The sequence below is a fragment of the Pristis pectinata genome, chromosome 4 (assembly GCF_009764475.1).
Source record: "Pristis pectinata isolate sPriPec2 chromosome 4, sPriPec2.1.pri, whole genome shotgun sequence".
NCBI classification, from domain to species: Eukaryota; Metazoa; Chordata; class Chondrichthyes; order Rhinopristiformes; family Pristidae; genus Pristis; species Pristis pectinata.
Window position 1 is genome coordinate 88,511,007 of NC_067408.1, and position 214,490 is coordinate 88,725,496.

General features: G+C 41.1%; 3 protein-coding genes across 3 annotated transcripts in view; all 3 read right to left on the bottom strand.

Annotated features, from left to right (window-relative positions):
• Positions 1–8,025: 8,025 nt before the first annotated feature.
• On the bottom strand, positions 8,026–142,361 carry mao (monoamine oxidase). Its single transcript, XM_052014013.1, has 15 exons — positions 141,670–142,361; positions 98,666–98,760; positions 95,638–95,775; positions 66,190–66,294; positions 58,843–58,934; positions 55,430–55,571; positions 54,111–54,260; positions 44,569–44,728; positions 37,779–37,875; positions 32,120–32,173; positions 31,159–31,216; positions 27,255–27,352; positions 24,584–24,695; positions 12,558–12,620; positions 8,026–10,298 (listed from the first exon to the last, which is right to left on the bottom strand). Exons 1-15 carry the CDS (start codon positions 141,716–141,718, stop codon positions 10,143–10,145), a joined length of 1,569 nt encoding a protein of 522 aa, XP_051869973.1. The 5' UTR covers positions 141,719–142,361; the 3' UTR covers positions 8,026–10,142.
• A 22,481-nt stretch (positions 142,362–164,842) lies between these two features.
• Positions 164,843–205,938, bottom strand: efhc2 (EF-hand domain (C-terminal) containing 2). The gene is made up of 15 exons (XM_052014014.1): positions 205,806–205,938; positions 205,393–205,581; positions 203,143–203,293; positions 202,563–202,786; positions 200,929–201,180; positions 194,280–194,387; positions 194,041–194,179; positions 183,428–183,593; positions 181,851–181,993; positions 180,580–180,776; positions 179,329–179,462; positions 177,724–177,921; positions 174,068–174,160; positions 171,974–172,076; positions 164,843–164,989 (listed from the first exon to the last, which is right to left on the bottom strand). The coding sequence occupies exons 1-15, from the start codon at positions 205,845–205,847 to the stop codon at positions 164,897–164,899; spliced, it is 2,232 nt and encodes a 743-aa protein (XP_051869974.1). The 5' UTR covers positions 205,848–205,938; the 3' UTR covers positions 164,843–164,896.
• A 6,797-nt stretch (positions 205,939–212,735) lies between these two features.
• fundc1 (FUN14 domain containing 1) overlaps positions 212,736–214,490 on the bottom strand; it is a 16,502-nt gene continuing 14,747 nt past the window's right edge. The window contains exon 5 of the mRNA XM_052014173.1: positions 212,736–214,490. This exon is cut by the window's right edge and continues 415 nt beyond it. The gene's annotated coding sequence lies outside the window, so the exon portion shown is untranslated.

Here is a 214,490-nt window from a genome sequence, read left to right on the forward strand (position 1 = left end):
GTACAGTGCAAAACTTGTCTTGCATGCCGATCATACAGGTTAATACATTACACAGTGCAATTACATTGAGTTAGTACAGAGTGCATTGAGGTAGTACAGGTAAAAACAATAACAGTACAGGGTAAAGTGTCACAGCTACAGAGAAAGTGCAGTGCAATAAGGTGCAAAGTCACAACAAGATAGATCATGAGGTCAGAGTCCATCTCATCGTTTAAGGGAACAGTTCAATAGTCTTATCACAGTGGGGTAGAAGCTGTCCTTAACTCTGGTGGTACGTGCCCTCAGGCTCCTGTATCTTCTACCTGATGGAAGAGGAAAGAAGAGAGAATGACCCAGGTGGGTGGGGTCTTTGATTATGCTGGCTGCTTCGCCAAGGAGGGGAGGCTGGTTTCTGTTACGCACTGGGCTGTGTCCATAACCCTCTGCAGTTTCTTGCAGTCCTGGGCAGAGCAGTTGCCGTACCAAGCCGTGATGCATCCAGATAGGATGCTTTCTGTGGTGCATCGATAAAAGTTGGTGAGTGTCAAAAGGGACATATTGAATTTCTTTAGCCTCCTGAGGAAGTAGAGACACTGGTGAGCTTTCTTGGCCATGGCATCTACGTGAGTTATTGGTGATGTTCACTCCCAGGAACTTGAAGCTCTCAACCCTGTCGACCTTAGCACCGTTGATATAGACAGGTGCATGTACACCGCCCCCTTTCCTTTATAAGCAAATATGTTGGCTTAAAAAAATCTCCCAAGGATTTCATATATATGAGCAAAGATATTTAAGAGGCAAATAAATGGAAAATATACAATGTCAAAGCAGTGCAAATAAGAGGTGCAATCAACTGAAAATACCATGGATATTCTCATTTATTTTACATAATCCATGGAATCATTTTACATAAATCTGGTTTAGGTTTTATTGTTGTGCATATTAGCATTTGATAAGTTCTTCACATCAATCCCAAATATTTTATTGTTCAGGAAAAGAGAAATCCTTTATAAAAACACTGCAATATTTGGGCTATACCTGCTTTAAAGACAAAATTCTCGAATCTGGAAATCTTTGAAGACCTATTACCTAAAGTTCATCCATGGTTTGGCACTCTATGCACATTACATAATAATACTGGTAAATTGTAAACTATCTCAGAAAGTGGAATGGATTTCAAAGTCAAAATACAACAAACGGCATGGAAACAGGCCCTTTGACACATCAAGTCTGTGGCAACGGTTGAGAACCCATTTACACCAATCCCATTTTATTCTCCCCACATTCCCAGCAATACCCCCCCCCTAGATTCTAGCACTTGCTTACACCCAAGGGACAATATACAGTATCCACCTATTCTACCAACCCACAGATCTTCGAGGGGTGGGAGGATATCCTCAGGGTCACAGAGAGAATGTGCAAACTCCAAACATTCAGCAGACCCGGAAGTCAGGATTGAACTCGGCTTGCAGGAGCTGTAAGGCAGCAACCCTGCTAGTTGTGTGGCTGTGCCATTCTAATTGAAAAAAGAACAAAGTGCAGGAAATACTCAGCAGGTCAGGCAGCTCTCTGTGGAGAAAGAAAGAGTTAACATTTCAGTTTATGACCTTCATCAGAGCTGAAGTGTGCTGCCTGATCTGAATATTTCCTTCACTTTCTGTTTTTATTCTGGACTTATAGCAACTGCAGTTTTTTTATTCATACAACACGGAAACAGTCCCTTTGACCTGACTTGTCCACACCATCTGAGATGCCTATCTACGCTAATTCCATTTTCCTACATTTGGCTCATATCCCTCTATTCCTTTCCTACCCACCAGTCCAAATGCTTTTTAAATGCTGTGATTGTACCTACCTCTACCACCTCCACTGTTGGGGGGGGGGTAGCTGTGACTATATACCCTTTCTATGTCCCTCATAATTTTATTACCCCTTGTAAGATCACCCTCAGCCTCCTGTACTCCAGTGAGAACAATCACAGCCTATCCAAACTTTCCTTGTAACTAAAGTCCTCCAATCTAAGCAACATCCTGGTGAATCTCCTCAGCACTCTTTCTAGTGCTACCACATTGTTTCTACAGTGTAGTGACCAGAACTGCACAAGATATTTTCAAGTATGGCCAAACCAATGTCCTGTACAGCTACAACATGATGTCCCAACTCCTGTACTCAAAACCACTACCTATGAAGGCAAGCAAGCAAATGCCTTCTTCACTACCCTATCCACCTGTGTTGCCATTTTCAGGGAGCTATGAACTTGGATCCCGAGGTCTCTCTGTATATTAATGCTTGTAAGGTCCCTGTTGTTTACAGTATTTGCTTGACCAGTATTAGATGACCCAAAATGCATTACTTCACACTTGCACTTGTCTGGAATAAATTCCATCCATTACTTCTCCACCCAACCATCCAGCTGATCTTTGCCCCTCTGTATCCTTGGGCAATCATCCTCACTATCTACAGATATGTCATCAGCAAACTTACTTATGAGACCACAGACATTCTTATCCAAGTTATTTATATACATGACAAACAACAAAGGTCCCAGCGCCAATCCCCATGGTATACCACAGGTCACAGACTTCCAGTTAGAAAAACAACCCTCCACCACTACCCTCTCCTTCCTTTCACCAAGCCAGTTTTGGATCCAGCATTGCCAAAACACCTTGGATCCCATGTGCCCTAACTTTCTGGACCAGACTACTATGTGGCACCTTGCTAAAGTCCATGTATGTCACATCTCCTGTTATGCCTTCATTGGTTTTAGTGACCTCTTCAAAAAACTCAATCTGATTTGTGAGGCAGGATTTCCTATGCACAAAACCATGCTGATTCCAAAGAATCAGTCCCTACATTTCCAAGTCCTTGGGAACTTTTTACCGATACTTTTCCTGCTATTGATTAAAGACTCACTACTTGTAGTTTCCTGGCTTTTTTGTTTTCATTTACTGTACAACACACGGATTCTACCATAGAGCATATTTAGTTCTAGCAATTGGGAATGAACTTCGAGGCAACCGAATCTATTTAAAGGTTGGTTTGACATAAACTTTTAGGTTATTAAGGGAGAATTGATAAGGTGAACATAGAGAAGCTGCTGGGGAACCTTGCAGTAGGCAGCAGGGTCAGGCATGTCAGGAGTGAAGCTGAGAAATCCCTTTAGAGGCATGCAGAGGGTAGTAGAAATTAAAATTTTACAGATGGGAATTGATGTTGGATCAATTGATAGTACTGGCTTTTTAAATTTAGTATTATGGAATATAAAGAATATTTATAACTTTATATAGAGAGTGGGATCACAGATTTCAATGGTGGAACAAGTTTAAGCTAATTTTTACATTCCTTTGTTTCTTCTTGAGGATGTGACTTGTACATTGCTGCAGCTTTATAAGATTTGACCCAGTTCAGTTTTGACATTGTAGATGCAATACCTATACCAGTGCATAGCCAGTAATCTGACTCTTTAGTGGTAGCTACCCAGCAGTATTTATTAATTAGTTGGAGTCATTACCCAATTAAAAAGATTTTTACAAAATTAATGCTTCTGAAAACCTGGTCAGCCAATGTTGGAGGCCTAGCAGGATGTACATCTGGTCTCACAGATAATAATTGTACAGCAAACAAAATCAGATTACTCAGAAAACAGAGCAAACAGAACATGACAGAGACTACAGCAACTCTCCCCTGTAGCAATAGGGTAATTTATTCAGAAGAATGCAATGGATTGAAGATAGTCATGTATGAATTACCTCACTATAGCACAATCATCAGGCTTAACTGACAGGGGAATTATTTATTCACCTCCATTTGGACTGGAAATTGGCTAAAATATATGAATTTCAAACAGAAATATAGATTAGTACCAGAGTACATGTGTAGAACAATCCCAGATTCTCAGCATTCTGTGTTTTTTCAGATTCCATTAAAACCATAAGGTAGATAACACAATCTTTACTTCAACTCACAATGGAGCACAGGGAACTGAGACCCTATAGTGTCTGATGTGAATAATACCGTGTTACTCAATGGTATAGCAGATGATGTTTCATCATCATGAGACCGTGCTGAACCTCATCATATCCCCAAACATCCTCCTGCAGCTGTGCATTGCTCCTTCCGTCATTTGGCCAAAAAGAAAGGTGGACTCTATCTTTAAGTGGATCTTCAGTTGAACAAATTCCAAATATCCAAATCCTATTTCCTATTCAGGCTATAGCCCACAGGGAGCTTTGACTGGCAGAACACTTTGTTTTCTTTTAGATAGATGCACAAATTTCATGGTTTGTGACAGCTGCCAGGATTTATGGCTTTTTACTTTTACCAGTATTATCCTCCACTAACCATTAAAGATTGAATGGGAGAGCCAGTGGAAGCTCATGTCTTGTGCTGGGGGATGTTGACCTCACAACCTCCTGGCAATTGTGTAGATTCTTCATGCTGTTAGCCAACTGCAGCATTTATTGCTGCTCCATCACTCTGCATTACTGCAGCGTCACAAGCTCTTTACTGTTTGAATCTAAATAAGAATTTAGAACTAGGGGAGGGTAAATCTAGAAATTTTGATTTAACATAAATTATTGAATAGAAATTCATAAGATGTGCAATGCATTTTTATTTAATCAGTTAACTATCATTTGCTTTTGCTTAAAATTAAGATGTGTTTCATTTATGTGTCCCTAGTTAGATTTATCCAGACAATATACATATGGAGGAAGAGTTGAGATATGGTACTACCTTAATGAGACACAGCTGGTCAGGCAATTAGAGTACGACAGAATCTCCGTCACACTGTATAGTTATCCTCAACAGTAATTAAACAATATTGTGGGCTGAGCCAATCCAAATCTTGAACTTTCCACACTCAACAACTACTTATCTCCTCAGGAGGATTATCTTGGCAGTTGTTCCACATATTTGAATTATGAATCCCCGAAAGGAAAAACAGGTTGCCTTTAATTATTCAATAGGTTTCTACATTAAACTGTTGTCTTGTACAGAGGAAATATAACATGACTATAGTCTTCACATCATTTTTATGTAATGGCTCTTAAATGACACAATTGTCAGGCTGCTAAACTTATTAAGGCAATCACAATTAGTTTCCATTTTATAAATTGTAATGCTTGTTCTGTATACTGTACAAGTTTTTCTCAGATCTGCCTGTCTTGCTGAATCTCTAATTTTATTAACATGCAATCCAGGATTGCTAATATTTCTGAATTCTCTGAGGGACTCATTCCACTCTGAGAGGAGAACTCAGATCAATTTGCTCAAAAATGCTAGGGATTTCACAATTGAAGGTTCATTGCTCTAGTAGTGTGCATATTGTATAGTGGCAGTTGAGCTTTCTGGGATTTTTAGTTGAGTTCATATGCTGTCTAGCATGGCACGTGCATCTTCCTTCTGCCGGCTTCCACTCCACTAACTGCATTATTAGCATATTTGATAGGATCTAACTTGTAGCCCAGGAGAAGCTCTTTCTCCCAGATCAAGCCTAAGATGTTTACTCAAAGTTGATAGGAGACAGCAAAAGATGTGTCCATACGCTGCTGCCTGCTACCCCAATTCCCCAGAGATAATTAATATTCCCATTATCAAGAGATTTAATAACAGGGACAGATTCAGCTGTTCTGCTCCCATGGTTCCCTAATGTTGTGTTTAACAAGACTAGACATTCCATTACTTTTGATAAAGAGATCTATACAAATGTTTCAAAACACTCCTAATTTTCTAGTCATTGGTTTTGGTGACCAGGTAGCAAGCCTGTAGTGGGAGTGGGATCTAGTGAAATTTATTTTTACATTTGTCTGTATCCAGCCCGGGAAATGCCTGTTGGTGTAAACACTATTCAATGCTTTATTTATAGTGCATTAATTGAGTTATCCCAAGATATAGCATTGTGCACATTACCCAACATTCAACAAGTGCTGCCATATCATTGAAGGAAGCTGCTTTCGTATGCTGCACTTCAGACTATTTTAATCTAGGTAAACTTGATCTGTGTTGTTGTTGAGATTATTGGTAACTAAAGAAAAAGCACACCATATTTGAAAGGTTCACATTTTATGCATTAGGTTCCTAATTCCCAAACACACTGGGTGCTGCAAGTGCCCCAGTTGTCTTGATCAATAAGTGTATTGTGTCATTGTGGAGGTTCATGGCACTAAAATCTGTTTACAATGGGCACTGCATTCAGTAATAAACCACTGCAAAAGCAGGAAAAGTCCTCTGGGGATAGCAGCCAATGGAGGTGTAGGTGAGATAGGTAAGGTTGGTTGTTAGAGAGTAAAGGATAAAAGAATTCATTTGAAACTCACGCAAGGCCAAATAAAATGAAAACTGATTCAAAAGCATTTTTACGCCAAGGCAGCCTACCGTGATTTCCACACTACAGCTAGTAGCCCAGGATAAAAAAAATTACTGTTGATTTAAAAAAAAACAAATTACAAGATTTAGTTTAGTTTTGAACACTTTTAACTATTTATAGAAATTTAGGGTGGGAGGAGAGGGGAATGCAGCTGCTTGACTGGCAGTCATCCAGATGCCATCTACTTTCTTGATGCCGTGGAAAGGTAGTGTACTGTGATTTTTTAGGTACGTTGAACAACCAATGGCAGGTGTGCAGGGGTAGGTGGTGGAGATAGGAGGTCATGTAATAGCACAGCAGGGACATGTCCGATTAAGGCCAGAGACAGCATGAATGTCAGGTGCTGACAATAGCACCTTTAAGTAGCAAACTTTACAGAAATGTCATCAAACAAGATCTTGAACAGGATATTGGGGAAAGATGTCCAAAATTTTGGCCAAGAAGGGTAGATTTAATGAGTGACTTGGAGAGGTTTGGGGAGGGAATGCCAGAGCTTAGCTTTTGACACCTTAAGCTGCAACTGCCAACTAAAAATCATAGAATCTGAAGGTCAGCTGCATGTGGGAGATCTGTAAAAACAGCTGAAACGCCTTAGTGTTTGCAGCCAGGAGAAGCCATTCCACCGCTTTTATGACTTGAATGCCTGTCATGGGCATTTCAGGACAGCATGCCTGCACCATATTGGCTGTGATCTAGGGACCGTCTAACCTCATTGCTGGAATCAATGGTATGAAGAGCCAGCAAGATAGATCATCCACGTCCACCCCACAAAAGAGCAGACACATGTGCACCTTCTGATTTGCTGAATCTCAGTGCACTTGGAAACCCACTAGCTACAAAACTGTGCCCTTGATTCCAGCTCATCCTACAAAATTGTGAAAGGTTCCAAGTGAGAGACTGCTTGTAGTCATAAAGAACTCACATATTCCAGTACTTGGTCTAAGTGTTGGTAGGGCACAAATGATAAAAATTACAGGTTTTGAAATATTTCCAATATTTGCAAGGCATTGATGTATATCTGAGCAGATTTAGTCCAATCCTGTTTCAATGATAAATATTAGTCATGGTGGGAGCTAGTGGACAAGTGTGGAATAAATCTTTAAGAATATTCCATTGTTATCCAAGTGCTTATGCAACTTGAGCTTAAAATCCAAGGCCACGTAAGTCCTCCATTTAATAATGAACACAGTTTAATCATCCAATGCATGGGTTAGATCTTGACTTTGTGCGACAGTGTAAAATGAGTTACGAAGGTCAGAGGAATGTAAAAATATACATTCCTCCTGATATTTATTTCCACTGAATTTCATCATCTTATAACTCATCACAAATATAATAGCCCACTAAAACAGTTCTTCAGTTTCATTTGACTACCTTTCCCCAAAAGCTTTAATTAAAAAAAAATTTCATATATGTCAACCTCCCACTCAAAATCAATTAGGGGTTCTGCTTAAATTATTATTTCTCTCAGGGAATTTTATCAAGATTTTAACAAAATCATGAGCATGCTTAGAAAGAAAAGATTTTGATCATTTCCTCTTGCATCACACATGAAAAATCTTTTATGTGAGAACTTCAGTTTTGGTTTTAAATATTTCTTTATTCTTCTTGTGTAGTGTAACCCAATGAAGATGTACTAAAAATCCCAAAGATAATTTTAAATTAAAACTTCTTGCCAGTAATTTTTTCACATCAGTTTTATTACCAGATCAGTAACCAACAGTATTCATTTCATTTCATATAAGCACAAGATTGATTTAAAATACTGGATTTGTTGAAAAAGACAATGACAGCATATGTTTGATTTTTAAAAGTACCGTATGTCATCATCTATTGCTAACCCTGCTAGCACGAGTTATTTGTTACTTCTTAAATTTCCTTGCATTTTCCATTAACATTCTACAGAGCAATAAGATGTGACCCACCTAAGCCTTTCTGTATTTATCAGGATTTCTGTATGAAATTAGCTCCATTTAGAGACAGAGATATTAACATGAGTAATGGATGTGATTCAAACAAAACACTGACCAGTTTATCTATCAGCGCATTACAGGTGATAGCAAATTTCACATTGTCTGTGTACCAGTGCAGAAGTACAATTTTACAAGTAACATTATAAAACTTTTAAATGTTACAGCTTGAAAATGTGCACATTGAAGACACAGCCACATAGGCACTTGAGAAAAGAAAACACCACAAAGGGATAAGGCACAGAGACTAAACTCACAAAGTCTTTGAAAAAGAGACAATATCAGCATCACTGTAGAATGTTCAAATATACTGATTTTGCCACAGACACTGATACTCAAGTTGCACTATCCATCACCGTATTTCCATATCTGCTTTAGCACAATTACACTGAACTCACATTGATGTTTAACATGTACTCATAACATTTTGGACTCATTATCATATACATTTGATTGTAATGCAACTTCTTGGAAATTAACTGCTTCAGCTGTTGTATTATAAATCTAGATCCAGAATTTTATCATAATTTCTTATTATATCTCAATTTCCAATTATTAGCATTAATTAATAAGTCAGTGGTATAAAAACCTTGCTTCACAAATGAACGAGCAGAAGGGAAAAGAATTAGGATGTAGTCAGAATTCAGATATTTAAGTAAATTTATGTTGGTATACTTAATGTCAGCTTTATTTTCATTAATATAAGGAAACCTAAATAAAGATGAAAATTTGAAAATGCAGATATAAGAAGTTCCAAGATGTTTTTTCATCCATAAACACAAACCAGGAAGTTAAAATTAAATCTATCAACATTTCCCTTCTGATTCTCAAGTTTCAAACGTGCAGGATGACATCAGCATAAGGCTCTCATTTGTCCATTTCGGTAATGATTTGAACAAAATCTGACTCTGGATTAAAGATATGTGAAGCTAAGGAACACGATTGGTTGTTGAATATAAATAAAATCTGTACCATCCTTTTTATAGTGTTAAAGTTACCATTTTATGTTATTTTAATCAATATAATTGCAAATCTATGCCATTAACACATAAAATATGAACAATGATTTTTATGCAAATTCCTCAAGGAAGTGCAAATAAAAGTGATGCCTGAACTGCCTAAAATTTACTGACTGAGCTGATCAGATTTTCACAGATGAAGTGGAGAATTTCTTAAGTTGAAAGAATACAATTCCTGTGCAATGCCTCCTGCCATAATTCATCCCTCAATTTTTTTTAAACTGGAAATTAGATATTTGTCTACATATTTTTGAGGCATTAAATATAATTCAGGAATTTAAAAAGGCATTCTATCTAAAATAGTTGGATAATAATGAGAACTGTTGGTGTTTTAATGTCACTGAATTCAACACATTTATGCAACAGCTTCTGTGATCAGACTAAGCATCTGTAAACAATTATAGGCAAAATGTATGAATTAAAACAATGAGCACATTAACTAAGAATGTAATCAAGGAATTGCTGTCCAGAAAAGGTAAAGACTTCTTCCAGAATCAAAAATTTGTTTTAAAACATTAAATTAGGTAAAATTAAGTCATATCAAAAGATAAACAATACATGCAAAATCTGAGATTCCCATAATCAGTATTGTTCTGTTAATCCTTATTATATCCCAGTAGGTTAATGTAACATTTGTGGAAAGCTTGCAAACAATGATTCATCTGCAGTTTTCCTAATAGAAAACTAAATCATTGTATTAGATCAGTACAGCAGAAATATTTTAGATTAGCATAGGTGACATGATGTTGACAGTGAGAGTGTGCAGTAAGGTTGTGCTGACAGGTTCACTGTCAAAGTATTTCCAACTTAATTCTTTCTCAGGAGTCCCTTTTTATACACAAAGACCCCTACAGCAGCTGCAGAAGTGAGGAATGCTGACCATCCAAAAAGCTTGATACATGCTGAAACCGAAGGCAAGTTTCTCTCCCAGAAAGTTGGCTTGATTGGGAATCCAGGAACATCCTGAAAAAAATATTTAGACCTCCGTTCAGTGAGAAAATATTCATGACTCATACATAGTCACAAATGAACAGGAGAATAACTCTACAAAAGGCTTAACACAGAAGAGGGCAGAATGAGAATTAGAATGAAATCTCAAGGCTGAAGGCTGAAATGTTTTGAGTTCCCAACAATATAATACATCCAGAGTTTATCAGTCTTTCAAGAGGCCAACAGAAAATGGAGCAGGCCAGGAGAGGGGGAGACAGACCTTATGGGGGGAAAAGAGGGGTGATGGGGAGTGGGCAAGAGAGGAAATGGAGAAACCCATTCACCAATCAGTTGCAACGCTTTTCTTCCAGAAGGTCATTTTTACTGATTAGAATATTAAATGTGGAGAGGGTAACAATGCACAAAAAGCCAATGCAGTACAAAAGTCAGCATTTTTGTGGGAAAATAGTTTCAAGTCCTACTTTACAAACTGAGAGGATCTGGACAGCACAATCATGTTTGCACAAAAGTGATTCTCACAGCTGGAACTTTCAAAATTTAAAAGATACGAATAGTTGCAAGTCCTACTTTCAAAACTAGGAGGATCAAATTACAGTAAATGTTTGCTCTTTTAAGTATGTATTCTCTCATCTGCTGCTCTACTGATTTCAAGTAAAGGGGAAATAAAATTGAAAATAAGAGGGGCAAAGGGACAGTGTGAGGAAAAGACTGATGACAAACATAAAAAGGTATCCAAAAATCCTTTGCTGGCATGTAACCAGTAAATAGATACCAAGAGGAGAAGAAGGTGGGAGTGGGGCAATCAAAGCCCAACAAGGAGATCTGCCAATGGCGGCAGAAAGCATGGCTGACGTACTGTCTGAATACATACATTCTTTCCCAAAGAAGATGATGCTGAAGGGAATGTGAAGTTGAGATTCTGGATCAGCTAAAATTTGTTAAAGAGCAAGTACTAGAAAAGCTAACTATTTAAAGTGGATAAATCAATGAATCCAGAAGGGATGCATCTTTGGTTGCAGATAGAAGGGGGAAAACAGCTGGGCCCTGGCCACGATTATCCAGATACCTGTAGGTAATGATGTGGGTTCCTGAGGATCAGGAAACTTCAAATCTTAAATCCTTGCTCAAAAAAAGGTGGAAGGCTAGACTGTGTAACTGCAGGCCACTCAGTTTAATTTCAGTGGTGAGGTAACTTGAAGACAATAATCAGGAATGGAATTAGCAGTCACTTGGACAAGTATGCAGTGATTAGGAAGGCCAGCATGGATGTTTTTTTAAAAGGCAAATCACGTTTTAACCAACTTGATAAATTTTTTCGTAAGGTGAAAGACATGGTGATGAGGAAATTATGATGTAGAAGGATTGGTACAAGAGGTCATTAAAAAAAAGGCAAAAGAATCTAAATCAATACGAGGAAGAATTTTTTCTTATGCAACATGTGCTTTAGAATCTGGAATTGTACTGCTGGGAGTGGCAGGGTTGTGGAGGGAGAGAAGCAGAGAAGCAATCAGTGTCAAAGGGCAAATGAAACAGATGAAAGGGTTAAAACACAGGACAATTGGGAAAGGTGAGGACGCAGGATTTGCTGGATTGCTCTGAATTAAGCCAGCAAAGACTCTCTGTACGTAATATTCTGAGATTCTGTTGGTAATGGAAGAGGGCCCCATCTCAGAGCAGCTTGTTCCTGTTAATAGGGGGCAGAACTTTTAGATCAATCATAGAGTCGATTGAGAGCTTCTGAGCCCAGAAAATGTACAACCTTAGAAGCACCATTAACCAGGTCCAAAGGTGTATCCAATTAGCAACAGAGATTAAGAAAACTACTCATGAGAATAAATCTTTAACCTTCTTTTAATTAGGTTACAAAAAGGCAAATCCTGTTCTAATGCACAAGAGAGTTTTTGCTGTTTGAATGCAGTTAATGATATTTTTTAAAATTACATAGAGAAACAATATAAAACAAGCAGCTTAATAGTTAAGTGTCTCAATTTTAAAAGAATTGTGATCCTTCTGTATGGAAATCACACATAAGTATACAATGTTTTTAAAATCTCATTAGAAGACAAACCCATGTACATGGCAAAAATAACTGACCGAATCCTCTATGTTAATGCTACTAGAGGACTAATTATTTTAAGAATGCATGGAATAATTTATTTAAAAGTAGCTCATGGCCCCAGTTGATGAATTAGATGGATAAAATTTGATGCTGCAATATTAGGTGATCCCTAGCAGGATGTACATTAGATCACAAAATATTCATGAACTTACCAAAGAAGTAGGTTCAGACTGCCAGATGTCACTTTCTGAAATTTTCCCCATCTCATGCAAGATCTGAAGAAATTTACAGAAAACATGTAAACTTTTGTAACTCATCCCCTTGATAACCCCTACTTATCTGGCCCTTTGTCAAACAGACAATATCAAATACTACTGAAATGGACACTGATGGTAGTTTGGATTAACACATCTACATCATCCTCCTATTCGTATCACTTTGGTGATATTTCAACATTTTCCTGTATTCAGTCTAACACCAGTATAATACGTCTGTTCAGACTAATTCTAAGCCACATCAAGATCACATGAGAATAGTTTTTAAGTACTCAGGTAGCAGAGCACACCAGAAAATAGTGAGTTTGCTCCAATATATACTGTAAGTGAACAATGTTACAATGTTATTATGGGGAACAACTACAAACTTGGAGGCTGTAAATCTGAAATAAATAGTTGTCTTAAGTACTCTAATTATAATATAGTTTGGTAAGAGTCTAGAAAATACTCTAATCAGCAAAGTAATGGCACTCTCACCTCTAGAGATCATAAATTAAAACCTCAACACAGAGTTTAGGAATATAATCTAGGTTGGTACTTCAGTGCAATATTGCAGGTGTGCTGTTTTGGATGAAACTTTAAATCAAAATCCTACTAAGCTGTACAGATGGATTTAAATACTATCTAAGGAAGAGCAGAAGTATTCTTTAAGAATCTTGGCCCTGGGGAGTGTTGTAGAACAGAGAGATCTAGGGGTACAGGTACATAGATCCCTGAAAGCGGCAACAACAGGTAAGGGTGGTGAAAGTGACATGTAGCACTCTTGCCTTCATTGGTCAGGGCAACAAGTACAAGAGTTGGGACAGCTGTACAAGATGTTGGTGAGACTGCATTAAGAGTATTGTGTGCAGTTCTGGTCACCGTACTAAAGGAAGAATGAGATTAAGCTAGTGAGGGTGCAATAAATATGAACAAGGATTTTTGTGGAACTGGAGGGCTTGAGTTACAAGGAGAGACTGGATAGGCTGAGACTGTTTTTCTTGGAGCGAAGGAGGCTGAGGGGTGACTTTATAGAGATATCTAAAATCACAAGGGGCATAGATAAGGTGGGTGGTCACAGTCTTTTTCACGAGGGTAGGGGAAAGTTTATCTACTCAGAGGGTAGTCGGTATATGGAACAAACTGCCAGAGGAAGTGGTAGAGGCAGTACAATTGCAATGTTTAAAATACATTTAGACAGGTAGATAGTTTAGAGCTATATGGACCAAATGCAGGCAAATGGGACTAGTTCAGGTAGACACCTTGAACAGCAAGGACAAGTTGGGCCAAAGGGCCTGTTTCTGTTCTGTATCACTCTATGACTCTATAATTTTGTTCCTTTTCAGAACAGGTTATTTGGTCATATAACCAACTGTATATTTTAAAAATTTCTTTACAAATGGGCTTTTTTGCTTTCCTAGATGAATATATTTTCAGAAAGCATTTTTTGGCTGTGGAATGGTTTGGGAAATTTGGGAATGTGAAAGAGGCTAATTAAATGGAAGTTATTACTGTCTTGACCACAGCATTGCAAGCTACACAAAACCTCAGTGAGACCACATGGAGTGCTGTGAGCATTGATCAGTTTGGTGCACCACACCTCACTAAAAGTATAATTGCCATGGACAGAATACAGGATAGGTTTACCAGAAAATACTCCTGTGGTTATATTATGAGAGGTGTACACAAATTAGGATTGCATTTCTGGAATTTTAAAAGGGAGAGGGCATTTGATCAAGGTTTTTAAGATACTGAAAGGAACCAAGAGAAGAGATAGAGAAAAAATAGTTCCTGTTGGTTGGAGAATCAAAAGCAAAAGAATATAGTTTAAAAGGTACAGCCAGGGCCACCAGGAGTGCAGCTGAGATATACTTCATCTTGCAGAAGATGGTCAATGCTTGGAATTCTCTTCTGCAAAATGCTAGGTTAATTGTTAATTTTATATTTGAATTTTTGAGCTTGATTTCTTAAACAACTTTAAGGAATAAGGAGCTACAATGGGTATGTGTGATTAGGTCACACATCATGGATGGTCACACTGAATGGCAGAAAGTTCAAAAGGGCAATGCCCTACTCGCACATTCCTACTGTAAAACAGGAAAAGCTACAGTGCCTGACTAAACACTGTAAGAAAATGACTAACTGGCAATGAATTTGTCCATGGACACTATTCACAGTGGAGCATATCCCCAGGCTGAAGAGAGTCCAGTGGACTGGTAAAATTTTCCTCCTTTTCAGATGAAGCACTGATACATCAAATGCTTGGTCCATAGGCTGCAGTAGCAGCAATCAAAACTGATGATAAGAAATTGTCAGAATGACAGAAGGATTCAAGGTAGCAAATTCTCTAATAAAACCTTTCATGTTGACACTGAAAAATTAAATGTTTTCCATTAATTTGGAAGCCAAAAGATGTTTGAATATCAAATTAATGGTACATGTTCAGTGAAAGATAATAAAGGGAATTTAACAAATGTTTGCAATACTCTGTGGTGCTTTTCTACACAATAACATCTGTCTCTTTAACAAAAAAAAGGCTTTAATTATTTCACTTTTGAATTTCATTCACCCAATTAATCAATTTTCATACTTTACAGTAATGTGTGAATTCAAATATTTAATATATCAGTATATTTAAAGTTAAATCAATTTGAAAATCTTTCCCATAGGGACTAGTTTTGATTCTTCATCACAAGATAACAGAAAAGGTCATTTGTTTTATCTTAGTTAATCTATTCAGAAATATCCACTGCAACAAGGTTTTCATTATTATCAATGTATTTACTGCTGTGTGTGTGAAGGGCTCATGAAAGGATTCTGAAAACAGCTCATTAGTCAGGTTTGCTACATCACTGAAATGCCATTAACTGCACAACACAATTAGTGATTTTTAAGCCTTGTGCACTCTTCTTCCCCATTCTCTACAACAGTTGACACAGTTAATCACACCGTCCCTTCCTAATGCCTCTCCTCTTCTTGGATCTATCCTTACATGTCACATCACAGCTAAAGTACCTTCAGTGACAGCATTTCTTCCTGCCACCTTGTAATTAGCTTTGAGTCTCCCTAGACTCTGTCCTTGGCCACTTCTTTTGTCTACCTGCTGCTCCTGAATGAAGTGAGTAGGGGGCATATTTAAATATCCAGGTGCATGTGGGTTTGGGAGCAGGTATGAGGAAGCCAACTAGAAGGTACTATTTTTCAGAATTAACCACATCATATGAAGCTTCAGACAAACAAATGCCACAGTAGAGCAGAATTAGTATCAGGAAGCAAGGAAATGGCAGATACATTAAACTTTTTGTTTGCATTGGTCTTCACTGTAGAGGACACTGCAAATATCCTGATAGTAACAGATGGGCTAGTTTTCATATAACATGAAAGAACTTGCAGAAATCCCAATTACAAGGGATAAGATATTTGGAAAAACTTACAGGACTGAAGGTAGACAAGTCGTAGTTATAGGGGACATAGTTTCAAGATAAGGGGCCGGTCATTTAAAACCAAGGTATTAAGAAATTTCTTCTCACAGAGGATATTGAATATCTGGAATTCTCTGTCCTAGAGAATTGTGGAGGCTAGCTCAATAGAAGAACTTAAAGTGGAGATCGATTTTTTTTTGAAAGATCAGGGGATTGAGGGTTATGGGGATCTGGCACAGAGGAAGAGTTGTGGCCTGCGGCAGATAAGCATAATCATACTAAATGGTGGGGCATGCTGGAGGGGCTTGGTGGCAAACTCCTGCTCCTATTTTCTTGTGAGAGGCAGGTTGTCAATTTCAATATGTTAATATCTCTTATAATGTTTTGGTCTGTTAAAGGCAGTAAGTGCAAGTTGTTTTGATGGTGCACTCTTAAGGGGGTCAGAATCAGTGTAAAATAACCATGAAGACAATGTTTCTTGTCTTTTGTGTAGTTCTTCACAAATATTTTTATTTTCATCTGGCATTTTTCTGCTGACTTGCATATTTTGACACTCCTAGCTTGGTATCACTGGCAAATCTGATTACTTTGTATCAAGCTGTCAAACCCTTGTCACTCCATTAAATTGGAAAGAATAACACCAACAACATCGATTTATGGCATCCCCAATTTTTTGCTTCCTCCCATTCCCAAGCTTCCTGACAGAGATCATAGAGATGGGTTGGCAAAAGTGTTTTTTTTAAAAATGCACTATTTTCATTTACATGGCAAAAATACTAAGTAGATAAAGCCTTTCATTTTTATAAATTATTCGTAAATGCTGAAGCTAAATTCCAGGGCTTTGTAAGAAATTTGAAGCCAAACATCTGTGACTAAAAGCCTGACCAAAGTCAGGTTTTAAGCAGGAATTGGAGAAGGGTGTTAAAAGAAAAGAATGAAGAAAGATTTAAGGAAAGAAATGCTAGAGTTTAGGCCCTAGATGGCTGAAAGCATTGCCACCAACAATGGAGTGAAGAGACTGGAAAATGCACTGAAGTGTAGAATTGGATGAGTACAGTTGGCTGGAAGTCACAGATGTGGATAGAGGCGAGGCCACAGAAGGATTTAAACATTTGAATGAGAATTTAAAACTGATGTGTTAGTGGATCAGGAGCCCAATGTAAGTTAGGAAAAAACTGGTGTAGCATGAATGGGGCTTTGTGCAAATCAGAGCACAGACAGCAGAATTTCAGATGACCTCAAGTTTTATGGGGCAAACTCTGTGGATGCATGAGATTTGAAATACTCAGGGAGCACATAATGGAAAGAGAAAAATAGTTAATGTTTCAAGCTCGTGAAATTATCAACAAGGTTCAAATGATCCACCTGAAATGAGCTCTGTTTCTCTCCCCATGGATGCTGCCTGCCCTGCTAAGTATTTCCAGCAGTTTTGGCTTTTATCTCTAGAGGATGGAATCCAGTTGAATCCAGAGGTGAGAAAAGGATGGAGAAAGCTATCCACACAGGTGGTCTGAGAGAAGGGCAGAGGTAGGTAATGTGAAGGTTGAAGTGGGCAATCTTTATGCTGAAGAAAATGTGTGAGATGTGCTTACTCCAGTGATGATGAGTATTTTCTGACAGTTTCTGACTTGCCTTTACCTGGTCAGAAAACCACAGCTCCTTCTTCCCAACACAGCTCTAAGTTAAAATGCAATTCAGGATTGTATTAGCATGAAAGGATCCTGATTTGCAATAGTTCATGAGGTTCCTGTTTTTACGCAATGGATATCTCAGCCACTTAACTGCAGCAAGTAATTAAAATAATTATTTATACCATTCTGGCAAAAACAGGACAATCAGGATCTGTAATGCATAAGGCCCCTCCCCAATTCATGCCATTCCCACATAGTTGGATGAATTAAACGTGACCTCAAACAAGGGAAATGAGAGTGAATGAACCAATAAAACCATCTTCCCAATGTGCCACAAAGAAGATCATGGACTGTTGTGAATAAAAGCAAAGTATTAATTTTGTTAACATATGTTGATCATTGCTAGAGATCTCAGCCATGTATCATATAATGCATGCATCAGAGCATTGAGAAATAGTTCTCTGATATGCCAGTTCTCCTGTTGCTACCTCTATCTCATTATACTGGAAGGAAAATCTGTTAACACTGTGTAATTGGTATAACTGGACATGTGGTATTGCTATGGTTACCTTAGCACTTTCAACAGCTCTGCAGAATGGCATCAAGGATTATCCCTGATTGACAACAGTATTAGAGAATGCGGATTATTTCTCCCCAGAACAAACAGAAGATCAAGGGAAACCATAATTTAAAACAATTAGGGAGACAAACCTTTCAGTACCAAAAGATCTTTCAACACACAGGATACTGATTAGGGAGAAATGAGCTGAAAGTGAGGATACCACAGCCAACATGAGAACAGATACCATTCTGAGTGCATTACCATTATAGTTCTATGGAGAAAATGATCTTCAATTGCTACAGGAATTAACTCAGCAGTCATGCCACAAGAAAAAAAACTGTGGGGGTGTGGGGTATTACAGATTGTGATGAATATGATGTAGTAAAGCAATGAATCCACGATATATTCTTGAAATTTGTTGGTTAAGCAGGTGACCAGTAATCAGAAATTAAAGAGAATCAGCCATACTCTGCTTGGCATAATTGGATGAAAGTAAATAATGTTTCACTTTTCATAAAGCTCACCTGTTATTGACTTGTATCATTGAAATTCATTGCCTGCTATTTTAACTACATGCCACTACAGCAGGGAAGAAGATTATGCTCTGATTGTGCACGTACACTGATGTATGGAGGAGGGGTGTGATGGGTTCATGCAATGCAAAATTCAACAAAATTGAGAAAAGGGGTGGTTAAAGATTCCACTCTATCGGTGACTCCTATTTTGCCCTAGTTTGTTCAGAATGTCTGACATCTCAGAACTGTACAAACACAGTAACAGAAAATACATTAATAGCATTAATGTGTTAATACCCAACAAATATAATCTAAATTACATTTTCTAATTAGTTTAAGGATATTGAAAACTGTATTCTGAGATTACTTTCACATAAATAATTAATTTTGGCATTCTCTAATGCACTTTTAAATTAATGTAAAATGGCAAGTTAATTCTGACATGCATTATACCCCAACATGAAACAATTTTATTTGTCGCTGCATAATTAGAAGTGCAGAGTACTTTCAGAGGCATTTTAAGTAAGTTTAACATTGTGATTTGTGCTTGCTGTGCAAAACAAAACTTGTTTTTCAAAAACAAGCAATGGTTAATTAAATTATTTAGATCTTTCCTTGCTTGCATTAATTTAATTATCCATTGGAAATAATTGTTTATCCTTATTATTCTTGCTTGTGGGGATTCACTATATGATTTCTTCAGAATAGCTGTATACATACAACTTGTGGAGAGAACTTGCAGCAAACCAGTGCGCATATTGCTCCAGGAATTTCTATACATCTTGGTTTCTGCCTCAGCTCAATGGGTTTCACTGGAGCTCCTGGTGCTGACCAATCTTACCCATTCACCTCACAGAACAGCTTCACACCACTGTCAACACATCTCTGCACATATTTCCTCATGGTTGCTCAAAAGTCATGATCATGATTTCCATGTTCTGACTAGGCCAGCTGTCAAATATCATAATTATAATTGTCTTTATGAATAATTTAAGTGCTTTGCTCAGCCATTGCTCCAGGTGACCATTTCTAATCCTATTTAAAATTGCCTCTAGGGTTGGTGTCCATGCCTTTGGCTGTGCTGATATAATGTAAAGATTAAAACAGGTGAAGCAAAGTTACAAACGAACAAAATTAACTTTCCATCCTAAGTCTGATGGAGTGACAACCTCCATCAAAATCTACTGATGTACTAGATAATGGAAGTTACAGCAGGAGGCAATTCATGTTTCTTGCACCAATGTTAATTCTTCAACTGAAGCAATCTACTTGTATCTTATTTCTATTTCTAGTATCCTTTTGAATAATTATTTCTTCAATTTTTCTGAAATTCTGCATGGTTTATAATCTCATTCTTAATAGTTGCTCTTGGACTAGCGTTTCATATTCAGCAGTCCTCAAATTCAAGATCAGATTCATAATGGGCTATTCAATTAATCCAAATACACATAGAAACAGAACTAAATCCTTCAGCAATGGTATTGCCATTGAAAGTCAAGAGTGGATTGTTAGACTCTTTCCTTTTGGAGCCTGGCAGTTTTGAGGCATTATTTTACTTGCCCCTTATAAGCCCATGCCTGAATGTTGTCTAGGACTTACTGCAAATTGGCACATGCTGCTACATTTACCAAGGAGTTGCAATTGGAATTGAGCACTGTGCAATGATCCTCACTTCTGACCTAATGATGGAAGGAACGTCACAGATGAAACAGCCAAAGGTGGTTGGGCTAAGAACACTGCCCTGAGGAACACCTGCAGTGATGCCCTGGGGCTGGGATGATTGACCTCCAACAACCACAACCATCTTCCATTGTGTGAGGAATATCTCCATCAACATGATTATTTTTTCCCTTTGCTCATTGACTTCAATTTTACCAGGGGTGCCTCAGTGTCATTCTAATCTCACTTCTAGAATTCAGCTGTTTGCCACATGTTTGAACAAAGGCTGTGATGAAATCAGGACCCAAGTGTCCTGGCAAAACCCAGACTGGGCACTGGTGAGTTAGTGCTGCTTGATAGCACAGTGACAACAGCTTCCATTATTTCGACCAAGAGGAGACTGATTGGATGGCAACTGGCCAGATTGGATTTATCCCACATTTTGTGAACAGGACATAGCTGGGGCACCTTCCACATTGATGCCAGAGTTGGGACTATACTGGAGCAGTTTGGCTAGAGAGTAGCTGGTTCTGGAATGCATGTCTTTCATCTAGTGGCCTTTGCTGCATCCGGTTTTCTCAGCTGTTTCTTGATATCACATGGAGTGAATCAAATTGGTTGGCTGCTGGTTTCTGAGCTGGATCATCTATTTGGATCTAATGGCTGAACATGGTTGCAATTGCTTCGATCTCTTTAACACTCACTTATTAGGTCTTGCCATTGTTGAGGGTGGGAGTGTTCGCTTTCCTTCAGCTGTTTAATTGTCTACCATCATTCATGATTAAATGTGGTAGGACTATAGAGCTTTGATCTGATCTGTTGCTTGTGAGATTGCTTGGGTCTCTCAACTGCATGCTGTTCAGCACACATGTAGTCCTGTATTGCAGCTTCACCACACGGGCACTTCATTTCTAGAAATGCCTGGTGCTGCTCCCAGCTTGCCTTCCCACACTCCTCATTGAATCGAAGTTGATCCCCTGTCTTGAAAGTAATAGCAAAGTGCCAGGCCATGAGAGTACAGGTTGTGGTGGTATACATTTCTGCTGCTGCTGGGGTCCATGGTGTCACTTGTATGCCTGGTTCTAAGCTGCTAGGTGTGTTCTGTTTAACCAGTTTAGCATTTCTGTACTATTATCATAAAAGAGGGATATGCCAGGCTGTGATGTGAAGATGGGACTTTGTCCCTACAAGGACTGTGAGGAGGTCACTTTGACCAATGCATCATAGATGTATCTGCCTTGGGTAGGCTGGCGAGGATGAGGCCAAATAAGTTTCTCTCTCATGCTGGTTCATCCATTACCCGTCACAGAACTAATCAGGCAAGCTATGTCCTGCAAAACTTGGTAGCACTAAGTAATCTGACATAGCTGCCAGATAGTAATGTTGGTGATGGACACTGAAGTTCCCCGTCCCAGAATACATTCTGTGCACTTGTTACTTTCAGTGTTTCTCCCAAGTGTTAGTTTTTCTTTTAAATAAATGATGGCATCAATTGAAAATTAATGCCCAGAAGTAGGCCGTTTAGTTGACACTGGACCAAAAGAGAACTACCCAGCCTAAAGCCACCTTCCCCCTTCCAGCACTTGGTCCATAGTCCTGCTGGTCACTTTTCTTACAGTATACATCCAAGTATTCTTCAAATAGAATGAGACCTTTTGCCTTCGTCATCTTTTTCAGACCTCTACCTACCTCTGGCTGAAATCCTGTTCCGTCATCTCATTTCTCAAATCCTTTTACCAATTGACCCCTCTGTTAAGGGAAATATTTGCTTCTTCCAGGTTTCTTATAATTTTATACAACTCATTTAAGACTCCCTTCAGCCTCTTCTGTTCTAAACAAAACAACCCCATCCTATCCCACCTTTGCTTAGAGTTAAACTTTTATAATCCTTCATAAGTCTCCTCCGGTGACCAAACTGTAACCAGTACATAAGTTGTACTCTAATTGATGCAGTATAAATTTCCACCATAGCCTTCCTGCTCCTACATCCCACATTACCGTGAATAAAGGTGATCACCTCCTTTGCCTATTTATCTGCATTGTTGACCTATTTTGTTACCTTTAAGGATTGGTGAACATGCATCAAGGTCACTCTATTCATCCAGAACTCTCAATATCTTCCTAATGTTTATTCCTATGTGTTATTATTCCTCCCAAATGCATACCTCAATCTTTTCAGAATTGACTTCCATTTTCTGCCCACCTGATTGGATCATTATCTTCCAATATTTAAAGCCTTTCTCCTCCCTGTCAACTATACAGCCAATTCTTTGCATCATCTGGACACTTCTTTATAATACCCTTTATACTTAGTTCCAAATCATTAATACATATTGCAAATAGCAAGTGACCAAGTTCTGAAGTCTGTGGAATCTCACTGATAACAGCCTTCCAGTTTATAAAATACCCATCAACAAGGCCCTTTGCTTCTTGCCACTGAGCCAGATTTGGATTCAACCTGCCACTGTCTTGGATCCTATAGGTTATTATGTTTTTTTTAAAATCAGTATGCTGTATGGGACCTTTCTAAAAGCTTTGCTGAAATCTATCTAGACTACAACAAATGCATTGTATTCTTGCCTCCTCAGAAGATTCAATCAAGTTAGTCAGACACAACATACCCTTAACAAATCCATGTTGACTGTCCTTGATTATTCTGTGCTTTTCTAAACAGGTTTATTCTGTCTCTCGGTATTTATTCCACTAAACCATATACCAGTTATGCAAGTGTCCCATAATTGTTTGGTTTACATTCCTTCCTCTCAAGTGAGTGAAGGAGGATGAGAAGTGACTTGATAGAGGTGTACAAGATGATAAGAGGCAATAGATCAAGTGGACAGTCAGAGCATTTTTCCCAGGGTGAAAATGGCTCACACATGGGGTGCAATTTTAGGGTGATTGGAGAAAGGTAAAGAGGGGATGTCAGAGGCAAGTTTTTTTTACACAGCGTGGAACGCACTGCCAACAGAAGTGGTGGAGGCAGATACATTAGGGACATTTAAGAGACTCTTAGATAGGCACATGAATGATTGAAAGATGGAGGGCTATGTGGGGAGGGAAGGATTAAATAGATCTTAGAGTAGGCTAAAATATTGGCACAACGTTGTGGGCCGAAGGGCCTGTACTGTGCTGTAATATTCTACACCATATTCCTTATGTAGTATGAACAGCTGCAGTTCACTATCAGTCTTTCATAATGCTTCATTATCTTCCCGTATGCCTTTGGTACTTCCTTTCTGAAGCCTCAATGCTCTTTCTGCATTATTACCTTATATTTATCATTCATCTCATTATTCCAATCTCTAGACTTGGGGAACCCAAGCCTTTAGCATTCTCCTTTGCTCTCATATGGAAAACGCTTAATCTGGAATAAAAGAGGGTTCTGGCTAAACTAAGATACAAGTAAGCATAACAATTTAATGATTTTAGCAAATGCTGTTAAATGGATAAACAAAAGAAAATGAAAGAAGTTAGGAGGAACAGAATGGAATAAAGATGGAAAGAGCCTCTCAGACTTGGTTCTACTAATATTTTCAAATCCTTTTTTAAGTCACTGAAGCACACCTGAAACATTTCCCTTCACAGTGACTGACTACAAGGTTTGGGCACAGAAAGCCCCACAAAACAACAATCAGAGAAAATGCCAGAGAAACTTTTTTTTAATGTTGGTTGATGGATAGATGCTGTCTAGTTAATACGAGATTCCTTCAGAAATGTGATTTCTTTTTACTTCTGAGATGACAGACAGTGACTCAGTTTAATGTAGTTTGGCATTTCAGTTCATCGCTCCCTCAGTACTGTTATAAGTGTCAGGCTAGATTATGTGCTCGTCTGAAATTTGGCTTAAATCTGCGTCCTCCTGACTAGCAGGGAGTATCACCAGTGAAACTATTATTTGTGTGTAAATCTACATGTAGGAGCATAAATTTCACTTCACACAACATCTTCCAAAATCACAGAACAAATTAATCCAGTGAGTCCAGTGGTAAAGGTCCGTTGAAGCTGCATGCAACCTACATCAACTATCTCAACTTTGAGGTACCAGAAATGTTGCTACTCATGCAAAAGCTATTTCCATTTTAAACTTCTCAGGGAAATCTATAACTCCACAACACTGTTGAATTGCTCTCAATTAATTGCAACATAAATATAAAAATACAGTTTTAATACAGTAAAGGATTTTTTTTGCCCCTACCTCTCGGGCTGCTCTCTCCCCAGCCTGCACAGCACCTTCCATGTATCCACTCCACTCAGTGGCTGTCTCAGTGCCAGCAAAGTAGATCTTCTGAAATGGCTGTCTCAGGATTCTTCAAAGACAAGATTATTCATTAACAACGTGGTTTAGAATACTGAACACGAATGTAGTTGATCAATTGAAATGCAGATGCATAAAAGCACAAGTCAACACAATCAAGTATTTGTAACTGGTAGGACATATTAGTGCCAATTTCTGGAATTGCTTTCCCATTCCTACGCTCCACAAGGGAAGAACATAGAACCTTTTAATTACTTGGATCCACTCTCAGCAGCAATGTCACAAGTTACTTTCAGATGAGAAAGACTTTAATTCATTTATCCAGATTCTCCTATTTGCACTATTGATTGGTTCATAAGCAATTCCAGGGATTCTGGTTGAACCACCCTGCCTTCAAATGAAATAAGTCCTTTCCAAGTTTGATCACACTGTAGGAAGAACTGCCTCATATCAGTGCCAAAGTTATTTTGAAAGTATGTTCACTTATTGCTGTGGTTTATCTTAACATAATAACCTGATTAATCTTTTCCATCTCATTCACTCTTGTCTCCCTCTACAAGATCTCCTCTCAAAAGTATCCACTCCAAGCTAAACCTAATCAAATCGCTTAACCTGTTCTTTCCTCATAATTCAGGTTGCTAGAGATCAGATGGCTGATTCTTTTCTGCACTGCCTCCAGTGTTTGATTGCCCCCCACCCCCTTGTTTCATTGCAATGGGATTGGAGTTTAAAAATAGGGAGGTTTTGTTGCAATTGTGCAGGGTGTTGGTGAGGCCTCACCTGGAATTCTGTGTACAGTTTTGGTCCGTTTACCTAAAATAAAAGATATTGTAACATTGAAGGCAGATTCACCAGGCTAATTCCTGGGCTGAAAGGGTTACCCTATCAAGACAGACGGAATAGTTTGGGCCTGTATTCCTTGGAGTTTAGAAGAATGAGGGGTGACCTTATTCAAACATGTAAGATCTTAACAGGGCTTGACAGGGTAGATGTTGGGATACGTTCACTAGCTGGGGAGTCTTGAACGTGGGGACATAACTACAAGGGGTTGGTCATTTAAAGTTGACATACATAGAAGTTTCTTCTTGCAGAGGGTGGTGAATCTCTGGAATTTTCTGCCCTGGCAGGTGGTAGAATCTGGATCATTAGAAGTATTCAAAGTAGAGGTGGATACATATTTAATAGATCAAGGGAATAGAAGGGTATGGAGAAATGGCACAGAAGAGAAGCTGAGGCTACAGATCTGCCATGATCATATTAAATGGCAGGGCAAGCTTGAAGGGCCTGATGGCCTACTACAGCTCCTTTTTTTTTGTGTTCTTAGAACCAGAGCAAAATGTACTCCAATTGGTGAATTGCAGAGTTTGAAAATGATCTCTTCCTTAAATATATAGTTCAATATTTGAGCAGTTTTATTGATTGTTGTTTTACATTGGAAGGACGTGTTATGTTCAGAATGTACCAGAAATTATCCTTACCCAATCAACTTCCTTCCAGAGCCATTTTTTTTAAGTAAAACAAAATTTATTTTAGAACCTCATCCAGCTGCTTCATTCCGATAGTTAATCTTAGTCCTAACCCTCTCACTATATACAATGGCGAAGTGCAAATAATTGTAACAATTGCTAAAGCGATACTCATTGTTGAGACACAGAAGACTGCAGATGCTGGAATCTGGAGCAAGACTCAAAGTGCTGGAGGAACTCAGCAGGCCCAGCAGCATCTATGGGGGAAAATGGACAGTCCAGATGAAGGGTCTTGACCCAAAACATTGACTGTCCATTTCCCCCCATAGATGCTGCTTGACCTACTGAGTTCCTCCAGCACTTTGTAAGATACTCACTGTTGCTTTATTAAACTGGCATAACTTGGCACAAGAATCAATGAGCATATCATGACTGAACAACAGCACTGTATATAGGCATCCCCAGGTTACGCAAGGATTCTGTTCCTGAGGTATGTCTGTTAGATGATTTCTCCGTAAGTCAAATGTCCATTTTCTATAGCTACCCATATAGTTTTGCTCTACAGACATTTGCTATAATTCTTTCATTTCATTCAAATATTCAGCATAACACTAGAATTTAACTAATGGAATATGTACTGCATCCAGTTATTAATGAATACCATGAAACATATTATTATCTTGAAAAATATTTTAAAAATTTATGGGAGAATTTGTGCAAAGTCAGATCATCCATAATCCAGGGAGCCTCTGTACAGATTCTTAATCTGATCCAGAGAAGCAAATTTTTCTGATTTCACTGACCATTATGGAGATGTTTGCTTTCACTGGATAAAAGCAAAAACCTCAATTTTTAGACAATATTAGAATTCTGTTTAAAAGTAAGCATAGGAAAAATAGAAGCAGCAGTGGACCAAAAGGATCCTTGCACCTGCTCCACCTTTCACTGAAATAGTGGGTTGACCAATGATCTCAACTCCACATTCCTGTACTACACCCATTGCCTTTGATTTCTTGAGAGTCCAAAAATTAATTGATCTCATCTTTGAAACTATTTAATGACTGATCAACCACAGCCCTCCAGATTAAAGAAACCTAATCTGAATTCATTAACTTGTCAGCAAGTAACAACATTATTGCACTTACTTTCCATACTGAGTCATAATTCCTGGAGGGAAGTATGCAGTGTAACATCCACCTGAATACTGCTCTTCACACCAGTTCTTTTCTTCATAATGGATGGGCTGGGCAAAATACAAAGACAGAATATGTGCAAGCCTGCGACACATTACAACTTCTTGAAATTGGAGCAGATATGACATAAATGGAACATGGAATGTAGACCTTAAAGGAGGCATTGTGGGAGGAAATGCAGACCGGAAAGCTGTGGGAGCTTGTGGGCTTGTAATGGATGTTTGCCACTAATCTATCCCGAGATGAAGACAAAAAAGTTCCAGAAAAGGAGTCAATGATTGACCACATGAACATGAGAGTAGAGTGGAGATTGGAAGCAAAAATAACAAGGAAGGGATCATGAGTATGATAGGAAATAAAGGACTATTCCACGTATCCCACCAAAAGGCAGGTGTAGTTTGGGCCCATTCAAGTTCCCATAGCTATACTTTTTCTGGAGGCCACATTTCATCAATTTTCTGCCCTTCCAGCCAGAGCCAAGATTTCACCTAACACGCCTTCCCTTCCTCCTCCCATTTAGTATTCTAAAGGGACTGTTCCCTTTTGTCTTCTCTTTCATCTCCACCAACTATTCCCCTTCTGATTGGCATCTGCCCATATAACTGCAACATTTGTAGCTCATGACATCTGTTCTACAATGAAGAAACCATATGCAATTTGGGTGATTTCTTCGCAAAGCACCTCTGTTTCTAATTGCCTGCCACTTTAATTCTCTATCCCACTCCCATTCTGACCAGTGCAGGCCAACAAACTGTTCCAATGAGGCCAACAAACTTGAGGAGCAGTACCTCATGTTTAATCTGGTACTTTGCAGCCAGACCCAATATCAAATTCAACATTTTCGATGACACACTTTCTCTGTTTGTATCAGAAATGGCCATTTCTACTATAAGGCTATCCTTCTGTAATATTAACTGTGTTTTCCCCTCTCCATAGACATTGCCTTTTCTGTTAGGCATTTCCAATATTCTTCTACAATAACAAACAATCTGCTGGAGGAACACAGCTGGTTAATCATCATCTGTGGGGGGAGGGCGAGGGGAAAAATAGTCAACGTTTCGGGCCCTGACGCAGGATTTTGCTCTGAAACGTTGACAGTTTCTTCCCTCCCACAGATGCCGCTTGACCTGCTGAGTTCCTCCAGCAGATCGTTTATTGCTCCAGATTTCAGCATCTGCAGTCTCTTGCATCTCCAACATTCTTCTTTTCATTTCAGTTCTCTGCAAAAGCTCTCACCTGCATTTGTGTGTCCCCTTGGTTGTTTTCTCTTTCTTTAGTTGCCTTATTAATCTATCAACTAGACAACACCATCGTTTTGCCCTATTCATCCCTTACCCTCTCTACAACTTCAAACTAACTTCTTGTTTTTCCCAATTTTCCAGTTCTGATGAAGGGTCTTCAATCCAAAACGTTAATTCTGTTTCTCTTTCCACAGATGCTGTTTGACTGCTGAATCTTTACAGCAATTTCTGCTTTTAGTATTGAGGTTGTTATTCACCCAAGAGTGCAACAGTTCCATGACAGGCTCAAATTGCACTTGCTGGTCTTGGCTTATGCTTGAATTCCAAAGGGGACCTTATTTGAGCTGGAACATTCACGCCCAAATAATAGTCCTTCACATCTGATGGTTATGGCTGGAGGACAGGTTTAAACTCCCAGACTGGGAGTTTTCTCAGTTCAGACCCAGGACCTGTTCAGTAGCTGGTACAAAGGAAAAAGACAATATACCAGCTTCGTGGTCCAACAACATTATGTCCACCTCCAGGTCCAAGTCTGGTAATCTTGGGTGATAGAGCCTTGGCTATCCCATCAGTCACCTTCATATCTGCGCTGTGCCAAGCAAGTTAATTTGAATATATCATATTGGTCAGTGGCAGTGGTTTCCTGCTTTTTCACTCTCCAAGTAATCAGACTACGAAAGACTGAATATGATAATGCACAGCTGCTGTTGGAATGAGCTGAGACAGGCGGAAGTGAAGATCTTGTGTGCCTGATCAGTGCCCAGAGCTCCAGCTGGATTTCTGCAACTGAAAATAATATTTTGAAGCACTGCTTTTGACATTCTGTGGCCTATATACAAATTGTCTAGGGTCAAGAGGAGGGCAATTGATTTAAATCCCCCAAGCAGATGCAAGGACACAAACTGCCAAGTGTGAAACTGAAAACACATCAGCTGCATAGGGGGAAGGAATGGGGTGGGCTGGAATATTTGGACTGCACACCAAAAGTAACCCTTAATTTTGGTCTCCTTTGTAAGTGTCCCCCTTTAAAAAATATTTCATTTTTTAATCTTCAGTAGTCGAGGCTACTTTCTGATATGTACCTTTGGTGGCTAGATCTGTCAGGTCTTAGGAGACTTGCTGCCGTCAATGCAACTCTGATGAGTACCCACCCACTCTGGACCTGACCCTTTCTGATTAGCGAACATACAAAGCGAGGGCTGAAGCTCTATCCACTGCAAGACCCATTGAAAAATAATTGTTGCTCCTGGGAGCTTCTGCTGGGTTTGATATTGATAAATGTATGACTAAATAGGGCTTCAACAGCTACCTTAATAAGTGGTGCAGAACCACTCTGTCTGTCTCTCGGGGTGTCAGGAAATATCTTTGTCATAAACCTGAGGGCAGTGATAGCCTTGTAGAGATACTAGTTCTAGGAGGTTAGTTCAAATAGTTCCATATTCCAGTGGCCTGTATGAAGTAGATGGCATTCCTCATTAGAGGACACTAATAAATTGATAATTACAATATGTTGCACATCATGGGACAGGTATCCCTTCATCAACCAATGTTCCATTTATGAATTTTCACTACGATATAATCGACTCCTTTGGGTAACTTTCCTTGATTACAAGACTTTTATCCCTACATTGCAGGATGCTAAGTAGTAAACAACAAATGAAATCCCTGCCCAGTGACGAGTGAAATTGGTTGAAACAGCTGCTCAGCTGTTGACAAAGATTGCAATGCACTTGACTCACAGCTGCCTAAAAGAGCGGAGGAACGGGGGAAGAATGGAAGAGTGGGAAAAGGAGAGTGGGAGAATGGGGAAGTGGGCAAAAGAGAATGGGACTGGAGGGTTTAGGTAAAAGAGGGGGTACTGTAAGTGGGAGACAGGGGAGGGAGAATGGGAGTGGGGAAGAGCTTGGGCATGTGAGGATATAAGGATGAGAATAATACAGTGTGGGGAAGAGAGACTGGTGTAGGAAGAGATGCTGGTAGGATTGGCAGAAGAAAGATGGTGAGAACTGGGGAGGGAGAGGCTGATGCCTGGAGGCTGAGACAGACTGCAGGCAAGAGCATGAAAGCTGGGAGGGATGGAGGAGGAAAGATACAGACACATCTATCCTTCACTTGATAAGCACTGTACTTCAGTATGTTTTTATTATTTTGGGTTGTATTAATGTATTTTTAAGTGTTTAGGTGTTTTTGACCAAATGTTTTTGACCAGCTCTGGAATACAACTAGAGTTTTCACATTGAAACAAAGCATCACATTATCCCAGAATGTAAAACCCTTGCAAATAGGGGGGATACCTATATTGGTGATTCAATATCCTCTGTATTTATCCCAGTTCTGCATGGTTTGTTCAGAACTCGCCTTTAACAAGATCTTAGCAAGTAAAAAAACTGTTTTCAAAATTTTCTCATACTTGGAGTTGCGATTGAGAACACAGCACTGATCAGAATAGTGGTAAAAGAAAAGATCTTGTACATTTATGTTTCTTAAACAAAAGTACAGGAGCATAAAGACTGCCCTCCTCTTGAAAGTGAGGTGCATCTTTGGGAGGTGTTAAATTTGATCGTCTTCAAATAAAACCTATTAAACCAACAAGAATGCGAGAAGAAACAGCTTACATGTAATGCCTCCTCAGATTCAAGAACCTTGGCATAAATCTTGCAGATCTTCTGCATCCTGCATGACAAAAAAAATTATCCAGGTCACACGCCACAAAATGAGTTGAGCAAATTAAAATAGATGCCTGGATGTCATGTAGCTTTCTGGGCTCAGAAGGCTGTACATTTGAGTTTCAGCTACTAATCCCTCACATATTTATAAATAACGTCCTTGTTAAATCGTACTAAATCACATAACTTGATGAGTTATACACAGCGCTTTCATAATAACAGTTATTGCATTGGTCATACAAAACTCTAATGACCGAGCAGATCAAAAAAAACAGAATTTAATGTACTGATTAATGATGAGTAAAACACCAATATATCTGAACACCAATGGACCAACAAAGCTGGAAAACATTTTTATGAGTTGCAGTCCACACTATCTGATGTGCTTTGATTCAATGACAAATTTAAACAAATTGAGAAGAGCTTTTTACAAAAATAGTTAGCTGTTTATGATTACTGGCATATACATCGTGCATTTATGTGGCATGTAGGAACAGTTCCCAGCATGCTTCACTAGAACTGAATCAGATGAAAACTGTAAGTAAACCAAAGGCAGAGACATTAGTATGGGTGACTTCAAGCATGCAAGTTTCACGTAGGATCATATAGGAGGAAATTTGAGGTCAGAGACTGGACATTTCGCACTGTAGTCACATTATTTAACATTGTATTAAAATATAAGTTTTAATGAAGAACATAAGAACTAGAAATGGGTAAATGGCCCTTATGGCCTGTTGTGCCCACTTTGCCATTTCAAATGATTATGGCTGAATATTTTTTACCTCAGTGCCACTTTCCTGCACGTTTTCTTAATATCTAAAAATCTATCTCTGCATTAATTATACTCAGCGCAAAGTCTCCATGGCCCTTTCATGTAGAGAATTCCAAAAATTCCAAAAAATTCACTTACCTCTCTTCTTTTGTGAGATTTATCAGGCGCCGTGCTTTACGAGCAAGGATGAATCTGAAAGAGTAGAATTGGAGATATTCTTTGCATCTAAATTGCCCTGAGCTATTATATGCTCTTTCAAATTCACACAAGTATATTTCCAATGTAGTTTTTCACACAGTATTTGTATTTGGAGAGCACTGAATCAATGTACTGAAAGGTTAGGTAAAGAATCCTCAAGATTAAAAGGCTGTCTTGCTGAACTTGTATAGTTGTGTCAACTACCCAATATGGCAAGCAGTTGTGCTGGAAAAGCTCTAAGTGTCAATTGTCCAGAATAGACATTAGACCTTTTTAGGTGACTTAGTTCCTGATTTAGCACCTTGTTCTGAAAATGGGCTGGTGTGTACACATGTCTGACCAGCAAGATTGTTGAAGACTATGCGCAGTCTTAGCTCCAGGTCTTTCTCCATGTAGAGATATCTGTTTTATTATCAATTGCAATGGGAGCTGTATGCTTCAGAATTAACAGAAAACAGCTCCACTTCTGAGCATACCACGGTGGACGGCTGGATCAGGGACGTTGCCCTAAAAAAACTCCTGCAGTGATGTCCTGAGAGGATAGGCCTCCAACAACTACAGACATCAGCCATTGTACAAGCTGCGATTCCAAGCACGAGAGAGTTAACACATGCTCCCCAATGATTTCAGTCTTACTAGGCTCCCCGTAACGTCTGATCAAAACTGCCCTGATGTTAAGGGCAATCCCTCCTACTTCACGTCTGAAATTCAGCTTGTGTATCCATATGCAATTCATTTTCCTTATGATGTCTGACTACCTATTACAATTAAATGCTCATTATCCCACAATGCTGCCAAGATGCAGCAGTCATCTGTGTCCCCATTATGTGAAGGCTTTAATAGACTGAATGAATGGTTGTTGACAGGCGAACATAATCCTCTGTAGCTGTGACTGATGACTTCACTGAGCTATGCCGGAACTGCAGCTGAACACAAATACAAAGAGGCACATGCCTCAATTAGAAGAGTCATGAATAAAGAAAAATGTCAGTCACCTAAAAAACAGTAAAGGTTTTTCAACAGCATCTGCAACCAAGGCAGAAGCGGCCTATAAAGTATAATCTCAAAAGCCAGGATGCAGAGGAATTTGTTTCCTTAAGTGAAGCAAGATACCTCATGATGTACAGCAACAGTATGTTCACATTACTACCCGGGGATAACTAAGTGATTCTGCTCATAATTATTGGTCTTCACATTCATCATATTGTGGAATGAAGCCGCATTATGAATTAATCCAAGCCTTGCTGCATATGATGCTAATTCAACCTTCAAACTGATTGAACATGTGTTAAGAAAAACGGCTATCCAATTGAAGACTGCAGAGGAATACATTCACAGGACCATTATCATACACAGAGAAATATGGAAATAACACCCTACTCCATCGGAGTAGATCACTCATACTAAGTGACACCACTGAATTCACGACAGTAACTACAGCAAACCTGAATTCATAACAAACGGTAGCAGCTACTCTGGATGTAGAATTACATTATCACTGCCTAAGCTGATTTAATAAGTCTAAACATAAACTAGAGCAGAGAGCCTGGCAGTTAACAATGTTAAAATTATTCATGATCAAGCTGGAATTTGAGAAGTTAGCAACTGCTAAGAAAAAAGATAATTTTTTTTAAAATCTAAGATGAGAACCTCGATATTAACTCAGAATGGGGAGTTGACCCAAGTAGTATGTAGCCTGGGAGATTTTAACCCTGAGCCCTCTCCATCAGCCCCTGTGGTCTATCACCAGGAATCATCAGTTGTCCAGCAAGTGGCAATAGACTATCGGGGGCAGAAGACAAACAAAATGGCCCCTGGCATGTGAGTAACTGCTTTGGAGGCTGTCGAGCAAATTTCTTTGTTAAGAGAGAAAGAGACAAAAGAGACTGCAGATGCTGGAATCTGGAACCAAAACAGAATACTGGAAGAACTTGGTGAGTCAAGTAATATCTATGGAGATAAAAGGTCTTAGTCAATGTTTCAGGTGGACACCCTGCATCAGGGCTGAGAGGGAAAAGGAAAGATTGCCAGTGTATAGCAGTATGAAGGAGGTGGGAAAGAGGCTGGTAGGTGATGGTGATAGGTAGAACCACTTGGAGAAGAGGATGATGGGCAAGTGAAGCTTGGGGGTTGCAAACAGAGACTTGTAGGCAATAGATGGAACCAGATAGGAGGGCTTGAGCAGTAGGAACTGGAGTGGGGTGTGGAAATGGGAGAAGAAAACTAGGTGGACAGGTGAATGTGTGTGGGAAGGCATGGGTTACTGGAAATTGTTCATACCATTGGGTTCAAGCTACTCAGGCGGAATACAAGATGTTGTTCTTCCAATTTACGTTTGACTTCTCTGTAGTAATGGAGAAGGCCAAGGACAGAAAAGTCACTGTGGGAGTGGGAAGGAAAGTTAAAATGACGTGCAACTGGAGACTCAAGATAGTCGTTGTGGACAGACTGCAGGTGCTCTGCAAAACAGTCACCTTGTCTGTGCTTGGTTTCACTAATGTAGAGGAGGCGTATTGTGAGCACTGAATGCAATAGACTAGGTGGGAAGAGGAGCAGGAGATGAAATTGAAAATGAATAGTCCAGGTGATGAAATTGACAAGTTCTGCAGGAAGCACCACTGATGTAGTTTATGTAGTGGAGAAAGAGTTGGGGGTGGGGGAAAAAAATCGGTGTGCTGGAATAGTCTTGGAACAAGCACTGTTCCAGCTACCGTTTTGATCTGCAAAGGAAACAGTGGTCGAAATGGCCTAAACTTTCCTAATGAGACACGGGAGCAGCAGTCCTCCTGCAGACTTTGCCAATCCCAGACTCACCTGTTAGGCAGGCATGGTGTGGAAACAACAATGGCTTAGAGCTGCACAGCGACATAAACAGAGACCTTCAACCCAACGTCCATACCGACCATGATGCCCATCTACTCTAATCCCATTTGCCCACATTAGGCTTGTATCCCTCTACTCCTTTCCTACCCAGATACCTGTCCAAATGGCTTTTAAATGTTATAATTCTATATGCTTCTACCACCTCCTCTGGAAGCTTGTTTCAAATAACCATCACCCTGTGTGAAAAACCTCTGGTCTCCATTAAATTTCTCCCCTCTCACCTTAAGCCTGTGCCCTCCAGTTTTATGCTCCCCTACTCTGACTATCCATACCCCTCATAATTTTACAAACATCTTTCAGGTCACCCCTCAAGCCTCCTATTTCCAATGAGAATAAACCCAGCCTATCCAATCTTTCCTTATAAATAAAACCCTCCATTCCAGGCAACATCCTGGTGAATCTGTACTGCCCTCTCTATTTCTCCCACGTGCTTCCTGTAGTGTGACGACCGGAACCGTACACAATACCCCAAGTGACGCTGAACCAATTGCAACATGATGTCCCAGACTTCAAGTTAAACTAGACGCCTGGTTTCTCAATAAGCCAGCAGTTTAGCTCAGCACAGTTGAGAGTGAAGTGGTATGCAGACGTCAAAGGTCTGAAAATAAGGAGTCTGTGGAGTCCTAATTGTACTAACATCATTAAAGGCATCGTCTATGGCATCGGTAGTTGCTGAAGGACCAGTAGTGCATTTCAGACCACCTCAAAAGAAAAGAAACACCAGGTGGATACAGGAAAATACTTTCAAAACAGACATACCAGGCTAGATACCTTTCATAATGTCTTCTGCAATGAATGAGTGTTTAGTGAGTTACAGGGATGAGGATGAGGATGAGGATAAAGACGTGATACACTAGACGAGCTCCAGCCATGAGGAGGAGGCCACAGCTTTATACTTCTGTATTTCAGCCATGCCCATGCAATGATTTCAGCTCAGAATTACATGAAAAGTATTCTTTATTTACACTGTTCAGGAATTCTACATCACAGCTGACAGATCATATTGTCCCCTCATCTTTTTGATTTATCAATAAGATTATCAATTCAAATTTTACATTTTCTGGGGAGAAAAATTAAATTATCTTCTGTTGAAAAGAGAACCACGATGACATGAGTTTGAACATGGTAAGAATATGGCTGCCACACTATCCCCAATAGATTGTCCAGGTTTGTTTTTGAGGTAGCTCTCCAACAACCTGATTTACATCTCTGATGATTTTTTTTCTATTGTCTGGATGCTATCATCCATTTGCACCATCAGAAAATGTTGTGATCTACCATCATACTTTCCATTATAGGCTATCATACCAAAATTTAATCAAATCTGAAAGTCAGCTATCTTTAAATTAAAAAAAGCAAACTGCTGGAAAAATTCAGCAGGTCAAACAGCATCTGTTGGGGGAAAACAATTGTTGATGTTTTGGGCCGAGACCCTGCATCAGGACTGAGAGTGGACAGAGGAGATAACCAGTATAAAGAGAGGAGAGGGGAAGGCATGAGACGGACCAATAGGTATTGGTTTATTATTGTCATTTGTACCAAGGTACAGTGAAAAAACTTGTCTTGCAACTGATCATACAGGTCAATTCATTACACAGTGAAGTTACATTGAGTTAGTACAGAGTGCATTGAGGTAGTACAGGTAAAAACAATAACAGTACAGAGTAAAGTGTCACAGCTACAGAGAAAGTGCAGTGCAATAAGATGCAAGGTCACAACAAGGTAGATCGTGAAGTCATAGTCCATCTCATCGTATAAGGGTATTTGGTATTGGTTTATTATTGTCACTTGTACCGAGGTACAGTGAAAGACTTGTCTTACAGACCGATCTTACAGGTCAATTCAGTACACAGTTCAATAGTCGTATCACAGTGGGATAGACCAAGGAGGGCTTGAAGGATGATGGGCAGATGAAGTGAGGAGTGGGATGGGTGGAGTTGAGAGACAGAGGTAGGTGGATGAAAGGAAGAAGCAGACAAAATAAAAGAGCAGATGGGGGAGGGTGGGGTGAAGGCAGAGACAGCTGCTGGAGGGTGAAAGGGCTTGCAACAGGGAGCTCAGGATGGCCACTGTGGACAGAGTGCAGGTGATCTGTAAATTGATCGCCTAGATCTGTGCTTGATCTCTCTGATGTAGAGGAGGCTCCAATCCTCCCATTTTTGTCCTCTTTCCCATACCCCTCCCCCAGCCTCACCACCCATTTTTCACCCTCCTCCCCCTCCCAGTTACATCCACCTTTCACCCACCAGATCCTTTCCCCCATCCGGTTCTATCTGCCCTTCACCTCTCCCCTAATGGTTCCCATTATCACCTTCAGTACATCAGATTCCAGCACTGGTGACCTTTGTGTTCTTAATTATCGCCCTCCAGCAGCTGTCTACGCCTTCACCCTCCACTCGCCCCAGCTGGCTCCATCTGCTTCTTTTTGTCTGCTTTCTCCTATCACCCACATGCTGCTCGACCCACTGAGTTCCTCCAGCAATTTGTTTTTTTTGCTTCAGATTCCAGCATCTGCAGCAAAGGCAAGTACTGTCCAGTTTACGGGAAGTTTCAGACACTGTAAACATGAATATACAGAATGGGCCCATGTGTTTTAAGAAAGATAAACAGGGGATACTGCTCCAGGTATGTACTCTTAATTGGAATCTTTCTGAAATCTTCCCATTTCTTTCTGATTCTGATTATCCAAGAGGTGACTAGGCCATGGTAGACTTACCCAATGATAGCAGGAAATGAGCCGTCTGGTTTGCTGTCATCCAGGGTAAGGCCAATAGGAGATTCCTCATCTTGAATGATCATGCTTCCACAATAGTCTGATTAAAAAGAGAAATAAAACATATCTAGTTCTGGCAGTGATTTTGAACTGACTAATGATATATTTACAAGTTGTTGCATAGTATCTTCATAGATGATTTACAATAATTCTTCACAAGCATGAGGGTGAGGATAATTATATGAAAGCTAAATAATATAACAGTGTAAAGCTAAATATGATGTGGTATAGAAAGGATTGTGTGTACTTGGGAATTAGGCCAGCAGATGACAGATGAAGTTTCATGGAAGAAAATAAAAGATGCCTCAAGCTTGTCTCTGTTACTTTGTTTTGCTTTCTGCCTCTTCAAATGAGGCAGAAAACAAAACAAAGCAACATAGACAAGCTGATTCACTCTGATCAAAATAAAATCCAGTGGAACAGGATGGACTTGTGAGTAGATTTAAAACTTATTTTTGAAATAATCTTTCAATGAGTGACTGGTAATACAATGAAACAGCTTCCTTAATAGGTTCTTCAACAGCTTCCTCAAGAATAATTTGAGATATGACATAAAATAAGCAGAGCTGGTTCAAGTGGTTAATTTAGATTGGTGGTTCTCAAAGCTTTCAATCATTACGATTATCCTTGGCTCCGTTGTTGTATCACTTGACAGGAATTAATTATCATGGTTTGTCAATGACTTAAGTATTGTTGTGTCATATGACCACCAGGAAACAGTGGTGCAGTGGTTAAGTTGTTGGTCCAGTAATGCAGAGGCCTGGACTAACAATCCAGAGTTTAAATATTGTCACAGGCACTGGGAAATTTAAATTCAATTAATTAATTATCTGCCATTAAGGAAAATTAGTCTTGACAACAGTGGTCATGGAACTACTAGATTGTCATAAGTACCCATCTGGTTCTCTAATGTCTTCCTTCAGGCAATGATATCTGCCGTTCCTAACCAGGCCTATATATGACTCCAGCAGTGTGGTTAACTCTGAACTGCCCCCTACAGCGGCCCAGCTACTATGAAAGCCAATAAGAAAGTAACAAAACAGTTCACCTCGCACCAACCTAAACACAGATTCAGACATGCCAATACCACTCTCAGTCCAGTCAAACTTGCAAAATACTCACAAATCTTTGGGATCTGGAGCCTGAATAAAGAGAGGTGTCCCACAAACTCATCTGTGGTACAGTTCCTTCCCAGGTTACGAACACCCGACTTAAGGACATCCCACATGTACAATTGAGTGTTTGGGAGACAAACAGGATGGATTTGCTGGCTACTGCAGGCCTGCAGGCATGACTGCCAGGTGGGGACGGAGATTTCTGAGTGCCTTTCTCTCACCAACATTTCATACACCCCCCCCCCCCCCCCCCCCCATCCCCAAGCCTGCAACAATCAAGAACTGGATCGAGTTGCGCAGAGCTGGGAGTGCTGAGCACACTCACTCACCGAGTCAGTGAGGTTGTCTGCCCTTCTCGCGCCTGCTCGCTCTCCCATCACAATGTTTTTGTGATCCTCTCCCCACACACTGCTTTTGTTCATTTCGACTTACAAACAGGTACTCTTCACTGTGTTGTGAGACTCAAATGGGTAAGGCTAGCACTAAACTGGCAGCTCAAAATGAGCATCAGGCAGTGCTGTAGCCAGTAACAGTGGCAGAATTGTTTCAATGAGGAATGCCGAAGGGCATGCCAGAAGCAGCACTAACTAATAATAAGGTGCAAGTGTGGCAAAGCTGTAGCATAGGGCTGCATACATGCTAAACAGCAAAAGCAACATGGAACAGGCAGAGCTAAGTGATCCCACAACCATCATATCAAAGCTCTGCCATCATGAGAAGGGTAGGCCAATCAGCTCCTTAAACCTGCTCCACCTTTTTAATAAGATCATGGCTGATCCAATCTTGCCCTCAACACCACTTTTTTGCTCTATCCCCATGCCCCTTGACACCTTCTAGTTTAACTGTCTGTCAATGAATCTGCCTCCACAACAACCTGGGGTAGAGAATTCCACCAATTCATGACCTATATCCTGGCAGCACAGTGCAGGCCCCTTCCGGCCCAACGAGCCTGTGCCGCCCATTTTAAAACCATGTTAACCTACCCGTACGTCTTTAGAATGTGGGAGGAAACCGGATCACCCAGAGGAAACCCACGCAGACACGGGGAGAACATACAAACTCCTCACAGACAGCGACAGGAATCAAATCCCGATCGCTGGTGCTGTAATAGCGTCACACTACTGTGCCATGATGGAAGATGCTGTCAAGCAACATTTAATCACTAGTATCCTGATTGCCAATCACAGTTTAGGTTTGGACATGATCACTCAACACCAGACCTCTTTACAGCCTTGCTCTAAATGTGGACAAGTCTAGAGCTGAGCTGGGAACGACTACCCTTGACATCAGGGCAGCATTTGATTGAGCAGTCATCAAGGAGGCCTGATAAACTGTGTCAATTAGCACTCATCTCACATAAATCATGAGGCATCATTAACAAAACTGGATATCAGTTTCTGCCAAGTGCTCTGAAGTATGCCTGGACCAGTCCCTCACCTTCAAACATTGTTGAGGACTCAGGGAAATGGTGAAGAGATGAACAAGTTTTCTGTCGAAACACTCGGTATAGAGAGTAAAGACCAGTCCAAACAGTTGATTGTGCTCCTGTAAGAGTAGGCCATCACAACACCATAATCCTGGATGTGCAACTAAGCATGGCCATACATGTTGATATTGGAGCAGAGAAGTCATTGGCAAATCTTGCTCCCCCAGACAGGAAGCCACCATCACCCACTCTGCTGATCCACTGCGGGATGGAAAGCATACCAAGATTGTACTGCAAAATCAAGGAGACCGCCCTGGGAGAGGCATCAGCAATGAACAGTAGAGATCGCAATGGAACAGCAATGTCCTGAATGAAGATATCATCACTGATTGTATGGAACCAGTCCCTGGACTTGACCATCCAAGTAATGTGGAACCGCACAAAGAAGACATGGGTATCTTTTATACTGATGGAAACACAAATCAAGTACTAGTTGTGAAGAAGACAATCTTCTCCAATATTTTTCAGGCTATGTGCATGTGGAGCAAGACCATTTCCAAACCCAGTGATAGCTTGGAGTATCTGCTGTTGTAATGAATGCACGGTAGATATATATAGTAGGTTCATCTACTGAGGTGATGAATTACAGAATTTTAGTGATCAGGTCACAGGAGGGCCATTCAGCATATGGTTCCTCTGAGTGGGATGATGAGATTTACTGCAAATACTAGGAAGGGTAATTCTGCAGTTCATTGATGGTGGACAGTTGTGATAGGTCTGCTCTGTGTCCTTTCATGACAGCAATCTGTAGGCCAAACTCAGATTGCAGTGGCCAAAGACTCCACAGAGCATGAAGATTTTGGATGGCTTTTTTTATTTCAAAAATAGACTTTATTCATAAAATAATGGGCCATTAGGTAGAACATAGAAATAAAAAGGGGATGGTCACCTTGGTAGGGCTATGTTATAGACACCCCAATAGTCAGCAGGAACTTGAGGAGCAGATATGTCAAGAAATTGCACATAGTTGTGAGAATAGTAGGGGAGTACTAGTGGGAGATTTCAATTTTCCCAGTATCAACTGGGCCACCCAGAGTGCAAAAGGCCTGGATGGGGCAGAATTTGTGCAGTGCATTCAAGACAGTTTCCTCATGCAATATATAGAGGAACGTACTCAGGAAGGAGCAATACTGACCTCCTCTGAGGGAATGAGGTAGGCCAAGTACCTGAAGTGGCAATTAGAGAGCACTTTGGGTCCAGTGACCACAGTTCTATTAGTTTTAAAATAGTTATGGAAAAAGACAGAACAGGTCCACGAGTTAAAGTCCTGAATTGCAGCAGGGCCAACTTTGAAGGCATTAGGCAGGATCTGGCTGGGGTCGACCTGGGTGACTCTATTTAAAAGCAAAGGAACAGTTGGCAAGGGGAGGCTCTTAAAAGGGTCATATCAAGAGTCCAGGGGCCACATGTTCCTGTTAGGGTGAAGGGTAGACATACCAAGTTCAGGGAACCCTGGCTGACAAGAGATATAGAGGCTCTGGTCAGGGAATGAAAGGAAACATACATCGCTTTTAGGCAGCTGGGTACAAATGAATCCCTCAACGAATATAAAAGTTTAAGACCAGACTTACGAGGGAAATCAGGAGGTCAAAAAGAGGGTATGAGATGGATTTGGCAGGCAGGCTTAAAGAAAATCCCAAGAGGTTCTTCATTTATATTAACAGTAAAACGGGTGACAAGGGAGACAGGCCCTTCAGCCCAAGAGACAAGGTCCTCTTAAAGACCATTGGGGCTGCCTATGTGTGAAGCCGCAGGAGATGGCCAAGATTTTTAATGTCAATTTCTCCTCGGTGTTTACTAAGGAGAATATCATGGATGCCAAAGGAAGAGGGTAATAAGTAGTGAGGTCTTGGATCATATGCATATTTCAAGGAAGGAGGTATTTGCAGCCTTGAAGCACATTAAGGTGGGCAAATCCCAGGGCCTGACCAAGTGCACCCCTGGACCTTATGGGAGGCCAGGGAAAGAAATCATGGAGTCCCTTGTAGAGATATTTGCTTCGTCGTACTGGTGAAGTTCCAGAAGACTGAAGGGTGGTTAATGTTGTTTCATTGTACAAGATGGGTAGCAAGGACAGGCCAGGGAACTCTAGGCTGGTGAGCCTGACTTCAGTTGTAAGGAAGTTACTGGAGGCAATTCTGAGGGAGAAGATCTACCTTCAGCTGGATAGAGAAGGCCTGATCAGGAATAGTCAGCATGGTTTTGTGTGTAGGAGGTTGTGTCCTAATGAATCTCTTGGAGTTTTTTGAAGAGGTAACTAAGGGGATTGATGAATGTAGGGCAGTGGATGTTGTCTATATGGACTTTAGTAAGGCCTTTGACAAGGTCCCGCATGGCAGGCTGATCTGGAAGGTTAGGTTTTGCAAATGGTTTTCAGGTAAGTGTGAGGTGATGCATTTTGGACATTCAAACCAGGGTAGGATCTATACAGTTAATGGCAGGCACTGCCAAGTGTTGTGGAACAGAGGGACTTGGAAGTTACAAGTACCCAGTTCGCTGAAAACGGCCACACAAGTAGACAGGGTGGTGAAGAGGGCATTTTAGCATGCTGGCCTTCATCAGTTAGAGGATCAAGTTAGGAGTAGGGACATTAAGTTGCAGTTATACAAGTCGTTGGTGAGGCCACACTTGGAGTATTGTCTACAGTTTTGGTCACCCTGTTACAGGAAAGACTTGTCAAGCTGGAGAAGGTACAGAAGAGATTTACGAGGATGCTGCCTGGACTAGAAGGCCTGAGTTATAGGGAGAGGTTGGCCATGCTGGATCTTTATTCCTTGTAGCGTAGGAGAATGACGAGGTGACCTCATAGAAGTTTATAAGATCAGGAGGAGTATGGATAAGGTGGACAGTCATAGTCTTTTCCACAGGATTGGGGAGTCCAAATAGAGGGCACAGATACAAGATAAGAGGGGTGAGATTTAAAAGAGACCTGAGAGATAACTTCTTTATAGAGAGGATAGTGAGTACCTGGAAGGAGCTGCCAGAGGAAGTGGTTGAGGGGAGTACAGTTGCAACATTAAGAGACATTTGGATACGTAAATGGACCGGAGGGCTTGGAGGGTTATGGGCCAAATGTGGGCAATTGGGACTAGCAGGGAGGATGCTGTGGTCGGGATGGACCAATTAGGCTGAAGGGCCTGTTTTCCGTACTGTATTACTCTATGACTCTAATATATACAGGAAATACAAGTCAATACTGTGCTTTTGCCAAAAAGGTCTGGAAAAGTATGCAAGGCTCGTTGTCGAGGTTCATCCCGAGGACCTGTGTAACAGAGAGCTCTCTGATTTATGGACTGTTCCCAGGGACTCTCACCAACACAAACATCAAGTGCTGTTGGAAGATCATTAACTGAGTGAAAGATGGTCTTCCCGAAACGTGGTATTCCCATGCAACTAGATTTCTGAAAGTGAATGCTGCCCACTGACACACTCCAGGCGATTTTGGATGACCTCTGCCTGGCCTTGATGGACTAAAAACAACGTTTAGGTGTGGCACAGAAACACAAAGCACTCTATCATAAAGGTCATATTCTGAGAAATGGGATAGAGATGGGATGCATAATTCCTTCCATGGCCTTCATCTGCTATTTCAAGACTAGAATCACCTGGACACAACAGTTGTTAACAGTTCTGTGGCTTACTGAAATGTCCACTTGAAGGACAGGAGCTCTGTTCCTAATTTAGTGCTGCAAAGTGCCAGCAGTTGTATTAAATTAAATGTTTAATTGTTGGAGCCTATGCTGCTTTATGCACCAACACATTTACACAAGGATTGAGATCTGAAACTGCATCCGGGCTGCACCCACGTGAATGTTCATGCAAGTGCCTCATAAGCTTAGGTGAACTCTACAGCACCAGGTCAGTGTTGCTACTCAGAAGCAACAGAATTGAAGTGTCAGTTCTTATCATCTACCAATTTCTGTGTTTATAGAGGTTAAAATGTTTTAGTGCAGCTTGTGGAATATTTTCTCTGCTTTTATGGAAGCTTGTTCTCGTCCCTTCAATTTTCAAATGACATTGACATCAATTATGCTCAATCATAAAAGTGCTAAATCAAAATGTAGTAATAAGTTCTTAATTTACATACAATATAATTATGTAGCATCAATTAGTCTTTAGGAAAAGCACCTACTTTTCTTCCTCCAGAAGTTTTCTTTGTAGTATACCATACATTTGATCACACATCCCATGGGAACACGTTGGATAAGCTGGTTTCGCAGAGGTGGAAGGGGTGGTTGTAATGAATCTTCAGGACTGAGTGCTGGTGGAATGGCACTGATGATATATTTTGCCTAAGTAACAAAAAAAGGATTATTTTCTGTCCATCATTCCTGTATTTTCTCTTGTCCAATCCTATCTCCCACACAGATATTTTGCAGGTGGAAACTAATTTCCCTGCCAACAGCTCTCTGAAGACTCTAGTCCAGGGCTAAATTCTGGCCTGCGAAACAGCAAGACAAGATCAAGGTGGAATCCAAATTAAAACCTTACTCACAGAAGTCTCAAATCTGGAAGTGAATGGTGAACTCATGGCTCTTTGGTTATATCCTCCCTAACAATTAATTTTTAGTTTAGGAGAGTTGTGTGGGAACATTAATAATAATCACATCAGATTATAAGCCTTAGAGCCAGTGCTGTCCATGTCCACAGGGAGCAGGGGTAGATAACCCAATAAGACTGTGTTCATCGAAGGATACAAGCTAATGCAGCTTCATTGTTATTGGATTATAAAACTTGTGCCTGACAAAAATGAATTACATCAGAGTCAGCACAACAATTTCACCTGTAGGCACATACCTAGTCCCCAAAGAGCACATTTCTTTTCCAAGAAAAATAACAGTGCTGCAAAATTGAGTCTCGTTGTCAAATCATTTTTGGTACAAAATCAGGGCAAGAACTTATCTTTGAAGATGCACAGGGAAAATGCCATTTCCTTCAATGTTCTGCCCCAAAATCAATTCACCAAATTTCCAACTGCTTTTGTCACTTCCCGCATCCACCCCTCCATGGATCCAGTTAAATAATTAACATCGTTTAGAATCAGAATCAAGTTTATTATCACTGACATATGTCATGAAATTTGTTCTTTTGCAGCAGCAGTACAGTGAGAGACATAAACATTACTCTAAGTTACAAAAATAAATAAATAGTGCAAAAGAGGAATAATGATGGTACTGTTCATGGACCATTCAGAAATCTGCTGGTGGAGGGGAAGAAGCTGTTCTGAAACATTGAGTGCGAGTCTTCAGGCTCCTGTACCTCCTCCCCAATGGTAGTAACGTGAGGAGGGCATGTCCCGGGTGGTGAGGGTCCTTAAGATGGATGCCATCTTCTTGAGGCACTGGCCTCTTGAGGATGTCCTCGATTGGTGGGAAGAGTTTGTGCCTGTGATGGAGCTGGCTGAGTCTACAACCCTCTGTAGAAACTTGCAAGAGTCTTTGGTAACATACCAAATCTCCTCAAACTCCTAATGAAGTAGAGCCACTGGTGTGCCTTCTCTGTGATTGCATCAGTGTGCTGGGCCCAAGGTAGATCCTGTGAAATGTTGACGCCCAGGAACTTGAAGCTGCTCACCCTTTCCACTGCTGACCCCTCAATGAAGGACAGGTATGTGTTCTCCCAACTTCCCTTTCCTGATGTCCACAATCAATTCCTTGGTCTTGTTGACGTTGAGACATCACTCAACCAGCTGATCTTTCTCACTCCTGTATGCCTCCTCGTCACCATCTGAGATTCTGCCAACAATTCAGCGAATTTATAGATGCCGTTTGACCTGTCCCTAACCACACAGTCATGAGTGTAGAGAGAGTAGAGCATGGGCTAAGCACGCATCCTTGCAGTGCACCCATGTTGATTGTCAGCGAGGAGGAGATGTTGCAACCAATCCGCATTGACTGTGGTCTCCTGATAAGGAATTCAAGGATCCAGTTGCAGAGGCGGAATAAAGGCCCAGGTTTTGAAGCTTGTTGATTAGTACTGAGGGGATGATGGCGTTGAATACCGAGTGTAGTCGATAAACAGCAGCCTGACGTATGTATGTATGTAGTTAAATTTGGGATCAATGGTCTTGAGTATTTAGCTTTTCTGTTCACATTGCACTGCAGATAAGTTAGGATGAGAAATACAATGCACAACTGAAGGCAGGATCAGTCTAAAGACACTGGAAGCTTGAGCAACGATATTATAACCATGATTTTGTTTACATAGTCTTGAATTTCTTTCTCCTGTAGAAACCGCAAAGATTTTCACACCTGCCTATACTTCTAGAGAGGAGGGACAAGAAGACTGAGATGATATTTAGAATGGAATGTATGCTACCAAATACTTAACTACACCTCTCCCACCCTGTCACTTGTAAGGATGCTATCCTCTTCTCCCAGTTCCTCCGCCTCCATCTGTTCCATGACGAAGCTTTCCATTCCAGGACATCGGAGATGTCCACTTATTTCAGCAAATGGGGCTTCCCTCCCACCACCATCAATGCAGCCCTCACCCGCATCTCCTCCATTTCCCATATGTCTGCGCTCACCCCCATCACACTGCCAACATAACAAGGACAGGGTTCCCTGTGTCCTCACCTACCATCCCACAAGCCTCCACATCAAACACATCATCTTCCACAACTTCCATCACCTCCAACAGGATCCCACCACCAGGCACCACCTCCCCCTCCCCCCCTTCCCCCCCCCCCCCCCCCCCCCCCCCCCCCCCCCCCCCCCCCCCCCCCCCCCCCCCAGCTATCCACAGGGCTCGATCTCTCTGCGACTCCCTTATCCACTCATCCCTCCCTACTGATGACCCTCCCGGCACTTATCCTTGCAACCTCACTAAGTGCTACACCTGCCCCTACACCTCCTCCCTCACCACCATTCAGGGTCCCAGACAGTCCTTCCAGGTGAGGCAGCGCTTCACCTGTGAATCCGAGGGTGTCATTTATTACATCCAGTGCTTCTGGTGCGACCTCCTCTACATCGGTGAAACCCGACGCAGATTGGGTGACCACTTCATTAAGCACCTTCGCTCCGTCTGCTGCAACAGCCAGGACCCTCCCAGTGGCCAGCCATTTAAATTCCACTTCCCACTCCCATACTGATACACTTATCCATGGCCTGCTTCACTGCAACGTTGAGGCCAGACACAGGTTGGAGGATTCCCCCTTGGTAGTCTCCAACCTGACAGCATCAACATCAATTTCTCTAACTTCCAGTAACCCCTCCTGTCTGTTTACCCTCACTTCTGAGGCCCCCTCCTTTCCCCTTCCCTGCCCTCATGACCTGCGCACTACCTCCCTCCTATTCCCCACCTCCTTCCCTCTATTGCAATGGTCTACTGTCCACTCCTACCAGATTCCTTCTCCAGCCCTTTGCCTTTTCCACCTATCACCTCTCAGCTTCTTACATAACAAAGTTAATGGCAGGATTCTGGGTAGTGTGGAGGAGCAGAGGGATCTGGGGGTTTCATATCCACAGATCCCTGAAAGTTTGCCACACAGGTGGATAGGGTAGTTAAGAAAGTTTATGGGATGTTAGCATTCATAAGTCGTGGGATCGAGTTTTAAGAGTCATGAGGTAATGATGTAGCTCTACAAAACTCTGGTTATACCACACTTAGAGCACTGCATCCAGTTCTGGTCACCTCATTATAAGAAGGATGTGGAAGCGTTTGGAAAGGGTACAGAGGAGATTTACCAGGATGAAGCCCTGGTTTAGAGAATATGCACTTATGAGGAGAGACTAAGGGAGCTAGGGCTTTTACTCTTTGGAGAGAAGGAGAATGAGAGGAGACATGATAGAGGTGTACAAAATATTAAGAGGAATAGATAGGGTAGACAGCCAGCGGCTCTTTCCCAGGGCACCACTGCTCAATACAAGAGGGCATGGCTTTAAAGTAATGGGTGGGAAGTTCAAGGGTGATATCAGAGGAAAGTTTTTTTACCCAGAGAGTGGTTGGGGCATGGAATGCGCTGCCTGGGGTGATGGTGGAGGCAGGTACATTGGTCAAATGCAAGAGGTTGCTAGATAAGCATATGGAGGAGTTTAAAAATAGAGGGATATGTGGGAGGAACGGGGTTAGATAGTCTTAGGCAAGGTTTAAACGTCGGCACAACTGTGGGCCGAAGGGCCTGTATTGTGCTGTACTGTTCTATGATTCTATGACACAATCACTCCCTTTCATCTGCCCTCCACCCCCACCCACCTACCTTCCCTCTCTCGCCAGGGACTTGCTATCACTTGCTTGCATGTGCTCCCTCTCCCCCCCCCACCCCCTACCTTTTATTCTGTTTTCTGCCCTCTTCCTTTCCAGTCTTGATGAAGGGTCTTGACCCAAAACGTCTACTGTTTATTTCCCTCCATAGCTGCCTGCCTGACTTGCTGAGTTCCTCCAGTATTTTGTTTGTGTTCTACCAAATACTAATTTCATTTGGAATATTAAAGCAGCCCCTCTACCAAAAGAACTTGTGGAACAAAACCAAGTGACAGTCTAGCATCATCCCAAGCTCTAGAGACAACAAAGGCATAACCAGCAAATTGACCCTGAAAGTCCTCCTCACAACTGGTCCATAGACTTGAACAAAAGTTGGGAGAAAAATAGTCAAGCAACAGCCTGACATAATGGTCCTCACAGAATCATACCTTTCATCCAAAATACTAGATCCCTCAATCAAACATCACTGGGTATGTCCTGTCCTATTAACAGGGTCTAAGGTGATAGTACAGTAAGCTGTAGCTTGGAGGAAGTGCCCTTGGACATCAGTCTGTACCTGGATGTTTCATGGCTTAAAAATCAAACATGGCCAACTAAAACTTCTCCAATCTTCCTCAATGTTGACTAAACACTTGGAAGAAGCACTGAGAGTTTCCAGGGCACAGACCATACTCTGGTTGGGGAAAACTTCACCATCCATCACCAGTAGTGGTTTGGCAGCATTATTACTAAATGACCTGCCAAGTTCTGAAGAGCATTGTTGCCAAAACTGAGCCTGTGGCAGAAGCCGAGAGCAACAGCACGAGGGAAATAGCTCATCCTCCTTCCATCATGCAGTGCTTGTGAAGGTGAACTCCCATCTTTCATAGTGGGTGCACCCTCCATTGTGCTAAATGGAACAGACCAAACAGATCCAGCAACTCAAAACTGTGAGTTCATGAGAGGCTGTGAAATATGCATAGAAGCAATATTAGATCCTCAGTACAATCAGTAACTGCTCATTTTGACATCTCTGTCTCTAACCTATTATCATCAGGCCAAAGCACCAACTCAGGTTCAATGAGGAGTATGGATCAGCATGTCAGGAGCAGTGTTTAAATGTACCTAAAAATGATAAGTCAACTTGATGAAGCTGCAACACAGCATTATCTGCAAGCACAACATGACAGAACTAGCTGGTCTCCAACCAATAGGTCAAATCAAACCTCTGCCATCCTTCCACATGAATCACAGTGGGCCACTCAACAATGCAGGAGAAGCAGGCTCTATGAATGTAGTCATCATCCACAATGGCAAAAGCCAGCACAAATGCAAAATGCTGAACTGTTTGAAATCATCTTAAGTCAGAAATGCTGAGGTGATGAATTCCAGCATTACAAAAGCTGGTCTTTTGCCAATTCAATTGACTTCACACGATAAGCAAGAAAAGGCTTGAGAGCAATGGATGCAGCAAAGGCTTTGGGCTTTGACAGTATCCTGATGGCCTGATGCTGAAGAAGCATGCCCCAGACTAAGCTGTTCCAGTACAGCTACAATATTGTCATCTTTTCTAGCAATATTAAGTTCCTGTTTTAACTGCAAAAAGCAGGCCATCAACAATCCTATAATCCCACACCAATCAGAGTAATTGGATGACATCATCGATAGTGTGTCAAGTGGCATTTAGTAATAACCTGCTCACTAATCTTCGGTCTGTGGTTTACCAGAAGTACTGCTCCAGATCTCATCACAACCTTGCCTCAATAATGGGAAATGAGCTGCTTGCCAGAGGTGAGATGAGAGTAACTGCTGTTGACGTCAAGGCATCCAATGACTGAAGATAGTATCAAGAGGTGAGTAAAATTGAAATCAATCAAATTCAGGAAACACTGGATTCATAAAGGAAGACAGCTGAGTGTGTTAATGACCAATATTTTCAGCTCCAAGACATGGCTCCGGTGTTTTTCTCCTCCCAAAGCATTGCCTTTGGCTCAACCATCTTCACTTGCTTCCTTCATTACTCTTCCTTCATCACAAGGTCAGAAGTGAGGAAGTTCAGTGATGATGAATAATGTTCAGTTCCATCCACAATTCCTCAGATGACTAAGCATCCCTTCCTAAAAGGGATCGAGACCTGAACTGGCTTAATAATCAGCAAGTATCATACTGGGCTAATAACCGTCAGGCAATGACCTTTTCCAAAGAAAAGATATCTAACCACCGCTCCTGAAAATTTGATGGCATTGTTCTCACCAAATTCCCCACCATCAATATTCCAGGTAAATAAAATTACCATTGACAAGGTGTTTAGCTTGTAGTGGCTAGCTACACACTCTGAAATGAAGACACAGAGTCGCTGGTTTCAAAATCAGAGGTTGAATGCAGACCCGGGGCGCAGTGCGCCTTTAATAGCTGAAAACTTACCGCTCTACAGTTCCCGCGCTGACGTCACACGCGGGTCACCTGACCTTCCCGCGCACGGGCTTTCCCAGCCCAATGCTGGGGAAGGAGGAGGGCCCCGCACCATCTTGGATCGGGGCCTCCGACGACGTCACGATGTCGGAAGCTGGTTTGAATGCCGGTGCGGTGAGTCGCTACATAACCCCCCCCCGAACCGGCAATACCATCGCAAAAACCAGAATGAAATAAACTATGACTTGGGTGGCCTGCCCCGGCGCCACGCTCGCTGTACCACCATGGGTTGGTCCGAGTCTAAATGAGCCGGCTTCAGCCGGTCAACCGTAAACACCTCCTCGCGCCCCCCAATGTCCACAACGAACGTAGATCCATTGTTCCTGACGACCCGGAATGGCCCTTCGTACGGCCGTTGCAGCAGTGATCGGTGCGCGCCCCTCCTGACAAAGACAAACTTACAGTCTTGGAGGGAAGTCAGCATACGGGCCAGGACCTTTCCGTGTCGCGAGGTGGGAATCGGGGCCAGGCTCCCAAGCCGCTTGCGCAGCCAGTCGAGCACTGCAGCAGGTCCATCCTCTGGCCCCCGAGGGGCTGGCAGGAACTTGCCCGGGACGACTAAGGGCGTGCCATAGACCATCTCCGCGGACGAGGCATGCAGGTCCTCTTTTGGTGCGGTGCATATCCCCAGCAGGACCCAGGGGAGTTCGTCTACCCAGTTGGGCCCCTTAAGGCGGGCCATGAGCGCTGACTTCAGGTGGCGATGGAACCTCTCCAACAGCCCATTGGATTGTGGGTGATAGTTTTTGTGAAGGTCCTGGCATGTACCAAACGCTTACCCCGCAGGTCAACCAGCAGACTGTTGGCACGAAGGAAGTCTGCCCCAAGGAGTGGTTGCGCGACGGCGGCCAGGATGAACCTCCAAGTAAAGTTGCAGGTGCCGAACTGGAGGTGTACCAACCGGGTGCCAAAGGTCCGAATGGCGCTGCCGTTGGCGGCTCTGAGGGCGGGTCCTGGTGTGCAGTTGCGAGTCTCGGTGTGCAGTTGCGAGTCTCGCGGCCGGTGGGAGGCACGATGCTGACTTCGGCTGCAGTGTCCACTAGGAACCGACGTCCAGGACGCCTGTCCCACGCATGCAAGAGGCTATCCGGGTGGCTAGCCGCCGTCACCATCAGCGGTGGCTGATTCTGGCGTTTCCCGGAAACCTGCATGGTGGCCGGCCTGCTGGGCCGCTGGGTACGTGGTGTGGCAACACGCTCGACGGACGCCCCGCTCTCCTTTCTCGCCCGCGAAAGGACATCCGCCCGGGCGGCCACCTTCCGGGGTTCGCTGAAATCGGCATCCGCCGGGAGCAGGTGGATGTCGTTAGGTAACTGCTCCAGGAAGATCTGCTCAAACAGCAGGCAGGGTTTATGCCCGTCTGCCAGGGCCAACATCTCATTTATGAGCGCGGAGGGGGGTCTGTCGCCCAACCCATTGCGGTGAAGTAGGTGGGAGGCCCATTCGCATCGGGAAAGGCCAAAAGTCTTGAGAAGGAGGGTCTTGAACTTATTGCACTTCTCCTCCTCCGGGGGCGCCTGGATGAAATCCTCGACCTGGGCAGCAGTGTCTTGGTCGAGGGCACCCACCACGTAATAGTACTTGGTGTCGTCCCTGGTGATCCGGCGAACCTGGAACTGGGCCTCGGCCTGGTCGAACCAGACACGGGGCTGGAGGGTCCAGAAGGTGGGCATTTGAAGGGCTATTGCCTGTACCTCTTGCTGTGCAGACATCATGGGTCCAAAAACGTTTGGGCCCGTTGGGGTCATCAATGTAGCGGCTAGCTACACACTATGAAATGAAGACACAGAGTTGCTGGTTTCAAAATCAGAGGTCGAATGCAGTGCGCCTTTAATAGCTGAAAACTTCCCGCGCTACAGTTCCCGCGCTGACATCACGCGCGGGTCACCTGATCTTCCCGCGCACGGGCTTTCCCAGCCCAACGCTGGGGAAGAAGGAGGGCCCCGCGCCATCTTGGATCGGGGCCTCCGACGACATTGCGATGTCGGGAGCCGGTTCAGATGCCAGTGCGGTGAGTCACTACAAGCTAAACTAGCTATGCGAGTACTGTGACTACAAAAGCAGGTCAAAGGCTGGGTAATCTGTGGTGAGCATCTCATCTCCCGACATAAGCAGTACCCAAAAAAGCAGTAAAAGGGTCTGTCAACTAAACCATGGTCATACACAGCCAGAGTCATCTGACTAACCAGTTTATGGCAGCAAAATTGACCACTTCCTTCAATTGTTAAGTGGCCAGTACACAAGGATTCTTTGCAATATCAGCAAAAATATAAGATATAAAGAGCACATGCATTAGTTACATGGATGATGCATACTTTGGTATAGCTGAGTAATTTAGTGAGTTTGCAATCATAGCAAGACAAATATTAGATCATTTTACAGCATTTCTTCAGGATACAACAGATGTACCGTGCTGCCTTGCAAACACTACATTTATCCACCTCAAAGTTTGCCAAAGAATTTGCATCAATTCAATAATATACCGTTTATTCAGGAAATGAGCAGTCCCCAAGTACTTCAAGGAGGAAAACCATTTCAATCAAAGTCTTTTTGGTAATTGATGACCCCAATAAAGATTGCACAAATTGCAGCATAGGAACGCTGCAGTTCATCACAATGCAATCATTATTGAAATGGCCATCATGTTTTTAAGTTACTTAAGGATGGCTTTCACATCCTGATTGGTGAGATAAGGATTGCTGCAAGCTCCAACTTGTGCATTTCACACAGCTATAAGACTCCTGTGCCATGCCCAATTTTACAAGAGTAAATTAGAAGAGTTCTACTTACAATATGAACATTCCTACAAGCACCAGTGGATTATCTTGCTTCTGCAAATGCACCCATGCCCAATATTTGGGCAGCATCTTTTGGTCTGAGGCAAAATCATATGTGGCTTTCATTCTACTGGATTTATGCAGATACACAGTGACCCAGCAGTTTCTGGGCTCCTTCTTACTATTCCTTATACTTGACTCCAAAGTCCTCCACAGGACAATATCAGTTGATAGAACCTACCTCAAACATCTCATGTTCAAGAGTCTCCACGACCACTGTGTCTTGTGTTTGATCAATCCGGATCACAGGCTTCTGTAGCTTCACACAATCTCCAAGGCGGATCATTAATTGTTCACAGATCTGGCCAGATCCACCAACAAATTTTCTCTCCTAATAATGCAAAATGGACTATTGTAAACTATAAATCTTCAAAACAGTTCATTAACAATAGCTCAGTTGAAGAAGACTTTTAAGGCATAAGAAACCATGTATTAAGGAAAGGCAATTCTAGCATTTATATTTTTATAATCTCTGGGCATCCTAATTAAGCAATTTTGAATAACAATGTTACATAGGAAACATCGTTCAATTTGGGCAAAGCAAGGTCACAAAACAATATGCAATAATAGCCAAGTTGTTCATATTAGAGATAACAGTTAAGAGATAATGAGCTAGGTTTTGCCTAATGCACAATTTCCACGGTTACACCAAACTTACATAACCCTGTGGATCTAATTGAGCCGGAGGCCTAATTGTCCTGGCCATTCCACGAAGTGAAGTGATGTACAGGCAGGAACTAGGCCTCAGGCAACAGATCCTGAAGCCCCAAGTCTAGATTCATAGTTATAGTCTTGGAGTCATAGAGAGATACAGGATGGAGACAAGCCCTTCAGCCCACCAAGCTCACACCAACCATTAAACAGTGTGGCTGGAAATGAGATTGTTTAGCATCGCATTTTTAAGCCCTATGCAGGTTCAATTTGTATGAAAAGTAAATCATGAATAAAAATAGAGAGCTTAAGGAAAAGTTATCAGGACAATGGATGATTTCACTTGGAACAATAGGAAAATGAGATGCCACAGCCAGAAGAATTTCAGTCCAGGAGATCAGGATGCTACAGATATAGAAACATTAAATAGGATCAGGTGGAAATTACAAACAAATCCAAATAAATGTTTTGCTGAAAACCCACTACTATGCAAACACTGATAGAGATCATTTTCAAAAATGGTTGCTCGACTGTTGATAGCATATAGAGAAATTTAAATGATTATATTTTAGGTTTCTGGGGAAGACACTTTCAGGAAAATTTTCTACCTGCCATTCTTTCTTAAATCATATACTCCAACAACAAAAAAGATATAAAACAAAACTTCAGATGCAATCCTCAATTAATGCTTCAGTTGATCAAAGGAAATCACCTAATCCATACCACTTTTCCCTAACTCTACACAGATAAAAACAAGCACTAATTTCTAGTCTTATTTATTCTGAGGGATTTCACTGGATGTACCCAAACAAGCAAATAGGAATCGCAACATTTAAAATGTTTGCTTACCTGACCCCCATTGGTTGTCGAAAATATGCGCGTTGTCCCACCACACTGTTTGACGTACCACAGGAACCAGAGAGCAGAGACTTCATGTGGTTCAGAGGTGACATTTACATTTACAAAGAGTGTAGCAAAGTGCTTGGCAACCCTGAAGGTTAAAATTAAAGGGGAATGTGAAGAAAAGTCATCAGAAGCTCCAAAAAACAACATAGCTTTCTTGAAGTGCAGTTCCTCAACTGTTTAAATAAACTAGATCAATTTTCAAAGGTCACACCAACAAAATATTCAAAATTGTAAAGGGCATAATCCATGGAATGGATATTCTGATTGGCAAAGTTCACTCAGTAACTACTAATGTGATTGGATTATGGGTTAGAAATTGCAATATTGCTTATTAATGGCATTAAAACAGCATTGTGGGTCATCCTTAAGCTGCTTGTGAAAATCACATTAAGATCAGGAAACTGAATTGCTAGGTTCACCAAACAGTGCTATTAGTTTTCCCTGTGTAATACTGCTGAAACTAACACTGTTGATCCATTGCAAGTTTTTGCCACTATCAGCATTTAGCCCTGCACACGTAATCTATTCCAGCTATGAGGGTATATTGCTATGGGATGAATGATGTTGCAGAAAACAAGGCAGTGGGTGGGGGAGAAAGGTGGTAAGCCAGAGGGACCTGGAGAAGAACAGTGCCCCCAGAAGCATGGTTTTGTACAGGAGGCCACCGTGACCTTCTGGGTTACAGCCAGACACTCCTGCTAGGGCATCAGCAGGAAGTTAGCAGGGAGATCTCTATGAAAACATGAGCATTTAATTCGAATTCCTATACTCTGGATAAGGCTGCGATGCAGGACAATGCCTGCTCTTGTGGACTGAAGTAGATGAAGTCTCATCTCCTTCAGTGTGAGTTTGGACAACCTCCTTAATGCGCTGGCGAGCAGCAAACTGCTTCAGATGTCACCAGCAGCTACAGCAGGAATGATTCCTAAGGCTAGAAACCTGTGAGTGATTGAGATCTTGATCTCCAGCAGTCAAGGCACACATGTAAGATTGTATTTGATGTTGCAGGAAGCCACAGATCTCAATGGTGACAAAGAATGCTAATCCTTTGAACTGCACGGTTTCAAGCAAAATATATTAAGCAAAACCTTATCATCCTGTGAGTATTTAAGATCACCAGGGAGGAAGGAAATCTCACTGCAGATGAATTTTACACATTACTTTATGTTAATGTCATTTGAGGGAGTTCTCCACCAAAGGTTGTAGGGCAAACAAAAATTCTGCTGAAAAGTCAGGAGTTAGATTTCCCTACAGACTCTAAGAGACCTGGAAATGTGCGAAATATTACTCTGATTCAAGCTAATTTTCAATGGTGCGGCACTGTTTACCTTCAGCAGTTTGGCAAAGCTAAACATTATTTTGAAAGGAGCTAACCAATTTAATGCCTGCACAAAATCAACGCACTCAGGAATGTAGTACTAGTATATTACATTCACATTCATGAACTTTAATTTTGAGAGTTTAAGGTTTAACCCAAAACACGTGCCCCATTATTGACAGATATAGTTGTAGACAAGTACAGTGGCAAAAATAATTTAGGAGCATGTTAATCTCTTACTTTGCTTGCAGAGCATCAGGTAATACATGTGGATAAATTTAACTGCAATTTTACCTTGGATCCCAGGCTACTCTCTGAACCAGACCATCTGTGTTCGATCTTAATCGAAGCTTTACACTCCTCACCCTAGCCACTACCAAGGCAGATTACTTACAACTCCACAGCATGGTCCATTTCTTGCTCAATCTCAGCCCCTCCGTCACTCAAGCTATGCTTTACATTATCATTTCCAGACCAAGAGTATCACAGAATAGTGGTTATTTTACTGCAGAAGTATCCAAAATTCCAGACCCTTGATCCAGAGGTATAATCTGTACTCCACTATGGCACAACTGAAAGTTAAATTCAAGGAAATAAATAAACCCATAATTTTAAAAAGTAATCTAGCCTCAGTAACAGTAACCATGAAACCACTGGATCACTGCAAAAACCCATCTGTCCTTACCCAGACCAGGCTATATAGGACTCCAGAACCACCAATATGTGCTTGCTGGTCTCACTTCCACTATAAACCCCAAAGTGGTCAAAACTCTGTTATATGCATCTTACCCTGCTTCCTCATCATTCCCTTTTTATATCGATAAAGCAATGGAAGCAAGAGCAGGACATTTGGCCCCTTGTGCCTGCTGCTCCATTCAACAAGATCTTAGCTGATCATTTACCTCAACATTATTTTCCTGCTCCATCACCATAGCCCACGATTCCTCTAGCATCCAGAAATCTAACAATCTCAGTTTTACATGAAGTCAATGACTATGCCTTCACTTCTCTGAATTGAGAAATTTCTGCTCATTCCAGTCCTTTATATTCTACCCCATCTTTTGAGACTGTGACCACCTAATTTTTGACTGTTCAGTCAGGGGAAACATCCTCCCCATTTCTACCCCGTTGAGTCTTTTAAGAATTTTGTATACTTCAATGAGATTGTCTCTCAAAATACATGTGTTGCCTACTCAATCTCCCTTCATAGGATAGACCCACTATCCCAGGAGCCAACATGGTGAATCTTTGCTGAACTTCCTTCATAGTCAGTGTATCCATGCACCTACAATAATTCCATGCATCAGATTTAAATTCTGTATGCTCATCTTCCAATATGTTATTCTCCCACTTTAATCAATCCTCCCTGTAGAAAATCTCCCAGTTCTACGTATCCTCCTGAATGGGATACTGCTTTGACTTGACCTGCTCTGCATCCACCTGCCTCCCATCCTGTGTCCCTACGTCAATGATAATAGAGCTTCAATAAATGTACACACTCCCCAGTCTTCATCTTTTTCCACCTTCACTGCACAACACAACATAATTTTTTTAAAACTATAGAAGAGCAACTGTGCAAATGGTACCGTCAGGAATCGATACTTTTAAAAGCTGAAACTCTTAAAAGGAAGTCATGTTAAGCTAACCTTTAAACTGATTTGGTCATCATCAGAAAATTAAACTAGAAGCCGACACGTTAAATTTTCAAAAGAACTGTAGCTTTGTGAGAAGGTAAGACAGTGTGAGTTGGTCAAGCACCATGATGGGATTAAGCACTGTGGTGTTGTCAAGCAGAGTGGGATGCTGCAGTTCTCTTTGGCATTTAGTTCTCAATCTAATTTGCACAAAGCAGAGAGATCCTGCACTTTGACACATGGTGATGGGAAAAATACATCAGACTGGGCCATCAATTCACAGCTTATGCTGATGGGCAGACACAGAGAAGACACAAGTGACCATCCAGCCACTCCCTAGAACAGAGATATGATTCCAACCCATTGATCCTGAGCAAACCAATAAAAAAAATTAAGTAACTTACTTAGTCCAACAAAGTTTATCAATCAACTGTTGCATCGTTATTTTGTCCCATTGTTCAGCTTGGGGTGCTTTCCAAGGAGCTTCAACTGGGATCTGGGAAGACAAGATTTCATTGCACCTTTACAGCAATATTAGAAGCAGTTACGTTTTGTTTCTTTACTTGTTTTTATGCACTATCTAGACTGTGTTTTCTTCCCCACTTTCTCATTCATTTCTTAGCTCTGCTCTTACTCCCTTCCCATACTTTCATCCATATCAATGATCAATTTCCCTCCATCTCCTTGCACTCTATTCCCTGCCAGTCCTTAAGCCCTGCGCCAACTTCATTCTCATCTACACAACTCACTTTCTGAATTGTCCAATCTCTATTCTTAACTCTTCACAATGTTTAATCATATTGATTAATCTCTTAGGTCTGTCTCCCAGCTCTACTCCTATCTTTTGTGTGCACTCTTGTGTTAAATTCAACTGTTTTAGGTCGTTTTTTTTAAACATGTATAGTGTTTAATACATCTCAAATGGCTGTACAAGGAATGGCTGCTTCTTAGCTTATTGGTTGGTGCATCAGGTGAATGCGTGTTTTCTCAGTGGTTGGTTTTACCACAGGTATCTAGTAGGTTTTCTGATTGGACTATTGTTAGTTAAGGAGTACCTCTTATCTCAGGCCTAAAAGGTGTCATTTTTTGTTAATCATTCACTTGCTCTCTTCCCCCACTCCCAGGCCCTAGATAATTTTTAGTTCCTTTGTCTCAGCTCATCTCCTAGTAGTAAAGCTAGTGCCACGTGCTCTGTGACTGTTTCTTTGTTTTAAACTTTTCCAGTAAAACTTTGTGAAGCACAAAGTTGTTTACAACTCATTCTTGGACTCCTGAAAGAACCTGCAGATTCAAAAATAACTGGATCCGACACTTGTAAGCTTTGTCAGCTTTGCCAACTGTAGGTCTTTGTACTCTCACAATTCCTGTATTAAATAATCTACACCCAGTACAACAAAGTAATGCTTAAAGACAATAGATACAGTCTGTTCATTCATAACCCTGAGACTTGCCCTCTGAGTGACTCCAGAGCAGTCTCTTACCCCCGTAGTGTCCTGTTGACCGTAAGTTCTCTTCCTTCTGTCTGTACTTACTCTTTCATTTTGACTCCAGTCTTTTTACACATTTCTCTTTGATTTTACATGGTATTGAAGAATTTCCTGTTACCTTCTCCCTTGTGATTTTAAAAATACATTATATGTTTTTTTTAATTAGTTCGGTTTCTTCTTTTACAGACTGAGCTATTACTAATTATCTTCATTTCCTCTCTCACAGACTGAGCTACTCCATGACCGGGACCCTCACACTAATCATCTTGCATTCTGTTACAAGTGTCTTTTGCTTCAGTGAAATAGTCTTTTGGATGTTTCAATCCCTCCTTTGTTCTCTCTGTTCCCTAATCATTGTTCTGCCTCTAATTTACTTAAAGTACAACACCTTGTTGGAACTATCTTTGTAGGTTTAATTCAAATATAATGTTCTATCCCTAGTTGTCCACCTGCTTCAAATGTAACAGTCTAAAGTATCAGAATCAGATTTATCGTCGCTGACTTATATGATGTGAAATTTGTTGTTTTGCGGCAGTACAGTACATAGTGCATCCTCTTTTCCAATGCTTTGACATGTTTCAGCTCCTTCACATCTTTTCTTAATCCATGGTTTATTCATCTGACTCCATAATCTATTTTCCAGCTTCACTTTTACCCAACTTACTGTCGTCTGATCTGTGGGTGAATTCCATTCCTGATTGCCCCTTCCCACCTCCTGATCCTCATCCCAGGTCCATTCTCCTCCTCTCCTTCCCATTGCCTTTGCCTCCTTTGTCATTGTCTTTGTCTCTGTCTTTGCCTCCTTTCACTTTCTGTTCACACTGTCCTTGTCATAACTCTACATCCTGCGTCCTGACTCAAACAATTATCTCTGTCAACAGATGCAGGAAAATATAGCATATAGCTCTGTTAACATGCAGACAGTTCATGATCAATGCAAAAATTATAAAATAAGAACACCAAATGTTATTTGAAAAAGTAATAGCAATATTAATTATTGATTAAGTTATACAAGTCTGTGGTCAAGTTAAAAGATAATCATTTGGGCAACAGTAATCATCAATGGTAAGTAACTGAACAGCAATGAATAAGTTGAAATTTTTAACTTGATTAAGGAAAATATGATCATAAAGCCCTTGAAGATGACAAAGATAAAAACACATGGAACATTATAGCACAGATGGACACCATTCTATACCCTGTACTTGTGAAAGAGGTATCCGATTGATCAAGTTCTTATTTCACCACATACGGGAAGGCACTCCTTTTTATTTTATATCCAATTAACTTTTCAAAGCTACTATTGATTCTGCTTCCACAGTTCATTCACAAAGCACATTTCAGATCATTGCATCTTGCTTCATAATAAATTATCATCTTCCCCTTGCATCTTTAGCTAATTATCTTAAACTCCGTGCTTCTGGATATCAACCTTCCTGCCACTGGAAACAGTTTCTCCCATCTACTCCACTAGGATCATTATAATTTTGAACATTATTTTTGATCTCCTGTGATGTTCATGGGCAACATAAACTCTATCTGACTGAATGATGGAAGAAGCAAATAATTAATGCACAAATGGAAAATTAAAAACTGCAGTGTGTCAGCAAGAACATACAGCAACTCAATGCCCATGCTGCAAGTAGGAAGCATGCAGCTCTGCTACTCCTGAAGTAATTGCTTGGGCAAACTAACTAAAATAGTTGCTGTTCGATATCTACAGACATATAAAGCTAAGAAGAATGTTGATCATCTCTAAACAGCTCATAACCATCCCTGCTCTCTGAACCTCTCCATATCAGTTAAATCCCTTATTCCCAGGACCATTCTATAATCCTACCCGACCCTCTTCAATTCCTTTACATAAATCCTATTATGTGTTACCTTGGATTTGATACAAATATTGGATGAGGTACAAACAGAAATTTATGAATAACAACATCACCACCATGGCAGTAGTGTGTACCATCTACAAAATGTACTGCAGCACTTCACCAAGGCTTCTTCAACAGCACTTTCCAAAGCCACAACACTTAGCAAAGACACAAGCTGCCAGCACCTGGAAACATTGCCACCTGAGGATTACCCCTGAAGCCCCAAACCACTCTGACTTGGAAGCATAATACTGTTTCTTCATCATCAAAATCCTGAAACTCCCTACTTAACGACACTTAGAAGGACTGTGGCAAGATATTTGATTATGCTGGCTGCTTCACCAAGGCAGTGAGAGGTATAGACAGAGTCTATGGAGGGGAGGCTGGTTTCTGTAATGTGCTGGGCTGTGTCCACAACTCTCTGCAGTTTCTTGTGGTCCCGGGCAGAGCAGTTGCCATACCAAGTGTGATGCATCCAGATAGGATGCTTTCTGTGGTGCATAGACAAAAGTTGGTGAGTGTCAAAGGGGACATGCCAAATTTCTTTAGCTTCCTGAGGAAGTAGAGGCACTGGTGAGCTTTCTTGGCTGTGGCATCTACGTGGTTGGACCAGGACAGGCTATTGGTGATGTTCACTCCTAGTAACTTGAAGCTCTCAACCCTCTCGACCTCAGCACCATTTATGTAGGCAGGTGCATGTACACCACCCCCTTTTCTGATGTCAATGACCAGCTCTTTTGTTTTGCTGACATAGAGGGAAAGATTGTTGTCATGACACCATATCACTCAGCTCTCTATCTCCTTCCTTTACTCCGAATCATCATTATTTGAGATACGGCCTACAACGGTGGTATCATCTGCAAACTTGTAGATGGAGTTAGAGCAGAATCTGGCCACGCAGTCATGAGTGTATAGGGAGTAGAGTAGAGGGCTGAGGACTCAGCCTTGTGGGGCACCAATGTTGAGAATAATCATGCTGGAGGTACTGCTGCCTATCCTCACTGATTGCAGTCTGTTGGTCAGGAAGTCAAGGATCCAGTTGCAGAGGCAGGTGTTGAGTCCCAGGTCTCAGAGCTTGGTGATGAATTTGCTTGGAATTATAGTATTGAAGGCGGAGCTGTAGTCAATAAACAATAGTCTGACGTAGGTGTCTTTACTGTCCAGATATGAGTGCAGGGCCAGGGAGATGGCGTCCACTGTAGACCTGTTTCAGTGGTAGGTGAATTGCAGTGGATCAAGATTTTCCGGGAGGCTGGAGTTGATGCGTGCCATGACCAACACCTCAAAGCACTTCATGATGGTGGATGTCAGAGCCACCGGTTGGTAGTCATTAAGCATGTTATCTTGTTTTTCCTTCGGCACCAGGATGATAGTGGTCTTCTTAAAACAGGTGGGAACCTCACATTGAAGCAGGGAGAGGTTAAATATGTCTGCAAATACCCCTGCCAGCTGATCAGCACAATATCTGAGGACACGGCCAGGGACACCATCTGGGCCAGAAGCTTTCCTCGGCTTCACTCTCTGGAAGACTGATCTTACGTCCTTGACGATGATCACAGGTTCAGTTGCATTGGAGGCTGTCAGGGTGGGTGGGTGGTGATAAACCAATCCCCTTCTGTTCAAAATGTGCATAGAATGCGCTAAGCTCATCAGGAAGGGATGCGCTGTTGTTGACTATGCTGCCCGACTTCGTTTTGTAGCCTGTTATAGCATGTAAGCCCTGCCACAACTGACGGCTGGTCTAGACTCTTATTTTGAACTGGTATTGTCTCTTGGCATCTCTGACAGCCTTACGGAGGTCGTATCTTGATTTCTTGTAAAGGTCAGAGTCACCTGATTGGAATGCAGCAGTCCTCAACTTCAGTAGGGAGTGGATCTCCCGGTTCATCCCTGGTTTCCAGTTTGGGAACACCTGTATTGTCCTCTTCGGTACACGGTCCTCAACACACTTGCTGATAAAGTCTGTGACATACTCATCAATGCTGGCAGCTGAGTGAACATGGACCAGTCCACTGACTCAAAGCAGTCATGTAGAAACTCATCTATTTCCTCAGACCAGCACTGCATGACTCTCTGTACTGGATCCTCCCGTTTCTGTTTGTATGCAAGGAGAAAGAGCACAGCCTGGTGGTCTAATTTACCAAAATGAGGGCGAGGATTGGCTCGGAAGGTATCTTTGATGGTTGTACAGCAATGGTCAAGGGTGTTGGGGCCCCTGGTAGGACAGGAGACATGCTGGTAGTACTTTGGCGACAAGTGAGGTTGGCCTGGTTGAAAGCTTTATAATCTTGAAGAGCCACCTTCAAATATGTGTATTTCTGGAATACATCAACTCATGGATTGTTGACAGAGCACCACCAGCCTCAGTAGTGCCTAGGTTAAGGAGGAAGAACGATGTATGCAGTGAGCCTTTGCACACTAGTTCCTGAAAGATGCAACTGTGGCCCACTGAATGTCCAGGCCATAGAAGGGCCAAGACTTGTCAGGACAAAGAATCTATTTTAAAAAAATCAAAGTTTCAGTGGACTGAGGATGAGGGGGTTGGGGGGAGGCGGGGGCGGCAGGTGGCAGGAACGGGATAATGGAGAAAAGGAAAAGGAAATGACCAAATCCAAGATGACTAGAGACTCCTTGGCGTCCAGTTTGCTTGGAATGGGTGCCCAAATTGCCCATGTTCACTCTCACAAAAGCACATATCTGAGGCTAACAGAGCTCACAGGATCATATCACCTGAGCAATTTCAATACATTAAATTTAACTCTGTCCTGACCAAAAGCTTCTGTTTTTATTGGAAGTAAGAATATTTTGGAAGATTTAATATATCGAACATATTCTAATTCTTCTTCCCCTCCTCCAACCTCCCAGAATCAAAGTATGAATGATGTAATACAACTTGCCAGGGTCATACAGCACAGAAATGGGCCTTTTTGGCACCATATACCCGATAACCATCAAGTCCAATTTATACTAATACCAACCAAATGTAGTTAAATAGAAAGGATTCCATTAATAATTCTGGGAGAGTGTTTGTATTTGTTCTTATGCCTTCCAGATGAAAGCCCGGACCTGAACAGTAGCTGGAGGTTCCATGGAGACCCGACAGCTACCAGCAGACTGCAGCTCAGCACCCCTCAGACTTTCACACAAGCAGATTAAACATGGATGTCTAAGACAAGTTGGAGATCAGATGCCAGTGCATCGAATGCCTGCACGTGCTGTGATGTGCTGAGGTGAGGAGCCGGATATATTCATTGAAATGGGGTCACCAACCCTGTGAAAAAAGGGGTCTTCTTTTCTCATTGTTTTAGTGATTTTAGTTACATGATTTTGAGGTGTTTATATAGATTTTTTAATTACTTAAATCTATTTGAACAATTTCTAAATTGTCTTTATCAAAGACATTTGAAACACTTCCAGAGTTTGAGATATCCAGTAAGCTGTCAAGAGACTGTCAGGACATTCTGTGGGGGGTGGGTGGTGGGGTGGAGCCTCAGGATCCAACACTTGAGGTCTGCTCAGGTACAGAAATGGCTCCACTTCGCCGGGTACCTCTCCCTGATCATGGGTCAGCTCAGCCAGACCTCCCTATCCAAGGTGGAGTGGTGCAGGTGGGCAGGCGCCAAGCTTGGGCAGAGGTTGGATCCAGGAGGATCCAATCCATTGTCTCACTGCAGGGTCCTCATCCCTGAGCTGCAACTGCACCAATTCATCCTTATTCCAGGAAATTACAGACCTTAGATTTTCTCTACTGCATGGGCATGCAGCAAAGTGATAATTCTGTTCATTAATCCGTGCCTGCTCTAATCCTGACTTACTTTCCACAGTCAGGACTTAATAACTAGATTCCTGCAGTCAAGAGGAAATTCCACTGTAGCTTAAAAGAGCAGAAGTACCCCATGGGTAGGAAAGAGATGTCCAGTGAACTTTGAAGTTTTCAGCGGTAGGTTTCTGGGGTCAGGTGGCTCGTCTGAACAGAGGGCAGAGTGTCACATTCTCTCCCTCCATCCAGGTACTTTGTGGCTGTTTTCTGAAGCCTCCTGCTGCATTTCACCTGACCACACCGGGTAGCAGCACCAACTGTGGCAGAGCGCAATAAGGTCGGCCCACCACTTACCCATGGCAAATGGAGCAGCAGCAGGCAGAAGGGTTCCTACTGGAGGCAGGAAACGGAATTGTCAGGCAGCTGGTGTGATGAGGAGACACTCATCACTTCTCTCCAAAACAATTACACCTCATTTTGGATTCCAAAGTTGAATTCCCACCACACCCCCCTCATCCCACAAATACTATTACTTATACTTAAAAGGTTTCATCTTTGGGATAATTCTCAAAACAACACTATAATTTCTGTTAAATGCATTATTTAAAACCCCTAAAAATTACTCGTTACCTCCTTTCCCATGTCATCCAGGGTTCTCCAAAGATTGTTGTAATCCATGTAGGCAAGTGGATTCCACATCGGTGGAAATGGTCCCTTGAAAGGATAGGATTTTCCCTGAAACAAAAAATAGAAAACAATCAGTTTTGGAGCTGAAAACACAATCTAACCAATTAAGATACAAATGATTTTTAAAATATTAAGAACAAGATTCTTAGGAGGATTCAATTTGTTATACTCGCAAACATCTAATAATTCACTGGCACTCCAGGCGAACTCGGAGGAAGCATCACAAGTGTTCAGTTTGAAGAGCCTCTGTGCTGCATTAATTGTTTCCATAGAACCACAGAACAATACAGGCCCTTTGGCCCACCATGTTGTGCCGTCCTTTAAACCATGCCTAAGACTATCTAACCCCTTCCTCCCACATATCCCCCTATTTTAAATTCCTCCATTCAAAGATTCATTCAAAGATTCTGTTCCAAAATTAACACTTTATTCAATTTATGAGAATGTGAATGCCAAGTCTTCCAACTCGTGCCACTCCTTACTTTCCAGTAACTACAATGAGTCATGGTTTAAGTCAAAAGTGCCAAGGAATAAATGCACTGAACTTTGCTCCCCATTAACCAATCAATAATCTTTTCAAGAAGGCTTTCATTCTAGGAACCTTTCCTCGCAAAATGTAATGTGTGTTACACTTTATTGAATCCATCAATAGTGGAAGGTGAATTGCATACATGACTGCATGCAGGTTAAATTTCTTTTTATCAAATATTAGAATCATACTGTAGAATTCAATTGCCTCATCTATGATATGTGTAAGTAGCAAGAATGCATGAACTTGTCCTAACTGAAGATGTAGCTATACACAACATCCTATCAAGGTGCAGTGATACTGATTTGCTGAATTCATCCAAGCAAGAGCTAAACCAATATGTGACTTTAGATGGTGATCACCTCATAAGAAATAGGTGTTATAGTAAAGTTAACCAGGATCAAGGTCGTCTCCTGGACTGGTTTGATTGTTTGGAGTAGTTGATCAGGTAGTACCTGGATTTTCTCACTGGGATTGGTGGGGAGATTGGGCAGGGGGAAATGTGCAGGAACAGTTGGGGAGTGAGCACTGTTTTTTTTTACCTCCTGGTAGATTACATGTTCTAGTTAGGGGGTAGGCTTGGTGTCTGTGGGATCAGTAGATCACTCCAGTTTGCTGATTTTTGTATCTTTAAATAAAATACAGGGTGTCGTCAGGTAACAGAAGACCTGACTCATGAAAATCCGACTTTACGCAAATTCCCCCAGACTCTGCTGTCAGGTCTAGTACACAATGCAAAAGATCACCCAGAGAAATAGCCAACGCCTTCTCCAAATTCTCCTTCAGGTGGGATCAAACATCACAGACCCTGAGCCACCTCTCATTAACGCACACTTTCTTTTATTAAATTGCCAACAGTTTCCTCGTTGATTAGCAGATCAGCTACCCCCTTACTCCACCCGGGAGATGCCCTGACAAACATTTGTCACAGTTCACTTGCTGGTAACAACTCCGACAATGTATGCTGCCCTTCCCCAGTCTACTATTTGCAGATCTGTCCCCAAGGGCTGCCGAGGCTAAAGATTTCTCATTACAATTTTGGGCGAAATTGTTCATTTCCGACTTACAGAAAATTCAGTTTACAGACAGTTTTCAGGAATGGAACCATTATGTAACCCGAGAACCCCCTATAAAATAATTAAATAAAGTCAAAAAGAACACAAGGGGGCACCAGAGAATCAGTGCTGTGAGAGAGTGAAAGTAATAAAATGCAACAAATCTCTCTGTAAATTAAGTTACACCTTATGTTTTTGATTAGAAAAATCCAGCATGGAAGCAAGCCAAAATCATTAGCATTCTGTCTGTACTGCTAGTCTCACTATTCGAATCCCTACATGTGATGACACATTTTTCAGACTCTCTCAGCACACTAATCAAGATGTAATCAATAGACTTATTGACAGGAAGTTACTTGAGATACAGAGTGGAACCCTATCAATTGCCACATACTATTTTTCAGCCAATCTTTTATTATGAACAACAGGTTCCAGTGTTAATCAAGTTTACAGAACAAAGAGAAAAAATTGACTAAAGAGAAACGGAAGGGTGCAAAGTGGCATAGCTGGTAGAGCTGCTGCCTCACAGCTCCGGTCACCTTAGTGCTGTCCATGTGGAGTTTGCATGTTCTCCCTGTAATCATGAGGGTTTCCTTCTGATGCTCCAGTTTCCTTCCACATCCCAAAGACTTGCATGTTGGTAGGTTAAAATGACCATTGTAAATCATTTGTAATTTGTAGGTAAGTGATAGAATGTGAGGGCAGTTAATGGGAACGTGGGAAGAAAAAAATGGGGTGGGGATTAGTGCAAATATCAGTGCTTGATGGTCAGTATAGACTTGGAGGGTCAAAGGGCATGTACTGTGCTGTACCTCTTTATGACTGGTAGGAGTATACGCACACATGGAAGCATGGGGAACACATTGGCCTAAATTTCCAAATCTCAGTTTTTAATTAGGGTTACAGCATGTTCAAAATCACAGCGCACAGATCTTACCACTCTGCTTCTGTCCCATCTGACACTATACTGATTGAAGCTTTAATGGCAGGCAACAAGGACTCTGCTGTAAATAGGCGGCAGCCTCACGACACAAAATCAGGGTCCTCTGATGCGATTAGGACATCACAGAAGCTTTCAAGCACTCAGCAGTGTTATTGAACAAAGAATGTAGTTTTTGAGAATGTAAGAAATAGGAGTAAGAGTAGACCAGATGGCTCTTCACCCTTGCTCCATTGGACCTTGGCCTCATCTCCATAACCTTTGATTCCCCTGTGGATCAAAAGTCTAAATTAGCCTTAGATATATGTAATCTCCACAGCACTGCAAGATGCACTGCCCACGGAGAAGGTATTGCTCTTCATCCCAATCTTAAATTGCAACCCCTTATTCTGAAGCTTTGCCCCTAGTTATCGATTCCTGTGTGATGAGACACCCTCTCAGGTTTGATAATAATCTGAAATATTTGCTATACACTGCTGCAAAGGTTTAATGAATCTTTGTGGGGAGAGAGGGGAGGAGTCTATCAACACTTGAAGAACCCCATTTATGAAACTCCTGCTGTAGGCTTTTTAAGGAGAATTCCAGTCAGTGTTAATGCCCTCAAGCAAACACAAATGTACTGGAAGACTTTCATTTGGTAACAAAATGTGACAGGTATTTCAGTAAATGTCTGGATTTTGTAACACATTTTTGTATTAAGGGAGCATGACAAAGTTCATGTCAAATTGACTCTATTGCAACCAAACAATTTTACCATATGAAAAAAATGAAATCAAATGCACTTAGAAAAGCAATTAAAGGACTTAGTTTATGGTAAACTAAGATAGAATCCTTACCACCAGTAAAATCTCTGGTGTGCAAATTAAATTCTGAGAATTCCTTTCCACATGATATGCCCAAATTACAATATCAATTTATAAAGATTACTGTTCAAAACAATCTACTTGGTAAATTCCAAGTCAACAATCAATTATATCTGACATTTTTATTTCACTATTAAAGTCATGCCGTGCTATCTGCTAAATAATTCAAGAAAACAACAATTCAAGAAAATGATGTTCTTTCTTAAAGAGACTCCTCAATTTGCCCTGCCACTAAAGACTTAAGCATGCACAATCCCAGTCTCTATTCATGCACCCTCCTTAGAGTTAGCATTTAGGTTATACTGTATCTCCTCATTCTTTGTACTAAAATTAATGTTCTCTGCATTAAATTTCAGCTGCTATGTGTCTGCCATTTCACCAGTCTATCTTTATACATTCTACTAAACCTTCTACCCCCTTTAAAGTTTACTACATTTACAAGTCTCATGTTGACTTTATGAATATATACCCAGATCTAGGTCATCATTATACATCACAAGTACTAACTCTTGGGTAACAACTCTGCAGTTTCAAGCTCAACCATCACCAGTTCTCTCTTCATTCCCCCAGTCAATTTCCTGCATCTGCATCATTACGTCCAAAATCCCCAAAGGAACTATCCTCAACCAGCCCCACCCCACCACCATTTTCACTCTGCCCTCAGCTACATTATCTGAGCACACCACAAGTTCTAAAAATATGCTGCTAACACCCACGTCTCCTTCCTGCCACCTCTCTCAAACAAGAAATAATGAGGGTGTGTAAAAACTGTTGTGCATTAATCCTGTGTGACAGTCATTTTCATGTAGATTGGGTTAATCAAATTGGAAATTGTAGCCCTAATGATGAATTAATGGAGTGCACTTGAGGTGGTTTTGTAGACCATATATTATGGAACTGACCAGGGAGCTGGGTATTTTGGATCTAATGAGCGTAGTGGGAGACTCAAAAGATCCCACCGGAGGTAGTGATCACAACATGATAAAATTTAGCATTTCAGCTTGAAATAAGAAAGTTCAGTCTGAAACAGTTGTGTCAACCTGTGTTGACTCAAATCTGATATGCTTCCTACTGGCACCACTATCCCGCACCACATTTAAATCTGTCCCAGACTGTTGCTGAACAACAAAAGAGATGGGTTCCTTGATTTAAACTGAATAATACGAATCACTACAAAATGCACTATCATATTATTTATCAAATTATAAATTATCTAATTGATATTAAATGACAGCATGAAATAGTTCAACTATACAACATCTTTTCATTGGATTACTGTTCCTTCATAGAAGGATAGAACAATACAGCCCACCATGTTGTGCCGCCCTTCAAACCACACCTAAGACTATCTAACCCCTTCCTCCCACATATCCCTCTATCTTAAGTTCCTCCATATGCTTATCTAACAATCTCTTGAACTTGTCCAATGTATCAGCCTCCACCACCACCCCAGGCAATGCATTCCATGCACCAACCACTCTCTGGATGAAAAACCTCCCTCTGACATCTCCCTTGAACTTCCCACCCATTACCTTAAAGCCACATCCTCTTGTTTTGAGCATTGGTGCCCTGGGAAAGAGGTGCTGGCTGTCCACTCTATCTGTTCCTCTCAATATCTTGTATACCTCTATCATGTCTCCCCTCATCCTCCTCCTCTCCACTGAGTAAAGCCCTAGCTCCTTTAGTCTCTCCTCATAATCCATACTCTCTAATCCAGGCAGCATCCTGGACAAAGTGATAATAAGATCAATTGTAGTAGTTGAGCTTTTGGTCCAGCAGCACATTTTAATTCATTCATTCATGGGATGTGGATGATACTTATTCATTGCTAATTATTCTGAACTGAGTTATTACTAGCCCATTTGAGAGGGCAGTTAAAGAGTCCACCACATTGCTGGGTCAGGAGACCCACTTGGGCAAAACTGGGTAAGGATGTCTGATTTCCTTTCTTGAAGGACATCAGTGAATCAGATTTGTTTTATGGACATTGTTGATCACTGCTTATCAATAATTATATTCCAGATTAATTTAATTACTTAAATTTAATTTAGGTGGGGGGGGGGGGGTGGGAAAGTCCAGGCGTACATCTTTACAAGAACAAAAGAAATAAAAATAACAGTACACCATTTGACCCTTCGAATCTGCTCCGACATTCATCAAAATCATGGCGGATCCTCTACCTCTTTGCCATTTTCCCACACTACCCCCGTCTCTTGATTCCCTTAATATCCAGAAATTTATCAATCTCTATTTTGAATTAGCTCAATGACTGAGCCTCTACAGCCCCCCACCCCCTCCCCCCAGGTACAGAATTCCAAAGATTAGATCCAGAACTGGATCATAACAGTGCAACCTAAAATCTTCATTGTTTTCTCACAGTTAGCAGCCCATCACGCAATATGTGCTGTGGCATGGCTCCATATATAGTTTGTTTCCCATCTTCAGAGAAGGTTCCAATCTGCTGAGAATTTCCAGCAATTTTTGTATTTATTTAGTTACCTTTTTCACATATTTTCAAGTACGAACTAAATCCTCTTCTCTTGGAAAAAATGTACTCAAAGCTGATTCTGTACTAATATTACTCTCTTCACTGCACAGCAACATATAATCTATATGTAAAGATCAACAAAGAAGGGAGAAAACAGTAACTTTCTTTTCCTTGTTAGAACCTGCCTGCTTATCACATAACAGGGGAGCATTCATTAATGAAAATGTGATCTGCACCAATTATTCAACTGATTCAAGTTATTTAAGTCTTATTCTCTGACCTGTGTCCTTAGCTTTCATCTCATTGCTGTCAAATCTAACTTTTCAGACCTCCTGCAACAACCTGATATGCATCATGCTAATTTAAGTTATTCACTTGCAATACTTACAAATAAACAAATCCCATGGCGCATTTGTTTCTTCCTGTTCCTTTAATGTTCTGCTTTATTTCCTGATATTGAATGTTTTCTACATACTTTTTTCCCTCATGTATGATCCAGAGAGTTAAGGGAGCAGTCAGGAAATGCAGAAAGTGCCCACCAAATGCAACAAGAGGAGCTCATATTTCCAGCCAGGTGCCAAGCAGTTTGAGAAGCTGGTGAAATGTGGCATCAGAAGGCCTGCACTGGTTGGGAGGTGGGGGGCCATGTACAGCAGAAGGTCTTTGGACATGGGCAGATAATGGGTGGAAGGAGGTGGGATGGTGAGTAGAGATGTAAGGGGAAGGAGGAAAGGGAGAAGAGATGGCAAGTAAAAGCTGGTAGACCTTGGCAGAAAGGCATTGGTGATTGAGATGGAGGGCCAAGAGGCATGGATCATGGCAGCTTGTAGGTTGTGGAGGAGACAGCATGGAGAAGTTTGTGGGGAGAGAGGGAGTAAGTTAGTTGGAATTCTTGGGGTGAATAATCACACAAGCTTGGAGAAAGATCAGTGCGTGGGAAGAGGGAAGAGGCTGTGGGGCAGTGAGAGAGGCAGAACAGGTATGGTGGAGTGGGTGGGAGGAAGACAGAGAGAGTGTGGTTGGGAAGAGAGAGAGTGGGTTGGGGAAAGTGATCCAGAACGGGAAGTAAGGCAGAGCATAAAGAGGTGCAAGGAAGGCAGACCATGTGGGAAAAGCAGATTTGTTTGAACAAGAAACAAAGGTGGGGCTTGTGAAATCATGTGCAAGTAAATCATGTCTCTGGCCCTCCAGTTTGTCATTGTGAGGTAAGTTGTCAACATCAAAGACCTGATGCAACTACACTTGCACAGTTCTCCTGTGAGGAGAATGCTGCAGAATGGAGGATCCATTGTTGTGCAGGATCAGGCCATCCACCCCATAAAATCTGTGCTGATGCTTTCTTCCATTTTGGCCACCATTGCCCTGCTCACACGGCACAACTTTGTAACGTTTGAACTGTACGTGGAAAAGAAACACCACCATTTCTTCAACCTTTTCCCTCTTTTTCCAGAATTACATTCTAGTATAACTCTAAAAATTACTTATTCCCAAATTTCACCTTTATATTTCTCTGACACCAGTCCCACATATCTGATGTTCAATATTTCTGAGAAGTTCCCAACCTACTTATTAAGGATACCAGATTCCAGGTTGCCTCCTCCTTTTGCTCCCTATTCATCCAGTCAAGGTCCAAACTATGAAGGGCTTTTCATCATCTATAGAATATGAAAAGTATTATTCAAATGCAAATGATCTTTCTCACATATTAGGTCTCTTTCCCTGTTTTCCACTAAAGTACTCCTGATTAATTTGATAAATTATTATTTCCTAGGTCAGTTGTATTCGTATTGGAACACTCCTCTTCACTCTAGTTGGGAGGCCTGGAACTGAATGCCAACAACTATCAAAGACCTCACCCACCTGGGTCACTCTTCTCCCCTCTCCCATCAGACCACATACCACCAGGCTCAAGGACAGCTTCTATCCCACGGTGATAAGACTATTGAAGGGTCCCCTTATACGATGAGATGGACTCTTGACCTCACAACCTACTTGTTATAACCTTGCACCTTATTTGTCTACCTGAACTGCACTTCCTCTGTAGCTGTGACACTTTATTCTGTATTCTGTTATTGTTTTTACCTTGTACTACCTCAATGCACTGTGTAATGAATTGATCTGTACAAACGGTATGCAAGACAAGTTTTTCACTGTACCTCGGTACAAGTGACAATAATAAACCGATACCAATTAAGCTTTGTCTCAAATCAATAATAGACTCACCTACTCTGTAGTAAATCAAAGTTTAACTATTTCCTATGACATAAGAAATGAAAATTTTCTCATGGTCAATGCTCTTGATCTTTATTTAGCTATATCTCTGTCATACTTATTATAATCTGTCACAAGTATAGAGCTCCAGATCCCCTAATTTATATGTAATCCTCTTTGCATTTGTGCATGCTATTTTAAGACTTACAAATCCAAGCTCAGAGCAGCCACTGGAATCATTCATAGGAAGTTTCATAGGAACCTGAAGGAACTGAAAAAGGCAGATACATCATCCGATCAGATCATATCTAATCTACATCTGAGCTCCATTTACTACATTTCCCTTGATAATCTTGGCCAATAAAATTCTATTTCCCCACTAATCCCTAATCGTCCAACTGTTCACAGCCTTTTGGGGAAAAGTTCCAAAATTTCTATTACCACCAAAATGGAATAGTGCTCCCAGAAAGAAACCCCAATATTTGAATATTATTATCACATTCTTCCCATAATATGCAGTAAAATTCCAACATTTCATCATTCTTCCCCCATTCCAGCAAGATCCAAATGGTGCTTGTATTGGCTGGAAAGACAAGAATAGCGGAATCATGTGAACCTTTGAGAGTATAAGAGATGTAGGAGTACACTGAAGGAAATCAGGAGGGCAAAAGGATAACGAGATAGCTTTGGCAGATAAGGTAAAGGAGAATCGCAAGAGATTCTGCAAGTATATTAAGAGCAAAAGGGTAACTAAGGAAAGAATAGGTCCCCTTAAGGATCAATGGGGTCTCCTCTATGCATGGAGCCACAGAAGATAAGTGAGATATTAAATGAATATTTCTCATCTATATTTACTGTGGAGAAGGTCATGGAAATTAAGGGAAATGAATGGTGATGTATTCATTTCCCTTTATATCTACGTTACAACAGAGGAAGAGCTGGCGGTCTTAAGGCCTATTAAAGTGGATAATATTAGTCTCCAGGGCCTAACCAAGTGCATCCTTGGACATCATGGGAAGAATTTCCAAGGGCCCTGGCAGAGATACTTGCATCACCTTTAGCCGCAGGTGAGGTACCAGAAGACCGATGATGGCAAACGTGGGCCTTTATTTATGAAGGGCTGCAAGAACAAGCCAGAGAACTGCAGGCCAGTGAGCTGAACATTAGTGGTGGGAAAGTTATTGAAAGGGATTCTAAGGGATAGGATCTACCAGCATTTGGAAAGGCAGGGGCTGATAAGGGATAATCAGCATGGCTTTGTACGTGGGAAATCGTGCCTCACAAATTTGATTGAGTTTTTTTGAGGAGATAACAAAGACGACTGATGATGGGAGAATGGCCAAAGTGGTCTACATGGACTTTAGCAAAGCCTTTGACAATGTCCCACATGGTAGGCTTGTCTGGAAGGTTAGATCACGGGATCCAGGGTAAGCTAGCCAACTGGATACAAAAGTGACTTGGTGGAAGGAGACAGATGGTGGTAGTGGAAGGTTATTATTCAGATTAGAGGCCTGTGTCCAGTGGTGTACCACAGGGGTCGGTGCTGGGTCTACTGTCATTTGTTATCTATATTAATGATTTGGGTGACAATGTTGTTAACATGATTAACAAAACTGATGGTGTCATGGACAGTGAAGGTGGTTTTCGAAGATCATAACAGGAACTAGATGGACTGGGGAAGTGGGCCACAGAATGGCAGATGGAATACAACTCGGACAAGTGTGAGGTGTTGCATTTTTGTTAGTTAAATCATGTGGCACTACATATACAGTAAATGCTAGGGCCCTGGAGAGTGTTGTAGAACAGAAAGACCAAGGGCTAAAGGTATATAGTTCCCTGAAAGTAGCAACACAGGTAGACAGAGTGGTGAAGGCGGCATTTGGCACGCTTGCCTTCATTGGTCAGGGCACTGAGTATTGGAATTGGGACGCCATGTTGCAATTGTACTTGGAATTGTGTGCAGTTCTGGTCACCCAGCTATAGAAAAAGGTGTCATTAAGCTAGAAAGAGTGCAAAAAAGATACATGAGGATGTTATGGGGACTAGAGGGCTTGAGTTATAAGGAGAGACTGGGACTTTATTTCCAGGCAAAAGGGACCAGCTCATGAACGCATCTTGGTAGGCATGGCTGAGTTGGATTGAAGGGTCTGTTGCCCTGCTGTGTAGCTTGATGACCTTACTTTGGGTCTAGATAGTTTTGTAAGGGCAAAAGCCCAACAGGACTCCAGTTCCACCACACTGATGACATCTCAACTAGTACTTCTTACCCCCAGTGCCCAGCATTCTTGGTGGGATTGATTCCAAGAGTATGGAGTAAAATGGGGAGAAAGGATGCAGAATTTGAAGGAGCTAGAAACAGTACCAAAGCAAAGTAAGCCCAATCTGTCACACCTCAACTAATGCAGGTTTCCCACATCCCTACCTCTCCAAAGAAAGAATAAAACTGACAGATTACAAGATAAATTTGTTTGCCTGTGATGTGGTATGTTTAAGCCTGTTTAAATTTATAATTTCCAATTTCAAAAACATGAACTCATCATTTGCGAGGAGATGGGGAGAGGGCAGAAATGTGTCTGTGGCTGAGAAACAAAGAAAGCCAAGGAACACAGCAGACCTGTCAGGTATAACTGAAGGGTCTCATTAAGAGAACTTTTTTCTCCGATTGTCTCCTGTACCAGGTCTACAGACCATACTGGGGGTGTAATGATGTGAGAGAATGGGGTGGAAGGAAGGAGCCACACTGGGCTCACAGTGTAACAGAAAGATCGTGGGATACAAAAATCGGGGGGGGGGGGGGGGGGGGGGGGGGGGGGGGAAAGGGGGGGCAGCAGAATGGGGATAGATTGCTGGGATGAAAAAACACATCTGCTCCTCCTGATTTTGTAAACTGCAATTCAACATTTTTTTTAAATTGAGAGGAGTGGATAGAAATAATAAAATCTTGAAAACCTTGAATGCATCGAATAATCTGTATTTACTGTAAAAGTATTTACTGAAAATGTCAGCAAAACAAAAGAGCTGGTCATTGACTTCAGGAAGGGGGTCGGTGCACATGCTCCTGTCTACATCAACGGTGCTGAGGTCGAGAGGGTTGAGAGCTTCAAGTTCCTAGGAGTGAACATCACTGAAAGCCTGACCTGGTCCAACCACGTAGACACCATGGCCAAGAAAGCTCACCGGCACCTCTACTTCCTCAGGACACTAAAGAAATTTGGCATGTCCCCTTTGACACTTGGTATGGCAACTGCTCTGCCCGTAGCCACAAGAAACTGCAGAGAGTTGTAGACACAGCTCAGTACATCACTATATCTATAGTACTATATCTATACTTCTTGCTGCATCTGTAAAGCAGCCAGGATAATCAAAGACCCCACCTACCCTGGAGATTCTCTCTTCTCCCCTCTCCCATTGGGCAGAAGATACAAAAGCCTGAAAACGTGTACCACCAGGCTCAAGGACAGCTTCTATCCTGCTGTTATAAGGTTATTGAATGGTTCCCCAGTACGATAAGATGGACTCTTGACCTCACAATCTACCTCGTTGTGACTTGGCACCTCAATTGTCTACCTGCACTGCACTTTCTCTGTGGCTGTTACAATTTATTCTGCATTCTGTATTGTTTTACCTTGTACTACCTCAATGCACTGTGTAATGAATTGATCTGTATGAACGGTATGCAAGACAAGTTTTTCACCGTACGTTGGTACAAATGACAATAATAAACCAATTCCAATTTACAAACTGGATGTGGCAGCTTTAATCATGGGAGTCCCGAGCCCTGGGAAACACAAACTGTGGCCATTAATTTAAAGATAATTTATTTCAATAATTATCAGATTTAGTAACAACCAAGCTCTCGGTGTAGGTTAGCTAGTCAATCCTAAACCAATCATCTCACTTTTGTAACAAGTTGGGTTTGGGTTTCATAGTTTTACAAATATTATTGTTGCCAACACCACCATCAGAACCTCTCCCACCATTTTAGCAAGACTTGAGATTATCCCCTCCAATTCAGTAATTACTGTTTTTAAATGAAATCTGTTTGCAATCCACAAATCAAAAATATTTTCTTTTATCGACACTATTTATATAACATTTAACTTTCACAAGTGTGACAGTTTTATCTGCTTCTTGTACAGATTGTTTGATATGTTTGAGGTTTCCAAGATTTTTCTGTTTCTATCCACCCTGCTCTTGAGCGGTTGTTGAAGGGTCGTATTCTGAGTGGAGGTCAGTGACCAGTGGTGTACCTCAGGGATCTGTACTGGGACCCTTACTCTGTGATTTTTATAAATGACCTGGATGAGGAAGTGGAGAGGTGCGTTAGTAAGTTTGCTGATGACACGAAGGTTGGGGGTGTTGTGGATAGTTTGGAGGGCTGTCAGAGGTTACAGAGGGACATAGATAGGATGCAGAGTTGGGCTGAGAAGTGGCAGATGCAGTTCAACCCAGATAAGTGTGAAGTGGTTCATTTTGGTAGGTCAAATATGTTGGCGGAATATAGTATTAATGGTAGGACTCTTGGCAGTGTGGAGGATCAGAGGGATCTTGGGGTCCGAGTCCATAGGACACTCAAAGCAGCTGCGCAGGTTGACTGTGGTCAAGAAGGCATATGGTGTACCTTGTCCTTCATCAATCGAGGAATTGAATTTAGGAGCCGAGAGATATTGTTGCAGCTATATAGGTCCCTGGTCAGACCTCACTTGGAGTATTGTGCTCAGTTCTGGTCGCCTCACTACAGGAAAGATGTGGAAGCCATAGAGAGGGTGCAGAGGAGATCTACAAGGATGCTGCCTGGAATGCGGAGCATGCCTTATGAAAGCAGGTTGAGGGAACTCGGCCTTTTCTCCTTGGAGAGACGGAGGATGAGGGGGGACTTGGTAGAGGTCCCGGGTTCAAATCCCAGACGAGCCCCCAATTTTGTCACAAACCAGCAACAAAAGAAACACACTGAGCATGATTCAGTGTTAAAAACTATTTTATTAATCACTACTTATGATAATACGTAAAATAAAAGTTTAAAAAAAAATGTTAGTATGTTAGAATTCAAGAATGTTAAACCTCGAACGTTAACCCCAAAACTAAACTCTTCGTGTGTGTGTGTGACAAAGTCCAAAACTCCCAGTTCCGGAATGGTTCTTAAAGTTCAGTTCCGCAAGCCATAAGGTGAAACATGAGCAAGGGCTTCTTCAACAACCACCGTTGTCTGAAGATAAGATGTAGATGTAGAAAAACATAGAGAGAGTACATACAAAATCCAAATGTTCCACGATGGAACCCAAACGACACTTCAGTGTTTACTCGGTAGTGACTTCCTCACCCCGAAAAGCATCCGAACCGTGGTCGTCCACACACAAATACCTGTTTCCTTCTACAGGTCAGCAACAAAGTGAACTCCACCGGATTACTTCCAACTTCCATACATGGATTTCAGTGGCAAACACAGTTATTGTTTCTCATCCCTCGATAGAGAAAACAAGCAGGCTGGTGTCTCTCTCCCTTCTCTCTCTCTCTCTCCTTCTTCTTCTGCCTTCTTCAACAACGTCATTACGTCCTTTATCTTCTATTGACGTAAGCACGCCCCACACACACATACACACACACTCTCTATCTTAAAGGGACTTTCACTGAGTCCGTAACACCTCCCACCTAAAAAAAAATTTTCCCAAGAAAATTTTAACCGTGCATACAGTTAGTAATGTTAATAATTATCATGCTACACAACTACAGACTATCAGATTAGTACAGATACATGTTTCCCATTTAACATCGGGAAAGACAATCAGCAATCACATTATCTTTGCCTTTAATGTGAGTTATCATGAGATCAAACTCTTGCAAAATTAAACTCCAGTTTAACAGCCTTCTGTTCTTGTTTTTGACTCGGCTCAGAAACACCAATGGGTTATGATCTGTATACACAGTCAATGGTTTCTGAGCGGTGCAAACATATACACTGAAATGTTGCAAGGCTAAAACAAGCGACAGTAATTCTTTCTCTATGGTGGAATAATTCTTTTGATGCTCATTAAATTTCTTTGAAAAGTAAGCTACAGGATGGTCAATATCATCAAGGTCACCCTTCTGCAACAACACAGCTCCTGCAGCTTCATCACTGGCATCTACTGCTAATGAAAATGGCTTTTCAAAGTCAGGTGTTTTGAGCACAGGATGGTAGCATAAAATGGCTTTCAGCTTCTTAAATGCTTCTTGACAAGAATCTGTCCAAACAAACTTTACTCCCTTCTTCAGAAGATTAGTTAGGGGAAGAGCAATATCAGCAAAATTTTTACAAAATTTTCGGTAATATCCAACCATTCCCAAAAATCTTCTAACAGTCCTCGTACCTGTGGGAATAGGGAACTCAGATATTGCTTGAACTTTTGCCTGAACAGGAGCTTGCTTGCCTTGACCTACAACATAACCAAGATACGTCACAGTGGCATGGCCAAATTCACTTTTAGCCAAGTTAACTGTAAGGTTAGCTTCGGAAAGTCTTTCAAACAACCTTTCTAACGCAGAGATGTGATCCTCCCATGTATCATTCCCAGTCACTAAGTCGTCAATGTAGGCATCTGTATGTTTTAACCCATGAATCACTGAATTAATCATTCTTTGAAATGTTGCCGGAGCATTTTTCATTCCAAATGGCAAAACATTGTATTCATACAATCCAGAAGGGGTTACAAAGGCTGAAATCTCCCTTCCTCTATCTGTTAATGGAACACACCAGTACCCTTTTAATAGGTCAATCTTTGTAAGAAATTTTGCCTTTCCCACTCTATCTATGCAATCATCCACCCTAGGAATAGGGTAAGCATCTGACTTTGTTACAGCATTCACTTTCCTGTAATCTGTGCAAAATCTAACAGTTCCATCAGGTTTAGGTACAATAACACAGGGCGAACTCCAATTTGAAGTAGAATGTCTAATAATATCATTTTCCAACATGTATTTTATTTCCTGATCAACAAGTTTACTTTTTTCCACATTCATTCGATATGGGTGTTGTTTGATTGGTTTTGCATCCCCAACATCAACATCATGGGTAATTATCGATGTTCTGTTTGGAACATCTGGGAACAGATTTTTAAATTTTAAAATTAATTCTCTCATCTGTTGTTTTTGTGAAACTTGTAAATGGTCCAACTTCGTTTCAAGGTTCTCCATGATATTTTGGTTTTTTAGTTTCGATGGAACAATATTTGGTCTAAATTGGCCTTCCTCAACATCAACATCAGGCATTCTAGAAACAACCTTTACACCATCCACCAAGGCCACCACTGAATCCCTCTCATAATAAGGTTTTAGCATGTTTACATGACAGAGTTGTGTTTTCTTGCGTCTATCTGGTGTTTTGATTATATATGTTAGATCAGTCACTCGAGATTCAATAACATAGGGTCCAGAAAAACGAGCTTGCAAGGGATTATTTTGGCTAGGGAAAAATACCAACACCTTTTGCCCCACTGCGAATGTCCTAGGCCGAGCACGTCTATCAAAATATGTCTTCATTCTTATCTGGCTTGTTTTCAGATTCTCTCTCGCTAGCTGGCAGACTCTCTCCAACCGAGTTTTAAATTTTTGGACATAGTCCAACAGACTCAAGTGAACTTCCTCATTAACCCATTGCTCTCTTAACAACTCCAAAGGTCCTCTCACCCTATGTCCAAATACAAGCTCAAACGGACTAAATCCTAATGACTCCTGGATCGATTCTCTAACGGCAAACAAAAGTAAATGGATACCTTCGTCCCAATCCTTGGTGTTTTCAAAGCAATAAGTCTTCAGCATATTTTTGAGAGTAGAATGAAATCTCTCCAGAGCTCCTTGAGATTCTGGGTGATATGCAGATGATACAATCTGCTTTGCTCCCAGCTCATAGACTATTTGTTGAAAAATTTTTGACATAAAATTACTACCTTGATCAGATTGGATTTCTTTTGGCAAACCAAACAAGGTAAAAAATTTTACAAGAGCCTTTGACACCGTCTTGGCCTTAATATTTCTAAGGGGTATTGCCTCTGGAAATCTAGAAGTGGCACACATGATGGTTAACAAATACTGATTTCCAGTCTTAGACTTTGGTAATGGACCAACACAGTCCACAATCACCTTCGAAAAGGGTTCACCAAAAGCAGGAATTGGTTTCAAAGGAGCCACAGGGGGTTTTTGATTTGGTTTACCTACCATCTGACATGTGTGGCAGGTTCAACAAAACATCACCACATCTTTTCTCAAACCAGGCCAATAGAATTGTTTCAAGATCTTCCCTACAGTTTTATTCACACCAAAATGACCACCCAAAGGCATACTATGGGCCAGGTTTAAAATCTCATCCCTATAAACTTTTGGAACAACAACCTGATGAATAACTTCCCATTCCTCATTAACAGGAACATGAGGAGGTCTCCATTTCCTCATTAACACTCCATTTTTGACATAGTATCCAGTTGGCACTTTTTCAATCTCCTCCCATGAGAGTGCTTTTTCTTTCAATTCTGTCAACTCAGGGTCCTTTGTCTGTTCCACCATAAAATCCTTCCTTGACAAAGACAAATCTTTAAATTCAGGCTCACTATAAGGATGTTGATCCTCCAGTGAAGACAGAAAAGTCTCAGATAAGGCATCATAATTTTCTTCCTGTTTAGGACTGTCACAAGGAACTACATCAGACTGCACCGGACTGTGTGTCTTGGCTAATTCTCTAGCTCTAGCTCGAGTCACCGCACATGATGGGTAAACATCTGGATCATTCTCAGACTCGTCAATCCTTGGTTTGGTTGTTAACCGTACCACAGGATCACTTTCTCCATCTGCAAGGTCATTTCCCAATAACAAAGAAACTCCTTCCACTGGCAAACTAGGTCTTATCCCTATCTCGACTGGTCCTTCTACGAACTTTGACTTTAAAATCACCCTGTGAAAAGGGACAGACATGGTCTCACCTGTAACGCCTCGTACTAGATTTACTTCACCAGTGTCACTTTCTTCACCAAAATTTAAAACACTGTCCAGCAAGAGAGATTGACTAGCCCCAGTATCTCTAAGAATTTTCACTGGCACCTGGGGTGACTCATCATTCAGTGAAACAAAACCCTCTGATACATACGAACGGAATTCCTTTCTCACCTCCTCCAACTTTTCCGCTTTTCCCTCTTGCAAGGACTGATCTTTAACAGCATCTCCTAAACCTTTTTGATTTTTAATTGCCTGAAAGCAAGCATTGGGCCCAGCTTCCTTCTTTTTCTTCAAAAGGGCACAATTAGATATCACGTGGCCAGGTTTCCTACAGTAATAACAAGTACGCTCAACAGGTTTCTCCAGCCCTGGCTTCTTTTCATCTTTTCCTTTTTGATTACCTCCCAATTTAATCTCTGGTTTACCTGGATTGTCTTTGTAACTCTTTTGAAAGGTTTTAGGTTGTCCCCATTTGGATTTATGGGTTAAAGCATAATCATCTGCCAACCTAGCAGTTTCTTGTAAAGTTTCCACTGCCTTTTCATTTAAATATGTTGTTAATTCAGCTGGAACACATCTTTTAAAGTCTTCCACTAGTATCAATTCTGTCAATTTATCATAATCCCCATCTACATTTTTAGCCAGGCACCATCGTTCAAAACATATTCTCTTTCCATTGGCAAATTCCATATAAGTCTGATCTGTAGATTTCCTCAAGTCTCTGAATTTTTGTCTATAAGCCTCAGGGACCAATTCATAGGCCTTCAAAATAGCTTGTTTTACCTTGGTATAATCAGCTGCATCCTCAACAGACAAAGCAGAATAAGCTTTTTGAGCTTTACCTTTAATCACACTCTGTACCATAAGAGCCCATCCTTTCCTTGGCCAGTTTGAACTCACAGCAACCTTTTCAAAATGTTGGAAATACTGATCAACCTGATCTTCTTCAAACGGAGGGACTAATCGAACCTCCCTGCTGGCTGAAAAACCATCATCAGAATCAGATTCCGAACTCCTACGCTTCATTTGTAACTCATGCTGCCTCTTTTTCTCCTCGTTATCCAGTTCCATCCTCTTCAATTCCATCTGCTTCATTGCTAGATCAGCCTCTATCTTCATCTGAGTTATCTTTTGTTCGGCCTCTAATTTCTCTCGTTCGGCCTCTATCTTTAACTGGGTTTGTTCTCGTTCAGCCTCTAATCTCTTTTGCTCTCATTCAGCTTCTAATTTATTTTGCTCTCGTTCAGCCTCTATCTTTGCCAGCTGCACCTGTGCCTCAGAAATTGCTATTTCACTGCCAGGAAACTGTTTGAACACTTCCTTCTCAAACACCTTCTTTTCCACATAATGGCCAGCTATCAGTCTCTGAATATCTGCCTTTCTCATAGACTGCTTTACTTCTGTAAGGTTTAACCTTGTAGCAATCTTTATCAGATCATCCTTTTTCGCCACCTCCAATCCTTTTTGGGTTGGTGACTCCAAAAATGTCTTAATATCCATTGCTGCTGGTTTCCACACACCAGCATAAATTTCCACATAAATTAAAAAGAATTTATCAGACCTCCCTCAAAAATCTTTGGATTTAATCCCGAATAAGATGATGAGAGGTAGTGATAGGGTAGATAGACAGAGGCTTTTCCCCAGGGCCGAATTGGTAGCCACAAGAGGACATAGGTTTAAAGTGCTGGGGAGTAGATATAGAGGAGATGTCAGGGGTAAGTTTTTTTTTACTCAGAGAGTGGTGAGTGCGTGGAATGGGCTGCTGGAAACGGTGGTGGAGGCGGATACAATAGGGTCTTACAAGCGACTGTTAGATAGGTATATGGAGCTGAGTAAAATAGAGGGCTATGGGTAAGCCTAGTAATTTCTAGGGTAGGGAAATGTTTGGCACAGCTCTGTGGGCTGAAGGGCCTGAATTGTGTTGTAATTTTTCTATGTTCTATGCTCAATTATTAAAAAGTGAAAATGCTATTCACAAAATCACTTCTGAAATAATTAACCCTGTGCCATTATTTTGTGTATACATAGTTGTTTCCCAATGGGTTATTGAGTTTAGTGAGACTCTGTAGGGTGTCTTTAATAGCTGAATGTTTAATTTCTCAGAGATGGGGAAGATAAGGATTCTGATTTCTGTTTGCCAGTTGCCTGTTCTCAGTGATTGCTTTAGTTCAGTGTGATGAAAGTGACTTCATTTGTTTGTCTAGCTGCAATTAAGCAGAAATAATTTTAAATCAAAATGTTCAGTTATTAACAAAAGACAGCTTTATGCATTTCAAGAAACAAACTATTTAATAGAATCCATGCTTCAAGGATCTCTTTTCATGCTGTGGAGCTAGTTATAGCGGCAACACAATGCTGAATTACTGATCTCAGCTATATTATCTTTAGGAAACAAAGGGTGGGCAATGCGTAGCTGAGGTCAAGCTGCGTGGCAGAAGCCTCAGGATGTCTGGGGATAGTGCTTAACAGGAGGAGGTTCAAGAAGCAGAAAAGAGAAAACATCTTTTTCCCCCTGAATAATTGAAGCATGTTTCAATCATTGATAATAGGTACCAAAAACTTAACAAATGGTATTTGAAGGAAGCACTGCAAGCTGATTCAAAAAAGCCAAGTTTGTGTCTTATTAAATTCCAGAAGAGCATCATCCACAACAGTTCTCCTGTCACACTGGCAGCACCCATCGACCTTCTGCACTTGTACGCACTGTTGGGGATGCTGACACTCCTAGAACCTGCTCCTGTGGCTTAATGTCCACCATTTTATCCATCCACTACAGAATTTCAGCCTAGTCTGTTAGTTATATGACTAGTTGCCTCTCTATTACATGATGCTTCTGTTGTTTTGCAGCCATGTAGCTTCACCAGATCGAGACCTCAATTTTTCTTGGCATGATCCTTTGTTTCCTTCTCTGCACTCGGGTCAGTTTTCTAACTTGGAAGTATTCTGATTCGAGGTTATCTAACTTGAACATTAACTCTTTCTCTCTCTCCTCAGATGCTGCCTGAACTGCAGTGTCTATTATTTTGTTTCATAGTGCCAGCATCCATAGTATTTTGCTTTTGTAAAAATGACTGAGCAACTCCGGCAACCACAATTACAGACTGTGGTGCTAAAATATTCTGTGCTTGTGGATGAGCCACAGCACCTCCCAGATGCCCAATTTTAATTTACTTGATCTGTTCTCAAGTTGGTGGTACCATCTAACATGAAGGCAGAAACCCTCAATGCAAGGAATGTATGGACTAGTCCCTTCTACCAGCTGCCATCTGTCACAAACCAAGTGTGCAAGATTCAGCCAGCTCAGGTACAAGTGGTACTATCAGGTCACTCTTGGTGGAGAGTATATTCATTGCCTTGCCTTCCCTCAGTGCTGAGAGAGGGGGAAGTAGGGATTAATTGGTATGAATCTTCCGAGCCTATGGCTGTGCTGAGTCTGGTGCCAATCAGGAAGATTCTGGTTTACTACTGCTGTGCTTCATCTGCAGCGTACCTGTCCTGCCAGTGGTTCAAGGCACACCCAGAGATGCTGATGAAGCAGTCGATGCTATTGAAGGTCATCCTCTCAGAATCATACGTTTGTCGAGGTGTTCCTTGATTAGTCTGCAGGATAAGTCTCCCAATATTGGCATCATTTCCTGGGGGTTAATGAGGAGGGTTTTACAGGGTTAATTGATCAGGCATGGAGTCAGAGTCATACAGCATGGAAACAGGCCCTTCGGCCCAATTCGGCCATGCTGACTGTGTTGCCCAGTGAGCTAGTCCCATCTGCCCGCATTGGCCCATAGCCCTCTAAACCTCTCCTATCTGTGTATTTATCTAGATGGCCTCAACCACTATTTCTGGCAGCTCATTCCAAATACGCACCACCCTTTACATGAAGAAGCTGCCCCTGATATCCCTTTTAAATCTCTCGCCTCTGGTCTTAAACCTATACCCTCTTGTTTTTAGCACCCCCTCCCTGGGAAAAAGTTGATGTGCTTTCACCCTGTCTATGCCCCTCATGATCTTATGTACCTCTATGAGGTCACCCCTCAATCTCCTACGTTCCAGGGAATAGTCTACGCAATCTCTCCTTGTAGCTCAGGCCCCTAAGTCCAGGCAACATCCTGGTAAATCTTTTCCACACCCTTTCTAGTTTAATAATATCTTTCCTTTGATAAGGTGACCAAAACTATACACAATACTCCCAAGTGTGGCCTCACCAACATCTTATATAACTGCAACATAACTTCCGAACTCCTATACTCAGTGCCCTGACTGATGAAGGCCAGCATGCCAAACACCTTCTTCACCACCCTATATGTCTAAAACACTGCTTTCAGCTAACTATACACTTGCACTCCGAGGTCCTTCTCTTCCATAACACTCCCCAGGGCCCTACCATTCACTGCACATGTCCTACCCTGGTTTGATCTCCCAAAATGCAATACCTCACATTTATCTGGATTGAAAGCCACTTGCCAATCCTTAGACCACAAACCTAGTTGAACCTGCAATTTTTCATAACCTTTTACACTGTCCATAACACCAGCTATTTTAGTACCATCCGCAAACTTACTAACTACGATTCACATCCAAATCGTTTAAAAAATTGCAAAGGTCCCAGCACACCGCGAGACACAGGCTTCCAGTCTGATAAACAACCCTCAACCATCACCCTTTGCTTCCTACCACTGAGCCAATTATCAAATCCGCTATCTCCCCCGGATCCAATGTGATCTAACCTTCCAGACCAGCCTGCCATGAGGAACCTTGTCAAAGGCCTTGGTAGAATCCATATAGACAACATCCACTGCCCCACCCTCGTCCACCCTCTTAGTTGCATCCTCAAAGAACTGCAAGAGATTTGTCAGACACAACTTCCCATGCACAAAGCCATGCTGACTATTCTGAATCAGATCCCGTCCCTCAGAATCCCCTCCAGCAATTTACCCACCACTGATGTCAGACACTGTCCTGGAGCTTCCTGGCTTGTTTTTGTTACCCTTTTGAGACAATGGTACCACATTAGCCACTCTGTGGTCCTCCAGAAGCTCACCTGGGGCCAGAGATGAAGTCTCTGCAGGGGTCTCTGCAATTTAGATATCTAGATATCTTTTATTCGTCACATGTACATCACAACACACAGTGAAATACATCTTTTGCGTAGAATGTTCTGGGGGCAGCCCGCAAGTGTCGCCACTCTTCCGGCGTCAACGTAGCACGCCCACAACTTCCTAACCCGTACGTCTTTTGGAACGTGGGAGGAAACTGGAGCACCTGGAAGAAACCCACACAGACACGAGGAGAACGTACAAACTCCTTACAGGCAGCAGCCAAAATCAAACCCGGGTCTCTGGCGCTGTAAAGCGTTACACTAACCGCTACACTACCATGCCTGCCCTAGCTTCCCTAGCTACCCACAAGGTCCGACAATGCACTAGGTCAGGCCTGCCTGGGGACTTATCCACCTTAAAGCACTTTAAGGCCTCCAATACCTCCTCCCGGCTAATTCATGTGGTCCAAGACAACACCACCATTTCCTTAGCTTCCATTGTTTTCTCCACAGTAAAAACTGAAGAGAAATATTCATTAAAAATCTCACCCAATTCCTTTGTTTCCACACCCAGACAACCATGCTGTCTTTAAGGGGACCTATTCTTTCCCTAGCCACCCTTTTACTTTTAATATACCTACAGAATCTTTTGGGATTTTGCCTTGCCTTGCCTGCCAAATCCTTCTCATATCCTCTGTTTGCCTCCTAACTTCTCTCTTAAGTGCACTCCTACGCTTCTTATAGTCATCAAGAGATTCACTAGTTCCCAATTACTTATGCACAGTGTAGAGTGGATGGGCAGAAACTGCAAGCCATATTGTAAAAGTAATCCCTGCATTGTTGCACTTATGTTGATAACTTCCAAATTATTAGACTTCTTCCTCAACTTTTCCCGAGATCCACATATAGGTGAAACCACACTCACCCTTTCTGTCAATTCTACCCCTGCTGTTCTGCACAACATGGTGGGCTGAAGGGCCTGTATTGTGCTATGTTCTGATATCTCTTCTTTGCACGTAACCAGAATGAGCTTTAGATACATTTTTCTGAGTTCTACTTAAAATGGAATTCACTATGTCAGATTTTATCTTCATTGACTTCCAAACCAGATTTCACAATTTTAACAGAACCTGTTCATCATCTCCCCCCTACTATTTTACACAAAATGTGTTCAATATCTGGAATATACTATCCTGAGAATTACTCAAGGCTGATAATATCGGTCATTTAACAGGGAGTTGCACAGGTGTTCAGTGAAAAAAATAGATTTATGGATAGTGAACTACGTATTCCAGTTCTGAATGCAAGGAAACAGTCCTTTAAACATTGCTGTGTTACTAAGAAACTTAGGCTTGAGCATACAGGAGCACTTTGACAAACAAACTGCCTATTACTTAAATAACAAGAGAAAATGTTAGCTCTCTCTGATCAGCATGAGAGGAGTGTGGGAGCTATTAAAAATGAAATAGCATGGCTTCTTGCCAAATCCCCCTTCTAACAAACTTGGTTTTGGTGGCTGATGCTCTAGCACAGGCCTACTTTCACTGCTGGTCAGAGTTTTGATCTTTGTTCCAAATCTTTTCTACCTTAGTTCATTTTGGTGTACTTTTTAAAATAATTGTATTAAATGAATTTGATATGGTAATCAAAGATTCCAAGGCAAAACGCAGCAGCCTAGAGCTTAGATTGTGAGGGCTGTTTATCTCAGCACAGTGCAGTTGAAAATGTGCTTGCCATGGAGTGAAATACATTAATTATCCATTGCACATCACTCCAGAAAATCAGCAGAGCACTCTCTGATGCAAATCGTGCTTACACATCAGATGAGGTTTCTGCATCAGATGTGTTTCAAATTGAATGATTTCCCCGACAATGATTCTTTTAAAGAAGTTCAGGAGATATTTAGCACGTTCTCCCAGAAGCGACCATCACTGGGCCTTCCTGGGGAGAACAATTGGATTTGGATTTCACTAAGAGCTATAATTACCTTCTAACCTTTAGGACGTCAACCTCCCACCATGGTATTGACCCCACCCAAACTCACTTCTAGAAATCTCCATCTCCCCAAACAGCCCAGGCCTTAGCACCACTGCCTTCACCCTTCCATTGGGCAAGGCCCTGAATTCCTGCATCAACCTGATCTGAGATCCCACAATAGCCCTGACCCAGTGATCCTGACACAGATCCTAGTCTCTAACCTGCAGAATTTTTCTTTACATGAGTAAGGATATTGAGTACAAAGGCATGGAAGTTATAATGGATTTTTATACAGCTCTGGTTACACCATAACTAGAGTTCTGGTCAACAAATGTTAAGAAGGCTGTGATGATGCTCAGCATTTTGGACAGAAAATTTACTAGAACAAATCTAGGGATGAGGAATTTTAGGAGAAGCTGAGGTTTTCCTTGGAACCAGACAGATTGAGGGGATATTTAATAGAGATATGCAAGGTTATGATATGTTTAAATAAGGTAGAAACAGAAAAGCTGTCCTTATTAGCTGGTGGTACAAGGACCAGGAATATAAGATCTCAGAGGATGGCATGGCATAATAGTGCAGCCTATCTCAAAGTGCCAGAGACATGGGTTCAAGCCTGACCTCGGGAGCTGTCTGTGTGGAGTTTGTACATTCTCCCTGTTGCTATGTGGGGTTTCCTCTGAATGCTCCAATTTCCTTTCACATCCCAAAGACATGCAGGTTGGTAGGTTAATTGGCCACTGTACATTCCCCCAGGGCGTAGGCGAGTGATAGAATCTGGGGAGAGTGGAAGAGAATGTGGGGAGAATAAAAATAGGATTAATGTAGGTTTAGTATAAAACTTAGAGTTGATAGTTGGTGCGAACTCCAAGGGCTGAAGGGCCTATTTCTGTGCTGTTTCTCTCCAGATCTCTATGACTTAAAAGTTTTAGGAAAGAGACAAGGAGAAGAATGATTTTTTAAAAAAAATACAGCATGAGTAATAATGACCTGGAACTTGTTGCTTTGAAGGTACTGAAAGAGGAGATGATTAACGATTTCAATAGGAAATTGAACAGGAACATGAGGGAATTAGATTTGCTGGATAATGGAAAAGAGCAGGAGAATGGGAATGATGGAATTGCACTTCAGAGTGTATGAATGGATTTGAATCTTCTGTACCTTTTGAGCATATTGGCCTTCAGGATGTGGATGTTAAGAGGTTTGAAAATAGCAATGCCATTTGAAGCCAAATGTAGACGTTCCTTTGTTGGAGACGATCATTCCCGAGCACTTACAGCATTTGTGTTACTTATCAGCCCAAACCCAAGTACTGCCTGGGGTAACATGGGCTACCATTTTCCAGGGGCTTCAGATGGAGTTGAATACTGTGCAATTATCATCAAATATCCTCACTTCTGACTTAGAATGCAAGCAAGGTCATTGATAAGGAAGTCAAAGACTGATAGGACACATAAATAGCGGGGACTTTAGGAGCACTGATGTACAGGGAGACCTTCAAGTCCAAGTTCATATCTCCCTGAAAGTGGAGACACAGGTGGATAGAGTAGTGAAAAAGGCATTCAGTATGTTGGCCTTCGTAGGCCAGGGCATTGAGTATAAGAGTTGGGATGCCATGTTGCAGTTGTACAAAATATTGATTGCACCGCACTTAAGAGTTCTGGTTGCCATAGTACAAGGAGGATGTGGTAATAATAGAGAGTGCGCAGAAGAGGTTAATCAGGATGTTGCCCAGAATAGAATGCTTTGCTTATAAGGAGAAGTTGGATAGGCCATAACATAGGATGCTGAGGATTGACTTTATAGAGGTTTATAAAATTAAGAGAGGCATAGATAGGATAAATAGTGAGAATCTTTTTCTTCCTCCCAAGGCAGGGGGAAAGATTAAGACTAGATGGAAGATTAGACTAGAGGAAAGACCAAGACTAGAGAGCACAGGTTGAAGGTGAGAGGGGAGAAATTTAAAAGAAAATCTGAGGGGGAAGATTTTCACACAGAGGGTAGTGATTATATACAATGAACTGCTGGGGTTGTGGTGGAGGCAGATACAGCGTTTAAAAGGCATTTGGACAAGTACTTGGATGGGAAAGCTGTAGAGGGATATGGAACTAATGCAGAGAAATGGGATTAGCGTCAACAGACATCACAGTTGGCATGGATAAGGTGGGCTGAAAGAGCTCATTTCTGTGCTGTACAATTCTATGAGCCTATAAAACAACTAAAGGTGGTTGTGCCAAGGACACAGCCTTGAGCATGTCCTGGAGAAGAGATGACTGATTTCTTATCACCACAAACATCTTCCTTTGAGTTAGGTAGTGGAGAGTTTATACCCAGATCCTTTGGTCTCCTTGTTATCAGAGGCAGTCACTCTCACCTCACTTCACCTCTAGAATTTGGCTCATTTGTCCAGGTTTGAATTTAAGCTCTTCTGAGATTTTAAGCCAATTAGTCCCAGTGAAACACCACCTGAGTAATCTGTTTGAACAAGTTATACGTTTCATCACCAGTGGTGCTGGGAGACTTGCTGGTTTTTTTTGGTTATATAAAAGTAAACATTCTGGATGTAAATATATGTGGCATGATCAATACATTACAGATGACATGAAAATTGGTGGTGTTGATGATGAGGGGGATCGACTTCATCTACTTAACAATATTGACGAGTTGGTAAGATGGGCAGAGAAATGGCAAACAGAACTTAACAATGTGAAGAGATGTATTTTGGGAGGACTAATAAAGGCTAACCTAGAAATTGTAGGCCATGAGGAAATATTGAAGAACAGAAGAACCTTGGTCCCTGAAGGCAGCAGCATAGGAAGATAATGTGGTGAAGACAGCAAACAAAATACTAGCCGGGGCAAAGGATGTAAGAGAAGGGAGGTTATACTATGTATATGATGTACAATACTAGTTTGGCCACTGCTAGAGTACTGTGTAGTTCTGTTTGCGACACAGCAGGAAGTATGTTGTTGGACTGGAGAGGATGCAGAGGAAATTCATGATGACGTTGCTCAAGGCTGGAGCTTCAGCTGTGAGGAGAGACTGGATAGGCTGAATTTACTTTCCTTGGAGCAGAAGAGATGGGGGGCGGGGTGGGGGATGCGGAAGGAGACATGATTCAGGTGTATAAAATTATGAGGAACATTCTTCTCTTAGTAAGGGCATCTATAACAAGAGGGTGTAGGATTAAAGAAAGGGGTAGGAGATTTAGAGGGGATTTGAGGAAGAATTAGTTTGCTTAAAATTTGGAAAGCACTGCCTGAGAGGGTGATGGAAGGAGGAACTCCCACATTTAAAAAGCATTTAGATGAGCAATGAAGGCTCTAGGCCAAGTGCTGAAAAGTGAGATTAGTGTAGATTGGTATTTGATGGTCAGCAAGATCATGGTGGGACAAGGAACCGGTTTCATTACTGATGATTGAGGGTAGACCTATGTTGGACAAACAGACAGGATATACTGGGCAATTGTTTACATTTTTGCATGTATGCCAGTATTACAACTAAACTGGAGCAGTGCGACTAGAGGAACAGCCAGCTCTGCAGCATATTCCAGTGTGTGGCTGAATGTTGTAAGATCCCTGGTTTTTAACTGAAGGCCAGGCATTGAGCAATAATCTGAAATTTTATTCATTTGCAATTGCTTTTCCAATGGCAGTCAATTTACAACTAGCTTGATGTACCTATTTAAAGATATGGCCTTAAAGGAGTTGGCAAGGTTAACAGCTACACACTGCATTATTGCCTTGGGTATTCAGTTGATCAATAAAGATTAACAAGCAAAACTTCAGGACAGCTTTCTATCCTCAGTATTCAAACCATCGAGACTCTGCAGACAATATCCCTGACCTTGTGCTGCACAGCAATCATTGCCCTTAATAAAATGTGTAATCCCTCAATATATAATTAACCATAAAACCTTTGATTTGATTTTACCCAGATGGTTATCTAGCACTTTTGGAAAGAATTAAGTGATGCAGCAGAGTAAAATATAAACCTGCACTTCAACACAATGAGCTCTTGATCAAAAGGAACATACAGTTAGAAAGTTCTACACAACTGAAGCAAGGTAAAGGAACTGAGTAAATAGTAACAGCTGGTGAAAACAAAACAGCTGCCAAACTTGCAGTATAGATATAAGGACTCAAAACCAAAAAATAATTGTCCTAAGGTTGAAATAAATTCCCCTTGGAGTTTTTGGTGGCAGTGGTGGGGGAGATTAAAAATGAAAGACCTGAGAATACTATCACAACTTGGCACATGCCAGCTGCTGGGGTTTTGGGATAAGCAACATTCTGCCACAGAGAAGCAGACAGCCTTAAACAAATTTAAATTGGGCTCCTGTTGTAGTGCCCTCTGCCAAACCAGGAGTAAATTTGTAATAAGTCTATTTCATATCTTACCGAGAAAAATAATCCTTTTAACGTGTTAAGTTATCCAACATCAACAGCTCTCAGTAAAAGGGTTAATATGTAATATATAATGCTGGCACAAAGACTAAATCAGTAATCAAAAAGCAATAAAAACTACAAAGGCTATAAATCTGAATTAGAAGTAGAAAATGCTGGAGATACTTAGCAGGTCCAGCAGCATCAGTGGGGAAAGAAACAGAATTAACATTTTAGATCAATGAACTGATCAAAACTAGAAAAGTGAGAAGAGTGCATTAAGTTGCAGAGACAGGAATGAGTAAAAAGAACAAAGAGAAAGTCTGTGGTTCAACAGAGACCAAGATTGTCCAGGTGACACAAATAATGAGGTACAATTTAATGGAGGCTGGGTTTGCTTGTTAATTAAAGCTGATCTGTCTGGAGGAGTGCAACAGAGGAAGACAAATGAGGACAGTAGAGGGGAAAAGATGCTGGAATTGTGAGGTGCAGACATAGCAATTAATGACAATCTGAAATAAAAGAGAATACTAGAAATACTCAGCAAGTCAGGAAGCATCTGTGGATGACTTTACATCAGAATTAGCTAATTCAGATACAAACAGGAAAAGGCTGCTTATCTGAAATTGTTGAATTCAGTGTAGAGTCCTGATGGCTGCAGTCTGCCTGGAGAGAAAATGAGGTGCTGTTCCCCAAGCTCATGTTTGGCTTTATCAGAATAGTGCAGGCCAAAAGTAGAGGTCTGGGGTCACGTAGCCCATTGTGATTTACCTTCCTAAAGTTCTGTGACTATACCTTTAAAGTAACTTTTTCCAGATCATTTTCTACAACATTACTCCAAAAAAAAACTCTCAAAGGCTGGCCTCTGCATTTCAATCATCCTCTCCTCCCAAAATAACTTGAACTGATCAAATGCTTGCTGACAGTTCAGTATAACAAACTCTTACCTTCACGTAGTGAACTAACTGCTCAACCTCATTAACTTTATAGGTTTCCAGACCCATTTCTTTTGACAGACGTAGGATTCGATTTTGAGTTGGACCCACATAAGCTCCGCCCAGGTCCACATATTTTACATTTTTATTCTGGTGAGACATAAGAGTAAAACAATTAGAATTTGGCTTAAGAGACAATCAACATTTTCATGAGCATTCCACTACTCTAAAGTCTTAAATCATTGATGGAATTTGTAAACATTGCAGGGAGTTAAGAGCTGTGCGGGGATTCACTGTCACCTTGTGACAATTTGCATGCCTATGAAGAGAACACACACAGCAGCACCAAATTTGGTGAAAATTATACTTGTGTCTAAATTCTGAGAGAAACAAATCCAAATGATTCACTTAATTACTGCTTTTATTTAGGATTCATCCATTATTGTCAATATTTGCACAGCAATGTCTCAATGCCATGGGAGTGCCAGAGAAAATACTAAAAATAACATGGTAGCACATTTTTGAAAGATCTGCTGCACCAAATTACTAAATACCCCATATCTCAGTTTAAAAGATATAGTAACACATAGTGAGTCACTCTGTTCAAAATGAAAACTGGCAGGCATGAGATGATTTCCAAAAATATCGAGACAACCAATTCAAATATTTGCCCATATTTTAAGGACACGTTTGCATTCCTTATATAACTGCCAACATTTCCCCAGATAATTCTGAGCAACTGTGGGATTTCCAATGCAAACGCAGCCCCCCCACCCCACCCCAAAGTTGTGGTAAGTGATTCACTGCTAATTCTCTGGCCAATACCAGATTTTAGAATGCATAGGAGAGCATTGATGGAGCTGGGGAACTGCATGAACATTTTGTTAGTGCAGGGAAACCCTACTGGTGACAACAATGCTGCCAGAGGAAGTGGTTGAGGCGGGTACAATAGTATCATTTAAGAAGCACTTGGATAGGTGCATCAAGGGGAGGGGCCTGGAGGGATATGGGCCGAACGCGGGAAATTGGGACTAGCCAGGCAGACAATGTGGTCAGCATGGACTCATTGGGCCGAAGGGCCTGTATCCATGCTGTATTGCTCTATGATTCTAAGAGTAATTTACTGTTGCTCTGATGGAATTGCGAAGAGGGTCGTAACAATCTGCAAGAGGATAAGCTGGGGGGTGGGGGGGAAAACGGGTGAGCAGGTTATGCAGATAGCAAGCGTATGATGAGAGAATAATTTTATAGACAATACTTAACAGGGCACTTGAAACTTTAATTCAGTTGGTACAAAACATGTCATAACAAAACTAATATCCCTGTCCTATTAGATAAGTAAGACCCGCTTTCTGTAATTGATCCAACAGGCTTGGCAGTACAAATATGAACAACTAGCCCAATGAAAGATTTCCTTAAACATAAATGGCACAGGCTTGTTCCTAAAACAATTAACTGCTGCAGGAATGCAGGGACATGCAATAGGAACGTGACCACAGATGGTCAGTGGTGGAAATGTGACTACTAATAACAGGATGATTGAGTACAAATAACCTTTGGTTGAATCCGAATTTGATTGACTGGTTGAATCAATGGGATGTTTTGTTATGATCACATACTGACCAGGGACAGAGGTCTCATCTCAGTTTAGTCAAACAGTAATAAGTAAATGTTTGTAGGTTGGTCATAAAAATGCTCATCCATGATGTGCAACCTTAGAGCAGAATAATACAGGTGATATGTAATTATGCTTGGTGTATAATAATCACTATACAAGTTGTGATTTTATGTCATCCTGGACCAGAGTACCTGGGTAACTTCTTTAAAAATGTTCAAATAACCCAAAGAAACTTGTCTTGGCTGATTATTGCAGCATAGAAAGAGGTGACTGAACTCCCATAACACAAGATGTATGTCATGCAAGGGAGATAGTAGTGGAGATAAGAAAGTGTTTATCTTAGATAACCTAGGAGGATCAAGTTAAAGTAGATTGTGATTTTGCTAGAAAAAAGTAAAAGTCAGCTGGCAGGTTCCTGTGGTGAGGGTGGGGCAGAAATTAACCCATAAAAGCAGGTATGTTTGTCTTGAATGTAGAGTTACATTTAAAAAATTAAAATTCAAACTTTAACTGCCCTTTGTTTATCCCTTCCAGTTTTAACAGGCTGGTGTGTTCTCAGCCTCCTGAGCAGGCTGTGCACTCAGAACTGGGTTGTAGAGACCATAGAGCAGATTGATTGAAATTGGTTACAAAGTTCAAGATCAAGTGGTCTCTGCTGCAGGTGAACCAACCAATCGAAAAGTTTATTCAATGTCGCAAGGATAAGATATCTTTATTGGTCACGTGCATTGAAACACACAGTGAAATACATCTTTTTGCATAGAGCATTCTGGGGCAGCCCGCAAGTGTCGCCACTCTCCCGGCGCCAACATAGCATGTCCACAACTTCCTAACCTGGACGTCTTTGGAAAGTGGGAGCAAACCCCCACAGAGAACATACAAACTCCTTACAGACAGCGGTGGGAATTGAACCCGGGTCGCTGGCGCTGTAATTGCATTAGCTAACCGCTACTCTACCTGTTACTGGACTAAATATGTTAATCATTTAAAAAATAAAACCAGTTTTGATTACATGTGTAAGATGATAAACTGCTTATACCTCACTATTGTAAAAGAGATAGAGACTAAAACACTTTTGTAAAACAAATAGGTAGCAGTGGGGTGGTTCTACTTGCATAGACATACTGTACTTTTTGTAACGAGTTCATATTGTGATCCTGCTGGATAGGCGACTTGTAGTCTGCCTACTTTACGATAATGGAACAATCAGTCTGTAACTCCAGGACTGAACACATATATAGGTTAAATGTTCCACACTGCAAATACATCACGACCTCTGATTTGTAATAAACTATGCTTTATTGCTTAAATTACGCCATTAATTACATTAATGAATTTTCTTCAGTAGAAAATAAACTTAAAAGTTCAAACCAAGATTGTGGCCTTGTTCTAGGGAATCTTTATGCAGACTTTCATACTCACTCTGGATGTGAAAGTCCGTCCTCCAACCCTGTCTCGGGCCTCCAGTACCACCACCTTCTGCCCAGATTCTATCAGCAATTTGGCTGCTGAAAGACCTAAGGGATAAAAAAAAGAGAAAAACTTCAGACTGAAACTAAAAACAAGTTTTGTAAGAAATGTTGAACCATAGAAACAAGCAGTAATAGTTAATTGAAATAAAAGCATATAAAGTCTATCAGAATTCCTCACTTCAATTTGAATCTATTGATAGATATTTATTTATTAGTCACATGTACATAGAAACACACAGTGAAATGCTTCTTTTCATATTACTGAGAATGTGCTGGGGCAGCCCGCAAGTGTCGTCACTCTTCCAGTGCCAACATAGCATGCCCACAGCTCCTAACCTATACATCTTTGGAACGTGGGAGGAAACCAGAGCACCCTGAGAAAACCCACGCAGAAACGGGCAGGGCAGAACAGACAAAAACAGACAGCGGCGGGAATTGAACCCAGGTCACTGGCGCTGTAATAGTGTTACACTAACCACTACACTACCATGCCGCCCTACTTTGCCAGTACTGTTGATAGGTAGACTCAAGTATAACTGACGACTGGAGAAATTAGCCCTGCCATCACCCAAACATGGATCAGAAGTTTAAAAAAAGCAACATCTGAATTTTATCAATGGTGACAACTTTAAGATAACCAACAATGTTGACTTATCAAGAAAATACAATCATACTGTGTTAAAAATTCACTTTATGGGTTATGGCATCAGATGAATGGTTCCCACATTTCAGGGTCCCCATTGTGTGGTGGCAGATGCATTGCGACACTGTTTAAAACACCAGCCACCAGGAGGCATTTCTTTCTAAGACAGAAAAGATGTGAGAGAAGAGGCACCCTGGACTTCGCACCCACGTTCTGTTAAAACTGGCATATTTAGAAACCTTGGGAGATTTCAGATAAATCCAAGATATGTACACTATTGAAGAAAAGGAAATGAAGTGAAAAAGAGAGGAAAAGAAAAATTCTGTACCATCACCATTATCCCACACTTAATGTCATATTTCAGATATGAATTGGATAATTCTGTTAGATTAAAAGGAAGATGTGAAAATTTTCCTTTAATAAAATTAAAATTAGGATAGATTCTACTGTCTATTATTTATTATATTTTCCCTTAATTTGCAATTGCTTTAAGGGTTTGACTTCTTTCAACAAAAGATTACAAGACACTTTAATTTCCTCCATATGGATTTCAATTAGCAAATCACAAATTCACAGATATACAAGGCAAAAGATCTTTAAAAATCTATATCCTTCGCTTACTATGTAATGGTTATTAAACACTCCTTTTCCATGATCTCTGGTTTGTCACCGTCCTTTCTCCATTAAGAAAGAAAGATCTCCCCATAAGGCCTGTATTCTTCTCCCAAACAGACAACTTATTGCATGGATATGTTGGCTGGTTGTGATTTCTTTTTGGATTTAGTTTAATATTCAAGGTAATGAAGTTAATAATTTGTTTAAGCCAATTTCAAGTTATATAAAGTTAATAGTTTGTGCATAGTAAACTTTAATTAATGGCTTGGATTTTTCTGAGATCTGTATTCCCTCATAATACCCCTGCAAACTATCGCGAAGTTCGGGACTCTCACATGAACACAGAAGTCACAAGCTTGTTATCAAACACTTGCTGGGGTTTTTGCCAACTATTTCAACCTCCGATGCAGGACAGGCACTCCATTAATTTTAAATGAGAAGAATGGCCGCAATGGACCTCAGTGAGTATCCTGCACCACCCCCACACAATGGAATTTATATTCAGGAAGCCATGCACTGCATAGATACATAATGACGACAATCAGGACAGCTTCTGAAAGGCAGTTTTGCCAAGTGAGCCTTGTAAAACTGTTATAACATCCCACTCTTCTTGTGCTTTGGTGCCCAGGACTAAGAATTTGCAATTTGGCTCTGAATCATGGATTACTTTGTTAATTAATTGTATTGCATAAAGAATATAATGGTATTTGAGAAAACATATTCAAGATGAAGGAATTACTTAGTCTACTGTGTTTTTTCATAAGGGGAATAATGATGGCTACAGACTGAACAATGAAGATAACAAGACAATCTGCAGCAAATAAAAGAAGGCTTTTCCTTATGCTGGCTATTACATGGCATTTATTAAGGCAGGTTGGATATGTAATAATGAAGCTTGGTACCTTTGGTGGTTTCTATGGTTACAAATACCATGCAGACAGCTGGTTAATACTGAAATGGCAGCTTGCTTTTATTGTTAGAGACTACAAAATACTCCTTATTTTCAGAGTATCTAGATCTATATTTTGTATAAAAATTCTACGGCTCAAAATAATAATTTCCAACCAAAGCAGTCTCCTGTTAAGTCCAGGGATCCTGCTGTATTATTTATTCATTTTGTCTTAGGTACAGGGATCAAACAGCAGTTCCATTAATCCAGTAACAAAACGCCTGAAGGCAAGAGGCAACAGTGAAGCAGATCTTTACATTTTATTCTGCAGCTACTAAGAGCTTGCTTCCTTTCCTGAATATAAAGCAGGCCACGTGTACATGCCTAAGATTCACACAGCTGGACCTTGTAACTCTTACCTGTTCAGGTCCTCAGTGTCCCAAGTGGGGGGTGGGGCAAAGTGAGTCCAAGACTAAAATAAAAATTGGCTACAACAGTCTCCCTACAACTATTTTGTTGAGCTCTGCAAGTCTTGTAAAACATATGCTAAATACAGTAAGCTTATATTAAAAAGAACTCCTGACAGTTGATCAGTCTGCAGTGATATATGATCTTAAATTGTCCATAGGTGATCAACCCATCCGCAATTCCCTTGTAATTGCACCTAAATGCTGAGCCAGAATTTTTTTTTGGACTTTGATTTTCCAAGGTTCCTGAAACCAAGGTGGCTGACAGCATGAAGGGAGCCAGCTATTGTTTCACAATACACCTTGTTGACTGTTAACTTGGTCATCTCGGTCTGGCAATGGTAATCATATACCATTCACTGTAGCTTCCAAATCTTGTTGTTTTGCAGCTAGTTTCAATCTTCTCCTCCACAGTGCCTATGTTCCTTAGTCACAGTCAACTATGTCAGTGATGCCTACTTCACTGTCATTTTAATTCCTTCTATCTGCAAGCAAATTTATTAGAATATGGAACATAACTTCCTTATCGGGAGATCACAGTCAGTGCAGATCAGTTGTAACATCTCCTCCTCGCTGACAATCAACATAGGCGCAGCTCAAGGGTGCGTGCTTAGCCCACTGCTCTACTCTCTCTACACTCATGACTGTGCAGATAAGCACAGCTCAAATGCCATCATTAATTTTCCAATGACACCACTGTTGTCGGCAGAATTTCAGATGGCAATGAGGAGGCGTACAGGAGTGAGATAGATCGGCTGGTTGAGTGGTGTCACGACAACAACATCAGCAAGACCAAGGAATTGATTGTGGACTTCAGGAAGGGGGAGTCGTGAGAACACACACCAGTCTTCATTGAGGGGCGAGCAGTGGAAAGGGTGAGCAGCTTCAAGTTCCTGAGCATCAGCATCTCAGAGGATCTATCCTGGGCCCAACACATTGATGCAATCACGAAGGAAGAATGTCAGCAGTTCTACTTCATTAGGAGTTTGAGGAGATTTGGTATGTCACCAAAGACTCTTGCAAATTTCTACAGATGTACGGTGGAGGGCATTCTGACTTTTTGCATCACCGCCTGGTATGGAGGCTCCAATGCATAGGATTGAAAGAGACTGCAGAGGGTTGTAGACTCAGTCAGCTCCATCACAGACACAACCCTCCCCACCATCGAGGATATCTTCAAGAGGTGGTGCGTCAAGAAGACAGCATCCATCATTAAGGACTCTCGCCACCTTGGACATGCCCTCTTCATATTACTCCCATCGGGGAGGAGGTACAGGAGCCTGAAGGCCCGCACTCAATGTTTCAGGAACAGCTCCTTCCCCTTTGCCATCAGATTTCTGAACGGTCCATGAACACCACCTCATTATTCCTCTTTTGCACTATTTATTTGTGTTTTGTACCTTACAGTAATTTTTATGTCTTTATGTCTTGCATTGTACAGCTGCCACAAAACAACAAATTTCACGACATATGCCAGTGACAATAAACCTGACTCTAATTCTAACTAGCCTTTCTTTTGCTTCAATTGTGAATTCTCATATATTCTTCATGAAATTGGAAAGGAAATACAACCAAGTTTTCCTCAGCTTTGCCCAGGATTAGTCCAATTAGATCGAGAAAAAATAAAATTTGTTCATTTTATCAGGGTTTCTCCAAGGGCAGGTCTGCATGCACATATTCAAAGGTAAAGGCATGCTGAAAGATAGCAGCAAAACATGGACTGAAGTGACCGTGACAACATAAAGGAACTTCAGTCTTATGTTAGTAGCCACCAGGAGTTCCTGTGAAAAAGAAGTTCAGAGAGCTCTGGTCAAATGTCTCACACAGTTCATAAAACAAGGGTTAAGCCCCTTATTGACAAGTCTCAGAAATCACCCTCTTGATGATGATGTCAAATCACAAAGATCAGTCATGGTCAAATTGGTGAAAGAGCAAGCTTGAGCTTGCACTTTTATCTTAGAACTGCTGCTTTTACACATCCACCCATCGCTTCCCCCCACCCCCTCTCCAAACACATCCTGTCTCACTCCAATTTCTGCACAGAAAATGAACACTGTCAAATCTTTCCCTTCAAAGTATCCAAGTCGCTGCAAAACAGTGAAAAGACAATGATTAACCAGCAACTCAGCTCTCACATGTCCGAGGAATATTACACAGGTCTCTGGAGCTGGATATGGGTATTATCCAGGAAAACTAATTCCTTTCATCTCCCTTTTTAGCATCATCCTCTTCAACTCTGTTCCTCTTAATCATTAACCCATATCTCCTCTCCTCTCCTCTTGCTCTAATGGATTTGGAGGAAAAAAAATTAGACATAGCTCTTTAATCAAAGCATTGAACTAAATAGCCCACAATGGCACTGCAGACTTGTGCAGGAGGTCACAAGCCACATTGGTAGCTAATATGCCTCCAACTTCACCTCTATTGTATCAGGAACAGAGGGCCAAGAGGGCACACCATTGACTCCATGACTGCTCCTTGCATGAGGTGTTGCCTAGTCTGATGGGATGCCTTCCATTGGCAATATTTGATATCTTCCCCTTTAAGTGTTGTGTAAATTAAATAAATACACACAGCTGAGCAGTGTGCACCAGCAGAGGTGTGGGAGGGCTATGACAAGGAATAGAAGTATTACTTTAGAACTGGTGATCTAAAATAATCTCAAATCCAATTCAGAACATTGAAAGAAAGTAAGTGTAACATCACAAAGTAACACACGTAATTCTAACATTCAAGCAAGGAAGGAGAAGGAATATTGGAAATACAGGTCACCTAGCCCGAAGTGAGTAGATGACAAAAGGTTGGCAACACATGTGACAATGTCAATGTTCCCTAAACACGTTGTGTCACAAAATGGAATTCATCTTTGACAAATCTAATGAGTGTTTTGCAGATGTGACTTGCAGATTACTTCACTGGGTAGATTTTTCATCAATGACTATTCCAAAGGCAATGCAAAATGAATTGACCCAACAGACTTTCATTGTTGCAACCACTCCATCATAGGATGCAGTCTCAACTGCAAATCCCAACCAATCTAATCATTGATTAGATTTGTCAAAGATGAATTCTGTTTTGTGAGACAACATGATTAGGGAAAGTTAACATTATCACACATTTGCCAATCTTTTGTCATCTACTTGTTCATTCAAGCACTACAGCTTCACCTGTTGGCCTCCCTTCCTTTAACATGTGAGTACCAACCTGCATCAACACCTCCTTGGTTTTTCACACTCCATTCTCTAGTCTCCCCTTCACAACAGCTTGGACCACAGTCCTCAGTATTCATTCCAGCTCCACGAATGGGAAAGATTTAAATAAAAACAAAGCTTTAACTAGCATTAAAACAATTTATAAAGTATGAGAAATATTAATAGAATTATGGTACCCATCTTCACGCTGGGAAACCAGTGAAGAAAAAAGGAGGCAGGTGCATAGAAACCTCAAATCAGAGAGGGAGTTGTCCAGCAGGAAAACCAATACTTCCAGCTGTGGAAAGACTTCCACAAACTGTAATACCAACTGGAAAGAAAGCATGAAGGACATCAGATCAACATTTATAAAATTAAAAATCTACATACTCAGCTTAAATCAGTGACAGGAGATTTGAGGGAAATACACAAAGATTTTTTTGAACACACTGCTACACCACATAATATAGAGGCTTATGTTCAGAAAGAATCAAAAATGAGACAATTTGCAGCATTAAATTAATTAGTATTCTCAGGCAGAATGAAGACAATTAGGTAATTTCACTGTCAAGTGACAAATTGGTTTTATGCACTTAATTTCTACATGTCTTTTCATTCACTGCATTTTTCTGGAGAAATTACCAGCTTTCGTTGGGAGAAGCTACCGCCATTTCCACTATTCAAACTTTTCTCTGATTAGGCTTGCAGTGCAACCAACTTACTTGCATCATTATTTCAAAAGCAATCCTAGATCATGCACAGGTATGGCAAAAGCATGACATTGAAAGTAATAAGTAATGCAAGGAGAATGTAAACAGCATGTGCAATCGTTTAAAATATTATAGTGTAGCGGCTAGCTACACACGATGAAATGAAGACACAGAGCCGATGGCTTGAAGTCAGAAATCGAATGAACGACAGGGGTGCGGTGCGCCTTTAATACCCGAAAGCTTCCCGTGTTACAGTTCCCACGCTGACGTCATGTGTGGGTCACCTGACCTTCCCACACGTGGGCCTTCCTAGCCCAACGATGGAGAAGAAGGAGGGCCCCATGCCACCTTGGATCAGGGCCTCTGACGACATTCACGATGTCAGGAGCCGGTTCGATGCCAGTGCAGTGAGTCGCCACATAACCACCACCACCCCCAAGAACCGGTGATACTGTTGCGAAAACCAGAATTAAATAAGCTATGACTTGGGTGGCCTACCCCTGCGTCGCGCTCGCTGGACCACTAGGGGTTGGTCCAAGTCTAAATAAGCTGGCTTCAGCCGGTCAATTGTAAAAACCTCCTCGCGTCCCCCCAATGTCCATAGAACGTAGACCCATTGTTCTTGACAACCCAGAATGACCCTTCGTACAGCTGCTGCAGCGGTGTTCAGTGCGCACCCCTCCTGACAAAGACAAACTTACAGTCTCGGAGGGAAGTCGGCATACGTGTCGGGGCCTGTCCGTGTCACAAGGTGGGTATCGGGGCCAGGTTTCCAAGCCGCTTGCACAGTCCGGTCGGGTGTCGCAGCAGGTTCTTCCTCTGGCCCCCCGAGGGGCTGGTAGGATCTTGCCCGGGACGACCATAAAGGTGTTCTTGTAGGACCATCTCCGCGGACGAGGCATGCAGGTCCTCTTTTGGCACGGTACGTATCCCCCAGCAGGACCCAGGGGAGTTCCTCCACCCAGTTGGGCCCCTTAAGGCTGGGCCATGAATGCCGACTTCAGGTGTCGATGGAAACCTCTCCACCGCCCATTGGATTGCGGATGATAGGCGGTGGTGTGAGGTGGATCGGGAACCCCTACAAATCAGCGACGGCAAACCACAGAGGTGAATTGAGGTGATATGTGCGGACACCGAAAACGGGCCACCCAAGTTGACAAAAGGGGCCCGTGCGCAGGCTTGGGAGTGGAGGTCTCTGCGAGGGGAATGGCTTCAGGCCATCGGGGTAAAACGGTCACAGTCGTGAGGAGGTTTACCGCGCTCCTCGGTGAGACTGGGAGGGGCCGACCAGGTCGACATGGATATGGTCGAACCTCTGGCGGGTAGGTTGAAAATCCTGAAGGGAGGCCTCGACATGCTGCTGTGCTTTCGAGGTTTGGTAGTGTGTGCAGAACCGGGCCCATTCGGAAACCTGTTTACGCAGGCCATGCCAGACGAACTTGTCAGACACCATCCGAACAGTAGTCCGGATGGATAGGTGTGCCAGGCTGTGGATGGAATCAAACACCCATCGATGCCAGGCCACTGGGACGATGGGGCGAGGTCTACCTGTGGAGATATCGCAGAGCAGGGTGCGCTCCCTGGGGCCTACCAGTAGGTCTTGCAGTTGCAGGCCCGAAACTGCGGTGCAATAGCTGGGCATCTCCATGTCTGTTCGCTGTGCCTCCGCCAAGGCGCCGAAATCCACCCCCGGGACAAAACTTGGATGGTGGGCCGTGACAGTGCATCCGCGACCACGTTCTCTTTCCCGGACAGATGGCAGACGTCAGTGGTGAACTCTGAGATGTACAACAAGTGCTGCTGCTGTCGTGCTGACCAGGGATCTGAGGCCTTATTGAAAGCGAAGGTCAACGACTTGTGGTCAGTGAAAGCTGTAAACAGCCTGCCTCCAAGAAGTAACGGAAGTGTCTGATGGGCCAGGTACAACACCAACAGCTCACGGTCGAAGGCGCTATATTTGAGCTCTGGTGGTTGAAGGTGTCTGCGAAAAATGCTAGCGGTTGCCAACGCCCTTTGATAAGCTGCTCTAGAATGCCTCTGACTGCTGTGCTGGAGGCGTTGACCGTGAGGGCAGCCGGGACGTCCGTACGAGGATGCACTAACATGACCGTGTCCGCCAAGGCCTGCTTGGTTTTGATGAACACGGTGTCAGCCTCCTCCAACCAAACAATGTCCTTGCTTCTGCCCGACAGGAGAGCAAACAACGGGTGCACGATGCGGGCCGCAGATGGTATGAACCGGTGATAAAAGTTTACCGTACCGAGGAATTCCTGCAGGCCCTTGATGGAGGTGGGTCTGGCGAAATGGTGGATGGCGTCAACCTCTGCAGGCAGGGGCGTTGCACCGTGTTTGTCGATCCGATGGCCCAGGAAATCAATTGTCTCAAGCCCAAACTGGCATTTGGCTGGGTTGACGGTCAGGCTGAAATCCCTCAGGCGAGAAAAGAGTTGGAGGAGGTGCGTGAAATGTTCCTGGCGGCTGCTGCTGGCGATTAAGATGTCGTCGAGGTATATGAAGGCAAAGTCAAGATCGCGCCCAACCTCATCCATCAGTCGTTGGAAGGACTGAGCAGCGTTCTTGAGGCCAAAGGGCATCCAGACGAATTCAAAGAACCGAAAGGTGTGATCAGCGCTGTCTTTGGAATGTCGTCCGGATGCACCGGGATCTGGTGATAGCTGCGGACGAGGTCGACCTTGGAAAAAAAGGACCTCCCGTGCAGGTCGGCAGCGAAGTCCTGAATATGTGGCACGGGGTACCGGTTCGGGGTACCGGTTCGGGGTAGTAATGTCGTTCAGGCGTCAGTACTCGTCGCAGGGTCGCCAGCCAACGGCTGCCTTGAGGACCATGTGTAGCGGAGAGGCCCATGGGTTGTCCGACCTGCAGATGATCGCCAACTCCTCCATCCTTTTGAATTCCTCTTTCACGAGGCGGCGCTTGTCCAGGGGTAGCCGTCAGGCGCGGGTGTGGAGAGGAGGGGTTGTGATGCTGGACGCCATGCTTGGGCAAGGTGGTGGAGAACTGGGGCGTTAGTACAGACGGGAACTCTGCCAGGACCCTGGCGAACTCGTTGGTCAACATGGTGACGGAGTCGAGGTGTGGGGCCGGTAGCTTGGCCTCACCCAACGAGAATGTTTGGAAGGTCCTGGCGTGTACCAAATGCTTACCCCGCAGGTCAACCAGCAGACTGTTGGTGCAAAGGAAGTCTGCCCCGAGGAGTGGTTGCGAAACAGCGGCCAGGGTGAATTTCCAAGTAAAGTTGCAGGTGCCAAACTGGAGGTGCACCAAACGGGTGCCAAAGGTCCGGATGGCACTGCCGTTGGCAGCTCTGAGTGCGGGTCCTGGTGTGCAGTTGCGAGTCTCGTGGCTGTTGGGAGGCATGATGCTGACTTTGACTCCGGTATCCACCAGGAAACGACGGCCGGAATGCCTGTCCCACACATGCAAGAGGCTATCTGGGTGGCCAGCCGCTGTAGCCATCAGCGGCGGCTGGCTCTGGCGTTTCCCGGAAACTTGCACGGTGGCCGGCACCTGTGGGTGTCTGCGCCCCACCGCTGGTGATAGAAACACCATTGGTCAGTTGGTGTCTCAGACCTAGTGGCGGGTGGGGTGCGTTCAATTGCCGGGTCTGGCCTGCTGGGCCACTGGGTACGTGGCGTGGCAACGTGCTCGACGGACGCCCCGCTCTCCTTTCTCGCCCACCAAAGGACATCTGCCCAGGCAGCCACCTTCTGGGGGTCGCTGAAATCAGCATCTGCCAGGAGCAGGTGGATGTCATCGGGTAACTGTTCCAGAAAGGCCTGCTCAAACATCAGGCAGGGTTTGTGGCTGTCTGCCAGGGCCAACACCTCGTTCATGAGCGCAGAGTGGGGTCTGTCACCCAACCCATCGAGGTGGAGGAGGCGGGAGGCCCGTTCGCGTCGGGAAAGTCCAAAAGTCTCAAGAAGGAGGGTCTTGAACTTATCGTACTTTTCCTCCTGGGCTGCGGTGTCTCGGTCGAGGGCACTCACCATGTAGTAGTACTTGGTGTCATCCCTGGTGATCTGGCGAATCTGGAACTGGGTCTTGGCCTGGTCGAATCAGGCACGAGGCCTGAGGGTCCAGAAGGTGGGCAGTTTAAGGGCTACTGCCTGTACCTCTTGTTGTGGAGACATCATGGGTCCTAAAACATTTGGGCCCGTCGGGGTCACCAATGTAGCGGCTAGCTACACACGATGAAATGAAGACAGAGTCAATGGTTTGAAGTCAGAAGTCGAATGAACGACAGGGGCACAGTGCGCCTTTAATACCTGAAAGCTTCCCGCACTACAGTTCCCGCGCGGGTCACCTGACCTTCCCGCGCACGGGCTTTCCTAGCCCAACGATGGAGAAGAAGGAGGGCCCCGTGCCATCTTGGATTGGGGCCTCCGACGACGTTCGCGATGTCGGGAGCCAGTTCGATGCCGGTGCGGTGAGTCGCCACAATATATCAGTTCATTAGTCTCTTGACTTCAAGTTAAAAAGGGTGATAGTCATGCTTTTTATGGTATTGATCATACAATGAAACAGTCAAAAGGGATATGGCAAATATTCTGAAGTCTCACAATTCTTTCAACAAGGGCAGCAACATTGATGGAGCAATCTTTTATAAAATAAACAGGGTCTTGCATTTCAAAACCTTATCTTTTCTCCTGTCTTTCTCTAAAACCATCAATCACTGGAAATTACATTAAGAGCTTGGTAATCACTGAGCACTAACAGATTTGTTATTGCATTTATTGTTGCAGTAAAAGAAAATGTCATTAGCTTCCCAAAATTGAAAAATTAATCCTGACAGTACTGACCCTCTCATCATTATTTGTTAATTCTTCTGGGCTGTCAGTCTGGACTGGATTTTAACTGCTCTCCAGCTTTGAATGACCAAGCACCTATATTCTTTTCCCATATACAGTGTAAACACAGATGACTTTACCATCTGAACTGAAAACATACAATTTCAAAATTTTGAGAGGGATTGCTTCCGAATGGATGATATGAATTGGGATAGAACAAAGAACAGTACAGCACTGGACAGGCCATCTGGCCCACAATGTTGTGCAGATCTTGACCCCAATTTATACTAAATGTCTTCCTCTTATGGATCATCCATACACAGGGATGTGCCTGCCATTCATGTGTGCTTGAAATAAAGGAATGGTAGAGAGGAATGGAGCTGTGAGCAAGTTTCCAGCAGAAAAAATTACTCTGTAGAGATAATTTCCAGGCTTGTAAAGAAAGCAAGAGGGTCAATTTCTTTTGCATAGCCTTCAGAGCAGTCATTGATGTAAAATCCACCCAGCAGAGAAATATGCTGGTCATATATGCAAAACACTCTTGTTAAGTTTGTCAAAAATAATTTCCATTTAGGCCTCCCTCCAAACACTCCTCAGGTTTATTGGAAAAAAAGGTCAGTTTTTGTTAATAAATCTCCTGAAGACTTCAACCAGAAACAATACATGATACGAATGGCAGAGCTGGGCACTGGACTAACAATTAGTCTATTCTAAGGGTATTAAACACTAAAGATTGAGTACTGTCCACAATATTTCTTTTTTCTAATATAGAAGGTAGAAAAGCGTGGATTCTACCTCAGCACCATTTTCCCTGCTTATTCCAAATATTTAAGTGTGTCCAGAGTTACCAATCCCTTCAGTGTACTCAGTGACCCTCAAAATTGCATTCATAGCCCTCTGCAATAAATAATTCTATAAGATTTAACTGCACAGAGAAGCAAGATTTTATTTTGACTGGGAACGATGTGATTAAGCTAGAGAGGGTAGAGAAAACATTCACAAAGATGTTGCCTGGACTGGAAGGCTTGAGTTACAAGGAGAGACTGGATAGGCTGAGATTGTTTTCCCTGGAGCGAAGGAGGCTGACCTTTTAGAGGTTTATAAAATTATGATGGGCAAAGACAGGGTCGACAGTCACAGTCTTTTTCCCCAGGGAAGGGGAATCTAAAACTAGAGGGCAGAGGTGAGAGGGGATGGATTTAAAGAGGATCCGAGGGACAAGCTTTTCAGGGTGATGAGAATATGGAACAAAGTGCCAGAGGAGGTGATAGAGGCAGGTACAATTATAATGCTTAAATTGTACCCGTCTCTATCACCTCCTTGGACAGGTACACAAAGAGGAAAGGATTAGAGGGATATGGGCCAAACACAGGCAAATGGGATTAGTTTAGGTAAGCATCTTGGTCGGTATAGACGAGATGGGCTGAAGGGCTTGATTCCTTGCTGTGTAACTCGATGAATCTCTAAAAAGTTGTGCACAATAGTAATTGAAGAATGTTTCACAAAACCTGCAGTGTGCATTTAAAATCAAAGCAAGTGAATTAGGCAATAGAGAACATATTTAACACTTAGCAAAATCAAGCAGCATCTATGGCAGAGAAACACAGTTATTCTCCTAGATTAACAATGAGCTGGATTGAGCTTGATCCAACCCTTGCCTCAAATATGCCTCCGCACTACTCTCAGATTCATATGTTGTGGTTGCGCAGATTCCAACAACGTCCAGGCCTTGCTACCATAGATTTCCTGTGAGGTGGAGCAGCAACAAGGTCTCAGGCAGCAGATCCTGAAGCCCTGCACCTGATACACTTGGAAGGCCTTTTTAACTATTTCCAAATATATCAGAGATATTTAAGAACAGTTGCAAAATATTTAAATTGTATTTAAAATTGACACACATAACAAATTAAAAACTAAAAGAAAAAATAAACATATCAGGTAAAAAAAAATCAAAATAATGTTAAAATAATGATAAGAAAGCAGACAAAGCATTTACCTTTTCCATGTCATCTCATTCAAAGGAATGGGGCCTCGGTAGAATATCATATAGCTGAGGGAACAGATACAAGGCGTATCTGACCCTCAGCCCAGGATGATCAGGGAGTGTTTCTGGACTTGGTGATGAGTCCAGGATTGGAGTCAGAGGTCAAATATACCAACGTCCACTCTTTGAGATGTTTCATACTTCCACACTGCAATGTATACGACCTGACACCCAAGATGAACCTTGTAGGTAGTTCTCCTCAGAACCGCTGGAAAAAGGCAAGTGTGCTTCAGGCTGTTAACTTTGCTTCTAAATTGGAAAATGTTACAGAGATGACAGGTTTTAAATAAGTATAGAAGCAGGGAAACCCATGCTGACAATTATGAGTCTGAATCTGCAACCACCATGCATCTCTGAAATGGTCTAAACTTTCCTAGTGTGGTTCCTCCAGTGGGAATGTGATCTGGACAGAGATCCATCCCTCGTGTCAAAGTGACCTTTCGCAAAATAATGGGATCAAGTGGCAGGGAGCAGACCAATTCCATATACACAAAAACCTGGGGGAAAAAACTGACGGCTGGCTGAGCCTTGCCTCCTTGCTCTTCTGGCTCTGAAAACAGTGTTTCTCAAATTCAGTAAGTATAAAATCTGGTGAATCTATCAAAAAAGTAAAAACGAAGGAAAATCTAAAACATTGAAATGTCCTGCCACTATTCATCCAACTGAAATGAATGCAGCAGTTGTCCCTGGGTCAGGTTCAGCCTGGTGCTGGATGATCATGTGGATTCTCCTGTAACTCCTGGACCCCATGAAGAGTGACAAGGATAACTGCATCAGAAAAACAGTAAATAGTTGACTGTAGGATTTAAAATCTCTATCCAGCTGGTATTAAAACATGAAAATGACAGTAATTACATGGATAAATGTCAACACCTCCCTACAAAGTCCATACTATTATAATATTGGTTCTTTCAGTAAATTTCCATTATTTTTAGTATTACCAAAGTACACTGACTGATCCACAGTTCCATGGACATGTTCCATCTCCTTCCTAAAGTCTAGTATGAATCCGTTGACTCAACACCTGTAAATAACTAATTACTAATATACATTGTGTCTCTACGATCTCTTTCTCTAGGTTTTCAAAGAAGCACTGACACAAGCCATTTAGGACAGTGTTGTTCTTTCAGACTGATTAATTTATTAAATATTTCTTCTCTACTTTAAAACACAATTCATTTCTAATTTCACCTTCCAAAGTCACATCAACGAGCTTTACAACACCTCCTGACCTCTACACAGTCTCTAAATTGTAGGAACACACACAAAATGCTGGAGGAACTCAGCAGGTCAGGCAGCATCTAAGGAGGAAATAAACAGTCAACGTTTCGGGTCAAGACCCTTCATCAGGACTGGAAAGGAAGAGGGCAGAAGCCGGAATAAGGAGGTCAGGGGAGGAGGAGGAGTACATGCAGGCAGGTGATAGGTGAGTTCAGGTGAGAGGGAGAAGGTAGGAGGGTGGGGGTGGGGGAGGGGGGAGAAGTGAGAAGCGAGAAGCTGAGAGGTGATGGGTAGAAAAGGCAAAGGGCTGAAGAAGAAGGGATCCAGTAGGAGAGGGCAGTGGACCTTGGAATAAAGGGAAGGAGGTGGGGAATAGATAGGCAGGTCATGAGAGCAGAGGAAGGGATGGGCAAGTCATGAGGGCGGGGGAAGGGGAAAGGGAAGGGGGAAGAGGGCCACAGGAATGAGAGAAGTCAAAGGAGGAAAAAAAGGAGGGAGGGGTAGAGGGGAGTGGTTACCAGAAGTTAGAGAAATCCATGTTGAGGCCGTCAGGTTGGAGACTACCAAGCAAAATATGAGGTGTTGTTCCTCCAACCCGTGTCTGACCTCAACATGGCAGTAGAGGAGCCCATGGATAGACTTGTCAGTATGGGAGTGGGACGTGAAATTGAAGTGGATGGCCACCAGGAGATCCTTGCTTTTGTGGCAGACGGAATGAAGGTGCTCGATGAAGTCGTCATCCAAGTCTCACTGATGCAGAGGAGGTTGCGATGGGAGCACCGGATGCAATAAATGACACTCACAAATTCACAGGTGAAGCATTGCCTCACCTGGAAGGACTGTCTAGGACCCTGAATGGTGGTGAGCGAGGAGGTGTAGGGGCAGGTGTAGCACTTATGTGGTTGCAGGGATAAGTGCTGGGAGGGTCATCTGCAAGGAGGGACGAGTGGACAAGGGAGTCACGGAGAGAGTGATCCCTGCGGGAAGTGGGGGGGGGGGGGGGGGGGGGGGGGTGGGGGAGGGAAGATATGCCTGGTGGTGGGATCCTGTTGGAAGTGGATCTCCCATTTCCTATCACCAAATCCAACAATGGATCTTTTTTTTAAGATTTTGTGCATACCATGCTTGAAAGTAGACTTGATTATATTGTCAGAATGTCACTTCTTTACCTTGTTTACCTCTCCCTTCAGACCAAATAACTTATGTGAAAGTCAAAACCCCCATGTTTATCTCCCTATTTCTTAAATTTCCATCATTTGGTTGCATAATTCTTGATCCACTTCCCCCACTATAATTGGTATTGGTATATTATTGTCACTTGTACTGAGGTACAGTGAAAAGCTTGTCTTACAAACCGATCGTACAGGTCAATTCATTACACAGTGCAGTTACATTGAGTTAGTACAGAGTGCATTGATGTAGTACAGGTAAAAACAATAACAGTACAGAGTAAAGTGTCACAGCTACAGAGAAAGTGCAGTGCAATAAGGTGCAAGGTCACAACAAGGTAGATCGTGAGGTCAGAGTCCATCTCATTGTATAAGGGAACTGTTCAATAGTCTTATCACAGTGGGGTAGAAGCTGTCCTTAAGTCTAGTGGTACATGCCCTCAGGCTCCTGTATCTTCTACCCGATGGAGGAGGAGAGAAGAGAGAATGTCCTGGGTGGGTGGAGTCTTTGATTATGCTGGCTGCTACACCAAGACAACGAGAGGTAAAGACACAGTCCGAGGAGGGGAGGCTGGTGTCTGTGATGCACTGGGCTGTGTCCACAACTCTCTGCAGCTTCTCGTGGTCCTGGGCAGAGCAGTTGCCACGCTAAGCCGTGATACATCCAGATAGGATGCTTTCTATGGTGCATCGGTAAAAGTTGGTGAGAGTCAAAGGGGACAAACCAAATTTCTTTAGCCTCCTGAGGAAGTAGAGCCTGTGGTGAGCTTTCTTGGCTGTGGCATCTACGTGGTTTGACCAGGACAGGCTGTTGGTGATGTTCACTCCCAGGAACTTGAAGCTCTCAACCCTCTCGACCTCAGCACCATTGATGTAGACAGATGCATGTACACCTCCCCCTTTCCTGAAGTCAAAGACCAGCTCTTTTGTTTTGTTGACATTGGAGGGAAAGGTTGTTGTCATGACACCATTCCACTAAGCTCTCTGTCTCCTTCCTGTACTCCGACTCATCACTGTTTGAGATACGGCCTACAACAGTGGTATCACCTGCAAACTTGTAGATGGAGTTAGAGCAGAATCTGGCCACACAGTCATGAGTGTATAGGGAGTAGAGTAGAGGGCTGAGGACACAGCCTTATGGGGCACCAGTGTTGAGAATAATCGTGCCGGAGGTATTGCTGCCTATCCTCACTGATTGCGGTCTGTTTGTTAGAAAGTCAAGGATCCAGTTACAGAGGGAGGTGTTGAGTCCTAGGTCTCGGAGTTTGGTGACAAGCTTACTTGGAATTATTGTATTGAAGGCAGAGCTGTAGTCAATGAACAATAGTCTAATGTATGTGTCTTTACTGTCCAGATGCTCCAGAGCTGAGTGTAGGGCCAGGGAGATGGCATCCGCTGTAAACCTCTTTCATCGATAGGTGAATTGCAATGGGTCCAGGTTGTCTGGTAGGCTGGAGTTGATGCGTGCCATGACCAACCTCTCAAAGCACTTCATGATGCTTTGAGAGCTACTCCTTTAGTTTACTTGATCTTTTATCATGATACACACGAGTTCTATTCTGATGGGTGTCACTTTACTCTGCTGTTGACAAATATCACCACAATATTAAGTGCAGCCACATGCTTTTCAGTCTAAACATGTTTGTCTAGAAATCTGAATGCAACTTAAACAGTTAGATGGGCATAACTGGGACACTGTTGATCCTTTCCACCATTACCAGGCATCCCAACCTTACTGCAAACTCGAATTGTATCAAGATCAAAGGGAATAAAAAGAATGTTGCACTCTTGCAGTAATCCAGAGATTTTTACTCGAGATTCCACTTTTAAATTGATTCCTGATGTCATTTGTTCTAACATGGGCCATAACATTTGGATTTAACTATCCTTTTCTGCATTTCCTTTCACTGAGACACTCCTTAGCTTTTGACTTTGTACCACATGCTCAGTTACTGCAGAAAACCTTTTAACCCAATCTTAAACTAAAAATAGAGGCTGGAAAATAAAAGTGTTCCATTCCCATTCCTGCAGGAATTGCAGAAAAGCTACAAAGAATTCTCTGTTCAGAGTGATAAAGTAAAATACTCTTTACAGTTCCTTGAGGGCAGATCAGATGCTTTATCTGTTTTCTGGCAGAATATTAACGAGAGAATCTAAACTACATTATATGCAATGCTGAACTTTAGTCAGACTATAAACAAGATCATTGACCCATCCCCAAATCTAAACTCGTGTTCCATTAACAATGTGTACAGTTGTAACTCGTGTCATTGATTCAGAAGATACCACAGTATTTTACTGCTGATTAAGGAAAATTTAGAGTTACCTTTTTCGTTAAAATTATACAATAATGTTTGAACGACTATACATAAGTAATAACTTGAGTAGTTGAATATGTATTTTGGGTAGAATCTCATATCCATAAAATGGATGACGCAGCAGAAAGGAATGCTGTAAGGCAATGACCAAGAGACTAAGGTTCAAAATGCTGAGAGATTTGAATTGAAGGCTGCAAGAATGTAACTGTTCTTCTCAGCAAACTGATAAAAGAACATTTTGGAACAGACAGGAACAGCCACCTGAACAGACAAGCACTAACTAGAAATTCAACTGTGCAGTGCTGTATTCCTCATCCACTGAGGCCCACGCAACAATCTCATCTCCCGTCCCCAAAATCCTGCAAGAAGCCTCAGTCTCCAACTCCTTCCAGTTACCTCATCCTGATCCCTCCTTCTCCACCAGCCTTCCCCCCCCCCCAGTCACATGCTATTACAGTAAAGGCGTTCTTCCCCTGTCACCACTATCACTAAAAGGCCCCTTATGTCCTTCCACCAACACAGTAAAGGTCCCATACCCCTCTCCCCCTACCCCAAACTCTAACTTCTTCAACAGTTCCTTGGGAAGACAGACGTTGATGATGAAATTCACTATTGCCTTCGTTGTTACAGCCCGGCCTTTGGTCCAGGTGAGGAAAGGGGTGCTTGAAGGAACCTGGCACAAAATTCATGGTCTCACGGGCAGCAGTGACCTCTGCCCCCTGTGTTTCTGAGAGTTGGACCACCTACAGCAGCTACTTGAAAGGCACTGACAATGCTGTCCCTGCAAAATGCTCCATATCCACTGACAGGATAGGTGAGGCAACATCAGTGCCCCCTCCCAGGACCACGTCCCCAGCATTGAGGCCTTATTACACCCAGTTGACTCCGTTTGGCAGGTTATGTGTTTGCATGCCTGAAATCAGACTCCTGAGATGGACACTCCATTGAGCTCTGTCATGGGAACAAATGACTATCACAGCAAAGACGCCCAATGTCTCATCTCCCCACTTCTGACAACCATTGTCGCAAAGCCGCCTAAATATCTCATCCCACCTCTACCCATGAGCATCACAGCAAAAGCTCTTGATGTCTCACTCCAACTCTCACTGGTCCCAGCACAAGGCCTGACCGAATCCACTGCTGCCGGCTTTTCCAGCATCCCAGCACCAGGCTGAACCTCAGAACAGATATAAATGTGGTATATTTTCAATCCCAACACAGTGCTTATGCCCCACTACTCACCCTTTTCGTGCACCAGGGTTTCTACGCCAGCATCTATTGTGAACTATGCCTTTTTAATATTCTCAACTTTCTGTCAATAGATAAACTCAGTCAGGTTGAAATACTGACCCTTCATTAAAATCCTACAACTCGAGGCCCTTTTTTGGAAAACAGATATTTGCCTTTTACAGGACGGCTTTCAGCAGTCTTTTAAACACAAGAATGATTATCTATATCAGTAGTCTATTTGTTGGAACCAAGGTGGTAGGGCGCATCTGTACCCTATTATAGACACCAGCCACATCATGCTGGACGTGTAAAGACTTGATGATGGTGGGTGGATGCCAATCAAGAGGGCTGATTTGTCCTGTATTGGGGCTAACTTCTAAATTTTAGCCTTACAGCCAGTGGATAATACTCCACTGCATTACAAACCTCGACAGAAACCTTTGAGATAACAGTAGGTGAGGTACTCTTAGCAGTAAACTCTCCACCTCTGACATACTCTGACTAGTAACAGCATTTGTATCGCCACTGAACACCAGTTACCCTTCCTGCCCCCTGGATGTTTGATGATGGACAGCTTATGTAGACAAATATCCTGAAACTCCCTTTCAGTCATTGCCTAGCATTTGTATGGTACAAATATTCACTACTTCGCAATCCAGGCCTAGAGATTGATTAATTCTAATGTCGGTGGATGGATTTTCTCAAGTTTTGTTTGATTACTTTTAGGATTAGGGATCAGGACACATTATAACAACAATTACATTTCAAAAGCAGTTAATTGGTTGTAAAATATTTTAGCATTCAGAGATCATAATCAGTGTTTATATGATTCTTTCTTTGCTTGCTTTTCATTTACACAAGGATGATCATTTGAAACTGCAACTTTAAGGTGTTTCCTTGTTTCATTAGAGGTGAAACAAGGAAAAGCAATTTAATCCATCTTCCTTGTTCCTTCCACAAGATGCCTTCCTACATTATACCCTGAGAAGTGTTTGCCTTATTAATCCATAATTCAGAGGTTGTCAAGGCTTTGGAGAGGTACAAAAAAGGTTCATGACTATATGGATAGACTAGAAAAATTGGGTATATTCTTCTTAGCATATTGATTAATGAGAAAATTTGATGAAGCGAGGTGAAGTAATGAGTATAGATAGAGTAGCTCAAGAGAAACTGTCTCCTAGCAGGTGGAGGGTCAACAGCCAGTGAGCACAGATTTAAGGTGATAAAAATCCAGGGCAGACATGAGTAGAAGAGGGGAATTAACTGGATCACTCTTCCAAGTGAGTTCCTTCAATGTTGTCTTCTTCGAGGATATCATTCCTGTGTATGTCTGACCAGTTTATACAAGACTAGATATTCACATTACTGTGACTGATTGTATCATTTGAACTGTTTTATTATTCAAGCTTCAAAAGATTTTTGTTTAAATTCAGCATATTTATCTGATAATTAGTGTGCTCTTTACTTACATATATTTTCCCACATCATTTTGTAAGTTATTGATACAATCACTATATACCAACTTGAAATAGCTGGAAAAACACCAAGAAATCAAAAAAGGAAACTATTCTTAAAGCACAGCCTGTGTAAACAACATGGTTGGTCTTTCATAGTATCAAAGTCATTGGCTTTTCAGAAGAACGAGCCAATTATTAAGCCCCATAACAACTTGCACTTATATAGAACCTTTAACATTGTGAAATATACCAAATTATTTCAAGAATTAAAATTGAAAGCAAAAGGAAATCATAGGTTAACTGGCCAAAATAAAAGAGGTAATTTGTAGCATTTAAAATGAGAAGAGATGGGAGAGACAGAGAGGTTTTAAGGAAGGAATCTAGTTTATAGCCTATGGCCAAGGAGTGTAAATGTACAAGAGGCCAGAATTGGAGATATATTAGTGGAGGTAATGAAGATCACTTAACACCAAATAATTACTTGCTTAGGTAATCCAAGGAGCTCAGATGACTTGATGCATAAAGATAGGTTAACTCATTTAAATTTAAATGCTATTCCGTAGTGGCATTAAAATGGTGCTGGGCAACTGCTTCTATGGGGTACACAGCAATGCTCAGGTAGAATCATTAGATCCACTCCATGAGTACAAGTTTCATTTTGTCAGTCCATTGTAGCATCACATGCTACTGCTCAATTCTGTAAATGCTATTCAGACTTATTGTATATCCTTCGTATTTTCCCAGTCAAAGTAAGAGAACCAACTAGCTGAACTGGAGTGAACTGAAGTGTGAGATGACACATTTAGGCAGTACACAATACAATACACAATTCGGGAACTGTAGATGAGCAGAGACACCTTGGTGTTCATATACAGTCCATAGAAAGACAAATTCACAAGATGATTAAAAAGAAAAGCTTTTGAGTTTCATGGATTTATAAAAAGGAACAAAATGTAAAAATGGATAAATCAATAGTTATACTTCAGAATATTAAAACTAATTCTGGTTAGCTTGCTTTAGGAAAAATGTCAAGCATGGGTGCAGAAGAAGCTTGTCAAAAGAGCATTTGGTTATGAGAAGAGGTTATAAGAATTAGGTCTATTCTTCTTGAAAGAGAGATTGTTAAGAGGTGAACTAATAGAGCTTAGATGGTGAGAAATTTCGATAAAATAAAAAGCAATTAACTATTCGCCTGTGGTGAGTGGGTCAGTAACCAGATTCTTTTTAATGACTTTTGGAATCCAGAACACTTGATCTGAAAAGATGGTAGAACCTGATTCCATACAGAATTTAAAAAAGGGAATGGAGGATGAGAGACGTAAAAGGTTTATGGACAAAACCACATTGTGGGTGGAAATCTGTGGCGAAGCATGACTGGTCTTTGTTTCAAAGAGCCAGCATAAACATACAGGCTAAGCAACCTCCATTCTGTGAGTTTCTATGTATCTATGGCTAAGGGTTAAAAAAATGCATGAAGCAAAATATGATTCTAACAGCAGGTTTATGAAATCCCCCTGACTCTGATAATTTTTTTTTAATTAGTGTGTTTACTCATAGAAGATGGGAAACACTGCCATTACCCATTCCTCATTGCCCTTCAGAAGATGGTGGTGAGCTGCTTTTATAAACACTCCTAAAGCCCTAACATGGGCAAGGAGTTCCAGTATTTTAATCCAGTAGTGAAGGAACAGTAAAATATTGCCACATCCATATTGTGCATGAATGGAGAGGAACTTGGAAACTGTACCATGTCCATGCCCCTGTAACATTGCCCTAGGTGGTTGAGGTCGTAGGTTTGGGAAGTACTGAAGTAGCAGCCTCGACTAGTTGTTGCAGTGCCTTTGTAGCCATGGTATGCTGGTGATGGAGGGAACGACTGTTTACAGTGGTGGACAAGGTAGCCATTAGATGAGCTGCTTTGACCTGGATTGTATTAAGCTTCTGATTGTTGTTGGAGCTGCTCTCATGCAAACAAAGGAAAAGTTCTACACCACCCTCCTAACTTGTGCTTTATAGATGGCAGAAAGGTGTCAAGAGGCAAGTTACTGGCTACAGAATGCACAGTCTGTAATCTGTTCTAACAGCCATTGTATTTATGCAGCTGGTCAATTGAGTTTTTGGTCAATGGTAACCCATAGGAAGTTAATGATGGGGGAGTTTGGCAAGATAAACCTTATGGGAAGGTGGTAGACTCTTTCAATTTAAAAAAATCTCAAAGCATGAACAAAAAGGAGTCCTCTTCCTTCAGCTTTGCACTTCAGGCGACAGTATTAGCTTGCTTGAATTCAGTGGTGAGAGAGATCTGAAAGTTCAATGCTAAAATCTTCTCCCAAAAGGCCCAGAGCTTTGATGGGTAGAAAATGAAATACATATTTACCCAAGGATCTGGGCAGATTGCCAAGTAAAGCTGTCTAATCTTCATCATAAATATCAATTGCATGAGTCACATTTGGACTATCTCTCTATCAAGAGAGAAGATCATGGGGCCACATCAACTGAATGCTTCGCAAGATGTGGAATATGAAGTAGAATTCAGTGCAAGTTAGCAAGTTGAAAAAGCTGTAACCTAAAATTAGACTTGTGGCCATTGTAAATTGAACCTCAAACTTCTATGCACAACTTTTATTGACATGTACATTTTTTTAAGCAGTGGGTACACACCTACTAACATCACTACTTATGCAAAAACTGGAACCTCAAGCTATAGCTGTTATTGAACAGTCACAGTACAGCTAGGAGTGCTACACTGCTTTATTGCTTACTTTACAATCTAAATAGACATTCTGCTGACATCAGGAGACTTAACTGAGCAGCTTCATAACTCCCCTGTAGGGTGTTCAAACACATCTTTCAAAATCCACAGAGGACAGTGCTTTCCCTAGAACTTGGGCTGAGATATTCATTCAAATGGTTGCCTCAGTGGTGACATGGCTGGCAGCAATTTATCACTGGAGGCTCATTATGAGTGGCCATGCATCCCAGTTCAAGGACCTTGAGGCAAGCGCATCAGCAAAGAGCTCATGCCCAGAGACTTCAGTGACACCACATCCTACCTGGACCTCTCCAATTAACACTGTGCTCACAGACTCAGGTTTTCAAGGATATCACCACTGAAATATGTGATATTCTTTAAGGAGATCTTTGACCATGCTCTTGTACCTGGACTGCAAACTCTGTGAACATCAAAGTCACAGTGACTCTCCACATCCTCGTCATAGTGGTCAAAAGGTCACAGTAGATCTCACAATTTGCAACTCACCACAGCATCACCTAGCTAGAGTATTCACATAAACACGAATGAGAAAGTGCCACTTTGGCACTCACATTTGGCAGTATCACTGGCTTCCACTGAATGCTGGCATTATCACTAGCAGACATCGCCTGCACTTGTGGTTCAGGGCATCCTTTAATAATTCAAGCCATTTTCCCCTCCAATAGAAAGAAAAAGCACTTCCTAAGTATAGAGGTGGTTGTGAATCAACAGAAGATTTCCCTGATGGTGAAAGTCACATTTCCCGGAAGCATAAATAATGCATTCATCCTCAGGGAGACCAAACTGGAAGACTTTTATCCTTGGCCAGCACTGTTCAAAGGGATCAATCCTGGGGAACTAGATTTACCACTACTTCTCCAACTCCTAACATCAATATGCAGTCCTTTCAGGGCACCTGAGCACCACTATAACAGGATTCCTTGTACCCGAGTATGTCCTGCAGTATACACCCAGCCTGTGTGGAGACTTCACCTTTATACACCGTATGCTGCATAACCTAGCAATCCGATGGCAGTCAAAGACAGTTGGGTTTATTGTCATTTGCACAGGTACATCTATGCACAGGTGCAATGAAAAATTTACTTGCAGCAGCATCACAGGCACATAATATCATATAAGCAGCATACACAAGAAAAACATAAATTGAATATAAATGATACACAATTTTTACTTGGCCAGCACTGTTCAAATGAAGTCCATTTAGTGCAAAGTGATCATAGTGCTGCTAAACTGTAGTGATTAGGGTTTTGCCAGTTGGTTCAAGAACTAAATGTTGAAGGAAAGTAGCTGTTCTTGAACCTGGTGGTGCGGGACTTCAGGCTTCTGTACCTTCTGCCTGACAGTAGCTGCAAGAATATAGCATGGCCAGGATGGTGGGGATCTTTGATGATAGATGTTGCTGCCTTGAAGCAGCACCTCCTGTAGATACTACCAGTGGTGGGGAGGGATGTGCCCATGATGTATTGAGCAGAGTCCACTGCTCTCTGCAGCTTCCTATGTTCCTGTGCATTCAAATTGCCATACCAGACCATGATGCAACCAGTCAGGATACTTTCAACAGTACATCTGTAGAAGTTTGTTAGAGTGCTGGGTGACAAGCTGAACCTCAACCTCCTAAGAAAGTAGAGACACTAGTGCGCTTTCCTTACGATTGCATCTATGTGCTGGGCCCAGGACAGGTCATTTGAAATGTTAACACCTAGGAATTTAAAGCTGCTGATTCTATCCACCACTGATTCCCCCAATGTAGACTGGCGCACGTTCGCCCTCCTTCCCCTTCCCGAAGTCAACAATCAGCTCTTTATTTTTGCTGACGTTGAGTGAGAGTTTGTTGTTGCAGCACCACTCAACCAGGTGTCCTAACTCACTCAGGTAAGCTGATTCATCACCACCTATGATTTGTTCAACAACAGTAGTGTTGTCAGTGAATTTGAAGATGGCATTGGAGCTGTGCTTAGTCACACAGTCATGTGTGCACAGAGAGTAGAGCAGGGGGCTGAGCACACAGCCTTGAGGTACACCTGTGTTTGATGATCAGCGAGGAGGAGATGTTGTTACCATTACTCAATGATTGAGATCTGCCAATGAGGAAGTTGAGTATCCAGTTGGAGAGAGAGGTACAGAGGCCCAGGTCTTGAAGATTGATGATGAGTTTGGATGGGAGGATGGGATAATTGTGTTGAACGCTGAGTTGTAGCTGATGAACAGCAGCCTGATGTACGAGTTCCTGTTGTCCAGATGGCCCAGAGCAGAGTGAAGAGCCAGAGAAATTGCATCTGCTGTTGACCTGTTGTGGCGGTATGCAAACTGGAGTGGACCCAGGTCACCTCTGAGGCAGGAGTTGATTCACGCCAGAACCAACCTCTCGAAGCACTTCATTATAGTTGATGCAAGCGCTACTGTACAGTAGTCATTGAGGCAGGTCACCATGCTCTTCCTGGGCACCAGTACGATGGATGCCTTTTTGAAGCAGGTGGGAACCTCAGACCGCAGGAGCGAGAGGTTGAATATGTCTGTAAATACACCAGCCAGGTCCACACAGATCTTTAGTACTCAGCTAGGTATGCCGTCTGGACCAGACGTCTTTCATGGATTCAAATGGTGTTGAAGAAAGAGCAGCGCATAGACCAGGTTCAAGCTGAAAAACAGCAGCAGCAAGAGAACAAGGAAGGCTACTAAGGAAAGTTCCAGCAGAACAGCAGCTGCCTCATGTCCCAGCCCAATAGATGCAGGAGGCACTGACTGAATGGGGAATAAAGGACTCCCTGATAGGGGAACTGTTTCCTCCAGTAGTGTGTGAAATCATAATCCCCAATCCATACAAAGTTAGCTTTTCCACACTCCCACCTTTAACACAGTAACCAAATCACACATCCAGATGACAAACAACATTTCCTCACATTCTTCTTTGAAGGATCATCTGCACCAAACAAATGAATGAATCCATGATACAATTATTGAAATGGGTCACTATGACATCTTCCGTTTGTGTGCTGCTCACTCCTTTGTGTGCTACTGTAAGGAAAGCTTAGCTCTACAAGGCTCGAATGAGTGAGGATTTTCACATCTGGAGGAGACAACTGGAACAACATCACCAAGTTCTTCCTACTATGGCCCTGCTGGAACAGAGGAACTCATTCCTAGCATTAATATCACTGATGAGAGTATCCAAATCTTTTTCACTAAATCAGAGAACTCTCACACTCTCCTTGCAGCCCCTTTCTCCTCCAGAGCAACCATGGTGTGCGCCACTGCCCTCTAACTTCCATGGGAGGTTGCCTTCTAAGAAGCTGCAATCAACAGTGTTGGTTCCGCCAGGAATCACACAAGTCCTCTTTTAGTGCACACTTCTGGGTGCAAGTCACCCCCACTGCTCAAACACCTTTTCAGCCAATGTCACGATTGTTTGCAGGTTAACCGGATGGGAGCAATGGCCCCTACCTGCTCGTGCCAGAAACATACAGATCTTTAAGGTCAGAGTCGCTGCAAAGCAAACAAGCCCTTCAGCCTATCACGTCAGTGCCAGCTATCGTACCTAGATGTACTCATCCCATTTTCTAGCACTTGGCTCAGAACCTTCTATGCCATGGCATTTCAAGTGCTCAAATATTTTGTACATGTTCTGAGAGTACCTGCCTCCACCACCCTCACAGGGAATTGGTTCCAGATTTCAACCACCCTCTGGGTGAAAAAATACTTCCTTAAATTCCCTCTAAATTTCCTGCGCTTTACCCCCAATCTTGTAACTGTGTCCCCTTGTTCAAGGTTCTCCCAATAGCGGAAACATTTTGACATCTACCCTGTCATACCCCATAGGGATCACCCCTCATGCTTCTAAATCCAAGAAATATAAATCTAATTTCTTTAGATGCTCATAACAGAATAATCTTCTGACCCCAGGAATTAGCCTGGTGAATCTCTTTTGGACTGCCTCCAATGCCAGTTTATCCTTTCCTAAGTAAGGGGTTCAAAACTGTGCACAGTGCTCCAGATGTGGCCTCACTAGTGCCCTGTACAATGGTAACATAGGGTACAAAGATGGAGTACAATATGGAAAACTGTGAGATTATCCACAAGGGTAGATAAAATAGAGATGCCCTGTATTTTTTAAATGGTCACTGAATGGAAAATGTTGGTGTTCATAGGGACCTGGTTGGACCCGGCAGATTCCTGGCGAATGGAACACTTAGAGCCCACTCTTCCCTCACTGAGTTCAAAAGAACATTACAAATGGGGCCAAAATAATGAACAAATCTGATCAACCCAAATTTACAGTCTTTCTGCAGACAGAGACACAAACAGAAATTTGTTATGAAGGCAATATTATATATCATTGAAATTTATCCTATTGTCATCAGAGTGTTCTGAAATCTAAGAGATCAAATTTGCTGTGAAATGGGCATCAACTCTGAAGAATTTCATCGACATTCATGAACAACACATTTTTGTCCAAGTATTTTTGGTCTCCTCTCTTATGAATCGTATGGGCAATAATTTCCTCTCCTTACAGATCACATCGTCCAGAATTTAAGACAACGACATTAGGAAAACTATAACAGGGTGAAAAGTTGGGTTTGCTGCCAAATGGAAGTGATGGAAATTTCAAGTTACAAAGCCTGAAAGAAATGACCTACATTTGAAGTGGGAACTTGGCAACAGCAGTAGCAGCTCTTTGCTAGTTGTGGAAAATGCTTTATCCGAACAATGTCCATTAGAAGGAGCTGATTCACGGGAAGTTTAAATGTTGCAGTTATCTGGTGCACACCACATTAGAAATACGAGTTATAACCACTGTAATGTATAATAACTACATTGTTCCCAAAAATGAAAAAAAATGCAGAGACTACAGAGGAAAACATCAATAGAGCCATCTTCCTGAACATTGCTTACTATAATAAAAGCAGAAAATCCTAGAAATAGCATATCAGACAGCATCTGTGGAAAGTGATTTCGGGTCTGGTCCTTCCGTCAGAATTAAAATGCTACATGGAATTTGTTTCCACAGATACTGCCTGACCTACATGATGATGCATCTCTACAAGGTGCTGCCTCAAGAAGGCGCTTCATCTATCGTCAAAGATCCCCACCATCTGGGCTATGCCATCTTCTTGCAGCTACCAGTGGGTGGGAGGTACAGAAGCCTTAAGTCCCACATCAGGTTCAAGAACTGCTACTTCATCCATTCGGTTCTTGAGCTAACCTGCACAACACTATAACCACGTTACACTACGATGGACTTGGCGTTTTATTTGTTCTAATTGTGTTCTTTCTTGTATAATCTTGTATAATTTAATTTATGTTTCTCTGGTGAATGTTGTGTGTCTGATGCTGTGTGTGTGATGCTGCTGCAAGTTTTCATTGCACCTGTGCATACACGTACTTGAGCATATGACAATAAACTTGACTACGACTGACCTGCAGAGTGTTTACAGCATTTTCTGTTTTTATTTCAGATTTACAGTTTTTTTTTCAATTTTCATGGCTGCATGGTTGATATGCCAACAGTTTTCAACCAGTACTCTTTGGTTCCAAGGTAAATGGATGATTTTGAAATACATTTGAATATGATTACATTCATAATTGTTCCAGCCCCAGGATATTAGGAGTTACTCAGGGCAGTGTCTGAGCCCAATTTCCTTCAACTGCTTCAAAAAAAAAGACATTGCTTCCATCACAAAATCAGAAGTGGAGTTGTTCAATTCCATTGATAATTCCTCAGCAAATGGAACAGCCCAAGGCTGCATCCAGGAGGACCTTGGGCTAATAAGTGGCAAGTAACAGAAATGCCAAGTATTGAACATCTTCAATAAGAGACAGCCTAACCACCTACCCTTGACATTCGATGGCATTACCATTGCCAAGTCCCTACCATCAATATCTTGGGAGTCATCACTGACCAGAAATTCAATCAGACTAACCGCAGAAATACCACAGCTACAAGGTCAGGGGCTGGGTATCCTGACCCACTGATTACAAAGCACAAGTCAGCAGTATATTGAAATACTCTTCACTTGCTTCATTGGGTGAAGCAACAATCAAGACACTCAATGCTATCTATACAAAGCAGCCTGTCTGGTTGGCACCCCATCAACCTCCCTAGGTATTCATTTCTTCCACCAGCAGAGATTCACTGTGTGTACCAGCAGAGAGTGTACCATCTGCCAAATATATACATAGAAGTTCCTTGCCCAGACTACTCCAACACACTTCCCAGGCCTGCCACCTCTACCACCAAGAAAGACAAGGGCATTGGCCACATGGGAAGACCACCACCTCCAGATTCTCCTGCTGGTCACACACCATTCTGACTTGTAAATATATTGCCGGTCCCTCATCATCTCAGGGTCTAAAAATCCTGGAGCTTGTAGCCCAAGAGCATTGTTGGAGAACCTTCACCAGAAGGGTTCCAGTGGTTCAAGAAGCTGCCACCTTCTCAAGGACAATAAGGAATGAGCAATAAATGCTGGCCTTTGCGGTGACCTTTTCCAGATCCCAAAAATGAACATATATTAAAATATACTGAAAATAGCATCATACTAAGAAATTATGCAGTCATTAAATCAAACAAATCAAAACAAACACAAATCCTATATATTTTCTCATTCATTTACACCAGCTAATCACAATAAGGGGGAAGGAAAATTGTGTATTTGCAGAGATTGATGGCATTGCTTCAGTCATCAAATCAACACCGACTTCAATGGACAAAGACTAACACTTAAAACAAGTTAACAGTTTAACCAAAGACTAAAAATTACTTCTGGTGGTATAATTGCAAAAACCTTTCATGTGCTTTTATGAAGATTGCACTAGCTATTATTTTAGTAGATCATTAACCTATTTAAAAGTTTAACATTGTCATTGAAGTGGTATAGTCATTGCTCATGTAGTGACTGTACATTGAACTCACCAACAGTAGTTTTAAGACTCAAACCATCATGATCAGTTTTTTTTGATTGTTTAAGCAAAACATGAGAATGTGAATGGCTTTCCTTCCTAATGCTGCATGCTTCAAATTTGTTTCAATAAGTTATCTGCCACTATACATGACCTCCATTTACAACCATTTAGTCTACATGCCCCATGGTCATTCCCCAAATAGTTTCATTGCACTTTGTTGCCAACATTAAATGCAACTTGTGTATATATATTATTAGGGTGATCATACATCCAATTTTTAAATGGATAGTCCCATATTTAAGCAATATTGTGGCTGCCAAATTGTCTTGTATTTTCCAACCCCTATTGTCCATTGTATTTGTCCTTTGCATTTTAACATAAGGTATAACTGATTTAGTCGAAGGACTATGTTCCTGAAGCAAAATTTAGTGTACATAGGTAGGCACGAGTTTGCAATGACACTAACATCTCAGTGCTCATAATAATAAAAATACAAATGATAAATTTTACGAAATGCCATGATGGCTATTGTATTGAGCAACCACTTCAATACTGTGATAAGCGTAGGGCATTGCAAACCTTACGAATACTGCAGACATGTCACAAAAGTGTGATCATTGTTTTAACCAGAGCATTCAATTTAAATTTTTGAAGAAATCCATGTCAACTGCTGACAACGTTATACTTTTTTCAGGCAGGTGGAGGACATTTTTCAATTTCTCATGGCAGCTGTAGAGCTGGTCTTCAACATCTTTGAACAATACAAACAGAAACACTCTGAACAAAGTGTAAACCTCAAGTATTTCACAATTTTAGTAAAGCAAAATACTAAAGGTATTCACGTTCATCTGAGCAAGAAACTATTTGCTCACCTCTTCATGTGTCACAGACACAGTTTCAGATCCAGGACCTGCACATTGCATTTGATTACAAAATGTCTATCAACCAAATTTTTCCTTTACATTAACAAAGCCGAAGAGCACAGGCAGCTGAATGAGCCTTGTTGAGAAACATGCTGGAATGTAATAGCATCCACCACAATCTTGCCACTTGTGAAACAAGAATTACCACCCTAAATTTAATAGGCAGGCACCAATTTTTTGATAAATGGGCAAATGCAAAAATCAATAAGCTCCCGACTGATGAAGAATCCCAAACCTGAATCCTTTTTCTTTCCTCAGATGCTGCTTGACCTGCTGAGCGTTTCCCGCATATTTTGTTTTTACCTTGTAACTGGTGTCGGATTGGAGTGCACAGAGTGTACTTCTTACCAAATCGTGGTACAATGGTTTCAAGGAGATGGACAGAAATGCAATGGTACACTTAGATTTGGCAAAGCCAGTTGACTTCATATTGTGTCTGCAGCATAGGCTGAACAAGTCTTTTCAATACTGAAAATATGATCACCTTAAAAGGTAAATCTCAGTGTTTTCAAATAAGGATTATTTTGTTTGTGCAGAACTTGACTGTGTAGCCTTCCATAATAAATTGCTGAAAGGCAAATTGACCTTTTAAAGATGATTGCCTCAAAAGTTAAATACAACCCACAGGATGCAATGAACCACAGAGAGCACAATGATGACAGGGCCAATGCTTCAAAACAGCACTAACTGCAAATTTTATATTGCCATACTTTATTTCAATTATTACGCATGTTGTGAGGCATTTAATTTTTTGTTAGTGTTTTCATATTGGATGGAAGATTTCTGCTTAATTTCTGTGTTTTCCACATTGTTACATAATGGAGACACATAGGTGGTGGTGGGGCGGGGGGGTGGGGGAGATCGTCGTAGGATGCTTCATCAGGTTACTCCTCCAGTTTTCAAATGTCGGAATTCCACAGTACGACAATGGAAAAATGGTCACCCAACCTAGATATAGATTTAACAGGCCAGAAGGCCTCCTTCCTTGCTGTAGCCTTTGTGATACCCTGATATAGTTTTCTCTAAAACTAGCCAGTTTATTTATTCTTATCCTCATATATTACAAATACACTGCGAGTACCAATAACCACAGCCAAGCTCCATGAGACATCTGCCAATTGTATCCAAGTTTCAAAACGACCAGTTGTTTTCTCTGGTTTAGTACACATTCAATCTGCCTCTGAAACCATTCTCTCTCCCCTTCAGTTTCACGTCTTGCAGGATAAGCATAATGTGGAACACAGTACGAGAAGCTTTACTAAAATCCAAAAGTGCATTCACAGAAATTCCACTGTTAACAAACACCCCTTCAATTTGTTAAGCTCTACCTTTTCCAAAATCCACTTTGACTCCTCAATATTATACACCCATCTGAATGTGACATGTTTTCCAATCAACATGCTTTCCAGCATTTTATCCACAAAAGATTAGAAATTGGCACAGTAATCTCTACAAACTCTCAAGCCTGATCTGCCAGTCAGCAAAATTATAGCTAAACCTCTAAACTACTCTTTCCTGGCCTATCCCTACATCAAGGATGACAGAAAATAGAGACACATGGAAATAGTGGAACAATCTTGGGAGAACATTAATTTTAAGCATAAGCAGTCAGCTCCTTAGATCATTCCCATGCTATTTTCTAAATAAAAAAGAAATTAAGTGGCCCAGATTTTGTGGTAGTTATAGTGGTGTTCACTATCGGTATTCTGCAAAACCTCACGCTGGCATTTCCATGAGTGTATTCAAAAACCAAAATCCCAGTTACTGTCATCAATTTGACATAGCCTTCCAGGCTTCACTCCAACGTTAAACTCAGAGTTCAATGAGGGATTAAGAACTTGGGCTAACTGCTCAGTTCCCAAGGAGGCAAGTCAACTGAAGTTCCTGACCCAGGTCAGAAGAAGTACAAGAGGTGCTTTCTCACAGATTTTAAATGGAGAGAACAGCTGAGAGATACCTTGGCAAAAGATTATTAATTTAAAAAAGATTTTCCCATGGTTTGTTAATTTTGAAAAATTAATTGCTTATTAATTTGGATGTTTTTAAACAGCTGAAGCATGTTAAGATTCAATCTCTTTAAAATTTAAAAGCTTAAAATCTAAACAGTTCCAGAAAGTTGGAGGGAAGGGTCTGGTTATTGTATCTTTGTCAGTCAGATGTTTTTCTAACTGTGCAAAGACTAGGTGTCACTTTTAAGCCAAAATGGCACACCAACTTTGAAGAACATACCATGGAAAAATCTTCCAATGTTTGATACAGTCATACAACTGGCATGCACCTTTTAAAGTCTAGTGGGTACTGTCTGCTCAGTGGCAGCTACAAAATCTGGATAGTTTTGCATTTACTTTATAAACCTCAGTTATTTCCTAATTCTAGACCACTCATCTCGTTCTTAAAATTTCTTAAAGGTGCTGGCAAAAGCATGGAAATTTCACTTTAAATACCATTTTATGAAGCTTGGGCCTTCTTGCCCTTTATCTTCCAGAGAGCAGCCTGTTGGGGTCTTGCCTGGTAGGAGTTGTAAAAGATAACCACATGATAATAATACCATAAGGAAATTGAAACACATCAACTTTAAAGACACACTTGCACTTCACACTATAAGATAACCAAGATATCTTTATTTGTCACATGTACATCAAAACGCACAGTGAAGTGCACTAATATACACATAGCATATCCCACAATCAGTGATGGCCTTATCTAAAATTATTCCTTTGCTTTAAGACCTTTAGCCTCAAAAAAATCAGCTTGTATGCTCAGGGAACTTTCTGCAGCTTCCTCCATTATAACAGAAAATAACTAATTTTGTATCCTTACTATCCACTTGGCATGCCATCTTTGAGTTCTTCTATTACTGGAAAAGCATTAAATTTATTTTCAAAGTGCTTTGCATCATCTCCTTTTTACAGTTTCATTTCCTATTTTAACTCTCCATTCTTTCCACAGTGGATATAGTTGTGACAAAATGTCCCTGAAATTTCTGAACATTAGCTTTGAACACCAGGATAACTTGTGCTATAAAACAAAGAATGACAACTTGCAGAATGTGGATACCACCTCCCTCAGCTGATGACGATAGATAAGACAAGACATCTTTATTAGTCACATGTACATCGAAACTCACAGTGAAATGTGTTATGGACTCAGTGAAAGTCCCTTTAAGATAGAGAGTGTGTGTGTATGTGTGTGTGGGGCGTGCTTACGTCAATAGAAGATAAAGGACGTAATGACGTTGTTGAAGAAGTCAGAAGAAGAAGAAAGAGAGAGAGAGAAGGGAGAGAGACACCAGCCTGCTTGTTTTCTCTATCGATGGATGAGAAACAATAACTGTGTTTGCCACTGAAATCCATGTATGGAAGTTGGAAGTAATCCGGTGGAGTTCACTTTGTTGCTGACCTGTAGAAGGAAACAGGTATTTGTGTGTGGACGACCACGGTTCGGATGCTTTTCGGGGTGAGTAAGTCACTACCGAGTAAACACTGAAGTGTCGTTTGGGTTCCATCGTGGAACATTTGGATTTCGTATGTACTCTCTCTATGTTTTTCTACATCTACATCTTATCTTCAGACAACGGTGGTTGTTGAAGAAGCCCTTGCTCATGTTTCACCTTATGGCTTGCGGAACTGAACTTTAAGAACCATTCAGGAACTGGGAGTTTTGGACTTTGTCACACACACACACACGAAGAGTTTAGTTTTGGGGTTAACGTTCGAGGTTTAACTTTTGAATTCTAACATACTAACATTTTTTTTTAACTTTTATTTTACGTATTATCATAAGTAGTGATTAATAAAATAGTTTTTAACACTGAATCATGCTCAGTGTGTTTCTTTTGTTGCTGGTTTGTGACAAATGCATTTTTTTTTAAACGTAGAGCATTCTAGGGGCAGCCCACAACTGTCACCACACTTCTGGCACCAACATAGCATGCCCACAACTTCCTAACCCGTATGCCTTTGGAATGTGGGAGGAAACCATAGCACCCAGAGGAAACCCACGCAGACACAGGGAGAACGCACAAACTCTTTATAGACAGTGGCTGGAATTGAACCCGGGTCATTGGCGCTGTAATAGCGTTACGCTAACCGCTACACTACCACGCCTGCTACTATCCATACTCCTCCACATAGAAGGTCGCAAAGACAGAGAATGTATTCTGGCTGAGGAGACATTAAAACTGTGGATGGGGGACTTGAATATCCATCACCAAGAGTGGCTGGGTGGACCACCAGAAACCCAGCTGATTGGGTTCTGAAGCACACAGATGCCAAGCTGAGCCTGAGGCAAATGGCAAAGAGAACATTACAGGAAGGAAAGTATTTGACCACACCTGTCAATGGTCATATTGGTAGCAGTGGTTACTGCACAGTTCTTTTGCAAAGTCCTGTCTTCAAACTGAGGATTGTTCTATGGAACTATCAAGCTCACACCCAGCAGTTCAAATCTGGCCATTCCTGAGGTGTGTGAGGCATCCTTGCAATCTTATAGTATAATTTATCCCTCACTTTACTGTTAACATGAAGCCCGCAGTCCAATTCAAGTTCACTGAATGTAACAGACCGAGCCAGGAGCAGCTACAGCATAAAAGTATATCATCCTTAAATCAACTCACGCATTTTTCTAACACAGACCTGATCCTAAATGGCATACACTTTAAATGTTATGACTGTTCATTGCAACTCACATGCTAAAATTAATTTCAAACTTCTGGCATTGTAGAATCTTCAGTACAATGTAGGTATATGACTGGATCTTTTGTTGACTGTAGATAATGCTCTTTTTAACACTGTTAATTGAGACCGTAGGATCTAAACACCTAAGCACCATCCTTCTTAAATAGAGCTATCACTGAACTGAACACCTGAGGATATTTCTGCATTAAACACATCTTGGTTACTAGCTTATCGTCATTTACCATCTATATGATGACTCCAGTGTATGGTGCTTGATTCATTAGACCATTATTGTTACACTTGATAATATCCAAGCTTAAACATGCCTCCTTGCCCATCAAAGGTCTTAAAGTTAAGCTAAGCTATCTACATGCTTACAGTCCAACTTACACTTAAAGTCATCATACTGAATTAACAGTCATATCTGTCCTCTCACAGGAAGACAGCCTCCAACAGAAGTTATAAGCACAAATTTAAGTGGCTCCACCTTTACAAGTTCATAAACTTTGGAGTTGTTTTGAAGAAGTGTATAAGTGTATTTTATGGAGTATTTTTGTCCAAATATATTATGTTGGGCTCACATATATATTCAAAATTTCAGGTAGCTGCCCAACTCAAACTTAGCTGTATCAATTCATCATCATCCAGTCCAAAAGTACTAGAACATAGAACACTATAGCACAGTACAGGCGCTTTGGCCCACAATGTTGTGTTGACATTTTATCCTGCTCTAAGATCTATCTAACCCTTCCCTCCCACATAGCCCCCTATTTTTCTATCATTCATGTGTCTAAGAGTCTCTTAAATGTCCCTAATGTATCTGCCCCCACAACCTCTGCCGGCAGTGCGTTCCATGCACCCACCACTCTGTGTAGAAAAACTTACCCCTGACATCCCCCATATACCTTCCTCCAATCACCTTAAAATTATGTCCCCTCATGTTGGCCATTGTCGCCCTGGGAAGAAGTCTCTGACTGTCCACTCGACCTATGCCTCTTATCATCTTGTACACCTCTATTAAGTCACCTCTCATCCTCCTTCTCTCCAAAGAGAAAAGCCCTAGCACACTCAACCTATCCTCATAAGACATGCTCTCCAATCCAGTCAACATCCCGGTAAATCTCCTCTACACCCTCTCTAAAGCTTCCACATCCTTCCTATAATGAGGCGACCAGAACTCAACACAATACTCCAAGTGTGGTCTGACCAGAGTTCTATAGAGCTACAACACCACCTTGCGGCTCTTGAACTCAATACCCCGACTAATGAAGGCCAACACACCATATGCCTTCTTAACAACCCTATCGACCTGCATGGCAACCTTGAGGGATCTATGGACGTGGACCCCAAGATCCCTCTGTTCCTCCACACTGCTAAGAGTCCTGCCATTAACCTTGTATCCTGCCTTTGAATTCAATCTCCCGAAGTGTATCACTTCACATTTATCCAGGTTGAACTCCATCTGCCACTTCTCAGCCCAGCTGTGCATTCTATCAATATCCTGTTGTAATCTACAGCAACCTTCTACACTATCCACAACACCACCAACCTTTGTATCATCAGCAAACTTACTAACCCACCAAGTCATTTATAAAAATCACAAAGAGCAGGGGTCCCAGAGCAGATCCCTGCGGAACACCGCTGGTCACCGACCTCCAGGCAGAATACGCTCCATCTACCACCATCCTCTGTCTTAAGTGGGTGAGCCAGTTCTGAATCCACACAGCCAAGTCTCCCTGGATCCCATGCCTCCTGACTTTCTGAATAAGCCTTCCATGAGGAACCTTATCAAACACCTTACTAAACTTCATGTACACCACATCCACTGCTCTACCTTCATCAATGTGCTTTGTCACATCCTCAAAGAATTCAATCAGGCTTGTGAGGCACGACCTGCCCCTCACAAAGCCATGCTGACTGTCCCTAATGAGCCTATGCTTCTCTAAATGCCCAGAAATCCTGTCTTTAGGAATCTTCTCCAGTAATTTGCCCACCCCTAAAGTAAGAGTCACTGGTCTGCAATTCCCAAGGTTATCCCTACTTCCTTTTTTAAAGGAAGGAAGGACATTTGCCACCCTCCAATCATCCAGCACTACTCCTGTGGTCAGTGAGGATGCAAAGATCGTCGCCAAAGGTGCAGCAATCTCTTCCCTTGCTTCCCATAATAACCTTGGATATATCCCGTCCGGCCCGGTAACTTATCTATCCTAATGTCTTTCAATAGGTCCAGCACGTCCTCTTTCCTCACATCGACATGCCGTAGCATATCAGTCTGTCGTATGCCATCCTCACAAACGTCAAAGTCTCTCTCTCTGGTGAATACCGAAGCAAAGTATTCATTAAGGACCTCCCCTACCTCTTCCGACTCCAGGCATGTTTCATCTTTTATCCCTGATCGGTCCTACCCTCACTCTAGTCATCCTCTTATTCTTTACATACATGTCGAACACTTTGGGGTTTTCCTTCATCCTACTTGCCAAGGACTTCTCATGCTCCCTTCTAGCTCTCCTAAGTCCATACTTAAGCTCCCTTCTGGCTATCTTGTAACTCTCCAGAGCCCTGTCTGATCCATGCTTTCTAAACCTTAGGTAAACTTCTTTCTACCTCTTGACAAGATATTCTACATCTTGTGTCAACCACGGTTCCTTCACTCTACCATCCTTATCCTGCCTCAGTGGGACAAACTTATCCAGAGCCCCATGCAAGTATTCCTTAAACAACCTCCACATTTCCACTGTGCACTTCCGCAAGAACATCTGTTCCCAATTTACGGTCCCGAGTTCCTGGCTAATAGCATCATAATTCCCCCTCCCCCAGTTAAATACTTTCCCATATCGTCTGCTCCTATCCCTCTCCGGCTATGGCAAAGGTCAAGGAGTTATGGTCACTATCTCCAAAATGCTCTCCCACTGAAAGATCTAAAAACATGATCTCAATGACAACAAAAAATGTTGTTTGGCTGTCTACATGCAGATGATTCTGTTCTGTGTTATTTCTTTAAAAATGATTGTTATTTCCACACACATTACATATCTTTCCAAAAGCAGTACACTATTATGGTCTTGTGGAACTCTTGGTTCCTCACACAGATTCAACACTCTCTTGCCTCTGGGGTTTTCCTTAGCCCAAGCTTGGAGTATTTTATCCTCTTACCTATAAAGTTTCCCTGGACGAGGGTGCACTCACATTCTGATCTGACTTTTAAGTTAAGTCATTTGCTCTTTGCTGCCTAGCAAATCTCATCTGTTTTCTTAAAGGTCACTTGGCTTCTTGAGGAAAGTGTTCTCACACCTTCAAATCTGCATTTCCAATCACTTCTAGTATCACTTCTAGTGTAATTACATGAAACCCCACATCTTCAATGAGCTTTACTGGGCTGGACATAGAAGAAAACAGGAGACTGGTTAATTTTTTCTTCTGGAAAGGAATTTTTTCAGTTAGCATTACTGAAAGAACTTCCTCAACAAAGGTTGCATCTCATATCTACCTCCTTCTTCAGCCCAGTCTGTCCAAGTTAAATTAAGTACATGTGCTTCAACCCCATCACAATAAGTATTCTTACCTGCACTCATTCCATCTCCTCACTGCCACAGCATAGTTCTGCCAAGCTAACTCAAATGTACTCCACTGTTCTACAACATTTCCATCATATATTTCAAGAATTTATGGTGTTGGTAGAGCAATTCTCAAAACCATCATGCACAACTTTTTAAATTAACTTTCAAACAATATAGCCAGCCCCAAGATGCTCACCAAAATAAAGTGAAGGTTGCTTTGATCAATCAACATCCATCTGCTATTGCTCTGTATTGATTCCTTCTTAATGAGTGCAACCAATGTTTTTCCACAAAGAAATTAACTTTTACTTAAAATTAACATAACATGCAGGATGCAGGATTGTCCAGACATGCTTATTTGCTGCCTCACAAGGGCACACCACAAGAACTCCCTAGAAAAATGTTAATATCTCAGTAACCATTGCTAGTGTTTACCCAGTCATGTCAAACATCTCATTAAATCAAGTGAATTGAACGCAAGGTACCAACTTGGTGAAGCCACATGTTTGTTATTTAACATTGTCTGCATAGCTCAACAGATTTGACACTTTGTCGCCTTGTATCAAGATGCATGTATGTGGTTTATTGACAAATATATGGGGAAACAGCTCAAGGCTTTTCTTCTGCATGGCGTTGTTTTTGCTTTTTATACAAACAAAATACAGCCACAGGCACCATCTGTGTGGACAACCAACGATGTATTTATAGCCGGTCATCCAATCTATTGCCTCCAAGGGGTTAAGAGAATGTTCAACTGGTCAATTGTTTCTCACCTGCTTTGTATACAGTTTTGCCATTCAATATGTATATTCTGCATTCTGCATCCTATATCCTGTCTCCTGTTCCCTGCCCCAGGCTAAAATCTAAACTGCATGTGTGACCTTCCTGCATTCTCTTCACTATTCTGTCTTCATGTTCTATTAACCCTTCAGTGTCCATTTAGATGAACTGGCGTCATCTTTCAATGATGGTACTACACACATACTAACCTGGAAGCAACGTTCTATGTACAGATAAGCAATAATAATAACAAACAATAGACCAGATCAAAGCTCTGTGGTCCTAAAATAGCCAGTTGTAATTGGTGGGGTGAATAAATAAATAGCCAGTGGGAAGAGACCATTCCTGTTCCTCAGTATTACCAGAATTCAATAAGTGAGCCAATAGTGATGTATTTCCAGTCACCTTCAGTCAGAATTCCCAAACAGTCAATCAATTCCTGCCTTGTCCAGGAGGTCCTCACCATTACAGAAGCAACTTCTGCTAAGTTCCCTTCTTTTGAGAACACTGAACTTTGCCAACATCCCAGCTTACACTGCTGAGGGTGTCTGTTATGGGAGGAAATTACGAGGCCAGACAGAGGAAAAGGTTCAAGGATGTGCTCAAAGTCTCCTTGAAAAAATGTAACATCCCCACTGATTCCTGGGAATGTCTGGCCCAAAGTGGAGAGGAGCATTCAGGATCATATTGAGAACCTCAATACCATGGACACAGAGGCCCTGCTTAAGCAGTGGAAGGACTACCCTGCTTATCAGCTACCATCTGTCCCACCTGCAGAAGAGACGCCTCATTTGCCATCTCAGAATTCAAAAGCAGAGGGGAAATGTCATCATTGATTCTGAGGAACTACCTAAGAAGAAGGAGATTGCTAAGGGTGTATTCCAGAAGTAGCCAATTCCCTTTGCAAACAACATTGAAATCTACTCAAAAATATATGGGAAAACTGCCCTGGGATACAATGCTCACCAAAAAAAACGCGACAAATCCTAGTCTAGTCATTCAACTCTTGATCAGTCTTCTCTCATTGGCCTAATCAAGGGCACTTGTTCAACAAAGCGTGCGCAGAAGTGATAAATTTGGGTTTTTTTTATCAGGACTGCTTTGTTCCAGACTTCATTACAGCCTTAATCTGAATTCCAAAGATGAAGTGAATCAACTGCGTCTGACATCAAAGCAACATGTGACAGAGTTTACCACAGTTTTACTTCCTGAAAGACAAATGGAAAACATGACTCTGGTTGAAACCACTGCAGGAAGATGGTTGTGGTTGTTGGAAGGCAAATGTCATAGCACAAGGAATTCTCCGTGACCATTTCTCTGCATAATGTAGCACAAGGAATTCTCCGCAACCATTTCTCTGGATAACGTCGTAAGTAACCAACTACTGTTGTTTCAGAAGAGACTTCCACACCCATCCCCCCCACCCCCCGGTCAGAAGGTCAAAAGTGGATATGTACATTATTGCTTGTTTAGTACTCAGCTCCACTTACAACTCATCAGAAGCAGTCCACGTCCAAATGCAGCAAAAGCCGTACAATATTCAATAGTGGATTGCTATCAAGGCAAGTGAGGCACAGATGTTACAAGTACCAGGCACTGACATCTCTAACAAGAAAATCCAACTACTGCCTCATGAAATTTTAAAGACATTATCAACAGAATTCCCCACCACCAATTACAGAAACATCATCAGACCAGCAACATAAGAACCTTGGATACTGGAGCGGGATAGCAGCTGGATGTTCTCCTAACTCCACAAAGCCTTTCCAACAGACAGAAGGCACGTTCAGTATTCAATATCCAGTACTAAATCAACGATTGAACAGGTTCTGCTCTTTACACATCCAGATTTTTGCTTTGCAAAACCTGTTGATTACCGGAGTTGACCCTAACTCTGCAGGTGAAACCAATAGCAACATAACTGGCTTAAAATAATACAATTCAGCATTGACCCCAGTCACTTCCATCCCCTCCCCCCCCACACCTCCATGAATATTGGCAGAACATGGAAAATCACTTCAACGCAAACGGTAAGGATGTATGAATAACAAGATAGCACATTAATTTTAATGCATTACTTTTTTGGTATTGTTGTTGGACGCAGAATTGAATACGCTAACAGTGGAAACGAGACACAAGGAAACAACGAATCAAGACAGTGGTTTAAACCATGATTTTAAAATATTACAGAGCAGGCAGGAGCATTAGTGGCCGCACATTGGTGAATGTTGGTATAAAACGTTAGTCTTTTGCTAAGTTGTGATACTGAAACCGGCATTTACTTAATTTATATAGCGGGAAGATAAACGTTGTGGTGCCGTGGTTCCGCATACCAGACGTTCACACTTTCCGGCCAAGGAATGCACGAATATCAACAGTAGCTCAGCACTGACCTTAATCTCACCCTGCCAATAAACCTCCAATTGTTACCAGCAGTCAGTAATGACAGCTACTGACAGATCACCCTCAACACATGCACACTGGCCTTCGTCTCACGTTATTTTCAAAGGGGCTCCACTTGCACTTTTACCCATTTTCATCTTGTTACAATAACCACGCATTTCTGGCGAAGTTAGGACTGACCTGAGATGCCGCCACCGATGACAATCACATCACATTTGTTGCTTGTCATGTTGCCACCACAGCCCAAGCTTCGTCCTCGGTGTCAATACTCAGTCGAGTGGCGGCGATAAGGGGCAGCGCACGGCTCTGAGCCTCTGAATGGTCCCTTTGTGCAGCTCCGCCCCGGGATCGTCACTCCGACCTCAGCCTGCAGCTCCACCTCCGACCATCACTCTTTTGTTATTGTCCTCGCTCACTCCGATTTATTTTGCAGCTCTCCGTCCCTGTGCGGGATGCCTGTCGGAGACGTGTTCAAAATGCAGAGCTTGTTTCCAAATCATTCCGCAGCCTCCGAGGTGTTGGGGAAGCGTAAGGAGTGCTCAGACATTTCTTTCGGTTATCAATTCAGACCCTGAACTTTGATGCTTTCAAATTCCTTGCTAATGGTCTGCGTTTCACAACGCTTCGTCCGCGTTCATTGGTTCACACGAGAGACTGCAGATGCTCCGAGTTCCTCCAGCAGTTTGTTTTTTCTTTGCTTCAATGGTTTACATGCACGTAAGTATCGGCTGTCACTTCAGGCCCCAGCTGCCTGACCATTCCCAGGTCTGTCCCGTGTAAATCTCAATCGATATGGCTGCTTTTCATGGCTCAAAGCGCCAATCCATAAGAATCGGAGACATATTTCACACTACGTTCCCAAGATACCGGTATCAACCATTTAACCCGCTTTACCAGTTACATAATCCCCAAATTCCACTTCCTGTTCCTCTCACCATTTGAACTGTCCCTCCCATTAATTTTCTTGGGGTCCACCAGTTTAGCTTTGAATATGATTTCAATACTGCTTTTTGGAAAGGTGTGAAGAAATGATGATGCATCCAAAAGTAATAGGATAGGGATGCAATAGCAGATGATTGGGTACACAATATGGTGATGGTTTTGGTGAAGTTAATGATGTTGCCACCGGTAACACATCACATTTGTTGCTTGTGATGTTGCCACTGTGTTTATGAGGCTGCCTCAAACGAAAAGAGAGAGACCAGAAAATGCACAGACTTTTTTCAAATGCAGCATGCCCCTTTACTCATGATGTTGACAGCAACATTCTCCACAAAGCTGAAGTTTGCAATATTGCAGAACTTCCTCCTGTTCTCGTTGTCCATCACTAATCAGAAGCGGCAACTGCAGAGTAACCAATCGCATGCTTGCTCTTTGTTGCTGGCCCTATTGCTGCCACGAATGCCTATAGAGCTGAGTGAGAAGAAAGCAGGAGGGTGGAGAGGTCTGGGTGGGTCAGAGGAAGGATAATAATTGAGAAGTTCAGTGAGGAAAAAGGGGAGCAAAGCATAAATGAAATAGAGAATTAGATTCAGAAAGAGGTCAGGAGATCACAGTTCAAGCTTAAACAGTACATGTAGATGGAATCCTTAAGCTGCTACTTCATGAATACCCCATAACAGTCATTGATGAGAATGATTCCATGAACATGGTGAACAGTATTATAATATTATTTATAAATGGTGTCTGAGGGTTTGCAGTTAAGTGACATCCCATCAGGGCTAATTGTGTGCACATTTGTTTACAATTGTCATGCTCCCACATGTACAAATATGTGTTTCCAACAAAAGAGCTGGAGAAATCATGCCTGATTTACACATCTCTGATTAGGCACATGTCTGATCCTGATGAGTTTATTGGGAGTGTGATGAACAAAGGTCAAAACACATTGGCCAAGAAATGGAAGGGCCAATCACAAAGAAAGGGGTTTGCAACAATCATTGTCACAGGCATGATTCTTGTTTATTATAAAAGTGAGGGGCTGAGGGATGAGTCTATACTGTTTGAAAAGAAACTATGGACAGGTCCAATCAACCTGTACAAACAGCAGCAAACAATGGGGTGAATTGCATGCAGCATCAAAGATGGAGATAATTAGAGGTGGGTTGAAGTTTCAATTAGTTAAGAGTTTAAAACTGTGCAAAATGTAAAGAGTACACTAATGCATGATACTTTATTAAGGTTTGTAACATTTATCCTATAATCCTATCTCATCTAATTCTGTTGTAGTTTCTTGTAATATTCACATCGTATGATTTGTGGAATTTCACCATATATTAGTGGTGTTACTTGGTTTCAATAGACTGGTGCCCTATGAGTGTTGGCTAATCCTTAACTCACCCAGTTAAGTTCAGCACCAAACACAGATGGAAGGTAACAGGGAGTATTACTTAGGCTTCTTTAAATGAGGCTATTACTGTACACAACATTGCAGATGCCCAATATAAGTGAAGCAAATCCTCCCTACCTTAATATTCAATTCCCTTTGCAATAAACAAAAACTTTCTGTTGGCTTCCTAGTTGCTTGCTGTATCTGCAAATTAGTCTTCTGCAAATCATGCACTAGGACACCTAGATCTCTCTGAATTTCAAGATGTCTGCAATCTCTCACCATTTGTATGCCTCTTTTAAAATTATTTTTCCTGTCTAAATGGCCAATTTCACACTTTTCTACATTATACTCCATTTGTCTGATCTTTATCCAGTCTATTAGAATACCTACATTACATCCCTTTGTGACTTCCTTATGTCCTCTTTCCAACTTTCGTATCTAAAGCAAAAACAGAAAAAGCTGGAAAACGCAGACAGCATCTGTGAAAAGAGAAACAGTCAATGCCTCTGCGACCCTTCTTCATGGGAAAGGGACAGGCGGAAATCCTGCTGGCGAACAGAGGAGAACCTCTTCACGGTTGACATTCTGGAAGAGAAGTGGCAGTGAATTCAACAACAAATGAAAATTTTTTTAAAACTGCAGATGCTGAACGTCTAAAACATAAACAGAAAATGGTGGGAAAACTCAGCAAATCAGCAAGGCCTATGTGGAAAGAGATACAGTCAATGATTCAGGTCTGCAACCACCTTTTTAAAACTTTCCTATCAATGTGTAATCAGCAAATTTAACAAACAAACTTCTGGAGGTCCCTTCATCCAAGTCATTTATATAAATTTTAAAAAGTCAAGCACTGTTCACTCCAGCACACCACTCATTAACATCTTACCAACCAGAAAAAGACCATTTACAACTACACTCTGTTTCATGTTGCCAGCCAAACTTCTATCAATGTCAATATGTTACCTCCCGTACTGTGAGCTTTTATTTTCCAGAATAATCTTTGATGCAGCATCTTATCAAATGCCTTCTGGAAATCTAATATCACACATCTGCTTATGCCCATTTATCCACAGCACTAGTTATTTATTCGAAGAAGTCCTTCTCAAGATCTATAAACTCAGCTGATCAGAAATGAACTCTATTTAAGAAAGGAGGAAGGTGGATGACCTCTCATTTACCAACATTGTACTCCATCTGCCAGACCCTTGCCCACTTAACTTATCGATATCTCTCTGTAGACTCTCCGCATCCTCTGCTACATCTATTCCTTGGTTTATTGCGTGTGCCACTATAATGTTATTATTTGGTGGCCTATAGACAACTCCTACTAGTTATTTTTACCCTTTACTATTCCTAAGGGCAGGCAAGGTAGTGTAATGGTTAGCATAATGCTATTTCAGCGCCAGAGATGCGGGTTCAATTCCAGCCACCGTCTGTAAGGAGTTTTTACGTTCTCCCCATGACTGCGTGGGTTTCCTCCAGGTGCTCTGGTTTCCTCCCACGTTCCAAAGACATACGGGTTAGGAAGTTGTGGGCATGCTATGTTAGCACCGGAAGTGTGGCGACACTTGAGGGCTGCCCCCAGAACACTCTATGCAAAAGATGCATTTCACTGTGTGTTTTGATGTACATGTGACTAATAAAGATGTCTTGTCTTGAAGAGACAGATTATTTAGTCTGATGTCAGTATCAGAGAAAATGCTGAAACCTATTCTTAGGGAAGTGATGATAGGGCAATTAGAAAATAATAATTGGATTGGGCAGAATTCCTTAGATTCGGGATCAGTTCCTGAGGATTGGAGAATGGCTAATGTTATCCCACTTTTTAAGAAAGGAGGGAGGGAGAAAACGGGGAACTATCATCCAGTTAGCCTAATATCTGTGATGGGGAAGATGCTAGAGTCCATTATTAAGGACGAAATAGCGGCATATTTGGATAGCAATGATAGGATTGGGTCGAGTCAACATGGATTTACCAAGGGCAAATCATGCTCGACTAATCTACTGGAGTTTTTTGAGGATGTAACCAGGAAAATAGACGAGGGAGATTCAGTGGATGTTGTATACCTCGACTTTCAGAAGGCATTTGACAAAGTGCCACACAGAAGATTGTTGGGTAAAATTAGGGCTCATGGAATTGGGGGCAGGTATTAACATGGATAGAAAACTGGTTGGCGGATAGGAAACAAAGGGTAGGGGTGAATGGATGTTTCTCAGAATGGCAGGCCGTGACTAGTGGGGTGCTACAGGGCTCGGTGCTGGGACCGCAGCTGTTTACGATCTATGTTGATGATTTAGATGAAGGCATTGTGAATAACATTAGCAAGTTTGCTGATGATACAAAGTTGGGTGGCAGTGCGACATGTGAAGAGGAAGTTAGGAGAATTCAAGGTGATTTGGATAGGTTGGGTAAGTGGGCAGATACTTGGCAGATGAAGTTTAATGTAGATAAGTGTGAGGTTATCCACTTTGGGAGCAGGAACAGAAAGGCGGATTATTATCTGAATGGTGTGGAGTTAGGTAAGGGGGAAATACAAAGGGATCTAGGAGTCCTTGTTCATCAGTCACTGAAAGTGAATGAGCAAGTGCAGCAGGCAGTGATGAAGGCTAATGGAATGTTGGCCTGTATTACGAGGGGAATTGAGTACAAAAGCAAAGAGATTCTTTTGCATTTGTACAGGGCCCTGGTGAGACCACTCCTGGAGTATTGTGTACAGTTTTGGTCTCCAGGGTTAAGGAAGGATATCCTGGCTATAGAGGGCGTGCAGCGTAGGTTTACGAGGTTAATTCCGGGGATGTCGGGACTGTCTTATGCGGAGAGGTTGGAGAGACTGGGATTGTACACGCTGGAATTGAGAAGATTGAGAGGGGATCTGATTGAAACATACAGGATTATTAAGGGATTAGACAAAATAGAGACAGGAAATATGTTCCAGATGTTGGGGAAGTCCAGGACCGGGGGCATGATTTAAGAATAAGGGCTAGGCCATTTAGGACAGAGGTGAGGGAAAACTTCTTCTCCCAGAGGGTTGTGAATTTGTGGAATGCACTGCCTCAGAGGGCAATGGAGGCCAATTCTCTGGGCACTTTCAAGAAGGAGCTAGATAGGTTTCTTATAGATAGGAGAATCAAGGGATATGCGGACAAGGCAGGAACAGGATATTGATTGTTGAGGATCAGCCATGATCTCAAAATGGTGGTGCAGACTCGAAGGGCCGAATGGTCTACTTCTGCTCCTATTGTCTATTGTCTAACATGGATTTATGAAAGGGAAATCACATTTGACAAATGTATACATGTTTTTTTTTCAGTGGGTAAATTACTGAATAGAAAATGGTGAAGTTAATGAGTGGTATTTTGACTTCCAGAAGACTGATAAGGTAGGATGCAGGAGATTATTAAACAGAGTGGAGTGCACAGCATTGGAGATACTATACTCATAAGAAATTATTTTAAAATTAAATTAAATTCTACTTACAGCGTGGTAACAGGCCCTTTTGGTGCAATGAGTCTGCGCCGCCCATTTTAAACCCCAAATTAACCTACCCGTACATCTTTAGAATGTGGGAGGAAACCAGAGCACCCGGAGAACGTACAACTCCTTACAGACAGTGACGGGAATCGAACCCCGATCGGTGGCGCTGTAATAGTGTCGCGCTAACCGCTACACTACCGTGCCGCCCACATGTGAAGATAGGAAAAAGAGAGATGGAGTTAATCAGTCATTTTTGATGGGAGACTGTGACTAGTTATGTGCTGCAGGGATCTTGCTGTGGTCGCAGCTGTTTACAATCTCTATCAATGATTTGGATGAGGAGACTGAGTTTTTCAAAGTTTGCTGATGATACAAATCTGAATGGCAGATTTGAGGAAAATGCTAAGAGGCTTCTGGGGGATTTATACAGGTTAAATCAAAAGGCATAAACAAGGCCAATGGAATATAATGTAGAAAAACATGAGGTCATCCAGTTTGGTGGAAAAAAAATAGAAAGCTAGAATTTTTTTATAAAATGGTGAGAGATTAAAAGGTGTTGTTGTTCAGAGACACCTGGGGGTCCTTGTACCCGAATTGCTTAAGGTCACTGCCCAGGTAAAGCAGGCAATTAGGAAGGGAAATGGTATATTGACCGTTATTAGATTCATTCAGGCCCTTCGGCCTAACTAGTCCATGCCGACCAAGGTGCCCACCCAGCTAGTCCCAATTTCCTACGTTTGGCCCATATCCCTCTAAGCCCCACCCCTGTATGTACCTATCCAAGTGCTTCTTAAATGATACTATTGTACCTGCCTCAACCACTTCCTCTGGCAGCTCATTCCATGTACTCACCACCCTCTGCATGAAAAGGTTGCCCCTCAGGTCCCTTTTAAATCTTTCCCCTCTCACCTTAAACACATGCCCCCTAGTTTTGGACTCCCCTACCCTGGGGAAAAGACTGTAACCATCCACCTTATCTATGCCTCTCATAATTTTAAACACTTCTATAAAGTCACCCCTTATTCTCCTATGTTTCAAGGAATAAAGACCTAGCCTAGCCCACCTCTCCCTATAACTCAAGCCTCGAGTCCTGGCAACATCCTCGTAAATTTTCTCTGCACCCTTTCCAATTTAACCATGTCTTTCCTATAACAGGACGACCAAAATTGTACACAGTACTCCAAGTGCGGTCTCACCAACAACTTGCACAACTGCAAGATAATGTTCCAGTTCCTATACTCAGTGCTCTGACTGATGAAGGCCGATATGCTAAACGCCTTGTAAGAGGATTTGAGTACAAGAGCAGCAATAACTTGCTCCAATTACATAAATCCCTGGATATGCTTACAATTGAGGAACAGCTGCCAGGGTGCACCAGATGGATTGCTGGGATGCAGGTCTGTCTTAACTCAAAAGAGTATAGACCTTGTCTGCTTAGTCTCTCCTTATCCATCAAACCCGACAAGGTAGGTAGACCCAATCTGTATGCAATATTCCCAATGAAATCTGACAACCAATGGATCAGGTAAAAGTACTGAGTTCCTGCCACAATTAGTTATGAATGGTGGTGGACAATTAAATAGTGAACAGGAGATGGAAGCTCAAGGCAAATCTCTTCCTCATTCCTGGGGCCAGCCACATGCATACAAAAGACAAGTTGCAACTGCGTTCAGCCAGCATGGCCACGTGGATGATCTATTCTGAGATCTCCACTGTCACAGAAGCCAGCCTTCAGTCAACTAACAATCTATTGGAGGAACTTGGCAGATCGAGCAGCATCTATGTGGGGGGGGGGGGCGGGGGGTGGGGGGAGGGTAGCGGAAGGAATTGTTGATGTTTCAGGTTGGAACCCTGCATCAGGACTGAGTGGAGAAGGGAAATGGCCAGTACAAAGATGACAGGCGGAGTGGTGTGTACAGAGGCCAGAGGTGATTGCTGGACTGAGAGGGTGGCTGAAGGTTGATGGGCAGATCAAGCCAGGCTGGGGAGAGGGAGAGGTGGAGTTGGGAGACAGAGATGGGTGGGTGATAGATGGAGGCAGACAAAAAAAGAGAGGAAAAAAAAGGAGGAAGATGGAGCCATGAGGGGGGATGGTGAAGGCAAGCCCATCTGCTGGATGGTAATGAGCAGGAACACAAAGGCTACAGTGCTGGAATGTGATAAGTAAGTAAGGTGATAATGGGGACCATTAAGGGTGAGGTGAAAGGCAGATGAAACCTGGACCAGCTTGGTGGGAGAAGAGCTGGTAGACAGTCGGTGGATGGAACCGTGAGGGGGATGGGGACTAAGATGGGTGATTGGGGGCTGGAGGCAGACAAAAACAAGGGGGACCAGAAGAGGATCAGAAGCAGAGAAAGAGGGGGTGGGTGGGGGAAACCGGAGTGAGGGTTACCTGAAATTGGAAAATTCAATGTTCATACCACTGGGTTGTAGACCACTCGGGCAGAATACGAGATATTGTTCCTCGTGTTTGCATTGGACCTCACGATTGCCACTGAGAAGGCCGAGGATGGACAGGTTGAAGTGGAAAAGGGAATTGAAGTGGCATGCAACTGGGGGCTTGGGTTGGCCATTGAACACATTGTAAATGAGAATTTTCCTGTATAATCTACAAACATTTAGTTATTACATCTTAACCAACCTGAGATGAGACTGCTATCCCTGGTCAGTATCCAATCATTACAAAACATCCCTTTAATTCCAAATTATCAATGTCACATCTGTCCAAAGATCCATTTATACTCAACAGGCCTGTTACTGGTAGCTACATGGCCTCTGGTGACCATCTGTGTTCACAGAACTATCAAATCCTGCCTCAGCAAGGGCCTGGACCTGCTTCAATTTGCCTATTGCCACAATAGGTCAGCAGCAGACACTATCTCACTGGCTCTCTGCTCCACTCTAGATCACCTGGACAACTGGAATACATATGACAGGATGTTGTTCACTGACTGCAGCTTGGAGTTCAACACCATTATTCCCTCAAAACGTATTGTCAAACTCCAAGACCTGGGCCTCTCTACCTCCCTCTGTAATTGGATCCTTGACTTCCTCACTGGGAGACCACAATCAGTATGGATTGGAAACCTCATCTCCTCCTCACTGACTATCAGCACAGGTACACCTCAGAGCTGTGTGCTTAGCCCCCTGCTCTGCTCTCTCTGTACCTATGACTGTGTGGCTACATATAGCTCCAATACCATCTGCACCAATTCACCAATGACACCACTGCTGATGACAGAATCACAGATCGTGATGAGGAGGCATACAGGAGTGAGATAGGTCAGCTGATCGAGTGGTGTTGAGGAACAGCAACCGTGCACTCATCAGCAAAACCGAGGAACTGATCATGGACTTTAGACTATAAGACCATGAGACATAGGAGCAGAATTAAGCCATTCAGCCCATCAAGTCTGCTCTGCCATTCGAACATGGGTTATTTATTTTTCCCTCTCAACCCCATTCTCCTGCTGTCTCCCTGTAACCTTTGATGCTCTTACTAATCAAGAACCTGTCAATCTCCACTTTAAATATACCCAATGACTTGGCCTCCACAGCCTTCTGTGGCAATGAATTCCACAGATTCACCACACTCTGGCTCAAAAAATTCCTCCTCATCTCTGTTCTAAAGGAACATCCTTCTATTCTGAGGCAGTGCCCCCTGGACCTAGACTTTCCCACTACTGGAAACATCCTCTCCACATCCGCTCTATCCAAGCCTTTCAATATTCGGTATGTTTCAATGTGATTCCCCCCTCATCCTTCTGAACTCCAGCGAGTACAGGCCCAGAGCCATCAAACGCTCCTAATACATTAACCCTTTCGTTCCTGGGATCATTCTTGTAAACCTCCTCTGGACTCTTTCCATTGCCAGCACATCCTTAGATATGGGGCCCAAAACTGCTTACAATACTCCAAGTGTGGTCTGACTAATGTCTTATAAAGCTTCAGCATTACATCCTTGCTTTTATATTCTAGTCCTCTTGAAATGAATGCTAACATTGCATTTGCCTTCCTTACTACCCACTCAACCTACAAGTTAACATTTAGGGAATCCAGCACTAGGACTCCCAAGTCCCTTTGCACCTCCAATTTCTGAATTCTCTCCCAGTTTAGAAAATAGTCTACGCCTTTATTCCTTCTACCAAAGTGCATGAGCATACACTTCCCTACACTGTATTCCATCTGCTACTTCTTTGCCCATTCTCCCAATCTGTCCAAGTCCTTCTGCAGACTCCCTGCTTCCTCAGCACTACCTGCCCCTCCACCTACCTTTGTACCTTCCGCAAACTTGGCCACAAAGCCATCAATTCCATCATCCAGATCATTAACTTATAACGTGAAAAGTAGCGGACCCAACACCGACCCTGCAGAACACAACTAGTCACCGGCAGCCAACCAGAAAAGGCCCCCTTTATTCCCACTCTTTACCTTCTGCCAGTCAACCAATCTTCAATCCATGCTAGTACCTTTCCAGTAATACCATGGGCTCCTATCTTGCTTAGCAGCTTCATGTGTGGCACCTTGTCAAAGGCCTTCTGAAAATCCAAGTAAACTACATCCACTGAGTCTCCTTTGTCTATCCTGCCTGTTAGTTCCTCAAAGAATTCCAACAGATTTGTCAGGCAAGATATTCCCTTAAGGAAACCATGCTGACTTCGGCCTATTTTATCATGAGCTTCCAAGTACCCCAAAACCTCATCCTTAATAATGGACTCTAACATCTTACCAACCACTGAAGTCAAGATAACTGGCCTATAATTTCCTGCCTTTTTCCTCCCTCCCTTCTTAAAGAGTGGAGTAACAGTTGCGATTTTCTAGTCCTCTGGAACCATTCCTGAATCTAGTAATTCTTGAAAGATCACTACGAATGCCTGTGCAATATCATCTGCTACCTCCTTCATAACCCTGGAGTGTAGTCCATCTGGTCCAGGTGACTTATCTACCTTCAGACCTTTCAGCTTCCCAAGCACCTCCTCCTTAGTAATAGCAACTACACTCACTTCTGCCCCAACTCTCACAAATTTCTGGCACATTGCTGGTGTCTTCCACAGTGAAGACTGACGCAAGATACTTATTCAGTTCGTCCCCCATTTCTTTGTTCCCCATTACTACCTCTCCAGCGTCATTTTCCAGTGATCCAATGTCCACTCTTGCTTCTCTTTTACTCTTTATATATCTGAAAAACTTTTGGTATCCTCTTCTATATTATTGGCTAGCTCACCTTCATATGTCATCTTTTCTCCCCTTATTACTTTTTTAGTTGCCAGCTGTTGGTTTTTAAAAGGTTCCCAGTCCTCTAGCTTTCCTCTAATTTTTGCAATATTGTATGCCCTCTCTTTTGCTTTTATGCTGTCTTTGACTTCCATTGACAGCCATGGTTGCTTCATCCTCCCTTTAGAATGCTGCTTCTTCTTTGGGATGAACTGATCCTGCATCTTCCAAATTACTCCACTTTTAAATTGCTCCACCACTTTGGGGTGTGTTGTAATTTAGTTTATCCAATTCACAATTTACAGAAGCTTTATTTTTTTTTTAATCATCCTTTTTGAGATGGAATAACAATAGCTTAAATTCTGTTCACTTGAAAATAAAGGTAGTAGCAAAGGACCCACATGATCTCTGGAGAGAACATGCCATGCTACAAGTTATGTCTGAAGTAAGAAACAAGTTGTTCTTTAATTAAAAACATTCCATTTTCATGTATGAAAATAAATAATTAGTTATAAAAGCCAATGATACAATATTTCAAACATAAACTGAAATACTTCAGCATAAATCAGAAATAAATCCAGTTTTTTTGACAAAGACAGAAAATTGGTGGTTAAGTGAACAGTTAAATGTCTGCATTAAATTGCCTACATTTTCCTGTAAGAATCAATAAAAACAGTCTCCTTGGATACCTTTCATTTACAGAGAAAAGTCCATGCTGAACAACATTTAAATTATATTTGCAGTTATTGATAGAATATGGCAAAACTGATTCAACTGTCATGAAAATTGACAATAACTTTAAAATAATTGGCAAAGGAGCCAGAAAAGATTTCAGGGATGAATTGTAATGGTGGATGGTATTGAAAATAGAATATAGAACAGTACAGCACAGGAACAGGCCCTTTGGCCCATAATGTCTGTGCTAAACATGATGCCAAATTAAATTATATCTCTTTTACCTGCACATGATCCATGTCTCTCCGCTCCCTGCATATGTATGTGTCTATCTAAAAACCACTTAAATGCCACTATCATATCTGCTTCCACCATTACCCCAGCAGGCCGTTCCATGGACCCAACACCCTCTGTGTAAATAAACTTGCCCTGCACATCTCCCTTAAATTGTTCCCTCCACCCCTCCCCCCTCACCTTAATTGCATGTCCTCTAGTATTTGACATTTCTATCCTGGGAAAAAGATTCTGACTGCATACCCTATCTACGCCTGTCATAATTTTATAAACTTCCATTAAGTTTCCCCTCAGCCTCTGAAGCTCCAGAGTAATCTCTCCTCGACCTCTCCTTAATGCTGTTACCCTCTAATCCAGGCAGCATCCTGGTTAACCTCTTCTATACCCTTTGCAAACCTTCCACATCGTCCTTGTAATGGGGCGACCAGAACTGCACACAATAATCCAAGTGCAGCCTAACCAATGTTTTACAGAGCTGCAACATGATTTCCTTCCTCTTATACTCAAAGCCTCAACCAATGAAGGCAAGCATGCCATACCTCTTTACCACCTTATCTACTTGCATGGGACTTGTGGACTTGGACCCCAAGATCCCTCTGCTTGAAAGAATGCCAGAATGAGTTTCAATAGTAATTTTCAAAAGGGAATTGGATAAATATTTGAAAAAGGAAAATGTGGAGGGAAGACAGAACTAATTGGTTAGCTCTTTCAAAGAACTAGCACTGGCACAATGGGCAAAATAGCATCCTTCTGTGGTATAAATTATAAAGTCTATATATTTATGATTTCATTGTACCAATCGCAAAAGGGAATTTTCTCATCAAGAGCAAGACTTCTGGTAAATGTTCCTACTCATGTTCTAAGACTTCAAGATGTAATGCAACATTCCCAGTAATATTCAATTCCGAGTAATTGAAAATAATAAAAAAAACTACAGATGCTTAAATTTGAAATAAAAACAGAAAATTTCAGAAACACTCACCAGGTCGGACAGCACCTATGGAAAGAGAAACAGAGTTAATGTTTTAGGTTGAAGACCATTCACCAGAACTGGCAAAGTGACAAAACAAGTCAACGTTAAGTTGCAGGGAGGGTTTCAGCAAAATGGATTGGACAAAAGGAATATCTCCGACAGCACGTGAGGGTTGCTGAGGTGATCATGATGTTTATAGAAAAATCTAATTAATAAATTAATGAGGGAAGATAAGGAAAGAGCAAACCAAGGAACATTGCAAAGCTGTCAAATGCAAGTCAGATTTGTTGTTGAAACCAAAACGAGAATGCTGGATAGAAATGCTGTCAATTGGGTGACCAATTTGCAAAGCAAGTCTATTCGGTCCGCGGTTTCCAGTTTCCAGTTTCCTGTCACTTTAATTCTCTGCTCCGCTCTCATTCTGACTTTTGCAGCATTTGGGATCTGATATCAAATTCAACAATGTTAGAAAATCACTTTTTCTGGTTGTATCAAAACTGTGCAGTTCTGCAGTAATGTTATCCACCTAAAATATTAATTCAGTTTTTCTCTCTCCACGGACACTGCGCGACCTGCTGAGTGTTTGAGCTTTTTCTGTTTTGATTGCAACATGCCCAGTGATTGTCAAGGGGGGAATCAATTAACTCAATAAAATCCAGATCTCAAATTCTTAAAAACAATTTCCATTATCAGAAATAAAAACAGAAAACACTAGAATTACTCAGGTCAGCGAGCATCTGTGGAGACAGCAACAGTGTTAACATTTCAGGTCAATGACCTTTCATCAAGTTAGAAATCACTTTTTAACCCCCTTTATCAGACCTGCTACAGAAATAGTAACTGTCAGGGAGAAGTGAGCCACAATAGCAGGTTTGACATATTGTAGCATAGTTGCATTTGATAACTTGACAAACCTCCTCCCAACCCATTTCTCTCCAGATAAACTGGCTGCAATTAATAAACCTTCAGCATCCTCTCCCAGTCAATAACAATCAGTGTCATCTCTTTTCTCCTTGTCTCCATGCTATCACAGCCATTCTCTTATTTCTCTCCTCCTTTGTGAGTTTAAACTTACCTGTTTTCTGAATTTTCCTGGTTCTGAAGGTCCTCAATCTGAAACATTAACCCTGTACAGATCTGCTGAGTGTATGTTGAATTTTCAGCGTTTATTTCTCATTTCATCATGTCAGCCATTGACCAGCTGGCTTGCATACAGAGAAGGTTTAGGGTTTTACAGCTGGTCCACTTCTCCTCTGTCCTTTGCAGGAAGCTGCTCACTGCCCTTCAGTGAAAGCTAACCCCACTGTCAAGTTGTAGCTGTTTATGGATAGTTGCAGTTATGCTCTCAGAAAATAGCTTCTGGACGAGCCATTTTTCTGCAGTGGCATTACCACAGACAGAAACAGACTGGTGACATTAAATGGAAAATTGAAATATTTTTGCCTTTAACTCAGCAAATTTCCTGAGATCTGCATTTATTGAACAGCACAACTTAAGAAAAGCTAAGGTTTATAAAGAACAGAACCTTCAAACCAGGAAGTAAAGTAAGAGGCTAAAAAAAGTCACAAGTGATTCATAGTTAGCTGTGAGCATAATGTAAATTGTCAGACAAATTTTCAACCTGACATTTTTTCGAATGTATTGTCAACTTAGCTCAGGGTGTGTATTTGGATGTAGCTTCTCTGGAGTGGTTCTGGTTGATATTTTAATATTTTCTGTTAGCAAAGACTGAAGAAAATGACCTATTTACACATGACACAGCATACAATGGCATATCTCCTCTTCCTCAGCTGCTTTCTAGGCCAATTCTTAAAGAATTAAAAATTAAACTGTAGCACAAAGGTGGAATAGTTACAAATTCTAAACATTCCTCAAATAATCTCCTGTCCAATCACTGATGTGTTATCCATTGAAAAGGAGGAGCAATCTAATTCTTAGTGATCTAATGGAAGGAACAAATTCCTGAGCTTTTAGTAGTAGCTATATAATCCTTGGTGGCAATATTTTTGGTCTTTTTACTAGTATGAAGTAAATGGCCGAAATGTGCCCATTTGATTTCAATTGTCAAAATTGTGAAGGTAGAATGTTTTCAAATTGATGCCACATCAATCTTTTATTCTTTTATTCAAGTGGTGAGGTCAGAAGTTGCCTTTCAGTACTGAACTTAAAGCAAAACAAACAGTGAAACTTTGAGACAAAGTTATTTTTACCTATGCCTGTTCAGATTGTGGAGATGAAAATTAGGGGTGATTAAAATTATCCAGGTTAAGTACCTGCCAGAAAGTCAATGCGAACCAATTGGAACATTAGCCAAGGCCTGAGCAGAGAAGGTACCATGATCCTTTCACATGACGTTCAATCAGGATTTGCCAGGAAGAAGAGAAGCCTATTTTATTTAAATCTACTGTGGGGTCAGAAGAAACAAGTATTTTCCTCTAGGCATAGTAGGAAGGCTTAGGTCTTTAACTGCTGAGAGTCCCTGCTTCCAAACAAGAGCATCTCCTTGCGATGCCTCAGTCGTGTGTACACCAGTGGGATTAAAAAATGGCATCATTTTGGAAGGGGTCACTGAGTTTCTATCATGATGGCAACCTTAAATGGATCCAAGTATCAAATAAAAATGATATAAGACACAGAGTCATCATTGTGAGATTAATAACAGTGTGGCAACAATGGGAAGCAGCTATCTTTCTTTCCTACTAATTCACTTAACAATAGGATTACAACTCATGTTATAAATAGGGACTTTATGTCCTAAGATTATGACAGTTTCCAACTCATCTTGCCACCACATTCCCATTCCAAAAATGGGGAGAATATGCGAGAAACCTTTATACCTCACTGTAGTTTAAAAAAAAGAACTAAGTATAGCATCAACAGTCTGTATTTTGGCAATAATAAAAAAAACAGGAAGAACTGGAAGTACTCAGAGGATCTAACAATATCACAGGAGTGAGGAACAGAGTTAAAGTTTCAAGTCCATCACCTTTCATCAGAACTGTGTTTTAGCCATCTCAAAGCTCAGTAAATGCTTTTAAACAAATTAAAATATTCATCTCACATCCCAGGTAAGTATTTGGTCTTCAGCTGAGCTGGTCATTATACAATGTGAGCTTTTAATGTGGGCTTTACTGGCTGTGGCAGAGTTCAACTAACTACAAAATGGCATAACATAATCAGGTATTACATTTTGCTTGGCAATAGATTTACAAAACATTCCGTGGGAGACCATTAACTAAAGTTAAAGCTCATGACATTGAAGACAAATTATTGACCTGGTCAGAAATTTGACTAACCAATAGGAGACAAAGATTGAAGGATAATAGCAAGTGCCCCAAATGGCAGCATGTGAAGAGTGTTGACTCACAGGAATTTATTTTGGGACTGTAACTTTACACAATGTCTATAAACTAATTATGAGACAGAAAACCACACATCCAAGCATGTGGTTTGAAACAATAGGCCAGATCTTACTGACTCAGACCCATTGCCCAGAATTACTCTGCTGGCCCAAAATATCTCAGACACTAACAGCATCATCTGGATGGTGACAGAGTCTCAGTCAGTGCAGTGAGGAGGTTTTGCCTCACAAAAAAGCCCAAACTATTGAATATTGGTCACAGTTTTTCCAGCCAGCAAATCTATGGTCAAGGCCTTGCCAGCTGTCAAAGCTCTCAGGGCTGGATTCTGAAATGTTTTGGGTCAGCAGGTAAGCCCTCCACTTCCAGGCCAGGTATGTATAGGTGCAGGGGGACTGCAGGCAATACTTCTAAGCAGTAGGTCTGTGCCAGCAAGATCTGGACCACTGTACTATCCATAAAACTGGATATATATTTTCTTGTTGTTTATAGGTACGGTGAATAGTTGCAGCCCCCAAATTAAATCCTTGTGGGCCACCACTAGTCACACTTTAACAGTTTGCTCTATTTTCTGTCTCCTATTGCTCAAACATTCAGAGATAGTTAAAAACTATTAAAGCTGAAGAAAATCATTAAAATGTAAAGATTTCAAAAGATAACTACGAACACCTGTAAGTAATTAAAAACAAATGTAAGTGAAATATTTTTTTCCAAGAAGAAACTTATTTTTCCCTTTGCCTTCTATTTCACATCCATAGAATTACTAATGAAATCAATGTGGTCACGGAATCTGTGCCAAGTCTAACCTGGCATAGATCCAAGAGTGATTCTCTAACATAAATACTTGTGAATCTCATCAAGCCTGGACTCCATCACTGGACTCAGAGGTTACGGTGAGCTTACAGACAGGGTCTTCCAGTTTTTTAGTGCATCCACAGAAGTCCTGAACATATTGTTGTTTAAATCTCTAAACATTATCTCTTTTAGCAAGACCCAGCCCATTAACTAAAAACCATGAGGGTGGAAACATTTAATTACAAAAAAAAATCATAAAGCATTAATAGATTTAACTAATGAAAACAATTGAATTAAAATGGGATAAAAGAACAAAATTTATAAACAGTGAAAAGCTAAAAGCAGCTAAAGAGAATTAAGAGTCTATGTACATGGATGATTAAAATATTATGACTTGGGACATAAAAACTTAACAGCATACTAACCTTTATATCTAGTGGACCAGAACAGAAGAAGATAGAAGTTTTATTCCAGCAAGCATGCTTAGACCACACCTAGAGTACCAGGAGAAGCCATGGGCATCAAACATGAGGAAAGATATTGGCAACACAAATCTACCAGGATACTTGAGTTCCAAGGATTGATAACAGAAGCTGTTGAAATATTCCTGGAATTACAGAAAGTTAAGGAGAGATCTGAACACAAGATATTAATCAACCTGGGAAAGGGCAGATTCGTGGAATTAAGTCACAGATCCACTAAAAGAGAAACAATGAACAGAGAAACAGGATCGTGGGGTTAAATGGTCTTTTCCTGGTGCTCTGTCAGTAAAATGAATTTTTCCTACAGGTGGTCAAAAATTGATGAGTTCAGTATTTCCTGAATCTATTATGATAAAGATCATTTTACACACCTGCAGAATAGAGGTGCTTTATTAAATTTATAACTTAAAAAATGGGCAGGAAAGGAAGTAAATAGAAAAAATCAAGAGCACAGATGAGGAAAAGCCATCGCAAGTAAACAGTATCCTGGACACAAAATCAAAAAACAAAAATATTCACCAGCTTTGCTGGCAGAAATTAGATAACACTAGTTAAAATTAAAATACATTACCACCCTACAATGCAAGGGACCAATATCCTTGCAGGGAAATTTGCTAATGCTACACAAAAGGTTTTAAACTAGACTGGCAGGGGGGTGGGACTCTGAGCAGGAGCAAGTCATGGGATAAAGCAGTAGCCAGCAAGAGCAAGTTCACTAATCAGGATTGCCAGGACCACAGTAAAGGTAGAGAAAGGAACACTCAGTTAAACTGCATTTATATCAATACACAAGGTTTAACAGGTAAGGTGGATGAACTCAGAGCATGGATGGGCTCTGAGAACTGGGATGTTATAGCCATAACAGAAACATGGCTGAGAGATGGGCAGGAGTGGCAGCTCAATGTTCCAGGATACAGATGCTACAGGCGTGACAGAGGTACAGGGAAGCGAGGAGGGGGTGTTGCCTTTTTGATAAGGGAGGACATAACAGCAGCACTTGGAGATGACATCCTTGGGGGATTATCCAGTGAAGCCATATGGGTAGAACTTAGAAACAATAAAAGTAGTTGGGCTGTATTATGGAGGCCCCAATAGTCAGCGGGAACTTGAGGAGCAGGTGCGTAGGGAAATTGCTCAACGTTGTAAGAATAATAGGATTATATTAGTGGGAGATTTTAATTTCCCTGGTATTGACTGGACTACCCAGAGTGTTAAGGGCCTGGATGGGGTGGAATTTGTGAAATGTGCCCAGGAAAGTTCCCTGAGTCAATATATAGAGGGCCCAATACTGGACCTTCTCTTAGGGAATGAGGCAGGGCAAGTAAATGACGTGGCAGTCAGGGAGCACTTTGGCTCTAGCGACCATAATTCTATTAGTTTTAAGATAGTGATGGAAAAGGATATGACAGGTTAGGGTCCTAAACTAGAGCAGGGCTAATTTTGGGGGAATTAGGCAGGACCTAGCAGAGGTCGATTGGATGAGCCTGTTTGAAGGGAAAGGAACAAATAACAAGTGGGAGACTTTTAACAATGTGATATCAAGAGTCCAGGAGCAGCATGTTCCTGTCAGGGTGAAGGGTAAACCTGACAAGTTTGGGGAACCTTGGCTGATGAGAGGTATTGAAGCTTTGGTCAAGAAAAAGGAGGAAGCATACATTGTGTTTAGGAGGTCGGGAACAAGTGAATCCCATGATGACTATAAAAAGACTAAGAATACTCTAAAGAGGGAAATCAGGAGGGCAAAGAGAGGCTATGAGATGGATCAGGCAGGTAAGGTTAAGGAAAATCCCATAGGTTCTATAGCTATATTAAGAGTAAAAGGTGGCTAAGGAGAGAGTAGGTCCCCATAAAGATCAGCAGGGCTGCCTATGTCTCAAGCCGCAGAAGGTGGGTGGGATTTTTAATGAATATTTCTCCTTGGTATATACTGAGGAGAAAATCAGGGTTGCTCAAGAGATGAGGGAAACAAGTGGAGATGTTTTGGAAACATTCGTATTCCAGGGAGGAGGTATTTGCAGCCTTACAGTGCATTAAGGTGGATAAATCCCCAGGACCTGACTGACTGCATCCTTGAATTTTGTGGGAGGCTGGAGAAGAAATTGTGGAGGTCCTTGTGGAGATATTTGCTTCATCGTTAGCCACTGGGGAAGTTCCCCAAGACTGGAAGATGGCTAATGTTGTTCTGTTGTTTAAGAAGGGTAGCAAGGACAAGCCAGGGAACTACAGGCTGGTCAGCCTGACATCAGTAGTGGGGAAGTTACTGGAGGGAATTCTGAGGAACAGGATCAACCAGCATTTGGATAGACAGAATCTGATTAGGAGTCAGCATGAGTTTGTGTGTGGAAAGTCGTGCTTGACGAACCTTTCAGAGTTTTTTTTGAAGAGGTAACTGAAAAGGTAGATGAGGGTAGGGTAGTGGATGTTGTCTATTTGGACTATAGCAAGGCCTTTGACAAGGTCCCACGTGGTAGGCTGGTCTGGAAGGTGAGGTTCCACGGATTCCAGGGAGAGCTAGTTAGATGGATTCAAAATTGGCTCAGAAGTAGGAAGCAGAGGATGGTGATTGAAGGTTGTTTCTCGGAATGGGGGCCGGTGAGTAGTGGTGTGCCCTAGGGGTTGGTGTTGGGACCCTTGTTATTCGTTATTTATGTCAATGATTTGGATGTGAATGCACAAGGCTTGATCAGTAAGGTTGTGGATGACACAAAATTGGGAGGTGGTGTTGATAGTGAAGAAGGTTATTGTAGATTACAGCAGGATCTTGATCAGTTGGGGAGGTCAGCCGAGGAGTGGCAAATGGATTTGAAGACAGATAAGTTTGAGGTAATGCATTTTGGAAAGTCAAACCAGTGTAGGATTTATACTATGAATGGTAGGGTACTATGGAGTGTAATGAAACAGTGGGACCTAGGAATACAAGTGCATAGTTCATTTAAAGCAGCATCACAGGTAGATAGGATAGTGAAAAAGGGATTTAGGACATTGGCCTTCATCAGTCAGGGCATTGAGCATAGGAGTTGGGACATTATGCTGCAGTTGTATAAGTCGTTGGTTAGGCCGCACTTGTACTACTATGTACGATTTTGGTCACCCTGTTATAGGAAAGACGTGGTTAAACTGGAAAGAGTGCAGAAAAGATTTATGAGGATATTGTCAGGATTAGAGGGCCTGAGTTATAGCGAGAGGTTGGCCAAGCCAAGTCTTCATTCCTTGAAACGTAGGAGAATGAGGGGCGACCTTAGAGAGGTGTTTAACATTATGAGAGCACAGATAAGGGGGATGGTAACAGTCTTTTCCCCGGGGTAGGGGAGTCCAGAACCAGGGGGCATAGGTTTAGGGTGAGAGGGGAAAGATTTAAAAAAGGACCTGCGGGGAAACTTTTTCATGCAGAGAGTGGTGAGTATATGGAATGAGCTGCCAGAGGAAGTGGTTGAGGCAGGTACAATAGTATCATTTAAGAAGCACTTGGATAGGTACATGGAGGGGCGGGGCTTGGAGGGATATGGGCCGAACGCAGGAAATTTGACTAGTTGGGTGGGCACTGTGGTCAGCATAAATTGTTTGAGCCAAAGAGCCTGTATCCATGCTGTATTGCTCTATGACTCTGAGTTTATGACACCCCTCCCTCTCTCACCTACTAAAACCTTTGAATAACAGGAGGTGTTTTACAAGGGAAATATAAGACGACAATGCACGAAAGGTTTATTTTTCTTGTCTCCTGGAAGTCGGTTCTTAAGTCTTCTTGTAGGTCCATTGAGGTGAGTAGGATGAACCAGCACAGGAATAAAATCATATAACATTAGAAATAAGAGCAGGAGTTGTCAGTTTGGTCCTTCAAACCTGCTTGGCCATTCATCAAAATGATAGCTGACTGTTTGCCCATATATTTAGTTACAACTCAACTGCTAATCCCCTTTATTTGACAAGCTGAACATCATTTCACTCCCATCTCTGTTGCTAATAGTCATTTTGCACATTGTACAAATGTCTAGTCTGTGGCACCATCCATTCTGAGCTTCAGTCAATGGACTAGACAGTGTAATACCTTGAAAACATGCAAAAACTGATGCTGTACTGGGCCTCTGCCAGTTTTGTGCATGGTTCTCAGGCTCCAATATTCTACCACTCAAGAGAAACAAGCGATGTAGTGGTGGAATTGTCCCTACACATGTAAATGCATAAAGATGCCTTTCCTAAGTAATCTCCCACAGTTGCAGAAGTGGAGGCCACAGAGAAAGGCTGTTGAGTAGGGAACTGAGGGGCAGATGTGGGTGGTAAATTGGTGATGGATGTGAGCAGAAATCAGGAAAAGATCCCAATGGAGGGATTGTAGTTTTGGGGAAAGAGCAGGAAAGATGCAGTGCAGAGAGGAGAGGATCTTGAGGAAGAGAGGATCGGGATGGGGGAGCTGTGGAGATAACTCTAGAAGGAAGGCTGACCAGGGAGATGATCAAGAGTGCAGAGGGGTTGTGGAGATAATTGGATCGGGAAGGGGAGAGGGTTACTTAAGGGAGGCAGACAGGAATTCCTGAGAACAATAGCATGAAGAACATTATTTGAAAATCTGGAAATGCTCTACTTGAAGTAAATGCAGTTGTTTTTCTAACTCCATTTCACTTAAATATTGCAACAGAATTTCAAGGCCTTTGTATGTCCTTCACATACCTTACACCAGGGCTCCAAAAAAAAAGCACTGTCACCCAGACTCTGTCACAATGAGATATTACCAGTGGACAGAAGAAACAGCTTAACAACAGAAGGAACAGCTTAATGCAAGCATGAATTGCAGACTGAGGTCAATGATATCCTCCATTTTAAACTGGTAGGAGCTGGAGGCAAAGTAGTTCAGGTTTGAAGGCTGACTATGACAATGCACTGCCAGCTGTGGCTGTGCATACAGTTCTTTTTGTAGGACAGCTTTCCTGGTGATACTGATTTATGTCTGCTTTCTTAAACATTAATGCTCTGAATTGTGCAATATATTACTCTCAGCAATGTATCATCTTACAAGAGAATTTCTTCCATCCTATCTTCCTGCACTGTAGCATCATATTGTATTGTAATAGGATCATATGTATGTTGTTTTTGCTCATATTCCAATAGCCACAATGAATGGTCAAAAAGGATTCCAGTGTTCTTGACACCAGAAGCTTCCTTGTTGATGTCTACCCACCATAATCAAATAAAGACCAACAATTCTGATCTGCAAAAGATATGAGAAATTAAAACATGATATATGCCAACCAGAGTCACAGAGTCATATGTTTCAACAATTTAAATTAAAGCAAGTGTATATTTATTTACATAGCACCCAAACTGGTTGTTACCTGCTATTTATAGCAGGTGATGGGATCCAGCTCCCAAATGAGTTATAGGACAGTAATTCAAATGTTTTATCAGGCTTTTGACCATTTCTGGAGATATCACTTGCTGTTCAATTCAAGATTTGCAAAGAGCAGGTCTCCATCAGTCAAAAAATGGAGAAATGAAAATCCACTTTGAGAACTCGGTCATTTTTCCAGAAAACTAATCTAGTGAGAAAAAATATTACCAACAAAAATGTGTGAAATTTTAAAGTGTTATCATTTATTGTCAGTTGATTAATGCATTAGACACAAATTACTCGTATGGATGAGGTACAAAGTGAAAATCTAGTTTTGTTATGATTTAGGTTGATTTCTAACCGAAATTATGTTAATAACTTGAAAGACATTTGACTTTTCATACGTGCCAATGTCTATAAAGAAACAATAATAAAACATATAACTTTTCTATGAATAAAGTAAAGAAGACCCACTTTGAATCATTTTATTCCTGTTTGCCAAACAGATCCTCTATTAAAGCCATGTAGTTGATACTCTTCACTTGCTTAATTGGAAACTCTGAATTCCTGGTGTAAAGCTGAAATGATAAGCACAAAGAAGAAAACATGACACATGTTCTCAGCAGTAAGTTATATTAGCTATGCTCCTAGGTCCTGATCAGTTATTTACTATTTAGGGAGTGATATATTTGGATGAGTCAACCCCACTAGGACGAATACTGTGGTGCAGAAGTCCCTCTATGCAGAAGCTCCCATTCCAGATCCTGAAGATGGGTTCCTTTAAATAGCTGAGTAATACGTTATGGCGATGGTGAGACTGTCATTGTTTGTTGCCATTACATCAAGTGACTGAGCACAAGTATACATGAGCACAGTTATGAAAAAAGATCCAGAAGTTGCTTTCAGTGGTTCTCTGCTCTTCCATCAGATTCACAGCTTTACAGGTTTTTTCAATGTACTTTGCAGAAGTCAGCAAACTGATGACAGTTTCAGGTATGTATGAACTATAGCCAGTGTGTAAAAAAAATCTGAATAATTTGCTCTTAAATAAGTTTTAAATGGCATACTAAACCCGAACATTTAGCAATCTCTGTGTCCTTAAAACAAAGTTTATATTTGCAGATTATCATTTTCTCAGATAAATAGTTCAAAATTCAATGGATTTTCAAATAATCCTTCCTTTAATGTTTTTGTTTATTTATGATATGTCTTCTATCTTAATCATGCTTTGTAAAATGTTTAAAAATGCTTACGTCCTCATCTAAAATGATTTGCTGCTCAGACTGCTTATTGGCATCACTGTTATTGGATATGGAAAGCTAGAAATTCTATATATGGCTTGAAAATGCAACACTCTGCCAGTTTTGCGTAATGCCATTTGGCAATGAATTTGTAATGCAAACAGGATCTTTCACTCAACAGCCCTGAACTTCTGACTAGTGGCAAGTTGCCCAGGTTCGCTGCTGACCTGTGTAGTAAGTGCAAGCATACAATTTTTAATACTCATATCAATTTGCACTCTCAAGATAACCCAGTCCTCTGTGGTGATATACTGCATGACAGCAAGCGCATTCAGTAGATGAATATAACAGAAAATGCTAGAAATAATCAGCAGTTCACAGAGCATCTGTGGAGGGAACAATACACAAAAAGTGCTGGAGGAACTCAGCAGGTCAGGCAGCATCTATGAAGGGAAATTCCAGCATCTGCAGAATTTCTTGTCTCTCCTATTTGGAGAGAGACAGAGTGAAATGTTTCAGGTCATTGGCTTTTCATCAGAACAATGAAAATTAAATCAAACCTGTTTTAAGCTGCAAAGAAGGTAGAGAGCTAGAAAGAACAAAGGGAATGTCTGTGAAAGGATGGAGACCAAGAGAAACATAATGACACAAATGGTAGTGGTGCTGGATCAGAGAGGGTGGACAACACTTATTAATTGCAACTGATCTCCCTGGAGGAGATGTAAATGGAAAGAAATGAATAAGGACAGAGGAGAGAAAAAATGCTTAATCTGTAAGATACAAAACATGCAGTTGCCTGAGATCTGAAATAAAAAAGATTGCTGGAACCATTCATCTTAGACTATGACTTTGCTGATGTAACATTCTCTCAGTTTTCCTCTTTCCAGCGATGCTGCTTGAGCTACTAAGCATGACTAGCATTCTGTTTTATTTCTAATTTCCAGCAACTGCTGTGTTTTGTATCTCACAGTTCCAGCATTATTTTTCTTTCTCTGTCTTCCATTCACCTCCCCTCCAGACAGATCAATTGCAATTAAAAAGCCTTCATCACCCTTTCAGAGCTCACTCCACCACCATGTGTGTGACTAAGTTTCTTTTGGTCTCCATCCGATCATAGACTTTCTGTTTGATCTCTCTATCACTCCTCCTCTCTGCAACTCATGTTTTATTTCTAACTTTTCCTAGGTGTGATGAAAGATCATTGACCTGAAAGGTTACCCATTTCTCTCCTCAGAGATGCTGCCTGGTCTGCTGAGTATTTGCAGTATTTTTTGTTTTAATGTTGGATTTCCAGCATCTGTATTGTTTTGCTTCTCCATAGAGGAACATGGCGTAACCAGCTACTAAACCTGTCAAAAACAATGAATGCATCTGACATGTAGAAGCATTCAAAAACATTGAAAGAGTATTAAAAAAGCAAGACATCTTAAACAATTAAAAATGATTGAAAATTTATGAATAAGTAAGCAAAAACTGAAACATGCAAGCCTAGAAATTAAGTTTTTTTTGTGCTACACAATTCAATTTTGAATTTATCTGGAATACACTATATTGGAGAACCCTGAGAATCTTCAGAGACACCACATCCTACCCTTCTCTGATTAATGAAGTATTCACAGGTTCAGTTTTTCCACAGGCTGTCATCGCTGAAATGTGAAATTCTGTGGAAAGGGCTTTAGCCATGCTCTTATGGCTGAACTACGCATTCCATGGAGACGGGGGTCATGCTGACTCAAACTGTCCTTCCACCAGATCTTTCCAAGTCACCACAGCATATTTCTGCTGTAGCTCCCAGAATGTTGCTCACCACAACATCAGAGAGGTTATTCAGGCACTGTAATCATGAAAAAAAAATAATTGCATCTACTTTGATTTTGGTGACAAACAGGTGGCATCTGGGGGGCCTGCGATTTGCCAGCATTGTGGCCTTCTCACCAGTGCAGACATCTGTTCAATGTAGTTACATACCCACATGAGCTCCCCTGAATAACCTCATCTTTTTATAAACAGAAAGAATTTCTCCTCCCTCCATGTGTATGTCTTTGTGTATCAGTAGAACTTCCTCATTTTGTATACAATGCTTCTGGGAATCACACACAAGTCCTTCATTTCAGCAGCCAGCACTGACCAGGAAGGGGATAAGGGCTACACTTTACTTCCTTAGCTACACACAAGTGTGCTCTCTAACCATGGATACAATAGAGCCATGACAAGTATGTGATTCATTATGAAACACACTGTAGGTCTATTGGAGATGAAATTTTGTAGCCTGCATCAGTCCAAGAGTGTCTTGCAGAATACAGCAGGTGGAATTAAAGACTTTAACGCTGCCAATTAAAGACTGTGCCCACAGTTGAAGGAAGAACAGGGAGTCCCAGAGCTTGAGAGCTATGAGGTGGAGCCTGGAGAGCAATAAGATCAAGAGGAAAGCTGCCAAGGTGATGTTCTTACTCATCATCTGCAAGCATATCTCCCAGCTGAGTCGAGGAGGCAGGCATAGGCTGTACATGATACAAGAGCCACCCTAATAGGTAGGTGGTTTTCATTGGAAGCCTCAAAAATATAATTCACTGATGCAAAAGAAGTAATCATTTCCACATTCCTCCTGGAAACTGGATTTCACCTTTTTTGGTGTGTACTGCATTTAGTGCCAGCATCCAGTTGGATCCCCTACAACAAATTGTGAAATTGATCTAAAGTGTTTTACACCTGGAAATGTGCATTAAAGTGCAACCTAGTTCATGGCAGGATCAAGCTCAATTGAATGCAGCTTCCAATCACTTGGTGCCTACCTGTCAGAGAAGGGCATCCACCCTCAAAGGAAATCGCCTCATGGCAGCCAAAACATACAATGAAGGTCAAACTGCCAGAGAGAGGGAGACTGAAAGGACATGAAAATCTTCATCAGACAGATACACGGGAGGACGGGGCTCCTGTATGCCAAACGGGCCAGGAGTCTAGCTAGGGCTATCATAGGAAAAGCCCACAAGGAAGTGGCTCCAGCTGCCTATCCAAGGTGCGAGAATTCACCATTCATTGCAGAAAAGAGTTTCAGCAAGCCATTTCAGTAAGGAATCATTCATTATTGGGTTATGAATAAGGTCTGAATATGAATCTGAATATGAATAAATCCCTCAAAGGTAGTTGTGAGGGGTTATGTATCCCTGGGCTCTGTCAGCTTATTATTGGTGAACCAAATTGGTATTAAGGATTGTAATGTAAAGAGGGTGACTCCGTCTGAGTAGCAGAATTGATTCATCGTGCTCCTTGTGAAAGGCCTTTCTTTGTGAGGGACAATGCCCTCCTCCTCAAATCTGCTGTCTTGGAGGACACAAAGGCTGCCAGGGAGGAAACAGCTCTGACCTTCACTCTGAAGGACACAGAAGTCTGGGGGGCAAAATGGTGCAGCTTGTAGAGGTACTGGCTTCAGTGACCTGGGATCAACCCTGACCTCTTGTACTGCCTGTGTGAAGTTTGCAATTCCTCCCTGTGTCCTTGTAGATTTCCTCTGCATGCTCCTGTTTCTTTCTACATCCCAAAGATTTACAGATTGGTAGGTTAATTACCCATTGTTAATTGTCCTTACTGTTTAGGTGAGTGATAGAATCTGTGGGGGAGTTGATGGAAATGTGGTGAGAATAAATTGAGATTTGTCTAGAGTCCTTAATGGTTGGTGTGGACTTTGTGGGCCAAAGCACTTGCTTCTGTGCTGTAGGGTTCCCTGGTTCTTGGTCAATAAGATCCATGCGAGGAGGAAAGCACTGTACTCAGGATGCCTGAAAACCCAATACACCTAGCATAAGAGTTGGAAAGAAATAGTATAATAGTTGTCTCCAGGAGTGCGACATCCCATACAATGCTGAGAAGATTCATGATCTTACAAAACATGTCAAGGTGATGTGCACTTATCCTCACAGAAAATTTATTTTATGTAGAGACCCAAATTCTTTCATGCAGTGCCACTCATCAGGAAAAATATTGTAGCAAATTAGTTAACCAATTGGAGCAGGGATTCATTCATTCATGTTTAAATTCAGTACAAGTGGATCTGTGATATGATGTATTTTATACATCATCTCGACTCTCAGATGATTGTGCATATACAATCAAATAATTAAAAAAATTTAATGGAACTCAATGGATTAAAAATAATGTAACCTAACTAGTATTCATGTATCTATTTTGTAGCCATTCTTCTCCTCCTTCCAAATGAATGAAGTCACTATTACTAAGCTGGGAGTAACCATTAGGTTAATTTCAGTAAGGCAGTTCCCCAGGAGACAGGGAATTGACACAAATTTGCACTCCATCACTGGACTCCATGAGAACATCATTATGCAAACACTGTTAAGAAATTGCCAGCAAAGAGCATCTATCAAGATCACAATTTCCACATTCATGTGGAATCCCAAACCTGGTGACACTTATGGAGGGTGGGGGGGAAATGCACATAACTATTGTCTACAAGATCTTTCCCATTGTACAAACAAAGGCTTTTCCTCCACTTGCACTATCATTCTAGAACTACTGGAGGAAGTGAGATATACTGTGGATCATGTGTCGGGGTGGGTTAATAGAGAAAGATTTGGAGGAAGGATTGGGAGCAGGAGGGAAAAGAGCACTACAGGAAGAGACTACCCGGGGGGAGGGGTTGGAAATGGGGTGTGTGGGTGACAGGATCAGTTGGACATGCAATTGTGAGTCTTAAGGACAAAAGCTGCAAGTTAAGGTGGAAGTGGGAATGAAATTCAAGAAAATTACTTGGGAGGGGAGGAAATGGTTTGGACTTCCTGTTGGTGAACCTTTAGCTAATGGCGAAGTACGCCTCAACAGCTAAATTGTACTTCAGACACAGAAAATTTTTTTTTATTCCAAAATAAACTTTATTCATAATAAAAGACAATCTATATACAATTATAAAACAGTGCAAGCCTTTACATTCTTTGTACAGATCATTCATTAGTGTTACCTTTTTTTATATTAAAAAAAAAGCACCGATGCCACATGTGTGGCTCCCTGGGGCCTAGCCAGTCCCGTATTTACAATATTTAGGGGCTTTCTCGCCTGACCTCACCCCTCCCTCTCCAGTGGCAGAAGAACCCTAAACTGTAGTCCTTCCCCACCGAGCCCTTGCGTTGGCTGCACCCAGCTTCAGTGTGTCCCTCAGCACGTACTCCTGCAGCCTGGAACGTGCCACAGAAAAAAATCTTTGTGCAAGTGATGTCAAAACGTGCAATGCACCTGCTCAGCAGCCTCCATGTTAATTTGTATCTTATGCAGGGAAACCCACATCAAATTTGTGGAAGCACACTATGTGCACACAATTGGTCTTTAGTTAAAAAATACTAAAGTAATTAAAGAACTATACTATTTGAGAGAACTTCCAGCCCAAGAGATCCCAAAGATCTGATGCCAGACAGTAACTGATGTTGAAAAGGGTAAAACTATGTTTGCCACATTGATTGCTGGATTGTGGATGATGTTCTTCAAGATCATCCCTTTGATGCCGCCACAAAACATAGGCCAATATCTCAAAATGAATCTAGGACATACTGAACTTGTCTTCCTCAATAACGGTGAACTGCTACAATGTTTTAGTTTCCATGTCCCACAGTGTAAAACTCCTACAAAAATTCCTAAGTTCTGCTATCCTCTCAGTTTAGGATATGACGCTCAGACCTGTAATTTGGAAGTTCTAAGCTTTGCCATTAAATCCATTTCCAAAATGTAAAATGTTACAGATATTGCAAATCAGAATCAATGTCAGCAATGTAAGAAAGATTCATCAGCATCTATGGAAAATAGAACCAATGAGCAAGCGTTTATTAGCAAGTATTCTATTTCCTCAAATTGAATCTCTATAAATGGCAAATATAATCAAATTAACACTATTTAAAACATTTCTCTTCTGTACATGTTATTCTGCAGTTTTGAGGAACTGTCAATAAGACTGATGTAATCTACATTGTGAATCCCATATGAGGCACCTTTGATTGTGTAAAGAAGTAACATACAAAAGAAAATAAATAGGCAACTAAATAGGTAATAATTGTACAAATAATTTTAAATCCAGATTAGTTAAATATAAAAAATAGTGACTTTGGTAATTAGTCTAAAGTGACTCTATAAGTATAGATCTTGCTTTGGTGAAATAGAAATATATCCATTCAAACTTGTCAGATAATGAAAAGGCATTTTCAAACAAAGCATTAAATGCTAACAATCTGGTAATAATACCAATGTTCTTTTTTTAATTAGTGTTTAGACATTGAAGTTCTGAAAGGCAGCCAGATGCAATGTATATGACATTTTGTATCTTACCTTGATGGGAACCTTTGCATCGACAGGTGGAACAGGGTTTTCTCTCCAGTTCAAACCCAAGACAAGATTCCTATATGCCACTTGTCCATCAGCACTTTGAAACCTTAAAGTGTTTTGAAATAAATGTAGTAAGCCAAAAATATAGTTGTTCTGTGTGAACTACAGAAGAGTACTTCCTTATTACACACCATCGGATAGTGCTGCGAGACCTGGGTTTGATCCAGACCTCTGGTGCTGCCTTATGTAGACTTTGTATGTTTTCCCTGTGACAGCACAAATTTACTCCAGGTGCTCCAGTTTCATCCCACATCCTAACATGCTGGTTGGTAGTAGTTGGCTGCTTTAAGTTGCCTCTAGTGCAGATAGTTGCAGGAAAATAGAGGGCAAGAAGTTGGGCATGTGAGGGAGAATAGGTTAAAGGAAAATAAAGTAGGGGAATGGGATTAATGGGATTGCTTTGTCCTGGTACAAATGTACAAGTCTAATCATCCTGGACTTCCCGATCCTGGAGTTGGGTGGCAAGGTGTAGTGAGTCCTTATTAATGAACAAAGCAGCTATAAACCACTGAGACCCCTTCTCCAGAATGCACTGATAGCCCTGGGTGAGCCCTGGCAGAGATATGCCTGCTGTCAGTTGTTAAGGCTTTGTAAGAGTTTTAAAATATTTCAGATATATCTTTAAGTAGCTTTTTTAAAAAAAATCATTAAAACATTTCAAAATGATTAAAAATGCAAAGAAACACCAATAAATAATTAGAAAAATTAAAGTAAAATACAAAAAGCTCAGCTGTTTCCTGATTTCATTCAGCTATCCTTATTCAAATAAGTGGGGATTGTGATGTTAACAGGATCATGGAGAGAAACAGCATGGAAACAGGTTCTTCGGCAACTGAGTCCACACCAACCATCAAGCACTCACTTACATTAGTCCTCTACTAATCTCAGTTTATTCTCCCCACATTCCTATCAACTCCTCCCAAATTCTACCACTCACCTACATGCTAGGGGCAATTTACTACGGCCAATTAATTTATCAATTTGCACATCTTTGGGATGTGGCAGGAAACCGGAGCACCCAGGATAAACCCATGTGGTCACAGGGAAATGTGCAAACTCCACACAGACAGCACTGGAGGTCACGGTTGAATCCAGGTTGCTGGAATTGTGTGGCAATAATTCTACGAGCTGTGCCAATGTGTTGTTGGGACAGATCACTGACGTGTAATGCTGGGGAATCCTAGCACAATCATATTGGATTGCTGAATTCCACAAGGAGTCCAGTCATAGGAAGAAGTGACTGATGCCTATTACTTAGTTTGTCTGGACTTAGGAGTTTGTGCTAATACTAGACCTACTTACCTACAATCAGCTGAATTACTTCATTTTCTGTGGAATTGCTAATGGAATTGAACATGACACTAATGTTATCCTTATTTCTGATCATAGAATGAAAGGAAGCTTATTGCTAAAACAGTTAAAGGTGGTTGGGCCAAGGATACTGCGTTGCAGATGTGTCCTGGAGCAGAAATGACTGACCTCCAATAACCAGAACAATCTTTCTTTGTATAATGTATGGCTCCAATGATTCAAGTAATTTTGCCTTGATGTCTGTTGACTTCAATTTAATCAGGGCATCTTGGTGTCACACTGAGTCAAATGCTGCTTTTAAATCAAGGGTTATCATTCTCACCTCAGAATTCAGTTTTTTGGTTCATATTTGGACCAAGGCTACAATCAGGTTGGGAGGTGAGCAGTCCTGGCAAAACCCCAACCATCAGCAAACAACAGTTCCCAGCAGATTCACATTGATGGTTACTTAAAAATCAGAAGAGATGATTGCCAAGTGTAAGACAGCTCAATTTCTTTCTCAAATTTTGGAGCCTTTAAATCCCATTCCAATCCAAACATGAGCATGAAAATCAATTTTGTGCATATCTAATCCTATTATAATGGCCAAGTCCTAATACAAGCAATTACCATCCCAATTATTCTTCATACAGAGGAAATGTTGTTGTCACTCCACTAAAGTAAGCAGACAATTAATCTAGTCCAAAGTATTGTACATACAGAATTTTTAATGTTTTATAAACCTACTTTGAAATCATTTCTTCAAGAATATCATTCGGTATAGGCAGCTGGAAACCTTTCAAAACATTTCTAGTTTCCCGGGCTGGCAAGAATCCAGTTCTGTTATAAATTGGGGGGAAAAAAAAGGTATTATACTCATAGGTTCAGTATGTAAGAGATGTAATTTTGCCTTGATGTCTGTTGACTTCAGTTTAATCAGGGCATCTTGGTGTCACACTGAGCCAAATGCTGCTTTTAACTCAAGGGTTATCATTCTCACCTCAGAATTCAGTTTTTTGGTTCATATTTGGACCAAGGCTACAATCAACTGGGGAGGGGAGAAAAAAGATATTATGCTCATAGGTTCAGTAAGTAAGAGATGTAATTTTGCCTTGATGTCTGTTGAATTCAGTTTAATCAGGGCATCCTCTCTGTTTATCAATATTGGACATTAAATAAACGGAATTACTAATTTGAGATTGTGGAAGCGATATGGAGCAGAGTGTCATCAGCAATCCCTCAACAATTTCATTTTAATCTTATCTTACTGCACATACGCTGCAAATTTTTGTTTGGTAATTCTGTTAAGCATCTTGGGCATTTCATTTCATTAGAACCACATTGTAAATGCAAATTGTTGCTTATGTTGGGCTAAGAAAACATGAGATTATTGTGCCAAATTTAAGAACCAAATTTTCCTTGATATTTCTAACAGTGCAAATCTCTTTCCTGCTGAGATCATTCAGTGCACAGGTATATAAATGTACTTGGTTTATAACTAAAAAGGTAGTTTTATTGTTCCCTCTATCACTTCAGGTATGTGTTACTTAGTTGCTGAGATGAAAAGGTCACTAACTTTTTCTCAACATAGTTCTTTCCATTTTTGATCACTTGCACTTCATTGTAGGGTTTTTGTCTCATTCCATTTGATTCTCAAATCTATACTAAGGTCAACGTATAAATGGTGACCATTATATTTCATGCTGTCATACTAAAAATGTTGCTTCAGAAAAAGCAATGGGAATGGATGTAAAGCCCACACCCATCCTTCGAGGACTTCTTGGTATAGCTGCTCACCTTTATCCACAGCTACAATTATTTTGTTAATGACAAGTTAAGTAACAGAAACCTTCCACTTTCCTGATTCTACATCTTTCCACTATGAAATCAGACCACGTGTTGGGGATGGAGCATTTGGTGGACTGCCATTCTTAGCCATACTGCCTGATCTCCTGCTGCAACTCACTATCGTGATGGTGTATGGAAGGGCATAATCAGAGTAGGAGCAGAATACTCCAACTGACTTGATGTCATTCAATGTCATAGTAATGCTATCTTTTAATTTTTGTTTGTTGACCAGGATAAAATGATTCTAAAATTGAAATGTCTGAAAATAAATAATTGATGCCATATAGAATTTCAAAATTCCAAGAGGTGACCACTAAACTACTTTACTTCTGACCCTCAAGGAACCAACAATGTTCAAATGTTCACGTGTATCACGCAATAGAGGGTGCACATGAAGTTGATGGAGATAGTCCCGCAGAAGACATATTAATGTAAAACATTTTTTTTAATTAGAGTTTCAGATTCCTCAGGCATAGGGACCAATGATGAGGAAGGAAGCCAGTACAGACTGGATGGGTTTCATCTCAAAAAGCCGAGTCTCCCAACATGCTTGTAGAGAGATTTAGTGCAGTTGGGGGAAGGTCTAAAAGCAAGGATGAAAAGTGTGAATTTGAATTTTAAATACTTAATGAATCCACAAGTTTTTAGTCTTAATGTTTCAAGAACCTTAGTGATTATGAGGAACAATTAGAACATCTATTCAGATAAAGGTAAATCCTCCAGCCCATAACTTAGTTGATCCACTTTATTTTTTACAGGAAAGATGTGGAAGCCATAGAGAGGGTGTAGAGGAGATTTACAAGGATGCTGCCTGGAATGAGGAGCATGCCTTATGAAAGCAGGTTGAGGGAACTCAGCCTTTTCTCCTTGGAGAGGCGGAGGATGAGGGGGGATCTGATAGAGGTGTATAAGATGATGAGAGGTATTGATTGGGTGGATAGTCAGAGGCTTTTCCCCAGGGCTGAAATGGTGGCCACAAGAGGACATAGGTTTAAGGTGCTGGGGAGTAGATGCAGAGGAGATGTCAGGGGTAAGTTTTTTACTCAGAGAGTGGTGAGTGCGTGGAATGGGCTGCCGGCAACGGTGGTGGAAGTGGGTACGATAGGCTCTTTCAAGAGACTGTTAGATAGGTACATGGAGCTGAGTAAAATAGAGGGCTATGGGTAAGCCTAGTAATTTCTAGGGTAGGGACATGTTCAGCACAGCTTTGTGGGCCGAAGGGCCTGAATTGTGCTGTAGTTTTTCTATGTTTCTATGTTTCTATTTTAACCCATTTCTTTAATTCTGCCTGGAATGCATTAGTTTTTATTCTGCAACTCAATAATACTTTTTTAACCACCCCATTGACAACATGAGAACCTTTGTAGTTCAACTGAATACCTTGTCAACACACTTGCCTCACATTATTTAATCTATGACTAAGCACCAAAATTTCATTGGTATTTCTAACAGTGCAAAAACAGTTGTTCATTCGTATTTACTTGCAGATGTCTGAAATACTTCTCAGAACTTAATCAAACGTTAAATGTATAGGATTATATTTCCCAATTTTTCTAAACAACGTAATTGTTTCTATTTTTAAATCTAGAAAAATAACATTTTTTTCCTTATACGTTCTCAGTGCATTTAACAATTAACATTAAATGTTGCCCCCAGTGCCCTAAGATGATGGTGGGCGCCACTGTTCGTAGGGGGTGTTTTTTTATATAAACCTCATGTTGTGGGGGTGGAATAACAGAAAGAACTGCCCAGGTAAGGGAGGTCAGTTCACTTTACATAACAACATTAGTGAACCAACTGCTGTAATTAACAATAGTCGCTATGTGCCAGGAACATGTAAATCAGTTAGAATTTCCACTCCCTGTAGTATTAGCAGTTCAATAATTAAAAGTTTGAGTGCACTGATAGATCCTTTCTAGTCTTGGCTGTGATAATCTCTATGATCCAATCAGCTAACTCACTAACATACAAGAAATGGCCTCTTGGGCGAGGATTCAAAATTACAACTCATAGCACAGCAGAATACAAGATAAAAGGGTTAAATCATGACACAAAAAAGAAAAGTATATGTTATGTAATCCAATGCATTTAAAAGTAACCTCGTTGACTTAATGCATTAACTTTCAATTATTATTTTGTCTTTTTAGATTACGTGAATTCAGAAGATAACAAAATTTAAAGTAAATTGCTTAGAAGGAAAAAGAGATTGCATAATTTATAGATGAAATTCAGTAACTATTTCTATGGTATCAAAAAATCAAAGAAGCATGCATATTTTAATGTTTTAAGTGCCATTTTAAAGGCAAGTGTAAGGAAATGGCAAAATCCCCAAATATCCCTGAATTATGGTTACATTTACAAAAGTTACTTGTTTCCATGAATCATAATCATTTACAGTACAGTATTTTAAAGTAAGAATGGGAAGATGTAATGTGAAGAATGTGGATAATATATTTATATGTTATGTTACAAAATTTCTGGGAGCATGTTGGGGATTCACTGTTTTAACTAGTAATAAAACTGATGATGCAGATGCTTATTACTATGTTTGCTACCTTTGTGGATCCTCATACTTGAAAGCCTCAGATATTTTGAGAAAATCTTCAAAGCCTTTTTTTCTCAGCACCTCTTGAACCAAATGTAATATAAGACAAATGTCTGTTTCTCGCTCTTCACGGATGCTATAATAACGGCCCATTGTAATCACTTCATGTTCAGTGAGGTGTCCTTCTCCAATCGAAATTATAATATTCCTTATCAGAAACCATGGATACAATTAATTATTTCAAGCAACAATAATTTATAATATGAGTAAGTTCAAGCTTTCAAAGTACTGCAACAGTGAGTGGCAGTATAAAAGTAACATTACATTGCTTGAGTGATATTAATGAGGTTTCAAGTAACATTAGAAAATAGCTCTCTAACTCAGCAGTAGCCAGAAAACAATCCCATGATATGATCACTAAGATAAATAAAACCAAATAAAATGAAGATAATAAATAGGATGTAAAATGAAATTTCAAACCACAAGAATGAAAAGTTTGTGTCGTAAGTCCTTTTAAGCAAGGCAATCGTAATGAATAACAGCAGGTGTTGTGGAAGGCAATGTGTGCTAACCAAGTAATTTTGTGTAAAGATATTGCTTGCATCTTTATTTAGTATTGGTATTGGTATTTAAAGGTTGCAATATGCAGAAATGAAATACCCTTACATTTCCTATGCCACCACTCCGCAAAAACTGATATCCTCTCAGGGATTTCTGACTTTATTATCCAATAACCTTGTGTTCACTTTTGTCACATAGACTTCCATGGATGGATTGGAAAGTGCAGAAATTCCAGCAGTTGCTAAGGCCCATGTATTTCCTTCTCCCTTACACTGGGCTCCTATTTCCTGACTACTAATCCAACTCAGCTGTACAGTTGTAAATATTACAGTGCTGAAATTCCAATGCACTCTGAATAATTTTATCACTCCAAAAATAAAGATAAGTACTCTTAAAGGACAAAACTCCAAATGTAGCAAATTCATGTGGTTGAATGATAGTGATAAATCAACAATAACTTGCCAACTTAGAACATAGAACAGGCCCTTTGGCCCACAATGTTGTGCCAACCTATATAAACCTACTCCATGATCAATCTAACCCTTCCCTCCTACACGGTCCATAACCCTCCATTTTTCTTGCATCCTATCTATGAGTCTTTTAAATCTCCCTATTATATCAACCTCTACCACCACCCCCGGCAGTGTGTTTGAGGCACTCACCACTCTCTGTGTAAAAAACCTACCTCTGACTATTTCATTGGTTAATCCCTCGATAGTGCAACAACTAAAGTGATATTTTATGTGCTGTTCTACTAATATCACTAATAGTAATCTTGAGGCATAGGAACTCAAGACTGACAGCAGTATTTACTTGTCTTTCCAGTTTCCCTGTAGTAGTCATTTATCCACACCCTCACAAACATGAAATCTAGCACAGTGACTCTATGATATCTTGCTGCTATGGCAAATCATTACAACAGCTTTGCTGAGCTGCAAATGCTTTTTATTCTGCCCACTTGTTAGAATAAAACATGAAAACTAATGGAAGTATGTAAATTATAATGGGAGAAAATATTGCCAACTCGATCCCAAATAGATATCATAAAGCTCACCTGAACTCATCGTAATTGATTATTCCAGTCCTGTTATGATCATGAGCTGCAAGCATCCTTTTAATTTCAAGGGAATGTACATTACTAGTTGTTTTGAGCTTCGTCAAAATTGTGCAAATATTGGCCTTCTGGTACTGAAAGAAGAGATGTTTGATAAAGATAAGTTTGAGATTAAATCATAGAATGAAAGAAAAGAATAAGCTAAAATGTTAGCAATAAAAACAGATGTTAATTGAATTCTGCATGCTTCATTGGTTAATCCCTCTATAGTGCAACAACTAAAGTGATATTTTATGTGCTGTTTAAAGGAAACAATTCTTAATGAGAAAACATGTTCAAACAATTTTCACCATTTACATGGTTTTAAATAGTTTCTCCTGAGTTTCCTCAATCTTTCTGCAATAAGCCTGTTGAATCGCTATTGGTTTTTATTTGTATATGTTCCTATATCAATTAGTGACTTAGGGTTTCTGGAGTTATTCATCTTTTTCAGCCTTGAAGGACCTAGAAACTGGTAACTCAGTTCTGCTTTTTGGAAATCATTGTTAAACCTGTTTTCTGTTTTTGTTTTTTTTATTATTATTATTAAAGTCTTTGCTTGATTTTTACTGCCTTTTACTGGATCAAACCAGCTGAAGATTTTCAAACCCATCTCCCTACACTGGCATTGATACTTAGGAGCAGGTTTTGTTTTTTGATCCTTCTATCCCGTGATTATCGTGGAGGAAGAATTGCAAAGGGTAAAAGGAAGGAGAATTAGATAGCACACCAAATGAGAGCGCAGAGCAGATAATAGCATCATAAAGAATTCACAGGCAGCATAGGTCGACATTAGGATTTGCTTTTCAATAGCTGCATTTGAATGTTTATATAACCTGAAGCGTGAAGATTTCAGGGCACGTTCATCTTACAGCATTGCTCTCTTTGGGATAATGAAAGCCACCAATGGTATCAACATTAACAGCTCCGGGTCCTTTCAGGGAGCTAAAAGACAGCTCCACCATATTACCCTGAAATAGTCATCCCTTTAGGATTAAGGACATAGATAAAGATGTGCAAGGAAAGTATATTCTTGAGAATAAATGTTCCTAAGAAAAAATGTTTCTAAATTATAGTATCTATAGAGCTTAACTTGCTTTAAATGATCTCTGCAAATAGTTGCACATTTGTAAATAACTACTTTGTTTACAGGTAATTCTACATTTTAAAGGAAGCAGTAAGAAACAAAAGTCAAAGTGTTACATAACCTACTTCATCTGCATTCTTTTCCATGTAACAGAAAGTATACTCATCGGCATCTACCAGGCAAAAGTGATTCCCATAGAAGCAGAGGTTGGCTCCAACAAACAGGTCCTGCTGAGTGAAATAGTCGGATAGCTCACTCTTATACAGTTCCTGGCCAGGTTTTTTTATTCGCCCCCTTTCCAAAAATTTACCACCAGTAATACCTGCAAGAATAATGCATTATTTTAATGTATCAATTTCTTTTAAAAAAAAGTCTACAATACATTACCTTTAAAATCTGGTTGAAAAGTTTTCTTTTTGTTACCATACCAATAAAAGACATATTTAAAGAATGTCAATGAGAGAAGCTTCAATTAAAATTCTGGAAAACTACACAATATATGTTGAAACCTTGGGATAAAATTCAGTGTAAAGCAATGGAATTATAAGAATTTCTGATCACCCTGCCCAACTGGACAGCAGGACTAAGAGCAGCCACAGTTGCAATTTGGGCTTCTCCATCCCCCTTTGACTTAATTGGGAAGTATGTTTGTGGGATAGTTCACAGAAAAATATAGATTTTGCAAGTACCGACTAGCTTACATCTCTTGCTACAATTAAGATTCAAGAGCATCTGTCTCAAGTGAAATTTTGGCAAGTAAGCCAAGATTTCATTACAAAAAAAATCCACAGTGCTTAGTATCAAATCTGATTTGATATGTATTGAGTGACACAAATATAATTTAATAATAAACATGATTTTGTCCTGAAAAATTCTGTTCAGTCATGCATAATAATAGAAATTTGGAATTTCAAGAAACACGGGGGAGGCTTTTCTTCCTTGCCAGGATCATCAACCACATCAATGCATCTTAGCTTTCTGCACTTCAGAAAACATCATTTGGAGTATATGTGAGGAAGGGGATGATGAGATGGGAGGGGTGTGATGGGGAAAGCATAATATGTGAAAGTTGACGTATTGACATACAAGTCACAAGAGGAATTGAGAATGAAAGGTGCAAAGCCTATCACTGCTGACTGAACCATGAGAAGTGATGGCCCGCCAATGAACAGATTTAGAATCCAAATCTCTGATATTTAGAAAAATTCTTATAAAGAAGATCAAATTTGCATTGATTCAATGAGGATGCTCTCATAGGAGGTGATGTAGTGAATAGATCAGTTGGAGGAATCCATTAGTTATACTTATAAATGGCATTTACATAATTTACTTAAAAATGTTGATTATACAGCCCTTGTTGTGCAAGTCAAAGCATATAATTACAGTAGATTTTTACCTGAGTTTATCTTTGGCAGTTCAAAAATACTAATGGTGTCATCAGTCAAAAAATAGGAAAGGATAAATTTCCGTTCATTATCAATTTCATTGTTCATAATTAATCTGGCACTAAACCGGAGCACATTGCTTTCCAATCCCTGTCTGAAAAAAAACCATAAAACTACAAATACAAGATACTGTTATTTATTATATTTCATGTCTTATGCTTCAAATGACACAGGATAACTCTAAGGCACAGGTGCTGAACACAGGACAGTTATTGAGGGAAAATCCAAAACAATTATAAGGTTGAGAGGGGGCATGAGAAATGATTGGTGGGCAGCATAAAGAGAAATCGTAAAGCAAAATAGTAAACAAGTATTTAAAGAAATTATTTGTGATGAAAATGGAAATCTGTTCATGAAAGATAAAGGAATGGAAGAGATACTATGTGAGCTCTTTGCCTGGGCTTCAACAGAAGATGGTGGTAGTGATGATATACTTGCAAAGGAGAAGGTGGGCTATTTGAGAACTATAGACAGAGAAACTGTCCTAAACACTTGTGGAACAAAGGCTTTGGAAGCCCTTATAGAATGCATTGCAGATCATTGAGAGAAGTCAGAATGAGATATCAAAAGTGCACAATCATTCCAATGGTGTTAGCTTGTCAATAGTGAAAAATTGTCAACTTAATTACTGCAATTCAGAGAAGGAGAAATGGATAGATTAGGAATCCATTACCAGTTGGCATAATGACATTAATAGATAATTTTCTAAGGACCATTATATAAGATAAAGTGAACATTAATCCTACAAAGACATTTAATAACAGGTTTGTAAAAGGCAAGTCATGTCTGGTATCTCTAATAAAGTTCTTTGAACAAGTGGTAGAATATAATGATTAAGAAAATCAGAACATTATTTGATAAGATGCAGAAAGGCCATCTTTTTGATAAAATTATGGATAAGTGGTGACAAGAACACCAATTTGGTTAAGAATACAAAAATGAACTATGGATCATTAATGTTTTTTTGGACTGATGAATGTAAACAGATAGACCTAGATATGTTTCTTAGCACCATAACATTGACTCCTGATGTGCCAATATGTTGGACAACATGCATGTGTGCATTCTGCAGTGGAAGCTGCCGTTCACCATTTTACCAAATACGGGGTCTTGATTTGAAACAATGACTATCCCTTTCCTCCACAGAAGGTATCTGACCCCTCCATTTCTCCAGCAGTTTGTTGCTCATACCATTTTGGTAAAGGCATCTTCATAGTTAATTTACCTGAAGAGGAACTAGACCCTCAGAACTTGTAAATGGGGGACGTTTTCTTTGTAAAAATTTCCCTTAATTCAATTTCTGTGCAATTATCTCCTTTCTTCATTTAAAACAGTGTTAGACAAAAAGTTGATGACTTGTAGTTCCCCCACTGTGGTTTACAATTTTTACTTAAATGATTTGGTTAATGGGCAAAAACTACAGATAATAAATGACAGAGAGTCCACTTAGTGTTCATGATATCTTCTGAACCCCTCAAATGAATAATTGTTTCAGATCCTTCATTTACTTGAGTGCATTTTGTTTTACCTGTCCTTCTCCATAAATTTTATTATATTACGTCGTGGAGGTTTGGGCTCCAAGCTTAAGGTGGAATTGTAGGAATCCTCCTCTGATCCAAAACCATTATATGGAGGAATTTCCCTTTCAACTTTTGTGGTTGGTTCTGACTTGTATTTGACTGGTGTGAAATCCTCTGTTAATTAACATAACACAAGATCATTTTTGACTGGTTATTACATTTTGAAAAAATGGTGGAATTCACTTATTAACACTAAACATATTAATTATTCACAAAAATTCTGCACATCCTTTCAGGATTAGATATGATAGAGGTACCATTATTTCCATTCATAACTAAGTTAGTGATTTAATTTGTGAATAACTCATATTTGGTACTTTTCAGTTTCTAAAATACTCAAATTAATCTTTATATAGCAGTTGAAAGTTTAATTACATCTTGGGACAGGTAAATACAGTACCGCAGATTCTCAGACATTGTGTCCTAAAATGACACCCATCGTTCATCTAATTTACCACAGCATAAATTTATGTTGATTAGTTCCATTATTGACAATAAAACTGACTTCAAGCAATATGTAGCTCCATCTAAAAACATATGTAAAAATGTTAACTTGTTTGTTCTTGCAAATTGACCTCCCAATGCATGCATATGTGTGTACACAAGCACACAAAATTGCACATATATACACATTACTATGATATGTTTCCCATAGGGGGCTAAATTGGATAGCCCATGAAAGTGTCGCCCATACTACCTGCCACGGGAGTTCACTTCAGCTATCCTGACGGCAGTCTACATTCCCACCCCAGGTGGACATGAAGCCTCCACTCAGTGAACTATACTCTGTGGTCAACAGCCTTGAAACGGGATACCCTGAGGTCCTCTTCATCATTGCTGGTAACTTCAACCAGGCCAACTTCAAGAGTGTGTTACCAAAATACTACCAGCATATCTCCTGTCTCACCAGGAGCCCAAACTACTTTAACTATTGCTACACAATCATCAAAGATGCCTACCGAGCCACCCCCCACCCACTCTTTGGCTGTGCTCCTTCTCCCTGCAATAAAACAGAAGCTGAAATGGGAGGTCCCAGTGCAGAAAGTTCTACAGTGCTGGTCTGAGGAAATAGATGAGCTTCTACGTGACTGCTTTGAGTCATTAGACTGGTCCAAGTTCAAAGACTCAGCTGCCAGCATAGATGAGTATGTCACCACCATCATGGACTTTATCAGCAATTATGTTGACAATTGTGTACCAAAGAGGACAATTGGGTGTTCCCAAACTGGAAACCATGGATGAAGCAGGAGATCCACTCCCTACTGAAGTCTAGAACTGCAGCATTCAAATCAGGTTACCCTGACCTTTACAAGAAATCGAGATATGACATCTGTAAGGCTATCAGAGATGCCAAGAGACAATACCAGTCCAAAATCGAGTCCCTGACCAGCCATCAGTTGTGGCAGTGCTTACGCTATAATGGCCCAAGTCGGGCAGGATCGCCGACAACAGCGCATCCCCTCCCGATGAGCTTAACACATTCTATGCACATTTTGAACAGAAGGGGATTGGAATGTCACCACCCACCCTGATGACCTCCAATGCACCTGAACCCAGTCACTGTCGTGGACACAAGATCAATCTTCTGGAGAGTGAACCTGCGGAGAGCATCTGGCCTGGATGGTGTCCCTGGCATTGTCCTTGCATCCTGTGCAGATCAGCAGGTGGGGGTATTTGCAGACATTTTTAACCTCTCCCTGCTTCGATCTGAGGTTCCCACCTGTTTTAAGAAGACCACTATCATCCTGGTACCAAAGAAAAACAAGGTAATGTGCCTTAATGACTATCACCCAGTGGCTCTGACATCCACCATCATGAATTGCTTTGAGAGGCTAGTCATGGCACACATTAACTCCAGCCTCCCAGACAACCTCTACCCACTGCAATTCGCCTACCACCGAAGCAGGTCTATGGTGGACGCCATCTCCCTGGCCCTATACTCATCTCTGGAGCATCTGGACAGCAAAGACACCTACGTTAGACTATTGTTTACTGACTACACCTCCGCCTTCAATACTATAATTCCAAGTAAACTCATCACCAAACTCTGAGAACTGGAACTCAATCCTTTGCAGCTGGATCCTTGACTTTCTAACCAACAGACCCCAATCAATAATGATAGGCAGCAACACCTCCGCCACGATTATTCTCAATACTGGTGCCCCACAAGGCTGCATCCTCAGCCCTCAAGTCTACTCCTTATACACTCATGTCTGCATGGCCTGATTCTATTCTAACTCCATCAACAAGTTTGCAGATGATATCACCGTAGTGGGCTGTATCTCAAATAACAATGAGCCAGAGTATAGGAGAGGGACAGAGAGCTTAGTGACATGGTATCAGGACAACAACCTTTCCCTCAATATCAGCAAAACAATAGAGCTGTTCACCGACTTTAAGAAGGGGGGCGGTGCACCATCAATGGTGCAGAGGTCAAGAGGGTTGACAGCTTCAAGTTCCTAGGAGTGAACATCACCAATAGCCTGTCCTGGTCCAACCATGTTGATGCCACAGCCAAGAAATTTCACCAGCTCCTCTACTTCCTCAGAAGACAAAAGAAATTTGCCATATCCCCGTCAACCCTCACTAATTTTTAACTGATGCAGCAAAAAGAGCACCCTATCTGGATGCATCATGGCTTGGTATGGCAACTGCTCTGCCCATGGCCACAAGAAACTGCAGAGCTCAGTTCAGCTGACACAGCTCAGCACATCACGGAAAACAGCCTCCCTTCCATGGACTGTCTATACTCCTCTTGCCTCGGTAAAGCAGCCAGCAAAAATCAAAGACCCCATCCATCCCGGACATTCTCTCTTCTCCCCTCTCCCATCGAGAAGATGCAAAAACTTGAAAGCATGTACCACCAGGCTCAAGGGCAGTTTCTGTCCTGCTGTATGATAAGGTGGATTCTTGACCTCAAAATCTATCTCGTTATGACCTTGCATCTTATTGTCTACCTGCACTGCAATTTCTCTGTAGTTGTTACACTTTATTCTGCATTCTGTTATTGTTTTACCTTGTACTACCCTGATTCACTGTGTAATGAATTGATCTGTATGAACGATATGCAAGACATGTTTTTTTACTGTACATCGGTACATGTAATATTAATAAACCAATTCCAATTCTCGCTCCGAGGACATGATATGTGATTAACTGGCATCTGTGACCCAATGCAGAACACATACAAAATTTGTACTGGGACCTTATTAACATGATTTCAACAACCATCCAGTACCAGCTGCATTGGTTATTGTCTTGGTTCATCAGCATGAAGCTCAATTGCATCAGGTGGCACCAATTCATGCTTGCTAGTGATGATTAATGGTACAGACAGGAAATGCAATGTGACCGAAACAGGTGGCAGAAACCAGTTCAGAAACCTTTCAGCTTGTTGTGAGGAATAGCAAACACATATTTAGCTCTGGAAGTCTTAAAGATGACACGGAGAGAAGGAGAGTCCCACAGGGAACCAGAAAACCATCTAGGCACATAGTGAGGCATTAATGAGTGTAAGTATCAATGGAGGTGTCCTTAAAGAGACAAATCCAAGAATGTCTATGGAGTGATACAAGCTGTTTAATGACATCTGATATGTGATTAGTTAATGAATACATTATAAAAGCTCACATCTACCAACCTAACCACTAATTTCATATACTGCTTAAAGCATACTTGCATACTAACAAGCAGGAGCAGCAAACCAGATGACAAGTACACCTACAATCACATATCACCCATCACCCTCCCCTCTCCCAGGTAAGAGAGTAGTAACCATCATGAAACAAATGTTACAGGGTTCACGGCCAGGGCAGTACAGAAATTTTTGCAAATGATAGAAAGCCTATACTTAATCCTTCTTATATCTTGTTTCACTTTCATTCTAAATCCCTCCTGATTCACAACACACTGATGTTAAAAGGATCTGTGTCTTTAGTTGACCCACATCCCCTCACTGCAGCACTACTGTTTTGTTGAAAAGTGAGAAAAAAAGATCTACAAATAAGGGAAATCTGATGTAAAAGTAGATAATGCTGGAAATACTCAGTGGGTCAAGCAGCAATGGTGGAGTAGAAAAGAGTTTACACCTCAGATCAATGATCTTTCATCAGAAATGAGAAACTTGGGAATCAAGCAGGTTTTAAGTTGCAGAGATGGGGAGGGGTGGAGAAAACAAGGGTGAAGACCAAGAATGATTGACACATGAGGACATGTGATAATGGTCCCAGATGAGTGAGAGTGGGGGTGGGGCAGGGGAGTTAGTAAATTTGTTAGTCAGAGATTCTGGAGGAGGTGTGAAGAGAAAAGCTGAATGAAAACAGAAAAAAATCTTTCTTCACTGATGATGCCTAACCTGGTGACTATCTATTTGCTGTTCCCCTTTCAGATGACAGCCCCAGTCAGGCAGCAGAGGTTAAGCTGCATGAGGGTGATGAAGAAAGCTTCCTGTCACTCATTCTCTCACAGTTATAGGCTCTGATATTGAGATCCCATGTGTTGTAAGCATTAGTGTGGAGGTAAAGCCCATACATTGTGAATCAATGGATACGAGTGGCCTTTAGGTAGGGCAGGGAGAAAAAGTAGCCAGCAATCTACTCCCTGAAGGGTGAAATCCTTCTGTTGCAGAGGATTCAGATGACTTTGTAGCAAGCTCACAGAAAAAAGGCTGACGTGCATGCACAATGAGATGTTTTGTGCATTGGCAGCCCTGCTGAAAAACATGAGTCAATTGACAAGCAGCATGGAGAGTCCAGTTACCATATCATTGACAATTTAATGCAGAGCTTGCAGCTTATCCTTTCCAGCACAGAAGTAGAGGCCAACTTTATTTCCAAACTTGCAGACCCAACTCATCACATGGCATCTGATGGTCAATATCTCAACCTCCACTACAGTATAAACAGAAATCACCCGTGTCTGACACTCTAGTGGAAGCTCACACTGCTGTGATCATGGCTCACAGTAATGTTGTTCAAAAGGATATTGTGGCAATTGATTCTAAGGATTGGCGAGGAATTGAGAACTGTAACTGTAAAGACCATGATTTTAATATCCTCCCTCAGATTTACAGCATTTGTGGTCCCACCAGATCCATTGTATCAGTGCCTTTATTTAAAATTCAGCTTTTTGGGACGCTGGTGTCACAGATGAGTACATTCCCAGTTACGCTTGAGAAAATGGTGATGACACACCTGCTTGAACAACTGCAGTCTTTCTGGTGATGTACTTCTTCTCAGGTAGTTTTTCAGAATTCAGGTCCAACAATGATGGAGGAATTACATTATATTTCCGAGTCACAGCATTCAACTTGGAGGGAACCTGCAGGTTGTGGTGTTCCCATGTGGTTGCTGCTCTTATCCTTCTTGATGTTAGGGGTTGAGAGTTTGGGAGGTATTGTTGGTGTAACATTGATGAATAACTGTTGGAAATAGTGGACACTGCCGTAATGGTGTGTTAGTAGGGGTGGAAATGTTGTGGATGGGGTACCAAGCAGATGAACTACTTTGTCCTGGATTGTGTTAAGCTATGGTATAAGTTTCTGGTCAATGGTAACACACACACACACACACACACACACACACACACACACACACACACACACACACACACACACACACACACACACACACACACACACACACACACACACACTTCCCTGCCCCCAGAAAATTTGATGGTAGGGGCTCAGCAATGGTAATGCCAGTGAATATCAAAGGTAGGTAATTAGAGCTTCTATTGTTGGAGATGATCATTGCCTGGTACTTTTGTAGAATGCATGATACATGCTATTTCTCAGCCCATGCCTGAACAATTATTTGGACCTTGATGCATGCAAGCATAGGCCATTTCATTTGCTGAAGGGTTGGAATGGAATTAAATATTACACAATCATCAGCAATCATCCCACTCTGATTTTATCATGGAAGGAAGGAATATCCTTCTAATTTCCCACCACCACCCCCACACCAGAGGTGGTCATAGTTGAAACCACTATGAGGCAAGAAATTATTCCCCCTTAGACCAATTTACAGGTGGTTGCAATAGTTCTAATTATTGTTATTTTCCACAATAATTAGTCCCTCCTTTTTTGAGCTCTTTTTTTGGAAATCTAAAATGTCACTGTTGAAAGTAAATATTAGACTCAATAGGGTTAGAAAAAAATCATTTAGTTCAGTTACCAAATATTGGCAAACATTATAGAGTTTACAGAAAACCTGACACTTAGTGTTTCACGTGGAGAGTTGGTAACTATCCCTTGCCAGTTGAGCCAGATGTGCCACACTACAGCCTCAGCACATTGAACGCCACCTACGAAATTCATTCCATTGAAAGCATTTCATTCCATAACATGTTTGGAGTGTGTTTAGGACCACCCACCACATCTGAATTTCTACGTAATATCATCGCCTTGTTTGGCCTTATCAGAAGTTAATCTTAGAAAGGCATAACTGCATGCATGAAATCACTTGGCACAAACATAATGAACAGTATGAACAATGTTTTGAAGATTAAAAAAACATTCAATCACAAATCATGGCATCTCTCTTCCTCTTAAGATATAATTGAAACAATTTTGTAATCTAGTTCTGCAATAAATAATGATTTTCTCAACTCAATCAAGCTTAATCAATAATTTCTATTAGATTCTAATACCGCTGTGAATATATTATCAAATAAACAATTGATTTAAGCCATTATGCCAAAGAACAATTAGCATTAAACTCATTAAGATACCAGAACTGGATGCTGCATTAATTTGCCAAAGCTATGTTTCTTCAGACTGCTGTAACAAAAAGTTATGATGGGCTATGGAATACAAAATTAGCTGTTTTCCAATATTCAGCACAAAAGAGTGTTGTAGAATTTGAAAACTAGCAATCAAGTATTCAAAATAAGTTATCAGTTTATTGGACACAGTCTGTGGCAATGGATTTGCAACAGTCAAAATAATGTAAAATTGCCAATAAGTTTTCTACACTTAACATGGCACGTGGTGCTTGTATTATAAACTGTGTATCTCCATTAGGGCCAAAGGTTTGGATACATCGGAGGCTATGAAATAGCAATGTATGGCCTACTTTGGATTAATCTTGAATATATAGTAAAACATTAGTACAAAAAGTTATTTTAATAAAGGAGAATTTTAGCATATTTTCATTTTAGCTCAGGTTGTCAGCATAAACAATATCTCCCTTTTATACTTCCAGATAATAACTCTGCACCTTCTTCCTCCATTTATCTCGACTTTTCCCATTTTTGATAAAAAGTCAGCAATTTGAAACTAATTGTTTCTATCTCCATAGATGCTGCCTGATGGGCTAAATATGTGCAGCATTTTCTTTTTTTTTTATTATGTACTTAATACTGTATTTTATTGGATCAAGAGTTCATATTAATAGCATAATGATTTGAATTCTCAGAGTTTTTCCCTCAGATATTTGAAGTGACTTTGATTTAGTTGTATTTATTGCCATGTCATTTGTTCATTAGATGCAATGCTCAATGTATTTTTTATGCAATAAATATTGTGAATGAAGGAAGATTAATTACATGGTGATATTACCTGTAGTCACCAAAGAGTAGCAGGTATTTGTGCAAATTGAAAAGGCCATTCAATCTGCAAATTGAAAAGGCCATTCAAATACTCTTTTTTCTTGTGCAATGCAACCTTGATATAACACACCTGTAATGTTGTGGTTTCAGAATTGCTACTGATATTATTATGCCCTAAATACCAGGAAGTTACGTAAATATTAGTTTCAAGTTATTCCCTTGACACCTGTGTTGTATTGAGATAGCACTGTATCTTTTATCTGGAGATTCCTTCTAAGACCAACAGCGCCACCAACTGACCATTTACACTGGGAAAAAAGTAAAAAGGCAAAGGCAAAGGTAACCCCTGAAAGATAAGAGAGCTTTTTCTTTTGGATTGACAGGAAGTGCCTCATACTTAACTTCAGTCAGTCCATACACTTTAAAAAAATAAGCTACCCATGTTATAAATGAAACTAATATTTACCTAACTTCCATCTTGGGGCATAATAACACCAATGGCAATTCTGAAACCACAACATTACAGATGTGTTATTATTAAGGTTGCATTGCACAAGAAAAATTGTATTTGAATGGCCTTTTCAATCTACAGATTGGAGATCTCATGAGATGCCAAGTGGAGGAATAAGGAACCTCCAACTGCATATCTCAGCAGGCAGGTTGATGTAAAGGGTTCTATAAATAGGACACATGTCCAAATTGCCCTTTGATTACCTTGCAGCTTCTATTTGTGGTCACATTGTTCATGGCTTGTGAGGATTCTTTTGATGGCTGCCCATTGATTTCAGGGGAGATCAAAACCAGGAGGGTCAATGATATTCCCTACACTAAATGTCTCCCAGAATTCTTTCCATTTGGTTAATTAATTTGTGTCTCCAGCATATGTTGGTGCTGTTTCCCAGAATATCAAGTATGAATAGTATGATTTTAAATGCTTTGGTGTTTTTTGTTATCAAAAGGCTGGTGAATTCCTTTAAACTCAGCTTTCCAGCTTTCTGATCCAAAAAGCAAAGAAGCACTGCAAATGGCAAAGGATCTGCAGCTTATGAATGTGTCCCCATTCTCTCTGATGCAGACTCTGTCAGTTTCATGCAACCTCTTCATTTACACATTTGCCTTATAGAGCCCACACTAATTACACTGTAATGTCACTTAGTGCCTCAGGTGGACATCCATTTTGTGAGTGGCTAACACCATTAAAAATTAACCTGTACATCAAAACACCAGCTGCACCCAATATCATAGAGGTACGTTGGGCTGCAACATGTTCTGGTAGAAATTCTTGGAACTCATTTCAAGAAGGTGTCAATTTTTTCCAATGCTGCATTTGATGGAGCTAGTGCAAGGCATGAGAGAAATAGAACTACATAGGAGCACGAATCCAGCACTGTATGGCAAATGTACCAATTCATGTTAATGCAGCTCAGACAAGGTACTTGATCATGAGTCTCTTTCAAATAAGCAGGTACATTCGGAGCAACCAATAATTTATTGAGCACCAGTCTGCATTGATCTAGAATATAATTGCATCAATTTAACACACCTGCAAATACATTCCTACACCAGCTGGTGACAGGGCTCCAACTATTAAATGGCACTTTCCATTTTTCCACACGGAGTGTTATGTGTTGCTGTGTTTTGAATTCAAATAGATGCAAGGGGAGGCAATGAAGTAGAAGAACATACTCCCATTTCATTGACTACTATGTCAACATTCTTGTGTATGAACAGGCATGTTGTCACAGGAAGGGTGATGGGGAAAGGATTTAAGGATATTCTCTGAGCTTCCTTGAAAAATGCAACATTCTTGTTGACAGAAACCCTGGCTGCTCAATGTGCAGAAGTAACATTCAGGATGATATTGAGAAATCCAAGTCATGCATTGGGAGCACACAGAAGCTTAGTGTAAATGGTGGAAAGATTATGCCATCTCACAAACTATCCATATCTCTCCCCTCCCTCCCCACCCAGTCTACAGTTCACACATCAATCACCTCAGAACCCACATAATCAGAGTGGAAGCAAGAAGGAAGCAAAACTCTTTCAGGCTGTGCTGCCCTTGACATACAAACACATATACATGCATTCAGACATTTAATTTCATTTCCTTGGGACATTCCATTGAAATCACCAACTCATTATATCTGTACATGAGTCAGAGAAATAAACACATGGATATGAAGGGAGCATGTTTACTGCATTGGCAGTAGAAATATAGTTACAGCTTGTTTCACTACTTTCCATTTTCTTCCCGGTAAGCACCATTCCTCAATGAAGTGTAGACTTCTTGTGCCCTAGTTATCGACATCATCTAGCTTCTAAGAGGAACCTGTCTCAATGATTTTCTATTTTTGCTTGTGGAATAATGCAGAACTTATCAATAATTTCTCCTTCAAATTGCATTGAAGTCTAGACCCATGATTTTACTTAATTCTCCCAGTAGGAACTTGGCAGGTGCAGCCTGGAAGTCCATTTAAATCCTTACCAGTTTTATATTCCATTGAAGTTAACACAGCATAAAATTTGGCAGTTTGTAAGTAAGCATCCATCCTGAACACATCTCAATTCTACTAGCTAAAATTCAGACTAAACAATCTGCTGTAGAGGAGTAAAAGTGGTTACAGATCTGTATCACATTGTGGTTAAAACAGATGTCATATAATGTTCATAAAAAATGTGCGAAGATTACAAGACTGATAAAATTAAGACTAATATTCTCAGTTTAATTGGAAAGTACCAGGGTAAGGTATTCCATGCAGTGATTTTCTGGCAATCATGGTGAATGAAGTTTCTGATATGATTTATTTCCTCTCTAAACATATTCTTCTTCAGCAGTAAAACATCTAAAAGTTGTTCAAACTTTTAGTAAATTGTGTAACTATCATGGTTGATAGACAAAATAATGTTAACATAAGCTGCCTGCTTACTGTCTTCACAATGGAACTCATGCAAGGGAGATACTAGAAAAGACAAATGAAAATAAACATGAAAATAAAAATTGGCTCACCAACACCATACTTATTCCGGTAATATTCTTTTGTAAATTCATCACAGTCACAGAGAACCATCTTCCGTCCCCAGACATTTATCACTGTCCCAATCATCAAGTCACAGTCCTTGTAGAACTCTTGCTGCACATGTCCAGTCTAGAAAGTACGATTATATTTGTGGAAGAGTATGTCAATAATTTTAGAACCTTTTTAAAGACATTATAGTTGGTAAGTCTTGAAGTATTGATTTTGCTACCTTGAGACTATCCAGAATATAGCGGCTTCCCGGCCCCACTGGTCCAAAAGTGTTCAGTAGTGTTCGGTCTGTAATCTCACCAGGATGATATAATCGATCTGGAATATTCTTTCAGCAAAAATAGAATGCTCAAGACAACATTGAGTAAAATTATATTTTTCTTGCTTTCTTTGTACAATTCTAACATGAGAACAGTTCAAACTAAATGTACTAATAAGCCAAAAATATTAATAATCTAACAGTAAGAGAAATACTGGTTAATTAAAGATAGGCAAGGCGACAGCTTAATCATTAATTAGGAAATGAACTTTGCAAGCACTTTCACAGAAGGGAATAAATATCAGCTACACAAGGATAAAAAGAAAAATAAATCAATGGAAGGAGTTTGTTGTTTTCAGTATATTAAAAATATGTGGCAATGGACAAAATAACAAGACTTAAACTAAATATATCTCTAGGACTTGATGCTTTCCACCACTGGGAATAAAAAGATATATGGAAATATTAGATGTGTTAGACCTTTAAAGCTCTCCTGATTTGGGAATTGTGCCATTGAATTAGAAAATCACAAGTTTCACCCCCATATTGGTCTCTTATCAGGTCCAGGGAATCTGTCATAGGAATAGAGTAACTGAGCAGTTGGTTTAAGCTGAACTAATGAGAGAAAAATCAGCATTGATTTTTGAAGGGCAAGTCATACTCATCTGGTAGGTTTTTTTTGAGGAGGTGATCACTAACTATGGATAAGAATGTCTTTATGGCTATTTTCTGGAGGAGACATTTGATAACATTCCATTTAAAACCATGAATGATAGATTTTTGTCAGGTGGGGCCATCAAAGATCTTGTAGCAAAGACAGGGAAACAAACTGCAGATAAACCATGATCTAATAAAATGAATGTTGAACATACTCAAGGAGCTGAATGATCTACTCACATTTCTATACGCTGTACAACATATAAACCATGGTGCCTTTTGTCCCACCATGTCTATTCCCACTTGCCTGCATTAACGCCATATCCTTCTGTACCTTGCTCATTCAAGTACCTGTCCAGATGCCTCTGACACGTTGTTACTGTTCCTGCCTTCACCACCTCCTCTGGCAGCTCATTCCAGATATCAACTACCCTTTGTGTGAAAAATCTACCCTTCGGATCTCCTTTAAACCTCCTCTTTTAAATGCAAGATTTCTAGTTTTAGACACTCCTTCCATGGGAAATAGACTCTGGCTCTCTGCCCTATCTGTACCTCTATCATATCACCTCTCAGCCTCCTTTGCTCTAGGGAAAACAGACCCAGCCTATCCAATCTCTCCTTATAACCCAAGCCCTCCAATCCAGGTAATATCCTTGTGAATCTTTTCTGCACCTTCTCTAGCTTCATCAGATCTTTCCAGTAGTGTGGCGACTAGAACTGCACACAAGTGTGACCTAACCAATGTTTTGTACAACTGTAACATGATGTCCCAAATCTTGAGCTTAGTGCCTCAGCAGATGAAGGAAAGCATGCCATACATCGTTTTCACCACCTTCGTCTACGTGTGTAAAAAAAAAACAAGATGCTGGAGGAACTCAGCAGGCCAGGCAGCATCTGTGGAGAAAAACAGAGGGTCTATGACTGAAGATAGGAAAATGGGACGCCCAAATATGTACTGTAGGGGGAAGAAACAGAGCAGTGATAAGTGGACAAAAGAGGGGAGGCAGGGTGGGCACAAGGTGGTGATAGGTAGATGCGGGTAAGATATAATGATAGGCAGATGCAGGGGAAGAGGGGGGAGCAGATCCACCAGGGGCTATGTCAAAGGTATGGAGGCAGGCACCCCATGGGGGGAGTGGAGGAGAAGAAAAAAAAATAGGCAAGGAGAAAAAGAGATAGGCTAGAAACGGGTAGAAAAGGCATGGTGGTGGGGTGGGGGGGGGCAATTGTTGGTTTACTTAAAGTGGGAGAATTCAATGTTCATGCCATTGGGCTGTAAAGTCCCAAGACGGAAAATGAGGTGCTGTTCCTCCAGTTTGCGTTTGGACTTCTCCAAGCAGTGGAGGATGCCGAGGACTGACATATCAGTGATGGAGTGGGAGGGGGAGTTGAAGTGATTGGCAACGGGGAGATGTAGATCGCGGTTACAGACAGAGTGCGGATGTTCTATGAAATGGTCACCTCGTCTTCGTTTGGTCTCACCAATGTAGAGGAGGCCACACTTGGAGCACCGAATGTAGTGAATGATATTAGGGGAGGTATAGGTAAATCTGTCTCACCTGAAAGGACTGTTTGGATCCCTGGATGGAGGTGGTGTAGGGGCAGTCTTTTGTTTCTCTTGTCTACATGTGTTGCTACTTTCAGGGAACTCTGTACTCTGAACTCTATGCTACAGTACTCTCCAGGGCCCTGCCATTCACTGTGTATGTTCTGCCCTGGTTTAGTTTAATTTCCCAAAATGCATCACTTGGCATATGTCAGAGTTAAATTCCATCTGCCATTCCTTTGCTCACTTTCCCAGTTGATCAATATCTTGTGCTAACCTTAGACAACTTTCTTCATTGTCCACTATGCCACCAATTTTGGTGTCATCTGCAAACTTACTAATCATGCCACCTACAATCTCATCCAAATCATTAATGTATGTGATGAACATCGCAAGAGGCTGCAGAGGGTTGTAGACTCAGCCACTCCATCACGGGCACAACTCTCCCCACCATTGAGGACATCTTCAAGAAGCAGTGCCTCAAGAAGGCAGCATCCATCACTAAGGACCCTCACCACCCAGGACACACCCTCTTCTTGTTACTACCATTGGGGAGGAGATACAGGAGTCTGTGAAGACCCACACTCAACGATTTAGGAATAGCTTCTTCCCCTCCACCATCAGATTTCTGAATGGCCCACGAACCCATGAACACTACTGTGTTATTTCTTTTTTTTTGAACTATTTATTTTGTAATTTATAGTAATTTTATGTCTTTGCACTGCACAGCTACCACAAAACAACATGCACAAAGCTATGCTGACTATCTCTCATCAGTTCTTGCCTTTCCAAATGCAAATAAATCCTGTCTCTCAGAATCCCTTCCAATAACTTTCCCACCACTGTTGTAAGACTCACTGGCTTGCAGTTCCCTGGCTTATCCCTACTGTCCTTCTGAAATAAAGGCACAACATTCGCTAACCTCCAATCTTCCAATACGTCAGCTGTGGCAAACAAAGCTACAAAAATCTCCGACAGGGCCCCAAGCAGTCTTCTCTGTCGCTTCCTATAACATCCTAGGAGACAAACTCCCTGTCCTCCAGCCACTTAACCATTACAATCATCTTTCAAGACTTTCATTATCTCACAAAAAAAGGCTCTTCTCCTTCAACCCAGGTGAATCTATCAGTATAACTGGAACCTAGTCCCAAGTAGGGTTTCCTCATCAAAGCCTCCCTGCCCAGCACACAATACATCAATGAAAGGTCATAAATCTCAATTGTTAGCTCTGTTTCTTTTCCCTGCTGTATGATCTTCTGAGTAGTACGACCATCATTTATTGCATATTACTTTACACAGGTCCCATTTGAGTTTGTCTCTATTCTTTTATATCTTTTCCATGTTTGTGTACCTTAATTCCTTCCATCACTCCCACTTCCCCTTTAAAGACCCCTTGAGTGTGATATTTCTCTCTGCCTAGAGTGATATCTTATTCATTGTAACTTCAACTTTCATTTAAATCCTCTTAAATTTCCATCCTCACCCTCTGTTTACAACATCCACGATGTTACTTACGAACTTATGAGACAATCCAGTGATGTGGCTATCTTTGATCCCTTCTTTTTTTCTCACAATGTGTATCCACCTACTTACTTGCAACACCACTTCACTGCTCCTGTAAAAACAAAATCCTCAGCTACTTCCCAACACTCTGAATTTCCCCTAGCTCTGCTTCTGCCTCTCCATCCATGATAATGCCGCTTTCTCTGTCAAGTTTTGTGATTTTTAAATCAATGATAAAATGCATCCTGAACTGTTGAAAGAAACATTGGAGGAAATTGTGGAGTCTCTGACTAGTTTTTCAACCTTTCCCGGCATCAGGAGTAGTGCCAAAGAATAGGTAGAGTGCTAACATTGTATCTTTGTTTAATAAAGGAAGTAAGGCTGTGTAACTGCTCCAGCACCTTTTTAATTTTTTTTTCACCACAATACTGCACCTCACCTCCAACAAAATTTCCGGCTGGAGCTGCTGCCTCCATTCCAGAACCTGGAATACTCCAACCTGAGCTACAGTACATGTGTTCAGTGACTGGGTTCCAAGCCATAATCGACTTATTCACTGAAGCAGATGAGAATATAGGTCTGATGCTAAACAATCACAAAACAAAGCTCCCATATCAACCGTACAAAGCCACTCTCTGACAATAAAGGTGCATGACAAGGCCCTGGAAAAGTGGACTATTTACCATATCCTCAGAGCCAACTTGTAGCAAAGGCTGACATTGATGATGGAATTCACCAGTGCCTTCAGTGCACCAGCATAGCCTTTGGTCAACTAAGTAAAAGTGAATTTGAAAATCAGGGTATTAAATTCACTGCAAAACTTCTATGCAGTACTTGTTCATTAGCTGCTGGTGGAAGGCTGCCTATTTGGAGTGGAGTAGGCTGCTGAAAGCTGTGGAGGTTGATTTTCAGTGGCTCTTGTCTGGAGTGACAGCAACGAGATCATGACTGATGTGATCCCATGAAAGGATACCAAAGGAGTCCTTCAAAAGGCCAAGTGTAGCAGTTCAGCATAGATTCCTGGATTACTGCTACAAACTTCAATTCCTTCTGAATACTTTTATGCAGAGTCATGAAGCCAACTGACTCAGCAACCAATTGCACACCATTGTTCGGTAGTTGCTCCTTGTGTTGCAAAAGAAGTTGAGATATTGGCTATCAGACTGCATGATGTCTCCATCTGTGTACCTATAGAGTTGTCTATTACTTCAACAAACTTTATGCAAATCACTATGCAAAGTTTTTGATGAATTTGGCCATATTCCTTGACATTGAATGCAGGCTTCCTGGCAGACCTGATGGACAACCAACCACCTTATTGGCCAACTTTCAGACTTCACCTATAGATTTCCTCAGTTAAGTCCTCATCAGAGTCCGGTAGAGCAGAACTCACACGTGTTCTCACTTTCTTGGCTGTAGGTCCCTCATGCCAATGATTCACCACACGTATATTTTGTAAAACTTTATTACCCATCCCTAAATACCCTTGATAAGGATATGGGGACTCTTAAACTGCTGTAGTAGTTTTCACACAGCTGAACAGTTTGCCATTTCAAAGGACAGTTGAAAGTCAGCCATTTCAAAGGACAGTTGAAAGTCAACCATTTCATTATGCGTCTGGAAACTTATCCAGGGAAGTGAGGACAGTAGGGAAGGAAATCAAGTATGTGATGCTGATTGTTTTTCTTTCATTGTCACCACTGAGCAGCATGTTTTTATTTTAAATTCCAGATTATTTAATTAATCTGTGTAAATACTATGAAATGCATAGAAGTACCGGAACAGTCAAAGGCACTCAGAAGACAGGCCCATAGGGAATGTACAAATTGGCGTTTGTTTGAAAAAAAGACATTAAGTCCTGCGTTTCTCTCTCCACAGATGCTGTCTGATTTGCTGTGCTTGCCTAGCAGTTGCGCTTTTTGTTTGACATCTGTATGGCAAATGGAATATTGACTTTAATGAAATACTAATGTGGCGGCTTTTATTTTTTGACCTTATAAATCCTTTGCTAGTCAGCAATATAATGAAGGTAACATAGGCTTATATATTGGATAGAGATTCATCGTGGTGCTCATTGGAACTGCAATCAGGTCCAGAAAGGTGTTATCCATATGCCTGCCTTTCTTCTTCCACTTCCTATGTTGTTGCTACCTGATGGGATTTGAACTCATGGTTCTAGATTACTCAACTGAATTGGATGAGTGAAGTAATTTGACCACTGCACCTCCTTCCTGCCTTCTAAGGTCCTTTTGATAGAAATTGTTGAAGGCAAGTACTTGGGGCCTGGAGAACTGAGCAGTTTTCTGGGCTATTGATGGAATGTACATATGGTATTTAATTTTGACCACATTTGTAAGGTCATTTAACATTTAGGCATTGCATCCAGGACCATGCTGCTTTCATCTCTTCAGCAATTTCCTCATACTGCCTTTGCAGAATGTGCCTAGAGATGTCTCAATGGATTTCCATTTGTCATCAATGTCCCTTTGCAGAATTGGTAAAACATGACACCTGCTCTCCCTGTGCTGAGCCATGGCTGCTAAAAAGATTTACAAATCACCAATTCTTTCACCCCCCAATAGTTTATAAGCTCCACAATGTATCTGTCTTTTCAGAGTTGCAAGCTGGCTACTGATACTCCAGGCTAGCTTCAACTCCTGGCTACTCCAGAAATTGGACAGGCTGCTGAGGAACTAATGAATGTGATTAGCTCTGGCCAGTCATAACGAAGTTTATAAGCAGCCTGAATCAGGTGCACCTTTGCAATCTTGCACCCATTTTTCAGCACCGTCACCAACTCTATTTATTTCTAGTAAAAATAGACTTAACATTAATGTAGTCTTGCAGAATGCTTAAGAAAAGGACACATTAGAAACAATAAATAACTTGTTTTTGTGTTTATACCTTTGGTAGCTTGCCTCGGACGAGAAAGATGCCAACAGCATCTCTGCCAGAATTTGGGGGTAGAACTTCTCGAATTTCAATTGTGTCATCTGCCAGGTAATAATGCAGAATGAATTCCCTGAAGTCTCCATACTGAGTCTCTCTGTCATCCCAGTAACAGTAAAATCGCAACACATGTGTATCATGGTCCAGGAACTGCTTAAGTGTATCAATTTTCTCATATGGGCGGAGAGGTTGCATGTTTTTCTCCATCTACAAGAAATACAGAAGGTGCGCAATGAATAAAAATGGAGCACCATAACAAAGATTCTTCAAAATTAACTTTCTTTCCATATGTGTTTCAGGATGCATTCAATCTAAGCTATCTTATACATTTACTTTCTTTTATTGTGCAGAGAGACTAAAACAAAGTGCTTTGCTTTAAGTTGTCCAGCACATATTAGTCCATTTGACCTTCATTTACTCAAGAGTTTTAGATTTTCCTTTCCAAAAAGCATTAGAAAAAGCATTACTGTGATACTTTTGGAAGGTATTGATTCCCTGGCATCTTGCTATAATAGAATTATTTTGCATGAGCCTTGACAGTAAGTAATAGACTATTTAAAGGCAGTTGTTGTAGTTGTGCACAGTCCATCTACATGCAGCTGAGGAATCACAAAAAGGATATTTTGGCTATCTCAAAACTACGTGTCTGACCCAAAGGCTAATTGTCATGCTGTCTGTGCATTCCAACTGAGTTCATTTACTTCAAACAAAATCCAAGTGAAATCTTGTATTTGCCTCATCTGCATGATTTAATAATTCAATAGATAAAGCCATCAAAATATTTTCATTTGAGCTCAGTCAATCCACCTAAATAATCCAGCATAAACTTTGCTCCAATTATTGCACTTGTCAATAATTTAACCATGCACATGTAGCAAATGTACAGAACACATGCAAATCAGCTGCATATATTCCAAACTGGTATATGTACAAACTGGATGCTTGTGTGTTCAGGATCATTCAATTATAGCATAAAGAGGAAAAGTGGCTGAGAAAGATAACATACTGTCAAATGCATTTCCCAATTTACTGTAAATTTAAATTTATTGATGCAATTTTGTGGTGGCTCCCCAAAATGATGAGCAATTCTTTCCCATTTCTCATCCAAGTGTAAACGTGGACAATGTAATGAGCCCAGGACCAGTTACAGCAAACAAAGAGGAACCAATTGCAGATGATGGAAATTTGAAATAAAAATAGAAAATGCTGCAAATGCTCAGCAAATCAGGCAGCATCTGTGGAGAGAGGAACAGAGTAATTGTAATAAGAAAAAGCTATATCACCTGTTGGTAGCAAATTGTGAGAAAATCAATTCTGTCATAGTTGAAAAAACATTCTTTTGGTTATTGAAAGAAAAAATGTAAATGGCAAAAATAATAATTCATTCATTATCCTTGGCTTTACGTTGAAATTTATGTTAGCTCTATCACCTCAAAACACACACAATAGCATTAGAAGTAACATATTATAACAGTCATTGGGAAATTTTGTTCCAACTTATAATGTTCAACTAGAAAATTATTGACATAGCTGCTAGGTTTTCTTTTCAAATATACTCTTGCAATTATTATATAAAAAGTTAGTCTTACTTTTTCACGTTTTGAAGTATATGGATCTTCAGGAATGCAGCCTGGTGGGTTCAGTTTGACACCCATTTTCCAGAGAAAGTTTTTAGTAAATTGATCACAGTCTACAATCATGAATGTCTTTGAATAGAAAACAATCTCTTGGCAGAGATTGAAATGATCCACTGTGTAAAACTGGTCATCATTTGGAGGTGGAAGAGGAATACGATGACGATGGATTATCGTTCCTAAAAAAGCAATAAAAGCATAGATTGAAGTTTGCCTTGTTCTGTTCCATTTCTCTGTTTTACACCTGTAATGCTTCTGGTCTATTCAGTTAATATTATTATGCATTTCTTATCTTAAATCACAGTCTAGGCAATAACTTGTTCCCCATAACTTTGATGGTCTGGCTAAACTTCCAGTAATTCACACAGAATAACTAAAATAAAACTTTAAAGGTTATCTTAATTCCACCGGCCTGGTTTGAATAAATGGATAAAATCATTGCAGAATACTTTATTGCTGCATTCTCTTTGGCCACCATTTTCATCTCCCATATCAGGTGGCATCTGTGGAGACAGGCTTCACTGAACTTCAGTACCTTGATTGATGCCACTGTTTTTTACTTCTGGTTCAATAACCTGCATTGTGTCATCTTCCAAGTAAAAGTAAATCTTGCACTTTCTTATTCGATACTGTTCTTCTCTTCTTTCCTGTACACTTTCTTGAAAATAGGCTTTAAAGCAAAGCACCTGTTAGACAAGAACACAGTTAATCGATTCTGAATTTAATGTCGCCAAATTCTGTTTTATTTTATAAGAATAGTAGAAATCTTGAACTCTCCCAAAGGAGACTGTGGATACTATCAATCATTTGATTTTGAGATTAGATAAGAATTTTAAGAAATATCATTAAAGTTGACTGATGAAGTTGAGGTGAAGATTGGCCATGATACAATTAAATGGTGAAATGGGCTTCAATGACCTACTGTTATTCCTACATTGGTCAAAAAGTTCACTCAAAAGGGAATCTTAAAAGAAGAAAACTCACTTAGAGAAAATTCCAGAAAGTGAGACATGGGCAGCTAAAAGCACACCTACCAATGGTAAAATGAAGAAAGCACACAAGGGCTTGGAAAAGTACAATAAGGATTGTCAGAATAGATGGACATAAGAGGCTATGAAGGAACTTAAACTCAAAGGTGATAATTTAACATACTGGAAACTAGAAGAAAGGCATGTCAGCAAGGATTTATCTGATGGATGAGTGTAAATTGGTAATAAGATAAGATAAGCGTAACAGAATTTTATTTGAGGTGCAGTTTCAGCAGTAAATCAGTCAAAGTAAAAGCCATATTATGGAGAAAGAATAAGTAGATTCAGTGGATTGAGAGAATTAAGGTCAGAATCTCAAGCAAAAGGCCCCAAATCCATTGGGTCTGTCTTAGTGCTCAGGGTGTGCGGGAGAGGCAGGAAGTGAGTGCTGTGGAGTTGTTGATTCTGGCAATGGAATGGAGAATAGATTTGCTTGTGCCAATGTAAATACAGAAGAAGTTATTGCTGTTCTGAAAAAGATAAGGTATAAACAATCCAAGGGCATATCAAAGAATATCAAAGGTATGTAATGTTCAGAACTTAAATCATGAGGCTTTAGATAACGTTACCCAGGTATGGCACACATCTGATGCACTGCAGTTACTCACCGAGGCTAGTCCAATAACACTTATCAAACACTTGACCTCTCCCACCAAGCAGATGAAGACGTCAGGCACACAGGGGAATGACCATTTGCCTTTCTTCCCCACCCCCACATCATACACCATGTTCACACAGAAATATGTTGTCATACCTTCATTGATCCCTGGGTCAAAACCCTGGAACTTCCTTTTAAATAACACTTTGCATGCACCATCTCCAGAAAGATTGCAATATTTGAAGAAAGTGGCCTTCTATCATCTTTTCAAGATGGGCAATAAATGCTGGCCTTGCCAGCATAGCCTGCTTCTCATAAAAAAATGAACAAATAAAAGAAATGAAAAAAGTGAGACAAGGATTAATTTTTTGGGGGCTAGTGCAGTGAATTGCAGAGGAACCATTGATAGACATACTCTGGTTGGATTGGTCAGAGTGGAATAAAGCAATGACAACTGTAGAAATGGATAAAAGAACATAACACAAAATTTTCTGACATGAAGGCTACAGTGAAATCAAAGAAAACATGAAGGGAAAACACCTTAGATTAAAACCGTCTTGCCAAAATCCTAAATGTGCATACTTGATTGGAAGGAATTAAATAGGACTCAAGTATGTGATGCTTGTTAGTGCTGCAAATCCTCCTATATCTCAGTGAATGATCATTCTTCATTATAAGTAGGGACAAGTGATCACCCTTAACATGAAACACGTCGTAGATGCAGAGCAAAAAATTGGAAGAGTTTGAGGAACTGTGGCGAGTTACATTCAGTAAGGAAAGGAGGTCATTTGGCCTATAAACCTAATTAGTTCAAGGTTTAAACAAAAAAGGTTTGAGGAATTTGAATGTGATGAATGAAATGGCAAGGTGGTTAGGCTGAGGAAGTAAAATGTAATGGTAGCAATTTAGTGACAGAATGTTCTGCTACTGATGCAGTAACGGAGGAAGTGAGCACTGGAAGCAACCACGATAAGAACTGCAAAGGGTGAATATCATTGAGTAAGTCTGGAGAAAATAAAAAGGAACCAGAAAAGGTTTTATAGATTAAACTATTTAGTGGAATTTAATCTCAATCACAAAGACACATTCACACAAATTTTCAGCAAGGGTTGTTTTATTTTATAAGTTTCAAGTGAAACGAGTACTGACTGAAGCATACCTGCTTATCAAAGACAACCCACGATGGTGCATCACTGCCTTGTCCCTTTGGGAATACACTGAACTTGGGTTTCAACTTCTGACCAAGCAATGGCTCCCCACCAATTCCAGGCTTTTCCTCTCCTACCATCACTGGGACGTCATTTGGGAAATCGAAATGATGCGATTTATGAAACTTTTCTTTTCCTAACTATAATAAGGGGAAAAAAACAAATATTAGTATTAGAGTCCCGGACAATTAAAAATCTTATGGCAGGAGGAGGTCCCATGAACTTTCGCATTCCGAATGATAGCTGAGGTCTGTGCATTCGTGATCCCCTCACAGTTTCCTGCTGGGGAAACCCAGTTTTAATATTCGTTTTAAAGAAGAAAATAATTTGTAAAGTATCCAGGTTCTTAGTATTGGTTACTCACGTTCCTGTTGAAGGTGTTCCCAGGTAAGAGTGGTAAAGTCATGCTGTCATTGAGTGAATCAACTGTTATGGAGTGGACGAGCTGCCGTGAAGTGTGGGGACTGTTGTTTAGCTCCACCGTTGCCCCGGTTACGTTGACGTATCCAGAGCGCCGGTGTTGGTGCTGCTAGGAAACAAACGCACCGCCATTGAAGAAAATAAAACATTTTAAAAATCATTTTCGAAAACTTTGATGCGGCAACCGTTGTACCCTAGGTTTACCTTCTTGCGCTTAGATCTCAAATCGTGAGCGTTTCCTTGGAAGACGACGAACGGACTCGGATGCCATGTTGAGGAGGTCATGGAACGGAGGCTTCTTCCCGCCCTCACGGAGTGAGAGCACTCTCCAAATTCCTAAAATTAGAAACATCCCTCGAAACCTAATTAGACAAAAGTGACCTTGAGTAACAGGGAGGATAACCTGAGCGTTGAAATGTTGCTTATAGGGAGGACCTTAAGGATAGCAATGGTGCTATTGGTGTAAGACAAGACTCAGTGATGGGTGGAATTGATACGGTTTGGGAAACAAACACAAAAGATGAGTCAGTAGGCAATGGTTACAATAAAGTGCAAATTAACGGTTTGAATAGAACGAAGGTTGGTGCAGAAGAGACACAAGAGACTGCAGATGCCGGAATCCGGAGGAAGTCAGCAGGTTGAGCAACATCTGTAGGGGAAAGGAAGGTGTATAAGTTGGGTTGAATCTGCACGTGTCTACGAGGAGAATGAATGCGTGGTAAGGCTTTGATTTGTGGCGACAGCAATGATTGTAATCTTTTCTGTTTCAAAATGATGGTGGGAACATAAAAATGGAAGTTTCCATTTGGAAACATTTCTAAATCAACCTGTGACAATTATATCTTAGTTGCTTTTTACATATATGTAATATAATCGATAGAAACAACTTACATTTGGAAATGGAAACTGGAAGTTATCCAAATGTAAGTTATTTCCATCGGATATATTACATATATGTAAAAAGCAACTAAAAACATAGAACAGTACAGCACAATACAGGCCCTTCGGCCCACAATGTTGTGCAGACCTTTAAACCTCGCCTAAGACTATCTAACCCCTTCCTCCCACATATCCCTCTATTTTAAATTCCTCCATATGCTTATCTAGTAATTTCATGAATTTGACCAATGTACCTGCCTCCACCATCGCCCCAGGCAGTGCATTCCATGCCCCAACCACTCTGGGTAAAAAACCTTTCTCTGATGTCTTCCTTGAACTTCCCACCCATTACTTTAAAGCCATGCCCTCTTGCATTGGTGCCTTGGGAAAGAGGTGCTGGCTGTCCACTCGATCTATCCCTCTCAATATTTTGTACACCTCTTATCATGTCTCCTCTCATCATCCTTCTCTCCAAAGAGTAAAGCTCTAGCTCCCTTATTCTCTCCTCATAATGCATACTCTCCAAACCAGGCAGCATCCTGGTAAATCTCTGCATCCTTTCCAACGCTTCCACATCCTTCCTATAATGCGGCGACCAGAACTGGACACAGTACTCCAAGAGTGGTCTAACCAGAATTTTATAGAGCTGCATCATTACCTCGTGGCTCTTAAACTCGATCCCTCGACATGAAAGCTAACACCCCATAAGCTTTCTTAACTACCCTACCCACCTGTGAGGCAACTTTCAGGGATGTGTGGATATGGACCCTCGTCACTGGTTGATTTAGAAAATTTAAAAGGAGGAATGAGATCTAGTGGTGTAACGTTCATTTCCTAAATAGGTTTTGAAGCATGTCTTCTCTCTATGGGAGATATTGTTTTCTGGCACATTTGCAGTTTCTTGAAATGCAATCAGAAATGTGCTTTTCTGATCTGTGATACAGCAAACTGGTAAATCAACAATTATTTGTTAACGAGATATAGCTAGCTGTACGATTGCAGCAAAAAAAACAAAGGAGGATCCTAAATGGACTACATAATACGAAGTATTACCGTCATGTTTTATTCTATAAATTCTATTAGTAAACTAATAAATTACATTTTTAAAAAACCTTTCTGTGCACTTAGATACAGAATTCAACAGTAGGGTAATTCCAGTAGTTTATGGACTAACCTCAGTGATAGAAAAGCCAACTCTTATCTCATAATTACTAATAATTTAGTTTAAGACATTCTAAGTTTTGATGAGGAATTCAAAAGTACATCCTGCAGCATGCACTGAAACAAACTTTCTCTCCTTTTGTCGGGCTTGTCAATGTATTACTAAATTTATCACACTGATAAGCTCAAGCAAAATAGCTCCTCTCTCAAAATTACATTAATTTTTTTAAAATATAGTTCCCGCTGCTTGGAGTTCTCTTTTTTGTTTGTAAAATATCTTTCATTTTCCCTTACTTGCGATAAATTGTTAGACTTCTTTTTCCATGTTATAAGTATGGTACAGTCATTTACATAGCAAAATAATTACATTCATCATATATAATCATATTGGAATTGGTTTATCATTGTCACTTGTACTGAAGTATAGTGAAAAACTTGCCTTGCAAACTGTTCATACAGATCAATTCATTGCACTGTGCATTGAGGTAGTACAAGGTAAAATAATACAGAATGCAGAGTAAAGTGTCACAGTGACAGAGAAAGTGCAGTGCAGGTAGACAATAAGGTGCAAGGTCATAACGAGGTAGGTTTTATAATATATAAATATATTTGACACAATTAAAACAAAACTTGTAAGAGACAAAGGTTCAATGAGAGTAAAATGAAAGGCAACTGTTAATGATAAGAACCAAGAGGATGTGAGAAGTTAATTGCAAACTGAATCAAAGTTAGTCGGTTTAGTTGGATCCCTGAAGTACTGACCACTAGTTTCAGGATTTTGTCATGAACCAGCAACAAAAGAAACACACTGAGCATGATTCAGTGTTAAAAACTATTTTATTAATCACTACTTATGATAATACGTAAAATAAAAGTAAAAATGTTAGTATGTTAGAATTCAAAAATGTTAAACCTCGAACGTTAACCCCAAAACTAAACTCTTCGTGTGTGTGTGTGTGGCAAAGTCCAAAACTCCCAGTTCCGGAATGGTTCTTAAAGTTCAGTTCCGCAAGCCATAAGGTGAAACATGAGCAAGGGCTTCTTCAACAACCACCGTTGTCTGAAGATAAGACGTAGACGTAGAGAAACATAGAGAGAGTACATATGAAATCCAAATGTTCCACGATGGAACCCAAACGACACTTCAGTGTTTACTCGGTAGTGACTTCCTCACCCCGAAAAGCATCCGAATCGTGGTCGTCCACACAAATACCTGTTTCCTTCTACAGGTCAGCAACAAAGTGAACTCCACCGGATTACTTCCAACTTCCATACATGGATTTCAGTGGCAAACACGGTTATTGTTTCTCATCCATCGATAGAGAAAACAAGCAGGCTGGTGTCTCTCTCCCTTCTCTCTCTCTCCTTCTGACTTCTTCAACAACGTCATTACGTCCTTTATCTTCTATTGACGTAAGCACACCCCACACACACATACACGCACACTCTCTATCTTAAAGGGACTTTCACTGAGTCCGTAACAATATTCTTTACCCTATAATATTGCAGGCCATCCATTACATATTTTGATTGCCTTCCATGAACTATTAATTTAATACTTAATTATTGTGTGTAAAATATCTTTTACTATTATGACTTATAATTGGATATTATCCAAAGCAGATCATAGTTATATTTGTCATGTATATAGGACCGAAGCAGAGACCATAGGAACTGCATATCCAGTAATACTTTGTACACCTTTTCATTTGTGTTGAAAAAAATCAGAGAACTTTTGTTCTCATGCAAACCAACATAAGCGTGTGGATGACAAGTCTGCTTACTCCACAGTCATGCTCTCTATTTCCAGTCCCCAACCTGCCATTACTGGAGAGTTCTTTGGAACTTCTGTCTTCTATTTTAATGTTGTCTGCGAATATGGATATTGGTTTCTTCAGCCATATCACAAGTCACTATTACAAATATAAACAGTCCCAGAACAGAATTCTGTGGAACTTTGCCTCTTACTTGTAACCATTCTGAAAAAATGATCCGTAAATCCTGCTCTCTCTTTCATCTGATGAGTACTTAATCCACTTTGCCACACTTTCTCTAATTCTAATTTTTTTTTAAAACACCCTTCTGACTTGTACTAATTTGTAAAAGGCTCTGTGAAAATCTATACACACTCATCAGAGATGGATTACTTTGTGCATATGAGTCCTCACTTTGAATGGTGAAATCCTTATCCACTTCTGCTGGGACAGATACCTGACAGATACAAAGACATGTAATTTACCACAGAAGATCACCTTTACCATAGAAGATGTATGTGAAGCAGAAGCATTTTGCATGTTAAACCTGCTTCATTGAGCAAGCCCTTGTCCTTGGCAGTTTCTGCTTGTTTCTTAAACACCAGGGCAGATGTTAAAGGAGCATTTCTGTATGTTTGTCAAAATACTATGCAAGACGATCTAAAGTTTTTCCAAAAATTGTACTATATACGGCTCAGCAAAACTGCTGTTACTGAAAATTAGAAATAAAATCAGAAAATGTTGGAAACACTCAGCTGGTCATGCAGCATCTGTGGAAAGAGGAACATTTCACATCCAAGACCCTTGTAATATGCAGGTAGTATTTGGTGCAATTTCATTGGCACAACTCCAGCTTCTCATCTGACTTAACTATTCTCATCCTCCTGATCTGCTTGTTTGGTAATAGCCCCATTTTCTCCTCCACATTTTTTCTCATTTGTTCAGCATCAAAGGAGTTTTCTTGCAATTGTGAATTGGCCTGTCCTTGGTTGAGGACAGCAGCATCCAGTCTTCTTCTATTTACTTACCCTATGTAATTGTATTTGAATCGGTGCTTGCAGGGTCTAAAATACTTGAGAGTGGCACCACAATGCTGCAGATAGTGTGGCTGTCTTGTCACTTCAGCTATCCAGGTTCGATCCTGACCATTGGTGATGTTTGTATGGAGTTTGCACGTTTTCCCCATCCCATAGGTGTGCTCGTTGTTAGATAGATTGGGTACTTAAATTATCTGTAGGTGGCTGGTGTGAAATTCTGGGGATTTTTAATGGGAATGTATGAGAGAATAGGTTACAGGGAAATAAGTGGCGGAATAGGATTGCTCTTAAAATCAGCACAGACTTGAAGGGCTGAATGATTTTCTTTGCAGTAAGGTGTATAACAGTTCTATCATAGATGATATCTTTATTAGTCACCTGTACATCGAAACACACAGTGAAATGCATCTTTTGCGTAGAGTGTCCTGCGGGCAGCCCGCAAGTGTCACCACGCTTCCAACGCCAACATAGCATGCCCACAATTTCCTAACCTGTAAGTCTTTGGAATGTGGGAGGAAACCGGAGCACCCAGAGGAAACCCAAGCAGACATGGGGAGAACATACAAACTCCTTACAGACAGCAGCCAGAATTGAACCTGGCTCGCTGGCATTACGCTAACCGCTACACTACTGTGCCTGCATAAGGTAAAAAGTAAAATACTTTAACAGTACAAAAGCTATAATGGTGCTGTTGTGGGTGGTGCAGATGTTGCTGATTGATTCTTAAGACTTAACAAGAAGAAAAATTTGATGTGAACCATTCCCTTGTCCGACAGAATTCTGGTAAGTGTGTAGCAGCTCAACATTATATAAATGTGCCTCATATTTTGAACTAGCGAGTAGCAATGCAAGATTAAAAGCAAAAGAGCTGGTAGTCTAGCTTGAGATGGTGGGGGGAGGGGCAAATATAAGACGGGAATTGTGGAGTTTTTGTTTTCAAGCTGCATTGCAGATGCAGTACAGTTTTCTGGGCACCTTGATATTTATTATATAATAAAAGTCTTCCCTCATTTTAAGTGGACATCTGTGTGTTCTTTACTGTAGTGGTATTTGTTTCATTGATTGCTGGTGTGAATGATGCACTGAAGATACAGGATTGACATAATTGGCCATCTTCTACCGTTCTTGCTGTCCACCAGCCCTTTTTGGAAGAATGCCATGTGTGCTGAAAAATGTTAGTTTCCTCAGAGGGAACTCCTTGAATAAAACTTCACCAAAGAAGAAATTCTGTGTGTTCCATTAATAAGTATTCACTGTCTCAAGAAAAACTGTTGCCTCCTACCCCACTATTGAAGTGCAAAACAGCATTTAAAAAATGCTACATTCCCTGTTCTACTTCTCCACAGGTGAAACAATGCTTCCTGTGTTTAGAAAAAAAATAAGATAATTGTTAGATAAACTAGCTGCATAACCTGTGAGGGTTAACCTTACATTCAATCATCCTAGATGTGCATGAGGGTTGGTAATTTTACTATGACAATGGAACCTGGCTTAAACCACTGAGAATTTCCCTGCTCATAAACTCTACTTGTGCTTCTCCATAGCAATCTCTTAAAATTACATCAGCAATCTGAGTGAACTCATTTACTGAGGTCCCTTAATTTGTCCCATTCTTTGCCACCAAGATCAGGAGCTCAGTTATATCAGAGCATAATAGGAGTGGGAGTAGGCTATTCAGTCCCTCAAGTCTGCACCACCAGTTAACAAGATCATGGCTGATCTACCTCAAAAATAATTTTCTTGACCCATCCTCATATCCTTAATTTCTTTAATATTTCTTGATCTGTTTTGAATGTAATCAATGACAGCCTCTATTGCCCTCTAGGAAAGAGAATTCCAAAGTTTCATCACCTTGCGAAGAAATAAAAACAAAAAATAAGGAACTACTCAGCAGGTCAAGCAACAACTGTGGAAAGAGAAATAGAGTTAACATTTCAGGTTGAAGACCCTTTGTCAGTATTAGGAAAGGTAGGGAAGGGATGGAAAAAACTTTAATACAGTGCACTGGAGAATGAATGATAGGAGCCAACCATTTTGTTTTTATATCTTTCTGTACTTGTCAAGCATTCTTTAATGCAAATTGATAAACATATTTATCAAATGTTCTACTTTGAAATATAAAACAAAAATCAGCAGAGTTGTAGGTAGTGAATAAGGTTGTTAAAGGATATAGCAGGATATAGATCAGTTGAAAATATTGGCAGAGAAATGGCAGATGGTGTTTAATTTGCTTAAGTGTGTGGTGTTGCACTTTAGGAGGTCAGATGCAAGTCTCTATGAATCCCATGTGCCTTAATCTTCTGGATCAGCCTACCATGAGAGACCTTGTTGAATACTTTACTGAAGTCCATGTAGACAACCCTCCATTGCCCTCCCCTCATCAATCATCTCCATCACCTCCTCATAAAACTCATTTGTAAGATATGACCTCCCTTGCACAAAGCTATGTTAACAATTCCTAACCCCATGCTTTTCTAGATGTGAGTAAATCCAATCCCTAAGAGTCTTCTCCAATAATTTCCCTATCACTAATGTAAGGCTTACCGGTCTATAATTTCCTGATTTGTCCCTGTTGCCCTTCTTAAACAAAGGAACAACATTGGCTTTTTTAATTTTAAGGAAAAGAACCTAATCTTGTTAAATCACACCTCATGGTTATCTCTCCGTGCCTCCGTATCCCTCTTGATGATAACCAGAACCAAACTTGATCTTTTCATTTCCAACCCTATAGAACTTAACTCCACTACCCTTATTTTTTTTTTGCTCTCATTTATCTGTGTTGCTACTTTAGTGATTTGTGTATCTGAGCCCAAAGGATCCCGTTCTTCGACCCCATTTACAGATTTATTTTCTAAGCCATATGTGGCGTCCTTATACTTCCACTGAAAATGTACTATTTTGCAATTTGTTTGTAAGCTGCACAGTCATTTTGAAAGTTCACCAGCGACTAATTTGCTCTTACTGAAAAATTTGTAAATTGCACCTTGGAGTCAAGTTCTAATTACTTATGAAAATGGGAGTTGGAAGAGCCATCTAAAGAACAAACGTGTGTAAATAATGTCTTTGATGGTGACAATGTTCTATAATGTCTTATAACTAACAAGTAGTTTTTGAAATCTTATAGCAGTTTTGTCCACAGCAGGCTCCCCAAGCAGATAATTTTAAATGCCCAGGACACTGGCCGAACTCTTAAGATTTTTTTCAAATAGCGCCATTTGTGGCAAACTAAATTGAGAATTACAATTTAAGTCCTCTGGCCAGTCTATACTAGAGTGATTGATTCCTTCCCAAGTTGCCTTGCATGATCTTGTTATATCTTGGGAAAGATTATTATGTACAATCATGCATTACAGCCATTTGATTAAAAATGAATAACCTGCTCTGATTAATTCATTGGGTGGATGAAAAAAAATACAGAACAAAACACTGTCCATGAAAACTGCAACAGTGGCTACTAACATTAAACAACCAACTAAATGAAATTGCTCATCTTATATTCAGTGACAAAAGCTTGAGTAGCAAAAGACCTTAACTGTGTTTTTCTTGGAAGCATTTTAAAACAGAGCTGGTTAGATAGGATGAGTATAAATGTAAACAATATTTGCTAAATTATTCTTGTTTGACTGAGTTTAAAATCAATAGTGAAATCTAAAGCAGTTTTTAATTAATAAAAATAAGTATGACTGAATTGCATTATGTGAAGATATGACAGAGCCCCAGACTAAATTAGAGATAGACATAATAAGCTCTTTATATATAAATTAGATCTCTTTTTTAAAATTTTAAATATGTGTAAAA

What these genes read in the sequence shown, in the direction of transcription:
- mao (XM_052014013.1), bottom strand. Translation starts at nt 141,718, where the DNA reads ATGACAAGCAACAAATGTGATGTGATTGTCATCGGTGGCGGCATCTCA. An exon ending in AAACTTCTGGAGGAAGAAAA is followed by an intron (nt 37,876 to 44,568) that starts GTAGGTGCTTTT and finishes CTTTTTAATCAG; the next exon opens with ACTATTGTGGAAGCATGATC. An exon ending in ATTATGACTCAGTATGGAAA is followed by an intron (nt 24,696 to 27,254) that starts GTAAGTGCAATA and finishes TTGTCTTTGAAG; the next exon opens with AATCCTGAGACAGCCATTTC.
- efhc2 (XM_052014014.1), bottom strand. Translation starts at nt 205,847, where the DNA reads ATGACTTTACCACTCTTACCTGGGAACACCTTCAACAGGAAC. An exon ending in GGGTTGTCTTTGATAAGCAG is followed by an intron (nt 203,294 to 205,392) that starts GTATGCTTCAGT and finishes CTTGTCTAACAG; the next exon opens with GTGCTTTGCTTTAAAGCCTA. An exon ending in ATCAATTACGATGAGTTCAG is followed by an intron (nt 177,922 to 179,328) that starts GTGAGCTTTATG and finishes GTTTCTGATAAG; the next exon opens with GAATATTATAATTTCGATTG.